Here is a 281,074-nt window from a genome sequence, read left to right as displayed (position 1 = left end):
TAACAACAACAATGTTGATATGGCTCATTCTTCTGTCTGATCAACTCTTCCCATGTCTTGCATGACAACAACGGGATTGTTTCCTTTCTTAGCGGCAGCCAATCGTTAATGCAAAATTGCAAAAAAACAAAACAAACCCACGTCTTTTGACAAAGAGAAGGATTTGAAGTGGAAAAAAATAACTAAAGAAAGGCATCCTATTTCTGCCAGGGAGAGAGGTTGAGAAATGAATCCAGCGTTTTCCTTCGACTTCTTTCCGTCCCTAAGCTTCTTAAAAGAGTAATTTCAGGAGAGCTCTCCAAGAGCGCGTCGGCAAAATTTTGGGTCTCTTCCGTACTCATTAAGAGCATGTTGCAAATGTCCTTAATCTCCTCTCATTTTGCTGGTGCAGATGCTCCTTGGTTTTTTCTCTCTCCTTTCTCTCCCTTCCAAATAGCAAAGGCAATCGCAGTGTTTGTTTGTAAAGCAGAAAATGTTAAATATTGTGTATGTTTTTTTGGGGGGAAATATTTCCTTGATGTTCCTACTGAATCAAAGTTGATTCATTTGCTTATCTGATGTTTGGTATTTGAATGGCTAGGAGAGTATTGTGATACATTTGGGCCAGGCCCATAGCCAGGATTTTGATTTGGGGGGTGCTGAGTTTGATTTGGGGGGTGCTGAGTTTGATTTGGGGATGCTCAGTTTGATTTGGGGGGTGTTGGGTTTGATTTGGGGGGGTGCTGAGTTTAATTTGGGGGTGCTGAGTTTGATGGGGGGGGGGTGCTGAGTTTAATTTGGGGGGAGGGGGCTGAGGATGTACCCTAGCAAACCTTTTGTATCGTTATCCCAGTAACCCCATGCATATGGGATGTATTGAGCATGGTGATCAGATCATGATATGAATAAATGTAACCGTTTACGTAATGTACCCGTAAGGCCTTCTCGCGGACCACCCTGAGAATTTGGGGGGGGGGATTTGAGGGGGGAAGCCCTTCAACCCCCCCCCCCCCCCCCCGCTACATGCCTGATTTGGGCCATTCTGGGTTGTTGTGAATTTTCCGGGCTATAAGACCATGTAACAGAAGCATTCTCTTCTGACGTTTCACCAGAAGGAGAAGGAAAAGGAGAAGGAGAAGAAAAAAAAAGAAGAAAAAGAAGAGGAAGAAGAAGAGGAAGAAGAAGAAGACGAAGAAGAAGAAGAACAAGAAGAAGAAGAGGAAGAAGAAAACAAAGAAGAGGAAGAAGAAGAGGAGGAGGAAGAGGAAGAAGAAGAAGAGGAGGAGGAAGAGAACGAAGAAGAGGAGGAAGAAGAAATTGAAGAAGAAGAGGAGGAGGAGGAGGAGGAAGAAGAAGAAGTGGAAGAGGAAGAAGAAGAGGAAGAAGAAGAAGAGGAAGAAGAAGAAAAGGAAGAAGAAGAAGAAGAAAAAGAAGAAGAAGAGGAGGATGAGGAGGAAGAAGAAGAAGAAGAGGAAGAAGAAGAAGAGGAAGAAAAAGAAAAAGAAGAGGAGGAGGAGGAGGAGGAGGAAGAAGAAGAGGAAGAAGAAGAAGAGGAAGAGGAAGAAAAAGAAGAGGAAGAGGAGGAGGAGGAAGAGGAAGAAGAAGAAGAAGAAAACGAAGAAGAGGAAGAAGAAGAGGAAGAGGAAGAGGAAGAAGAAGAAGAAGAAAAGGAAGAAAAAGAAGAAGAAGAGGAGGAGGAGGAGGAGGAAGAAGAAGAAGAAGAAGAAGAAGAAGAAGAAGAAGAAGAAGAAGAAGAACAACAACAACAACAACAACAACAACAACTTTATTTTTCTACCCCGCCTCCATCTCCCCGAAGGGACTCGGGCCGGCTTACATGGGGCCCAAGCCCAAGGCACAATACAATGAAAAACAAAGCAATAACAATTAAGACAGAATAAAACAGCGTAAAACAACATAACAATAATATCTAGCAACAACAATAACAGCAGACTAATTTTGGAGTGGGGGAGGAAAACCATTATGTGAACTGGTTAAAGGATAAGGTGGTTTAGTGAGGTGGATAACAATGTATAACGGCATAGGAAATATCATGGAAACAGAGCAAATTAACAGGATCGGTTAATATAATTGTAACCTCTGAGGATGCCTGTCGTAGAAACGTCAGGAGAGAATGCTTCTGAAACAAGGGCCATACATCTTGGAAAATTAACAACAAACCAGTGATTCTGGCCACGAAAGCCTTCGACGATACAAAATACAAACTGTCTTGGTACGTCCCTGCACAGAACATCTAAGAATGTAACTGTGGCCAAAACTCCCAGGCTCAGCTAGATTCCTGGTTTCAAAGTGATCCTTTTTATGTAGAAATAAGACCTACTAATTTAAATATGATGGCAATGGAGGAGATCTTGAAAATGCTCCATTTCTCTGGAAAATAATGATTTTACAAATGCTGGATGTATTGTATTCTAAGTGCTTTGCATGGCAACCTCATGTGTTGCACTATAAACCACGCCGAGTCCCTTTTCAGAGATGGTGGCGGGATATAAATAAAATTACGGAGCCCTCGGCGGCGCAATGGGTTAAACCCTTGTGCCGGCAGGACTGCTGACAGAAAGGTCGGCAGTTTGAAACCGGGGAGCAGGGTGAGCTCCCATCTGTCAGCTACGGCTTCCCATGAAGGGACATGAGAGAAGCTTCCCATAGGATGGTAAGACATCAGGGCTTTTCTGGGCAACATCCTTGCAGATGGCCAATTCTCTCACACCAGAAGTGACTTGCAGTTTGTCAAGCCACTCCTGACACAAAATAAAATTAAAAAAAATAAGATTATTATTATTATTATTTATTACGTATTTCAGTTAATATCTGTGTGCTACTGGGATAAACTGTGCCTGGTGAATGTGTGTCAGGAGTGACTTGAGAAACTGCAAGTCGCTTCTGGTGTGAGAGAATTGCCCGTCTGCAAGGACGAAGCCCAGGGGACATTGCCCGGATGTTTTGATGTTTTACCATCCTTGTGGGAGGCTTCTCTCATGTCTCTGCACGGGGAGCTGGAGCTGACAGAGGAAGCTCAATCTGCTCTCCCCTGATTCGAACCGCTGACCTGTTGGTCAGCGGTTTTGTCATCACAAGCGTTTAGCCCATGAATGAATGGGATAGAAACCATTTAAAATTAATATATCAGTCAAAATTCTGCGCATAAGAGATTAAATCAGGGGGCACTTAGTAGATTTTTATCTCCATTTCAAAATACTGTTTATTTTGATGTTTGCATATTTGTATATTTTGAATTGTGTGCTAATGCTTTTATGTTAAGCTGCTTTGAGTTTCCTTTGGGATAGATTTTTGTTTATTTTTTTATGTTATTTATTGTGTCCAAAGGGAATTGAGAATACAGTTATAATGGATAGAAAAACCACAAACAAAGTTAAAAACTTGGCATTGTACTAAATGTCCTTTGACCAGTATCTGGCCACGTGGAGTGCCTCTGGTGTTGCTGCAAGAAGGTCCTCCATTGTGCAAGTGGCAGGGCTCAGGTTGCATTGCAGCAGGTGGTCAGTGGCTTGCTCTTCTCCGCACTCGCATGTCGTGGACTCCACTTTGTGGCCCCATTTCTTAAAGTTGGCTCTGCATCTCGTGGTGCCGGAGTGCAGTCTGTTTAATGCCTTCCAAGTCACCCAGTCTTCTTTGTACCCAGGGAGAAGTCTCTCATCTGGTATCAGCCATGGATTGAGTTTCCGGGTTTGAGCCTGCCACTTTTGGGCTCTGGCTTGCTGAGGTGTTTCTGCGAGTATCTCTGTAGATCTTAGGAAGCTATTTCTTGATTTAAGGTTTTTAAATCGCTGTGTGTTATTGTCTATATGTAAGTTATAATAATTGTATTGCTTTATTTGCTTATTGCTTTGTTGTTTTTACTGGTGTGTTGTTGGGCTTGGCTTCATGTAAGCCGCTCCAAGTCCCTTTGGGGAGATGGTGGCGAGGTATAAATAAAGTTTATTTATTTATTTATTTATTTACGCGAGAGAAGCCTCTCCATGGGATCGTAACACATCCAGGCATCCCCTGGGTGTGTTAACCTGCCACTTTTGGACTCTCGCTTGCTGAGGTGTTCCTGCAAGTGTCTCCTCAGCACCTTCCAGATTGCCCACTGTTTGCCCAGGAGGGAGTTTCTCATCTGGTATCAGCCACTGATTGAGAGGTTTTTAGCCTGCCACTTTTGGACTCTTGCTTGCTGAGGTGTTTCTGCGGGTATCCCTGTAGATCTTAGGAAGCTATTTCTTGATTTAAGGTGGAACATGAGAGAAGCGTCCCCATGGGATTGTAACACATCCGGTCATCCCCTGGATGTGTTAGCCTGTCACTTTTGGACTCTTGCTGGCTGGGGTGTTCCTGCAAGTGTCTGCTCAGTGCCTTCCAGATTGCCCACTGTTTGCCCAGGAGGGTGTTTCTCATCTGGTTGAGAGGTTTTTAGCCTGCCACTTTTGGACTCTTGCTTGCTGAGGTGTTCCTGCAAGTGTCCTGCTCAGCGCCTTCCAGATTGCACACTGTTTGCCCAGGAGAGAGTTTCTCATTTGGTATCAGCCACTGATTGAGAGGTTTTAGCCTGCCACTTTTGGACTCTTGCTTGCTGGGGTGTTCCTGCAAGTGTCCGCTCAGCACCTTCCTGTGTCCCTAGAAGGGAGTTAGGAATTGTGGGAATTGTAGTCCAAAACACTTGGAGGGCTGAAGTTTGCCCATGCCTGCTTTAGCATGGGCATGCTAAAGCCCATGAGAAAGAATGACGCTGCCTGTGGCTTGAGCACGAATGGGCTTCCATAATGTGGCAGACTAATGCGTTAGCGAGAAGTTACATCCTTGTATGGAAAGTACACAGAATAATAAACTCCAGTCTGGCACCTATCGGAGCTGCCCATCTGTTTGAGAGGCGCTTGGGCAAACCACCGCTGTGAATATCGTGTGGGGTGTGGAAAGTTTACACAAGATAACCCTCTTTTTGTGAACAGCAGGCCCAATTCGGAAGACAATCCCGATGCAGCAGGGGTCCATGAATCTTTAAGGAGTCTATGGGTGGCCTTCAGGCATTCCAAGTTCCTTTATTTGGCGTCCATTGACTTCTAGGAATGAATGAATCTGGATTGCTGTGTGTTTTCAGGGCTGTATGGCTATGCTCCAGAAACATTCTCTCCTGACGTTTTGCCTGCATCTGTAGCAGGCATCCTCAGAGGTTGTGAGGTCTGTTGGAAACTAGGAAAATGGGGTTCATATGTCCAGGGTGAGAGAAAGAATTCTTTCTCTGTTTGAGGTAGGTATGAATGTTTCAATTGCCCACCTTTATTAGCATTTAATGGCCTTGCAGTTTTAGTCTGGCTTCTTACTGCCTGGAGGAATCTTTTGTTGGGAGGTGATTAGTTGGCCCTGATTGTTTATTGTCTGGAGTTCCCCCACAGATATATACATCCCCATTTTCCTCGTTTCCAACAGAACTCACAACCTCTGAGGATGCCTGCCATAGAATCCTTTGTTGGGAGGTGATTAGTTGGCCCTGAATGTTTATTGTCTGGAGTCTCCCCACAGATATATAAACCCCATTTTCCTAGTTTCCAACAGACCTCACAACCTCTGAGGATGCCTGCCATGGAATCCTTTATTGGGAGGTGATTAGTTGGCCCCGATTATTTATTGTCTGGAGTTCCCCCACAGATATATAAACCCCATTTTCCTAGTTACCAACAGACCTCACTGCCTCTGAGGATGCCTGCCATGGAATCCTTTGTTGGGAGGTGATTAGTTGGCCCCGATTGTTTATTGTCTGGAGTTCCCCCACAGATATATAAACCCCGTTTTCCTAGTTTCCAACAGACCTCACTGCCTCTGAGGATGCCTGCCATGGAATCCTTTGTTGGGAGGTGATTAGTTGGCCCTGATTGTTTATTGTCTGGAGTTCCCCCACAGATATATAAAACCCGTTTTCTTAGTTTCCAACAGACCTCACAACCTCTGAGGATGCCTGCCATGGAATTGTTTGATGGGAGGTGATTAGTTGGCCCCGATTATTTATTGTCTGGAGTTCCCCCACAGATATATAAACCCCCATTTTCCTAGTTTCCAACAGACCTCACAACCTCTGAGGATGCCTGCCATAGATGTGGGCGAAACGCCAGGAGAGAATGCTTCTGGGCATACAACCCGGAAAACACACAACAGCCCAGTGATTCCGGTCATGAATGCCTTCGACAATACATTCCAGCTAGACTTTTAGCTAAAGCAAAAGTGGGAAATAAAGGCAATGTACCTGCCCAGGTGGAGAGGTTTGCCTGATGATGCAGAGCTTTAAAAATGAGGTGTGGAACGGCTTCAAAAGACAGCTAGGCTGCATGTTTTCAGGGCTGCTAATGTGTGTGGCTGTCAATGAATAATAGCAGGTTCTGCAGGATGTATGTAAAAGGGAAGAACAGACAAAGCCTCCTCTTAGCATTCCTTCCTCGCCTAAGAGAACACTGTGAAATCGACAGGGTTGCCATAAGTCCACAAAAGACTTGATGGCATATACACTTTGTGGCACTTTCGGAAGGAAATCTGAGTTCTAGATCAGTGCTTCTCAACCTTCCTAATGCTGTGACCCCTTAATACAGTTCCTCATGTTGTGGTGACCCCCAACCATAACATTATTTTCGTTGCTACTTCATAACTGCAATTTTGCTACTGTTATGAATCTTAATGTAAATATCTGATATGCAGGATGTATTTTCGGTAACTGGACCAAATTTGGCACAAAGACCGATACACCCAAATTTGAATACTGATTGATTTCGTCATTTGAGAGTTGTTGCTGCTGGGATTTATAGTTCACCTACAATCAGAGAGCATTCTGAACTTCACCAACAATGAAAATGAACCAAACTTGGCACACAGAACTCCCATGACCAACAGAAAATACTGGAACGGTTTCATGGGCATAGACCTTGAGTTTTGGAGTTATAGTTCATCTACACCCAGAGAGCACTGTAGACTCAAACAATGATGGATCTGGACCAAACTTAGCACAGATACTCAATATGCCCAAATGTGAACACTGATGGAGTTTGGGGGAAATAGACCTTGACATTTGGGAGTTGTAGTTGCTGGGATTTATAGTTCGCCTAAAATCAAAGAGCGTCCTGAACTCACCAATGATGGAATTGGGCCAAACTTGGCACATAGAACTCCCATGACCAACAGAAAATACTGGAATGGTTTGGTGGGCATTTGCCTTGAGTTTTGGAGTTATAGTTCACCTAAATCCAGAGAGCACTGTGGACTGAAACAATGATGGATCTGGACCAAACTTGGCACGGATACTCAACCTGCCCCAAATGTGAACACTGATGGAGTTTGGGGGAAATAGACCTTGACATTTGGGAGTTGTAGTTGCTGGGATTTATAGTTCGCCTAAAATCAAAGAGCGTCCTGAACTCACCAATGATGGAATTGGGCCAAACTTGGCACATAGAACTCCCATGACCAACAGAAAATACTGGAATGGTTTGGTGGGCATTTGCCTTGAGTTTTGGAGTTATAGTTCACCTAAATCCAGAGAGCACTGTGGACTGAAACAATGATGGATCTGGACCAAACTTGGCACGGATACTCAACCTGCCCCAAATGTGAACACTGATGGAGTTTGAGGGAAATAGACCTTGACATTTGGGAGTTGTAGTTGCTGGGATTTATAGTTCACCTACAATCGAAGAGTATTCTGAACCCCACCAATGATAGAATTGGGCCAAACTTCACACACAGAACCCCCATGACCAACAGAAAACACTGTGTTTTCTGATGGTCTTTGGTGACTGCTCTGGCACCCCCTCGTGATCTCCCCCCCAGGGGTCCCAACCCCCAAGTTGAGAAACATTGCTCTAGTTTTTCAATGAATATCTCATTGAGTCACAACCAATTCACCCTAGTTTGCGGCAGTCACCAAAATAGTATTATTATTATTATTATTATTATTATTATAATAATAATAATAATAATTATTATTATTATTATTGAGAGGAATGAATGGAAGACACCAAAGCATAGATAGGTGGCATTAGTGTGGATGGATGAGTGAAGTGTCTTTAAGTAGGGCAGTGGGACCATATTATTATTATTATTATTATTATTATTATTATTATTATTTGAAACACAACAAGCTGGGTCCACAGCAGACAAGATCACTCTGCTGGCTGTTGTATTGGATCACATGTTGGACACTTCCCAAGTGTCCAGAACTGTGTGATGTATCGGCGAGTAATGCGTGCAGATCCCAGTAAGGTGGCTTTCTGCAGCTGGCAGTTGGTAATTTTGTCAGAGCCGATTGTGTTTAAGTGCAGGCCAAGGTCTTTAGGCACTGCAGCCAGAGTGCCGATCACCACTGGGACCAACTTGACTGGCTTGTGCGGGAGTCTTTGCAGTTCGATCTTTAAATCCTCATATCGTGTAAGCTTATTATTATTATGTTGTCAAAGGCTTTCATAGCCAGAATCACTGGGTTGCTGTGAGTTTTCCTGGCCATATGGCCATGTTCCAGAAGCATTCTCTCCTGAGAATGCTTCTGGAACATGGCCATACAGCCCGGAAAACTCACAGCAACCCACTTGTTGTTGTTATTGTTGTTGTTGTTATATTCTAAAGTCAAAGTATGTATGTATGTATGTATGTTCCACAAAGGCTTCTACATGGTTCAATGGATTCAGAAACAAACCTGTACACGTAACCTTCACCATCCACCTTAAAATATTGGTGCAAGTCGACGTACCTGTTTTGAAAAGCGTTTACCTGAGTTAGGTATAGGTAAAGGTTTTCCCCTGACATTAAGTCCAGTCGAGACTTAACTCTGAGGGTTGGTGCTCATCTCCATTTCTAAGCTGAAGAGCCGGCATTGTCCATAGACACCTCCAAGGTCATGTGGCTGGCATGACTGCATGGATCGCCGTTACCTTCCCACCGGAGCAATACCTATTGATCTACTCACATTTCCATGTTTTCAAACTGCTAGGTTGGCAGAAGCTGAGTTAAGAAGTTGAGTACTAAAACTTTAGTAAAACAGTACGACCTTTTCCCATGTGTGCATTTTCTAGTGGGAACAGCCATAAAATTGAAAAGCTAACTATGATTATATATAACTAGCCGTTCCCTGGCACGCATTGCTGTGGCCGTCTGTGTATGTGTTTTGTGTGTGTGTATACTATGTGTATATATGTGGTTTTGCGCATGTGTTGTAATGTATTTTTTACTCTTTGGCTTTTTAAGTTCCTTCCTCTGTGTTTTTATGAGTGATGGTCACTCATTGGCCTGATAGGTGTATTGTGTCCAAATTTGGTGTCAATTTGGTCAATTCGTCCAGTAGTTTTTGAGCTATGTTAATCCCACAAATGAACATTACATTTTTATTTATATAGATAAATACAATTCAGAATACATAACCTGGGCAATGCCAGACATATGTGCAAGACCAGGCATGGGCAAACTTGAGCCCTCCAGGTGTTTTGGACTTCAACTGGGAATTGAAGTCCAAAACACCTGGAGGGCTGAAGTTTGCCCATGCCTGTGCGAGACAGATATACTAATGTGTGTATGTGTATCCAGACACAATCGGCCATCAGAGCAAACAAGGTTTTTCTATTGCCGCCCAGGAAAACCCAACCACCAAGCCACCGCTCTCTCCCATATATTAATCTACCCAAGTATTGCTATAATACCAATCATGTGAGGCCCTTGGAGCAGGTCTAAGAATGGGCCCTGCACACGGCGCACCAAATGGTCAGAAAGGGAACCCTCCCCCAGCAGAAGGGCTGCCACCAACAACAACCATCACCACGGCTCTCTGTCTCTCTCCCCCCCTCCTTTCTCCAGGGCTTAAGAGGAGAAAATCCCAAACCTTCGGATCTAAATGCCCAGAGAAGTCCTGGGCAGCAGAATCTCTTACCCAGCTCTAAATCTCTTTTCAATTCAGGTTAAGCTTCTCTTTTTATTACAGATTATAGGGATCTCCCACTGTATCACTTCTGGGTTATCCTTTTAACACATTTTGCTCTTTCTCGCCGGGGTTATTTTTTGTGGTTTCTCGTGGGGTTGGGAAGGAGCTGCCCTTGGTCTTTTCTCCACGATCCGTGCCCCAGACCAAATCTCTGTTATGCTTCCTTGCAGAGGGACCCGGAGGCGCTCGAGACGGACAACCGGGCCCTGGGACTGCTCTCCGGAGAAGGTAAGCAAGACCTTTTTCATCCACAAAGATGTGTGTTTGGATGAGAGAATGAAAAATGAGGATACTATGCCACCGACATAGGCATTCAGTGGTCGACCATGGAGCTCTTCATAGATAAGAGACCCAACGAGATGGAAGAGAGGCAATATGTATGATCTGTCTATCATCTGTCTAGCATCTCTATTTAGCTATCTATTTATCTGAATACCAACCATACAAGAAAAACTTCTGACAAGGTACCTATTGATCACTTTTGATCATCAGCCTATAAGCTGAATCTTCCTCATTCTTCCTGGTGAAGAATTCAATACAACTTGGAAACTCTTGGATGAGAGACTGAAAAATAGGGACGTTATGGACATTCAGTAGATGGTCGTTGTTGACAATATAGCTCTTCATAGGTAAGATACACAAAGGTATGGAGGAGAGGTAATATCTAGATAGGTTCTATCTATCATCTATCAAGCAATATCTATCTATCTATCTATCTATCTATCTATCTATCTATCTATCTAAATACCAACCATACAAGAAAGACTTCTCTCATCTGTAACCAAAGTGCCTTTTGATCTCTTTTGATCATCAACTTACAAGTTCCATCTTCCTCATTCTTCCTGGTGAAGAATTCAATACAACTTGGAGACTCTTGGATGAGATCCTGAAAAATTGGGACATTATGGACATTCAGTAGACGGTCGTTGACAATATAGCTCTTCGTAGGTAAGATGCACAAAGGGATGGAGGAGAGGTAATATATATGTTCTATCTATCATCTATCTATCATCTATCTATCTATCTATCTATCTATCTATCTATCTATCTATCTATCTATCTATCTGGTATCCCTATCTATCTATCTATCTATCTATCTATCTATCTATCTATCTGAATACCAACCATACAAGGAAGACTTCAATCATCTATAACCAAAGTGCCTTTTGATCACTTTTGATCATCAACCTACGAGTTGTATGTTCCTTATTCTTCCTGGTGAAGAATTCAATACAACTTGGAAACTCTTGGATGAGATCCTGAAAATTGGGACATTGTGGACATTCAGTAGATGGTTGTTGGCTATGTAGATATTCATAGATAAGAGACCCAAAGGGATGGAGGAGACGTAATATATATGTTCTATCTATCTATCTATCTATCTATCTATCTATCTATCTGAATACCAACCATACAAGGAAGACTTCAATCATCTATAACCAAAGTGCCTTTTGATCACTTTTGATCATCAACCTATGAGTTGTATGTTCCTTATTCTTCCTGGTGAAGAATTCAATACAACTTGGAAACTCTTGGATGAGATCCTGAAAATTGGGACATTGTGGACATTCAGTAGATGGTTGTTGGCAATGTAGTTATTCATAGATAAGAGACCCAAAGGGATGGAGGAGAGGTAATATATATGTTCTATCTATCATCTATCTATCTATCTATCTATCCTACCTACCTACCTACCTACCTACCTATCTATTATATCTATCTATCTATCTATCTATCTATCTATCTGAACATCAACCATACAAGGAAGACTTCACTCATCCGTAACCAAGGTGTCTTTTGATCACTTTTGATCATCAACCCACAAGTTGCATCTTCCTTACTCTTCTTAGTGAAGGATTCCATATAGCTTTTGGACTGAAAAATGGGGACATTATGGGCATTCAGTAGATGGTTGTTGGCAATGTAGCTCTTCATAGGTAAGGGAGATACCATATGTATGGTCTTCTATCTATCTATCTATCTATCTATCTATCTATCTATTGTTGGCAATGTAGCTCTTCACAGATAAGAGAGATACCACATGTACAGTCTTCTATCTATCTTTCTATTGTTGGCAATGTAGCTCTTCATAGATAAGGGAGATACCATATGTACAATCTTCTATCTATCTATCTATCTCTATCTATCTATCTATCTATCTATCTATCTATCTATCTATCATCTATCTATCTATCATTTATCTATCTATCTATTGCTGGCAATGTAGCTCTTCATAGATAAGGGAGATACCATATGTATGGTCTTCTACCTGTCTGTCTGTCTGTCTGTCTGTCTGTCTACCTAATTGATGTCTCTTAGTTGGTATAGGAGATGGTTGTTGGCAATATACCTCTTCATAGATATGAGACCCAAAGAGAACAGGGAGATGCCATATGCTCTGAGTCGCCTTCAGGCTGATATGAGCCCGAACTGATATGAACTGTTTCTATAGTAGCACTGAATTTTTGCTGTTCGTAGTTGTTGTGAACTGCTGTGAGTCGCCTTCGGGCTGAGAACAGCGGTATATAAGTAAGGTAAATAGATAAATAAATAAATAAATAAGGTAGAAATAATGCAAATATCTATCTATAGGAGATAATTGTTGGCAATATAGCTCTTCATAGATAAGAAACCCAAAGAGAACAGGGAGATGCCATATGTATGGTCTACTATCTATCTATCTATCTATCTATCTATATAGATAGACAGACAGACAGACAGACAGATAAGTCTATCTATAGGATAGATAAGTCTATCTCTATCTATAGGAGATGGTTGTTGGCAATGTAGCTCTTCATAGATAAGAAACCCAAAGAGAACAGAGAGATGCCATATGTATGGTCTTCTATCTGTCTGTCTGTCTGTCTATCTATCTATCTATCTATCTATCTATCTATCTACCTATAGGAGATGGTTGTTGGCAATATAACTCTTCATAGATAAGAAACCCAAAAAGAACAGGGAGATGCCATATGTATGGTCCTCTATCTATCTACCTACCTACCTACCTACCTATCGATGTATCTTAGTTGGTATAGGAGACGGTTATTGGCAATGTAGCTCTTTATAGATAAGAGACAATATCCATAGAAGGGAGACTTCGGTCATCTGAAACCAAGGTGCTTTTGAGTCCCTTTTGATCTTCACCCTAAAAATCTGTGTCTTCCCCATTTTTTCTCATGAAGAATTCCATACAATTTGGAAACTCACCCTAAATCCCATAAAAGAATGATTTTATTCTGTAAAAAAAATTATCTTCGGTCGGCGGCTCTAGTTTTTAGTCTATTCAGTTAATGGCGCACATAAGCCGTTTCTGCGTTTCTCGGATGACTGCGCAAGAGTTGGAAAATTGCCGAAATGGCAAAACCGACTTGAATCAGAAACGAATGACCATGTTATGAAATCATTGTGATTTTTTTTTTTGCTTTCTTCAAGGCATCATTTAGATATAGAGAAATAATTCTAATATTTACAATGGTATCTTTAGTCTTTATCGAAGTTGTACTTCTTTAATGCTCCTTCTTGTGTTCAGTATACCATTCATGGTATGAGTATATATATCTGCAAACTATCGGATCACATATAGAAATATTTAATATGAACTCACATTTTGCTGTGTGAATAGGTGCAGCTTACCAATATATCTCTTCTTTTTTTTAAGGTGTAGTCATTTTTATTCTAATAGATATTTTATCTATAGAGAAGGGTGGAATATAAATGTCTCAATCTGTCACAGAGAAAATCATATAGTTAAAGCCGAGCTCTGATGGTAGCAAAACTTACAACAGGCATAAATGCAAAATGTAGTGCTTTCCTTAGATTGGGATTGGAGTTTTTAACAACCTTATTTTCTTCAAAAATATATTTATGTTTTTTCGAAGGCTGGAATCAATACATTGTTGTGAGCTTTCTAGGCTGTATGTCCATGTTCCAGAAGCATTCTCTCCTGACATTTCACCCACATCTATGGCAGGCATCCTCAGAGGTTGTGAGGTCTGTTGGAAACTAGGCAAGTGATGTTTATATATCTGTAGAATATCCAGGGTGGGGGAAACAGATCTCACAACCTTTGAGGATCCCTGTCATAGGTGTGGGCGAAATGTCAGGAGAGAATGCTTCTGGAACATGGCCATACAGCCCAGGAAACTTACAGCAACCATATTGATGTTTGCTATACGCTTCCCAAAACCCATGAAAAAGGGTTTCAATTCACTTCAAACCATTTTGTTAAAACCTACAATTGAAAACAAAATTGAAATTGGAGTTCTAACAATACTTAGGGATATGGCTTCCTTCCTTCTTTCCTTCCTTCCTTCAGCCGTTCTTTTCTTCCTTCGATCCTTCCTTCCTTCCTTCCTTCCTTCCTTCCTTCCTTCTTTCCTTCCTTCGGCCATTCTTTTCTTCCTTCCTTCCTTCCTTCCTTCCTTCCTTCCTTCGATCGTTCTTTTCTTCCTTCGATTCTCCCTTCCTTCCTTCCTTCCTTCCTTCCTTCCTTCCTTCCTTCCTTCTTTCTCTCTTCCCTTCCCTCCTGCTTTCCTTCCTTCCCTCTTTTTTCTTTCCTTCTCTCCTTCAATATAGCAATATATAATACTAATAGTGTGCTATGCGAATAATATATTGTATGTACATATCACTTGTATGCCGCTTTGAGTCCCCTTCAGGGTGGGAAAGGTGGGATATAAATGTCATAAATAAACAAATAAATAAATCTATCCATCTATATGCCCATCCAGCTATCTATCTATCTATCTATCTATCTATCTATTCATCCATCCATCTGTCTATCCATCTATCTGTCCATCACCGTCGAGGTGAGAAGGGTGGGATATAAATGTTGTAAATAAATAAGTAAATAGATAAATAAATAAATCTATCCATCTATCTGCCCATCTATCTATCTATCTATCTGTCTGTCTGTCTGTCTGTCTGTCTGTCTATCCATCCATCCATCCATCCATCCATCCATCCATCTATCCGTCTATCACCGTCGGGGTGAGAAGAGTGGGATATAAATGTTGTAAATAAATAAGTAAATAGATAAATAAATACATCTATCCATCTATCTTCCCATCCAGCTGTCTGTCTGTCTGTCTATCTATCTATCTATCTATCTATCTATCTATCTATCCATCTATCCGTCTATCACCTTCGGGGTGAGAAGGGTGGGATATAAATGTTGTAAATAAATAAGTAAATAGATAAATAAATACATCTATCCATCTATCTTCCCATCCAGCTATCTGTCCATCTATCCATCTGTCTATCCAGGATATAAATGTCACATACAAACAAACAAACAAACAAACAAACAAACAAATCTATCTGTCTATCTATCTATCTATCTGTCTGTCTGTCTGTCTGTCTGTCCACCCATCTATCTGTCTGCCTGTCTGTCTATCCGTCCATCTATCCATCTATCACCTTCGGGGTGAGAAGGTTGGGATATAAATGTCGCAAATAAGTAAATAAATATATATATACATACATAAATAAATCTATCCATCTATCTGTATATCCAGCTATCTCTCTGTCTGTCTATTTATCTGTCTGTCTGTCTGACCATCCATCTGTCTATCGATCTATCCGTCAATCACCTTCGGGGTGAGAAGGGTGGGATATAAATGTCTAAATCTATCTATCTATCATCTGTCTATTTATCTATCTATCTATCTATCTATCTATCTATCTATCTGTCCATCCATCTATCCATCTGTCCGTCTACCTGCCCATCCATCGATCCATCATCTCCAGTTGTTTATACTTGATTATAGATTACAACAACATTGAATTTTGAGGGAAAAGTTGAGTTCTTCTTATATTTTTCATAGCATATGTACCTGTGTGCACATTATATTAGAGAAGATGGACCTTGTTGTGATTGGTCTTGGGGAAAGGGAGGAAAACGCTTTTTGTTTGCTTGATTTAAAGGGACTCTCTCGTTGCATTCTTGTTGCCAGTGTATAAACCGATAATCCGAGACACTGCAAAGAGATGACATTCCGAATAGCCAAATATCTGGGGCAAAACAACATCTGCCCACTTGAAACCTCCGCAGGTTTCCATATTTCGCTAAGCCCCAAAGAGAGGTTTAGCGCTTCCCTTGCATTAAGCAGCTCATATTTTTTCCCCCAGTTCCTACTAGTTCATGCATTTGTACAGAAATATTTGCCTTTGCAACATTCTCCTAATAGCAATGACATCAGTTTCAGTTCGTATTTGATTCGGGGTTTTAAATTCAGTTTGTTTTAAGAATAAAGAAGGAACAAGCCTAACTCATTTTTCTGTATTAGGAAATCTTTTGTTAGTTTTTTCTGCTGGGTAGAAAGACACATTGGAAGATGCCCTCATCTTGTGTTCTATATTGTTGGGTGCCGTCAGATCATTTCTGACTTATGACAACATTAAGATGAAGCTATCATTGGGTTTTTTGAGTCTGAGAGAGTGTGACTCACCAAAGGGTCACCCACTGAGTTTCCATGGCCAATGGCTGGCCTTGAGAAAGTCACACATTCTCAGCTCCAAAAGATCCTATGAGAAGTTCTCCGTAAATCAGAAACGGATCAAAGGCACACCACGAAATAACAATTCTGTCTTCCGGGCAAACTCATACACTCTGATACAAACTGATGTTAAGGTGAAGCTATCATCGAGTATCATCGGGTTTTCTGGGGCTGAGAGTGTGTGACTCACCCAAGCGTCACCCATTGAGTTTCCATGGCCAATGGCTGGCCTTGAGTAAATCATGCACTCTTGGCCCCATAAGATCCTATGAGAAGTTCTCCGTAGAGAAACAGCTCAAAGGCACACAATGGAACAAAAATTGTCTTCCTAGGCAAATGGATACACACTTCCCATTTATCTGTGTGCTATGAACAACCAAAAAAATTGAAATAAATTTAATAAAATAACATAAATTATGTAAATTATATAATAATTATAATAGAAACCAGCATAGTTATCTTGTTTGCTGTGTACTAATCTTGTTGCGTACCTAATAATAATAATATTATGTGAGAGGAAGCCACAGGGAGGAGGGAGCAAGCTTGTTTTCTGCTTCTTGGAGACTAGGACGCAATGGAACAATGGCTTCAAACTACAAGAGAGGAGATTCCATCTGAACATTAGGAAGAACTTCCTGACTGTGAGAGCCGTTCAGCAGTGGAACTCTCTGCCCCGGAGTGTGGTGGAGGCTCCTTCTTTGGAAGCTTTTAAGCAGAGGCTGGATGGCCATTTGTCAGGGGTGATTTGAATGCAATATTCCTGCTTCTTGGCAGGGGGTTGGACTGGATGGCCCATGAGGTCTCTTCCAACTCTTTGATTCTATGATTCTAATAATAATAATAATAATAATAATAATAATAATAATAGTAATAATAATAATAATAATATTAAAGACTCTGGCACAAGCCAGTAAAGGTGGTCCCAGTAGTGATCGACACACTGGGTGCAGTGCCTAAAGACCTTGGCCTGCACTTAAAAACAATCGGCACTGACAAAATTACCACCTGCCAGCTGCAAAAGATCACCCTACTTGGATCTGCACGCATTATTCACCGATACATCACGCATTCCTAGAAGTGTCCGATGTGTGATCCAATACAACAGCCAGCATAGTGATCTTGTTTGCTGTGTATTAATCTGAAGTGTGATCGAATACAAAAGCCAGCATAGTGATCTTGTTTGCTGTGTACCAATCTTATTGTGTATCAAATAATAATAATAATAATAATAATAATAATAATAATAATAATAATAGGTGGTCCCAGTAGTAATCGGCACACTGGGTGCAGTGACTAAGGACCTTGGCCTGCACTTAAAAACAATCGGCACTGACAAAATTTCCATCTGCCAGCTGCAAAAGGTCACCCTACTCGGATCTGAATGCATTAATTGCTGATACATCACGCAGTCCTAGACACTTGGGAAGTGTCCGATGTGTGATCCAATACAACTGTCAGCATGGTGATCTTGTTTGTTGTGTACTGATCTTGTTATGTATATAATAATAATAATAATAATAATAATAATAATAATAATAACAACAACAACAACAACATCTGATGATGCGTGCCATAGATGTGGGTGAAATGTCAGGAGAGAATGCTTCTGGAGTTTTCTAGGCTGTATGGCCATGTTCCAGAAGCATTTTCTCTGGATGTTTCACCTGCACGTACGGCAGGCATCCTCAGAGGTTCTGAGGTCTGTTGGAAACTAGGCAACCTCTGAGGATGTCTGCCATAGATGTGGGTGAAATATCTGAAGAGAATGCTTCTGGAATATGGCCATACAGCCCAGAAAACTCACCACAATTCCAGCCATGAAAGCCTTTGACAACAAATCAGAAATAACCTCAAAACACACAACAGGATCCTTCTACACTTTTGGGCACTTAAAGAATAAGTTTTCCCAGTCCAGCAGAGAAACTGGTTCAAATGGTGCTTTCTTCAATCTAGAAGATAGCTGGGATTTTGGAAAGAGAGGGAAATACTGTCTAGAACAGGCAAACTTCGGCCCTCCAGGTGTTTTGGACTTCAACTCCCACAATTCCTAACAGTAACTGTCTGTCAGGCTGCATAGGTCAACAGCAAGCTAGGCTATTAATGCTCGGGAGCTCACTCTGACACGGGCTGGCTCCAAACTCATGGCCTCTCGGTCAGTAGTGATTTAATGCAGCCGGCTACTAACTAGCAGTGCCACAGCCCGGTCCATCTAGAATGCTAAGGGCATTGCCCCACATAATATACCCTCCAACTATTCCCATTTTGGCAGAGACAGCCCCCATTAACCCTCCATTACCTGATGTTTGATGGAGTGCTTCCTCATTCGTACACACTCTGATAGAAGGTTTTATGGTGTCGTAAATTAGTTAAATTAGCCTCCTCGCATAAAGCGGTACCTAAACTTGGCAGGTGAAACTGTTTTTCGGGCTACATAGGTCAACAGTAAGCTAGACTATTAATAGTCAGGAGCTCACTCCGACTTGGGCTGGCTTCACACTCATGACCTCTCAGTCAGTAGTGATTTAATGCAGCTGGTTGTGCCACAGCTTCGTCCGTGAACATGAATATTAAGGAATGCCACATTCTTCAAGAGCAACTTGAGAAACTGCAAGTTGCTTCTGGTGTGAGAGAATTGGCCATATGCAAGGACCTTGCCCAGGGAATGCCCAGATGTGTTACCATCCTATGGGAGACTTCTCTCATGTCCTCGCATGAGAAGCTGGAGCTGACAGATGGGAGCTCACCCCGCTCCCCGGATTCAAACCGCTGACCTTTTGGTCAGCAGTCTTGCCGGCACAAGGTTTTAACAGATGTGTTACTATCCTGTGGGAGGCTTCTCTCATGTCCCCGCATGAGAAGCTGAAGCTGACAGAGGTGAGCTCACCCACTCCCCAGATTCAAACCGCTGACCTTTTGGTCAGCAGTCCTGCCAGCACAAAGTTTTAACAGATGTGTTACCATCTTGTGGGAGGCTTCTCTCATGTCCCCCCATGAGAAGCTGGAACTGACAGACGGGAGCTCACCCCGCTCCCCGGATTCAAACCACTGACCTTTTGGTCAGCAATCCTGCCGGCACAAGGTTTTAACAGATGTGTTACCATCCTGTGGGAGGCTTTTCTCATGTCCCCGCATAAGAAGCTGGAACTGACAGACGGGAGCTCACCCCGCTCCCCGGATTCAAACCGCTGACCTTTTGGTCAGCAGTCCTGCCAGCACAAGGTTTTAACAGATGTCTTACCATCCTCTCATGTCCCCGCATGAGAAGCTGGAGCTGACAGACAGGAGCTCACCCCAATCCCTGGATTCAAATCGCTGACGTTTCGGTCAGCAGTCCTCCCGGCAAAAGGTTTTAACCCATTGTGCCACCAATAATAGGTGTTCTGATACTGATTTTAGATGAACGCTTTATCAGACCTTGAAAGAGCAGTCTTTGGAGCTGAAATCTCTTGTTATTGATCCGGCATAATCCATATCTGCCACAAACCATGAAAGCAAGCCAATTTCCTAGTTGTTGTTCTTTTTTGCACAATCCTTTCTCATCTGGGTTTTTGTTTCTCCCTCCCAGTTAAAATAAGCCTTCATTTCCCTGGGAGTAAATCAGTAGTAGTTTTTGGTAACGGATTTCCAAAGCATGGTTGCAATACCATTAAAAAGAAAACAAATAAATTGATAAGTTATACATAGCGCAGTGTATTTAATTTCCTCCCTTTCCGGTTGGTAAAAAAAATCCATATTTTTGTCAAGACATTAAACAGTTGAATGTTCTCTCCGCAGGCAACTCTCCAAAGTGTCAAAAGTAACTAAACCACTCGTTTGTATGTTTGTGTTTCCCATTTCCTTGCCTTGTTTGCAAAGGTCACACACACCTTTAATTGGAAAGGAAATTGTTTAGGAACCAGATGCTTTCACCCAATTTCTGAGTTATCTGTTAGGAAGCCTCCTCGGTAGGCGTTATTTATTCTGGTCATGAAGGCTTTCATGACCAGAATCATTGGTTTGCTGTGAGTTGTTTGGGCTGTCTGGCCATGTTCTAGAAGCATTCTCTCCTGACGTTTTGCCCACATCTATGGCAGGCATCCTCAGAGGTCTGTTGGAAACTAGGCAAGTGAGGTTTATATATCTGCGGAATAATGTCCAGGGTAGGAGAAAGAACTCTTGTCTGTTGGAGGCAAGTGTGAGTGTTGAAATTGGCCACCTTGATTAGCATTGAATAGACTTGCAGCTTCAAAGACAGGCTGCTTCCTACCTGGGGCAGGCTTTGAAGCTGCACGACCATTCAGTGCTAATCAAGGTGGCCAATTGCAACATTCACACTTGCCTCCAACAGACAAGAGTTCTTTCTCCCACCACTGAATAGCCTTGTAGCTTTGGACTCTGCCCCCAGACAGGAAGCATCCAGACTTTGAAGCTGCAAGGCCACTCAGTGCTATTGCAACATTCGTACTTGCCTCCAACAGGCAAGAGTTCATTCTCCCACCACTGAATAGCCTAAAAGCTTCAAAGCCTGCCCCCAGACAGGAAGCAACCAGGCTTTGAAGCTGCAAGGCCATTCAATGCTAGTCAAGGCGGCCAATTGCAACATTCACACTTGCTTCCAACAGACAAGAGTTCATTCTCCCACCACCGAATAGCCTTGCAGCTTCAGAGCGTGCTCCTAGGCAGGAAGCATCCAGACTTTGAAGCTGCAAGGCAATTCAATGCTAATCAAGGTAACCAATTGCAACATTCACACTTGCCTCGAACAGACAAGAGTTCTTTATCTCACCACTGAATAGCCTTGTAGCTTTGGAGCCTGTCCCAGTCAGGAAGCATCCAGGCTTTGAAGCTGCAAGGCCATTCAATGCTAATCAAGGTGGCCAATTGCAACATTTCCACTTGCCTCCAACAGGCAAGAGTTCGTTCTCCCACCACTGAATAACCTTATAGCTTTGGAGCCTGCCCCAGTCAAGAAGCAGCAAGACTTTGAAGCTGCAAGGCCATTCAGTGCTAATCAAGGCAGCCAATTGCAACATTCACACTTGCCTCCAACAGACAAGAGTTCTTTATCTCACCACTGAATAGCCTTGTAGCTTTGGATCCTGCTTCCAGGCAGGAAACTGCCAGACTTTGAAGCTGAGAGGCCATTCAATGCTAATCAAGGTAGCCAATTGCAACATTCACACTTGCCTCTGACAGACAAGACTGTGCGATGTATCGGTAAACAATGCATGCAGATCCGAGTAGGGTGGCATTTTGCAGCTGATTCAATTTGTCAGCGCCGATTGTTTTTAAGTGCTGGCCAAGGTCTTTAGTCACTGCACCCAGTGTGTCGATCACCACTGGGACCACCTGTTATTGTTGTTGTTGTTGTTGTTGTTGTTGTTGTTGTTATTAAGCGGCTGAGGGAGAAAAGGAAAGGGCCTGAGGCTGTTAGGAATTGTGGGAGTTGCAGTCCCAGCTTTGCCCGTGCCTACTATATGGCATTTCGTTTGCAATCTTAGACTAAGCCTTTGAGTTTAGATGCACCTGGTGCAGATGCACTGCAAAACATCAACATTAATTCATAAGCAATTCAATATTTCTCAACACAAGCACATTTTGGAACAATACACATTCTTTGCAAAGCCCTCTTTTTCCCCTCCAAATATGATCCTACTTTAGGACAATCCTTTGCAAGAGAGATCAGTGTTTATTCCTGCAGAGATTCAGAAAAGCATGGAGAAATGGAGAGGAATTTTTTTATGTTCTCCGTCTCCCGCCCTTTCCTTGCCATTAGGAAATTTGGGGTGTGGTGGGACGAGGGGGAAACGCTTGCCAACCCTCCGTTGCACTTTAATACCACTCATTTTGCTTAATAGCCGGGGTTTTATGAGAAACGCGGCCCATGAAGCACTCATAAATGGTGAACGGATTAACGGCGGTTCCAAAGATGGATGCCGGGCCGCGTGGAAATGGGTTGCGACAAGCACACTTCGTTCTTTTCCACGATCATGAGGCCAGGAGTATTGCGCTCCAAAACGCTGTCAGTCTGATGTATCGTCATAGGCTTTCATGGCTGGAATCACTGGGTTATTGTAGGTTTTTCGGGTAATATGGCTTTGTTCTAGAAGCATTCTCTCCTGACGTTTCGCCTGCATATATGGCAAGCATCCTCAGAGGTCGTGAGCTCTGTCAGTCTGAATTCGGAAGTCCTAGAGTAGTTTGACATATTCATTTTCTGTAAGTTCTTCAGACTTGTGATCCCACCAGACTATTATTATTATTATTATTATTATTATTATTATTATTATTAAAACAATATGCTAGCTTTTGTATTTTATCACATGCTGGACACTTCCCAAGAGTCTAGGACAGTGTGCTGTATTGGCATATAATGCATCCAGATCTGAGTAGGGTGTCCTTTTGCAGCCGACAGATGGTAATTCTATCAGCGCAAATTGTTTTTAAGTGCAGGCCAAGGTCTTTATGCACTGCACCCAGTGTGCTGATCACCACTGGGACCACCTTGACTGGCTTGTGCCAGAGTCCTTGCAGTTTTATCTTTAAATATAATAATAATTATTATTATTATTATTATTATTGTCACATTATTATTATTATTATTATTATTATTATTGTTATTATTATTATTATTATTATTATTATTGCCACTTATTGGACTTTCATGGTGAGGATTCAACCTCTGGTCTCCAAAGTCGTCTCCCAGCCCATATCATGCTGACCCTATGAATCGTTGCACAAACTGAATATATTTTCCCTTGCAGCTAACAGATGGTAATTCTGTCAGCGCCGATTGTTTTTAAGTGCAGGCCAAGGTCTTTAGGCACTCCACCCAGTGTGCTGATCACCACTGGGACCACCTTAACTGGCTGGTGCCAGAGTCCTTGCAGTTTTATCTTTAAATATAATAATAATAATTATTATTATTATTATTGCCACTTATTGGACTTTAATGGTGAGATTCAACCTCTGGTCTCCAAAGTCGTCTCCCAGCCCATACCATGCTGACCCTATAATTTGTTGCACAAACTGAATATATTTTCCCTTGCAGCTGACAGATGGTAATTCTGTCAGCGCCAATTGTTTTTAAGTGCAGGCCAAGGTCTTTAGGCACCGCACCCAGTGTGCCAATCACCACTGGGACCATCTTGACTGGCTTGTGCCAGAGTCTTTGCAGTTTGATGTTTAAATTATTATTATTATTATTATTATTATTATTATTGCCACTTATTGGACTTTAATGGTGAGATTCAACCTCTGGTCTCCAAAGTCGCCTCCCAACGCATACCATGCTGGCCCAATGAATCGTTGCACAAACTGAATATTTATTTATTTATTATTATTTATTTACAGCTTTTCTATTCCGCCCTTCTCACCCTGCAGGGGACTCAGGGCGGATTAGAGTGTACACATATATGGCAAACATTCAATGGCAATTTTTGACATACAAACATATACAGACATACACAGAGGCTTTTTCTGGCTGCCGGGGAGCTGTCGCTTTCATCGTCCATCTGCGACGCTGATGAAGCACTTCCGCATTCCCCGCATGCTTCCCCGCTGGAATGCTTTGCTGGAGTCTTCTTTATGGCCTCATAAATCAGTTAATTTAGCCTCCCCACACTTTAAGGTGGTACCTAATTTTCCTACTTGACAGATGCAACTGTCTTTTGGGTTGCAAAGGTCGACAACAGGCTACACACAATTGGTTGGAAACCCACTCCAACCTGGGCTGGCTTCGAACTCATGACCTTTTTTTGGTCAGAGTGATCTTAATGCAGCTGACACTCAGCCAGCTGCGCCACAATCCCGGCGCACAATCCCGGGAAGATATTTTCCCTTTACCACTGAAAGTCAGAAAAAAAAATCATAACACTATGTAACAAAATTTGAAATTGTTTCTGTTCCTTGAAAGTGTTATTTCCTGTTTAATTGTGCAGTACTTAGTAGTTGTTCGACTCCAGAAACTTTGTTTTTGTAGCTGCCACAAACTAAGTTGAATTAGTTGAGACTAAATGAGATATTCATTGAAAAGCTATAGCAAAAGGTGCTGCGAAGACAAAGTTTTTTGCAGTTTAATACACTTTTCCAATGTTTTTATGATAGAACCAATTAGGAAATGACACTGATAACCCAGGAACAAACATTGTGTTACATAGTGTCATTCTTGTACACAAACCAAATACCTTTTTTCTCCTTTTTCAACTACAAGGAAGCAAACCAGAGTTTATCAACTCAGCTGGTTCAATGAATATCCTCTGATTGGGAGCAAACAATGGGATCCTGGCTGTTATCTTGTGACACTTAACACTGCATTCATTAGTATGATTATACCCATACGGCAGATAAGATACTGCAGATTGAGCTGTAGATAGGGAGGCTGTGTGGCGTAATGGTTTGAGTGTGTCGGGCTTTGGAAGACCAGGGTTCAAATCCCCACTCAAACACTTACTGCAAGTCACACTCTCTCAACCTCAAAGGAAGGCAATGGCAGACCCCATCTGAACAAAGGCCCACGAAAAGCTGACTTTAAGGTTGCCATAAGTCAGAAACACATCTCAAAATGGGTTGCTGTGAGTTTTTTGGGCTGTATCTCCATATTCCAGAAGCATTCTCTCCTGACGTTTTGCCTGCATCTATGGCAAGCATCCTCAGAGGTTGTGAAGTCTCAAAATATGTTTTGGGGTGGAGTATCCTTCTTGCCATAAGCTTAGAACAAATGTTTATATTCAGTTTTGAGTCTCATAGAATCCTAGAATCAAAGAGTTGGAAGAGACCTCATGGGCCATCCAGTCCAACCCCCTGCCAAGAAGCAGGAATATTGCATCCAAATCACCCTTGACAGATGGCCATCCAGCCTCTGTTTAAAAGCTTCCAAAGAAGGAGCCTCCACCACACTCCGGGGCAGAGAGTTCCACCGCTGAACGGCTCTCACAGTCATAGAATCATAGAATCCTAGAATCAATGAGTTGGAAGAGACCTCATGGGCCATCCAGTCCAACCCCCTGCCAAGAAGCAGGAATATTGCATTCAAAGCACCCCCGACAGATGATCATCCAGCCTCTGTTTAAAAGCTTCCAAAGAAGGAGCCTTCCCCACACTCCCGGGGCAGAGAGTTCCACTGCTGAACGGCTCTCACAGTCATAGAATCATAGAATCCTAGAATCAAAGAGTTGGAAGAGACCTCATGGGCCATCCAGTCCAACCCCCTGCCAAGAAGCAGGAATATTGCGTTCAAATCACCCCTGACAGATGGCCATCCAGCCTCTGTTTAAAAGCTTCCAAAGAAGGAGCTTCCGCCACACTCCGGGGCAGAGAGTTCCACTGCTGAACGGCTCTCATAGTCAGGAAGTTCTTCCTCATGTTCAGATGGAATCAGGGGCAGCTCAACCCATTACGCAAAGTAAGCATTCTCAGTATAGTTGATTTTGCCCAGAGGCGCTCTTGAGGCGCTCTTGGGGGGAAATAGAACTTGACGTATGCAAGTTGTAGTTACTGGGATGTATAGTTCAGCTACAATAAAAAAGCATTCTGAACTCCACCAATGATGGAATTGAACCAAATATGGCACAAAGAACTCCCACGACGAACAGAAAATATATATCAGTGATTGGTTGGGGGGGGGGGGGGGGGAGCGCCAAAATACTGTTTGCTTACCGTTGAAAATTACCTAGGACCGCCTCTGGATGGAATCTCCTTTCTTGTAGTTTGAAGCCATTGTTTCGCATCCTAGTCTCCAGGGAAACAGAAAACAAGCTTGCTCCCTCCTCCCTGTGGCTTCCTCTCACATATTTATACATGGCTATCATATCTCCTCTCAGTCTTCTCTTCTTTGGGCTAAACATGCCCAGCTCCTTAAGCTGCTCCTCATAGGGCTTGTTCTCCAGACCCTTTATCATTTTAGTCGCCCTCCTCTGGACACATTCCAGCTTGTCAATATCTCTCTTTATCCCTCCTTTGAGAGAGATAAAGCAGGGTACTTTGGCACAAGCTGGTAAAGGTAGTCCCAGTGGGTACAGTGCCTAAAGACCTTGGCCTGCACTTAAAAACAATCGGCTCTGACAGAAGTACAATCTGTCAGCTGCAAAAGGCCACCCTACTCAGAGCTGCACACATTATTTGCTGATACATCACACATTCCTAGACACTTAGGAAGTGTCCGACATGTCATCAAATACAAAAGCCAGCATAACGATCTTGTGTGCTGTGTATTAATCTTGTTATCTATATAAATAAAAATGTAATGTTCGTTTGTGGGATTAACATAACTCAAAAACCACTGGGGGAATTGTCACCAAATTTGGACACAATACACCTAACAACCAATGTATGTCCTTCACTCATAAACACACTGAAAAACACAGCAGAAAGGACTTTAAAAGCCCCCAAAAGCTAAAGGATGAAAAATTAAATGACAATACAGAAAAAGGGAAGAAAGAGGAAGGGAAGGGAAGGGAAGGGAAGGGAAGGGAAGGGAAGGGAAGGGAAGGGAAGGGAAGGGAAGGGAAGGGAAGGGAAGGGAAGGGAAGGGAAGGGAAGGGAAGGGAAGGGAAGGGAAGGGAAGGGAATGAAAGAAAGAAAGAAAGAAAGAAAGAAAAGAGGAAAGGGAGAAGGAAGCATCGAAGCAAAGAGAGAAGGAAGGAAGGAAAGAGGTAGAAAAGGAAGAAAGGAGAGAAAGAAGAAGGGAAAGAAAAAGGTGGGAGGAAAGAAAGAGAAGAATGGAAGGAGAGAAGGAAAGAAAAAGGGAGCGAAGGAAGGGGGGAAGATGTAGAGAAAGAGTGAGGGAAGGAAAAAAGGAAAGAGAGAAGGAAGAAAAGAGAGGCAGCCGAAGAGAAATTAAAAGGGGGAAGGAAGGAAAGAGATAGAGAAGGAAGGAAGAAGAGAAGGAAAGATGGGAAGGAAGGAAGGAAAGAAGGAGTGAAGGAAGGATGGAAAGAAGGAGAGAAAGAGGGAAGGTTGGCCACAGCAAAGCGTGGCGGGTACAGCTAGTGTATATAATAATAATAATAATAATAATAATAATAATAATATTTTCCCCATGCAACTGGAGGGCAGAGTCCTAGATACATCACATAGTCCTAGACACTTGTGTAGTGTCCGATGTGTGTTCAAATACAAAAGCCAGCATAGAGATCTTGTTCGCTATGTACTAATCTTGTTGTGTATCTTATAATGATGATGATGATGATAATAATAATAATAATAATAATAATAATATTTTCCTCATGCAACTGGAGGGCAGAGAAGTCAATATGCATTCAGTACCTTTTTATGCACCCCTATCCAAACCTATTTTTTCTTTTGCAATCGGAAGTAAATAATCATTTGTTTACTCCTTATGCATCCCTACACAAAACAAAACTATCTGGAAATAAATAAATGATTCATCTTTATGAACTGCTTCCATGGCCAGGAGGGATTTGAACTCTGATCCCCATATTTCAACTCTTACAATCCATTGGCACTATGGATTTCTTCTTAAATTAATATAATAATAATAATAATAATAATAATAATAATAATAATAATATTTCTTTATAACCCGCCCGAAGGACCTCAGGGAGCTTTCCAAACAAAAAGTGGCAAACATTCAATGCCATAATGAAAACAAACCAAACCCAACCAATAAATAAACAACAATATAAACTTGTAACAACTAACCAATAAGTAAGTAAATTAGAAACAAAATAAAATAATTAGTTAAAAAGCATAATAAAATCTCATCAAATACTTGTATTTCTGTATTGTCAAAGGCTTCCATGGCCGGAATCCCTGGGTTGTTGTGAGTCTTCCGGGCTATATGGCTATGTTCCAGAAGCATTCTCTACTGACATTTCACCTGCATCTATGGCAGGCATCCTCAGAGGTTGTGAGTTCTGTTGGAAACTAGGCAAGTGGGATTTATATATCTGTGGAATGTCCAGGGTGGGGAAAAAAGCTCTTGTCTGAGGCAAGTGTGAATGTTGCAATTGGCTACCTTAACAGACAAGAGTTTTTTTCTCCCGACTTGGACATTCACATATATATATAAACCCAATTTTCCTAGTTCCCAACAGACCTCACAATCTCTAAGGATGCCCGCCATGGATGCAGGCAAAATTTCAGGAGAGAATGCTTCTGGAACATGGCCATACATGTATTTCTCCTTTTTGATTGGAAGGCAGAAATGATCGTTCATTTATTCTTGATGCATCCTGATACCAAGCAGATATATGTCCTCTTTTCATCTAATAATACTAATAATAGTAATACTACCACTACTACTACTTATTATTATTATTATCATCATCATCATCATTAATACAAATGGATTAGTACACAGAAAACAAGGTCACTCTGCTGGTTGTTGTACTAATCTTTTTGCATTTAAAATAATAATAATAATAATAATAATAATAATAATAATAACAACAACAACAAAAACTGCAAAGGCACTGGCATAAACCAGTATAGGTGGTCCCAGTGATAACTGGCACACTGGGTGCCGTGTCAAAAGATCTCAGCTGGCATTTGGAAACAATAAACATCGACAAAATTACGATCTGACAACTGCAAAAGGCCACCTTACTTGGATCTGTGTGCATCATTCAAAAATACATCACAGAGTCCTAGATGCTTGGGAAGTGTTCGACTTGTGATTTTGTGATACGAAATCCAGGATATAGATCTCGTTTGCTGTGACATACTGTGCTTTTGTGTCAGTAAAATAGCAATAATAATAATAATAATAATAATCCAGCATATGTATCTTATTTGCTGTGTCATACTGTGTTTTTGAATAATAATAATAATAATAATAATAATAATAATAATAGGTAGTCGTAATAATAGTAGTAGTATTAGATGAAAAGAGAACATATTATTATTATTATTATTAATATTATTATTATTTTACTGACACAAATCACAGTATGTCACAGCAAACAAAATATATGTGCTGGATTTCGTATCACAGAATCACAAGTCGAACACTTCCCAAGCGTCTAGGAGTGTGATTTATTATTATTATTATTATTATTATTATTATTATTATTATTCCCAGCATGGCATTTCCACCAAGGACCAAGAGCTGTGTGGCATCTTCCCTGATGTTTTTCCTTGCCTCCTCCCGAATCCAAAGGGCCATCCCAAACATTTAATGTGTTGACTTAACTGGCCTAGTTTGGGCAACAAAAGGAGCCCCAAAGTGTGGGGCTGATTGTCCTAATGGCACCCATTAGCTTCCCCTTTTGACTTGCAAAACCCCTTCTGCCCCTTTACCATGTCATTACCTCTGGAGGGGCGGAGAAAGGGGGAATGCCTGGTGTCCTTTGAGCCATCCCAGCAGGAGGTTCTGCCCTTCTCCTCTGAGCATTGTGTCAAAGGAAGGCTGGTGTGTTGGACCCCTGGCATCCCCAACCCATCCCATTGGCCCACCTCTTCTCCGCCTCTCCTGACCCAAAGAGGTGGGTACAAACTCCAATCTCTTTTCCTTACCTCTTACAGTTCCAGCTGCCCTTGGATGCTGAGCGAGCTGAGTGGAGCAGGATAACCTAAGAGACCACCCTCTGAACCAGCCTCAAGCTCCAGCCGAAGAGAAGGAAGACCCTCTCCCAGTTGTTGCCCAGTTCCAAGGAGAAGAAGGGTGGGAGACACCAACCTTCTGAGCATGATGTCCTACATCAAGCAACCACATTATGCGGTCAACGGGTTGACCTTGGCTGGGCCAGGCATGGACCTGCTGCATTCGGCGGTCGGGTACCCCAGTAAGTAACACTTTCCCCCATTCTGTCATATTCCAGTAAGGTGGGCCATAAACACCAGGGTCTGGGGCAGTGTTTCCCAAACTCTGGTCTTCCATTGCCAAAGCAGTTGAGGCTTCTGGGAATCAAAAGCCAAGACATTATGAGGACTAGGGTTTTTTTGGGAATCACTGGTCTAGAGCAGGCATGGGAGTTTGCCCCGCCTGCTATATAATATATACATTTCAGAGAAAGGAACTGGCAGAGCTATCACTTGAGTACTGCCAAAGAAAACCCTATGACATGTCATGGAGTCACCATAAGTTAACAAGCAACTTAGAATAACTTAAGTGGATAGGTTCAAACACGAACTTTGCAATTCCCAAACTAGGCTGTTGGTAAAAAGGGGAGCATCTACACCAGGTATGGGCAAACCCAGGGACCAGATGCGGTCCCTTGGGCTCTTTCCTCAGGCCCTCCTCTTTCTCATCATCCCATCCTTCCTCTTTCTCCTTCCCTTCCACCCTTTCATCCTTCCTTCCTTCCTTCCCTTTTATGTTTCCTTCCTTTTCCCTTCCCTCCCTCCATTCTCTTCCACCCTTCCATGCTTCTCTTCCTCCCTCCCTCCCTTCTCTCTTTCCTTCCTCCTTAAATCCTTCCCTTCTTTCTTTAAATCCAACTTTCCCCTTCCTTCCTTCTTTTCTTCCTTCCTTCCCTTTTATTTTTCCTTCCTTCTCCCTTAACTCCCTCCATTCTCTTCCATCCTTCCATGCTTCTCTTCCTCTCCTCCCTCCCTCCCTCCCTCCCTCCCTCCCTTCCTTCCTTCCTTCCTTCCTTCCTTCCTTCCTTCCTTCCTTCGCTCTTTCCTTCCTCCTTCAATCCTTCTTTTCTTTCTTTACCTCCAATTTTCTCCTTCATTCCTTCTTTCCCTTTTATCTTTCCTTCCTTCTCCCTTCCCTCCCTCCATTCTCTTCCACCCTTCCATGCTTCTCTTCCTCCCTCCCTCCCTCCCTCCCTTCCTTCCTTCCTTCCTTCCTTCCTTCCTTCCTTCCTTCCTTCCTTCTCTCTTTCCTTCCTCCTTCAATTCTTTCTTTCTTTACCTCCAACTTTCTCCTTCCTTCCTTCCCTTTTATCTTTCCTTTCTTCTCCCTTCCCTCCCTCTATTCTCTTCCACCCTTCTCTTCCTTCCTTCCTTCCTTCCTTCCTTCCTTCCTTCCTTCCTTCCTTCCTTCCTCCCTTCTCTCTCTCCTTCCTTCCTTCTCTTTCCATTCTCTTTCCTTCCTTCCCTTCTTTCTTTACCTCCATCTTTCTCCCTCCTTCTCTTTCCTCCCTCCCTTCCCTTTTATCTTTCCTTCTCCCATCTCTCCCTCCATTCTCTTCCATCCTTCCATGCTTCTCTTCCTCCCTTCATTATCTCCTTTCTCCTTTCATCCTTCCCTTCTTTCCTTACCTCCCTCTTTCTCCTTCCTTCCTTCTCCTCCCTCCCTTCTTTCTCTTCCACCCTTTCATCCTTCCTTCCCTCATTCTCTTTCCTTCCTTCTCCCTTTCCTCCCTCCATTTTCTTCAGATAGCAGGGAAAGAGATTCAACTGAAAAGATTAGGAAGAACTTCCTGGAGAGTGGCCTAGGCTGCCTGGGAATGCAGTGGAGTCTCCTTCTCTGCAGGCTTTTCTGCTGAGGCTGTCTGTCAGGAGTGCTTTGATTGTGTCTTCTTGCATGGCAGGGGTTGGACTGGATGGCCTTTGGGGGGTCTCTTCCAGCTCTAGGATTCTAGGATTATATATCTGGAATAGGCAATACAGGCCAACAGAAAATACTGCAATGTCGAAGGCTTTCATGGCCGGAATCACTGGGTTGTTGTCGGTTTTTCCGGGCTATATGGCTATGTTCTAGAGGCATTTTCTCCTGATGTTTCGCCTGAATCTATGGCAAGCATCCTATGAGGTAGTGAGGTCTGTTGGAAGTAGGAAAATGGGGGTGCTTGCCATAGATGCAGGCGAAACGTCAGGAGAAAATGCCTCTAGAACATGGCCATATAGCCCGGAAAAACCTACAACAACCCAGAAAATTTTGCGTTTTTGATGGTCTTTGGCAACCCCTCTGATGTCCCCTCATGATCCCCCCAGGTTGAGAAACACTGATGTAGTGGATCTCCTTGATCTGAAACTGGATGATGATGATGCTGAAGATGCTGATGATGATTTAGGCCTTGGTGTTGGAGAGAAAAAGCCAATCCCTCATCCTATTCTTCTTAGGCAAAGGATGGGCCCAATTAGAAGAGACAAGAGTCCTCCCTCCCGCTGGCAGCCAGGATTGCCCCCAAAGGGATCTGAATTGTCATGGGAATGGTTTGCACAAAAGGAGGGGAGAAACCAACAAATCGGGCCTCCTGCAAAAAGATGGGGAGCTCAATTACTTCTTGGGGTTCTTTCTTTACCTTGGGACCCCATCTGAAGATGCCCCGCGGAACATGCAAATGTTGATTTATATTGCAAATAATAGTAATGGGCTTAATGCAGGCAGGGTGGCCAATGCAGTGGCGAATGAACCGTTATGAAAGAAACAACCTTTCGGAGATTTGTATTCATTAATCCAGATCATATGAAATTGTTATTTCTTTCTGTTCGGTCCTAATTAGAACAGAAATGAATGGCACTTATTCTTTGCCACTTATGTAAGTCTTATTAACTTCAGTGGGTCTACTTTAGTTGGGATTAAAATGGGGTTTGGTCCTATATTATTAACCCTGGAGGTCATCTCTGCTCACTTTGCAAAGAGTAGCCATAGCCAGACTGTGGCCAGGAAATCAGAAGACGCTTCCTTCTTGGGAGGAGAGCAATGTCCAATCTCGATAAAATAGTAAAGAGTAGAGACATCAGACTGGCAACAAAGATCCGCCTAGTCAAAGCCATGGTATTCCCTGTAGTCACCTACGGATGTGAGAGCTGGACCTTAGGGAAGGCTGAGCGAAGGAAGATCGATGCTTTTGAGCTGTGGTGTTGGAGGAAAGTGCTGAGAGTGCCTTGGACTGCGAGAAGATCCAACCAGTCCATCCTCCAGGAAATAAAGCCCGACTGCTCACTGGAGGGAAGGAGACTAGAGACAAAGATCAAATACTTTGGCCACATCATGAGGAGACAGCAAAGCCTAGAGAAGACAATCATGCTGGGGAAAGTGGAAGGAAAAAGGAAGAGGGGCCGACCAAGGGCACGATGGATGGATGGCATCCTTGAAGTGACTGGACTGACCTTGAAGGAGCCGGGGGTGGTGACGGCCGACAGGGAGCTCTGGCGTGGGCTGGTCCATGAGGTCACAAAGAGTCGGAGACGACTGAACGAATGAACAACAACAACAAGCCATAGCCAAGTGTTTTAGGTGGGAAAATGGGTAAAGACTGTAGATTATTCAGTATCAAACTCAAATGTGTGCAGTTGTTTGTGTGTGTTTAATGTTTTGGGAATAATTATTTATAGTTTTGGCTAGTTAGTTTAGTAAAAGTATATTCCCACATATTTCCAGATTGGAGAACAACAGTAATAATAATAATAATCATCATCATCATCATCATCATCATCGACAACAACAACAACAACAATAATAATCTTGTTTGCTGAATATTAAACTTGTTGAGTAACAAATAATAATAATATAACAGCAAACACATATAATAATATGACTATATGAATAATTAATTATTAGTATGGAAAATAATAGTATAACAACAGCAACAACATATAATAATATGACTATATGAATAATAATTAATTAGTAATATGAATAATAATATAAACAGCAGCATATAATAATATGACTATATGAATAATAATTTTTATTATTAATATAACAGGAACAGCATATAATATTATGACTATAATGAGGATGGTGATGATAATGATGATTTTGTTTGCTGTGTACTAATCTTGTTGCTTATCAAATAATAATAATAATAATAATAATATAACAACAGCAACAGCAACATAATAATATGACTATATGAATAATTTATTATTATTAATAATATAACAGGAACAGCATATAATAATATGACTATAATGATGATGATGATGATGATGATGATGATCTTGTTTTCTGTGTACTAAACTTGTTGTGTATATAATAATATTAACAAAAAGAAGGTCCTCCAGTGTGCATGTGGTAGGGCTCAGGCTGCATTTGCAGTAGGTGGTCAGTGGTTTGCTCTTCTCCGCACTCGCATGTCGTGGATTCCACTTTGTGGCCCCATTTCTTAAGGTTAGCTCTGCATCTCGTGGTCCCAGAGCGCAGTCTGTTCAGCCCCTTCCAAGTCGCCCAGTCTTCTGTGTACCTAAGGAGAAGTTTCTCATCCGGTATCAGTTATGGATTGAGTTTCCGGGTTTTAGCCTGCCACTTTGGGGCTCTTGCTTGCTGAGGTCTTTCTGCGAGTATCTCTGTCGATCTTAGGAAGCTATTTCTTGATTTAAGGTGAAAGACGAGAGAAGCCTCCTCATGAGATCGTAACACACCTGGGCATCCCTGGGCAAGTCTTTGTAGACGGCTGATTTTCTCACACCAGAAATGACTTGCAGCATGCAACCAAACAAACAAACATTACAACAACAATAATAATAATAATAATAATATAGATTTTATGTGCTATCTGCCTCTACAAAGTGTTTTAAGGCCATTCTCTGGGATAATTCCAACCCTGCCTATGTATAACTTATGCCACTTTTTGGTTAATCCAAACATGAACAAGGAAAACTATCTGTGTGGCAGGTCCAGGGTGGGTTCAGGGTGGGAGAAAGAACTTTTGTCTGTTGGAGGCAGGTGTGAATGTTGCAACTGGCCACCTTTATTAGCACTGACTGGCCTTGCAGCTTCAAAGCCTGGCTGCTTCCTGCCTGGGCGAAACGTCAGAGTTCTTTCTCCCGCCCTGGACATTATTCCACAGATATATAAACCTCACTTGCCTAGTTTCCAACATACCTCACAACCTCTGAAGATGCCTGTCATAGATGTGGGCAAAATGTCAGGAGGGAATGCTTCTGGAAAATGGCCATAACATGTAAACTCACAGCAAACCATTATTATTATTATTATTATTATTATTATTGGAGGAGCCCCTGGTGGCGCAGTGGGTTAAAGCACTGAGCTGCTGAGCTTGTTGATCGAAAGGTTGCAGGTTCGATTCCGGGGAGCGGCGTGAGCTTCTGCTGTCAGCCCTAGCTTCTGCCAATCTAGCATTTTGAAAACATGCAAATGTGAGTAGATCAATAGGTACCGCTCCGGCGGGAAGGTAACGGCACTCCATGCAGTCATGCCGGCCACATGACCTTGGAGGTGTCTACGGACAACGCTGGCTCTTCGGCTTAGAAATGGAGATGAGCACCACACCCCAGAGTCGGACACGACTGGACTTAATGTCAGGGGACTACCTTACCTATTATTATTGGACCCACATGGATCCAAACCTTCACTTCTGCCACCCTCCAAATCTTGTTGGACTAGAACTCCCATTCCTGGCTTTTGCTGCTGGGAGTTGTAGTCCAGCAAAACATAAAGGCACGGCCTAACATTCCATGCAGGTGAAAGAGGGAAGTAGATTGTTTTGTAAAGGAGGTGTAATCAGCTGGGAGGGAAATCAATTATTTCCAAGTTGAGAGATAACGCACTATTTGCCAACACCAAAGGTGCGAGATCTTGAAAGTGGCCCCACAATTATTTCCTCCAAACCAAATTAGCAGGGTGGGATAGGGGTCTGTCACTTCCCAATCAACAAAGCACATGCCCAAGGGAGGAAATGTGTGGCCGGGGATAATGGGAATAGTAGGACAAGACACTAAGACTGAAAAAATCCAGAGCCTCGGAGACGCCTTGCACGAGCACTACTTTGCATGTTTCACTTTGCAAATACTGGTTCGGGTTCAGTATCCTGTATCCCAGTGTTTCTCAACCTTCCCAATGCCATGACCCTTTAATACAGTTCCTCATGTTGTGGTGACCCCCAACCATAACATTATTTTTGTTGCTACTTCATAACTGTAATTTTGCTACTGTTATGAATCTTAATGTAAATATCTGATATGCAGGATGTATTTCTATTCACTGGACCAAATTTGGCACAAATACCCAGTAAACCCAAATTTGAATACTGGTGGGGTTGGAGGGGATTGATTTTGTCATTTGGGAGTTGTAGTTGCTGGGATTTATAGTCCACCTACAATCAAAGAGTAATCTCAACCCCTCAAATGATGGAATTGAACCAAACTTTGCACACAGAACTCCCATGAAAATACTAGAAGGGTTTGGCGAGCATTCACTTTGCGTCTTGGAGTTGTGGTTCACCTACATCCAGAGAACACTGTGGACTCAAACAATGATGGATCTGGACCAAACTTGGCACGAATACTCATTATGCCCAAATATGAACCCTGGTGGAGTTTGGAGAAAATAGACCTTGACATTTGGGAGTTGTAGTTGCTGGGATGTATAGTTCACCTACAATCAAAAAGCATTCTGAACTCACCCAGTGATGGAATTGAACCAAATATGGCACACAGAACACCTATGACCAAGAGAAAGTACTGGAATGATTTGGTGGGCATTAAGTACTGGAATGATTTGGTGGGCATTGACCTTGAGTTCTGGAGCTGTAGTTCACCTACATCCAGAGAGCACTGTGAACTCAAACAATGATGGATCTGGACCAAACTTGGCACGGATACTCAATATGCCCAATACTTGTGGGAGTTTGCGGGAAAAGAGCCCTTGACATTTGGGAGTTGTAGTTGCTGGGATTTATAGTTCCCCCAAAATCAAAGAGCATTCTGAACCCCACCAAGGATAGAATTGGGCCAAACTTCCCACACAGAATTCCCAAGACCAACAGAAAATACTGTGTTTCCTGATGGTCTTTGATGACCCCTATGACACCCCTCACGACCCCACCAGGGGTCCTGACCCCTAGGTTGAGAAACCATGATTCAAAACATTTGAGAATCCAATATATCCCAAAATTGTTCACTTAAGTGTATGATAGTATGACCTCTTTGCTTCCTGCTGGTTCATTGTACACGAATATTATTGCATGCAAAATTACTAAACCGGCTGTTAGGAATTGTGGGAGTTGAAGTCCAAAACACCTGGAGGCCAAAGTTTGCCCAAGCCTGGTATAAAGAGCATATTTTGAAACATATATTATATGAAACATAAGCAAATACCATGTTCAGACTTGAGTCTCATCTCTCATAATATCTTTCTTATGCACATATATGCAAATACAAATATTCAATAATAATAATACAAAATTGAAAACCCTTCTGGTCCCAAGCATTTTGGATAAGGGATCCTCAGTCTAAAGAAGCTCAGCGGAAATAGCCTTGTGCTGTTCCTTCCAGTTATGTTATAGTTGGACAAGAGTCATGAGTTATGTGATGGAAACTTTGTGCCCTACTTTTCCAGCAGTAATCCTTTGGGTTGCTTCGGATGCTCTCCATCCACCACTGTGTTGCTCTCAGCCTTCAAATCATTTCTAGCTTAGCAAGACTCCATCGTAGGGTTTTCTCGGCAAGGTTTTGGTTTGGATTTGAAGCTGAGAGAGCGTGACTTGCCTAAGACCACCCAATGGATTCCCATGCCTGGGCGGAGATGTAAACCCATGTCTCTAGAATCGTTGTCCAGGTCTTTTCACAATTGTATACAGATCCCAAGCAATGTGTTGTCGAAGGCTTTCGTGGCCGAAATCAATGAGTTGCTGTGAGTTTTCTGAACTGTATGGTTATGTTCCAGAAGCATTCTCTCCTGACGTTTTGCCTGCATCTCTGGCAGGCATCCTCAGAGGGTTGTGAAGTCTGCCGAAATCAATGGGTTGCTGTGAGTTTTCTGGGCTGTATGGCCATGTTCCAGAAGCATTCTCTCCTGACTTTTCACCCACATCTATGGCAGGCATCCTCAGGGGTGAGGGATCTGTTGGAAACTAGGCAAGTGAAGTTTATATATCTGTGGAGTAATGTGGGAGAAAGAACTCTTGTCTGCTTGAGGCAGGTGTGAATGTTGCAATTGGCCACCTTGATTAGCATATGGCCTTGCAGCTTCAAAGCCTGGCTGCTTCCTGCCTGGGTGAAACGTCAGGAGAGAATGCTTCTGGTTAATAGTCATACAGCTTGGAAAATTCACAGCAACCCATTGATCCCAAGCATGTGCAAGGTCACCATTACACAATCATGTTAGATATATAATATCCCTTGAACATTTGAATTGGCTGAGAAAGCCTTGCAGCTGAGTTGAGTAAGATCTCAATGGATTCAATCAAATTCCTTGATTTAATTTCACTCCATTTCTTTGTCCATTTGAAGCTCGTTTGTCGGATCATGATCAACATTTGGAAATGTTTCCTTTTTGGACACCTTCTGCCTAAGGCCTAAGTAGTCATTAAATCTCAACTTCTAGATCATCATCATAATCCAGACTGACATTTAATTCCAATTTTGTAATATAGTTAAATGCCATTGAATTGCATTATGTGGCAGCGTAGATGGGGCCTAAGTTACAGAACAATATTAAGATATATGCCTCAAGCTGAGCTTACTTAAACTGGGAATGAAAAGTATGTGCAGTCAAACACTAAACACAGATTTGGTCAGAAGGAGGGTTTGTCTACACTGTTGAATTAACGCAGTTTGGCACCACTTCAACTGCCATGGCTCTCTATTATGGAACCCTGGTTTGGTGAGACACCAGAGAGAAGGCAAAACGATCTCATAATACTACAACTCCCAGGATTTCATAGCATCGAGACATAGCAGTTCAAGTGGTGTCAGACTGGATCAATTCTACACCCTTTCGGTATAAATACATTTATTATTATTATTATTATTATTATTATTATTATTATTATTATTATTATTATTAGAAACACAACAAGATGAGTCCACAGCAGACAAGATCATTCTGCTGGCTGTTGTATTGGATCACATGTCGGACACTTCCCAAGTGTATAGGCCTGTGTGATGTATTGGGGATTAATGTGTGCAGATCCAAGCCTGGAGGCCTTTTGCAGCTGCTTGGTGGTAATTTTATCAGCGGTGATTCTTTTTAAGTGCAGGCCAAGGTCTTTAGGCACTGCACCCAGTATGCCAATCACCACTGGGACCACCTTTACTGGCTTGTGCCAGTCTTTGCAGTTCGATCTTTAAATCCTCATATCGTGTTAGCTTTTCCAGTTGTTTCTCTTTAATCCTGTTGTCACCTGGGATTACAACATCAACAATCCATTATTATTATTATTATTATTATTATTATTATTATTATTATTGAGGATTGACTGGGAAAGCTTACACGATATGAGGATTTAAAGACAAAACTGCAAAGACTCTGGCACAAGCCAATAAAGTTGGTCCCAGTGCTCATCGGCACACTGGGTGCAGTGCCCAAAGACCTTGGCCTGCACTTAAAAACAACCGGTGCTGAGAAAATTACCATCTGTCAGCTGCGAAAGGCCACCCTACTTGGATCTGCATGCATTGTGCATTGATATATCGCACTTGGCACAAATACCAAGACACTTGGGAAGGATCCGACGTATGATCAGATACAAAAGCCTGCATAGGGATCTTGTTTGTTGTGTACTAATCTTGTTATGTATCTAATAATAATAATAATAATAATAATAATAATAATATACAAAACAAGATTAATACACAGCAAACGTGTGATCCAATACAACAGCCAGCAGAGTGATCTTGTTTGCTGTGGACTCATCTTATGTTAATAATAATAATAATAATAATAATAATAATTGCTAATCTTCTAGGTTCAGCAAAGTCTCTTTTACTTATATTACTTTGTAAGTATAAATGCCACATGGATTGTGATTAGCACCATAGTTTTTTGGGTCACATAAATGACCAAAACCCAGTATTGATCCCACTATTGTCTTTTCTTGCAGCGACTCCACGGAAACAGAGGCGTGAGCGCACGACCTTCACGCGAGCTCAATTGGATATACTGGAGGCCCTCTTTGCCAAGACCCGCTATCCAGACATTTTCATGCGCGAAGAAGTGGCGTTGAAGATCAACCTGCCTGAATCAAGAGTACAGGTAAGGCTCTATGCTGGTCTTTCATGGGAGGAATGAATGGAAAACATCAAATCACTCGTGGTGCCAGTGTGTATGGATGGGTGAAGTGTCTGTAAGTATGACAGTAAGACCATTATTATTATTATTATTATTATTATTATTATTATTATTATTATCATTATTAGTTTCCCTAAAGCAGTGGTTCCCAAACATTGGTTTCTTCAGATGTGTTGGACTCCAACTCCTAGAATTCCTGCCTTTTGGCTGAGCTGGTTAAAGCTTCTGGGTGTAGTTGTTGTTGATGATTATGGTGATAATAATAATAATAATGATAATTTTATTATTTGCCTCTTTTCATGGCTCAAGGCAGGGCACAACATGGTTAAAATACACCATAAAAGTAAAGGTTTTCCCCTGACATTAAGTCTGTCTGACTCCGCTGGTTGGTGCTCATCTCCATTTCTAAGCCGAAGAGCCGGCGTTGTCCGTAGACACCTCCAAGGTCATTTGGCCGGCATGACTGCATGGAGTGCCATTACCTTCCCACCAGAGTGGTACCTATTAATCTACTCACATTTCAAACTGCTAGGTTGGCAGAAGCTAGTGCTGACAGCGCAAGCTCATGCCGCTCCCCGGATTCGAACCTGTGACCTTTTGTTCAACAAGTTTATCAGCTCAGCGGTTTAACCCGCTGCACCAACAGGGGCTCCAAAATACACCCTAATGCATCCACTCATTGGGAATGGTTCCCAAACTCTGTTCCTCCCAAATATTTTGGGTGAAAATACACCACAATACAGCCAAAATACTTGGAGGAACAAAGTTTGGGAACCATTCCCAATGAGTGCATCTACAGTTTGGTGCCACTTGAACTGCCATGGCTCAATGCTGTGGAATCCTGGGAATTGTAGTTTTACATGGTCTTTAGTCTTCTTTGTCAAAGATTGCCAGTGCCTTACCCAGGATTCCATGCCATTGAGCCATGGCAATTAAAGTGGTGCCAAACTGCATTAATTCTACTATGTAGATGCATCCTAAGGCAGAGTTTGCCTAATGGGTGCAAATTTATTATTGGGGTAACAACGACAAGAAAACAAGTGTTCTGTTTCCAAAAAGGTAGTTTCTCTATTTGTAAACTGGAACCATAAACGTGGTTGAATGAATTCGGATAATTCATTCACAAGAAAGTTAAGTTTGACTGATTGGTTAAGCATCCAGTGATTTTTCTTATTCAGTCTCATGGTTGTGCTTGTGCAATTGTGCGAATGCGGCTGTTGCACATGTGCACACTGCCCCCTAGTGGTTAAATCCACTACTCCTATTGCGTCCTATTGCATCCCATTATTATTATTATTATTATTATTATTATTATTATTATTGAAGTATCTACATCATTATGGAGCATTTGCATAATCATAATCATCATTATTGTTGTTATTATTATTATTAAAGTATCTACATCATTATGGAGCATCTGCATTATTATGATTATTGAAGTATCTACATCATTATGGTGCATCTACATTATTATTTTATTATTGTCATGATTATTGAAGTATCATGGAGCATCTGCATTATTATTATTATTATTATTATTATTATTATTATTACTTTTACCCCCAGTGGCGCTGAGCTGCTGAGCTTGTTGACCGAAAGGTCGCAGGTTTGATTCTGGGGAGCGGCATGAGCTTCCGCTGTCAGCCCTAGCTTCTGCCAACCTAGCAGTTTGAAAACTTGCAAATGTGAGTAGATCAATAGGTACCACTCCAGCAGGAAGGTAACGGCGCTCCATGCAGTCATGCTGGCCACATGACCTTGGAGGTGTCTACGGACAACGTCGGCTCTTCGGCTTAGAAATGGAGATGAGCACCACACCCCAGAGTCAGACATGACTGGACTTAATGTCAGGGGACTACCTTTACCTTTTACATTATCAACATCATAATCAGAACAGCGACATCATCATCATCATTGTTATTATTATTATTAGAGCATTATTATTAAAGTCTTATTTGATTATTATTATTATTACTACTACTACTATTACTCCATCCATAACCTTCACCTGAATTTATCACTTCTTCCATCTTGCAGGTGTGGTTCAAGAACCGCCGAGCCAAATGCCGTCAGCAACAGCAGCAGAGCAGTGGTCAGGCCAAGGCACGCCCAACGAAGAAGAAGACCTCTCCCGCCCGGGAGACCAGCTCCGAGACCAGCACCAACGGGCAGTACAGCCCTCCGCAGACCGGCACTTCGGTGACGCCCGTCTCGAGTGCCAGCGCCACCGTCTCCATCTGGAGCCCTGCCTCCATCTCCCCGATCCCCGACCCGCTCTCTTCCTCCACCACTCCTTGCATGCAGCGCTCCACTGCCTACCCCATGACCTACACCCAGGCCCCCGGCTACACTCAGACCTACGCCGGCTCCACCTCCTACTTCAGTGGCCTTGACTGCAGCTCCTACCTGTCCCCCATGCACCCGCAGCTGTCAGCACCCGGAGCCGCCCTGAGCCCCATTGCTACCCCCACCATGGGCAGCCACTTGAGCCAGTCCCCGGCCTCTCTTTCCAGCCAGGGCTACGGGGCAGCCGGGCTGGGCTTCAGCTCGGTGGATTGCTTGGACTACAAGGACCAAGCGGCATCATGGAAGCTCAACTTCAATGCCACCGACTGCTTGGATTACAAAGATCAGAGCTCTTGGAAGTTCCAGGTCTTGTGAAAAGGTGGTTGGCATCACGTCCTTTTTCAAAGAAGCTTCTCCTCCCCTTTGCATTTTAGCAGCTTGGGACAGTCTCCTCTGTCCACGCTTGGCACGAGACCCATCGCTTTTTCTCCGCTCCTGTTCTTGGTTTTTCTGGACGCTCTCCTTCCCTTCTCTCAATCCTTGTCCGAACCCTCATTGACCAGCATATAAAGACTTCAGCATTGCTTTTTCTTTGTTTTCCTGCGAGATCCTCGCCCAGCCCCAGGTCAGAGGAGGTGGATCCGCGCAGAAGTTAGGAACTCGCAATACAGCCTTAGCGCCATCGGCTCTGGCCTTGGACATGTTGCTCCTGTAGACGCTTGGCCTGGACTCAGTGACTGGGGTGGCATTGAAAACATTGGACTGAGAGAGCCAAGGACCTGGATGGGGACGAATGGGATTTGACTGCAGGCAACATAAGAACTGATGGTGAAGGCTGGCATTTTCATGTTGGAGATGGCAAGATCTATAGCTGGACAAAGAGAAGTTTGCAAGAGAGCTGGGTTGCAGAAACCAGATTGCTGTCCCTCTCTCCAAAATAATATTTACCAAACAGATCTGGGATAGAAGAAGCAACAGGAGAGATCCATTGAGAAGCTGGTCAGGCCCTTATCTCTTCCAAATGTGGACTTGCCGTTGCAAGAGGAGTCAAGACAGAGTAACCAGTCATGGGCCATTGACTATGGCAGTGCTTCTTAGCATCTGAGACGTCTCTTTTCCACATCAACATCAGGCCAGGATTGTGTTAAGGGCATCTTGTCGGCACAAGGCTGAAATGCTCGCTTTTTCCTCCTGTTTCTGCAGACATGAAAAAGTGACACTGTTGTGTAAGAAAATAGGAAGAAAACCACAGGTCAAGCTAGCCCAATATTATCTCTTCTGAGTAGTTTCCCTTCCAAGGTAGAAGGTTTTATACGTCCTCCCTAGACATCTCAAAGAGATGTTTTGCATGCAAAGCGTGCACTCTTCCCTAGAGCTACTGCCCTTCCCCAATGGAAATAAAGCTGCCTTATGCAGATGATCAATTCCATAGGACCCCAAAGTTCTGAATTTTAAAAAGGCTTCTTTACCTAGGAACATAGGAAAGAAAGTTATAGTGACTCTATTTGCTTGGATATTCTGTGTGGCAGGGTTGCAGACCAGAAGGATTTCCCTATTTATATCTAGAGGTATTGGGAACTGATTTTCTGCATTGGAAGAGAGGAACCGACCCTTAGACCAGAGCTTTCCAAACATTTCATGTTGATGACACACATTGTAAACGTGCATTATTTTGCAATACAGCAATTCGATGTTACTATCAAACCAGTGTGAAAACAACCAATTATGAGATATATAAACACATATATCAATTGTAATAACGAAACATATGGAGACACAACATTTCTCATGGAAACCTTTTATTTATATATTTTAAATATATATATATGATTTATTGCTTATTTCATGTAGGTTCAGAGGTGTCTTGCTATGTTTGCATGACACACTTACAAACTGTAGCCAACATGCTATAATGTGTCGCAGCACAGTTTGGAAAGCTCTGCCTTAGACTGAGTCTTATTTCGTCTCTTGATTTCTGGGGTTTTAGACATAATTCCTTCTTAGCCAGAGCTGGAAATCCATGGTAATCTCCCCTTTAAGTGCTAACCAAGGTCCTGCTTAGCTTCTAAAACAGTGGTTCCCAAACTTTTTTTAAACTAGGGACCACTTTGACCAGGAACCACTTTGAACAGGGACCACTCTCCAAAATAAGTACCAAAACAGTTATGAATCAGTTTTTGGTCAAGTTTAGATTCAGTTTGGTTATTTGGGGTGCTGATTCAGAAAATTACATTGGATAGACCACATCAGCTCTAGTTTCTGATACAGAACATATGCCATCCAGTTATTGCCATCTGCTCACCCACAGAAAACCATATTTAATAAGCCTCGGCACTATAAGAGGGTTTTGCGAGACTCGTTGCAACGGTGCAGTAATAGTGAGGCCACAGACCATATTTTAGTTCTTGCGGATCACTGGTGGTCCACAGACCACAGGATGGGAACCACTGCTCTAGCTGAAAGGCAATGCAATAAAGTTTGGCCTGGGAAATAGTGGGATTCTCCTCTAGCTGAGCCTACTGTAGCAGTGTGTATTGACATACAAAAGGCAAGGTGAACAGCAGCTGCCTCCACAATCCCTTATTGAATATGTACAAAGAGGCCAGTTGCTCTAGTTGCAACAGTGTAGTAATGGTGAGGCTGCAGACCATATTTTTAGTTCTTGCAGACCACTGGTGGTCCACGGACCACAGGTTAGAAACCACTGTTCTAAAATGAGAGGAGATATAAGTGTATACAGGACACGATAGTGCTCTATCACAGAGCAATGAGAAGACAGGAAGCGTAACTTCAGATCAAAAATTTGTTTTCCTATCCTTTTCTTATTTCACCTTGATCAGCTTAGCTTGATTTGGGTTTAAGTATTAGCAGATCTCAGAGTGCGTGGCGTGAAAGCCCAGTTGGCCTTCTGTATAGTTTTACAGGTGATGAAAATGGGGATAAATATGGCCGAGCTATACCAAAGTGTATAGTCAATGCAGCTAAATTTCTTAATAATAAGAAAGGAAACACATTCCAAAATAAGTTGCAGCAGTTCTCTTTTGCCTGATCCCATTGGAAAGACAAGATTGTCCTACTGAGTTGGATGCAAATTCACTTTTGCACTTGGAACTAAAATAATAAGAAAGGAAACACATACCAGAATAGGCTGCTGCAGTTTGCTTTTGCCTGATCCCTTTGGAAAGGCAAGATTGTCCTACTAAGTTGGGTGCAAATCGCTTTTGCACTTGGAACTAAAATAATAAGAATAGGCTGCAGCAGTTTGCTTTTGCCTGATCCCTTTGAAAAGGCAAGACTGTCCTACTGAGTTGGGTGCAAATCTCTTTTGCACATGGAACTAAACTTGCAGCAGTTGAAGCAAGCTTGGGACAAAGGGAGAAAGGAAAAGGAAGACAGAAACTAAAGTCTCAATTGGAACTGAAAATGGATGATAAGATGTTTGGATGACACAAATGGCATACTTGGTCATTGGCCCCTTCCAGAAGTGCTCTTTGGGAAGTTTTATTTTTCCCAGTAGTTATACAATTAATTCACAGTCATAACTGGAGATATTGTAAGTACCAGATTGGGGAAAGTTGTCCTTAAAAGCACAGAATATCTCAGCTTTCTGTGCAATTAAATCTTGCCAATGGTTTTTTGCCTGGGTAATATCAAAAATCTGGATGAGCCGGAGATGTCACTCCCTTGGTCCTTTCTGGTGGATGTCAGGTGATGCAATACCGGCTAAACAGTATAATTTATCCAATAGTATAGGGCATAGACATCCTGTGGTAATGCAGCATGTCTCATTAAGAGCCACATCCACTGTTTTAACGTGATGTGTTCCACACTGGGCATGCGTACTCAGCAGCAGAGTAGCAAAGCGCAAGGGCAGATGTCTTCACTGCAGAGTAGAGATTAAAGTCATCCCTCCATATTCATTAACTCGAGATAACATAAACAAAGGTGGTTATGTGATTAGATCAATAGGTACCGCTCCGGCAGGAAGGTAACGGCACTCCATGCAGTCATGCCGGCCACATGACCTTGGAGGTGTCTACGGACAACGGCGGCTCTTCAGCTTCGAAATGGAGATGAGCACCAACCCCCAGAGTCTGACACGACTGGACTTAATGTCAGGGGAAAACCTTTACATTTACTTTTAGAGGTGTTTATAGGATTTCTCAGTGGTGGAATGGAAAATAGCTATAGAATCACACTGGAGGATCTAGAGAATCCTAATGTTTGTAATCGAATCCCTGAACCATCAGATCTGCAAAATGTCAAAACTGGAAACGTGAAGGGCTGACTGTGTATCTAAAGACTGGAGAAAGTTAAGATAAAGTGGGAGGAAATTGCACTGTTGAAAGGAATACACACTCATACACACACATACATATACACGCATGTACACACACAATTCTGATGCATCCCTCTCCTCAACTTTGGATGGTCAACTCTGTGGTCATTCCCATTAGGGGTAACGTTAATAGAAAAAGAGGTTTATTTCTACGTAGTGCAAAGCTTCGTTGTGTAAATCAGGGGTCTCAAACCCTCCAGCATTTCAAGGGTGCGTCGACATTGTAAAGTTAATGCAGTTCAACACCATTTCCGCTGCCATGGAATCCTGAGAGTTGTAGTTTAACAAGGACTATAACCTCCCGGTTGGAAAATTATTTGGTGTATTGTCAAAGGCTTTCATGGCCGCAATCACTGGGTTGTTGTGAGTTTTCTGGGCTGTATGGCCATGTTCCAGAAGCATTCTTTCCTGACGTTTTGCCCACATCTATGGCAGGTATCCTCACAACCTCTGAGAATGCCTGCCATAGATGCAGGCGAAACGTCAGGAGAGAATGCTTCTAGAACATGTCCATACAGCCCAGAAAACTCACAACAACCCAAATTATTTGTTATTTCCCTTCGGTTTTTGGATTCGGGCAAAACCTGAAGTGGAAAGTGATATATATTTTTATTGTAATACATAAAAATATTAATTTTGAACCTTACCAATATTTCGTTGTTTGATTTTATATTGTGTTCGAAACAGAAAAAAGACAATTGGATGAATTATTGCAGAAGTGAGGCACATATACGGACATGGGCAAAGCCTCACCATTATGTTTCCATTTAAAAGCATCCAAAAGACTTCAAACTGGATTCGGTAAATATTTGTAAGATAACGATTATGTTGCCCGAATACTTTGAAGAACTGAGCTTTTGAAATTTTTTAAAAGAGATCTATTTTGTAAATGTTCTTAGATCTTTTCCTTTTTTAGCCTAGTGTCCTTAGTCGTTAGCAAAACATTGGAAAAGAAACAACTGTCTTTTTGGCTGTAGATGAGAAGCATTTCCATGCAAGTTATTATATATACATATATATATATTTCTCTCTCTGATGGTTCTCTCTTATTTATTATTGTTTTAGGCTGTGATAAGCAATTTTCTGTACAGTAACAAAAAAAATTGTCGGTGGTTTTAAAAAAAAGAGAAAAAATATTAAAATGTCAAAAAAACACCTAGGTCAAAAAAGGAACGGTGTCTTTGTGTTTGTGGTCGATTTCGGCTGTTCGTTAAAACAATGGATTTGACAAAATGAGGGCAATTATGTGAGCGAACAGTGAGTGGGACTGAAAATCAAGTTTATGGAGGCCGGTAATAAATGGGTTGCCACTCCAGTAGTACAGTGGGTTAAACCGCTGACTTGCTGAACTGGTGGCACAATGGGATAAACCCTTGTGCCAGCGGGACTGCTGACCAAAAGGTTGGCGGTTCAAATCCAGGGAGAGGGGTGAGTTGCTGCTGTTAGCCCCAGCTTCTGCCAACATAGCAGTTCGAAAACATGCAATAATAAATGGGTCACCACTCCAATAGCACAGCGGGTTAAACCGCTGACTTGCTGAACCGGTGGCACAATGGGTTAAACCCTTGTGCCAGCGGGACTGCTGACCGAAAGGTTGGTGGTTCAAATCCAAGGAGTGGGGTGAGTTCTCACTGTTAGCCCCAGCTTCTGCCAACTTAGCAGTTCGAAAACATACAATGTCACCACTCCAGTGGCACAGCGGATTAAACTGCTGACTTGCTGAACTGGTGGCACAATGGGTTAAACCCTTATGCCAGTGGGACTGCTGTCCAAAACGTTGACGGTTCAAATCTAGAAAGAGGGGGTGAGTTCCCGCTGTTAGCCCCAGCTTCTGCCAAACTAGCAGTTTGAATAACATGCAAATGTGAGTCGATCAATAGGTCTGGTGGGAAGGTAATGGCGGTCCATGCAGTCATGCTGGCCACATGACTTTGGAGGCGTCTATGGACAACACCGGTTCGTTGGCTTAGAAATGGAGATGAGCACCAATCTCCAGAGTCAGACATAACTAGACTTAATGTCAAGGGGAAAACTTTACCTTTACCTAATAAATAATTCATCATATAGGAAAGAATATTAAATTGAAGCAGTTGTATTATGGATGTCTCATGAGGCCATGAGACTCATTGGGAAAGATGACAAAGCTTGGTAAACTGGAAGAAAAGAGGGAGACTGCAACATTCATGGAATGTGTTGTTGAAGGCTTTCATGACTGAAATCATTGGGTTGCTGTGAGTTTTCCAGGCTGTATGGCCATGTTCCAGAAGCATTATTTCCTGACGTTTCGCCCACATCTAATGGCAGGCATCCTCCGAGGTTCTTTTTCCCACCTTGGACATTATTTCACAGATACGGTATATAAACTTCACTTGTATAGTTTCCAACAGACCCCACAACCTCTGAGGATGCTTGCCATAGATGTGGGTGAAATGTCAGGAGAGAATGCTTCTGGAACATGGCCATACAGCCCAGAAAACTCACAGCAACCCAGTGACTCGACAACACATATTCAGTTTTGACTTGCAAGACAAGACACCAAGAATAAAATGCTAAGACGTTGTATGATGGTAAGAAAAGGGGTGGCTTGAGTCCCTAATATTAAATTGCATTACAAGACCTATGTGGCTATGTGCGGGGATATGATAGAAGCCTCCCACAAGGATGGTAAAAACATCAAACATTTGGGCGTCCCTTGGGCAATGTCCTTGCAGACGGCCAATTCTCTCACACCAGAAGCGACTTGCAGTTTCTCGAGTCACTTCTGACACAATAATAATAATAATAATAATAATAATAATAATAATAATGTATTGTCAAAGGCTTTCACGGCCAGAATCATTATGACCAAATGTGAACACAGATGGAGTTTGGGGATGGAATTGAACCAAACTTGGCTCATAGAACTCCCATGGCCAACAAAAAATAGTGGAAGGATTTGGTGGGCATTGATCTTGGGTTCTGGAGTTGTAGTTCACCTAGATCCAAAGAGCAGTGTGGACTCAAACAATGATGGTTCTGGACCAAACTTGGCACAAATACTCAATATGCCCAAATGTGAACACTGGTGAAGTTTGGGGGAAATAGAGTTTTACATTTGGGAGTTGTAGTTGCCGGGATTTATAGTTCACCTCCAATCAAAGAGCATTCTGAACTCTACTAACAATGGAATTGAACCAATCTTGCCACATAGTACTCCCATGACCAAGAGAAAATATTAGAAGGTTTTGGTGGGAATTGACCTTGAGTTTTGAAATTATAGTTCACCTACATCTGGAGAGCAGTGTGGACTCAAACAATGATGGCTCTGGACCAAAGTTAGCACAAATTGCCCAAATGTGAACACTGGTGGAGTTTGGGGAAAATAGACTTCACATTTGGGAGTTGTAGTTGCTGGGATTTATAGCTCACCTACAATCAAAGAGTATTCTGAACTCCACCAATGATAGAACTGAACCAAACTTGGCACACAGAACTCCCATGACCAACAGAAAATACTGCATTTTCCGATGGTCTTTTGGTGATCTCCCTGACAACCCCTTGCGACCCCACCCCCCCCCCCCCCCAGGGGTCCCAATCCCCAGGTTGAGAAGCATTTGTTTATAGGGATGATTGTGGGATAAAAACATATCCCTGGATGCAGAGGTCCAATTTTAAAAGACCCCAAAAGAAGCTTACAAAAGAGCATAAACATATCCCATCTCTGTCCCTTTTTCCTCCCTGGTTCTAAGAAGCAAGAGAGAATGGAGGAAGGAAGAGCACCAAAGTAGTGATCAGATGGCCTCGCAGGAAGAGAAACTGTTGTTGGAACCACTTTCTAGAAGAAGGAGAAGGAGAAGAAGGAGAAGAAGGAGAAGACAATCCTAAACCTGAGTTTGCATAAGACCAGTGGTTCTCAACCTTATTAATGTCACGACACCTTAATACAGTTCCTCATGTTGTGGTGACCCCCAACCATAAAATCATTGTTCTTGGTACTTCGTAACTACAAATTTCCTACTGTTATGATGTAAATATCTAATGTGTATTTTCATTCACTGGACCACATTTGACACAAATACTCGATGCGTCCAAATTTGAATACTAATGGTGTTGGAGGGGATTGATTTTGTTATTTGGGAATTATAGTTCCTGGGATTTATAGTTCACCTACAATCAAAGAGCATTCTGAACTCCACCAACGATGGAATTGAACCAAACTTAGCTCACAGAACTCCCATGACCAACAGAAAATAGTGGAAGGATTTGGTGGGCATTGACCTTAAGTTTTGGAGTTGTAGTTCACTTACATCCAGAGAGTAGTGTGGACTCAAACAATGATGGGTCTGAACCAAACATAGCACAAATACTCAATGTGCCCAAATGTGAACACTGTGGAGTTTGGGGGAAAATGCACCTTGACATTTGGGAGCTGTACTTCCTGGGATTTATAGTTGGGAGCTGTACTTGCTGGGATTTATAGAAGAAGAAGAAGAGGAGGGGGGGGGGGGAGAAGGAGAAGGAGACAATCCTAAACCTGAGTTTGCATAAGACCAGTGGTTCTCAACCTTATCAATGTCACGACCCCTTAATATAGTTCCTCATGTTGTGGTGACCCCCAACAGCATTGACCTTAAGTTTTGGAGTTGTAGTTCACCACATCCAGAGAGCACTGTGGGCTCAAATAATGATGGATCTGGACAAACTTGGCATGAATACTTAATATGCCCAAATGTGAACACAGATGGAGTTTGGGGAAAATAGAGCTTGACACTTGGGAGTTGTAGTTGCTGGGATTTATAGTTCACCTACAATCAATGAGCATTCTGAACCCCACCAATGATAGAATTGGGCCAAACTTCTCACACAGAACCATCATGACCAACAGAAAATACCGTGTTTTCTGATAGTCTTTGGCGACCCCTCTGAAACCTCCTCGCAACCCCCCAGGGTCGTGACCCCCAGGTTGAGAAACACTGCATAAGACAGACTGGAGATCCCATCCAAGTGGGTTTTCCGATGCCTTTGCAGCCCTAGCTTTGACGGAAGGCTTCCTCTTGCCCTCGACTCAGTCACCGGCCATCCCCGCACCCACCTACCCACCCGCCCCACCACACGCACACTCGCCATTTGTTATTTTTACTTATCTAATTTAGCAAATGCCCCAATCCTCTTAAGTCCGCTGCTCCCCCCACCGCGCAGATTGGTAACTGAATTAGAAGGGATTAGCGGACCCACTAAGGATGACAAATTGGTTCTTCAATGCCCGGTGACAGCTGCCCAGGGCCGTGCTGCCAGCCAAGTCCCCCTGGGTAACCTCCTTTAATTAAAGAGAACTATTGGGTCCGTCCACCCAAGGGAAGCGGACACACGGATTAAAGGCCCTGGCAGCAGGCACAGGAAGACTTTAGTGGCATGCGGCCCTCAACGGGAATCTCCGAGTCCAGGCTGGACAGGGAGTGACCCCAGAAAGATGACAGGCCTCCAAATATTTTGATTTGGAGAGACAGTCCCCATCAGTCCCTTGCTGTTCCAGTTCAGCCGCTGCTATTGAAATGTCCCACTTTCCTCCCACTTGTCCACGACTTACCGTATTTACTCGAATATAAGCCGACCCGAGTATAGGCTTAGGCTACATGTATGTGTATATGAAACAAAAAGTGTGTAAATGAAGGAGAGCACGTGGGAATGTGTAAATGGTGTCAGGGTACATACTCTCTCTCTCTCTCTCTGTGTGTATCTATATAAATAAACATGTAATATTCGTTTGTGGGATTAACATAAACTCCAAAACCACTGGATAAATTGACACCAAATTTGGACACAAGATACCTACTAACCCAAGGAATGACCATCACTCAAAAAATTTGTCATTTGGGAGTTGTAGTTGCTGGGATTTGTAGTTCACCTACAATCAAAGTGCATTCTGAACTCCACCAATAATGGAACTGAACCAATCTTGGCACACAGAACTCCCAATACCAACAGAAAATACTGGAAGGTTTTGGTGGCCATTGATCTTGACTTTGGGAGTTGTAGTTGCTGGGATTTATAGTTCACCTACAATCAAAGAGCATTCAGAACTCCACCAATAATGGAATTGAACCAATCTTGGCACACAGAACTCCCAATACCAACAGAAAATACTGTACGGTTTTGGTGGGCGTTGACCTTTGACTTTGGGAGTTGAAACTATATAAGTGAGGTTTGTATATCTGTGGAATTTCCAGGGTGAGAGAAAGAAATCTTGCTTGCTTGAGGCAACTGTGAGTGTTGCAATTGGCCACCTTGGTTAGCACTGAATGCCCTTGCAGCTTCAAAGCTTTACTGCTTCCTGCCTGAGGGAATCCTTTGTTGGGAGGTGTTAGCTGGCCCTGATTGTTTCCTGTCTGGAATTCCCCTGTTTTTTAGTGTTGCTTTTGATTTACTATTCTGATTTTAGAGGGTTTTTTTAAATACTGGTAGCCAGATTTTGTTCATTTTCATGGCTTCCTCCTTTCTGTTGAAATTTTCCATGTGCTTGCACCTAGTTGCCTAGCTTCCAACAGACTTTACAACCTCTGAGAATGCCTGTGATAGGTGTGGGTGAAATGTCAGGGGAGAATGGTTCTGGAACATGGCCATACAGCCCAGAAAACTCACAGCAACCCAGTGATTCCAACCATGAAGCTTTCAACAATACATTATTATTATTATTATTATTACTACTACTACTACTACTACTACTATGAAGCATCTATATTCTTCCTCTTCTTATTTTCATCACTGGAGCATCTACATTATAATTATAATTATTGTTATGAAGCATCTACCTTCTTATCATCATCATTGGAGCATCTACAGTATTATTGTTATTATTAATTACTAGCTTGGGGACCCGGCGCTGCCCGGGTTATTAGAGAAAGTGGGCAATGGAGGTTCTGTATGCCAAGCTTGGTCTTTATTGGTCATTGGATGATGGTTGCATTTTTTTCAGGAAGTGACTGGAGGTACTTGAAGTCCCATCATCCATGGTCCACCCATGGATTCATTAATTCATTATTGCTCAGTACATACAGGTAGCAGAAATCACAATTCCATGGAGTGATGTGAGTTAGACGGGGAGGTGTTTTGCACTTCCCAATTTTTAGAAAAGCAACCTCAAGTGAACGTGGACATTGCAAAATACGCTACGGCTGCCCTTTTGTTCGTTTCTCTCAACCTCAAGCATCCCTCATACGTCAAACAGGAACATTAATGGGTGGCCAATGAGCAGGTACCTCTAAAGAACTAGTGTCCACAAGAGATTTACGTCCAAGTCCTTAATCTGTAGTCTCTCAGATGTAGATTTCTATTTTCGTGCCCGTGGTGTATGACTCAGGAGTGCCGTAGGCGATGGATTAAGTTGCTCTGATTAGTTGGTCCAGGTAAAAAAAGGAGGAACCTAGAAACGTATAGTTTGTGGCACTTGTAGAAAGGCTTCAACGTATGGTGGCCCTATGCATGTGGAGCCTCCAAGATATCAACAAAGACAGGACTCTGTAGTTAGCAAGTTGCAATAAATACCTGTGCATAGATGTGGTCCCCAATGTATGAGGGTTGAATGAAAAGTAATGCCTCCACCTACGTAACTCCTCCACAGATGGCAGTACTGGTATGCGGCAGGTACTGGCTTGTTCAGTAGACTCTCCTCTACAGTTCCTGTTTCCCCTCTTGATCAATGACGACTAAAGCTTGGAAACGGACTATGATAAGTGGAATGAATTTATTAGTTACGGACTTGGCAAAACGATGGCCACCAGGCTGGCTTTTTATTGTATTAATTTAATGTTTTAACTGGGTTGTTGTAGGTTTTGTGGTGCAGCTGGCTGAGTGTCTGCTGCATTAAGATCACTCTGACCAAAAGGTCATGAGTTCGAAGCCAGCCCGGGTTGGAGTGGGTTTCCAGCCATTGTGTAGCCTGTTGTCGACCTTTGCAACCCAAAAGACAGTTGCATCTGTCAAGTAGGAAAATAAGGTACCACCTTAAAGTGTGGGGAGGCTAAATCAACTAATTTATGAGGCCATAAAAAAGACTCCACCAAAAGCATGCGGGGAATGTGGAAGTACTTTATCAGTGTCGCAGATGGACGATGAAAGCAACAGCTCCCCTGGCGGCCAGAAAAAGTTAAATACCCTCTGTTTATGTCTGTATATGTTGTATGTCAAATTGGCATTGAATGTTTGCCATATATGTGTACACTGTAATCTGCCCTGAGTCCCCTGTGGAGTGAGAAGGGCGGAATATAAAAACTGTAAATAAATAAATAATAAATAAATTTTTGGGGGCTATATGGCCATGTTCTAGAGGCATTCTCTCCTGACGTTTTGCGTGCATCTATGGCAAGCATCCTCAGAGGTAGTGAGGTCTGTTGGAAGTAGGAAAATGGGTTTATATATCTGTGGAAAGACCAGTTTGGGACAAAGGACTCTTGTCTGCTGGAGCTCGGTGTGAATGTTTCAACTGACCTCCTTGATTAGCATTTGATAACCTGGAAGTGCCTGGAGCAATCTTTTGTTGAGAGGTGATTAGATGTCCCTGATTGTTTTCCCTCTGCTGTTTTGCTGTTTTAATTTTAGAGTTTTTTAATACTGGTAGCCAGATTTTGTTCATTTTCATGGTTTCCTCCTTTCTGTTGAAATTGTCCACATGCTTGTGGAAAAGTGATCAGGAGGACTGCTTGGAGTTGCAGTGCAAGAATAGGTAAAGAAGGAGGAAAGGAGAGAAAGAGGAAGGGAACGAAAAAGGGGGAAAGGAAGGGAAGAGAAGAGAAGGAAGGAAGGAGAGAAGGAAAGACTAAAAGGGAGGGAAGGAAGGAGAGGAAGAGAGAGGGAAGGTTGGCCACAGCAATGTGTGACGAGTACAGCTAATATACAGTATAAAATTTAGACATTCAAACAGATGTATCAAATCATACAATAAAAACCATTTAAAAACATATAAAAAACAGTATCTTCACTGTTTATCATGTTGTCCAAAAAACATCATCTGAGCCATTCCATATGAATCCGTATTTTAACAATTGCACTGCATTCCCAAAGGCTTGTTCAAAAAGCCAGGTTTTACTTTTCTACAGCTTCCAAATGTCCAAGTCTATTTTTCCCAAACTCCACCAATGTTCACATTTGGGCGTATTGAGTATTCGTGCCAAGTTTGGTCCAGATCCCTCATTGTTTGAGTCCGCAGTGCTCTCTAGATGTAGGTGAGAACTACTGAATAGCCTTGCAGCTTCAAAGCCTGTCCCTAGGCAGGAAGCAGCCAGGCTTTGAAGCTGCAAGGCTATTCAGTGCTCATCAAGGTGGTCAGTGGTAACATTCACACTTGCTTCAGCCAGACAAGAGTTCTTTCTCCCACCCTGGACATCATTCCACAGATATATAAACCTCACTTGTCTAGTTTCCAACATATTCGGAAGTTGTGAGGTTTGTTGGAAACTAGGCAAGTGAGGTTTATATATCTGTGAAATGATGTCCAGGGTGGGAGAAAGAACTCGTGTTTGCCTGAGGCAAGTGTGAATGTTGCCACTGGTCAGCTTGATTAGCTCTGAATAGCCTTGCAGCTTCAAAGCCTGGATGCTTCCTGCCTAGAGGTGATGAGGAGATATTGGAAAAATAGATATTGATTTATAAATTGTATGTACTTTAAACGTATAGAAAAATCAGGCTCTCTCTGTATAGAAAGAATGCTAACGGACAAGCAAGCTGCGGTCCAGGCACAGCAAGAGGGGAGCTGAAGAGGGAGGCATGGTATCTATACATTCCAAGAGAGAGATAAGCCACAGAGGGTGGTACAAAAAGCCCAGTGCCTTCCTTTAGGGAAGGAGCCTCCTGACAGGTCAAAAGCAGGTCCCTGATGGATGCAAACTGTTCTTAGAAATACACAGGCATGCCTTTTGCATGTTAGAAGATAGAATTTGATGCTAAGGTGACGCAGTGAGTGACGTTAATGTATGTAGAAGCATGTTCTTTGTTTGCTTGAATCTGAAAGGTATAAAGCAGTGTTTCTCAACCTGGGGGTCAAGACCCCTGTGGGGGTCGTGAGGGGGTGCCAGAGGGGTCACCAAAGACCATCAGAAAATACAGTATTTTCTGTTGATCATGGGGGTTCTGTGTGGGAAGTTTGGCTCAATTCTATCATTGGTGGGGTTCAGAATGCTCTTTGATTGTAGGTGAACTATAAATCCTAGCAGCTACAACTTCCAAAGTCTATTTTCCCCAAACTCCACCAGTGTCCACATTTGGGCATATTGAGTATTCATGCCAAGTTTGGTCCAGATCCGTTATTGTTTTAGTCCACAGTGCTCTCTGGATGTAGGTGAACTACAACTCCCAAACATAAGGTCAATGCCCACCAAGCCCTTTCAGTAATTTCTGTTGGACATGGAAGTTCGGTGCGCCAAGTATGGTTCAGTTCCATCATTGGTGGAGTTCAGAATGTTCTTTGACTGTAGGTGAACTATTAATCCCAGCAACTACAACTCCCAAATGACAAAATCAACCCCTCCCCAAACCTCACCAGTATTCCAATTTTGGCGCATTGGGTATTTGTGCCGAATTTGGTCCAGTGAATGAAAATACATCCTGGATATCTGATATTTACATTACAATTAATAACAGTAGCAAAATTACAGTTAAGAAGCTACAACGAAAATCATTTTATGGCTGGGGGTTGGCCAGCTTGATTAGCCCTGAATAGCCATGCAGCTTCAAAGCGTGCCCCCAGGAAGCAGCCTGGCAGGAAGCAGCCAGGCTTTGAAGCTGCAAGACCATTCAGTGCTAATCAAGCTGGCCAATAGCAACATTCACACTTTCCTCAATCAGACAAGAGTTCTTTCTCCCACGTTCCAGAGATATATTAACCTCACTTGCCAAGTTTCCAACAGACCTCCCAACCTCTGAGGTTGCCTGTCATAGATGTGGGTGAAATGTCAGGAGAGAATGCTTCTGGAGCATGGAACACTAAAATCAGGATAGTAAATAAAGAGGAACACTCAGAAAACAGGGGAATCCCTGACATGACACAATCAGGGCCAGCTCACACCTCCCAACAAAAGATTTCCCCAGGCAGGATGCAGCTAGGCTTTGAAGCTGCAAGGCCATTCAGTGCTAATCAAGGTGGCCAGTTGCAACATTCACACTTGCCTCAAACAGACAAGAGTTCTTTCTCCCACCTTGGATATTCCACAGATATATTAACCTCACTTGCCTAGTTTCTAACATTTTGTAGATGAGCTCCCTATGTCAGCTCCAGCTCCCCATGTGTGGACATGAGAGAAGCCTCCCACAAGGATGGTAAAACATCAACACATCCAGGTGTCCCCTGGGCGACATCCTTGCAGAAAGCCAATGTATTGTCGAAGGCTTTCATGGCCGGAATCACTGGGTTGTTGCAGGTTTTTCCGGGTTATATGGCCATGTTCTAGAGGCATTTTCTCCTGCTTCAAAGCAGCCAGGCTTTGAAGCTGCAAGGCCATTCAGTGCTAATCAAGCTGGCCAATAGCAACATTCACACTTGCCTCAAGCAGACAAGAGTTCTTTCTCCCACCCTGGACATTCCACAGATATATTAACCTCACTTGCCTAGTTTCTAATGTTTCGTAGATGAGCTCCCTATGACAGCTCCAGCTCCCCATGTGTGGATATGAGAGAAGCCTCCCACAAGGATGGTAAAACATCAACACCTCCAGGTGTCCCCTGGGCAACATCCTTGCAGAAAGCCAATTTATTGTCGAAGGCTTTCATGGCCGGAATCACTGGGTTGTTGTAGGTTTTCCCGGGCTATATGGCCATGTTCTAGAGGCATTCTCTCCTGCTTCAAAGCAGCCAGGCTTTGAAGCGGCAAGGCCATTCAGTGCTAATCAAGCTGACCAACTGCAACATTCACACTTGCCTCCAACACTCCCAACCTCTGCCATAGATGTAGGCAAAATGTCAGGAGAAAACGCTTCTGGAACATAGCCATACAGCCTGGAAAACTCACAACAACCCAAGTATTTTCTTGCTTGGAGGAAAAGAGAGGTGTTTTTGGCCCTTCAGAAAGGGTCCAGGCTTGTTGCTGGCATGAAGATGGAAAGAGGAGGAGTGTGTCTGTGTGTGTTGGGGTCAGAAAATTTAATCTTCAAACCTGTCAGCAGGTTTTAGAGCAGAAAAGTAGACAGGCAGATTGGATGTTAATCTGCCTTGATCCCTCGGGGACAGATGGGTGGAGGAGACGCCCGGCGGAGGAGACCTTGCAAAGGTGAAGCCAGGAGGAAGAGGAGGAGGAGGAGGATGGGGGATGAAGGCCGAGCCACCCAGGATGTCTGTCCAGCTCTCCCTCCCTCCCTCTCCATCACCCAGCCCAGGCCAAGAGGAGGAAGGAAGGAAGGAGAAAGAGGGGCAAGCAGGCGGTCCAGCAGGCAGGGGAGCGGATGAGGGGAAACCAGGCTAAGCTCGGTTTAACAAACATTCCTAATGAGAACTAGATAAGGAGAGTGGGGTCTTCCTAGCTGGGCCGAGCAGCGGGAGATGGGCCGGCCTTTGTTGACTCCTGGACCCACAAGTCCAACCAGCTGGGAAGGTGGCGGACCTCCTTATTTTGTCATATTGCAACTCCCACTATCCCTCGTTGTGCCATTTAGGGTCACAATCTGCCCAAAGTGGCCATGCAATTATCCATCCCTGCTTCAAGGGTTATTGGATGCAGGATTATGCTCAAGGAAAGTGTGGTCTGTTTGGAGTGCTGTGAAGTTTTTGAGCTGTATGGCCATGTTCCAGCAGCATGCTCTCCTGACATTTCACCTGCATCTGTGACAAGCATCTTCAGAGGTCCTGTTGGCAGTGAAGCAAGTGGAGTGTGTCTATCTATCTATTTATCTATCTATCTAACACCAAATTTGGACACAAGACACCTCTCAGGCCAACGAATGACCACCACTCATAACAACACTGAAAAACACAGCAAAAGAGACTTAAAAAGCCAAAAAATAAAAGCAACATTACAACCCACTAGCCGTCCCCTGCCACACGTTGCTGTGGCCCAGTCTGATGATCTGGAAAATAAAGTAATTGTTCAGTTCTTGTGGGTTTTTTCGGGCTATATGGCCATGTTCTAGAGGCATTTCTCCTGACGTTTCGCCTGCATCTATGGCAAACATCCTCAGAGGTGAGGTCTCTAATATATGTAATTCCTTTATGCTTCTGGGTAAGCCGCATTCCTTGTCCTATGTCAGTGTTGATGTGGAGATTGTCTGGTTTGCCTACTCTGGAACATGCGACATATAATTGTCTTTCTTTAGGGGTCCCTTTCAAATCAATGATATTATATCTCTCTGTGTGTAGAGTGAATCATATTTATCTATCTATATCTATGGCTGGATGGCTCTTTGTCAGGAGGGCTTTGATTACATTTTCTTGCCCTGGTAAAGGGAGTTGGACTGGATGGCCTTAGGTGTGGCGGTTCTATGCGAAAAGTTTGCCCCAATTCTGTCGTTGGTGGGGTTCAGCATGCTCTTTGATTGTAGGTGAACTATAAATCCCAGAAACTACAACTCCCAAATGTCAGGGCCTATTTCCCCCAAACTCCACCAATATTCACATTTGGGCAAATTGAGGATTCGTGCCAAGTTTGGACCAGATCCATCATTGTTTGAGTCCAAAGTGTTCTCTGGATGTAGGTAAACTACAACTCCCAGACTCAAGGTCAATGCTTACCAAACCTTTCTAGTATTTTCTGTTGGTCATGGGAGTTCTGTGTCCCAAGATTGGTTCAATGCCCTCATTGGTGGAGTTCAGAATGCTCTTTGATTGTAGGTCAACTATAAATCCCAGCAACTACAACTGCCAAATGACAAAATCATTTTTTTTTAAGTTAAGGGCATACATTGGCCTGATAGGTGTGTTCAAATTTGGTATCAATTCGTCCAGTGGTTTTTGAGTTCTGTTAATCCCACAAACGAACATCACATTTTTATTTATATAGATGGCACAAAACCACATATATACACATATACACAAATATATACACACATATATATGCATATATACACACAAAACACATATACACAGACTGGGCCACAGCAACGCAGGGGACAGCTAGTTCACTAATAAAAATAAATTATATAAAAAAATAGTTGCTGGGATTTATAGTTCACCTGCAATCAAAGAGCACTCTGAATCCAGCCCATGATGGGTCTGCACCAAACTTGGCCAACATTGAATACTGGTTGGTTGGGAGGGGGGCTGTTTTTGAATTCTGGGAGTTGTAGTTCCCCAACATCGAAAAGGAAGAGAAGGCCAGGTGGAGAGATCTTCAGCCTTTTCTACAAAAAGAGTTCCTAAGACCATCAGAAGTATGTGTTTTCTGATGGTCTTTGGTGACCCCTCTGAAACCCCCTCTTGACCCCCTCCAGGGGTCCCGACCCCCAGGTTGAGAAACACTGCAATAAGGGTTACCTGGTGCGCCTATATTATTTTGCAAGTTGATCAGTGTGATGCCTGATTCAGATCTAATACAACATGTATTATATATTATACTAAATCTAATAAGTCTGATCACATTCGCCCCTCCCCTCTCCAAGTCCTTTCTATGAGCTGGCTGGAAGGATCAACTCTGGTAAACCTAATTTCTATGCTTAGAAAGAGCTTTCCTTGCTAATTTTTTGAGGGGCAGGGGATATTAGCCAGCTGTTTTGAAGGCATTAAAGCAAGGCCAGCAAATATGGATCTGTATCTTTAAAGCTAATGAAGTCTACTGGTCTGAGTCCTGGATGGTGGGCTTTTCCCACTGCACTGTTGTGTCCTGTGCAATGCTGGGATTTGTAGTACTGAAAAGGGGATCTATATTTCAATATTTCGGGGGAGGCAATTGGGTGTTTTGGCCTATGGAATTCATAAGTCAATAGGTGCCTTGAAGACACACATTTAGAATTTATTCAGGAAGCATGCTTTCTGGTTTTCCCCCAAATTGGTTAAGTGTGCCTCCCCAAAAGTGGGATTCCTAAGCTGTTTTCGGACTTCGTATCCCAAGACTCCCAGCCAGTTTGGCCAACAGTAAGGAATCATGGGAGATGAGGTCCAAAACACCTGGAAGAACAAAGTTTGGGAAACATAGGGCTATGTTTTGGTCTTCTCAGCCCCACTTCTCTCCAGTCCTAAGCCAAATTCAGCTTTTCTCAACCTGAGGGTCACGGCGGGGGTGTTAGAGGGGTCACCAAAAACCATCAGGAAACACGGTATTTTATGTTGGTCATGGGAGTTCTGGGTGCCAAATTTGGTTCAGTGGAGTTCAGAATGCTCTTTGGTTGTAGGTGAACTATAAATCCCAGCAACTACAACTCCCAAATGTCAAGGTCTATTTTCCCCCAAACTCCACCAGTGTTCACATTTGGGCATGTTGAGTATTTGTGCCAAGTTTGGTCCAGATCTATCATTGTTTGAGTCCACAGTGCTCTCTGGATGTATGTGAACTACAACTCTAAAACTCAAGGTAAATGCCTACCAATCCTTTCCAGTATTTTTTGTTGGTCATAGGAGTTCTTTGTGCCAAGTTTGGTTCAGTTCCATCATTGGTGAGGTTCAGAATGCTCTTTGATTGTAGTTAAACTATAAATCCCAGCAACGACAACTCCCAAATGTCAAGGTCTATTTTCCACAAACTCCACCAGTTTTCACATTTGGGCATATTGGGTATTCATGCCAATTTTGGTCCAGATCCATCATTGTTTGAATACACAGTTCTCTCTGGATGTAGGTGAACTACAACTCCCAAACTCAAGGTCAATGCCCACCAAACCCTCCCAGTATTTTCTGTTGATCATGGAAGTGCTGTGTGCCAGGTTTGGTTCAGTTCCATCGTTGGTAGAGTTCAGAATGCTCTTTGATTGTAGGTGGACTATAAATCCCAGCAATTACAACTCCCAAATGACAAAATCAACCCACCCCCCAACCCCACCAGTATTCAGATTTGGGTGTATCGGGTATTTGTGCCAAATTTAATCTAGTGAATGAAAATACATCCTGCATATTAGATATTTATGTTACGATTCATAACTGTAGCAAAATTAGTTATGGAGTAGCAACAAAAATAATGTTATGGTTGGGGGTCACCACCACATGAGGAACTGTATTAAGGGGTCGCGGCATTAGGAAGGTTGAGAACCATTGTCCTAATTGAGTATGATGCTATTCTCTGGTCCGATGCGCAGATAACTTTACATTTACTCTTTCAAGCTGGCAATTCCAAGCTGCTGATATAGTGCTTTAAAGGAACCTGATTACATTATTTGCAGGATCCTCAAGCTACACCTGGATGAGCTGGAACAAATCGTAAAATTAGGAAGGCTTCTTCTTTGACCCCAAATATGATGTGTTGGCTGTGAAAAATTATACCATCATAAATGCGATAGTGTTTCAGATTTTGCAGAACTCAGGACTCTTTCTGGTTGTGGTTTCCAAATGCCTTGGACAAGCAAAGACCTGCATTGTGTTGAATAGAAGCATCACCATCCACTCTTCTTCCACCTGTGTTCATTCAACCAGGTTGGAAAGGCGAGCAAAAGATGCGTACGCAATGCCATCTAGTGGTGGGAGATCTAGTGCATCTCCGCAGGCTAAGGTTCTTTTTAAAAAGAGACAAATTCATGGAGATATAGGAGCTTATGAACTCTTCTTATCAAGACACCCAATTGAGCATCCACAGCAAGGGGCAATCAATTGTTAAATAAAAGCCATTAGAGATACATACTAAGGAAAAGAGGGAAGCTTTTGAATTCGGTGACACAGTGGGCCATACCACTGAGCTGCTGAACTTGCTGACCCAGTCGGTGGTTCAAATCTGGGGAGCGGGGTGAGCTCCCGCTATTAGCCCCAGCTTCTGCCAACCTAGCATTTCGAAAACATGCAAATGTGAGTAGATCAATAGGTACAACTTCGGCTGAAAGGTAATGGCATTCCATGCAGTCATGCTGGCCACATGACCTTGGAGGTGTCTATGGACAACGCCGGCTCTTTGGCTTAGAAATGGAGATGAGCACCAACCCTGCAGAGTTGGACATGACTGGACTTAATATTTACCTTATATGAGATTACGCTGCCATATAATCCAGTTCAAAGCAGATAATATGGATTTATTACGGCAGTGTAGAAGGGGCCCTATACTCTGATGCAGTGTTTCTCAACCTTCCTAATGCTGCGACCCCTTAATACAGTTCCTCATGCTGTGGTGACCCCCCGACCATAAAATTATTCTTTTTGTTGCTATTTCATAACTGTTATTTTGCTACTGTTATGAATCGTAATGTAAATATCCAATATGCAGGATGTATTTTTATTCATTGGACCAAATTTGGTACAAATACCCAATACTCCCAAATTTGAATACTGGTGGGGTTGATGGGGGGGACTGATTTTGTCATTTGGGAGTTGTAGTTGCTGGGATGTGTAGTTCACCTACAATCAAAGAGCATTCTGAACTCCACCAACAATGGAATTTAACCAGACTTGGCACATAGAACTCCCATGACCAACAGAAAATGCTGGAATGGTTTGGTGGGCATTGACCTTGAATTTGGGAGTTGTAGTTCACCTACATCCAGAGAGCACTGTGGACTCAAACAATGATCAATCCGGACCGAACTTGGCATGAACACTCAATATGTTCAAATGTGAACTCTGGTGGAGTTTGAGGGAAAATAGACCTTGACATTTGGGAGTTGTAGTTGCTGGGATTTATAGTTCACCTACAATCAAAGAGCATTCTGAACCCCACCAACGACTGAATTGTGCCAAACTACCCACACAGAACCCCTATGACCAACAGAAAATATTGTATATTCTGATGGTCTCTGGTGACCCTCGCAACCCCCCCCCCAGGGGTCCCGACCCCCAGATTGAGAAACACTGCTTTTTTTTGTCGTGTCAGGAGCGACCTGAAAAACTGCAAGTTACTCCTGTTGTGAGAGAATTGGCCATCTGCAAGGATGTTGCCCAGGGGACACCCGTATGATTTGATGTTTTTATCATCCTTGTGGGAGGTTTCTCTCATGTCCCTGCATGAGGAGCTGGAGCTGATAGAGGGAGCTCATCCGCCTCTCCCCAGATTCGAACCTGTGACCTGTTGGTCTTCAGTCCTGCCGGCACAGAGCTTTAACCCACTGTGCCACTGGGGACTAATGGATTGGAATCAACGTTCCCTCCAGATTCTTGATTGTGATTTGTTACCTTTCCTAGGGATTGCCAACTTTTCTTCCCGTTTGGCTCCTGTGACTTTAAGAGAACCACCCAACATATAGAAATTGAATAGGATAAGAGAAGGAGATGCTTCCTGAGCAAGCTGCTATCTTGAAAAGAGAAGGGGGGAAAAAATAAAAATTCAGCATTTTGTTAGAATGGGCAACTTTGCATGACAGCATGGAAAAAATATAAGGGAACATGAGAAACTTTAGACTCTGTTGTGCAACTCCTTTGCTTATTTGGTAAAGGGAGTCATGAGATGGGTGGGCGGGAAGGATGTTGGTCATGTGAGGAAGAGAGAGAAAGGGTATTTAAAGCTGGACCTTGGGGTTGGCAGTGATTGCAGTTCCCTTTCTCCTGGAACTTCCCATCATATCATTTTGACTCTGAGGATCCTAGGAAGAGATGCAGCATGGTCTCTTCTGGCAGGCTCTTTGTGGGAGTCTTTCTTCCAGTGGCAGCAATGCTCTCTCTGGCTCAAGCAGGTAAGTCTCAGTTGGGCTTAGACACAAAGGCTTAGTTCCAGATGGCAAAAGGGGGATTGGTTTTGTCATTTGGGAGTTGTAATTTCCTGGGATTTATAGTTAACCTACAATCAAAGAGCATTCTGAACTCCACCAATGATGGAATTGAACAAATTTGGCAAACAGAACTCCCATGACCAACAAAAAATACTGGAAGGGTTTGATGGGCAATGACCTTGAGTTTGGGAGTTGTAGTTCACCTACATCCAGAAAGCACTGTGGACTCAAACAATGATGGATCAGGACCAAACTTGGCACGAACACTCAATATGCCCAAATGTGAACACTGGTGGAGTTTGGGGGGAAGTTGCCATTTGGGAGTTGTAGTTGCTAGGATTTATAGTTCCCTTACAATCAAGGAGCATTCTGAACTCCACCAACAATATACTTGAACCAAACTTGGCACACAGAACTCCCATGACCAACAGAAAATACTGGAAGGGTTTGGTGGGCATTGACCTTGAGTTTGGGAGTTGTAGTTCACCTACATCCAGAGAGCACTGTGGAGTCAAACAATGGTGGATCCTGTCCACACTTGGCACGAACATTCAATATGCCCAGATGTGAACACTGGTGGAGTTTGGGGGGAAGTAGACCTTGACATTTGGGAGTAGTCGCTTCTGGGATTTATAGTTCATCTACCATCAAAGAGTATTCTGAACTCCACCAACTATAGAATTGGGTCAAACTTCCCACACAGAACTCCCACGATGAACAGAAAATACTGTGTTTTCTGATGGACTTTGGTGACCCCTCTGACACACCCTTGCAATCTCCCCAGGGGAGATTGCAAGTTGAGAAACGCTGATCTAATCATATGTTTCCTGAATTCCTATGGGTCTCCCTCATGCCAATTCTTTCTTTCTTTCTTTCTTTCTTTCTTTCTTTCTTTTCCCCTGCTTCCCACACATTCTGCATCCTCAGATTCAACCACACTTCTTTTTGTTTATAAAAATCAAACCTTAATTTTTGTCATTTTATTACATAGATTACACTATGTAACAAAATTTGAAAAAGTTTTTGTTCCTGTATTGATAGTGTTATTCCTGTCGAATTGTACAATACTTACTTCGAAAGTAGTTGTTCTACTCCAGAAACATTGTTTTTGTGGCTGTCACAAGCTATGTTGAATTGGGTTGCTGTGAGTTTTCTGGGCTGTATGACCATGTTTCAGAAGCATTCTCTCCTGACATTTCACCCACATCTATGGCAGGCATCCTCAGAGGTTGTGAGGTCTTTTGGAAACTAGGCAAGTGGGGTTTATATATCTGTGGAATGTCCAGGGTGGGAGAAAGAACTCTTGTCTGTTTCAGGAGAGTGTGAATGTTAGGTCCTCCCAACAAAGGATTCCCCCTGGCAGGAAGCAACCAAGCTTTGAAGCTGCAAAGCCATTCAATGCTAATCAAGGTGGCCAATTGCATGATTCAGATCTGCCAGCGATTCAATCAAGGAAAGTTTGCGAATAAAGCTCTTCGGCAGGGAATGACAGCACCCCAACTCCCCCCCCCCCAATGCCTGGAACTGAGAACAGCTTCCAAGACGCCAAACAAAAGGCTATACACCTCTATCTATATACAGTTGTCTGTCTTGTTGTTGTATAAATAAATAAACTGAGAGATTTGAAAAGCAGCTGAAAAAGTGGAATGACATAGGACTAAGTCGGACTGTATTTGCCAAATAGTTGGGGGCTAGGAAATGAATATATGTGGTTGTGTGTAGTTTGGATAGAAATGTCCATTTTCACCCACCTTTGTTTTTCTCTTCCTCCCAACCCCAGGGCGACATTTCCACCTGCTCCGCCAGCAGATCCTAGAGCAGCGCGAGGAACGCCTGTTGAAAGAGGACAATTTTGTCCGCTTGGACCAGGGAGTGAGTCTTACCAAATGGGACCACTTCATGGAGAACTTCATTCGTCAACCTCTGGACCACTTCAACAAGAAAAACCGGGCCACGTTCAACCAGGTAAGAAAATACAACAGCGATAGGAATGAGAAGAGGAAGCCAGAGAAATGCCCATGTGTACTTTGGGACTACAACAGGTATGGGCAAACACAGGCCTGGGGCCGGATGCAGACCCTTGGGCTCTTTTCTCAGGCCCTCTCTCACCATCCTATCCTTCCTTCCTTTATTCATTCCATCCTTCCTTCTCTTCCTTCCTTCTATTTCTTATCTCCCTCTTTCTCCTTCCTTCCCTTTCACCCTTTCATCCTTCCTTTCTTCTTTCCTCCCTCCTTCCCTCTTTTTTCTTCCTTCCTTCCCTTTGTCTTTCCTTCCTTCTCTCTTTCCTCCCTCCCTCCATTCTCCTCCACCCGCCCTTTCTTCCAGCCATCCTTCTCTTCCTTCCTTCCCTCTCTTTCTCCTTCCTTCCCTTTTGTCATTCCTTCCTCTCTCTTTCCTCCCTCCATTCTCTTCCTTCCTTCCCTCTCTCCTTCCTTCCTTCCCTCGTTCCTTCCTCTTTCCCTTTCTCCCTCTTTTTTCTTCCTTCCTTCCCTTTTGTCTTTCTTTCCTTCTCTCTTTCCTCCTTTCCCCTCTCACTCCATTCTCTTCCTTCCATCCTTCTCTTCCTTCCTTCCTTCCATCTTTCCTCCTTCCCCCTCTCCCTTTCTCCTTCCTTCCCTTTTGTCATTCCTTCCTCTCTCTTTCCTCCCTCCCTCCATTCTCTTCCACCCTTCTTCCTTTCCTTCCTTCCTTCCTTCCTTCCTTCCTTCCTTCCTTCTTTCTATCCTTCTCTTCCTTCCTTCCCTCTTTCCTTCCTCTTTCCCTTTCTCCCTATTTTTCTTACTTCCTTCCCTTTTGTCTTTCCTTCTCTCTTTCCTCCCTCCCCCTCTCACTCCATTCTCTTACTTCCATCCTTTTCTTCCATCTTTCCTCCCTCACTCCTTCTCTCTCCTTCCTTCCTTCCTTCCCTTTTGTCTTTCCTTCCTTCTCTCTTTCCTCCCTCCCCCTCTCACTCCATTCTCTTACTTCCATCCTTTTCTTCCATCTTTCCTCCCTCACTCCTTCTCTCTCTCTCCTTCCATCCATCCTTCCTTCCCTCTTTCCTCCCTCCTTCCCTCTCTTTCTCCTCCTTTCCCTTTTGTATTTCCCTACATCCCTCTTTCCTCCCTCCCCCATTCCCTTCCACCCTTCCTTTCTTCTATCCATCCTTCTCTTCATTCCTTCCTTTCTTCCCTTTTCCTCCCTTCATCCTTTCTCTTTCTCCTTCCTTCCTTCCTTCCGTTTTCCTCCCTCCATCCTCTCTTTCTCCTTCCTTCCTTCCCTTTTGTCTTTTCTTCTTTCTTCTTTCCTCCCTCCCTCCATTCCACCCTTCCTTCCTTCTCTTCCTTCCTTCTCTCTTTCCTCCCACCGTCCCTCTCTCTCTTCCTCCTTCTTTCCCTTTTGTCTTTCCTTCCTTCTCTCTTTCCTTTCCAGCGCTTTAACCCACTGACATACCAAATATGAAATTCCAGGAGCGGGAATACAAAACTACTACATTTGTTTTGATACCTAATGGAAGGGAATGTAAAAAGGTGAAAAGCACCAAATGTGACCAAGACTGAAGTCTAATTCTTCCCCAAACGATCAATCTACAATCATCACCCAAATTCTCCCTGCCCCAATATGCAGCAAGGGCTTGGCTTTAGCCTCATTTGTTCTCCTTGCAATCCACAGCAATACTGGGTTAATACTGGATTCTGGAGACCCGATGGCCCTGTCTTCCTCTTCATCGGAGGCGAGGGCCGCTTGTCCGAATATGTGTTGCTAAGGGGTAAGTAAGTACCACCACTGGAAAAAGAAAAGCGTATATACTTGAGCATAAGCCCTTTTATTAGGCTAAAATGCCTCCCTCAGCTTATACTCGAGTCAAAGTTATCTATTATTTTCCTCTGTTACTATTATTATTTTTTATTACATTTATTACTTTACTCTATTATTATTATTATTATTATTATTATTACATTTACATTATTTTGCTCTATTATTTTTATTACATTTATTATTTTACTCTATTATTATTACATTATTTTACTCTATTACTTTATTCCTAACAGCCTCAGGACATTTTAAAAGGCAGATTAAATAGTGGGACAGCAGAGTTTTAATGGAGACCGTACCCACCAAATAAAGTTGGAGAATATGACTCCTTTTCCCAGAAAGTCCATAGGTAATTCTCATTAAATAGTTTTTCTTTCTGATTTCAGGGCATCATGTGAACCTGGCAGAGAAATACGGTGCTCTTCTATTGGCTTTAGAGCATCGTTTCTATGGTGGAAGCCTCAAACCTGAGATGCTGGAGGACCGCAACCTGCAATACCTGAGCAGCCAGCAAGCGTGAGTTGGTAGCTCCCCAAAACGTCTTGTATTGTGGGGAGAAGGGGATTATGGTCATGGGGTTCTCTTTGTTTGATGCACAAGGAGGCCCTTTGCCAGAATCTCCGGGGTTGCTACTACTATACATCTCCCTGAATGATTCCAAAGCACCTTGCAATTATTTAAGGCAGTGTTTTTCAACCTTCCTAATGCCATGACCCCTTAATACAGTTCCTCATCTTGTGGTGACCCCCAACCATTACATTATTTTTGTTGCTACTTCATAACTGTCATTTCGCTCCTAGAATCATAGAATCAAAGAGTTGGAAGAGACCTCATGGGCCATCCAGTCCAACCCCCCTGCCAAGAAGCAGGAATATTGCATTCAAAGCACCCCTGACAGATGGCCATCCAGCCTCTGCTTAAAAGCTTCCAAAGAAGGAGCCTCCACCACATTACATGATGATGTTATGAATCATCATGTAAATATCTGACATGCAGGATGTATTTTCATTCAGTGGATGAAATTTGGTACAAATACCCGATACACCCAAATTTGAATACTGGTTGGGTTGGGGAAGATTGATTTTGTCATTTGGGAGTTGTAGTTGCTGGGATTTATAGTTCACCTACAATTAAAGAGCATTCTGCACTCCACCAGCGATGGAATTGAACCAAACTTGGAACACAAAACTCCCACAACCAACAGGCTTTGGTGGGCACTGACCTTGAGTTTGGGAGTTGTAGTTCGCTTACATCCAGAGAGCAGTGTGGACTCAAACAATGATGGATCTAGACCCAACTTGGCACGAATATTCCATATGTCTAAATATGAACACAGATGGAGTTTGGGGGGAACAGACCTTAAAAATTGGGAGTTGTAGTTTACCTATAATCAAAGAGCTTTCTGAACCCCACCAACAACAGAATCAAAGAGCATTCTGAACCCTTCCATGGTGCCTTAAAACATACCACATCACTTAAAACATGTTAAGCATTAAAACATAATGAGCATAATAAAAAATACATTTCAATGAATCACGTCATCCAGAATCATAGTCTAAAGGCCAATCCATAGTCAAATTGCACACATTCCTGCACTTCTCTGAACTCAATATGCCCAAATGTGAACACTGGTGGAGTTTGGGGTAAATAAACCTCATCATTTGGAAGTTGTAGTTGCTGGGATTTATAGTTCACTACAATCAAAGAGCATTCTGAACCCTACCAATGATAAAATTGGGGCAAACTTTCCCCACAGAACCCCCATGACCAACAGAATTTTTAAATATATTTTTATTTCGAACCCTTGTATCCCGCCCTTATCAGCAATTTGATGCCATAATAAATACACTATAAAATGCATAATAAAACAAGCAATCAATTATAAATAGTTAAAATATAAACAATACAATGTATAAACTACTAAGAATAACCACTTTAGTGGTCATTATTAGTCGAAAACTAGTTGAATGCTCCATCAAACTTATCCATAATCCATTTCCAAGCCATTGTCAATATTGTTATTGTCATTGTCCGCTTAATTACCTGAAGGCCTGGTCCCACATCCAGGTTTTTAACTTTTCCTAAAAGTGAGGAGGGATGTAGATGACCTAATTTCCCTGGGGAGTGAGTTCCATGGGGGGGACACCACCAAGAGGGCCCTGTCCCTCGTCCCCGCCAAGTGTGTTTGAGACAGAGGCAGGGCCGAAAGCAGGGACGCCGCAGACGATCTTAAATTCCAAGGTGGGACGTAGAAGGAGATATGTTCGGACAGGTACACTGGAAAATACTATGTTTTCTGATAGTCTTTGGTGACTCTTCACCGCCCCCATGGGTCCCGACCCCCAGGTTGAGAAACGCTGATTTAAGGGGAAAAAATTAGTTAAGATATTGGGTTTTGTTGTTGTTGTTGTTGTTGTTGTTCATTCGTTCAGTCGTTTCCTACTCTTCATGACTTCATGGACCAGTCCATGCCAGAGCTCCCTGTCAGCCATCACCACCCCCAGCTCCTTCAAGGTCAAGCCAGTCACTTCAAGGATCTCATTCATCCATCTGGCCCTTGTTCAGCCCCTCTTCCTTTTTCCTTCCATTTCCCCCAGCATAATTGTCTTCTCTAAGCTTTCTTTTCTTCTCATGATGTTGCCAAAGGACTTCATCTTGGCCTCTACTATCCTTCCCTCCAATGAGGAGTCGGGGTTTATTTCCTGAAGTATGGACTGGTTGGATCTTCTCACTGTCCAAGGCACTCTCAGGGTTTTCCTCCAGCACCACAGTTCAAAAACATCTATCTTCCTTCGCTCAGCCTTCCCTAAGGTCCAGCTCTCACATCCGTAGGTGACTATGGGGAATACCATTGCTTTAACTATGCGGATCTTGGTTGCCAGTGTGATGTCTCTACTCTTCACTATTTTATCAAGATTGGACATTGCTCTCCTCCCAAGAAGTGAGCGTCTCCTGATTTCCTGGCTGCAGTCTGCATCTGCAGTCATATTTGCACCTAGAAATACAAAGTCTGTCACGGCCTCCATGTTTTCTCCCTCTATTTCCCAGTTGTCAATCATTCTTGGTTTTTTTTTATGTTTAACTGCAACCCAGCTTTTGCGCTTTCTTCTTTCACCTTGATTAGAAGGCTCCTCAGCTCCTCCTCACTTTCGGCCATCAAAGTGGTGTCATCTGCATATCTAAGGTTGTTAATGTTTCTTCCAGCAATTTTCACCCCAGCCTTGCTTTCATCAAGCCATGCACATCGCATGATGTGTTCTGCATACAAGTTGAATAGGTTGGGGGAGAGTATACAACCCTACTGTACGCCTTTCCCAATCTTGAACCAGTCTGCTGTTCCGTGGTCAGTTCTGACTGTTGCGACTTGGTCCTTGTACAGATTCCTCAGGAGAGAGGGAAGGGGGCTTGGGATGCCCATCCCACCAAAAACTTGCCACAGTTTATTATGATCCACACAGTCAAAGGCTTTAGAGTAGTCAATGAAGCAGAAGTAGATGTTTTTCTGAAACTCCCTGCCTTTCTCCATTATACAGCATCTGGATATTGGCAATGTGGTCTCTCATTCCTCTGCCTTTTCTAAACCCAGCTTGGACATCTGGCAACTCTCTCTCCCTGAGTCCCCATTGGGTAGATGCTGTTGGGGTATAAATAAAGATTATTATTATTATTATTATTATTATTATTATTATTATTATTATTATTATTGGAGTCTTCCCTGCAGGATCTTGAGCATTACCTTCCTGGCATGAGAAATAAGGGCCACTGTATGGAAGTTTGTGCAGTCTTTAGCATTTCCTTCTTGTTTTACAAAAGTTAAAAAAGCACATCGTGAAAAACTGTTTAAAACGTAAGTGGGAAAACCCAAGATCAGAGCACAGCACTTTCAGAAACCGACTGCGATGTGATTTAAAAATCAAAGGCCTGCCTCCATAGAAAATTATTATCCTGCTGGTTGAAATGCGTCTCTTTCTCCAACATTTCTTCTATCTCATTGTTGTTTGCAATTTTCACAATAAGCCCTGGATACTTTAAAAATCTCACCAAGGGTTCCTTTCATAGTTAGAGCTATCCAATTATGCATAAATGTATCTTAATTTCCAACTGCTCGGCCTTTTCACCGACGACATATTTTGTGGTTTGACTGCATCCTAATTTCAGAAAAATCCAAACGTGATTTGTAAACCCTTGCTTTCTTGTTCTTGTGCAGTTTGTCCGACCTTGTTTCCTTCCACTGGTTCATCACTGAAAAATACAAGCTGACACCAAACAACACCTGGATTTGTTTTGGAGGGTCCTATCCTGGCTCCTTGGCAGCTTGGTTCCGACTCAAGGTAAGGACTGAGGGGCTTAATGACTCACCTTTCTTTTGGACCATGGTCTTATGTTATCTTGTATTATGTTTATGATACACTACGTTTTCTTGTACAGTATATCTCTACCTGCAACTAGCTCCAGACTTAATGTTGCAAAGCTTGAAAGTGTGACACATAGCTGTATGTTAGATGTAGCTGGTCTGTAGTGTAACTGTTTAATTGCCAACGGCAAAAGATCACTGCTGACCGGAAGGTCGCAAGTTCGAAGCCCGAGTCAGATTGAGCACCCAACTGTTGAGCGTAGCTTACTGTCCACCTAAACCAGCATTTCTTAACCTGGCTTGGGGGGGAGGGGCGGGGAAGGTCATGACAGGGATGTCTGTTGGTCATAGGGGTTCTCTGTGGGAAGTTTGGCCCAATTCTATCGTCGGTGGGGTTTACAATCCTCTTTGATTGTAGGTGAACTATAAATCCCAGCAACTACAACTCCTAAATCTCAAGGTCTACTTTCCCCAAACTCCCCCAGTGTTCACATTTGGGCATATTGAGTTTTCATTTCAAGTTTGGTCCAGATCCATCATTGTTTGAGTCCACAGTTCTCTCTGGACATAGGTGAACTATAACTCCAAAACTCAAGGTCAATGCCCACCAAATACTTCCAGTATTTTCTGTTGGTCATGGGAGTTCTTTGTGCCAAGATTGGTTCAATTCCATCGTTGGTGGAGTTCAGAATGCTCTTTGATTGTGGGTGAACTATAAATCCCAGCAACTACAACTCCCAAATGACAAAATCAATCCTCCCCAACCCCACCAGGATTCAAATTTGGGTGTATCGGGTATTTGTGCCAAATTTGGTCCAGTGAATGAAAATACATCCTGCAGATCAGATATTTACATTATGATTCATAACAGTAGCAAAATTACAGTAAAGAAGTAGCAACGAAAATAATCTTATGGTTGTGGGTCACCACAACATGAGGAACTGTATTAAGGGGTTGTGGCATTGTGTAGGTTGAGATACACTGACCTAAGATACTCAAAAGCAACTGAGCTGTGATTAGAGAAATTAAAGTGGGGAGGTATTTCATGACACCATATAAATGCCGTAGATCAAAGAACAAGGAGGAAATACTATAATCCAAAGGGCTTGGCGTCATAGTGGAGGAAGCAATAGCATTTCCCTGTAACTGGAATCGAGCATAACCATAAAGCATAATAATAAATAATAAAATATTATTAAAATATTATTTTAATAATTATTAAATTAATTATTTATTAATTTAATAATTATTAAAATTTATTAAATTATAAAAATAAAAAAAAATAAAAAATAAAAAATTATAAACCAGACGCAGAAGTTGGAAAATGTGAAATAATACCTCTGTCTATCTGTCTGTCTTGTATGTCTAAAAATGACTATTTGCAGTGTATGTGTGCATTGTGGTCTGCCCTGAGCCCCCTTCGGGGTGAGATGGAAAGAATATAAATACAATAAAGAAATAAATAAAAGATGTGTCAAAAGAGCAAGTTGTTGGAAAGTGAAGTATCAGAAGGCAAGGGAAGTTAGCCGGCTTATTTTTTCCCCGTTCTATCTCTTTCAGTTTCCGCATTTAGTCTTTGGCGCTGTCGCATCTTCAGCTCCCGTCCGGGCCCAGCTGGATTTCACAGGTTACCACAAGGTAAAAACATATTCGGGGATCAATTGATTGGGTCTTCAAGGATGGTCCATATGATAGACTAAAACCAATCCCCAAAGGTGTTGTCGAAGGTTTTCATGGCAGAATCACTGGGTTGCTGTGAGTTTTTTGGGCTGCATGACCATGTTACAGCACCATTTTCTCCTGACATTTTGCCTGTATCTGTGGACAGCATCTTCAGAAGTTCTGTTGGCCGTGAAGCTTCTGGTGTGAGAGAATTGGCCCTCTGCAAGGACGTTGCCCACGGGACGCCTGGATGTGTTACCATCTTGTGGGAGGCTTCTCTCATGTCCCTACATAAAAAGCTGGAGCTGACAGACGGGAGCTCACCCCACTCCCCAGATTCAAACCACCGGATGTGTTACCATCTTGTGGGAGCCTTCTCTCATGTCCCTACATAAGAAGCTGGAGCTGACAGATGGGAGCTCACCCCACTCCCCAGATTCAAACCACTGGATGTGTTACCATCTTGCGGGAGCCTTCTCTCATGTCCCTACATAAGAAACTGGAGCTGACAGACGGGAGCTCACCCCACTCCCCAGATTCAAACCACCGGATGTGTTACCATCTTGCGGGAGGCTTCTCTCATGTCCCTATATAAGAAGCTGGAGCTGACAGACAGGAGCTCACCCCACTCCCCAGATTCAAACCACCGGATGTGTTACCATCTTGCGGGAGGCTTCTCTCATGTCCCTACATAAAAAGCTGGAGCTGACAGATGGGAGCTCACCCCACTCCCCAGATTCAAACTACCGGATGTGTTACCATCTTGCGGGAGGCTTCTATGTCCCTACATAAGAAGCTGGAGCTGACAGACGGGAGCTCACCCTGCTCCCCAGATTCAAACCACCGACTTTTAAGTCAGCAGTCCTGCCGGCACAAGCGTTTAACCCATTGTGCCACTGCGAGTTCCTAAGGTTGGATAGCATTGAGTAGCCATGAGGCTACAAAGTCAATCAGTGAGGTATCTGTATAGAGGTGGCCTGGCCTATGTTGCCTGGAGGCATCCTTTGTTTGGGAGGTGTCAACTGGCAGTAGGTTTCCCTTTCCATCTCCAGTGTCTGGAGGCGATGCTCAACTCTGGCCAAGGGGAGATGCTCTCATTCCGCCGAGACAGTACCTATTGATATACTCACATTACATGTTTTCGAATTGCTAGGTTGGCAGAAGCTAGGGGTAACAGAAGGAGCTGATAGTTTCATCACTGTTTCCCTAACCATCTCCCATTTTTCCAGGTGGTTGCAGCAAGTCTTTCAAACCCAGTGATCAATGGCTCCAAAGAGGTTAGTTGTTCACTTTTTAAAAAATGAACATCAGTTTGGGTACCGATTGAGTTTTATTGAAGGTTTAGCGTGGCAACTTATGCATACCTAATCTTTGCTGTTGGAATAAGAGCAGCGTTTCTCAACCTGGGGGTCATGAGTGGGTGTCACCAAAGACCATCAAAAAACACCATATTCTCTGTTGGTCATGGTGGTTCTATGTGGGAAGTTTGGCCCAATTCTATTGTTGATAGAGTTTAGAATGATCTTTGATTGTAGGTGAACTATAAATCTCAGCAGCTACAACTTCCAAATGTCAAGGTCTATTTTCCCCAAACTCCACCAGTGTTCACATTTGGGCATACTGAGTATTCGTGCCAAGTTTGGTCCAGATCCATCATTGCTTGAGTCCACAGTGCTCTCTGGATGTAGATGAACTACAACTCCAAAACTCAAGGTCAATGCCCACCAAACCCTTCCAGTATTAATGTATTGTCGAAGGTTTTAATGGCTGGAATCACTGGGTTGTTATAGGTTTTTCAGGCTATATGTCCATGTTCTAGAAGTATTCTCTCCTGACATCATGCCTGTATTTATGGCAAGCATCCTCAGAGGATCTCACAACCTCTGAGGATGCTTGCCAGAGATGCAGGCGAAATGTCAGGAGAGAACACTTCTAGAACATGGCCAAATAGCCCAAAAAACCTACAACAACCCAACCTTCCAGTATTTTTTGTTGGTCATGGGAGTTCTGTGTGCCAGGTTCGGTTCAGTTCCATCATTGGTGGAGTTCAGAATGCTCTTTGATTGTAGTATAACTATAAATCCCAGCAACTACAATTCCCAAAAATCAATCCCCTCCAACTGCACCAGCATTCAAATTTGGGTGTATCGGGTATTTGTGCCAAATTTTGTCCAATGAATGAAAATACATCCTGCATATCAGATATTTACATTACGATTCATAACAGTAGCACAATTACAGTTATGAAATAGCAATGAAAATAATGTTAGAATCATAGAATCATAGAATCAAAGAGTTGGAAGAGACCTCATGGGCCATCCAGTCCAACCCCCTGCCAAGAAGCAGGAATATTGCATTCAAATCACCCCTGACAGATGGCCATCCAGCCTCTGCTTAAAAGCTTCCAAAGAAGGAGCCTCCACCACACTCCGGGGCAGAGAGTTCCACTGCTGAACGGCTCTCACAGTCAGGAAGTTCTTCCTAATGTTCAGATGGAATCTCCTCTCTTGTAGTTTGAAGCCATTGTTCCGCGTCCTAGTCTCCAAGGAAGCAGAAAACAAGCTTGCTCCCTCTTCCCTGTGGCTTCCTCTCACATATTTATACATGGCTATCATATCTCCTCTCAGCCTTCTCTTCTTCAGGCTAAACATGCCCAGTTCCCTAAGCCGCTCCTCATAGGGCTTGTTCTCCAGACCCTTGATCATTTTAGTCGCCCTCCTCTGGACACATTCCAGCTTGTCAATATCTCTCTTGAATTGTGGTGCCCAGAATTGGACACAATATTCCAGATGTGGTCTAACCAAAGCAGAATAGAGGGGTAGCATTACTTCCTTAGATCTAGACACTATGCTCCTATTGATGCAGGCCAAAATCCCATTGGCTTTTTTTGCCGCCACATCACATTGTTGGCTCATGTTTAACTTGTTGTCCACGAGGACTCCAAGATCTTTTTCACACGTACTGCTCTCGAGCCAGGCGTCCCCCATTCTGTATCTTTGCATTTCATTTTTTCTGCCAAAGTGGAGTATCTTGCATTTGTCACTGTTGAACTTCATTTTGTTAGTTTTGGCCCATCTCTCTAATCTGTCAAGATCGTTTTGAATTCTGCTCCTGTCCTCTGGACTATTGGCTATCCCTCCCCATTTGGTGTCGTCTGCAAACTTGATGATCATGCCTTCTAGCCCTTCATCTAAGTCATTAATAAAGATGTTGAACAGGACCGGGCCCAGGACGGAACCCTGCGGCACTCCACTCGTCACTTCTTTCCAAGATGAAGAGGAAGCATTAGTGAGCACTCTCTGTGTTCGTCCACTTAACCAATTACAGATCCACCTCACCGTAGTTTTGCCTAGCCCACATTGGACTAGTTTCCTTGCCAGAAGGTCATGGGGGACCTTGTCGAAGGCCTTACTGAAATCCAGGTACGCTACATCCACGGCGTTCCCCGCATCTACCCAGCTTGTAACTCTATCGAAGAAAGAGATCAGATTAGTCTGGCATGACTTGTTTTTGATAAATCCATGTTGACTATTAGCGATGATTCTATGATTCTATACCAGAAACACTGGTATAAGAGTATGCATTATGGGTTGTTGTAGGTTTTTCCAGGCTATATGGCCATGTTCTGGAGGCAATTTTTCTCCTGACGTTTCGCCTGCATCTATGGCAAGCACCTTAGAGGTAGTGAGTATGCATTATGGTTTGCAGGGATAGTCCCAGTCAATCATCTGGTTTCTTCCTTTTTCAGCTGTTTTTAAAATGCCCATTTTGCTCTATTCGCTGAACATTCCTCTTTGAACTCAGCTAAAGAGGACCGAGTTTCAAGTGCAAATGTAGTTTGCACTCCATTAAAAGAGTACAAAATTTTATCTTTCCCAGTAGGTTCAGGCAAAAGCAAACTGCTGGATGTTCTTCCACATCAGTCACTTCTGCTGTCCTAACTTCACTCTGATATTGCTGGTGCACACTTGTTCCAATAGTAATCTATGAGATGTTGCAATGGTGTTGTGGATTTGGGAAGGGTAATGGTTTTGGGTATCCTCCCAGGCCCAGCACAAAAAAATGGAAGGAAAATCCATCTTTCCAAGTGTTTGTCTTGCTCTCCTTTTAGTGCCTTGATGCAGTAACCGAGGCCTTCTCTGCAGTGGAGGAGTTGGTGCGTTCTGGGCAGCTGGACAAGCTGGACAAAGACTTCCACTCCTGTTTGCCTCTGGGAGGACTCAAGGACAGCCTCATGCTAATCAACAACCTGGCCTCCATGTTCATGGCCATTGTCCAGTACAACGGCGAAGGTGTGGAGTGGGCCAATGTGGGCAGCATTTGCAAGACCATGACCAACCACAACACCGGATCTGCCTACCAGAGACTCGTGGAAACCAATAATGTGAGTCTGAGCTATTCTGGTCAGTGTTGGTGATTTGAAATTCCATATAGGTAATAGAGTGACTGTCACAAGGTGAAAAACTCTGCTATGGTATACTGTTGCATATGCCATAGAAAGCAAGCAGGTGGTCCAAGCAAAATCCATCCAGCCCTTGTATTGTCGAAGGCTTTCATGGCCGGAATCACTGGGTTGTTGTAGGTTTTTACGGGCTATATGGCCATGTTCTAGAGGCATTTTCTCCTGACGTTTCGCCTGCATCTATGGCAAGCATCCTCAGAGGTAGTGAGGTCTGTTGGAACTAGGAAAAAGGGTTTATATATCTGTGGAATGACCAGGGTGGGACAAAGGACTCTTGTCTGTTGGAGCTAGGTGTGAATGTTTCAACTGATCACCTCGATTGATTGATGCTAACGTCAGGAAACGTCAGGAGAAAATGCCTCTAGAACATGGCCATATAGCCCGAAAAAACCTACAACAACCCATCCAGCCCTTCTTTGCCATACTATATTATATGTAAGATTACTAATAATATTACAGTATAGTGGTATAGTACAATATAGTAATATATAATACTAATATTTTGCTATGCTGATAATATAAGATATTGTATGTACATACGAGGGTTGAATGAAAAGTAATGCCTCCACCTTCATAACTCCTCAACAGATGGCAGTACTGGTTTGCGGCAGGTTCTGGCTTGTTCAGTAGACTCTCCTCTACAGTTCCATTTTTTGGGGAAGCCTTAGCATTGAACGGTTGTATTGTTACCTCTAAGGAACTAGTGTCCACAAGAGATTTACGTCCAAGTTCCTAATCTGTAGTCTCTCAGATGTAGATTTCTATTTTCCTGCCTGCGGTGTATGACTCAGGAGTGCCGTAGGTAATGGATTAAGTTGCTCTAATTAGTTGGTCCAGGTAAAAAAGGTGGAACCTAAAAATGTATAGTTTGTGACACTTGCAGAAAGGCTTCAACTTATGGTGGCCCCATGGATGTGAAGCCTCCAAGATATCAACAAAGGCAGGACTCTTTAGTTGGCAAGTTGCAATAAATACCTGTGCATAGATGTGGTCCCCCAAGTAATGTATGAGAGCTGAATGAAAAGTAATGCCTCCACCTATGTAACTTCTCCACGGATCGCAGTACTGGTGTGCAGCAGGTACTGGCTTGTTCAGTAGACTCTCCTCTACAGTTCCATTTTGGGGAGAAGCCTTAGCATTGAACAGTTGTCTTGTTAAAGTGCAAAGTATGGAACCCTGCGCAGACAGTCGATCAATGCAACTTAAGCAACGTGCAGTCATTGAATTCTTAACAGCAGAAGGTGTCACCCCAAAGGAGATTAATCAGAAAACGCAAGCTGTTTATGGTGATTGCGTTAATTTGAGTACTGTGCATCGTTGGGAGAGTAAGTTTAAGGATGATGAGAAGGGAATACTTGACTTGCGTGACAAAGAAAGAGTTGGACGCCCTGTGACAGCAACCACTCAGTTTCACAAGCAAAAGGTTGACAGATTGATTCAGGATGATCGTCATATCACTCAAAGAGAAATTTCAAGCAAGTTAAAGAGCACATTGTAAGGGTTATTTCTGTGTTTGATTTATTAAAATATTCCCATCCAAACCCAAGTAACAAAGGTGGAGGCATTACTTTTCATTCAACCCTAGTATAACTTGTAAGCCGCTTTGAGTCCCCTTCAGGGTGAGAAGGGTGGGATATAAGTGCCATTAAATAAATAAATAAATTGCCTTCACCAAAATGAGACAGGGTATGGAAATGCTAAATCTCACAAAGTCTCTGCAAGAAGCCACATGCACTAATCATACGGCAGCAAAGGTGAGTTGATTTTTGCTTCTTTTTGCATCCTACAGATGGTTGTGAGCGGCATTAAAATTGCATGCTTGGACAACTCATATGCAGCATTCATAGAGGAAATGAGCAACCCCAAGTTCTTTTCGATGGACATGATGGAGCGGCAGTGGATCTACCAGACATGCACAGAGTTTGGATATTGTGAGCGAGAACAGAATTCAGCCTTATCTTCCTCCCCCCCCCCCCCATGGCATTCATGCACATTAATATTACGTGTTTTTATATTGGGAAAATGTAGTTTCTAATAGTGGTTCTCTAAGAGTTGGTTTACTTCTCAGGGGTCTTGTTAAATGTAGACTTGATAGAATGGAACAATTAGCGATTGCAAGTCCTAAAAGTCAGACTTTGATGATGATGATGATGATGATGATGATGATGATGATGATGATGATATTGATGATATTCCAAACTAGATCCTTTTAAACCAAGATAGAATCATAGAGTTGGAAGAAACCTCATGGGCCATCCAGTCCAACTCCCTGCCAGGAAGCAGGAAAATTGCATTCAAAGCATCCTGACAGATGGCCATCCAGCTTCTGTTTAAAAGCTTCCAAAGAAGGACCCTCCACCACACTCTCACAGTCAAGAAGTTCTTCCTAATGTTCAGATGGAATCTCCTTTCTTGTAGTTTGAAGCCATTGTTCCACGTCCTAGTCTCCAGGGCAACAGAAAACAAGTTTACTTCAAACTACAAGAAAGGGGATTCCACCTGAACATGAGGAAAAACTTATTGACTGTGAGAGCCATTCAGCAGTGGAACTCTCTGCCCTGGAGTGTGGTGGAAGCTCCTTCTTTGGAAGCTTGTTCTCTGCTTCCCTGGAGACTAAGACACCGAACAATGGCTTCAAACGACAAGAAAGGAGATTCCATCAGACCATGAGGAAGAACTTCCTGACTGTGAGAGCCATTCAGCAGTGGAACTCTCTGCCCCGGAGTGTGGTGGACGCTCCTCCTTTGGAAGCTTTTAAACAGAGGCTGGATGGCCATCCGTCAGGGGTGCTTTGAATGCAATATTCCTGCTTCTTGGCAGGGGGTTGGACTGGATGGCCCATGAGGTCTCTTCCAATTCTATGATTCTAAGTGGCCAACCTGATGTCCTTAGGGAGGGAGTTCCACAGATGGGGGACCCCCGCCGAGAAGGCCCTATCTCTCTTCCCCACCAACCGCATTTGCGAGAGTGGTGGGATTGAGAGCAGGGCCCCCTCTGACGATCTTAAGCTTCGTGATGGTTCGTAACAGGAGATATGTTCAGACACTTAATCTGGGCCAGAATGACTTGTTTAGGATCCTAAATTATTCCAATCCCATTCTTCTCGTCATTCCAGTCCAGACCTGTGAGGACCCTGCCTGCCCCTTTTCCCGCCTGGTGAACTTGAGGTTTCAGATGGACGTCTGCAAGCAGGTCTTCAACATCTCCGACCGCAATGCCCAGGAAGCTGTGTCTTTCACCAACGAATACTATGGGGCTGACCATCCCAAAGCCAGCCATGTCCTTTTTGTGAATGGTATGGCCAATTGTGAAGTTGGGGTGAATTTGGGATTCAGAGCGAAAGACAATGGTGTTTTGTGTGTATGTGTCAAGAGCAACTTGAGAAACTGCAAGTTGTTTCTGGTGTGAGAGAATTGGCCATCTGCAAGGTCGTGGCCCAGGGGACACCCGGATGTTTGATGTTTTACCATCCTTGTGGGAGGCTTCTCCCATGTCCCCGTATGTGGAGCTGGAGCTGACAGAGGGAGCTCATCCATGTTCTCCCTGGATTTGGACCTACTACCTGTCAGTCTTCAGTTCTGCCAGCACAATAGTTTAACCCATTGAGCCACTGGGGTCTCCAAAGACAATGATGACACTAGGACACAGCCAGATTAATAACTGGGGCGACTTACAGGAAGCGGTCAACCCCACTGTTAAAGGAGCTTCATTGGCTGCCGTTCATCTTCTGGTTCCAATTCAAGGTACAGGTTCTTACTTATAAAGCCCTAAACGGTTTGGGACCTGCCTACCTTCATGATCTTATCTCTCTCCATGAACCAGCCTGATTTCTTCGTTACTATAGAAACTATCCCAGCTAGCAATTGCCAGTACTTGGAATACTTGTATTCCAAAAAGGCAATCTTCTTCACCTGTGGGAGAGCTTTATGTTACACTTCCCTGCAATAGATCTTCAGGGACTGACCTTTTCTGTTGGATCAGGCTTGTTGATTGTTTGACCTTTTCTCTGTTTAAGACTTTTTCTGACCTCATTTCTTAGGTGACGTCGATCCTTGGCATGTGTTGAGTGTCCTCAAGGACCAGTCCCTCTCCGAGTTGGCCATTGTCATCAATGGCACTGCCCACTGTGCCAATATGGATTCACCTTTGCCCACAGACCCATTGCCTCTGGTTGAAGCCAGAAAGGTAATAAGGAGCCAATGATTATATTTTCTATATATAGCATGGTATTATTAATATATTACGGTAATAAAAACAGTTGTTGGAAGACATGACGAGAAATTCCTCAGGAATCCTACTCTCTCTAGCCCTAAATTGGCAACGGACAGGTTCTCAGAGGTCCAGGTTTTCTGCTCCAAAAGTGCATTTCTGTTATACGTTCTGTCATGCTAGGTTACAATTATAAATGTTTTGTTCTTTGTATACCGATCTCTTAGCAACTATCAGAGCTGTCTCCTCGTGTTGTGTTTGGTCAGTTGTCCCTATAGCAAATCTTTCTTCTCTGATTTGATTTCCTTTCTGTTGACCCATTCATATGACAGAATTACAGCCTGCCTCCACATTTTCATGCTTAATTTTTACCAACTTGATTTGTTTGTAGGTTTGATTCATATGTTCTCTAGGAATCTCTAAGTTCTATAGGCAATTTCTGTTGGAGGTTGACTACAGAGTCATGCTAGAGGATTTACAGATTCCTAAAATGGGTTTTCTTTCTTTCATGCAGTCATGCTGGCCACATGACCTTAGAGGTGTTTACGGACAATGCCGGCTCTTTGGCTTAGAAATGGAGAGGAGTACCCCCCCCCCCAAGAATCCGACACAACTCAACTAAATGACAAAGAAGTCTTTACCTTTACCTTTTATACATTACTAGCTGTACTCGTCACGCATTGCTGTGGCCAACCTTCCCTCTTTCCTTCTTTCCCTCCTACCTTCACTCCCTCTTTTTCTCCTTCTTTCCCTCCTTCCTTCACTCCCTCTTTCACTCCCTCTTTCCTCCCTTCCTTCCCATCTTTCCTTCTCTTTCTCTTTCCTTCCTTCCTCCTTTTTCTTTCTCTTCTGCTGTCTCCCTTTTCTTCCTTCTCTTTCCTTCCTTTCTCTACATCTTCCCCCCTTCCTTCGCTCCCTCTTTCCTTCCTTCTTTCCCTTTTTTCTTTCCTTCTCTCCTTCCTTCTCTAACTTTCCTTCCTTCCCTTTTTCTTCCCCCCTTTCTCTCCTTTCTTCCTTCTCTGCCTCTATCCTTCCTTCTCCCTTTTCTTCTTTCTTTCCCTCCCTCTTTCTTTTCTTTCTTTCTTTTTCTTTTTTCTCTCCCCTTCCCTCCCTCTTTCTTTCTTTTTCTGTATTGTCATTTAGCTTTTCGTCATTTAGCTTTTGGGGGCTTTTTAGTCCCTTCTGCTGTGTTTTTCAGTGTTTTTATGAGTGAAGGACATACATTGGGTTGTTAGGTGACTTGTGTCCAAATTTGGTGTCAATCCCCCAGTGGTTTTTGAGTTCTGTTAATCCCACAAACGAACATTACATTTTTATTTACATAGACTAGCTGTACCTGCCACGCATTGCTGAGGCTAACCTTCCCTCCCTCTTTTTTATTTATGTAGATAATAGGGCTGGGCAATTCGTTTCGTTAATTCGTAATTCGTTAAAAAATTCGTTAATTTTTGAATTACAAAACGATAACGAATCAGTCTGGAGCAATTTTTTTTAAAAAAACGAATTTTTAAAGCTATTTTGTAATTGTTTTGTAATTGTTTCGTTATTATTTCAGCTCCTGGCTGCAAAGGGGCCCGAGCAGGGGCAAGGAGAAGGGAAGGCAGGCGAGAGACTGAGCGAGCAAGCTCCCTTCCCGGCCTGGCTTCCTCCCCTCGCTCCCCTGGCTCCCCCCGCCCCCTTCTTCCCCCTTTTCCCGGCTCACCTGGGCATGCGCACACCCCACACATGCCCGGCCCGGCGCAGGGGTGGTCTGGCGTGCCCGCTCGGCGGGGCCCTGGCATCCGCCGCCCTGGGAAAGAGAAAGACCCCCGCCCAGCAGCAGCGGCAAGGCCGCTGACTCCCCCGATCCTCTCCCCCGCCGGGAAAAGGAAACGCAGGAGGAGGCGCAGCAACAGCAGCGGAGCAACCACCCGATTCTTCTCTCTCCCTCTCTCTAAGTGTGTATGTGTGCCGCCTCTATCTCTGGCTGTGCGCGCGCTGCGTGCGCGAGACGGAGGCGACCGCGCGGGTGGGAGGGAGGGAGAGGGAGGGAGGGCTAGAGAGGGAGGGCTAGAGAGGGGGCAGACTAAAACTATTATTAAACACTATTATTATTAAAACTATTATTTAAAACTAATATTTTCATGTTGCACAACCGCGTCCGCCATTTTAACAAATTGATTCGTTAATAATAACGAAATTTCGTAAATACCGAACTTTTAAAAAGGAAAATTTTGTAATTATTTTAAATATCGAAACGCAAAAAACCCCAAAAAACGAATCGATTTTAGAAACAAATTTTTGCGTTGTTACCCAGGCCTAGTAGATAACTCTATCCTCAATTCATTCCTGATACAATAAATAAATACATAAAAACACGGGGAAAGATTATTAAAGGACAAAAACTTTGTTTTTGTGGGACATCCTGCAGCACATTTTGCTACAGTATTTCAATGAATATTCCATTGAGTCTCAAGCAATTCAACATAGCTTGTGACAGTCACAAAAACAAAGTTTCTGGAATAGAACAACTACTTTCAAAGTAAGTAAGTACCACATAATTAAACAGGAATTAGGCTGAGTTTAGTACAGCAGGTTAAACCGCTGTGCTCCAGAAAGTCACGCCAATTGGAAAGTCAGCAATTTGAGCCCAGACGAACTGAGCACCTGCCATTAGCCCCAGCTCACTTGTCCAACTAGCAGGTTGAAAGCAGAAATGTGAGTAGATATAACAGGCATTGCTGTTTAACGAGGAGGTAATAAAATCACCTTTAAAAGGACATCAACCAGAGGAAAGCTCATTGGCATGGAAGTTGGCGTGACATCACCCCACCGTGGCCTGAGTTGAGCACAGTCTCCAAGATGTCAGAAATAATATGGGAAAAATTGCCTATATCTCTGTTTGTGTTTGTCTGTCCTTGTTAATTGCATAATCGGCATTGAATGTTTGCCGTATGTGTGTTCTGTAAGCCACTCTGAGTCCCCTTCGGGGTGAGAAGGGCGAGGTATAAAGACTGTAAATAATAACACTTTCAAACCAGGAACAGAAAATGTTTCAAATATTGTTACATAGTATTATTAGAATTTAACTGCAAAACAATGCATTTCACATATGTATTCCTTTTTTTAACTAACGAAAAATGCACTTTTGGGGGAGCGGGTATTGTGCCGTAATGTAAAATCAAGCGTCGTTCATGTATGATCAGTCCATACACTGTCTTCCCAGAGAAAGAAAATATGCCACACAGATTATCAGTAAAGAACAAGTAGTTTACTCTTCATCATGTAGAACAACATATGTGCAATCATGTCAACAGTTATTGCCCCAACTTTATTCTCCATCTTCATCGCTATGATACTTCACCTTGTTGACGGGAAGCTTCCCACTGGAGTGGAAATCATCTATTGGACAGATGGCAAGCTGTTTACCCCCAGCAGACTGAAAGCCAAAACCAAGGTTACAACAACATCTGTTATAGAACTCCAGTATGCTGATGACAATGTCGTTTGTGCACATTCAGAAGAAGATCTACAAGCCACACTAAACACCTTCGCAGAAGCATACGAGAAGCTCGGCCTGTCATTAAACATTGAGAAAAACAAAGTGCTGTTCCAGCAGTCACCAGCCATCCCCTCTCCAATGCCAGAGATACAGCTTAATGGTTTAACATTAGAAAACGTTGATCATTTCCACTACCTTGGCAGCCACCTCTACCTATACAAAAGTGCTTGTTTATAAAGCTATTGTCCTCCCAACCCTGCTATATGCCTGCAAAACGTGGACCTATCTACAGATGTCACATGCAACTCCTGGAACGATTCCATCAGCGCTGCCTCTGGAAAATCCTGCAAATCTCTTGGGAAGACAAGCGGACAAACATCAGCATGCTGGAAGAAGCAAAGACCACCAGCATTAAAGCGATGGTCCTCCGCCATCAACTTCACTGGACCGGCCACGTTGTCTGGATGCCTGACCACCGTCTCCCAAAGCAGTTGCTCTATTCCAAACTCAAGAATGGAAAACGGAATGTTGGTGGACAGAAAAAAAGATTTAAAGATAAGTTTAAAGTCAACCTTAAAAACTCTGGCATAGACACTGAGAACTGGGAAGCCCTGGCCCTTGAGCGCTCCAGCTGGAGGTCAGCTGTGACCAGCAGTGCTGCAGAATTTGAAGAGGCACGAATGGAGGGTGAAAGAGAGAAAGGTACCAAGAGGAAAGCGCATCAAGCCAACCCCGACCGAGACCACCTTCCACCTGGAAACCAATGTCCTCACTGCAGAAGAAGATGCAGATAAAGAATAGGGCTCCACAGCCACCTACAGACTCACAAGAATTCTGATCCTGGAAGACTATCCTACTCAGCCAACGAGGGATCACCTAAGTAATTGTGGCATAATGTAAAATCACGGCATGGAAAATGGCGTGACATCACCCCACCGTAGTTCATGTATGATCAATCCATACACTGTCTTGCCTGAGAAAGAAAATATGCCACACAGATTATCAGTAAATAACAAGTAGTTTATTCTTCATAATGTAGAACAACATATGTACAATCATGTCAACAGTTGCATTAACTCACATAATGTCCTTTTAGGGAAATTTAAAATGGTGTTTCCGTGTCCATGTGGAGAAACTCCTTCCAGCAGCTCATGAAGCAAGAGTACACTACAAACTACACAGTTCAAGGCTGAATATATAACAGTAACCAAAACTCCCAGGCTCAGCTAGCTCCCAGGGCGTCTCCCAACCAATTAGCTTCGTGTTTATTTATTTTATTTATTTATTTATTTGATACACTTGTATACCGCTAATATCTCAGCCTGTGCGGCGACTCATTGCGGTTTACAACTTGTTAAAATACAATAGTCACTTAAAAATATAAAATAAGATATCAAAATACAAGACATAAAACATACATAGTATGAACATACTTAGTATCGGGCCACCAATACAAGTCGAAAACATCTCATAGTTAAAATCGTAATTCAGTTCGTTATCCTTGGTTGCAAGTCCATGGTCAAAATAACCTTACATCAGAAATTAGTTAAAAACTTGCTCGAACATCCAAGTTTTTAGATTTTTCCGAAATGCCATTAGCGAGGTGGCTGATCTTAGTTCAATAGGGAGGGCATTCCAAAGCCGGGGGGCCACCACAGAAAAGGCCCTATCTCTCGTTCCCGCGAGCCGCACCTGTGAAGCAGGCGGGATGGAGAGAAGGGCTCCTCCTGAAGATCTTAGGGTCCTGGTGTTTCTTATTTTACATTGGACACAGACACACTAACTGATTTCCTGCTTGCTCCAAAAGGTATAACCACATCATAAAATGTGTGACCAACCCTCTCTTCTTTCCCTTTGCAGAAAATCACCTCTCAGGTCGGTGAATGGCTGGAATTGGCAAGAAAGACACAACAAAACAGCTAAGCAACCAAATGGAGGGACAAAAGCTATTTGCAGGAACTGATCATTGGAGAAAACCTGCCCAGACTCAACCTCAATTAGAGGCTTGTCAGGAAAACCTCTTTGATGACAGCAATTCTACTTTTTTTACACTTCAGAACTCATTTGCATCATATTGGAACTGACTCTTTTATTACTGTGAAACGTACTTTTACTTTTCTTTACACTTGGAAATGCATTCGTGTGACCTTGAAACTGACTTTTTTTACTCTTGCTGACTGTGTTTTTGTTTTAAAAACTTTTTAAAAAAAAACATTTGCAAATAAAATGATTTTTATATAATGGATTCAGCAGGATGAGCTCCCATCTGTTAGCTCCAGCTTCTCATGCAGGGACATGAGAGAAATCTCCCACAGGACGGTAAAACATCTGGGCGTCCCCTGGGCAATGTCTTTGCAGACTGCTGACAGAAAGGTCAGTGGTTTGAATCCAAGGAGCAGGGTGAGCTCCCATCTGTCAGCTCCACCTGCTCATGCAGGGACACCAGAGAAGTCTCCCACAGGATGGTAAAACATCCGGGTGTCTCCTGGGCAATGTCTTTGCAGACTGCTGACAGAAAGGTTAGCGGTTTGAATCCAAGGAGCGGGGCGAGCTCCCATCTGTCAGCTCCAGCTTCTCATGCGGGGACATGAGAGAAGCCTTCCACAGGATGGTAAAACATCCAGGCATCCCCTGGGCAACATTCTTGCAGACAGCCAGAAGCGACTTGTAGTTTCTCAAGTCGCATCTGAAATTGAAAAAGAGAATGAGAGAGGATGATGCCATTTTCTTCTTCTTCATCATCTCGTTTAAAGTGCACTGCTCTTCTGTTCTGTTCCCATCAAACCACATGGTTGTAGTACAGGCATGGACAATCTTTGGCTCAATTGCAGTAAAAACCATATTCAATAAGCTTCAGCACTATAAGAGGGTTCACTAGACCAGTCACTCTCATTGCAAAGGTGTAGTAACTGTGAGGCCGTGGACCATAAGTGGTCCATGGACCACAGGTTGGGAACCATTGGTTTATATATGTGGAGAAGTTGGACTAGACCTCCTATTACAAAAATAAAGAAAAATGTGTTTTATATAGCAGAGAGCCAGCACTATGCATTAGTTTCAGCATTGGACTATTATTCTGGAGACCAGGTTTCGAATCCATGTTAAGCTATCAGAACCCACTTGGGCGAGTCACACTTTCTCAGCCTCAGAGAGAGCCAGAGGCAAACCCACTATGAACCAATCTTGCCAAGAAAACCCCATGATAGACTCACTTTAGGAGTGCCAGCAATGGGAAAGAAGCATGCGACAACAACAACTTAAATAACAATTTATATTAAATGTAGATGTCAATTCCATACAAACATAGTGTGCTGTCACATGCTGGTCCTACAGCAATTGGCTTTTGAACAGGACATGCTCTTTGTGCCCAGCGGGAAGCCGGGTGCCTCAGCGGAGAGGCTGTAAGGATTTTCCTATACAAAAGTCTTTAGAAGCTTGAAAAGTTTAACAAGGTCCTTTATTATTGCTTAGGTCTTCAACAACACAATCAAATAATTCTCAGATCTTCAACAGGTCAAACAAATACTTAAAGGCTTTGAGTCAACTGTTGGCTTTCTTAATCTTGTCCACAAGGGACAGGCAACTGGCTTTGTGAACTGTTTCTTTAACTGTTTCTTTTCTTTAAGAGGAAAACCCTTTTTAACCCCTCCTTGGGCGATCTACTTTCTAAACTTTGCTGGTGTGGGCTCAACTCCGGGTTCCAAACTGCTTCTTGGGTCCTGAGTAGACCTACCAGTCAAGGCTTTGTAGATTCTCCAGCTGGAGTCCTTTTGAACTGTTTCCCCCCGGACTTTCTGGTGAAACGAAGCTTCTCTACAGGTGGAGCTGATTCACGTCCTGTAGCTAAGCTTTCAACTGTAAGACTGAGCTAAAATGGCTCCCTTTCCTTCCTGAACTCTGGGGAAAAGCGCGGAACTAAAAAACCCAATGATGATAGGCAGGTAGCTGCAAACCAAGGGAAGCCACCTTATTGCAAAGTACATGGAACGTTGGAATACATGCAAACACTCAAAGAAAAAAAGGAAGTTGGAGCTCCTGGTACAGCCGTACCAGAACACATAGTGTTGGAAGAGACCCTAAGGGCCATCCAGTCCAGTATTGTGCAGGAAAAGCACAATCAAAGAACTCCCGACAGATGGCCCACAACCTCTGCTTAATAATAATAATTCTTATAGAATTCTAGAGTTGAAAGAGACCCCAAGGGCCATCCAGTTCAATCCCATTCTGCCATGCAGGAAAAGCTCATTCAAAACACTCCCAACAGATGGACATCTAGGCTCTGTTTAAAAGCCTCCAAAGAAGGAGCTTCCAGTAGATTCCAAGGTAGTGTTGATACTTAACAACAATACTTAAGAGTGTCCATTGCTTTATAAAAGTTCTTAACTTTTCTGGATATTTATTGATAGTAAGTGCTATGGATGTGAGAAGAAGCTGAAGGAGCAAAGTTTACCTGGAACTTCGGCTGAAAAGTTGAGTTGCATGCCTAAATTATAAATGCTTGAAAATGAGGTGTCGCTTTTTAAACTTCAGATCGTCAGCTCAAAAGAGGCAGCGGATTGGAAGCGCATGGCTGGGTCCGCTTCTCCAACTTGGCCTTGGCTATCAGTGAATGGATCTTCCTTTGAGAAGGCTTCCATCTCCTGCTGCAGCTCTTTCAGGTCTTGGATCTCCAGGGCAAGAGTGTAGAGCCGGTTGAAAAGCGCCAGGTCAGCCAAGCGCAAGCTGAGCTACAGGGTTGAAAAATAGCAAGATGTGGCTTTCGTCATTGGTCAGTATTTGTTATTTTGTGCTGACTTAGTTGACCACCTAGCACAAGCATGGGCAAACTTTGGCCCTCCAGGTGTTTTGGACTTCAACTTCCACAATTCCTGACACCTACAAGGGATACTCAGAGGTGGTTGTGCCTGGTTGTGCCAGTCCCTTACTTTGAAATATATCTTACATCTAGTATTCATTAGCAGTCATAGTAGGCCAGGGGATTCTGGAAGTGACAGTCCAAAAAGGCACCTTTTCTCATGCTCTGGAAGTTTAATCTTGCAGCATTTGGGCACCTTCAAGGGTACATCGACGCTGTAGACTTAATGTATGTTGATGCCACTTTAACTGCCGTGGCTCAAAGCCATGGTATCCTAGGATTTGTAGTTTGGTGAGGTGTCAATACTAATAGGCAGAAAAGGCTAAAGAGCTTGTAAAACTAATAATAATAATAATAATAATAATAATATTTATTAGCCCTTAGGCCATATTACAATACCAAACCAAACAATGACAAGGCTTGATAAGACTTGATTACACTCTATGTATTAAGTTAAAATAAGACACTTATGACAATACAGTAAATAAATATGATAAAACTGAATATATATATATATATATATATATATATATATATATTCCCTTATCGGTGCTCCTGGTGGCACAGTGGGTTAAACTGCTGAGCTGCTGAACTTGCTAACCAAAAAGTCGCAGGTTCAAATCCGGGGAGCGGGGTGATTTCTGGCTGTTAGCCCCAGCTTCTGCCAACCTAGCAGTTTGAAAACATACAAATGTGAATAGATCAATAGGTAGCGCTCCGGTGGGAAGGTAATGGCATTCAATGCAGTCATACCGGCCACGTGACGTCGGAGGTGTCTATTGACAACACCGGCTCTTTGGCTAAGAAATGGAGATGAGTACCAACCCCCAGAGTCGGACACAACTGGAGTCAATGTCAGGGGGAAAACCTTTACCTTTACTATTCCCTTATCATCACTACAATTTACCCCAATCAGCCCCACATATGTGGTTCTCAAATATATTGTTTTGCTTAAATACAGAGCTGTTTTATGTTATTTTTAGGTCTTGGCCACACATAAAATATGTTGTTCTGATGTGAGATTCCCAATACATTCTCCATTTGACATATGAACCAAGGTAGAAGTCTCTCACCTTCTGACACACTTTTCAATCAAATAATATGTGTGCTATATCCTCAATTTCAGGTGCTCCATAGAGGCACATTCATTCATTATAAGGGATGTTGTTAAATATCCCATAACTGACCATTGTATCAAGCTGATCAAATCTAGCTCAAGTGAATACATAATTATTATTAATAATATTATTATTTATAGCCCACTTTATCTCACCCAAAGGAGACTCAAAGCAGCTTGACATAAAAGTATTAGCATATAATTTTAAACATACAAATATGCAAACATTAGAACATAATTAAATATAAAAAGTATTGAAGAAATCACAGCTAAAATCCATTGAAGCACATTCAAAATTAAAAGCCACAGCAACTCCCAGCATTGAGCCATGGCAGTTCAGGTAGTATTGTTGAAGGCTTTCATGGCCGGAATCACTGGGTTGTTGTAGGTTTTTTCGGGCTATATGGCCATGTTCTAGAGGCATTCTCTCCTGACGTTTCTCCTGCATCTATGGCAAGCATCCTCAGAGGAAGTGATCTCACTACCTCTGAGGATGCTTGCCATAGATGCAGGTGAAACGTCAGGAGAGAATGCCTCTAGAACATGGCCATATAGTTCAAAAAAACCTACAACAACCCAGTTCAGGTAGTGTCAAACCACACTAATTCTACAGCATAGACAAACCACAAATCACCTGTCGGCTTAAGGAAACTTTATGAATTTCACATAATTCAGCAAGGAATCGTCAGACCTTTTACAAGCATGTGAAAAAGGTTGATTCAGGACTCTCTCTGCCAAACAGAGAGAGATGGAAGTTGCGATTACATTAAGCATCAGCCATCGTTGCATAAAAGATGCAACAGAAAAATGGCAAACAGAAAAAAATACATACACAAATATGTTTTTCAAGGCAGTGCTCATGCCCTGAGATTCCTCCCTTCTTTGCCCTGGGGACTAGAGACATTGTGCAAGACAATGAGATTTGGGGATCCTAAGAAAATTGTTGAAGGGCTCACCAATTCTCCATGAACCCAAGTGATCTTCTCTTGGAGGCTGGAACAGCTCCCTTCTGTGGTCTTGACCTCTTCCTTCTCACGGAGAAGCGATGGAGACAAGCTGGGCTCCCTAAAGTGTTTCGGCAAGGGGGGCAACCCTTTGAAAGGGGCCTCCTCTTCATTACTATAGGGCCAGGCGTCCAGGTTGGCATTTTCTGCTTGAAGACCCTCCCTGGAAAATCCAGAAGATTGTATGAGGGAAAACCATGGCCATCGTCTTGAGGGCACATTGTGAAATACAATACAACACTCACATCTTCTCTCTCTGCACCAGGATCTGGGAGAAGTTGGCCTTTGAGGTATTATGGGCTACTCCAAAAGTACTGTGTAATTATACAGGAAATAACGCTTTCAAACCAGGAACAGAACATTTAAAAAAATGGTTACATAGTGTAAAAAAAATAATAATAATAATAATAATAATACTATCATATTAATGTATTTGTTACCTGCCTTTCCACAATGAGGCCAAACTATATCAACACAAAATACAATCAGTAATATATACAGTATGATCCCTGTATCCATAGAGGATATATTGTGGATACGCAAAACCAAACCCTGCTGAATGAAAGTACTTCCAGCCCAAGAATACCATAGAGTAATAAAGAAAAATAAATAACTTCTCATCCAAGAATACCATTTATGTTTCATATACACCATAAACACTTACCCTCTGGCTATGTGTATAAGATGTATATGAAACATAAATGAATTTCATGTTTTCACATAGATCCTCTAGAATCATACAATCAAAGAGTTGGAAGAGACCTCATGGGCCATCCAGTCCAACCCCCTGCCAAGAAGCAGGAATATTGCATTCAAAGCACCCCCGACAGATGGCCATCCAGCCTCTGTTTAAAAGCTTCCAAAGAAGGAGCCTCCACCACACTCCGGGGCAGAGAGTTTCACTGCTGAACAGCTCTCAGAGTCAGGAAGTTCTTCCTCATGTTCAGATGGAATCTCCTCTCTTGTAGTTTGAAGCCATTGTTCTGCATCCTAGTCTCCAAGGAAGCAGAAAACAAGCTTGCTCCCTCCTCCCTGTGGCTTCCTCTCACATATTTATACGTGGCTATCATATCTCCTCTCAGCCTTCTCTTCTTCAGGCTAAACATGCCCAGCTCCTTAAGCCGCTCCTCATAGGGCTTGTTCTCCAGACCCTTGATCATTTGAGTCTCCCTCCTCTGGACACATTCCAGCTTGTCAATATCTCTCTTCAGTTGTGGTGCCCAGAATTGGACACAATAGTCCAGGTGTGGTCTAACCAAAGCGGAATAGAGGGGTAGCATGACTTCCCTAGATCTAGACACTATGCTCCTCTTGATGCAGGCCAAAATCCCATTGGCTTTTTTTGCCGCCACATCACATTGTTGGCTCATGTTTAACTTGCTGTCCACGAGGACTCCAAGATCTTTTTCACACATACTGCTCTCGAGCCAGGCATTGTCCCCCATTCTGTATCTTTGCATTTCGTTTTTTCTGCCTAAGGATACATTATTATATACTTAGGCGATTCCTCGTAGTCCAAGTAGGATTGTCATCCAAGATCGGTGTACTGGCGGTGGGTCTGTAGGTGACTATGGAGCCCTATTCTTGATCTGCATCTTCTCCTGCAGTGAGGGCATTGGTTTCCAGGTGGAAGGCAGTCTCGGTCGGGGTCAGCTTGATGCACCTTCCTCTTGGCATGTTTCTCTCTTTTGCCCTCCATTTGTGTCTCTTCAAATTCTACAGCACTGCTGGTCACAGCTGACCTCCAGCTGAAGTGCTCAAGGGCCAGGGCTTCCCAGTTCTCAGTGTCTATGGCAGAGTTTTTAAAAAATAATCTTTATGGAATATTTGGTTTATAATTAAAATAAGAGAAGAAAAGGGAGAGAAGGGGAAGAAGAAAGGCTGGAGCGCTCAAGAGCCAGGGCTTCCCAGTTCTGTGTCTATGGCAGAGTTTTTAAGGTTCGCTTTGAGCCCATCTTTAAATCTCTTTTCCTGCCCACCAACATCCATTTTCCCTTCTTGAGTTCAGTGTAGAGCAACCGCTTTGGGAGACAGTGGTTGGGCATCCAGACAACGTGGCCGGTCCAGCAGAGTTGATGGCAGAGGACTATCACTTCAATGCTGGCACTCTTTGCTTGTTCCAGCATGCTGACATTTGTCCACTTGTCTTACATTATTATATATTTATATCAAAATGCAGGTATTCCCCCACCCCAAAAATTCAAAATTTAAAATCCCAAATCTTTTTGGTGACCGGCATTTTGGATGGGAGTTGTAGTCCAAAATATCTGGACAAACTTTCCTTACTTCTGTTGCAAAGCAGTTGTTGCTACATTGGGTTTGATTATGTCAAAAGTTACCTAGATTTCCGAACCACAAATACAAACAAAGCAAGTACATACTACACAAACGTAGTTAAGGAACAGTTGCTATGGGATTTCATATGCCCAGCATATTCTGCTTATCAACACCCTGATTTCTTTTCCCTTAGTTGTTACACAGATAACTCAATTAATTGCTTAGTGCCATACTTCAGTCTCTAAAGCACTGGAATAAGAGGAAAGAGATTAGAGATGTCACAGCTGATTTTTCAGAAATACTGTAGTGAGACCTTTCTCAGTGCAAGAAGGTAGAACGAATGGGAAGGACAATCTAACCTCTAAGATCCATTGTTCCAAGTAATACTCTGCGCATAGATAGCAAAAAGGAAGAACTGGTTAATCAGGTCCTCATATCAAAACAGAGGGCCTGCTATCTCCTGCTAAGACAACCGTGAAGTAAGGCAAACAGCTGAAACCAAAATGAACATTCTTTTTTGTATTGTCGAAGGCTTTCATGGCCGGAATCACTGGGTTGTTGTACATTTTTCAGGCTGTATGGCCAAGTTCAGAAGCATTCTCTCCTGACATTTCACCTGCATCTATGGCAGGTATCCCCAGAGGTTGTGAGGTCTGTTGGAAACTAGTGAAGTGAGGTTTATATATCTATGGAATGTCCAGGATGGGAGGCAGGGAGCAGCCAGGCTTTGAACCTGCAAGGCCATTCAACGCGGATCAAGGTGGCCAGTTGAAACATTCACACCTACCTCCAACAGACAACATTTCTTTCTCCCACCCTGGTACATAAAATACATACAGATACATAAACCCCAGGCATCCTCAGGGGTTGTGAGGTCTGTTGGAAACTAGGAAAATGGGGTTTATATATCTGTGGAATAATGTCCAGGGTGGGAGAAAGAACTCTTGCCTGTTTGAGGTAGGTGTGAATGTTTCTATTGGCCACATTGATTAGCATTTAATGGACTAGCAGTTTCAGGGTATCACTTCTTACTTCCTGAGGAATCTTTTGTTAGGAGGTGATTAGCTGGTCCTGATTGTTTCTTGTCTGGAATACCCCTATTTTTGAGTGTTTTCTTCCTTTCTGTTGAAATTGTCCACATGCTTGTGAATTTCAATGGCCGTGAAAACCATGGAAACACTCAAAAACATGGGAATTCCAGACAAGATACGGATACATTAAACTCATTTTTTTCTAGGTTCCAACAGACCTCCCAACCTCTTATGATGCCTACCATAGATGGAGGTGAAACGTCAGGAGAGAATGCTTCTGGAACATGGCCATACAGCCCAAAAATCTCACAACAACCCATTCATTTTTTGGTTATTTTTGTTTGGGCATCACTTACAATCCAGAAATGTAAAATACACCAAAATCTGAAATCATCCAAATCACGCCTGTTCTACACTGTCATATAGTCCAGATTACCATAGCAAATAATCTACATTATCTGCCTTGAACTGGATTATATGAGTCTACACTGCCACACAATCCAATTTGAAGCAGATAATCTGGATTTTATATGGCAATGTAGAAGGGGCCAGAGTTGATGGGAAAGGGACACAATTCCTTTTTGATGGTTTAAAGTAGATAAAGTGTTTTGATCCTTCTATAAAATTACCTTCAGTGTATGTATACAAAGTGTCAATAAAACAAATGAATGGGTTCGATACTCAGGATATACAGGTATCCCCAAATACGAAAAAAGTCCGAAATCCAAAATACGTCCGTTCCCAAGCATGTTGGATAAAAGATACTCATCAGGTATATCAGTGATTCTCAGCCTTCCTTATGCCTTGACTCCTTAATACAGTTCGTCATGTTGTGGGGACCACCAGCCATAACATTATTTTCATTGCTACTTCCTAACTGTACATTACAATTTGTAACAATAGTAAAATTCAAAATTTCCTGATATGCAGGATGTATTCTCATTCACTGGACCAAATTTGGCACAATTACCAAACAAATTTGAATACTGGTAGGGTTGGGGGGATTGATTTTGTTTTTGGGAGTTATAGTTGCTGTCGTTTACAGTTAACTTACAATCAAAGAGCATTCTGAACTCTACCAATGAAGGAATTGAACCAAACTTGGCATACAGAACTCCCATGACCAACAGAAAATACTAGAAGGGTTTGGTGGGCATTGACCTTGAGTTTTGGACTTGTAGTTCACCTACATTCAGAGAGCCCTGTGGACTCAAACAATGATGGATCTGGACCAAACTTGGCATGAATACCCAATATGCCCAAATGTGAACACTGGTGAAATTTGGGGAAAATAGACCTTGACACTTGGGAGTTGTAGCTGCTGGATTTATAGTTCACCTACAATCAAAGACTATTCTGAACCAACAGAAAAACCGTGTTTTCTGATTTTCTTTGGTGACCCCTTTGACACCCTCTTGCGATCCCTCAAGGGGTCTCAATCCCCAGGTTGAGAAATGCTGAACTACACTGTAGAATTGATGCAATTTCACAGCACTTTAACAGCCCTGGATCCATGCTATGGGACCCTGGGACTTGTAGTTTTACAAGATAAAATCCAGATTATCTGCTTTGAACTGGATTATATGAGTCTATACTGCCATATAATCAAGTTCAAAGCAAATAATCTGAATTTCAGTAGCAGTGTAGAAGGAGCCTTAGCCCTCTCTGCTAAAGAGTGCTGAAGCATCTCCACACTGTAACCCCCGGGATCCCATACTATGGAACCAGGGCTGTTAAAGTGGTGTCAAACTGCCTTAATTCTACCGTATAGATGCACTATTGATGTTTCCAGTCTGTCTTGCCACAACTCACCTTCTTGGCTCCGATTCTTCAAAACCTGATCCAGTCATGATGGCTCCGGAGAAAGAATTCTTCATCTCAAGATGTGAAAATGTCAGCAGGAGAGCAGAAGATGGCTTCGAAATGCAGAATAGCAAATAGCCAGCTACTATTTAAGTCCATACAATGGGAAAAGGTATCTAGCTAGCTTACTCCAACCGGTTAATTCTTAAGATCTGAAGGTCCTTTCCATTGCTCCAGGGCTGGAAAAAGAGACGCAGGGAAGACTAGGTGGAAATCCCATTGGAATAAGCCAAATCACCAGCAGAAGTTGGAAACCCTGACTCTTCAAAAGTCCCTTTCTTAAGGGATGCAAGGATCTTCTGAAGGAGTTTCGCTTGCCCTTTGTTCCTCAGCTGCTGCTGCTACGAGAAATGCCTTTGAAAGCCTTAGAAGAAACACACCCAGCTTTGGAACCGTTCAAAGTTCAGATGTTAACAAGTGACGGAAGCTTCACACACCCTTTGTGTTCTCTTATTTTACTCTCCCCGAAGAATGCAAAGGTCCTCTTGGGGCATGGGATGGTGAAAGGGCAGGAGTCCCCTTTGTGTAGCCATGAAATTGCCTAAGGAGGGGGAAAAGGAAGCTATTAATCACAGGAGACACATAATATCCTCAAAGCAATGCACTTGCCACCGGATGTTGCTGGTGTGTCACTGTGCCGGCAGCTTAGGGCATGCATTGTTTTGATTTTTCAAAGGATTAAGCAAATTCATAGAGGGGGTTGTATTGCAAGGCCCATATCTTGCAATATTAAAGGCTGATCTTCTGTTTTGGACTTGTTAAACACTTAATCTAACACTATGTAACATCAGGTGCTATGAGTTTTCTGGGCTGTATGGCCATATTCCAGGAGCATTCCCTCCTGATGTTTCACCCACATCTATGGCAGGCATCCTCAGAGGTTTAGAGATCTGTTTATTAGTTTATTAGTTTCTGAGCACAATTCAAAGTGCTGGCTTTATTATTTATTTATTTATTTATTTACTACGCTTGTATACCGCAGTTTCTCAGCCAAACAGGCGACTCAACGCGGTTTACAACAAGGGTAAAACATCAAACAACAATATACAATTAAAACCATTAAAAACAATTATACCAGTACTAACACAACCATAACAACACAATACATCTCATAACTAAAGTCGTGATCCAGTTCGTCGTCCATATTTCATTCCTGTAGTCATCACATTTATTGCACTATTTCTCCGAATGCCCGTTCGAACAACCACGTTTTTAATCTTCTTTGAAACACCATTAGTGAGGGCGCTGACCTAACCTCCATGGGTAGGGCGTTCCATAGCCGAGGGGCCACCACAGAAAAGGCCCTGTCTCTCGTTCCCGCCAGCCGCACCCGTGAGGCAGGCGGGATAGAGAGCAGGGCCTCCCCAGAAGATCTTAGGGTCCTGGTGGGCTGATAGGCAGAGATACGTTCGGATAGGTAGCTTGGGCCAGAACCGTTTAGGGCTTTATAGGCCAACGCCAGCACTTTGAATTGAGCCCGGTAGCAAATCGGCAGCCAGTGGAGCTGGTGCAGCAGAGGAGTTGTACGCTGGACTAGTTGAAGCTTCCGAGCTGTCTTCAAAGGCAACCCCACGTAGAGAGCCTATAAAGCCCTTAATGGTTCTGGCCCAGTTTACCTGTCCGAACGTATCTCCCTCTATAAACTACCTAGGACCTTAAGATCGTCTAGGAAAGCCCTGCTCTCAGTCCCTCCACCATCCCAGTCGCAGTTGGAAGGAATGAGAGACAGGGCCTTGCCTTCTCAGTGGTGGCCCCTTGGCTATGGAACATCCTCCCTAGGGAGATTAGATCTGCTCCCTCCCACTTAATGTTTTGGAGGCAAGTTAAAACATGGCTGTTCGAGCAAGCGTTTACAAATGCAAAGTAGCTAATATAGGAAATCGAATGATTTGACAATGGAACTGGGCAATGCTTGATAATAATGAGACGCTAATGATGTTTTTATTGCTTTTGTGGAGTTTTATATTGTTTATTTATTTATTTATTTATTTATTTATTATTTACTGCACTTGTAGACCGCCGTTCTCAGCCCTAGGGCGACTCACGGCTGTGTACAACATGTAAAAACAGGTACAATTTACGACATAAGCAATATCACAACAACATTAAACAACATCACTATCAATAATACAATTACACTAAATCATTCGCGACGTCTCATTGTTGAATCACAATCCAAATCTCGTTATCCATGTTCCGTTCCAATCGTCATTGCCAGTTATTGCAGCACTTACTCAAACGCCTTCTCAAACAACCACGTCTTTAGTCTCTTGCGGAATGACATAAGGGAGGGCGCCTCCCTGTCCACAGGGAGGGTGTTCCACAGCCGGGGGGCCACCACCAAGCAGGCCCTATCCCTCGTCCTCGCCAGGCGCGCCTGTGAGGCAGGCGGGATCGAGAGAAGGGCCTCCCCGGACGATCTCAAAGTCCTCGTGGGCTCATAGGCTGAGATGCGGTCAGACAGGTATTTTGGGCCGGAACCGTTTAGGGCTTTGTAGGCCAACACCAGCACCTTGAATTGGGCCCGGTAGCAGATCGGCAGCCAGTGGAGCTGGTACAACAAGGGCGTTGTATGCTCCCTGCGTCCCGCTCCTGTTAATAACATGGCTGCCGCGCGCTGGACTAGCTGGAGCTCCCGGGCCGTCTTCAAGGGCAGCCCCATGTAGAGAGCGTTGCAGTAGTCAAGGCGGGATGTGACCAGAGCGTGTACTACCGTGGCCAAGTCAGACTTCCCGAGGTACGGGCGCAGCTGGCGCACGAGCCTGAGCTGTGCAAATGCTCCCCTGGTCACCGCTGAGACCTGGGGATCCAGGCTCAACGATGAATCCAGGATCACACCCAAGCTGCGAACCTGCGCCTTCAAGGGGAGTGCGACCCCATCCAGCACAGGCTGTAACCCTATACCCTGTTCGGCTTTAATGTATTAATCCGTATTATGTTTTTATATGTACTGATTTGTTGGAAACCGCCTTGAGTTGCCAATTGGCTGAGAAAGGCAGTATACAAATAGAGTAAATAAATAAATAAATAAATATGTTGTAAACCAGGCAAGTGAGGTATATATGCTAGGCCAAAATGACAGTTGGGCCTAAACATTCCAAGGGGGAATAGGCAGTTAGGGAGTCAAAAGAGTTAGTTAGGAATGGCTAAATTTGCCATTCCACAAGTTCATCTTTTCATTCATGGCAAAAAAAAAAAAAAACAGTTGCCAATTCTCCAGTCCCGTTTAAAAAGGTATCCTCAACAACACTGTTGTTGAAAAGTGTTTTCTTAAGAACACTGTGGATCTGAACACAACAGAGAATATGACAGCATGCTGTAATCACTGAACTGTCATGGAATGAAAATCATGCGTAGTTCTCATCTTTACCAGTCCACACACTGTCTTTCTAGGAAAAGATATGCCATGCAGATGATCAGTAAAGAATAAGGTGTTTACTCTTTGTTTTACAGAACAACATATGATCATCAAGTTTGCAGACGACACCAAATTGGGAGGGATAGCCAATACTCCAAAGGACAGGAGCAGAATTCAAAACGATCTTAACAGATTAGAGAGATGAATGGCCAAAACTAACAAAATGATGTTCAATTGGAACAAATTCAAGATACTCCACTTAGGCAAAAAAAATAAAATAATGAAATGCCAAGATACAGAATGGGGTGTCTGGCCCCTGTGACGGTCTGGATGATGGCAAACAAATTGAAATTGAATCCAGACAAGACTGAGGTATTCCTGGTAAGTCAAAAGGCCGAAGAGGGGTATACGGTTACAGCCTGTGCTGGATGGGGTTACAGTCCCCTGAAGTCACAGGTTCGTAGCTTGGGAGTTCTCCTGGACCCATCACAGAGCCTGGAACGTCAAGTTTTGGTGGTGGCCAGGGGATCTTTTGCACAATTACAACTTGTACGCCAGCTGTGCCCGTACCTTTGGAAGTCAGACTTGGCCATGATAGTCCATGCTATTGTTACATCTTGTATAGATGACTGTAATGCGCTCTACATGGAGTTGCCTTTGGTGACTGTTATATAAATTTGTGAGGGGAAGTCATAGGGAGGAGGGAGAAAGCTTGTTTTCTGCTGCCCTAGATACTAGTATGCGGAATGAGACATAGGGCCTTCTCTGTGGTGGCCCCTTGGCTATGGAACTCTCTCCCGAATGAAATTAGATCGGCCCCCTCCCTACTGACCATTAGGAAGCTAGTAAAATCATGGGTATGGGATGAGGCATTCCCAGAATGATGGCTGAGACCGGCAATTGACCAAAGTTATGGACTACAAGATACAGACTGAAGTGGACATGATTTTATCTTGGCGAATTGGCTTATATGTATTTTACCCTATATGTATTTTAATTCACTGTTGATATTTGTTGTTAGAGTGTTTTAATATTTTAGATTGTACTGTTAGCATTGAATCCTTGCTGAGTCCCTCTACAGAGGCAAAGAAGATCAGAATATAAGAGTTTTATATAAATAAATAAACAATGGCTTCAAGCTACAGGAAAGGAGTTTCCACCTGAACATTAGGAAGAACTTCCTGACTGTGAGAGCTGTTGAGCAGTGGAACTCTCTGCCCCAGAGTGTGGTGGAGGCTCCTTCTTAGGAGGCTTTTAAGCAGAGGCTGGATGGCCATCTGTCAGGGGTGCTTTGAATGCAATATTCCTGCTTCTTGGCAAGGGGTTGGACTGGATGGCCCACCAGGTCTCTTCCAACTCTATGATTCTATGATTCTAAGAAGATGGACTCATCTGCCAGAGAGAGATGTTTCCAAGTCTCAGACTATATTTCTTTTTTTTTCTGGTCAAACCTGTCCACAGACAGATTGTGAAGTGCTTTAGCCAATCCAAGCACAAGCACTGAAAATGATATAACTCAGAGGGCTCATGTTCATTTCGAAGCAAGAAACAAGAGACTCACCCAGCCTCTCCTCTCCAGTACACTTATTTCTTCCAAACCTCGGAGACAGTGAACAAGGAGGAGGCAAGTTGCAATCAAATTCTTGACTCCAAAAAATCTTCATGAAAATGTCATCAGGATACTTGTTTGGAGTCACAGACTGGAGAAAAGACTGGAAACCTGCTATTACTCTCTTTTGAGAACCAATAGACAAAGCACCAGAGAATAGACTTGCATCTATATATCTATCATTTTTCCATTCACACATTGTCAACCATACTTTCCCTGTCAATGCAACAGAAGAATGTCCATGTGCAATGGAAAGGAATTTGCTGTCTCCATAAACAAAGACGATTTTGCTAGAAGACTTCCACAACTCTCTTTCTCTCTGCATCAGTTCAACGAAAAAAGAAAAATATACTTGGAATAAAATTACATATTCATGACAGATCCCATTCTTTTTCATTTCCTCTTCCAGATTGTAGAGAACGTTCTCCCTTCTGCCATATGCAGAAGCAATAAATCCAATCCGTCCAACCAAAGTGGAGAAGCAATTGGATGGCACCCTTAAATTGATGATATAAGGAGGGGAATTTGATTTGATCAGCTAAGACAGGGTCAGAGGATCCATAACTGATCTGTGGAAACACAAAGAGTTCTCAGATGACTTAATGACAGTTCCCTCAAAAGTGCATCAGTAATTGCTCTCCAAGAAACGTGGGTCCTAAAGGTTGTCGATATCCTAGGGTACCGGACATTCAACATCAGCCACTAAATCAAAGATCTTGGGTCATCCAAAGGGTAGCTTGGCTATAGTCGTTTCATCAAATATAGCTGCCTCCAGTTTTACTAATCTTCCACCATTGGCACAAGCAGTCCAGTTAACTTTTGCAACCAGAAAAATATTCTTTGTTAACACCCATATCCCAAGTGGCCTGGGAAATAACAGTTACCACAAGAATTCAGCAATGGAGACAGCGTGGTCTTAACTCAGGAGTTGGAATACTTAGATATTAATCCACATTGGGCCACAAAAGATCAGTCAAACACTCTCATTGGGATGTACATCACATAGTTGTGAGAATAATAGAGAAAGAAAAAGGCATATGGATGCTATGCAAACTCATCAGAAGAAAGATAGGTGTAATGAATTTGCTGATCTCTGCTAGAATTTTGCTGTATAGCTCTACGTTCCCATTTGGCAAATAGGGAAGAATAGAGAAAGAGAGGGTAGCAACAGCAGGATTCATTTGCATAGGGAAGCTGATTGATCATTTGCAGATTAGCGTAGCACCAGGATTTCAACAGGTTGCTAGGCCAAAATGACAGTTGGGCCTAAACATTCCAAAGGGGCGGAGCCAAAGTTTAAAAAAATAGGCAGTTAGGGAGTCAAAAGAGTTAGTTAGGAATGGCTAAATTTGCTAAATTTGCAATACATGGAGCGAGAGTTGCCAGATGTTCAAGCTGGGTTTAGAAAAGGCAGAGGAACGAGAGACCAGATTGCCAATATCCGCTGGATAATGGAGAAAGGCAGGGAGTTTCAGAAAAACATCTACTTCTGCTTCATTGACTATTCTAAAGCCTTTGACTGTGTGGATCATAATAAATTGTGGCAAGTTCTTGGTGGGATGGGCATCCCAAGCCACCTTGTCTCTCTCCTGAGGAATCTGTACAAGGACCAAGTAGCAACAGTCAGAACTGACCACGGAACAACAGACTGGTTCAAGACTGGGAAAGGCGTACGGCAAGGCTGCATCCTCTCACCCAACCTTTTTAACCTGTATGCAGAACACATCATGCGATGTGCAGGGCTGGATGAATGCAAAGCTGGGGTGAAAATTGCTGGAAGAAACATTAACAACCTCAGATATGCAGATGACACCACTCTGATGGCCGAAAGCGAGGAGGAGCTGAGGAGCCTTCTAATCAAGGTGAAAGAAGAAAGCGCAAAAGCCGGGTTGCAGTGCAACATCAAAACAACCAAGATTATGGCAACAAGAATGATTGACAATTGGAAAATAGAGGGAGAAACCGTGGAGGCCGTGACAGACTTTGTATTTCTAGGTGCAAAGATTACTGCAGACGCAGACTGTGGCCAGGAAATCAGAAGACGCTTCCTTCTTGGGAGGAGAGCAATGTCCAGTCTCGATAAAATAGTGAAGAGTAGAGACATCAGACTGGCAACAAAGATCTGCCTAGTCAAAGCCATGGTATTCCCTGTAGTAACCTACGGATGTGAGAGCTGGACCTTAGGGAAGGCTGAGCGAAGGAAGATCGATGCTTTTGAGCTGTGGTGTTGGAGGAAAGTGCTGAGAGTGCCTTGGACTGCGAGAAGATCCAACCAGTCCATCCTCCAGGAAATAAAGCCCGGCTGCTCATTGGAGGGAAGGATACTAGAGACAAAGTTGAAGTACTTTGGCCACATCATGAGGAGACAGCAAAGCCTAGAGAAGACAATTATGCTGGGGAAAGTGGAAGGCAAAAGGAAGAGGGGCCGACCAAGGGCAAGATGGATGGATGGCATCCTTGAAGTGACTGTACTGACCTTGAGGGAGCTGGGGGTGGTAACGGCCGACAGGGAGCTCTGGCGTGGGCTGGTCCATGAGGTCACGAAGAGTCGGAGACGACTGAACGAATGAACAACAACAACTAATTTGCCATTCTGTAGGGGCAACGAAACCGAAATATTTCCCAAAAGGCAGAAGCCCCCTTTCCAATAGGGAGGGCAAGGATGGACACCACGAAAGTTGAATCCTTTAAACTGCAAAAAACTATTTATTATTGCGTGGCCATAGCAATAACGACAAACAAGCATACAGGAACGCAATCAAAGGGTTTGTCGCAACCCCCAAGGGGGCTGCAGAGCAATTATAGTAAATGGAATATACATTTTCATTGGTTCCCAAAGACAAATCATTTCATTGGTCTAAGTTAGTTATGCAGTTGTTCATTAGTTGTTTATGATTTTGATTGACATTATAGCACACGTGGGATCCTAACAATGGCACAACTATAACATAACTATGGTCCATTGTTCTCTGACCATGACTGTATCTTATCTGTTAGTCTGTTGCAAACATGGCTTCAGAGCGACTGGGAAACTTGGGGGTTCTATCTAGCAAACAGCTAGCTGGTTTTGTCCGGATATACTGTTATCCTTGAATAGTAACGTCTTCTGTGGAGCACTGACTTCTCAAACAGTCAGCATTTTCTGTGAACATAGGCCTACTGCAGAAATAGGCCAATATGGCAGTAAATCATGACATATGGGCACTGGGGAAATATCAGAAAATTCCCTTTTTAAAACCACGTCTCCTCCAATTCCACAAGTTCATCTTTTCAATAATGGCAATACTATAGTTTTTTGTGGAATTGTGAGTCACTTCCCCAATGTGCACACTGACCAGAGAGCCATTTTTAAGTCCAATCCAATTTAAAATATCAAAAGTTGCCAATTCTCCAGTCCCGTTTAAAAAGTGTTTTCTTAAGAACACTGTAGATCTGAACACAACAGAGAATATGACAGCATGCTGTAATAACTGAACTGTGGTGGAATGAAAATCATGCGTAGTTCACGTCTTTACCAGTCCACACACTGTCTCTCTAGAGAAAAGATATGCCATGCAGATGATCAGTAAAGAATAAGGTGTTTATTTATTTATTATTTATTTATTTACTTATATACCGCTGTATCTCAAGCCCGAAGGCGAATCACGGCGGTTCACAAACAGTAAAAACAGTAGAAACAGCAGTGGTTCCATACAATATAACAATTGACTTAACACATTATCCATAAATTACCAATAAGCAATTACAATGCACAATTATTACAAAAAACAACCGTACCCAATCTTCTCATCATCCAAGCGTAGTCCAGGTTCGTCGTCCATTGTTCCATTCCTATGTTCCATTACCAGATTGCACTAAATTACTCAAACGCCTGCACAAACATCCAGGTCTTCACCTTTTTGCGGAATACCATTAGAGATGGTGCTAGTCTAATGTCCGTAGGAAGGGCGTTCCACAGCCGAGGAGCCACCACCGAGAAGGCCCTATCTCTCGTCCCCGCCAGCCGAGCTTGAGAAGCAGGCGGGATCGAGAGCAGGGTCTCCCCGGAAGATCTCAAACTCCTGGTGGGTTCATAGGCAGAGATGCGGTCAGATAGGTAGCTTGGGCCGGAACCGTTTAGGGCTTTAAAGGCCAACGCCAGCACTTTGAATTCAGCCCGGTAGCAGATCGGTAGCCAGTGGAGTTGGCGCAACAGGGGGGTTGTATGCTCCCTGCGCTCCGCTCCTGTTAAAATCATGGCTGCCGAGCATTGGACTAGTTGGAGCTTCCGAGCTGTCTTCAAAGGCAACCCCACGTAGAGAGCGTTGCAGTAGTCTAAACGGGATGTAACCAGAGCGTGGACTACCGTGGCCAAGTCAGACTTCCCAAGGTATGGGAAGTCTTATAGGTTTAATGAATTTGCTGATCTCTGCCAAAATTTTGTTGTATAGCTCTACGTTCCCATTTGGCAAATAGGGAAATAGGGAAGAATAGAGAAAGAGAAGGTAGCAACAGCAGGATTCATTTGCATAGGGAAGCTGATTGGTGATATGTAACCCCCCCCCCCCAACACAATCCCAATTTTTCCTCCTCACCTCTCTAATCCTACTTTTTACTCCTTCTTTTATTTTTAAACCCCCACTGTAAAAAAATGTTCAATTAAAAAATATTTTTAAAAAACCAAAAACAAATCTAAAAAAACAAACAACCCCCCCCCCCCCCCCAATAACGGCCTCTCTGACAGAGGTGCTTCAAGCTTCCTGACAGGAGATAATAGATTAACATGTCTTGTTCTTATTTTCCTCAGGAAGATTAACTTGTCTTAATTATGCGCAAGTATTCACAAATTAACAAATTTTATATACTTTATGAATATAATTTATATTCATAAAGTATATAAAGTTTATACAATCCAACAAAGGATTCTCCCAGGCAAGAATCAGCCAGGCCTTGAAACTGCAAGGCCATTCAGTGCTAACTAAGGTGGCCAATTGCAACATTCACACTTGCCTTGTGCAGATGCGAGTTCTTTCTCCCACCCTGCACATTCCACAGATATATAAATCTCAATTGCCTAATTTCCAACAGATCTCACAACCTCTGAGGATGCCTGCCACAGATGTGAGTGAAACGTCAGGGTCTTGGGTCTCGGAGGCGTGATTCGGCCTGGCTTGCTGCGGCCGTCCCTCAGTTCCGGAGGCAGCTGTTCGCTTGTTGCTTTGCAGCCTCTCCGAGTTGCTTCGCGGCCTTGCCGGATTGCTGCGCTGCCATCGTTGCTGCCTGCCGGTGCCTGCGGTTGCTTTGTGTAGCCTGTGCTGCCGCCGAGGCCGCCATAGTGAGGCCGACTGCGGCAGAGACCCCCATTTTCAAATTGGTGTGAACTGCAGCAGGGAGTTCCGCAGTTCCTGGGAGCGAAAATTGGGAAAATTGATGAAATGTGCCCCAGTCAACAACTCAAACTAGGACTGCCTTTAACTTTCTTTTCACTTTCCCCCAACCCTGTCTTTGTAACGAATCCCTAATAAAGATGCTTGAGATTTGCAACTTTAAAACTTTTCCGCTTGATACTTTGTGTCCTTTTCCTTGCCTGAAACTTTCCTCGCATGAACCCTTTTCCAGGTTCTGGAGAGCCGTGAGCCTGGCGAGGATGCCTTCCCAGTGTCCCTGGGACGCGAAATCTGCATCCGTTCAAACCGCAGATACGGAAACCGCCATTTCGGACCCCCGTATCCGCTAGAATTTCAAAATGGCGGATCGGGTCTGTTTCAATTTTATATTTTTCTATGACTAATTCTAAACATATCTGCCATCTCGCTTTTCTCTCTTTGGGCCCCTCCGCTCGAGAAATAATTGTTTTGTTTTAAGGAATATAATGTGGCAGCAAACAGCTGATTGTCAAATTCGCCGGTTCGGCCGCAGCAGCCTACTTCCTTGCCGTGCCGTTTGCTCCTGCCAAGCCCCGCTGCCGGGGACTCGCTGTGGATGCCTCCAGGAGGACTTGGGGAGGAGGCTGGCCAGGAAACTCAGTCCTTGGGAGGGAGTTATGGTTCCCCAAGGACCGGATGATGGATTTTGCTCTTGATCCATCCAGCGATCTGCGGCTGGCCTTCACCAAGGAAAAGCACTTTCTGCGGCTTGATTCGAGCCATGAACCACCTCCGTCTCTGCGGACTTCCCAGAAGCATGGGATTTCTAGTTCTTTTAACGAAAGTCAATTATTTCCAATAAAGATTCAAATTATATTAATAAAATGACTGGGATGTAGGCTGGGGAGGGATCCTTTTCTATATATATGAAATAGTATAAATAAGATATGAAATGTTTTCTTGTTTCCCGCCTTTCCCTTTGACTTTTGCCCCAAAAAGTAAAGCGACCAGGAACTGTTGAATCACTCGAGGGGGAATCCCTCCCTCCCTCGAAACTCATCCTATGATTGACTCATCTGCATGGGACAATAGCCATTTATGATTTCCCCAGCTCGCCCTCTGAGCATATCTAGTGAGATGGGGAGGTCTAATGAGATTCAGGAAATAAAGATTGAGATTACAAAGGGCAACGTTGACCCCCCGGAGGTCCGTTGCCCACTCATGTTTGCCCTCCTGGCCAGAACTCATCAAGGACAGGAAAACTTTTGTTTACAGAGATCACACCCTGCCTGCCAAAGACAAAGCCCCACATTCCAGCTGGCAGGCAACTCCTAATCCCATCATTTCCCCCCATTGTCTGCGGCCGTCCCGCCTCCTCTCTTCTGATTGGTCCATCCTCGGAAGCAAGCAGAGGGTGCTGATTGGCCCTCCGGAGGCGAAGAAACACTCTGATTGGTCCAAAGCGGGGGCGGGCTGCCAAGCCTCCTCCCAGCTGTTCCAGCCCCAGCCAATCAGCGAGAAGCCGGCCGGCGAGGGGCGGGCGGGAATTTTGAACTGTTTTCCTTTGTACTTTCTGTATAAATGCACCTGTATTCTTTGTACAGGTTTTTGGAAACCTGTTCAAGAGCAATATTTATTTATTTATTTTATTTACTATATTTGTATACCACCCTTCTCAGCCCTCAGGGGACCCAGGGCAATTTACAATGGCAACAATTCGATGCCCCCAAACACCATCAAACATTTAAAAACATTAACACATAATATAAACCATAACAAGAATACTAGATCATTTGCGTCTCCTAATAAAAACATTGTCCAGTCGTTCCAATTCCTATGTCTTTTTCCTTGTATTTTCAAATGTTTGTTCAAACAACCAAGTCTTATTCCATAGCCAAGGGCCACCACTGAGAAGGCTCTGTCTCTTACCCTCTCCAAATGTGTTTGTGACGCAGGCGGGATTGAGAGCAGGGCCTCGATCTTAAAATCCTAGCAGGTTCATAAGGGAAGATGCGTTCAGACAGCTGATCACCTTCATTAGCATTTGAAGGCCTGCCTGAGCCTGGGAAAATCTGTTGCTGGGAGGTGTTAATCTGTGCCTGTTTTTTTCCTCTCTGTTGTTTAGTTGTTATAATTTTAGAGTTTTTTAATACTGGTAGCCAGATTTTGTCCATTTTCATGGTCTCTTCCTTTCTGTTGAAATTGTCCACATGCTTGTGTATTTCAATGGCTTCTCTGTGTAGTCTGACAAGAACCCACAAGAACCTAGTGATTCCAGCCATGAAAGCCTTCGACAATACAATACCACTATCCGTTAGGGGTGTGCACGATTCCTTTTGGCAATACCAGATTCAGGGAAATTCATCGATCTGGCTGCTGAACCTTTGAAAATGGACCAGGCGGAGGGTAATCAAAGGCTCAGCCAATACAGATCACAACAACCATATCTTTCAGCTGATGGTGGCTAACAGGGCTGAGCAGCAGTCTACCTGAAGCAGAGGCCACGGTGTGTGGGCAACCTCACAAATCAATCAATAGCTGGTGCCTGGTAGAAGCTGCCCCTCTTCTTTCTTTCCCTGCAACTTCCCTATCCCTTCCTGGAGGCCCCCACCTCCCCCCACTCTTGGTAGACCGTCCACTTGAGGCAAGTAAAGCCGGAGAGAACGGCTTCCCTAGGCCTCTCCTCCAGAGACAGCCCCCCTGGGAACTACAAACTTCTAAAGTTTCCCCATTTACAGCAATGGACCGAATCTCACCAGCACGAAAATGATACTCCACCTCACGATTGTGGGCATTTCCTGGAAAACAAAACAAGGGGGCAGCTGAAAATGGGACCAAAAATAGTACAGTCCCCCCCCCCCCCGAATTGCACACCCCTACTATCCACCAAGAAGGCTCATTCTGATGGAGAATCTGCTGCTTTTCCTGGGGAATCTTTGGAAATTTCTGTTTTGGGGAATCTATTTCATTCTCTGTGAATATTTCTGTTTCTGCCTTGCTGGGGGATCTGCTTCTCTTGTTTTGTTCCTGTGCAGATGCTGACTTGCTTTGCGCCTTTGCTTGTATTTGACTTGTTCTTAACTTGGGGTTGTCACCTGGAGTAAAGGAAATATCTCTTGTTGGGGGGTAAAACTCCCTTAGAGGAGTTTTGAGAAATGCCCCTCGTGTACTTAAAGCGAAGTTCAAAGCTTGTACTACATTTGCAGAAAGGTTCTGTATCCAAAGAGGAAGTTGTGGATATGATTTTTCCTGTTATCCCCTGGTAATGACTCTTAGGCCCATTTCACACAGTTGCATAAATCCACCTTGGATTATATGGCAGTGTGGACTCATATAACCCAGTTCAAAGCAGATATTGTGGATCATCTGGCTTGATATTCTGCATTATATGGCTATCTGTAAGGGCCCTTAGATAGCCCAAGGAGATGAAAAGAGTGGACTTGCAACACATGAGACAAAGCCAATCATTTGGTCTCTTTTAAATACTAACAGGATTTCCCAATTTCTGAAAACTGCAACCATGGGAGATGTGCCAGTCTATGCTAGTTTGGCAAAGTTTCCATCCAATAGAAATAAATAAAATGTCCCCATAGCCAGATGCAACATGGTTACATCAGGTACCTAGACCTCAGGAGAATCCTGGTAGACTTCAGTGGATGGAGTAATTGCTTCATATCTGACTACACAGACACCCCCCCACCCCCCCCAACACACACACACACACACACACACTTTTAACCTAGCATAGAACATCTAGGATGGCTTTGGCAGCTCTGTGGTAGGTTTGATGTGGCGGTAAATAGCTCAGTACAGCATAGTTCTATATGCAGAATACGATAGTAGACGAGACATGCAAATTTGTGTCCAAATGAGCACCCGAATCTTTCCCTCATCTCATTCTTCTTTTGCACACACTCCTTTCTGCAAGCTCACCACATTACACAATTACAGTACTACCCTATTTCCCCAAAAATAAGACCTACTCTGAAAATAAGCCCTAGTATGATTTTTCAAAATGTTGAGGATGCTTGAAACATAAACCCTACTTCAAAAATAATAAATTTCAGTTATTTAAACATCAACTTGGAAAAACAAGACATACCCTGAAAGTAAATCCTAACACCTCTTTCCCACTTTTACTGCCATTGTTGTATTTTTTTAGAATCTTTGAAATAAGTAGTTTGTTGAGGTACTGCAGCTCTCTGGCTAAGAATTCTTAGTACCCTTGCCTAAATACAAACAACAGGGTTTCGTAGGATGAAGGCAAGACAATGAAAGAGTCTCACTCCTTCAGGCAGCAGAAAAATGGATGTGCTACAAATAATCAAGGGACTCGCAAAATCTGCCCAAATGTACCTACTAGGGTTGTCCCCGGCTTTCGATGGGGACCCTGATCTGTTTTTGGGGGGCTCCTGAAATCGGGAGGGCAGATATCTGTTTGTGCTCTGGGGTGCCAAAAGATACACTTGCTATTTGACCACTATGGTGCGGGGGGGGGGGGGGGTCCCCTTCCCAGTGTGTGCTTTAAGGAAACTTCTTCTTACCTGGTGTTTTTACTCTAAAGGAGGCGCTTGGCTGCAGGCACTTGCCAGCACGGGCTTTCTCGGCCTGCACGCCACACATGCTTTCCCCTTGGAAAGTAGGTTGGTGGGTGGGTTGACTGGGCTTGTGTGTATCTTCCTCTCCTCCTCCTCCTCCTCCTCCTCCTCAATGCATTTAACAGTCCTATTAGCGATATGGTTGTGTTATTTTCGCAAGACCTACAGTCTTAGAGTTATAAAAGTTAAAGGTGTTTAACTTCATTTTTGTTTAGACTTTCGAAAGTCCAAAAATCTAGGCCAGGAGTGTGATGGCGCGAGTGGCAACACCTATGTATAGAACTGTTAGTTCCAAGATTTAAACTGTTGTATTATGCTTAATCCTGCCCCTTTTACCATGTTTATGTATAGTTGTATGGATTGGTTACTTATAGCTGTCAATCAGTACTGTTTGGCTCCACCTCTTCCTGCAGGAGGTTGAGAGCTTCCTTTCTCTTCATTCTGCCATCAGAGTTCATACCAGATGGACGTGAGTAAGAGACCTGTTCCGTCTCCCAGGAGACTGGGTTTATTGTCTTTTTGGGGTTGCTTAAATTGGTTGCCCCTTGCCTTTCTCCTAGGCCTCTGCAGCCTCTGCAAAGGCCTAAAAAGTTAGCAGCCAGAGGCAGGAAAGCCAGTTTTCAGGCCCTCTGCAATAATTGGCCAAAGAGTGGCTCTTTGGGCCCGCCCCTGTTTCCAGCAGCCATTTTGGAGGTCTCTCTGCCCCTTCAGTTTTAGAAAGAATCCATGATGTGCTGTTGGCAGACAAGGTACCTCAGAAAATATCATTGTAAAAACAATTGAGTAATTGAGTTTAATTTAGTTATAGATAGAGAGTAATTTAGTATAATTGAGTATTTGAGTTTAATTTAGTTATAGATAGATAGATTGAGTAATTTAGTTTAACTGAGACCTATAGATTATAGATAGATAGATAGATAGATAGAGATAGAGATAGATAGATAGAGTAATTGAGTTTAACTGAATATAGAGTTTATTAATATAGATGGAATTTATTATTCATTGATTGTTGTAATATTGATAAGCTGAGCCAAGTCTACCAGGACTTCGTAAATAAATACCCTGTTTATTGTTTAAGATTGAAGTGGACTCAGTTATTCCAGAAAGCTCAATCTGCCTAAAAGAAAGATCCCAGCAGTTTCGCCCAGACATAGATAGCAGCACGTCAAAGTTTTATTTTAAAGCGTCTGGGCGTAACGGCACAAGACCTGACTCTAAAGACCCTGATTTAAGTTATCTCTTAGCACCAGTTCTGAGGTTTTTTACCCCTGGGACTCATGCTTTATGTCCAGATCGTCCTGGACAATTATTGAGGAGACCTAGGCACCTTCAAGCCGGTTCGTTTGGCACCAAAGGAAGATCCTGAGTCTTCAAAACATAGGCCATCTGAACTGGCATTCACAGCCATTGAGGAAAGAGGAAACTTGGTGAGGCTTCTCAGCTTCAAACCCCATGGACCCAGAACTAATTGAGACTGTAATGTATATTTTCCTTCACCCCTCTAAAGTTTTCCAGCTCATTGCTTTGGGAGAAATGACTTTGTGATCAATAAAACTTATTTTGAGTTATTTACAGCGTTTTGGGTTTTTGGGAGTTCCAGTTTCCTATAGGAGGGCAAGAAGCAATCCCCTGGGGGAAAGATGCCACGTCCATCCCTCCTTTATTGAGAATAATAGCCCCCAGGTGCGACGACACAAACTATAAACAAGGGAGCTTGTGCAAATCACACTCTCTTGCCCTCAGAGCAAGGCCATGGCAGACCTCTGCTGGAAACATTCTTTAAAAGCATCATGATATTGTGATTGTGGTTTGGACTGGAACTGTGAAGAGGATGGTTGGAAGCAGTCAGCACCTCATCACATTAAGAGGGGAAAGCATGGGTGACCGTCCTTTTAAGAGAGAGAATGGCCCCTTTGGAGTTCTGCCTCCCCATCAGACTCACACTGGAAACTTAAGAGCTGACAGCACATTCACCCTTTACATTCATCACAAGGTCAGTATTGCTTTTTCAATCAGGAAAAATAACAATATCCAAAAACGAAGAGATCCCTTCCCCTGCCCAAAGCCCCTTCCATTTAAGAAGACTGACACCAGTTACAAAGAATAATAATAATAATAATAATAATAACGAAGTTCTTCTGGGTTTTTTCGGGCTATATGGCCATGTTCTAGAGGCATTTTCTCCTGATGTTTCGCCTGCATCCATGGCAAGCATCCTCAGAGGTGAGGTCTGTTGGAAGTAGGAAAATGGGTTTATATATCTGTGGAATGACCAGGGTGAGACAAAGGACTTTTGTCAGTTGGGGTAGGTGTTTTCTGTTGGTCATGGGGGTTCTGTGTGGAAAGTTTGGTTCAATTCTATCAACTCCCAAATGTCAAGGTCTGTTTCCCCCAAACCCCATCTGTGTTCATATTTGGCCATATGGAGTATTCATGCCAAGTTTGGTCCAGATCCATCATTGTTTGAGTTCACAGTGCTCTCTGGGTGTAGGTGAACTATAACTCCAAAACTCAAGGTTGATGCCCATCAAACCCTTCTACTGGAAGTCCTGTGTGCCAATTTCATCGTTAGTGGAGTTCAGAATGCTCTTTGATTGTAGGCGAAATATACATCCCAACAGCTACAACTCCCAAATGATAAAATCAATTTTTTTGAGTGAGGGTCATCCATTGGGTTGTTATGCGCATTCTGTCCAAATTTGGTGTCAATGCGTCCAGTGGTTTTTAAGTTCTGTTAATCCCACAAACAAACATTACATTTTTATTTATCTAGATAGATCCCTGGCCTCTGTTCAGAGCTCCCTCCTTTCAGGACATTTCAGCCTCTTTTCAACCCTGGAACATTGGATGATGAGCTCAGTGCTTCTCCATGCCAGGAAAGAGGCTGGAGTGTCCGCTTAAGGAGAAATTTCTCAATGGGAGGAGGTGGTGAGAGGATGAGCCATACTCTCTCAGCCTCAGAGGAAGGCCAGGCAAAGCTCTCTTTAGAGTGAATGAGCATGGCTTAGAAGTGTGAAGAGGAAGGTCCGAAGCCCCCCTCGCTCGGCCCTGGGTGGACTTGGGCAGGGTACACTCAGAGGAAGCCCTCTAAGGACAAGTGACTGAGCCTCTCAGACTCAGGTGAAGGCACCCAAATCCCCTCTGCCACGTCACTATCACTCCTGCCGCATCACAATCACAGCCAGGTCTCCTCTCTCCCTCCCTTGCTCCCTGCCCCCCATTGCGCCTGTGAGATGATGGCAGGAGTGCAAGTCCCCCGCTTTCCAAGGAGGCCCCTCTGGGCCCTTGGGGACCGGGCGGCCCAGAATGCTGATGTCAACAGAGCTCTCATTTCCGCCCGGAAATTATCACAGAAGAGAGGAGAGCCGCCCCGCCTGGTACAGCCCCGCCTCTTCCCCACCCTCGGGGAATCCCAACCAGGCGGGGCCAACCCGGGGCCCCAGGTGGGGAGGCAGTCGCAGCCCCCGACGAGGAAGCAGGGGCCCCTCCAGCCCCTCCTCCTGAACAGGAGGAAGGAGGTACCACCGGAGGGGCCTGTTCGCGGGCATAAATTCCCCGCTGCCCCAGGGGCCCCCGAAGAGAGAGGCGGGGCCAGGGCCAATGGGAGGAGGCAGAAACAGGGACCCCTCCGGGCCCTCCTGGAGGGGGGGGAGGCCAAGAGGGCGCTGCCGGCCCTCCTCCTCCCCGCCCCCAAGGCCCTTCCTCCCCGCCAGGGCCCACCCACCGTCTTTGGCCTGGAGGGACACTCCCTGTTGCCGGCCATCTGCCGGCCCACCCCCACCCCGCCCTTGACCCCGCCCACGACCCCGGCCAGACTCCTCCTGTAAGTACTCCGACGCATCATTTCCTTTTATTCTAATGGACATGTTTTTCTTTGCCTTGCTTTTCATATCTCTTCCTATTCTTTTTCTGTTCTCTTTGTTCCTCCTTCTTCCTTCCACAGTTCTCTTCATGTTAGTCTTTTCTTTTTTCCTGTGTCTTTTATATACTGTATATTCTGGCGTATAAGACTACTTTTTAACCCAAGAAAATCTTCTCAAAAGTCAGGGGTCGTCTTATCCGCGGGAGTAGTCTTATACATGGGAGTCATCTTATACACTGGAGTAGCCTTATGCATGAGAGTCATCTAATATGCGGGAGCAGTCTTATACGCTGCACTATATGGCAACGTAGAAAGAGGCAAAGAGTTGCAAGCTGCAATAAATGACAATGTAGAGACCAAAACAAAGTTGTTTAGTCAGTTTAGAATCACTTAGGGGCCTTTCAGGTTGTGTGTTGGAAGAGAGGTAGTCTTATACGGTGAGTATATCCCAAACTCTATATTTTAACTGGAAAAGGTGGGAGTCGTCTTATATGTCCAGTCGTCTTATATGCCGGAATATACGGTACTATTTCACTTCTTTGTTTTAATGGCTCACTATTTTCTCTTTTTCATCCTTTTATTATAAATTCCTCGAATGGTGTTATTTTTTTCTGGTTTAGAAAAGATAGTGATAGATACATGAGAGACAACAAGTTAAACATGAGCCAACAATGTGATGAGGTGGCAAAAAAGCCAATGGGACTTTGGCCTGCATCAAGAGGAGTCTAGTGCCTAGATCCAGGGAAGTCATGCTGCCCTCTGTTCTGCCTTGGTTAGACCACACGGAGAATACTGTGCCCAATTCTGGGCACCACAATTGAAGAGAGATATTGACAAGCTGGAATGTGTCCAGAGGAGGGCGACTCAAATGATCAACCGTTTGGAGAACAAGCCCTATGAGGAGCGAATTAAAGAGCTGGGCATGTTTAGCCTGAAGAAGAGAAGGCTGAGATATTCATTGAAAAACTAGAGCAAAATGTGCTACAGAATGTCCCACAAAAACAAAGTTTTGGTAGTGTAATAAACTGTTTCCATGTTTTTATGATTCATTAGCAAATGAGATTATGATTAGGAACAATGGCTTCAAACTACAGGAAAGCAGATTCCAGCTAAACAGTAGAAAGAACTTTCTGACTGTGAGAGCTGTTCAGCAGTGGAACTCTCTGCCCCAGAGTGTGGTAGAGGCTCCTTCTTTGGAAGCTTTCAAATAGAGGCTGGATGGCCATCTGCCTGGAGTGCTTTGGATGCAATTTTCCTGTTTCTTAGCAGGGGGTTGGACTGGATGTCCCATGAAGTCTCTTTCCGCTCTATGATTCTATGATTCTACAAGAGTGATAGATATAGGTAATGAGATGACAGAAAGGAAACAATAGAAACAATAGAAATAAAGTCAAAGGGAGAGTTAAATAAATGAAAGAAAGGGAGTGATAGATAGATAGATAGATAGATAGATAGATAGATAGATAGATAGACAGACTTGATGATAAAAAGGGCGTGGTAGATATAGTTAGCTGACTGAACAAGCCAGTACCTGCCACATACCAGTACTGCCATCTGTTGAGGAGTTACGAAGGTGGAGACATTACTTTTCATTCAACCCTCGTAGTTTAGGGCTTTATAGGAGATGACCAGCACTTTGTATTTAGCCTGAAAGTGGACCGGCAGACAGTGGAGCTGTCGCAGCATGGGAGTCGTCCTCTCACGATATGGTGCTCCAGTTAGCAATCTAGCCACCGATCTCTGCACTAATTGCAGCTTCCAAACTATTTTCAAAGGCAGCCCCACATAGAAAGCATTGCAGTAGTCCAAACTGGATGCGACTAAGGTGTGGACTGCCATTGCCATTGTACTAGCAAAACATACTGTATCATAGAAGCATCATGTCCTTTTCTCACGGACTCTTGTCTCTTATCTCTGACAGCTCTACTTTGCCCTGAGAACAGTCAGTACAAGCTCTGTGGACCGCCGTGCCCAGCTACTTGCAATGATCGAGCTGGTAACAAGAACTGCTCCTCCATGCCTTGTGTGGAGACCTGTGAGTGCAATGCAGGCTTTGTATTGGAAGATGCATCCACAAGTCTGCAACCTCCTCTCTCCTGGTGAGCAATTCTGGGCAGACAGCACATGTACAAGACACTGCCCCTGTGATCCGCAGACTAAGCAAGTGAAATGCCAACAAGGAGGCTGAAAGACTGGGGAGCAATGCAGGGTAGAAGGGGGCATTCAGAATTGAGGATGGGAAGATCAGGCTTTCCCAGAGTGGTTCAAATGCAGTTCTTGAGACAGATTTTGGACTCCAAGTTACATCTGACTGGAACTGGCATCTGGTAATCACTCTTCCCAGCAGTTATTACGGAGCCATGTGTGGGCTCTGCGGAAACTTCAATCAAAACCCAGGAGATGACATGACCTTTCTCAATGGGACCAAGGCTCCCTCCATTGTAAGCTGGGCCAGCAGCTGGAAAGTGAGGGACCGGGACCCTTTCTGTGGGGATTACTGTCAAAGTAATTGCCCAACATGTGATGACAGCAAGAGAGACTTGTATGGTGATGAAGGCTATTGTGGACTGATCAGCAAAACTTCAGAAAGGCCCTTCAGAGAATGCCACTCCATAGTCAATCCAGATGACTTCTTTGATAGCTGCATTTATGATGTGTGCCAAAATGGAGGAGCCCAGAACATCCTCTGCCAGGCCTTGGAGGCCTATGCTGAGACCTGCAGAAAAGCAGGTGCCACCATATATGATTGGAGGACACCCTCTGGATGTGGTGAGTGTTCTTTCTCCATGTAGACCAGTGGTTCCCAACCTGTGTGGTAACTTTGAAGACTTATAATGTAACCATTGTCCTGAGCCAGGAGCATCCACGCAAGATTCAGGTATTGACAAGAGGAAAATGAGTGGATATATATGGAAGTTTTTGTATCAAGTGAGGGGAGGGGTTGGGGATACCTGTGGTTATTGATACATAGTTCCTCCATTCTGATGGCAAGCAGACCCAAGTTCATGAACTTCCTACACTGAAAGTAATGAATTTCGTAGGATGGGAAGAATTTACCTGTGTACAGTGTTCTTTGATATACCAAGGGGCTTGTCTATTCCAGTTAAAAAATCAAAAAACCCCATAGTGGCTCAGAAATCACTACTGAATATCTAAATGACATCCACAGACTTACGGACCTTAATGCAGGGTAAACCATATTGACCAGTTTAGCTCCTTACTTAGGAAAGTAAGGGAATGCTGTGGAGTTTCAATGAAATTTAGCCACACAAGGCCATCTCCTTTTCCCTGGATGTATCAACACAAGGAAAGGGGGATGGACTGGGTCCATGTCAGCATAGGCACTGCCAAACAATTGCAGGGCTCCTGGTCATTATGGGCACTGTGATCCACCCCCTGTCCCTTCCCTGCAGTGACTAGGAGCTCTCCAGAACTTCAGAGGGTGTCCAGCATTGACAACAATGACCGGGAAGGTAAAGTGACAGTCCGGTTAGGTCAAAGTCCAGCTAGGTGTTGGCACAGCTGGACTATGTTGACTTCACTGCACCAGAAGGCCTGTCTCCCCGGCCTGCTGCTGCCTGTGTAGCTCCGAAGGCTCTGCGGAGGCCAGGGAGGCATCCTTGGGATGGGCCAGGACGCGGGTAAGGAAACACGGATACGAAAATAATATATAAAATATATAAAATAATGTATAAATATTAAAATTAAAATGGAGTTCCTACTTCACAGATTTTCACTTATTGCAGGTGGTCTTGGAAGGGAGTACTACAAGTACTACAAGAAGGGAGTACTACAAGTACTACAAGTACTTCAAGAAGGGAGTACTACAAGTACTACAAGAAGGGAGTACTACAAGTACTACAAGAAGGGAGTACTACAAGTACTACAAGTACTACAAGAAGGGAGTACTACAAGTACTACAAGTACTACAAGAAGGGAGTACTACAAGTACAAGTACTACAAGAAGGGAGTACTACAAGTACTACAAGAAGGGAGTACTACAAGTACTACAAGAAGGGAGTACTACAAGTACTACAAGAAGGGAGTACTACAAGTACTACAAGTACTACAAGAAGGGAGTACTACAAGTACTACAAGTACTACAAGTAGGGAGTACTACAAGTACTACAAGTACTACAAGTAGGGAGTACTACAAGTACTACAAGAAGGGAGTACTACAAGTACTACAAGAAGGGAGTACTACAAGAAGGGAGTACTACAAGAAGGGAGTACTACAAGTACTACAAGAAGGGAGTACTACAAGTACTACAAGAAGGGAGTACTACAAGTACTACAAGAAGGGAGTACTACAAGAAGGGAGTACTACAAGTACTACAAGAAGGGAGTACTTCAAGTACTACAAGAAGGGAGTACTACAAGTACTACAAGAAGGGAGTACTACAAGTACTACAAGTACTACAAGAAGGGAGTACTACAAGTACTACAAGAAGGGAGTACTACAAGTACTACAAGAAGGGAGAGGAGTTCTATCCCACTTCAGACTGCCAGAAGCACTGCCGCTGCAGTGACAACGGAGTTGTTGAATGCCAAGATATTTCTTGTGACGCACATGAGGAATGCAAAGTGGAGAATGGCATCCAAGGTTGCCATTCTGTGGGTTACGGCAAATGCAGTGTGACTGCTGGTGTAAAGAATGAATGTTCAGAATGCATGTAGAAGGACAAAAGAAACAGGCCTGAAGAGACAGAACCAACATGGACTAGCAAGGCCTTGGCAGCCTCAGCGAGGAGGCAGCAAGGCATACCTGAATGACAGTGAATAATGAGGTATGCGATCAGGTGCGTAAGGAGGATAAGGAGTGTGCATAAGGTACCCCATAACTCATAAGATCTGGAATGTGTATCTCTTGAACTTTGGAAAGGACAAGAACTTGGAAGAGCTCAAAAAGGTCAGAACAACCTGATTACGAAAAAGAAAATGGATTTTGGCCTATAAATGCAGGGGGTCCCCAACAACAGACGCACTTCCTGAACTGCAGCAACGGGTGTCCACGTTTCCTCGGAAAAGACTGATCATCTTCGCCGGAGGAGGCCTGGTGTGCGTGAGTATGCGTGAATGTGTGTGTGCAAGAGAGCTCTCCTTGATGTGATTCTGATATGATTCTGTGTTGATTGTATTTCAATAAAAGTTACATGAATAGTGTCAAAACCAAATTTGGTCTCCAAAGTGTCTCATTGATCTAAACTACCTTACTATTCCTTATACACTCTGCACAAAAGAACAGGAACCTCTTTGGTTCATCACACTGGATCCCACTACTTGACTTTTGATGGACAGGCTTATGATTTCCAGGGGACTTGCACCTATATTTTAACTGAAGTTCATGCAAGAGATTCTAAGTTGGCAAACTTCTCCGTTCTGGTGGAGAATGAAAGGTCCTTGACCAAGAAGGTTGTGGTCCTTTTTCATGAATACATTGCTATTATTGAGAAAGCAATGAAGTGGAACATCAAGGTAAGTCTTCGCGTGAGAAAGAAACATTGGCAACATTAACCCAATGTTCTTAGAATGATTTTAGAGAGACCTCCATCTTTATTTCTTCAAACCTCATGAGCCAGGATTGCCAAATTGCACTGTGGCTAACTTGGAATCTTGAGGCATTGACCCTTTCTCTAGTCCTTAGTGTAAGGAAGAGAAATATCTGGGAGATACATGCAATTTGTGTTGATGCTTAAGCAGTGCGGCAGCTGCTACCATATCTCGAAAAGTCTGATTGGGCCACGGTGGTCCATGCCTTAGTTGCATCCAGAATGGACTACTGTAATCCACTCTATGTGGTGCTGCCTTTGAAGACAGTTCAGAAACTGCAGTTAGTGCAAAGGATGGCTGCCAGATTACCAACTGGAGCTAGCTATAGGGAACATATTATGTCCTTCGTGAAGCAGCTCCACTGGCTTCTGATAATTTTCCAGGCTCAATTCGAGGATCAGGACCCAAAGCCCGATACGCTTTGTGTCCAAACCATCTTCAAGACTGCATGTCTTTCTATGAAATGATGTGGGCTTTGAGATCGGCAGGGGAGGCCCTTCTCTCAGTCCCACCACTGCGTCAAGTGTGGTTGGTGGGGATGAGAGAGGGCCTTCTCTGTAGTGGCTCCCTGGCTCTGGAATACCCTCTTAAAAGAGATTAGATTAGCCCTCACCCTTGAATCTTTCTGGTCCAGCCTAAAAACATGGATTTTTAAGCAGACTTTTGGCCTCAAGAAGGCTGAAATGGGCCCATATGAAGTTGACACTCTGACACTTTAGTATTAATTGATGGCAACTAGTTTTAACTACTGATGGCTCTGCGTTTTAAATTGTGTTATTTTATTTTATGTGCTGATAGTGGTTGTTTTTATAATTTTTATGCCATGTTGTTCTATACCCATGTGCCATTTATGTTATATACTGCACTGTAGTGTCTTGTAAGCCGTCCAGAGTCCCTTTTGGGAGATGGTGGTGGGATTTATTTATTTACTGTATTTGTATACAATGTTCCCTCACTACTTTGCGGTTCGCTTTTAGCGGACCCGCTGCTTTGTGGGTTTTTGAAAATAGTAATAAAATATTAAAATATCAATATTAAATATTGACATCCAGTGGAGGCCAGGGACGCCAGAAGTGCAGTGTCCTGAAGTGTGGCGGGGAAGGCCTGTCTCCCTGGCCTGCTGCTGCCTGTGTAGCTCTGAAGGCTCTGCGGAGGCCAGGGAGGCATCCTTGGGATGGGCCAGGACGCGGGTAAGGAAACACGGATACGAAAATAATATATAAAATATATAAAATAATGTATAAATATTAAAATTAAAATGGAGTCCCTACTTCACAGATTTTCACTTATTGCAGGTGGTCTTGGAATGGAACCCCTGCGAAAAGTGAGAGAACACTGTAAATAAAGATGATGATGATGATTTCATACTTAGTGACATCAGCAGAGAGTGTCCATATTAACATCATCTAACGACAGTGTTTATAGTCTCATGGTTTTTTGTTTGTTTGTTTGTTTTGTTTGCTATTAATACAGGTGAATGGAGAACTCTACACTCTTCCAATGAGTACAAATGATGAGAAACTCTGGGCCAACCAAGAAGGGAACAATATAATCCTCCAGTCTAATTTTGGCCTCAAAATTCTTTATGACTCCTCCTATTATGTTTTTGTCTCGGTACCTAGTACATATCTGTAAAGAGGGAGCGTTCCAATGCTACCGAATATCACCAATTTGTGATAGATTGCCACACCACTGACACCAATTTGTAAAAGTATTCCACTCTCTCCTGCCTGCACTGGATTTCTTTTACTGTGGTTAGCAACACTGGCCAATCTGCGAAGGTATTCCACCTAATACTGTTTAAATCTCCAAAGGTTTGCTAATTTATAAAAGGTGTAGATAATTATAGATGTAATTCAGGTAACTGCCACCAACGGGAGGTAATGCCGATGAGAACTGGTTCCCAGACGCAGATATATAGAGATGACACTGTCTTCAAACAAAAGTTAATAAGTTTATTTTGAACAAAGCGTATGGTTGCAGGCTGTTGATAAACTTGGAAATACTTTGAGAACTTTACATGTAACTTGGTTGCAATACAGTTCACACTTCTGGATGTTACAACTTGTAATTGACTTTTACTGTGGTGAAGCACTTTCTTAAACAATGTTTCCTGAGGTGAATAGTCTTCCTGTTTGATCCTTCCGCGATCAAACCCCAGATCTCTAGTTCATTTCTAACTAGTGATCTAAACAAGCTTCTCTTAGTCCTCTCTAACTAATGAAACTAATTAGGTTTCCCCTTCAGCCTTCCTAAACTGAAGAAACCTCTGACTATTCACAAACACTGCTTCTCTACTTCCCACTCTCTCTCTCTCAACTGCTAACTCCGACTCCAAAACCCTAACTGAACATTAACTGTCGTTTTTCAAACTCTCCCCTCTAAGCTCCTCCCACTTCTCTCTCTAGCCTACATCGTCTCCATGGCAACGCACTCCTCTCAGTTAGGCCGCTCCAGCATTAGTGCAGCCAATCTAAACACAAATACAGTTAAAATCATACAATTTATAATCAACTTCTGTACAATATCAAGGACATGTCAGTGGCCTATGTGGTAACTTCAATAATGATATGTCCGATGATTTCACTCTACCAAACGGGAAAAGTACCCAGAGTGTCAATGAATTTGGTATCTCTTGGAAAGTTCCTATTGGTGGCGTCAGTTGTGTAGATAGCTGTGGGGAAAAATGCCCCATCTGTGATGAAACTAAGACAGCCCCATATCAGCCTGAGAGTTCTTGTGGAATAACAAAAGCGACAACAGGCCCATTCAAAGATTGCCATTCCTTGGGGAATCTTACTGAATACGTCAACAGTTGCTTGGATGAAATGTGTGCATCCAGTGGTGCAGGAGAGACCCTCTGTCGGAGCATTCAAGCTTATGTCGCTGCATGCCAGGCTGCTGGAGTTGCAATTGGAGCCTGGAGAAAAAACACTTTCTGCTGTAAGTTTTCCCTACAACAACCCAGATTAATTTTATGTTTTCACTTCTATCCTAACTCTAAGTTATCTCATTGTGTGCATGTGTCAATACACCTATTTCAAAATCCAGAAGAATGTGAAATCCAAAACACTGCTGGTTCCAAGCATTTTAGAAAAGAGATATGCAACATGTATCCAATTATTATATGAAATAAATATTAAAATTGCATCTGTTTATTAAAAATCATACTATACGTATCATATAGTACAAAAATACCAGCAAGTTTGCCCTCAAAGAAACGAGAGAATAGAAGTGAACCACATTTATTTTTGTTTTATAATACATTAATCAATTTAATTAAGAGTGAAGTGACTGATATTATGGTCCTAACACCTTTGATCCTTCCACCATTCTCTTTCATTCCTTCTTTTGCTGGCTTTCACAAGCTGTGGAACCAGGTATGTGTATTGTCAGAGGATTTTTAAAAATTGGATCCATATTGTACATATATTTAGAAAACCAAATGCCCAGAATTTTACTGATTATAGCCATAAATCACCACAAGCTTGCATAGCAAAGTACACTATGAATAATGTATTGTTACGTGATATAAAATAGATCCTAATATAAGTTAGATAGAAAGTTTAAGAAGAAAAAAGCTTCCCCTATTAAATTTTCCAAGGCATCATACTTGCTTGCTATCAGAACAAAATCTGTCTCACCTGTCAACAAAATAATTTTTCCAGCTACTCCTACTGTGACAGCACGAGTGGCGCCACCTATATGTAGAACTGTAAGTTGCAGGATTTGAACTGTTGTATCATGCCTGATTTTGCCTTTTTACCCTGTAAATGTATAGTTGGATTGATTGGTTATTTATAGCTGTTAATCAATGTTGTTTGCACCAGTTGAATTGCTCCTCCTGCTCAGTTGTTTGACCCCACCTCTTCCTAGGGAGCAGGACAGTGTTTCCTTTTCCATTCCATCATCAAACTTTCTATCAGATGGCCGTGAGAGAGAGACTTGGCTCTGAAGCCCTTGATTAAGTTACCTCTCAGCACTAGTTCTGAGGTTCTTACCCTTGAGGCTTATGCTTCATGTTCAGATCAACCTGGACGACGTTGAGAAGTCTCAAGCACCTTCAAACCAGTTCTTTGGCACCAGAGGAAGGCTTTGTGCCTTCAAAATATAGGCCATTGGAATTGGGGTTGTGATTATTCCAATAGTCACAGCCATTGAGAAAGAGGGACCTGGAAAAGCTTCTCAGCTGCAAAACTCCTTGGACCCAAGACAACCAGAGACTGTAATGTATATTTTCCCCTTTGAAACTTCCAGCTTATTGCCTTAAAGGGATAACTCTTTGTGAACAATTAAACCTATTTTGAGTTATCTACAGTGTTTTGGTCCTTGGGAGTTCCAGTTTTCCTAAAGGAGGGCAAGAAGCAATACCCTTGGGGAAAGATGTCATGTCCATGCCTCTTTCACTAAGAGTTATAGCCCCCAGGCATGACGACACACCTACTGGGTACAATATTTACCTTGTACCCAGTAGAAGTTATCCTTTTTCTGTCAGTGCTTACTACTTGTTTCCCTTTCTGTTTTTTTCAGCTCTCACCTGCCCATCCAACAGCCATTATGAGTTATGTACAAGGACATGTGATTTCACCTGTGCCGGATTGTCCTCTCAAGGACAATGTACCAAAAACTGCTGTGAACGGTGCCAGTGTGACAATGTCTACCTGTTTGATGGAGACAGATGTGTGCCAATGGAGAACTGTGGCTGTGTACACAAGGGCGCTACATCAAGGTAAGTTCAACTGTTGTAAGTTATGATCCACTCATGTGTGCATATAGCTTTTCTTGACTCTCATAAGAAAGGGGACAAAGAACATAGGATTCCTAGGTATTATGGGATTCCAACTTCCATCAGCACCATCCAACATAAGACAAGGGCTGACAGGATTTCTGGTCCAATAACATCTGGAAGGTTACACATTGCTAACCTCTGTTTTAGGAGCAAGCTTCTTTCCTCTCTGAGCCCTGAGTAGACTTATGACATGATGGAGGAGAATGTGCTGCTTGTCTTGGCATAATGGACGTACTCCAAAGATAGTTTCTTTTATGTTTCTAAGTAGTCAATATTTTTTCTCTTAAATTTTTAGAGAACCACGAATTGGGTTTCTGTGAGTTTTCTGGGCTATGTCCATGTTCCAGAAGCATTCTCTCCTGACGTTTCACCCACATCTATGGCAGGCAACCTCAGAGGTTGTGAGGTCTGTTGAAAACTAGGCAAGTGAGATTTATTATAGATCTGTGGAATGTCCAGGGTGGGAGAAAAAAGTTTGAGGCAAGTGTGAATGTTGCAATTCCTCACCTTAATTAGCAGTTAATGGCCTTGCAGCTTCAAAGCCTGGCTGATTGCTGCCTGGGGGGACCCTTTGTTGGGAGGTGTTAGTTGACCATGATTGTTTCTTGTCTGGAATTCCCCTGTTTTTTGAGTGTTGGTGTTTATTTGCTGTCCTGATTTTAGAGTTATTTAATACCAGCAGCTTGGCTCCCCCCCTCCCCAAAGAGAGAACCATGTAGTTCCGGCCGGAACGACTTGGAAGGGGGCGCTGCCCGGCTCCAGGCACTGGCCTGCCCCCTTCCTCATTCTCAAACACCACTTCGAGGGAGGAGGGTGCGCGGAGGTCTGTCTCGGGGCTCGTGGGAGGGGGCTTGGTGGCTCCCCCCTGGTTGCCCTCTCTGGCCCAGCTTGGATCCACTGCCTGGCTGGGAGGTAGGTTGTCTCCCGGTCCCCATCGCTTTCTCCTCCTCGAGGTGGCCTTTCTCCATTATCCCTCCTCATTCCTTTCTAGTGAGGGCTTGCTGGGGCTCGGCCTTTCCTCCACAGAGGAATGCTTTCGCGGCCTGCAGGCCAGGCTGTCCCCCTTGGGGTGTTGCGACAAAATGGAGGCCTGGGGGCGCGACAGGCATGTGCCCAGACGGCTGCGTTGAGCCATGACCGGTTTGCCTGCCTGTTTGGTGGCCACCTCTGCTACCTGGCTGGCGGCCATCTTAGCCACATGGTTGGCAGCTACTTTGACGGCATGGTCGGCAGCCATTCTGACGGCATGGTCGGCAACCATTTTGACGACATGGTCGGAAGCCATTTTGACGACATGGTCGGCAGCCATTTTGACAGCATGGTCGGCAGCCATTTTACAACATGGTCGGAAGCCATTTTGACGGCATGGTCGGCAGCCATTTTACGACATGGTCGGGAGCCATTTTGACGACATGGTCGGCAGCCATTTTGACAACATGGTCGGAAGCCATTTTGACAACATGGTCGGCAGCCATTTTGATGGCATGGTCGGCAGCCATTTTGACAACATGGTCGGCAGCTATTTTGACGGCATGGTCGGAAACCATTTTGACGACATAGTCGGCAGCCATTTTACGACATGGTCGGCAGCCATTTTGTCTCGGGACCAGCTGCCAATGTGTTATATAGACCGGATAGCTGCCTTCCCCCCCCCCCCCCCCCGTTTCTTATTACCTCTGATAGTTGAGTTTTCTGTTCTGAATGTAGTGTCAATTGGCGCAGTGTTTTGTAAAGTATATAAACTCTCAAACAATCATTACAATTTTGTTGATATAGATAGATAATTTTAAACAACAATGATACAAATAAGTCATAAAGGCTGAGGCCTAGGCCTGGAGTTTAAATTTTAAGATATATTTGTCAAAATATAGTTTCACCATGTTCCACCACCCATAACAAATCGGCCAATGTGATATTATAATTACAATAATATTATTATAATAATAACAATAATATAAACAAATACGGGAGAGTTCGAGCAATATGGATACCAAAACTCCAGTTTTCTTGCCTCATAACTGATCCCCCCGTTGCCCAATATATGGATACATCCATAGATAGATGGGCGATTAGACAAAACGGGGGGGGGGGGGGGGGTGTGAAGTCGATGGGGATTTTTGGATCTTAAGAGATGCAAGCTCAAATCCAGTTTGGATTAAAGCCCCCGGTGGCACAGCGGTTTATACCCCTGTGACGGCAGGATTAAAGACCGACAGTTTGAAGGTACAAATCTAAAGAAAGCGCTGATGAGCTCCCTCTATCAGTGTTAGCTCCTCATGCAGAGATATGGGACAAGCCTACTACAAAATAATAATAATAATAATAATAATAATAATAATAATAATTAAAACATCAGGAGATTACATCCAAACATTAGAAAAAACTTCCTGACTGTGAGAGCCATTCATCAGTGCAACTCTGCCCTAGAGTGTGGTGGAGGCACCTTCTGTAGAAGCTTCTAAACAGGGGCCATTGTGCTTAAGGCCAAGCCATATAACCTGTTTTAATTTGTCCACAACTGGTGCATGTTTCACTGGGATTATTCCTGAATTTTGCATAAACCAGTTACTCAAACAAAAAATAACAAAGATGAAAAAAAGAACTGGATTGTGTTGCCATGCCCTAAAAGTTCTCTCTCTCCTTTTAGAGGCTGTTATGCCATCTAATCAGGGATTTCTGTTTGAAGGGGCTGAACAAAAGAAATCAAACAGCCCATTTTCCTCTAATGTACAAAGAAGTGCATAAAGTGATGATCTGTTAAGTTAAGATTTTTTAAATGATCAGAAAATTGACATTTTAATTTTGAATAATTAACAAATGCGGCAATTTGAATGTATGAGTAGTACATCAATTCATAAATGTGAGAGAACCTATAAGTGAGATCATGGCCCCTACTACATTGCTATATAATCCAGATTGTCAAAGCAGATAATAATCCACATTATTTGCTTTGAACTGGATTATACTAGTCTACACTACCATATAATCCATTTCAAAGCAGATAATCTGGATTTTATATGGCAGTGTAGATGGGGTCTGTGTAGGAGGTAAATTCTCTGGAAAAGTAGCTAAGAGTGATAGTTAGCTGTTAGATTCACTTAATACATGGGTTTTCCTAGCATCACAGAACCATAGAGTTGTAAGAGACCACAAGGCCATCCAGTCCAACCCCCTGCTGTGCAGCAAAACAAAATCAAAGCACCCCCAACAGATAGTCATCCAGTCTCTGCTTAAAATCTTCCAGAGAAAAAAACTCCACCACACTCCAAGACAGCAGCTTATTCCACTGCCGGAACAGCTCTTACCCTCTGGTCGTTCTTCCTAATGTTTAGGTGGTATATCTTTTCCTAAAGTTTTAATCTGTTGCTCCATGTCCTAGTCTCTAGAGCAGCAGAAAACAAACTTGATCCCTTCTCAAAGTGACACCTTTCAAATATTTCAACACACCTGTCAAGTTCCTTCTCAGCCGTCTTTTCTCCAAGCTAAACATACCCAGTTTCCTAAGCTGCTTTGCTTCTAAACTTTTGACTATTTTGGTTGTTGCACGATTCCTTTAAAATAATTCCGAGGTTTTTCTCACGACAGCATAGAAATGGTTGAAAGAAAATCACATCCTGGATTCTTAATGTAGACCATATTCACATATTTCATTACACTTACAACATACTAGAAAATGACTTTATTTATTGAGACAGAAATATTTCATAGAATCATAGAATCAAAGAGTTGGAAGAGACCTCATGGGCCATCCAGTCCAACCCCCTGCCAAGAAGCAGGAATATTGCATTCAAATCAACCCTGACAGATGGCCATCCAGCCTCTGTTGAAAAGCTTCCAAAGAAGGAGCCTCCACCACACTCCAGGGCAGAGAGTTCCACTGCTGAACGGCTCTCATAGTCAGGAAGTTCTTCCTCATGTTCAGATGGAATCGCCTCTCTTGAAGTTTGAAGCCATTGTTCCATTGCGTCCTAGTCTCCAAGGAAGCAGAAAACAAGCTTGCTCCCTCCTCCCTGTGGCTTCCTCTCACATATTTATACATGGCTATCATATCTCCTCCCACTCAGCCTTCTCTTCTTCAGGCTAAACATGCCCAGCTCCTTAAGCCGCTCCTCATAGGGCTTGTTCTCCAGACCCTTGATCATTTTAGTCGCCCTCCTCTGGACACATTCCAGCTTGTCAATATCTCTCTTGAATTGTGGTGCCCAGAATTGGACACAATATTCCAGGTGTGGTCTAACCAAAGCAGAATAGAGGGGGAGCATGACTTCCCTAGATCTAGGCACTATGCTCCTATTGATGCAGGCCAAAATCCCATTGGCTTTTTTTGCCGCCACATCACATTGTTGGCTCATGTTTAACTTGTTGTCCACGAGGACTCCAAGATCTTTTTCACACGTACTGCTCTCGAGCCAGGCATCGTCCCCCATTCTGTATCTTTGCATTTCGATTCTGGCCATGAAAGCCTCCGACAATACAAATAACATTGTGTTGTGTGAATAAAAGACACCAGCATTCAAAGCCTAGCTGAATCCCAGTTTCCCTTTATTATGTGTGTGTTTATAGCCACTAAGCATGTGCAGAGTGCCTTTCCTTTGTGGGTGAGAACAAGACTTTCAAGGTGCCATTAAAAGAACACACACTTTTACCCACTCTACACGAATCACTAGCATATAGATAACTCCTTTAAAAAGCATTTTTTTAAAAAAAACATTCACTTTAATTTGATTTCAAATTGATAGTTTCCTTTGCTGCAGCAAAGCCTGCTCAGAACTCTTGACGCATGCGCATTGGCATCCCAGGGCGGTCTAACCTTCCCCGTTCAAGTCCCTGGCGCGGCTGGCACGTGACTTTGCCCTCTCACGTGACCCGTCCAAGATGGCCGCGCCCGCATTAGTAAGTGACCTGGCGTTTCTTGTTTTTCCTGGCAAGCTGGTATATCTCAGAGAGATGAGAAGTTTGGGGCGTGTTATTAATGGACCTTGAAAGAAATTATGTCTATGGAAAGAGGAAGATCTGTATTTCTTGAATCTCTGTCCTTGTGCCAGCATCTCCATTGCATCTACACTATAGACTTAATGCAGTTTGACACCTTTTTAACTGCCATGGCTCACTGCTATGGAATCCTGGGATTTGTAGTTTTACAGCCAAAGAGTGCTGGGGCCTCTTTGGCTACAACTCCCAAGATTCCACAGCATTGAGCTGTAGAATCATAGAATCAAAGAGTTGGAAGAGACCTCATGGGCCATCCAGTCCAACCCCCTGCCAAGAAGCAGGAATATTGCATTCAAATCACCCCTGACAAATGGCCATCCAGCCTCTGCTTAAAAGCTTCCAAAGAAGGAGCCTCCACCACGCTCCGGGGCAGAGAGTTCCACTGCTGAACTGCTCTCATAGTCAGGAAGTTCTTCCTCATGTTCAGATGGAATCTCCTCTCTTGAAGTTTGAAGCCATTGCTCCATTGCGTCCTAGTCTCCAAGGAAGCAGAAAACAAGCTTGCTCCCTCCTCCCTGTGGCTTCCTCTCACATATTTATACATGGCTATCATCTCCTCTCAGCCTTCTCTTCTTCAGGCTAAACATGCCCAGTTCCCTAAGCCGCTCCTCATAGGGCTTCTTCTCCAGACCCTTGATCATTTTAGTCACCCTCCTCTGGACACATTCAAGCTTGTCAATATCTCTCTTGAATTGTGGTGCCCAGAATTGGACACAATATTCCAGATGTGGTCTAACCAAAGCAGAATAGAGGGCTAGCATTACTTCCTTAGATCTAGACACTATGCTCCTATTGATGCAGGCCAAAATCCCATTGGCTTTTTTTGCCGCCACATCACATTGTTGGCTCATGTTTAACTTGTTGTCCACGAGGACTCCAAGATCTTTTTCACACGTACTGCTCTCGAGCCAGGCATCCCCCATTCTGTATCTTTGCATTTCATTTTTTCTCCCAAAGCTATGGCAATTAAAGTGGTATCAAAGTGTATTTCTTCAGTGTAGATTAGGCATGGGCAAGCCTTGGCCCTCCATAGAGTCATAAAATCATATAATAATAAAAAAATAAACTTTATTGATACCCCGCCACCATCTCCCCAATGGGGACTCGGAGTGGCTTACATGAGGCCAAGCCCAAACAGAAAATTACAGTAAAATAAAGCCATGGTCTAGAGGCATTCTCTCCTGGGGTTTTGCCTGCATCTATGGCAAACATCCTCAGAGGTAATGAGGTCTGTTGGAACTAGGAAGAAAGGTTTATATATCTGTGGAATGACCAGGGTGGGACAAAGGACTCTTGTCTGCTGGAACTAGGTATGAATGTTTCAAATGACCACCTTGATTAGCATATACTGGCCTGACAGTTCCTAGAGCAAACTTTTGTGGTGATTAGATGTCCTTGTTTGTTTCCTCTCTGTTGTTGTGCTGTTGTAATTTTAGAGTTTTTTTAATACTGGTAGCCAGATTTTATTCATTTTCATGGTTTCAGGAGAGAATGCCTCTAGACCATGGCCCTATAGCCCGAAAAAACCTACAACAACCCAGTGATTCCGGCCATGAAAGCCTTCGACAATAAAATAAAACCGAAAATGCAAACAATAAACAACAAATAACATAATTACATCAAACATATGAAAACATAGCAATATAAAATTAGAATAGGCACAATGGCAATGACAGTGGGCGGGCTACATGTAATGATTAAAAGAAAGACTGATTAAAACTAATTAAAACTCAGGCGAGATAAAAGTGAGACAGATTATCTGCGGAGGAGGACTCATTATAGCAGGGGTTGTGGAATCAGGCTTTCCCACAAAGGGGGGGGGGGCATATACTCCAATGACAAAACGTTGAGGCTAAGCAATAGTGTGAGAATGTAAACCTATTCATCAAAAGCGCAGCAGAAGAGCCAGGTTTTAAGGTCCTTTTTAAAGGTTTCTAAGGTAGGGGCTTTCCTAATTTCTCCAGGTAGTGAGTTCCAGAGTTGGGGGGCCACAGAGGAAAAGGCTCTCTCCCTTGTACTTACTAGGCGAGCTTGTGAAATTGGCAGGGGCGAAAGAAGGGCCTCCTCAGAAGAACGGAGGGCCCGAGTTGTTCATGGAGATACAGTCACGAAGGTAGGCGGGTCCCAAACCGTTTAGGGCTTTATAGGTGATAACCTGCACCTTGAATTGGGACCGGAAAATAAACGGCAGCCAGTGGAGCTCCTTATACAGGGGGGTTAAAATCATGGATTTGGAAGAGACCTCATAGGCCATCCAGTCCAATCCCATTCTGCCAAGAAGCAGGAAAATTGCATTCAAAGCACCCCCACCAGATAGCCATCCAGCCTCTGTTTAAAAGCTTCCAAAGAAGGGACCTCAACCACACTCTGGGGCAAAGAGTTCCACTGCTGAACAGCTCTCACAGTCAGGAAGTTCTTCCTAATGTTCAGATGGAATCTCCTTTCTTGTAGTTTGAAGCCATTGTTCTGCGTCCTGGTCTCCAGGGAAGCAGAAAACAAGCTTGCCCACTCTTCCTTATGACTTCCTCTCACATATTGATACATGGCCCTCATCATGTCTCCTCTCAGCCTCTCGATTGACTGTGTGCTGGGTTTCTGTTAAAGACTTGTTAATGGGCTTAGTCGGAGATATAGTATTTACTGGAATCTAATGCTAACCTATTTTGGCTAAATGACCTTGCCAAAATTAGGGTGTGCAATAGATTTGCACAATACAGTAAGTTTCGTGCTGAGCCCAAGCAAAAGGGGAATGTACTTCAGGAGCTGCACTCAGAGCTCCTCTTTTAGGGACGTCATCTCTACTTAAATGGCCAGGACTCAGTGCAATGCAATCCTGGGATTGGTACTTTGGTATTTTATTTATCGTGTCATCCGCAACCAGACCATTGTATTACATTTCTAACAGAACTAAACAAACAAACAGATAAAAAAACACAAATTTTGCAAACTTGGTAGTTGATTAAATGTCCTTTGACCAGTATCTGGCCACTTGGAGTGCCTCTGGTGTTACTATAAGAAGGTCCTCCATTGTGCATGTAGCAGGGCTCAGGTTGCATTGCAGCAGGTGGTCTGTGGTTTGCTCTTCTCCACACTCGCATGTTGTGGATTCAACTTTGTAGCATTTCTTAAGATTGGCTCTGCATCTCGTACTTTGGTGAGGCACCAGCAGTCTTTGACAGAGAAGGCTGAAAAACTTGTAGAAATGCAACTCCCAGATTCCACAGCTTTGAACCAAGACAAAGTGGATTCATTCTACAGCACCCTGAGGTTTTCCTTTCCATTGATAGAAGCTTTGGATTTCTAACAAAATTGTTTGTAAGTAGGCAGCAACAGTAATGCACACCTTTTTTTGTCCAAATTACAAAGAGTGTAATTTTTGCCGCTGCACATTGCATTCGGCAGCATTTTTTTTTTTTTTTTTGGTTTCAGGGTTTTGAAAATTGAGGTGCAAATTAGATTCAGTGGTACACTAGACTCGAGTAAATATGGTAGTAACAAGCAACACTATAAAGGAAGGGAGGATGGACAATAATAATAGTAATAATAATAAAACTTTATTTATATACTACCCTTTCTCCCCTAGGAGACTCAGCGGTTTCCAAATATGCATAAATACAACAGACATACAAAAGGAAAAATAAAACATAAAACATTGACATATATAATGAAAATCAATATAAAAACAGTTCTGCTCTCTTATTTTGTGCAAGGTAAGCTACTTGGGGCCAAAATTCTGATAAAAGGCCTAAGCTATTAGGCGGGCTGGGCTGAAACTAGTGCAGAGAAAAGGGAGGCATGGGGAGACAGAATGCTACAGTGCAGAAGCCGGTCTCAGCAATGGTCATACTGGGGGACCAGGGGCCACTAATTTCCAGGGCTAATTTAAGGACTATTTAAAGGGTCTGGGCTGGAGGACAAGTGTTCTCAAATGGAAGGGTAATGGCCGGAATGCAATAGGACAATAGGTCAACTGATTAATTGTAACTGATGTACAGCCAAGTTAGTGTTGACTGAGTCTCCGGAACAAAAGTTGTTCCACAATTGTGGTGCTACAGCTGTGCGAAGTCCCTCTCCCATGTTCCAGCACAATGTGTGAACCTCACTGTTGGACCTCAGTCCTCAAACAGTTGCCAGTTCAGTGGCTGTGCAACTGGGAAAGCTGACCAGTTGGTGGCACTGCAATATTACAGGACCATGCCTTAGTGAAGTTCTTCTGCAGTTATACTCTATATATCATTTCTAGGTGACAGCCATATTATTCTGTTACAGCAAAATTGCACAGAGTGCTTTGGTGCCTTAACATCGAGTATGTTTATTATACCATAAGTATTCATGAACCACATGGTCCACAATTCCATAGAAGTTTAAGCCATAATCAACTCTGGTTGCACAAGAGTTTGGATCTTTTAGTGTGTATGATATAATTGTTGGGTAATTTTCCAACAATGTAAAGGCAACATGGTTTTAGTAGTATACTAGCTGTCCCCTGCCATGCGTTGCTGTGGGTTCTGTGTGGGAGGTTTGGTTCAATTCTGTCATTGCTGGGGTTCAGAATGCTCTGTGATTGTCGGTGAACTATAAATCCCAGCAACTACAACTCCCAAATGTCAAGGTTCTATTATCCCCAAACTCCACCAGTGTTCACTTTTGGGCATATTGAGTATTTGTGTAGAGTTTGGTCCAGATCCATCATTGTTTGAGTCCACGGTGCTCTCTGGATGTAGGCAAACTACAACTCCAAAATCAAAGGACACTGCCCACCAAACCCTTCCAATATTTTCCACTGGTCATGGGAGAACTGTACGCCAAGTTTGGTTCAATTCCATCGTTGGTGGGGTTCATATTGTAGATGAACTATAAATCCCAGCAACTACAACTTCCAAATGACAAAATCATTTTTTTTGAGTGAAGGACATACATTGGGTTGTTAGGTGTCTTGTGTCCAAATTTGGTGTCAATTGGTCCAGTGGTTTTTGAATTCTGTTAATCCCACAAACTAACATTACATTTTTATTTATATAGATGTATACATGTATGTACTATCTCTTCCACAGAATGGGTTGGATCCACTTAACTGTATCATTGAAATCCATAATATACAAGTCATGATCAATCTCCATTCATTTGAGTAGCTGTATTTTAAAGCATGGTTAAGTGTACAGCTTTATAATATGCAAAAAGTGATGCATAATAATGGTTCCTACAGTAAAGACATTCTTCCAAATATTTAGGTAGAATCTTGTTTTCTTTTGAAATTTTAAAGGCCTTATTCTAATTTCTAGATTGGTAGAAAACAAATTTGCTCTTCTTCTATATAATATCCCATCCGATGCTTAAAGACAGCTATCATTTCACCTCTCAGTCTTCTCTAAACATACTCAGATCCTTCAGTCATTTTTCATAAGACATTATGTTCAAAATCTTTGATAATCTTGGTTGTCCTCCTCAGAATATGCTCCAATATCGTTCCAGAACTGTGGTTTTCCTAGTGAGGTCTGATTAAAGCAGAATAAAATGGCACTAATATTTGAACTGGATTTGATTATCTTGTTGATGCAGCTCAGCTGCATTGATGCCTTATTCTGGTATGTGCTGCAGTTCCTGAAAAATGAATCACCTTCCCATTAGCTTTCTTCTTTCCTCAGCTCCGACAATGCCGAGGCATGGTCTCATTGCTGTACTCTACTTCTCGCTATAACAGCAGTTCAACTGGTTCCACTGCGAATCCTGTAAAAGTTGGTGTTCTCCAATATCTCAGCAACCGTTTTTATGATGTTGAAACCTTTGTAGACGTCAGCAAGGCACTAAAGAAGTGGAATCTGCACAGAAAAAACAAGTATGGGCACCCTTAATGTTGATTGCTTCCTTTCAAATTTCAATGTCTTATAGTGGTGGACAAAGCACTCCATTTGGTAAAATGTATGTTCCATGCACTTTTGGAAAGTGTGTATTTCTTTTCTTTTGAATGTGCTGTGTGAAGCACAATGGGAGCAAACGCATTGCCAGTGTAATCCCACCTGTATATCCTATGCCAGTGCAACTTCGGCTGCATCTACACTGCCATATAATGCAGTTCCAAACTGTACTATATTTATTTATTTATTTATTTACGGCATTTATATGCCGCCCTTCTCACCCCAAAAGGGGCTCAGAGCGGCTTACAAGATATATATACATACAATATATTATATTATTAGCATAGTACAATATCAGTATTAAATATTACTATATTGTACTATACCATTGTATTGTAATATTATTAGTAATATTGTTGCAGCATGATAGGAGAGATAATATCAAGAGAGATCCTTTTCGGAGAAAGAAAAGTATGTTTATTTCCAGCTGGCACCCTGGAGTGGAGCTGTGTCCAAAAGCAACCAGAGCACCCGATAAAGGCATTGTCTGTGTCTTTTATACCCTCCAAATGCAGGCAAACGACATGCTTCTACATACATTGACATCATTCACTACGTCACTTTAGCATCATAGAAATATCAAATTCTATCTTCCAACATACAAAAGGCAGGTCTCTGCATTTCTTTCTAAAGAGCAGCATACAGCTTGCAGGTTACATTCATCAATCAAGGGGCCTGCTTTGACCTGTCAGGAGGGAGGGAGGGTAGGCTCCTTACTTAGCTATAGCCTGGATTATGTTGCAGCAGTTTCTGTATCTGGAATGTATAGATAACATGTTCCCCTCTTCTCCCCCTTTCAGCATTCCTTCTCTGTCCTGCTGGCTTTCGTACACAGAGAGAACCTGATTTTTCTATACATTTCAGTTCTTGTAAAGTACATATAATATATGCATAAATAAATATCTATTTTTTCAATATCTCCCCATCAATATTACATGTAATATAAATATATAATTATAATATCATATTATTATTAGTAGTATTATATTGCATTACATTATAATAAATATTATATGTATATACAATATATTATATTATAGTACATTATATTATATTATTAGAATAGCACAGGAGACAAGGTGGAACTGTCTTCTGCCCCCCTCTCTCTTCACTCTGGCCGAGAGCAGCATTTAGTGCTGGGGGGAGGGGTCCCCAACTGATAACATATGTAAGAGACAAGATGGAACTGACTATATGGTCATTATAGACTCATATCATGCAGGAGCCCCCGGTGGCACAGTGGGTTAGACCCCTGTTCCGACAGGACTGAAGACCGACAGGTCGCAGGTTCAAATCCGGGGAGAGGCGGATGAGCTCCCTCTATCAGCTCCAGCTCCTCATGCGGGGACATGAGAGAAGCCTCCCACAAGGATGATAAAAACATCAAATCATCTGGGCATCCCTGGGCAACATCCTTGCAGACGGCCAATTATCTCACACCAGAAGAAACTTGCAGTTTCTCAGGTCGCTCCTGACACGACAAAAAAAAATAATGCAGTTACCGGTAACTGCATTGAACTGCACTATATAGGTCTGCACTGACCATATAATGAAGTTTCAAATTGCATCACATGGTAGTGTAGATCCAGTCTTAGCTGTTTCTGGAGATAGCCTGATGCCTTTTTTTTTTCACTTCCTTCTTCACATTTGCAGTTCTCTCCTCTATGTTATTCCCTTTTGAGTTATAGTTCAACCCAGAACTTGGAAGACTTTTGAGTTTTTTTGATAATGCGTTTCCCAGAATGCCCAGTGGCCCTGTGCTGGCTGATGAAGTTTTGGAAAGTAAAGTTTGCAGTCTGATTTAGGAAGATTTTTTAAAGTTCATTTCTTTTGTACTACAACCTCCAGAATTCCCTAGGAAAGCATGCTTGCTGGGGATTTATAATCCTACCCATCACCAAAACTTCAGCACTTTGTCCAACAGAAGTAGAAACTGGAAGCCAGAACCATTTCAATTTCAAGGTTAAAAAAAATATAAGACACTTCAAGGTGTTAAAATGCAAGAAAAGCTCTGCTGCATTATTTATTATTTATTTAAAACTTTTATATCCCGATCTTCTCACCTCCGTAGAGGGACTCAGACCGGCTTACAACAAGGATTCAATGCTACTAATTCAAGTTAAAAGATTGTACAACAATACAAGATAAAAATACATATAGATAAAATACATATATACCAAATCGCCAAGGTAAAATAATGTTCAACTCAGTCCGCATATGTGGTCACTCACTTTGGTCTGTAACCAGTCTCAGCCATTATTCTGGGAATGCTTCGTTCCATAATCAGTATTTTACTAGACTCCTGAAGGACAAGAGGGAGGAGGCAGATCTAATCTCGCTTGGGAGAGAGTTCCGTAGCCGAGGGGCCACCACAGAGAAGGCCCTGTCTCTCGTTCCCACCAAACGTGCTTGCGAAGGTAGTGGGACCGAGAGCAGGGCCTCTCCGGAACATCTTAATGTCTTTGATGGTTCATAGGGGAGAATACGTTCGGACAGGTAAATTAGACCAACATCTGAATTCCCCCATCCAACAGTAGCTAGATAGAGACTTCCAGTAAACCTCCAAGCAGCGTATGAAATGATATATGCTCTATTGTGGTGCCTTGGATATTTAAAATGATAGTTTTGTAGCTTAAATCTATCCTCACAGGTTAAAAGAATCAGGAGCTGGTCATGGTACAGTGGATAGAGTGTCAGGCTTGATGCAGATTATCTGGAACTGGAATTTGTATTGGATGAACTGGGGAAAAGGATGCCCCAACAATTTTAATTCTTATTATGTGTTTTGTCAAAATATAATTCAAAGAGTAGTTTTTCCAGCACCTACGTATCCTGTGATAATAGCAACAGGTGTTGTAGTTCAGCCCATGATTGTGTCTGGTACTCATGTTAATGTGGACGTAGGTCATGGAGATTCTGGGCCTGTGAGCCTTCATGAGATTTTAAGTTCTGAAAATGAGCAGTCTGTGCTTCCAACAGTCAGTGAAGGTCACATTCCACATGGTGCAGCAGAGCTGTTCTCTAGGGAAAAGAGTTCAGAGGCTAAAATCCCTGGTGCAGAAAATAATGACCTTACAGCCTCTGAGAATGCCTGCCATAGATGCAGGTGAAATGTCAGGAGAGAATGCTTCTAGAACATGGCCATACAGCCTGGAAAGCTCACAACAACCCAGTGATTCTGGCCATGAAAGCCTTCGACAATATAGAAAATAATGAGTTGCAAGATAGTGAGTTGGTAGATAGGAGGCTTAGTTTTTGCAAACTTCTGGCTGCTCAGCAGAACCCCTGAAGGTCACAGCGCCTCTTACAGAAGAAACCCATAGCAGAAACTCATGGAAGTAGACATGACTTCATGTCTTTATTAGAGAGGCCGGGATCATTTCCTGGGCAATCTGGTCAATGTTGGTAATTGAGACAACAGCTCGTGCCAAGTCCTGATCAAGCTTACTGGGGGAATTCTAGTTTCATGTCTTTGCTCCTGTTTCAGGCTTCCAAGTTTGAAGGATTGTTCCTGGATTTTTATTTGATCTTATGCTGCCTTTTATTTCCTGGTTCCCTTGCATTCCTCTGCTGGATGTCCTGTTGCTTTGGGATTTTGGATTACTCTTGTACCTTGAACCTTGTGGACTATTTTACACATATAGACTTTGAAGTTTTTACTATTTTTGTTGAAGTGCTTTTTATATAATCTTCAATAAACTGCTTTGCTGATTTAACTTGGAGTGTGGTGGTTAAGTACAGAGGTGTTTCCTGGCCTGGAGCGCAACAACAGGTATCCTAGTGGGCTTGCTAGACATAACGCAAAATACCAATGTGGTTAAAACAAATACCATGAAACCCTTGAGGAAATAAAATGAGGTAGTGCCACCCGCAACAGTAGTTCCTTTTGTTAAATAAGGAAGTTGTTGGTGTCAGGCCTGGGAAAAGGTGAAGCTTGTGTTTTAAGAGAAGGAGAACTGATGGTAAAATATGAGCTGCCCAAACAGAAAGTCCTGGCATCAATCTTCCAGATTGCCAGATGCGGGGATTAAAAAGCAAATGAAAGGGAGAGCCTCTCTGTCTGCTTCCAGCCAAAGTAGTGAACCGAGAGTACATTTGTAATGTATTTTAAAAGCACAATGTTTAAAAGCTTGGCATTATATTAAGTGTCCTGTGACCAGTAGCTGGCCACTTGGAGTGCCTTTGGTGTTCCTTTAAGAAGGTCCTCCATTGTGCATGTGGCAGGGCTCAGACTGCATTGTAATAGGTGGTCTGTGGTTTGCTCCTTTCCACACTCACATGTCGTGGAGTCCACTTTATCAAAGTAGATAATACTGGTTTAGATGAACGGACATTCATAGCTTTCTTTCAGAAGTTTTGTGATCTTCCAAAGGCATTGATCGGTTTCTTGATTCAAATCAATCTTATCATTTTCAGTAGTTTAGAGAAGTAATGTAAAGGTTTTTCCCTAACATTAAGTCAGGCGTGTCCGACTCTGGGGGTTGGTGCTCATTTCCATTTCTAAACTGAAGAGCTGGCATTGTCCATAGACACCTCCAAAGTCATGTGGCCAGCATGACTGCATGGAGCACTGTTACCTTCCTACTGGAGTGTTACCTATTGATCTACTCACATTTGCATGTTTTCGAATTGCTAGGTTGGCAGAAGCTGGGGCTAACAGTGGGAGCTCACTCCGCTCCCTGGATTCGCACCTGCGACTTTTTGGTTAGGAAGTTCAGCAGCTCAGCGGTTTAACCTGTCAAGTTAAGGCGCAACTTGACAGAAGCAAAATGCTAGATCCACCAGACACAGCTCTGTAAATCAAGGACTCTGGAGACTTTGGTTACAAAAGAAAAACTCAGTTTACTAAGCACAGAAAAAACACGTCCATCTACAGCGAGTGACACACAGGAAGAGAAAGGAAAACCGAAAGTCAAAACAGAACTTTGCAGCTGTTAATCTTCTTGCAGAAGAGAGTTTATCTTAAGGTCACTTAATCACAGCCTCAACATAAACATTTCAGTACAGCATTTCCATTCTCAGTGGCATCCATATTTGCTACACAAGAATTACATTTAAAACGAATACACATAATACATATAATACCTCAATAAATCCTGACATAACCCACTGCACCTCTGGGGGCTCCTAGTTTAGAGAGCAACATGTGAAATCTTGGTAATTGAGTTTCCAATCTTCCCAAAATAATGTTTGAATATGTGTCCACCAACTCCATCTTTAGGCTTTGCATTGAAGCATGCGAGCGTTATGGATTTGAAGTTGGAGCTGCTGTCTTTGTCCTGAACCTGAAAGGAAGAATTAGGTATGCAATGTACACTCTACCTGTGGTGTTTGTTGTCAGCATGATTAGTGGACCTTTTGGGAAATCACTCATTTGAAATTCCTCTTGTTTTTTTTTAATACCATTTTTGTAGTCTAAAGCTACTCAGGCCCCTTCCACACAGTTGAATAAAATCTCACATTTCCTGCTTCGAACTGGACTGTATGGCATTGTGGACTCAGATAACCCAGTTCAAAGCAGATAGCACTTATGATTCGTGCAATTAATTCCTTCCTCAATCCGGATCTCCCTCCCCGACAATTTCCATTGCCCAATCTCCCAGTGTTTTAAAATTTTATCCTTAAATTTGGCTTTGCCCCTTGCAATTTCTGTGTGTTTACTGTCCTATTTTATACTGCTGTTCTCGCTTATTATTTAGGTTTTGCATTTCATGTTTTTTAGTTCTGTTATGCCTTGTGTTATATTGTGTTATGCTTTTGTGTAATATTGTGTTTACTGTATTGAAGGGCGTGGCCTCTTGTAAGCCACCCCGAGTCCCCCTGGGAGAGATGGAGCGGGGTACAAATAAAGTATTATTATTATTATTATTATTATTATTATTATTATTATTATTATTATACTAGCCGTCCCCTGCCATGCATTGCTGTGTGGGAGGTTTGGCCCAATTCTATCGTTGGTGGGGTTCAGAATGCTCTGTGAGTGTAAGTGAACTATAAATCCCAGCAACCACAACTCCCAAATGTCAAGATTCTATTTTCCCCAAACTCCACCAGTGTTCACATTTGGGCATATGGAGTCTTATTGGTCCAGATCCATCATTGTTTGAGTCCACAGTGATCTCTGGGTGTAGGTGAACTACAACTCCAAAACTAAAGGACACTGCCCACCAAACCCTTCCAGTATTTTCCGTTGGTCATGGGAGAACTGTGTGCCAAGTTTGGTTCAATTCCATCGTTGGTGGGGTTCAGAATGCTCTTTGATTGTAGGTGAACTATAAATCCCAGCAACTACAACTCCCAAATAACAAAATCATTTTTTTGAGTGAAGGACATACATTGGGTTGTTAGGTGCCTTGTGTTCAAATTTGGTGTCAATTCGTCCAGTGGTTTTTGAGTTCTGTGAATACCACAAACGAACATTACATTTTTATTTATATAGAATGTGGGATTTCTGCCCTGATATTCTGGGTTGTATGGCTGTGTGGAAGGCATCCTAAGAAAAAGCTGGTTTGTGTCTTTAAAAGTTTTGAGTCAAAGTCTTTATATGATTTGGGAGCTGTTTTCAGCACTTTTGGAAGTCAGGATAAATATATCTTAAATATATTGTGTCTATAATAAAAGGAATGTCCTCATCCTATAACATGTAGAGCCTAATTCTGTAGTTTGAAGCTGTTTTGCATGCACAATTATTCTTTTACATCTGTTGCTTAGGCTACCTTGTGAAGCATTATCTGCATTGCTGGAACTGTTATATTCCTTTAGGGCCTGGGGTCAAAATAACTGGTACCAGAATAGTATCACAAAATGGAAAAACGACCTGGATTTTCAAAACTATGAAGAAATCCGCTTGGAGGCCATCGACGTCAGTGGTTCCATCATCAGCTACAATGGTCTGGATAACCTAGGTGAGAAATTGGGCTCTACTTAGGCCTGTGATTATTATTTATTGATGTATAGTGCTAAGAGAATTGCAATGTCTGAGTTTGAAAAGTTATTTCAACTCCCAGAAGCACCTAGCCAGAAGTCTGGGAGTTGTAGTCCAAAACGTAACTTTGCCAAACTCTGTTTCAAATTCTGGAGATTTTTGAATATCCTGATTTGGAAATCATTAGATATAATTTGGATAAACAGGTAAAAGTTTCCCCTTGACATTAAGTCTAGTCGTGTCCGATTCTGGGGGGTTATTGCTCATCTTCATTTCTAAGTTCAAGAGCTGGCGTTGTCCATAGACACCTCCTAGGTCATGTGGCTGGCATGACTCAGGGCGGATCACAATGCGTGGCAAACATTCAATGCCATAGACACACAACATATATAGACGGAGACACAAAGGTTATTTTTAACCATTACATCCAAAAAACTTTTTAACCATTACATCTGGTTTTAATTGTGTCGTATTTATTGTTAAAGTTTACTTTTTGATTTTTATTTACTGCTGTATTGTTGTTGTCTTTTATTGTTGTATTGGGTCTCGGCCTATTGTAAGCCGCACGGAGTCCTTTGGGAGATGGTAGCAGGGTATAAATAAAGGTTGATTATTATTATTATTATTATTATTATTATTATTATTATTTAACTTTCTAGTTTCATGAGGGTATGCTTTTTGAATTCTGGCCACCGGGGGAGCTGTCACTTCACCATCTACTTGTGACACTGATGAAGTACTTCCTCATTCTTTTGCACGCTGCTGGAGAGTTTTTATGGCGTCGTAAATTAGTTAAATTAGCCTAAGTTTCCAAGCAAGGCTTCCCAGATTCAATTAAAGTATGGCATCATTTTACCACTCATTACAAGAATAGGAAAGGCCTTATGAGTCAGTGAATGGCTATAACCCTATTAGTGCTATAAATAGAAGCACAGTACAAGTGTGCTATACAATGGAAGTCCAATGAAAGAACAATAGACATCCGGTTCTTATGAAATCTGTATCAAATGCCAGGCTGTGTTTGGTAAGTCTTTTGATGCCACTGCATATAAATCTTTCGCCTGTAGCTACAGAATCCTCCTTCTGATTTGTATCCTCATGATATCTTGCCTTTGATTTTATTCTTGCCAAGAATAGGTCTTTTTTTCCCCAGCAACCCAGTTGTATAACAAAAGCAAAGCTTCTTCCTTCTGATGTGATTAGTCAGGTGCTTGGGCTGCTGATGAAAAGGTCTATTCGCACACTTAGCCCCAGAAAACCTTGTGATAGGTTCGCATTCAGGTTGCCATAAACCAGAAATGACTTGAAGGCACAGAATAACAACAGTACTTCCATTGTATAGTGCATAGCATTTTAACTCTTTGTGTAGCGTTGTCTGTCCCGTGCATGTATGTGTGTAATGTCATATTTTGCATTTCATTTGGAGACCATTATTATTATTATTATTATTATTATTATTGAGAAGAATGAATGGAAGACACCAAAGCATATATATATGGCATTAGTGTGGGTGGATGTGTGAAGTGCCTTTAAGTAGGGCAGTGGGACCTTATTATTATTATTATTATTATTATTATTATTATTATTATTTGAAACACAACAAGATGAGTCCACAGCAGAGTCCACAGCAGACAAGATCACTCTGCTGGCTGTTGAATTGGATCACACGTCGGACACTTCCCAAGTGTCTAGGACTGTGTGATGTATTGGCGAATAATGCGTGCAGATTCCAGTAAGGTGGCCTTTTGCAGCTGGCAGATGGTGATTTTGTTACTGCCGATTGTGTTTAAGTGCAGGCCAAGATCTTTAGGCACTGCACCCAGTGTGACGATCACCACTGGGACCACCTTGTGCCAGAGTCTTTGCAATTTGATCATTTAAATCCTCATTTCGTGTCAGCTTTTCCAGTTGTTGCTCTTCAGTTCTGCTGTCGCCTGGGATTGCAACATCAACGATCCATACTTTGTTTTTTAACATGATTGTGAGGTCAGGAGTGTTGTGCTCCAAAACTCTCTCTGTATGAATTCAGAAATCCCAGAGTAGTTTGACGTGTTCATTTTCTGTAACTTTTTCCAGCTTGAGATACCACCAGTTCTTTGTCGCAGGCAGATGGTATTTGTGGCACAAGTTCCAATGGATTATCTGAGCAACGGTGTTGTGTCTCTGCTTATAGTCTGTCTGTGCGATCTTCTTGCAGCAGCTGAAGATACGATCTATTGTTTCCTCTGCTTCCTTACATATTTATCCTATTTATATCCTGCTTTTCTCTACCCCGAAGGGGACTCAAGGCAGCTTTACATATAGGCAACTATTCAATGCCTTTGGACAAAAACATCCGGGCGTCCCCTGGGCAACGTCCTTGCAGATGGCCAATTCTCTCACGCCAGAAGCAACTTGCATTTTCTCAAGTCACTCCTGACACAAAAAAAGCCTTTGGACAGCATATAGTAAAAATAAAATATATAGTAAAAATGTGCCCGCCAGGTTAGTATGTTATGCGTTTAGTTACCATTGGGTTGTTGTGAGTTTTTCTGGGCTGTCTAGCCATGTTCCAGAAGCATTCTCTCCTGACGTTTCACCCGCATCTACGGCAGACATCCTCTGAGGTTGTGAGGTCTGTTGGAAACTAGGCAAGTGAGGTTTATATATCTATGGAATGTTCAGGATGGGAGGCAGGAAGCAGCCAGGCTTTGAAGCTGCAAGGCTATTCAGTGCTGATCAAGGTGGCCAGTTGCAACATTCACACCTACCTCAAACAGACAAGAGTTCTTTCTCCCACCCTGGACATTCCACAGATATATAAACCCCACTTTCCTAGTTTCCAACAGATGTCACAACCTCTGAGGATGCCTGCCCTAGATGCAGGCGAAACGTCAGGAGAGAATGCTTCTGGAACATGGCCATATAGCCCAGAAAACACACAACAACCCTGTCATTCTGACCATGAAAGCCTTTGACAATGCATCTTTTCATTTCTTATCTGACCATTGACTGGCAATTGTGTTGACATATTTAACATAGGCAAGAATGAGGTCTGAGAGTGATGCAATTCCTTAAGGGACGGCTGATGCATACTCTCTGTTTGTGGGTGTGTATGTGAGGTTGCAATATAGTTTGCATATTCATAACATGATACTAGGTGAATGATAGGGAGGGAACATGGATGAAATAGGTTTTGGTTGTCTGTGAGAGTGAGAGGTATTACAACATCGGAAGTGAGAATTAATTTGGGTGGAGAAAGTCATGTGGCATCACAGTATGGAAGAAATATATCTTGGCAGTACTCTTAAGAAGAGTATCCTGATTTGCAAGGTCGTCCTTTCAAATTGAGGACACAAATGACCCCAAGTTTCATAAGATGTGATCTTACAAGGAGGAAAAATCAGAATGCTGATTTTGTGGTGGTGCAATGGGTTAAACCTTTGTGCCGGCAGGTCTGCTGACCAAAAGGTTGGCAGTTCAAATCCAGAGAGTGGAGTCAGCTCCTGCCTGTCAGTTTCAGCTTCTCATGAAAAGACATGAGAGAAACCTCCCATAACCTCCCACAGGATGGTCAAACATCTGGGCGTTCCTGGGCAACGTCCTTGCAGACAGTGAATCCTCTCACACCAGAAGCGACTTGAAGTTTTTCAAGTTGCTCCTGACATGAAAACCTATGGCAAAGAACCCTCTCAAAGGGCCATATGGACAACTGAGAAAGGACACTGAAAGGCCAAACTGCCTGGAACTCCACTTCTAGTTTTGAATAAATGGTTTTTTTATGTTCAACATCACAGAAAAACATTGCAAAAGGTTTCAAAAACTCATAGTTACATCTGAAGACTTTCAGGAGCGGCCATTCACTTTTTAAATATTGGCCAGAGATTTGTAATAGTAATTATCACATCTTTCATGGTGACATTTTAGGTAGAAAGCATGTCAAGCTGATGCAAATGGAAGCAACTTAAAACACACTGGTTTGGCCCATACTGATCTGACCCATTCCATGGAGTTGTATTTCAGAGTTGTCAAGGGCCAAAAACATCTTTGGATGCCACATGAACTTTGACCCAACAAAAATTCACCCTTTTAGACCATGCAAATGAAATGTATTTGCATACTCCAGAAACTTTGTTTTTGCTTTGTATTCTTCGATTACCCAAGACACAAAACTTTGTAAACTTTTGCATATATCTGCCTATTTATTTATTTACTTCATTTATGCCCCACCTCTCTCACCCCGCAGGGGCCTCAAAGCGGCTTACAGACTCCGGCAAAATTCAATGCCGCATGTCAACATAACCATTAAAATATACCCCAGCAACTATAAAACAATTAAAACACATGAGCAAATAAACTCAGAGAGCAATAAAAACAGATTAAAACATAGAAAGTGCTTGATTTCATTTATCCATAATCCTTGTTCATAATCCTTGTTCGAACTGTGTCGAAATCTATACTGTTTTAATTCCCCAAACGTCCGCATACAGAGCCAGGCCTTTAGCTATGTTTCTGAAGACCAGAAGGGATGTGGCCTGCCTGATGTCGCTAGGGAGGGAGTTCCACAGCCGAGGGACCACCGCTGAGAAGGCTGTGTCTCTCGTTCTCACCAATTGTGCTTGTGAAGGAGGTGGGACAGAGAACAGGGCCTTCCCAGCAGATCTTAAAGCTCTAGTTGGCTCATAAGCAGAGATATTCTTTTTTTGTGTCAGGAGCGACTTGAGAAACTGCAAGTCACTTCTGGTTAAACCCTTGTGCCAGCAGAACTGCTGACTAACACATCAGCGGTTTGAATCCAGGGAGAGCGGGTTGAGCTCCATCTGTCAGCTCCAGCTCCCCATGCAGGGACATGAGAGAAGCTTCCCACAAAGATGATAAAACATCAAAACATCTAGGCATCCTCTGGGCAACGCCCTAGCAGACGGCCAATTCTCTCACACCAGAATTGATAAGGGGAGATGTGTTTGGACAGGTAAGTTGGACCAGAACCGTTTAGGGCTTTATAGGCCAAAGCCAGCACTTTGAATTGGGCTTGGTAACAAACCGGCAGCCAGTGGAGCTGGCACAACAGAGGAGTTGTATGCTCCTTGTATGCCGCTCCAGTAAGGAATCTGGCTTCTGCCTGTTGGGCTACTTGGAGCTTCTGAGCCATCTTCAAAGGCAACCCCACAGAGTGTGTTGTACCCTGCTATACGCCTGCGAATCATGGACTATCTACAGACGTCACATGCAACTCCTGGAACGATTCCATCACTGTCTCCCATCCGTAGGGATACCAAGGTGCTTGTCTATAAAACGATTGTCCTCCTGACCCTGCTATATGACTGCGAAACGTGGACAGTCTACAGATGTCACATGCAACTCCTGGAACGATTTCATCAGCGCTGCCTCCAGAAAATCCTGCAAATCTCTTGGGAAGACAGGCGGACAAATGTCAGCATGCTGGAAGAAGCAAAGACCACCAGCATTGAAGCGATGGTCCTTCGCCATCAACTCCGCTGGACCGGCCGCATTGTCCACATACCCGACCACCGTCTCTCAAAGCAGTTGCTCTGCTCCAAACTCAAGAATGGAAAACTGAATGTTGGTGGGCAGGAAAAGAGATTTAAAGATGGGCTCAAAGCCAACCTTAAAACTCTGGCAGACACCGAGAACTGGGAAGCCCTGGCCCTTGAGCGCTCCAGCTGGAGGTCAGCTGTGACCAGCAGTGCTGTAGAATTCGAAGAGGCACGACTGGAGGGCGAAAGAGAGACACGTGCCAAGAGGAAGGCGTGTCAAGCCAACCTTGACCGGGACCGCCTTCCACCTGGAAACCAATGCCCTCACTGCGGGAGAAGATGCAGGTCAAGAATAGGGCTCTACAGTCACCTACAGACCCACCGCCAGTACACCGATCTTGGAAGACAATCCTACTCGGACAACAAGGGATCGCCTAAGTAAGTAGTAGTCTATACGAGATGTAACAAGAGCTTGGACCACCGTGGCCAAGTCTGGCTTCTCAAGGTACGGTCACAAATGGCACACAAGTTTTAATTGTGCGAAAGCTCCCCTGGCCATCTTGGAGTTCCAGACTCAGCAATGAGTCCAGGATCACTCCCAAGCTGCGTACCTGCGTCTTCAGGTGGAGTGCAAACCCATTCAACACAGACTGTAACCCTAGACCCTGTTCAGCCTTATGACTGACCTGGAGTACCTATTTCCATCTTGTCTGGATTCAATTTCAATTTGTTTGTCCCCATCCAGACCATCACTGCCGCCAAGCACTGGTTTACACATTTGCTGTTATAGGATTTGTTTGATTTTGATTGGGGTGGGGTTTTGGTTTCTTGCCTTTGTGGATAAATCACAGCCTGTTTCCAATTTCTTCTCCTTCTCTGGGGTCCTTCTTATAGTCAACCTGAAAGCCCTGAAATACCTGGACCTCAGCAGGTGCCCCAACATTGACGACTGGAGCTTGTGCCGGCTGACTGCCTTCGGAGACACACTGGAGGAGCTTTCGCTTGCTGGCTGCCCCCGGATCACCGAGAGAGGCCTTGCTTGCCTCCATCATCTTCAGTAAGTACACCAGAGTAGGTTGTATGGTGTGGGTTGTATGTCAGAGGCCATAGGTGCCGGTTTTAACCCATTATTCCATAGGTAAGAGAGGAGTAACAGCTTGGACTGTTAACGCCATGTTCCTTGGATCCTGAGAACCAAGCTGACTTGGTGACGTGAAGCCCAATTCGTTGGAGGCATCAAATGAAATGCCAAATATTTTTAATGTTAATTATATGAATGATTTATGCCTCCACATTTATTTTTTAAGCTCAAGTGAAAAGGCCACCCTAGTGGCACAGCAGGTTAAACCACTGAGCTGCTGAACTTGCTGACCGAAAGGTTGGCGGTTCGAATCCGGGGAGCAGGCTGAGCTCCCGCTGTTAGCCTCAACTTCTGCCAACCAAACAGTTCAAAAATATGCAAATGTGAGTGGATCAATAGGTACCACTTCTGCGAGAAGGTAATGGCACGCCATGTAGTCATGCTGGCCACATGACCTTGGAGGTGTCTACGGGCAACGCTGGCTTAAAAATGGAGATCAGCGCCACTCTCCAGAGTTGGGCACAACTAGACTTAATATCAGGGGAAACCTTTACTTTACTTTAGAAGGCTAGAACCAGGAAAGGAATGGTTTTATTAACTCATCCTCCACTGTTGTTTGCAGAAACCTGAAACACTTGGATGTCTCAGACCTCCCTTCCGTTCAACACAAAGAGTTGGTTCGGATCCTGTTGGAGGAGATGTTACCCCAATGTGACATCGTAGGAATGGGCTATGGGGAAATGGAGCCACGTGTCGAAGATGCCGTGAATAGAGACGAAATGGAGGAGCATCAGGAAGCAACCAGTAACTTGAAAACCCGTGAAATCCATACCTGAGCAGAGAGAGAGGGGACTTTTTTGCTCAGCGAAGACATTCTGCGATTCCCTGTTTCTTGTTTGCATTTAGGCATCACAGAGATGGCAAAGAAGTTTGTTATTCTAAAGTAGCAGCGGGCAATGGTTAAAGGACAAGGGGCTACATTAGCCTCCAAGGAGACTCACCACAACACACACACAAATCAACCTCCAAATGCTTCCAAACACCTTAGAAGTGTGGAGATATATTGCCACGTTTGGCAAAGAACAGTGGTGGACAATTTAGGGTCCAGGAGAGGATGTGACAGGAAACCCACCTCCTTTTTGAAAGTAAGATTTCTCCTGGGCCTAAAATGGTGTCTCACAACTGTACCCAAAATGTCCTCATGCCCTCTATAAAAGAATTTTGGGTGTGGATATTCTTTAAACAACAGTTTGGGGAGCCCTCAAAAATTATTCCGCAGGCCGCATGGAACTCCTGCTCTAAAGCAAGGTTGAATCAATGTTTGACTCAGGATCTACTGTTAGTTGGAAAATCTTTCCTGAAAAAAAAAAACAGAAGTCTACTTTTGGACCTCATTTTTGGAGGGTGGGGGGAAACAGATATGTATTTATTTATCATCTCAGAAGCAAATCGAGAGTACAGTTGCAATGTATTTAAAAACTCAAAGTTTTTAAAAAACTTGGCATTATACTGTCCTTTGACAAGTAGCTGGTCACTGGTGTTGCTATAAGAAGGTCCTCCATTGTGCATGTGGCAGAGCTCAGGTTGCATTGTAGTAGGTGGTCTGTGATTTGCTCTTCTCCACACTCACATGTCATGGACTCCACTTTGTGGCCCCATTTCCTAAGGTTGTCTCTGCATCTCGTGGTGCCACAGCACAGCCTGTTCACCATCTTCCAAGTCGCTCAGTCTTCTGTGTGCCCAGGAAGGAGTCCCTCATTTGGTCTCAGCCACTGATTGAGGTTCCGGGTTTTTGCCTGCCGCTTTTGGACTCTTGCTTGCTGAGGTGTTCCTGCGAGTATCTCTGTAAATCTAATAAAACAATTTCTTGGTTTAAGGCATTGGCGTGCTGGCTGATATCCGAATGGGATGGGCTGGAGATGTCACCGCCTTTCATTACTGGCTGCTACTTCCCAGTGGATGTCAGGTGCTTCAATATTCTCTAAACAGTATAATTTCTCCAATGGTGTAGGGCGTAGACATCCTGTGATAATGTGGCATGTCTCATTAAGAGCCACATCCACTGTTTTAGTGTGGTGAGATGTGTTCCACACTGGGCATGCGTACTCAGCAGCAGAGTAGCATAACACAAGGGCAGATGTCTTCACTGTGTCTGGTTGTGATCCCCAGGTTGTGCCAGTCAGCTTTTGTATGATGTTATTTCTAGCACCCACTTTTTGCTTGATTTTTAAGCAGTGTTTCTTATAAGTCAGATCACGGTCCAGGGTAACAAAAAGAATGTGATGCATTCTTTGAGCTCCCATAGTCAAGAGTAGTATAACTCATGTGTTGTTGGGTTGTTGTGAGTTTTCCGGGCTGTTTGGCCATGTTCCAGAAGCATTCTCTCCTGACGTTTTGCTCACATCCATGGCAGGCATCCTCAGAGGTTGTGAGGTCTGTTGGAAACTAGGAAAATAGGGTTTACATATCTGTGGAACATCCAGGGTGGAGGACCTTCTTAAAGCAACACCATTTGTTTCTTCCCTGTTCCCTTCTTTCTGTAGAACCTAAAGAACTTCAATAAAGACAACAATAAGCAAGTTTGGCCATAGCTTGGAGAGCCATTGAGTCAATTGACTGAAGGTTGAGCTGATGACTTTGAGTATCCAAATATCTTGAATTGTGTTTGAGTTCTGATCATCAGGGTTTTAGAAAGTTTCTCTAAACCAGAGGAGGAAAGTAGGAAGGGTCGTTTTGGTCACATCTAAAAGCAGACTGCTGGATATGCTGGACATCTCTGTTTCGAAATCTGTCCCTCTCTCTGAACCTGTCATTATAATTAAAGATAGCAGTCCTCCTATCTCTCTTTACCTGGGAAATAGAGGTATATTGCCTTTGGATATGGGGGTTTAGCTCAGCCATGGGCAAATTTGAACCCTCCAGGTGTTTAGGACTTCAACTCCCACAATTCCTAACAGCTTCAGGACCCTTCTTTTTCCCCCTCAGCCGCTTAAGCGGCTGAGGGGGAAAAAGAAGGGGCCTGAGGCTGTTAGGAATTTTGGGAGTTGAAGTCCTAAACATCTGGAGGGCTCAAATTTGCCCATGGTTGGTTTAGCTGTTGTGGTTCATAAGTGGTCAGAGCAAGATTCACTCTGCTTTCGGAGTGTTTGTTCTCACAGCAGTTGTTTGGCCATAATAACAGTGGCTTACAATACAATCACTGGGCAGGCTTGGGCCTGCTTAGATTCCAAGATCAGGTGCATAGCTCTGTTTACATCTTTAGCATCTATCAACAATTATTAACAATGTCCCTGGCAAAGAAGCTCTTGTTAGTCTTTTTTTCCGGGTCTAACCATTTCTGCATTTTCTCCTTGTTCGCAATCCAGCTGAAAGGTTTTGGGTGTTTTTCGCAATACTGAGATAATGGTGGAGTGTGGCAGAAAAATGAATTTTTTGCTTCTGTGTTGCAGTAATATGTCTACAATGCAATACAGTTTTCAGCTAGGAAAGGATGGGATACCATGAAATTCTATGGTAGCCTAGTATTCTTACCTATAACCAGTGGCGACACTAGGTAATTTTCAACGGTAACAGTATCTTGCTGCCCCTCCCCCCCAAACCAATCACTGATATATATTTTTTGTTTGTCGTGGGAGTTCTGTGTTCCATATTTGGTTCAATTCCATCATTGGTGGAGTTCAGAATGCTCTTTGATTTTAGGTGAACTATACATCCCAGCAACTACAACTCGCATATGTCAAGGTCTATTTCCCTCAAGAGTGGCCCTGGGCAAAATCAACTATACTGCAAATGCTTACTTTGTGTAATGGGTTGAGCAGCCCCTGCCTATTACTGGCAAGTGAAACTGCAGCTGCCCCAGAATCTTTTACAGAGTATTCATGAACAGCAACATGGAGAAAGGGAGAGGAGATAAGCCTCCAAAATTAGTATTTGTGTATAGATCTCACAAAAATGGAAAACGTTAAGAAAATTGGTGGCAGAAAAATGTCATTCCTGGATGTGTTTTGAAAGAAGTTCACAAAGGGCTTCAATCTTCCTAATGCCACGACCCCTTAAAACAGTTCCTCATGTTGTGGTGACCCCCAACCATAACATTACTTCGTTGCTACTTCAGAACTGCAGTTGTGCTACTGTTATGAATCGTTATGTAAATATCTGATATGCAGGATGTATTTTCGTTTACTGGACCAAACTTGGCACAAATAGCCGATAAGCCCCAATTTGAATTCTGGTGGGGTTGATTTTGTCATTTGGGAGTTGTAGTTGCTGGGATTTATAGTTCACCTACAATCAAAGAGCATTCTGAACTCCACCAATGATGGAATTGAATCAATCTTGGTACACAGAACTCCCATGACCAACAGAAAATACTGGAAGGGTTTGGTGAGCATTAACTTTGAGTTTTGGAGTTGTAATTCACCTACATCCAGAGAGCAGTGTGGACTCAAACAATGACTGATCTGGACCCAACTTGACATGAATACTCAATATGCCCAAATGTGAACACTGGTGGTATAAGGGGAACATAGATTTTGTCATTTGGGAGTTGTAGTTGCTGGGATTTATAATTCACCTACAATCAAAGAGCATTCTGAATGCCACTAACAATAGAATTGTCCAAACTTCCCACACAGAACCTCCATGTGTTGAAAGGACTCACTAGTGTGAGCCTCCCTCCAGCCTTGCTCACTCTCCCTCGCTTGCACATGCACACCACACTGCCATGCACCGAGCATGCCTGCTCTCCCCTCCCCACTTGGAGTCTCAGAAACAGCCTTCCCCTTGGCTGAGAGGCCTGTTGAGAGGCCAGCAAATCACAGCAGGAGAAGGGCTTTTGGAGGAAGGGTTTTCAGTCTGTTTCCAAAAAGGAAGAGAAGGACAGGAGAAAGGAAGGACAAGAGAAAGGAGATTCCATCTGAACATGAGGAAGAACTTCCTGACTGTGAGAGCCGTTCAGCAGTGGAACTCTCTGCCCTGGAGGCTCCTTGTTTGAAAGCTTTTAAACAGAGGCTGGATGGCCATCTGTCAGGGGTGCTTTGAATGCAATATTCCTGCTTCTTGGCAGGGGGTTGGACTGGATGGTCCATGAGGTCTCTTCCAACTCTATGATTCTATGGCAGGCGGAGAGATCTTCAACCTTCTCTGCCAAAGGGGTCCCTAAGACCATCAGAAATACATGTTTTCTAATGGTCTTTGGCGACCCCTCTGAAACCCCCTCGCCACCCCCAGATTGAGAAACGCTGCTCGAGCAGGTTGCAAGTGTCATGTCTCATTTTGAGTACTGAATTAAAAGCTTTGCTGAAACACGTTGAGTTTTTTCTTGCATTGCCGGAACCTGTTCTTTTCACATTATTCCTGCCCTTTTCGTTCCACGTAATTTTTTCCCTCTGTTGCCCAACTGACTGTTAAAGGAAGTCATGCCCAGGATCACATCTCCTGTACTCCATTCATTCCGTTTACCTGCAACTCCTTTACACAGTTGGTCTGTTGAAAAAGAAACCAGAACTCCCATTTCCTGCGTGACCTTTTGCATAATGTATACCTGTAATTGCTCTCAATCCTGTTTATCCCAGTAGATTTGCTTATGGTTTCTTTTCCTGAAGGCCAGGGAAATCTTATTGGCTGCTCCTCAGTGTCCAGAGCTGGTGCCAGCTTTCCTACGTGCCACTGGTTTCCATGCGGTTGCCTGCCTCGGCCCTTTGAAGGTTTCGGAGCTCCAGATGGAGAGCACCTGAGCTCCACCTTTATGGGCTGTTGACGAAAACATCACAATTTTTTGGCAAGCCGGGACAAGCTTTGAAGAACATACAGCCTTGTGGGATTTGCATGCTGGCGGAAGAAACCAGAGTCACAAAGGTAAAAGAAAAATACTTTTATCCAATGCTTCAATTGCTTAAAATGGAATGGGATGTTCTATCTATCTGTCTGTCTGTCTGTCTGTCTGTCTGTCTGTCTGTCTGTCTGTCTGTCTATCTATCTGGTATCTATCTATCTACCTACCTACTATCTATCTATCTATCTATCTATCTTCTCTTTCTCTCTCTCTGTCTAATCTAGCTATCTTTCTGGTATCTATCTACTATCAATTTATCTCTCCATCTATCTGTCTGATCTATCTATCTACTATATTTCCCTATCTCTCTATCTCTATCTATCCATCCATCTATCCATCCATCCATCCATCTTCTCTCTCTCTCTCTCTCTCTGTGTGTGTCTATCTAATCTAGCTATCTTTCTTTCTTTCTGGTATCTATTTACTATCCATCAACCTATCTCTTCATCTATCTGTCTAATCTATCTACTATATTTATCTCTCTATCTCTATCTATCTATCATCCATCCATCCATCCATCCATCCGTCTGATCGATCTATCTATCTATCTTCTCTGTGTGTGTGTGTGCTATCTAGCTATCTTTCTGGTATCTATCTACTATCTATCAATCTATGTCTCCATCTATCTGTCTAATCTATCTATCTACTCTATTTCTCTATCTCTCTATCTCTATCTATCATCTATCTACCCATCCATCCATCCGTCTGATCTATCCATCTATCTATCCATCTATCCATCTATCTATCCATCTATCCATCTATCCATCCATCCATCCATCCATCTATCTATCTATCTATCTATCTATCTATCTATTTATCTATCTATCTATCTATCTATCTATCATCTCTATCTCTAATAATAATAATAATAATAATAATAATAATAATACTTTATTTATACCCCGCCACCATCTCCCCACGGGGACTCGGGGCGGCTTACATGAGGCCAAGGCCAACAATACAACAATGCAAATAACAACATAGAACAACAGTAAAAATATAAATAAAAAATAAAACACAAGAAACAATATAAATAAACATCAACAATATAAAATCACAATAATTTAAACACAAGAAAATAAATCACAGTGAGCAGGGCAGATAGCAAAGGATTAAAAGTTTAAAAACACTGGATGAGAAGGCAATGTATTGTATCTGGACAGGGGATCTCTATATCTATCTACTCTAGCTATCTATCTATCTGGTATCTATCTATATCTATCTATCTATCTATCTATCTATCTATCTATCTATCTATCTTCTCTCTCTCTCCCCCCCCCCCCTCTCTATCTACCATATATCTTCTCTAACTCTCTCTCTAATATATCTATCTGGTATCTCTCTCTATCTAATGCAGCTATCAATCATCTATCTATCTATCTATCTATCTATCTATCTATCTTCTCTCTATCTATCTATCTATCTATCTATCTACCATCTATCTTCTCTAACTCTCTCTCTCTAATCTATCTTTCTGGTATCTCTCTCTATCTAATCTAGCTATCGATCTGCTATCTATCTATCTATCTATCTATCTATCTATCTATCTATCTATCTATCTATGTAGTATCTCTAATCTAGCTATTGATCTATCGATCTATCGATCTGTCTATCAATCATCTATCTACCATCTATCTATCTTCTCTAGCTCTTTCTGTCTCTGTCTGTCTGTCTGTCTATCTATCTATCTATCTATCTATCTATCTTCTCTCTCTCTCTATCTATCTGGTACCTCTATCTAATCTAGCTATTGATCTGCTATCTATCTATCTATCTATCTATCTATCTATCTATCTGGTATCTGTCCATCCATCCATCCATATACCTATACAAGACTTCCTTGGCTCCTGCACTGAAAGAATTCTTGGAGGAATCCTGGTTTGTTTGAGGGAAACATTTAAGGAAGTTCTATATTTACTCTTGTAAACTTGCTCAGGAAAGAGAGACCTCAGTAGAAGAAGGGGAGACTTAGGACCCTTCCACGCCACCATATAATCCAGAATATCAAGGCCAAAAATCCCATAATGTCTGCTTTGAACTGGGTTATCTTGAGTCCACGCTGCCATGTGTTCCAGTTCGAAGTAGAAAATGTGGGGTTTTATTCAGTTGTGTGAAAGGGGCCCTAGAGTCCTTCTACACTGCCAGACAAAATCCAGATGATTTGCTTTGAACTAGATTATATGGCAGTGTAGACTCATATAATCCGGTTCAAAGTAGATAATGTGGATTATCTCCTATGATAATCTGGATTATATGGAAATGTAGAAGGGGCCTTATAGGAAGGGCTTAGGTCTCAGAGTCCTGGGTTCAAATTCCCTCCCAGTTTGAAAGCCCTCTGGTGGTGCAATGGGTTAAACCGCTGAGCTGCTGGACTTGCTGACCGAAAGGTCACCGGTTCAAATCCAGGGAACGGGGGTGAGATCCTGCTGTTAGCCCCAGCTTCTGCCAACCTAGTGGTTCAAAAACATGCAAATTTGAGTAGATCAATAGATACTGTTCTAACGGGAAGGTAATGGTGCTCCATGCAGTCATGCTGACCACATGACCTTGGAGATGTCTGCGGACAATGCCGGCTTTTCGGCTTAGAAAGAGAGATGAACACCCAGTCAGACACGAATGGACTTTACCTTTACTTAGTTAGACATTAACACTCAGACCAAAGTTCAGAGAAGTTGCTTTTTGGATTACAGCAATCTAACTCACCCAGCTTTTATTTTCTTTGAAAGTTACTTCTCCAAGGCTCCAGTTCAGGCTGTCAGGCAGGTTTGAAAAGGCCTCAAGGAAGTAGAGCTGAATACATCTAAAGCAATAAAACATTTCTATCCCATATCTCTTTCCCCTTCTTCTTTATTCCTCCTAATGAGACAAGCGTGCGTGCTAAACAACCCATGCACATTTCTCATATTTACTATATGTGGGCCACAGGGCTTTCTGGCTTTGGCAAATCAGTACACAAGATGTGATTTTTTTTTTAAAAAAAATGATCCCATCCCACCATTTATTTTTATATGCTAATTTTCACTAAAGAAATAAATTATGGGGCAACTTGTAAGAATACTATCACAAAATGCAAGCTCTGTTTCAGCTAAAGAGTAGCTCAAGGTAAGCAAGACAACCCCATGGTCAGCTTTCAAGGTAAAGGTAAAGGTAAAGTCTAGTCGTGCCCCACTCTGCGGGGTGGTGCTCATCTCCATTTCTAAGCTGAAGAGCCGGCGTTGTCCATAGACACCTTCAAGGTCATGTGGCCAGCATGACTGCATGGTGCACTGTACCTTCCTGTCAAAGTGGTACCTATTGATCTACTCACATTTGCATGTTTTCAAACTGCTAGGCTGGCAAAAGCTGGACCTAACTGTGGGAGCTCACCCCGTTCCCCAAATTCGAACTGCCATCCTTTCGGTCAGCAAGTTCAGCAGCTCAGTGGGGGGGGGGGGGTTGTGAGGGGATTTCAGAGGGGTCGCCAAAGCCCATCTGCAAACACATATTTCTAATGGTCTTAGGAACCCCATTGGCATAGTTGTTTAGGTTCACATTGCTCTCTGGATGTAGGTGAACTAAATTTCCCCTAAATCACTGTCAATTCATCCCAAATCCCCCCAGTATTTTCTGTTGGTCATGAGGGTGCTGTGTGAGAAGTTTGGCCCAATTCCATCATTGGTGGGGTTCAGAATCCCAGCAAATACAACTCCCAAATGTCAAGGTCTAGTTTCCCTATACTCCACCAACATTCCCATTTGAGCATATTGAGTATCCATGCCAAGTTTGGTCCAGATCTATTATTGATTGAGTTCACAGTGCTCTCTGGATATAGGTGAACTACAACTTCCAAACTCAAGATCTATGCCCACCAAACCATTCCAATATTTTCTGTTGGTCATGGGAGTTCTGTGTGCCAAGTTTGGTTCCATTCCAACATTGGTGGGGTTCAGAACGCTCTTTGATTGTAGGTGAACTATAAATCCCAGCAACTACTACTCCCTAATGTCAAGGTCTGTTTCCCCCAAACTCCGCCAGTGTTCACTTTTGGACATATTAAGTATTCGTGCCAAGTTTGGTCCAGATCCATCATTGTTTGAGTCCACAGTGCTCTCTGGATGGAGGAGAACTACAACTCCAGAACTCAAAGTCAATGCCCACCAAACCCTTCCAGTATTTTCTCTTGGTTGTGAGAGTTCTGTGTGCCAAGATTGGTTCAAGTCCATCATTGGTGGAGTTCAGAATGCTCTTTGATTGTAGGTGAACTATAAATCCCAGCAACTACAACTCCTAAATGTCAAGATTTATTTCCCCCAAACTCCACCAGTATTCACATTTGGATATATTGAGTATTTGTGCCAGGTTTGGTCCAGATCTATCATTGTTTGAGTTCACAGTGCTCTCTGGATGTAGTTGAACTACAACTCTCAAACTCAAGATCTATGCCCACCAAACCCTTCCAGTATTTTCTGTTGGTCTTGGGAATTCTGTGTGCCAAGTTTGGTTCAATTCCATTGTTGGTGGGGTTCAGAATGCTCTTTGATTGTAGGTGAACTATAAATCCCAGCAACTACAACTCCCAAATGTCAAAGTCTGTTTTCCCCAACCTCCACCAGTGTTCACATTTGGGCATATATTTGTGCCAAGTTTGGTCCAGATCCATAATTGCTTGAGTCTGCAGTGATATCTGGATGCAGGTGAACTACAACTCCCAAACACAATCATAATGATAACATTATTAAAGGATATTATTAATAATAGATTGTTTAAGAAGACAACAGGCAGTGGTCCCAGGTAAACTACAACTCCCAAACTCAAGATCTATGCCCACCAAACCCTTCCAGTATTTTCTGTTGGTTTTTGGAATTCTGTGTGCCAAGTTTGGTTCAATTCCATTGTTGGTGGGGTTCAGAATACTCTTTGATTGTAGGTGAACTATAAATCCCAGCAACTACAACTCCCTAATGTCAAGGTCTGTTTTCCCCAACCTCCACCAGTGTTCACATTTGAGCATATATTTGTGCCAAGTTTGGTCCAGATCCATAATTGCTTGAGTCTACAGTGCTATCTGGTTGCAGGTGAACTACAACTCACAGACTCAATAATAATGATAACATTATTAAAGGACATTATTAATAATAGGTTGTTTAAGAAGACAACAGGCAGTGGTCCAGGTGAACTACAACTCCCAAACTCAAGATCTATGCCCACCAAACTCTTCTAGTATTTTCTGTTGGTCATGGAACTGTGTTCCCAGTTTGGTTCAATTCCATCGTTGGTGGAGTTCAGAATGCTCTTTGATGGTAAGTGAACTATAAATCCCAGCAACTACAACTCCCAAATGACAAAATCAATCCCCCCCAATCCCACCAGTATTTAATTTTCAGGTATTTGTGCCAAATATGGTCCAGTGAATGAAAATGCATCCTGCATATCAGATATTTACATTACGATTCATAACAGTAGCAAAATTACAGTAATGAAGTAGCAACGAAAATAATGTTATGATTGGGGGTCAACACAACATGAGGAACTGTATCAAGGGATCGTGGCATTAGGAAGGTTGAGAAACACTGTTCTAAATGCAATAATCCTTCAGTCTGATGTGACTCAAAGAATGTACTGCCAGATAAGGATAAATAAAATGATGGAGAGACAAATAAAATGTTTTTCGAATAATATTAATGGTATGAACTCCCCCCAAAAACGGAAGAGAGTATGGAGGAGCCTGAAGAAACAGAACTTTGATGTAATAATGTTACAGGAAACGCATATCTGTGATAAACATGTGGCACACCTTCCGAATAAAAAATTAGGAAAGGAATATTATTCGGCCTATGAAAAAAAGAAAAGAGGAGTGGTTACATATGTAAAGGACTCAATAGACTCAGAATTGGCATTTAGAGATACAGAAGGAAGATGTGTGGCAGTGAAAATAATAATTGGAGATTCCAAAATATTGGTTTGTAATATATATGCTCCCAATGGACCGAAGAGAAAATTTGCTGAATTCTTAAATACTAAGTTAAAAGAAACAGAATTTGATGAACTGATCTTGGCAGGAGATTTTAATGGGGTCGTCGATTGTCAGATAGATAAAAGTTTGAAGAAAAAGAAGTTTAAGGGAGGGAAACTCCCTCAGAAATTCATGGATTTACAAAAAGACTTCGACCTTGAAGATGCATGGAGAATTAGAAATAAAGATAAAAGAGACTTTACCTTCTTCTCGAATAGACATCAATCCTGGTCTAGAATTGATATGGTTTGGATTACTAAGAACCTCTCTACTAAAGTGAAAGAGATTAATATTCTGCCACGAGACTTATCAGATCACTGCCCTCTGGAATTGGTGGTAAATCAAAAAAATTATCATAGAAAATGGAGATTAAATGAGAACTTAATAAAAACGGAAGATGACAAAGAATATTTCAAGAAGTTAATCCAGGACTATTTACAAATAAATAGATTAGATTCAATGGAGCCACGAGTGGTTTGGGATGCCTTTAAGGCAGTCATGAGAGGGCATTTTATTCAACAAGGAGCAAGAAGGAATAGAGAGAGAAATAAAAGAATAAACGAGTTGAGGGCAGAAATAGCAGTAAAAGAAATGGAGTTAAAGAAAAACCCATCTAAACGAATAGAGAAACAATTGGTGACATTGAAACAGGAAAAAAATCATGTGGAGCTGGAATTCCAATCAAGACAGATGAAATTTCTAAAGCAACAGGCTTTTGAAAATGCTAACAAACCAGGTAAATGGTTGGCAAACCAGGTTAGAAAAAAGAGGCAAATCAATCATATTGCTAAAATAAGTACTAAGGACAAGGATTTGAAAACGGATAAAGAAATTTTGGAGGAGTTTCGGACTTTCTATACACAATTATATACAAAGGAGGACATAAAGAAAGAGGATATTATGGAATATATTGGACAAATGAAACTGGATAAAATAACAGATGAAGATAGAGAAGAATTGAACAAAGAAATAACAGAAGAGGAAATTGAGAAAGCTATAAGTAAAATGAATGCAGACAAAGCCCCGGGACCGGATGGGTTTACGGCAGGATTTTATAAAACGTTTAAACAGCAGTTGATACCCATTTTTAAAGTTATAGCGAATGAAGCTTTAAAATATCGAAAGGTTCCAGACTCCTGGAAGGAGGCAGAAATAACTGTGATACATAAAGAAGGATCACTGGAAAACGATATCAAAAATTACAGGCCGATCTCCTTGTTAAATATGGATTATAAATTGTTTGCAAATATTATGGCCACAAGATTAAAACTTTTTTTAAGCAAGTGGATTGGCGAAGAACAAACAGGTTTTCTTCCAAATAGACATATGAAAGAAAATATACGCAACGTTCTAGACCTTTTGGAATATTATGAGACTAATCATCAAAAAGAATTTGCCCTTCTGTCAATAGATGCTGAGAAAGCATTTGACAATTTGAATTGGGATTTCTTCAAGATTTTGATACAAGAGTTGGATATGGGAGAGAAATTTAATAATGCAATTAATGCTATTTATGAATTTCAAAAAGCTAAGGTAAAAGTGAATGGGCAAGTGACTCAAGAATTTGAAATCACGAAAGGCACGAGACAAGGTTGTCCACTCTCCCCATTAATTTTTGTTATGGCAGTGGAGATCCTGATGAAGAAAATCAGAGAAGATGAAAAGATTAAAGGAGCAAAAATTGGTAAATTTGAATACAAAATACGAGCGTTTGCAGATGATTTAATAGGTACAATTGAAAACCCGGAGAAAAATTTACAAAGTTGGATTAACAAAATAGAAGATTTTGGAAAGGTGGCAGGTTTTAAGATGAACATGAAGAAAACTAAACTTTTATTTAAGAATGTGAATAAGGAGAAACAAATAAAGATCCAACAACAGGTTGGAATAGAAGGTGTTAAGAAAATTAGATACCTAGGAGTCTGGATCACAGCCAGAAATGGACAACTTTTAAAGAATAATTATGAATTAGTTTGGAAGAAGGTCCAAAAGGATTTGCAGAACTGGGACCGGCTGAAACTATCTGTAAATTGGATGAGAAAGAAGATAAATTATTCACTTACTGCATAACGGCGGCTAGGATGGTTTTTGCCAAATATTGGAAGAATGGTGAGGTCCCGAGTATTAAAGACTGGTGGAAGAAAATTAAAGAAATAAGAGACATGGACGAATTAACTTTTTTGTTGAGAAGAAATGAAGGAAGAGTTTTGAGGAGGACAGATTGGTCCCTGATATATGATTATGAGAAGAAAGCTGAAAAAACAATGGGATAAGAATAGATAATTAAGGTGAAGAAATATTCTGAAAAGATCCTGAGGTTGGAGTGGAAGTCATTTTAGAATAGTTTGAGTAGTTGTTTTGTATGTATTAGATGTTAGTTAGATATGGTGGTTTTTTTTTTTCTGTGTGTTCCTATCCCTTTCCTACTGATCTATCTTCTTGTTTTTTGTTCCCCCTCTTTCCTTGTGTGGATTGTGAAAAACTTAATAAAAATCATTTAAAAAAAAAAAAAAGAATGTACTGCCAATGGAAAAACAGCTGCTATGGCATCCATGTCAACATCACATGTGTTATGATAATGGTGATGACGTCAGGCAAGCTTTTGCATTGGCAGTGCCCATGTGCCACCCAGACAATAGTGAGCATCTCCATTCAGAGATGCTAAGACAAGATAGTGTCTCTCACTATCTCAGCCACAATATGATGAGGGCAGGGTTCGAAGCTTCGTATACCACACTTTGACAGCAGTTGTTGGTTCAACAGGATGCCGTGGGAGGGAGTTGGCTAACAGGAACTGTAACAATAAACTCCATTACGGAGAAATGGGAGCAAGGCCTTCTTGGTAGTTGCTCCCAAATCTTGGAATTCCCTTCCCATGGAGGTTTGATTGACACCCTCCATGCAATGCACTCATAGGCAGATAAGGACTGTTCTGTCATGCGTTGGACCTGTAAATAGTTGTCTTTAAAACAGGACGTGCAACCTTTGCCCAACAGGAAGCCAGGGGCCTCAAAGAGAAGTTCTCAGAGGTTTCCACCACAAACAGTCTTTAGATGGCTTGAGAAGTACAACAAAGTCTTTTATTAATGAACAATCAAACAGAAACTTCTCCTGTCTTCAGTAAAGTTCAGCAAATAATTCCAAGCTTTTAGGTAACTGGTGAATTCCTAAACTTGCCCACAAAGGACAGGCAACTGTCTTCAATAACTTCTTCTTTACTTTAAAGGAAAATCCCCTTTTTAACTTCTCCCAGGCTGACTGTAAACTTAAACCTTACTGATGTGGGCACCACTACCGGGTTGAACTGCGTCTCAAAGCACCGAGTGGACCTACCAGCAAGGCCTGTAGTCTCTTCAGCTGGAGTTCTTTGATCTTTAGGGCTGTTTCCCTGGAAAGTCTTTGGAGACTCTTTTCCTTCTGTTTCTGTTGGAATTTCTGTAACCCTGGAAATTCTTAAAGGTTGAAGCTTTTGTACAGGGGAAGCTTTACACACATCCTGTACATTGGCTAACCTAGCTGAGACTAACTAAAAAATGGCTCCCTTCCCTTCCCAATTGCCCTGAGCAAGGGACGGGAAAACTTAATGATGATGGACAGGTGGCTTGCCCTATAACTGCAACCAAAAGAAGCCACCTATCTGCAGAGTCCCTGAAACTTAGGACTGCAAACAAACATTTAATGTAAAGCAAACAAAATTGGAGCTCCTAGTACAGCTGTACCAGAACAAGGACCTTTCCTGTTTCGGTATGTTATCCATAATCATCATCATAGGCTTGATTATCTTCCAAGGGTAGAGTCTTGGCAGTGGGTTCTTAAGGGACGGTTGAGCTCTATTCTGGATCTGCACGATCTTTTGCAATGAGAACATACTTTTCTAGATTGAAGGCAGTTCCGATGAGGGTTTGCTTGGCATTCCTTCCTCTTGGTACTAAAATGATCAAGGATCTGGAGAACAAGCTCTATGAGGAGCGGCTTAAAGAGCTGGGCATGTTTAGCCTGAAGAAGAGAAGGATGAGAAGAGACATGATGATAGCCATGTATAAATATGTGAGGGAAAGTCATAGGGAGTAGGGAGCAAGCTTGTTTTCTGCTGCCCTGGAGACTAGGACGCGGAACAACGGCTTCAAACTACAAGAAAGGAGATTCCATCTGAACTGTGAGAGCTGTTCAGCAGTGGAACTCTCTGCCCTAGAGTGTGGTAGAGGCTCCTTCTTTGGAAGCTTTGAAACAGAGCCTGCATGGCCATCTGTTGGGGGTGCTTTGAATGCAATGTTCCTGCTTCTTGGCAGGGGTTTGGACTGGTTGGCCCACGAGGTCTCTTCCAACTCTATGATTCTCCATTTCACTCTCCATTCATGCCTCTTCAAAAACCACAGCACTGTTGGTAACAGCTGACCTCCAGTTACAACACTCCAGAACCAGAGCTTCCCAGTTCTCGGTGTGTATGCGACATTTTTAAAAGGTTATCTTCAACTCCATCTTTAAATCTCTTTTATTGTCCACTGACATTCTATTTTTCGTTCTTACTTTGGGAATAAAATAACGGCATTGGCAGATGGTAATCGTGTATTGCATTGTTTAATGGTTTGTTCTGTTTGTAATGGTTTGGTTTTAGCAGCTTTTAACTTTACATCAGTAACATTCCTATGAACAATGTGTTTGAGCTGTATTTGTTTTAACACTCCTGTAAGTAACCTTAGCTACCAGGTAGACGGAAGGAGTATAAGGATGGCTGCTGGGCGCCTTTGGGTTTTCTGGACATATGGCAATGCGAAGCCAAACCTATGAGGGTTGAATGAAAAGTAATGCCTCCACCTTCGTTACTTGGGTTTGGATGGCAATATTTTAATAAATCAAACACAGAAATAATCCTTAGAATGTGCTCTTTAACTACAACTATTCACTTTTCCACATAATCACCAGACAATTGGATACATTTCTGCCAACGATGAACAAGTTTTCTGAAGCCGTCACAGAATAAGTCGACACTCTGTTTCCGTAACCAGCATCAGCATCTTGGGTACCCATCGTGCACAGATCTTCCGATAGCCAAGCAAAGCAATAATGTGACCCATATGTTCTTGTGAAATGCCAATTATGCTTGAAATTTCTCTCTGAGTGATACGACGATCATCCTGAATTAACCTGTCAACCTTTTGCATGTGAAACTCGGTGGATGCTGTCACAGAACATCCAACTCTTTGTTTGTCATGCAAGTCAGATGTTCCCACCTCAACATCTTTAAACTTACTCGCACAACGACGCACAGTACCCTCACCAACACAATCACCATAAACAGTTTGCATTATCTGATGAATCTCCTTTGGGGTGACACCTTCTGCTGTCAAGAATTCAATGACTGCACGTTGCTCAAGTTGCATTGACCGACCGTCTGCGCAGGGTTCCATACTTAACACTTTAAACACTTTAACAATACAACTGTTCAATGCTAAGGCTTCCCACAAAATGGAACTGTAGAGGAGAGTCTACTGAACAAGCTAGTGCCTGCCACATCCTAGTACTGCCATCTGTTGAGGAGTTACGAAGATGGAGGCATTACTTTTCATTCAACCCTCGTATATAGGATTTTGTGGGTCTGATAGTATGAGACTCACCCAAGGTCACCCAGTTGGTTTTCGTGGTCGAGTGGGACATGAAACCCTGGTCTCCAGAGTTATAGTCCAATGCTCAAACCATTACACCATGTTGGTATGTAATATGCTTACTATAAGTGAATACAAGCATGGTGTACTTGTTTGAGTATATTACAATGCTCAAATACACTTCTCCCCTTATCTATAGTGTTCCTGACCATCAACACTGAGCCACCGGTGGCGCAGTGGGTTAAACCCCTGTGCCGGCAGGACTGAAGACCGACAGGTCGCAAGTTCGAATCCAGGGAAAGGCGGATGAGCTCCCTCTATCAGCTCCAGCTCCTCATGCGGGGACATGAGAGAAGCCTCCCATAAAGATGTTGTTGTTCATTCGTTCAGTCGTCTCCGACTCTTCGTGACCTCATGGACCAGCCCACGCCAGAGCTCCCTGTCGGCCGTCACCACCCCCAGCTCCTTCAAGGTCAGTCCAGTAACTTCAAGGATGCCATCCATCCATCTTGCCCTTGGTCGGCCCCTCTTCCTTTTGCCTTCCACTTTCCCCAGCATCATTGTCTTCTCTAGGCTTTGCTGTCTCCTCATGATGTGGCCAAAGTACTTCAACTTTGTCTCTAGTATCCTTCCCTCCAGTGAGCAGCCGGGCTTTATTTCCTGGAGGATGGACTGGTTGGATCTTCTCGCAGTCCAAGGCACTCTCAGCACTTTCCTCCAACACCACCGTTCAAAAGCATCTCTCTTCCTTCGCTCAGCCTTCCCTAAGGTCCAGCTCTCACATCCATAGGTGACTACAGGGAATACCATGGCTTTGACTAGGCAATGGATCTTGGTTGCCAGTCTGATGTCTCTGCTCTTTACTATTTTATCGAGACTGGACATTGCTCTCCTCCCAAGAAGTAAGCGTCTTCTGATTTCCTGGCCACAGTCTGCATCAGCATAAAGATGATAAAACATCAAATCATCCGGGCAATGTCCCCTGGGCAACGTCCTTGCAGACGGCCAATTCTCTCACACCAGAAGCAACTTGCAGTTTCTCAGGTCGCTCCTGACACGACAAAAAAACCCAAAACAGTCATTGTTGTGTTGTTGATGGCTTTCATGGCTGGAATCACTGAGTTGCTGTGAGTTTTCTGGGCTGTATGTGTTGCACCCCAGCAAAGACACCTTTAGCAAATAGAAGAGTAAAAATCCAAGAGATAATAATAACAATGCATTGTCGAAGGCTTTCATGGCCAGAATCACTGGGTTGTTGTAGGTTTTTTTCGGGCTATATGGGCATGCTCTAGAGGCATTCTCTCCTGACCTCACAAGGGACTTACAAGGGACAAGCCCAAAAATTACAAGGGACAAGCCCAAAAATTACATGTAAAACACACAAATAAAACACTTTAACCGATTAAAAACATCAGAGAAAAATAAAATACAAACAACAATTGTAAACAGCATAAAAACAATATGGCTGAAAAAAGAACATAGCTGAGATACAGACTCAATGAGTGCAATACATCCTGACAGCAAGTCCCAAAGGCAATGGGTAAATCCAGAAAACAATGGTTAAGACATGAACATTAATCCAGGAAACAAGGAACAGAACATGAGCATGAATCTATAAAACAAGGAGCAAAACTTGACCAGGAATCTGGTGTCTTGAACTAATGAAAGTGTCCAATTGCAACATTCACACTTGCCTCCAACAGATAAGTGTTCTTTCTCCCACCCTGGACCTTCCACAGATATATAAACACAATTTTCCTAGTTTCCAACAGACCTCACAACTTCTGAAGATGCCTGCCATAGATGTGGGTGAAATGTCAGGAGAGAATGCTTCTGGAACATGGCCACACAGCCTGGAAAACCCGCAGCAACCCAGTCACTGTTGTTTCACTTACAAAAACCTATTTCCCACTTTGTAATCCTTAGAGTCTTTCTTCAAAGCAGTTTACGGAAGATGCTCCCAACCATCCCATTCAAATCTATGACAGGAAGAAAGCTTGCACAGAATCTACAGGAAACAAAGATGATTCAGATACATTATTTCTCGGTTTCCTAGTATCACGTCATTTAGCAGTCTGTGGTTGGCTTGAGCCATTTCCAGCTGCTAAATGAGGAAATACTTTGCAGACTTAACCACACTTTGCAATGTTATGGGTGTGGGTATATCTGTCTTCAAGGTATCTGCTGACATATGGCAACTATGTGGATTTCATAGAGTTTTCTCAGTCCAGGTTTACCAGTTCCTTCCTCTATAATATAGCCTATAAGACCTGGTATGCTTTCGTGGTCTCTTATTTTCAAGACAATTCCTTTTCCTATCCATTTAGCTACAGAAGCAGGGACATCATAGCAATATTATCCTTCCCAGTCTCAAGAATCAGTCATTCTTGCCCAATGGCATTAATGGTGGCCTATCAATGACATTAATGGTGGTGAATCTACCCTAGGTTTTAGCTGGAAGGTTAACAATATTGGAAATTCCATAACCCATTGGAAATAAGTGCACCATAACCTGATTGAAAAGGTAAAAATTATGTCACATCTGTTTGGCAAATGTGAATCTCCATGAACATGTGGAGACCACCTTTTGAAAATCACTAGATTTGAAAACATGACCTTGTTACAATTCAACCCTTTGAACAAGTGATATTCACAAGCATGGCACACAGGTAACTCAGCTGTTAAACTGAAAAACTGTGTCTTTAAACTGCCACTTTGATCAGGGAATACTTGACCAGGCACCACTTTGACCAGGAACCACCTTGACCAGGGACCACTTGACCAGGAACCACTTTGACCAGGAACCACTTGACCAGGGACCACTTTGACCAAGGACCACTTTGACCAGGGACCACTTGACCAGGACCACTTTGACCAAGGACCACTTGACTAGGCACCACTTTGACCAAGGACCACTTTGACTAGGGACCACTTTGGCCAAGGGCAACTTCACCAGGAACTACTTTGACCAGGAACCACTTTGACCAAGGACCACTTGACCAGGCACCACTTTGACCAAGGACCACTTTGACTAGGGACCACTTTGACCATGGACCACTTCACCAGGCACCACTTTGACCAAGGACCACTTGACCAGGCACCACTTTGACCAAGGACCACTTTGACCAGGGACCACTTGACCAGGCACCACTTTGACCAAGGACCACTTGACCAGGGGCCACTTTGACTAGGGACCACTTTGACCAGGGATCACTTGACCAGGAACCACTTTGACCAAGGACCACTTGACCAGGAACCACTTTAACCAGGAACCACTTTGACCAGGAACCACTTTGACCAGGGACCACTTTGACCAGGAACCACTTTGACCAGGGACCACTTTGACCAGGGACCATTTTGACCAAGGACCACTTGCCCAGGAACCACTTTGATCAGGGACCACTTGACCAGGAACCACTTTGACCAGGGACCACTTGACCAGGAACCACTTTGACCAGGGACCACTTGATCAGGAACCACTTTGACCAAGGACCACTTGACCAGGGATCATTTTTACCAAGGACCACTTGACTAGGCATCACTTTGACCAGAGACCACTTGCCCAGAGACCACTTTGACCAGGGACCACTTGACCAGGAACCACTTTGACCAAGGACCACTTCACCAGTAACCACTTTGACCAAGGACCACTGGACCAGGAACCACTTTGACCAGGGACTACTTGACCAGGGACCACTTGACCAGGAGCAACTTGACCAGGAACCACTTTGACCAGGGACCACTTGACCAGGAACCACTTTGACCAGGGACCACTTGACCAGGAACCACTTTGACCAAGGAACACTTGACCAGGGACTACTTTGACCAGGGACCACTTGACGAGGGACCACTTTGACCAGGGACCACTTCACCAGTAACCACTTTGACCAAGGACCACTGGACCAGGAACCACTTTGACCAGGGACTACTTGACCAGGAACCACTTTGACCAGGGACTACTTGACCAGGGACCACTTGACCAGGAGCAACTTGACGAGGGACCACTTGACCAGGGACCACTCTCCAACATTAGTACCAAAAGGGTTATTTATCTGTTTTTGGTCAACTGTAGATTTGGTTTGCTTATTTGGGGTGCTGATTCAGAAAATGGCATTGGATAGACCACATCAGCTCTAGTTTCTGATACAGAACATATGCAATCCAGCAGTCACCATCTGCTCGCCCACAGAAAACCATATTTAATAATCTAGAGCTGAAGTGGTAGTAGTAATCTTTCTTGGGTAGTCAGCCTCTCCCCTCCCGACATCCCCGTTGTCTCAACACTATAAAAGGGTTTTGTGAGACCAGTCGCTCTCATTGCGACGTGGTTTTGAGGCAATGGTATATTTTCGTTCTTGCGGACTGCAGGTTGGGAACCACTGATTTAGGTCGATAGAATGTAAAATGTATTCATTTGATTAAACTTTCTAAACAAGAACACTTTTCTAAATTGGGTTATATGGCCATGTTCCAGAAGCATTCTCTCCTGACGTTTCACCTGCATCTATGTCAGGCATCTTCAGAGGTTCCTAAATTCCTTTGAAAGTGAGCCCTCATAAAAACATGAAGTTATGCCTACTTCCATGAGTTTCTGCTATGGGTTTCTTCTGTAAGAGGCGCTGTGACCTTCGGAGGTTCTCCTGAGCATCCAGAAGTTCGCGAAAACTAAGCCTCCTATCTACCAGCTCATTATCTTGCAACTCATTCTTTTCTGTATTGTCCCGGTTGTTGTGAGTTTTCCAGGCTGAATCATATATATCTATCTATATCTCTGACTGGATGGCTCTTTGTCAGGAGGGCTTTGATTATGTTTTCTTGCTCTGGTGAAGGGAGTTCGACTGGATGGCCTTAAGTATTTTCTGTTGGTCATGGGGGTTCTATGTGGGAAGTTTGCCCCAATTCTGTCATTGGTGGTGTTCAGAATGCTCTTTGACTGTAGGTAAACTATAAATCCCAGTAACTCCAACTCCCAAATGTCAAGGTCTATTTCCCCCAAACTCCATCTGTGTTCATATTTGGGCATATGGAATATTCGTGCCAAATTTGGTCCAGATCCATCATTGTTTGAGTCCACAGTGCTCTCTGGATGTAGGTAAACTACAACTCCCAAAGTCAAGGTCAATGTCCACCAAATCCTTCTAGTGTTTTCTGTTGGTCATGAGAGTCCTGTTTGCCATGTTTGGTTCAATTTCATCACTGGTGGAGTTCAGGATGTTCTTTGATTGTAGGTGAACTATAAATCCCAGCAACTACAACTCCCAAATGACAAAATCAATTTCTTGAGTGATGGTCACTCCTTGGGTTAGTAGGTGTCTTGTGGCCAAATGTGGTGGCAATTCGTTCAGTGGTTTTTGAGTTATGTTAATCCCACAAACGAACATTACACACACACACACAAACACGCATATATATTGGTTTTAAATTTTAATGTTTTCAGCCAGAGCTGTCCTGGCTTTGAATCCACAAGCCTATCCCTCCCTCTCGTATGCACACCCACACAATCACACATTGTTGTTGTGTTTCTAACATAAATTCTGCTCTTTATATCCCTGTGAACTTACATTTCTCTCCTATGGAATAAACAGGTGCCGTATAGCCACACTTGGTAAAAAGATAAATTAACGGCTGTTTTTCCACCAGCCGCAACCCTTCTTATCACCTCCTCCAGTTCCTTGCGGTTCTTATAATAGACGTGACTCAGGCATGTCTCTAAACTGAGTTGCCCCTACAAGACACCCCTCTACCTACACTTCACTCGGTTCTGTTTTTATTTTTCTGCTTTTTACAGACCTAGAGCTGTTTGGTTTGAGAGGCCTCCAGGTCCGTGTGGGTTTGCCTTGAGCCCAAGATAGCTCTTTCCCAAAAGAGGAATTTAGGGTGTGGGTATAGTTTTTGTTTTGATGGCAAGGGATAGTGTCGAGTGGTTGGAGAGGACTAAAAATGGAACACTTGGACACCCATGTCTTCCTTGCTTTGTGGGCTTGGTGGTCACCACACATACACAATAAGGTGGCCCATAGTGGCTTGGAATGAATATATGTGTGTGCGTACTATGTGTATGTGTATATACACACAGTAAAGGTAAAGGTTTCCCCTTGACATAAACTCTAGTTGTGTCCCACTCTGCGGGGTGGTGGTCATCTCCATTTCTAAGCCGAAGACCTGGCGTTGTCCGTAGACATCTCCAAGGTCATGTGGCCGGCATGACTGTATGGAGCACCGTTATCTGTCTGCTGAAGTGATACCTATTGATCTACTCATATTTGCATGTTTTCGAACTGATAGATTGGCAAAAGCTGGGGCTAATGACGGGAGCTCACCCCGTTTCGTGGATTCAAACTGTCAACCTTCCGACAAGCAAGTTCTGCAGCTCAGCGGTTTAACCTGCTGCACCACCACAGCCCCTTGTGTGTGTGTGTGTGTGTGTATGTGTGTGTGTGTGTGTGTATATATATGAATGAAAACACACACATATACACACACACACACACAAAACACATATACACAGACTAGGCTACAGCAACGTGTGGCAGGGGGTGGCTTGTGTGTGTGTGTGTATGTGTGTGTGTGTGTGTGTGTATATATATATATATATAAATGTAATGTTTATTTGTGGGATTCACATAACTCAAAAACCACTGGATGAAGTGACACCAAATTTGGACACAATACACGTATCAGGCCAACGAGTGACCGTCACTCATAAAAACACTGAAAAACACAGCAGAAGAGACTTAAAAAGTAAAAAATAAATAAAAATACATTACAAAACATTTGCAAAACCATATATATATATATATATGAATGAAAACACATATATACACACACATATACACACACACACAAAACACATATACACAGACTAGGCCATAGCAACGCATTGCAGGGGGTGACTAGTATATATACACACACACACATATATACATATTCATACACACACACACAGGGGCGGCTCAAGTCATTACGCGAAGTAAGCATTTGCAGTATAGTTGATTTGCCCAGGGGCGCTCTTGAGGCGCTTTTGGGGAAAAATAGACCTTGACCTTGACATATGCCAGTTGTAGTTACTGGGATGTATAGTTCACCTACAATCAAAGAGCATTCTGAACTCCACCAATGATGGAATTGAACCAAATATGGCACACAGAACTCCCACGACGATCAGAAAATATATATCAGTGATTGGTTGGGGGGGGGGGGGGGAGCACCAAAATACTGTTTGCTTATCGTTGAAAATTACCTAGGGCCGTCTCTTCTCACACACACACACACACACACACACACACACGTATTATGGTATTTTCAAACCACCATGGGAAACTTAATTGTGAGTGGTAATCACCAAGTGAGGATATAAAAACCTACCTACCTATCTACTTACCTACTATCTATCTATTTATCTGTCTACCTATCTGAAACTGCATGTCCCAGAATCACATTAGGATGGACAGAATTGGGAAACCTATCTAGAACCTAAGGCCTGGTTGCACCACATCTTTGCAGTGCTATTATTATTTAGAGTCTCCAGAGACAGTTGTTATCCCTTCATCCCAGTGTTTCCCAAACTCTAGTCTTCCAGGGTTTTGTTGACTCCAACTCCCAGAAGGCTCAGCTGCCTTGGCCAATAATTGGGGATTTTGGTAAGCTAAAGTCCGAAACACTTAGAAGTTTGTAAAACATTGCTTTGTTTAACCATTGCATAGAAGATGGAATTTTAGCAGTGGGTCATCCACACTACACACTTATAACGCTATGAATCCACTTCTGTTGCCATGGTGCCATCAAATGGAATCTGAGGATTTGCATTTCAATGAGACACTACTAGAGGACCTTTTGGGGTTTTGTTGTCTCCCTCCAAGCCATTCCCAACATATGGCAACCTTTTCATGGGAATTTCTAGGGCTGAGAATATGACATTTGCTCGAGGTCACTCAATGAGTTTCTATGTCCAATAGGAATTCGAATTCTAGCCTCTAGAGCAGGCATGGGCAAACTTTGGCCCTCCAGGAGTTTTGGACTTCAACTCCCACAATTCCTAACAGCCTACCGGCTGTTAGGAATTGTGGGAGTTGAAGTCCAAAACTCCTGGAGGGCCAAAGTTTGCCCATGCCTGCTCGAGAGCCATAGTCCAACGACTGTCAAGGGAGCCACATACTCTCAACCCCATAATTTCCAAGTAGGTAAAACAGAAGGAAGTGCTGCTATTAGTGAGAATGAAAGCCAGATGCCTTTTGAAGAAATCCTAACAATGGGCATATGGACTGACGGATCTGGGAATTATAGTTTTCCTGAAACATGGTGGATATATGTTCCAGGGAGAGCAAAGGGTAAGAACAGCATGGCCAATGATGATAGGACTGGGTGGCATTTGCACTTTTGCAATCATTCTGCAAAAGAGTTCCGATACTACGTCACAACACTTTGGGAAATCATTGCTGATAGTAGTTGATAAACTGAAGGTGAGGCTGCTACTGTTAGTCACCAAATCCAAACAGAGGCATATCTTTGTTTCCTGTCTTACTCAATGCATATTTACTCAATGTAACAGCAGCCCAGGTGAGAAAGCTGCCTTTCTCACCTGAGTTTCTTCATCTGAAAACTTTTGCCCTGAATCAATTCCATTCTGCTCAGGCCAGTCTTTCAAGTCCTGCTTTCCTTTTGCATCCTTCCGGCCCTACCATTGGGCAAGTTGGGTCAGTGTGACAATTCGGATGGACAGACGAAAGCTATTTACCCAACCTGTAATTAACCTATTGCCAAGTCCAAATGCACGAAGGTCAACCAGTGGTGCAGGTTCGAATCCGGGGAGTAGCATGAGCTCCCGCTTTCAGCCCCAGCTTCTGCCAACATGCGAGTAGCTCAATAGGTACCACTTTGGCGGGAAGGTAAGGGCACTCCATGCAGTCATACCAGCCACGTGACCTTGGAGGTGTTGCACTCCAGGCCAGGAAAAAGCCCTCTGACTTTAAAACACACCACACGAAGAATGAAGAAACAAATCTTCTTTTATTGAAGCTTAGTAAACAACCAGATGAAATAAATGCTTGTAAGAAAATAAGAAAGTTCCAAAAAGTAATAAGTCCATAAAAGGTAATAACACAAAGCAATGTCCACACCAGATATAAAAACAATCCAAAACAGCATTTATCCAGACAGGATCCAACAAGATGCAAAGACAACCCAAAAGGCTAAAAAATCTCCATAAGAACAAGACCCCTTGAACAGGATTTCCATGGCACATGAACTTGATTTCCAGACGATGCCTGATCTAACAGGTTTCCCCTTGAGGCAAACCTTATATCCCAAAACTCAGAAATTGGTTTTGCTTTTCCCCACATTTACCCCTTATCAGACGAAGCCTTTCAGAGCAACGTAAATACTGAGTTTGCTGTCGATCCTGGCTAATCTCCAGCCGCCTATTCTTCAGCTCCCTATCTGGCTGCTCATTAAAATTCCCAGCTGTCACATTGTTTTCCAAACCCAAATCTTGAGAGGTCACAGAAAGAGGGAGTGAACCATCATTGCTAGGCCCAGCAGGAATATTCTCATGAGAAACTGCCCTTTGCACTGGGGCCTCTTTGTCATTGTCTGCCTGAAAATCATTGACCAAACCATCTCCATCTTGTACCTCAGCCTCAGCACCATCATTTCTCTCATCATTTCCCTCATCATTTCCCACACCAGGATCCTGAAACACTAACACAGGCTGATTCCCAACAGGAGGTGTTTACGGACAGCGCCAGCTCTTCAGCTTCGAAATGGAGATGAACACCAACCTCCAGAGTTGGACACGACTAGACTTAATGTCAGGGGAAAACCTTTACGTGTACCTTACCAACCCAGATTGGAAAGATTCCAGAGAATCCATTCAACCAGAAGTGATGCCAACCTCAGCTTCCTTCTACTCACTTGGTGCTGAGTAAACATCTTGGGTGCCAAAGTGTGTGCTTGTGCGTTATTTTGACAGCTCCAGTATAAGACTATCAACCTTTCTTTCCTTATATTACTAAGAGCCGATTGTTTGATTGTTGGACTCAGATCCTGGAAACAAGGGTCCGAATCCCCACTGGTTGGGTGAACATGGATAAATCACACCCCTCAGTCTCAAACCTTACCAAGAAGCCTTTGGATAGGGTTGTTGTTACAAGTCAAATTGAAGGCACATAATAACTAATCACAGCTTTAGGACCTAGATTGGATCCGGAGAAATAGGTTACTCCATAAATAAGTCAGTTCAAAAGTAACAGTCTTAGTAAGACCAGGATTTAAAGGGGTGGGAATAATGGGGTCCTCCATATATTATTGAATTGTAAACAAATAAACAATGTTTTATTACTTAATTAGGCGATCTTTCGTTGTCCGAGTAGGATAGTCTTCCAAGATCAGTGTGCTGGCGGTGGAGCCCTATTCTTGATCTGCATCTTCTCCCGCAGTGAGGGTCTTGGTTTCCAGGTGGATGGCGGTCCCTTGATGCGCCTTCCTCTTGGCACGTTTCTCTCTTTCACCCTCCATTCATGCCTCTTCAAATTCTACAGCACTGCTGGTCACAGCTGACCTTCAGCTGGAGCTCTCAATGGCCAGGGCTTCCCAGTTGTTAGTGTCTATGCCAGAATTTTTAATGTTGGCTTTGAGCCCATCTTTAAATCTCTTTTCCTGCCCACCGACATTCCATTTTCTGTTCTTGAGTTCGGAGTAGAGCAACTGCTTTGGGAGATGGTGGTCTGGCATTCGGACAACGTGGCCGGTCCAGCGGAGTTGATGGCGGAGGACCATTGCTTCAATGCTGGTGGTGTTTGCTTCTTCCAGCATGCTGACATTTGTCCACCTGTCTTCCCAAGAGATTTGCAGGATTTTCTGGAGGCAGCACTGATGAAATCGTTCTAGGAGTTGCATGTGACATCTGTAGATAGTCCACATTTCAGAGGCGTAGAGTAGGGTTGGGAGGACAATAGCTTTATAAACAAGCACTTGGTATTCCTACTGATGTTCCGGTCCTCAAACACTCTCTGCTTCATTCGGAAAACAGCTGCACTTGTAGAGCTCAGACGGCGTTGTATTTCAGTGTCAATGTTGACTTTTGTGGAGAGGTGGCTGCCAAAGAGCATTATTGTTGGGGGTATAGCTCAGCAGAAGAGCATTTGACTGCAATAAGGACTGTAAGTCCCAGAAGTCCTGGATAGAATAACCATTAAGAAAGAATGCTGGGAGCTGAAGTCCAATGGTACCTAAGGGCTGTAAGATTCTAGTTTACCTCCAATCAGATGCTTAAACCTTTATAGTCCAAGGGTGCATCTCCATCAAGCTGAAATTTTGGCCCTCCAGGTGTTTTGGACTTCAACTCCCACAATTCCTAACAGCCTATTGGCTGTTAGGAATTGTGGGAGTTAAAGTCCAAAACACCTGGAGGGACAAAGTTTGCCCATGCCTGGTGTAGATGCACCCTGTATCACTATTACTGAGTATTATAGGCTCTTGGATTACAACAGACCCCTGTTTCATTGGCGTGGAACCCATTCCCATATCTGCCCACCCTCATACCCAAGATTTTGCAAATCTGGTTCCAAACAGGTTCAGAGAAAGAGATAGGGAGGGGGACGACAATTAGAAGAGACAATCTTTAAACCATTGTGGAATAACTGGCCTTGCCACCCCCAATGAACTGTCCTTGTTTTGCTCAGGTGTATTTCTTGCCCTGAGTCTTCCCTGCAGCTCTGAATTTACCTTACAAAGGCGCACTCTTCTCCCCATTCTCACATTTTGGAAATTTCCATACAGGTGATTTCTGGAGCTGTGTTTTGGGCTCATTCCTCTGGTCCCCTGCCCCAGAAAACAAGATCCATTCTCCCACCAAGGATTTTTTTGGAGGCTTGCCTTTGATCTAATGCGACAATGGCATTTTTGCCATCTCACCATCCTTCCCTTTAATAATAATAGACATCGTTGTTAAGTGTATATTTCAAATACTTTTAGTCTTGTGAATACAGCAGCTTCTGGTCTATGTGATCTGAAAAAGCAAGATGGTAAAGTATTGTCAAAGGTTTTCATGGCCGGAATCACTGGGTTGTTGTAGGTTTTTTCGGGCTATATGGCCATGTTCTTGAGGCATTCTCTCCTGGCGTTTCACCTGCATCTACGGCAAACATCCTCAGAGGACCTCACTGATCTGGACAGAAAAACAAGAAAACTGATGACACTCAGTTCTTGTGGGGTTTTTTGGGCTATATGGCCATGTTCTAGAGGCATTTCTCCTGACGTTTCGCCTGCATCTATGGCAAGCAAGATGCAGGCGAAATGTCAGGAGAAATGCCTCTAGAACATGGCCATATAGCCCGAAAAAACCCACAAGAACTGAGTGATTCCAGCCATGAAAGCCTTCGACAAAACTGATGACAGTCCACTATGCATTACACCCGTCTAGTGATGTCAACTGACTTGACCTGCCCAGAAAATCAGGAGGCAGAGGGCTTCTGCAAGTGAAACAAACGGTAGAAGAAGAGAAACATGCACTGGCAGATTATGTGAAAGGCAGTCAAGAACCAATATTGAGGGAAGTCAATAGTAGTAAACTTCTTAAAGTGCAAAAGACAAAGAGGAGATACTGAAAAACACAATCCAGAGCAGAAGAGAAAACTGGCAAAAGAAGGTTCTCCATGGACAGTTCCTGGGAAAAATTGAGAGCCAAATTGACAAAGAAAAAACATGGCTGTATCTCACAAATGGAAGTCTGAAAAAGGAGGCAAAGGAGGACCTGATTCTGGCAGCCCAAGAACAAGCCATTCAAACAAATGCCATCCAAGCCAGGATTGAAAAGTCGATGACAGATCCCAAATGTAGACTCTGCAAGGAAGCAGATGAAACAATAGATGACATCTTCAGCTGCTGCAAGAAGATCACGCAGACAGACTCCAAGCAGAGGCACAACACCGTTGCTCAGATGATTCATTGGAACTTGTGCCACAAAGACCATCTGCCTGCGACAAAGAACTGGTGGGATCACAAGCCGGAAAGAGCTACTCTGGGACTTCTGGATTCAGACAGACAGAGTTTTGGAGCATAATACTCCTGACTTCACAATCGTGTTAAAAAACAAAGTATGGATCATCGATGTGGCAATCCAAAGTGACAGCAGGATTGCAGAGAAACAACTGGAAAAGCTGACACGATATGAGGATTTAAAAATCGAACTGCAAAGACTCTGGCACAAACCAGTAAAGGTGGTCCCAGTGGTGATCAGCACACTGGGTGCAGTGCCTCAAGACCTTGGCCTGCACTTAAACACAATCGGCGCTGACAAAATTACTACCTGTCAGCTGCAAAAGGCCACCCTACTCAGATCTGCACACAGATACATCACACAGTCCTAGACACTTGGGAAGTGTCCCACGTGTGATCAAATACAAAAGCAGCATAGTGATCTTTTTTTGCTGTGTGCTAATCTCATTGTGTATATAATAATAATGATGATGATAATAATAATAATAATAATAATAATAATGCCTTCTTCAGTGCATGATATCTAGATTGAGATTTCTTTCTTGGAGTTGAAGGACTAGTGGTTTATTCTTTCCAGTTGCCTGGCACATCCTTTCCTCGCTACCAAGGAACGCTCTCCCACGGCCCTGGCTGCATGAATATTTGATAGGAGATGAAATATTAAGATGCATTTTCTGATATGCCCCACCCTTTTCCTTCCTTGCACTGGGTTTGTGTGTGTGTGTGTGCATTGGGAGCAGCAGAAACTGTTGGCTGTGTGTTTGGTCGTGCTTTAAAACACTTGTTTTTGTTTTCTCCAAAAAAAGGAGAAGCTTAGTTTGGAGTTTCAGGTTCTGCAAAAAAGAAAGTGGGCAGTTGAGTTTCTGCCTTCGGGTGTCAAGGATGTGCGCCTGGAGTGTATTTGTGTGCCTTTCTGTGTGAGGACACCCACATTGCTTGGAGCGGGAAGAGAGAGAAAGCAAGCAAGAGAGGAAAGGCAGAGAGAGAAAAACAGTCCATTGCAGACAGAGAGGAGAGAGGAGAAGAAATACCCTGTGCTTGTGCCAATTTAAGGTGAGATTGCTGTGGCGCTGAACTTTTCTATGTATGTATGTATATGTATATATCCAGGTGTGAGTCTTACTGAAGGTGAAGTGGGTTCATTCCCAGATATAGAATATGTTTAATAGTAATGTATTAGATGATTGGGAAGCAAGTTTAGAAGACTGTCTTGCGTTGCACTCATAGTACAAGGAGGAGGAAATACGTGAGTAGAGATGCTTCAGATTGCACTACATCATCGTAACCTTCTACCTGTTTACCTGAATATCCTAAAGGCACCAAATCCTGTCAGATCTTAAATGCCAAGCAGGATCAGTTCTAGATATTCCTTGGATGGGAGACTGCCATTGAATACCATGTACTATAGCAGTGGTTCTCCGCCTTCCTAATGCCATGACAGATGCCAAGCAGACTCAGTCCTGGATATTCCTTGGATGGGAGACTGCCATTAAAAAGCATGTGCTATAGCAGTGGTTCTCCACCTTCCTAATGCCATGACAGATGCCAAGCAGGCTCAGTCCTGGATATTCCTTGGATGGGAGACTGCCATTGAATACCATGTGCTGTAGCGGTGTTTCTCAGAGTTCCTAATGCCACGACCCCTTAATACAGTTCCTCATGTTGTTGTGACCCCCAACCAAAAAATTATTTTCGTTGCTACTTCACAACTGCAATTTTGCTACTGTTATGAATCGTAATGTAAATATCTGATATGCAGGATGTATTTCCATTCACTGGACCAAATTTGGCACAACTACCCGATACTGGTGGAGTTGAGGGTGGGATTGATTTTGTCATTTGGGAGTTGTAGTTGCTGGGATTTATAGTTCACCTACAATCAAAGAGCATTCTGAGCTCCACCAATGATGGAATTGAACCAAACTTGGCACACAGAACTGCCCTGACAAACTGAAAATACTGGAAAGGTTTGGTGAGCATTGACCTTGAGTTTTGGAGTTGTAGTTCACCTACATCCAAAGAGCACTGTGGACAATGATGGATCTGGACCAAAATTGGCACAGATACGCAATATGTCCAAATGTGAACACTGGTGGAGTTTGGGGAAAATAGAACTTGACATTTGGGAACTGTAATTTCTGGAATTTATGATTCACCTACAATCAACAAACATGAATACTGAATATACCCAAATGTGAACACTGGTGGAATTTGGAGAAAATAGACCTTGATATTTGGGAACTGTAGTTGCTGGGATTTATAGTTCACCTGCAACCAAAGAGTATGAATACTCAGTATGTCCAAATGTGAACACTGGCGGAGTTTGGGGGAAACAGACCTTGACATTTGGGAGTTGTAGTTGCTGGGATTTATAGTTCACCTACAATGAAAAAAACATGAATATTGAATATACCCAAATGTGAACACAGGTTGGGTTTGGTGAAAATAGACCTTGACATTTGGGAGTTGTAGTTGCTGGGATTTATAGTTCACCTACAATCAAAGCGCATTCTGATCCTCACCAATGATAGAATTAGGCCGAACTTCCCACACAGAACCCCCATGACCAACAGAAAATACTGTGCTTTCAGGCTTCACAACCTCTGAGGATGCTTGCCTTAGAGGCAGGTGAAATGTCAGAAGAGAATGCCTCTAGAGCATGGCCATACAGCCTGAAAGAACCTACAACAACACTGTGTTTTCTGATGGTCTTTGGTGACCCCTCTGACACCCCACCTCACGACCCCTCAGGGGTCCCGACCCCCAGGTTGAGAAACACTGTCCTAAAGGCACTAGATCCGGTTTGATCTTAGATGCCAAGCAAGGTCAGCCCTGGACATTCCTTGGATGGGAGACTGCCATTGAATACCATGTGCTATAGGCGATATTTCAGAGGAAGGAACTGGCAAAACTACTTCTGAGGATTCCTTGGATAAGAAAAGACAAAAAATTTAAGTCGACAGGCAACATGACTGTTGCCTGTTGACATAACATCACTTATTTACTGGGAAGCAAACCCAAAATAGGACTTACTCTCTGATAAATATGCGCATGGCGTGCCTGGGCGCATGGCAAAGGAAAATACCATCCTTAAAATATATTTCCTTGTGAAAGGTGCTCAGCCTGACAAATGTTGAGTCAAGGAGGAAATGGTTTGGCTGTGCCTCGCTTCTGCTTCGTGGTTCTCTCTCTTGAGGGATGGAAGAAATTACAGGGCGACCGAAGGCGGCTTGGGAAAAATGCATTAGCTCCCAGTCTGTGAATGCTTTCAGCCGGGCGGGTGGCGGCGATCCGAGTCCTTGTCTCTCAAAAGAATCAGATTAGAGTGAATTATGGAGCGAAATCAGGAAGTGGTGATCTTCGTTTTATCTGCCTATGATAGAGAAAGTTGCAAAACAGAGGAAGGCACAAAAAAAAAGGAGAAAAGGATGCTTTCACACGGTGGGTGATGTCCATGTAGATTTTATTTGTTTAATGTATTGTCGAAGGCTTTCATGGCTGGAATCACTAGGTTCTTGTGGGTTTTTTCGGGCTATAGAGCCATGTTCTAGAGGCATTTCTCCTGACGTTTCGCCTGCATCTATGGCAAGCAAAACAACAGAGAGGAAACAACCAGGCACAGATTAACACCTCCCAGCAAGAGATTTTCCCAGGCTCAGGCAGGCCTTCAAATGCTAATGAAGATGATCAGCTGAAACATTCACACCTAGCTCCAAAAGACAAGAGTCCTTTGTCCCACCCCAGCCATTCCACAGATATATAAACCCTTTGTCCTAATTCCAACAGACCTCACTACCTCTGAGGATGCTTGCCATAGATGCAGGCGAAACGTCAGGAGAAATGCCTCTAGAACATGGCTCTATAGCCCGAAAAAACCCACAAGAACCTAACACCATAAAACATTAACACATAATATAAAACCATAACAAGAACAATCTATATAAATAAAAATGTAATGTTCGTTTGTGGGATTAACAGAACTCAAAAACCACTGGACGAATTGACACCAAATTTGGACACAAGTCACCTAACAGCCCAATGTATGTCCTTCACTCAAAAAAACTGATTTTGTCATTTGGGAGTTATACTTGCTGGGATTTATAGTTCACCTACAATCAAAGAGCATTCTCAACCTCACCAACGATGGAATTCAGCCAAACTTGGCACACAGTTCTCCCCTGGCCAACAGAAAATACTGGAAGGGTTTGGTGGGCAGTGTCCTTTGGTTTTGGAGTTGTAGTTCACCTACATCCAGAGAGCACTGTGGACTCAAACAATGATAGATCTGGACCAAACTCTACATGAATACTCAATATGCCCAAATGTGAACACTGGTGGAGTCTGGGGGAAAATAGAATCTTGACATTTGGGAGTTGTAGTTGCTGGGATGTATAGTTCACCTACAATCACAGAGCATTCTGAACCCTACCAATGATAGAATTGGGCCAAACCACCCACACAGAACCCCACAGCAACGCATGGCAGGGGACAGCTAGTAAAAACATAAATCAGTTGTGTCTCCTAATTAAAAATATTGTCCAAGCTCATCGTCCAGTCGTTCCATATTCATAGGTCTTTTACATTGCATTTTCAAATGCTTGCTCAAACAGCCAAGTCTTGACTCTTTTCCAGAATGTTAAGAGGAAAGGGGCTGATCTAATGTCCCTAGGAAGGGTTTTCTATAGTTGAGGGGCCACCCCTGAGAAGGCCCTGTCCCTCGTCCCCACCAAACATTTGCCAAAGAATGGTTTGACTGCAACAGAGCTGGATAAATTAACTTGTTGGACTGCAGGACCCAGAATCCACAAACCAATGGCTAAACTTATTTTTGTTTCGTGCCCTGAAGTCATTTCAAACGATCACAGGAGAGAGGACGTGACTTGCTCAAGGCTACCCAGTAAGTTTCCATAGCCATTGAAGATTTGAATTCTGATCCTTAGCTCCACAGGGTGCATTTACACTGCGGAATGAATGTAATTTGACACCAATTTAGCTGTCATGACTCAAGGCTATAGAATCACAGAAGTTGTAGTTTTCATTGGAAGAGATCTCATGGGCCATCTAGTCCAACCCCCTGCCAAGAAGCATATGAAATGAAGCAACCAGGTTAGCTCAGTCAGGTGGAAATGAACAAAATTATTTTGAATTTTTCCCAATACTATCTGAAGGCTTGTTCTAAAATGCATCCAGGAATTATCATAGTATAGAATCCTGGAGTTGGAAGAGACCTGGTGGGCCATCCAGTCTAACCCCCTGCCAAGAAGCAGGAAATTTGCATTCAAAGCACCCCCGACAGATGGCCATCCAGCCTCAGTTTAAAAGCCTCCAAAGAAGGAGCCTCCACCACACACCGAGGCAGTGAGTTCCACTGCTGAACAGCTCTCACAGTTAGGAAGTTCTTCCTAATCTTCAGGTGGAATCTCCTTTCCTGTAGTTTGAAGCCATTGTTCCGCGTCCTAGTCTCCAGGGGAGCAGAAAACAAGCTTACTCCCTCCTCCCTATGACTTTCCCTCACAAATTTATACATGGCTATCATGTCTCCTCTCAGCCTTCTCTTCTTCAGGCTAAACATGCCCAGTTTGTTAAGCCGCTCCTCATAGGGCTTGTTCTCCAGATCCTTGATCATTTTAGTCGCCCTCCTCTGGACACATTCCAGCTTGTCAACATCTCCCTTCAATTGTGGACACACTATTTTGATATGTTTTTGATATGTTTTGTATTCACTTAGGCATTGAATGTCAGTCTTCTTATGTGTAAACTGCTCTGAGTTCCCTTGGGGAAATAAGGCGGTATGGAAAATAATACTAATACTACTACTACTACTAATAATAATAATAATGCCAGAAGTGCTGACGTCTCACCAAACAACACCTCCGAGGATTCCTTAACTTTGATCCATGGTGGTAAAAGTGGTGTCAAACTGCACTTATGGTCCAATGCTGAAACCATTTCAGCAAAGGTATAATGGTGCTCCATGCAGTCATGCTGGCCATATGAACTTGGAGGTGTCTATGGACAACACCGGCTCTTCAGCTTAGAAATGGAGATGAGCACCAACCCTCCCAGAGTTTGATACAACTGGACTTAATGTCAGGGGAAAACATTTACCTTACTAAGAAGTAAATTCTGACCAAACCATGAGTCAGCCTAATTATCCTGATCGACTTTGGTGGTTTGTTAGAAACACAAAGTGGGGAGGAAAAGAACTCTATGTCCCATCTTTAGAGCAAAAAGTAGAATATAAGTGAAATCAATATGTATATAATCAGTGCCACATGGGCATGGATGGTGTTGGGGATGCATCATCTGTCCGGAGCCAAACCAAAGGGAAGGCATGACTCATGTTGGCACCGAGGCCTGTATATTCCTTTAATGCCAGTGCGCTGTGATGTGGGATTTCCATCCTGTGCGGCGGGTATGTGTCTTATCATGCTCTGTGTCTGATGGAGCTCCTCAAAGGAATGCTGCTGGGATTTATATTTAGCGTTCTCTTGGCAGAACAAATGCCCTGGGTGTTTGCAGATAGGGAACAGCTATCCATGAGAGGAGTAGATGTGAAATGCTATATATCCTATATTTAGGTTTTTTTTTTGTGTTAACGTTTATACATTCCCAGACCCCTTGGTGGCACAGTGGGTTAAACCACTGAGCTGCCGAATTTGCTGACCTAAAGGTTGGAGATCCGAATCCGGGGAGAAGGGTGAGCTCCTGCTGTTAGGCCCAGCTTCTGCCAACCTAGCAGTTCGAATACATGCAAATGTGAGTAGATCAGTAGGTACCACTCCAGCAGGGAGGTAATGGCATTCCATGCAGTCATGCTGGCCACATGACCTTGGAGGCGTCTACGGACAACGCCGGCTCTTCGGCTTAGAAATGGAGATGAGCATCACCCCCAGAGTCAGACTCGACTAGACTTAATGTCAGAGGAAAACCTTTACCTTTACCTTTATACATTCCAGTCAGACGTGAGCACCTGAAACTGAAAATAGGTATAGATCTCTGCTAGTAGATCAAGATCTTGTTTACTGGTTGTGTCATGTCACATGGCACAGTGATACTGTTGTGCATCTGATTGCACAATAAATGATAGAACTTTGTGCACTCCTGTTGCACAAGTCATCACTACCCTTGGCACAATCAAGAAAAAACCAAGTGGAATGCCACTTTACTAGCTCTAACCTGACAAGATGTGTTTAACAATATTACAAGATGTGTAAAACCATTTAACAGCCACGATACATACTTCCCACAGGTATGGCTGAACTCCATTTGTACAAGAATCTGTAGGTATCAAATTCTGCAACTATCCTTTGGTTATGCAACTCTGAGTAGAGAAGTTCTTATTGCAGTATTTCTCAACCTGGGGGTCAAGACACCCCCCCAGGGGGGGGGGTCAAGAGGGATGTCAGGGGGGTCACCAAAGACCATCAGAAAACACAGTATTGTTTGTTTGTTTGTTTTCTGTGTAGGAAGTTTGGTTGCTGTTACAGGACGTCCAACTCTTTGTTTGTCACGCAAGTCAGATGTTCCCACCTCAACATCTTTAAAGCACCGGGATTGTGGCGCAGCTGGCTGAGTGTCAGCTGCATTAAGATCACTCTGACCAGAAGGTCATGAGTTCGAAGCCAGCCCAGGTCGGAGTGAGCTTCCGGCCAATTTTGTGTAGCTTGTTGTCGACCTTTGCAACCTGAAAGTTCCATCTGTCAGTTCCATCTGTCAAGTAGGAAAATTAGGTACCACCTATGTGTGGGGAGGCTAATTAACTAATTTATGAGGCCATAAAAAGACTCCAGCAAAAAAAAAAAAAAAAGCACTCCAGCAAAAAGCATGCGGGGAATGCGGAAGTACTTAATCAGTGCCACAGATGGACAATGAAAGCGACAGCTCCCCTGGCGGCCAGAAAAAGTTAAATAGCCTCTGTGTATGTCTATATACATTGTATGTCTAATTGGCATTGAATGTTTGCCATATATGTGTACATTGTAATCCGCCCTGAGTCCCCTGTGGGGTGAGAAGGGCGGAATATAAATTCTGTAAATAAATAGATAAATAAATAAACTTACTCGCCCAAAGACTCACAGTTCTCACATCAACACGATCACCATAAACAGCTTGCATTCGCTGATGAATCTCCTTTGGTGTGACACCTTCTGGTGTCAAGAATTCAATGACTGCACGTTGCTTAAGTTGCATTGACCAACCATCTGCGCAGGGTTCCATACTTTGCACTTTAACAACGCAACCGTATAATGCTAAGGCTTCCCGCCAAAATGGAACTGTAGAGGAGTCTACTGAACAAGCCAGTACCTGCTGCATACCAGTACTGCCAACTGTTGAGGAGTTACGAAGGGGGAGGCATTACTTTTCATTCAACCCTCGTAGAATCATAGTTGGAAGAGACCTCGTGGGCCATCCAGTACAACCCCATTCTGCCAAGAAGCAGGAAAATCACATTCAAAACACCCCTGACAGATGGCCATCCAGCCTCTGTATAAAAGCCTCCAAAGAAGGAGCCTCCACCACACTCCGGGGCAGAGAGTTCCACTGCTGAACAGCTTTCACAGTCAGGAAGTTCTTCCTAATGTTCAGGTGGAATCTCCTTTCTTGTAGTTTGAAGCCATTGTTCCACGTCCTAGTCTTCAGGGCATTATTGCTATACATAAGCTTTACTGGTGACAACTAATGGAGCAAATGGCATATATCAGAGAAGCATCCCAGCCCTTTTGCTAACAGAGTCATCTCATAGTCAATGCTACATTGGATACACTGAGTTTTTAAAAGGAGATTTGCCTTGACTTGATTGTACGAAAACAAACCAAGCTGCCCAAATCGTAAATTGTGACCTTCCATCTCTCCAAGCCAAATCCATTGTTTCAAGCAGAACAAAGAAACATGGGAGGTTAGGGAGAGAAAACTCCACCATGCAAGGAAATGAGCTCCACTCAAGCTGAAATGGAAGCAGGCCAAGATCGCGAGCACTTAATATTTAACAGCAACACCAAAGTGGCAGAAGGGATTTTTAAAAAGCGGCTTATGGGAAATGTCAGAAAGCACGGAGAAGAAACCTTGGTTAGTGCCTCTCTTCAGTGGGATTTGTAGCTTCCTTCCAGAATTTTTAATACAGCCTTTCATTGTTCTTTTGGTAAGTTGTTTACAGAAACCTCAAATATCAACAGGGATTTTCTTGAAAGAATCATAAACGTGGCCTTTGAGAGCAGATGATAAAGATGATCCACTTTCTCAGTTGCTGGTTCTCAATGACAATATTAGACAATTATTATGTTTTGCTTAACTGTCTACAGCACGTTACTGAAGAATCAGCATGGTGCAGCGGTTTGAGCATTGGACCAGGACCTTGGAGACTAGGGTTTGAATCTTGGCTCGGCCATGGAAACACATTTGGTGACTTTGGGCAAGTCATATTCTCTCGGCTTCAGGTGAAGGCAAGGACAACCCCCTCTGAACAAATCTCGTCAAGGAAACTCCATAACAGGGTCACCTTAGGGTTTCTATTATTCTGAAATGACTTGGTAACAGTAACAAAGTCATATGGCCATGGTCTAGAGGCATTCTCTCCTGACGTTTCGCCTGCATCTATGGCAAGGGTTTCTATTATTCCAAAATGACTAGGTAACAGTAACAAAGTCATATGGCCATGGTCTAGAGGCATTCTCTCCTGACGTTTCGCCTGCATCTATGGCAAGCATCCTCAGAGGATGCTTGCCATAGATGCAGGCGAAACGTCAGGAGAGAATGCCTCTAGACCATGGTCATATAGCCCGAAAAAAACCTACAACAACCCAGTGATTCCGGCCATGAAAGCCTTCGACAATACAGTAACAAAGTCCATAGTTTACTTACTTACTTAGGTGATCCCTCATAGCTCGAGGGTGATGGTCTTCCAGATGTGGCTTCTTGGCGGTGGATTTGTAGGTTGCTGTGGAGCCCTGTTCTTGATCTACATGTTCTCCCACAGATGAAAGGCAGTCCTGGTCAGGGTTGGCTTGACATACCTTCCTATTGACACCTTTCTTCCTCCATTCATGCCTCTTTGAATTCTGCAGCACTGCTGTCCTCAGCTGACCTCCAGTTAGAGTACTCAATGGTCAGGGCTTCCCAGTACTCAGTGTCTATGCCACAGTTTTTAAGGTTGGCTTTACGCACATATTTAAATCTCCTTTTCTGTGTATTGCAGTGGTTCTCAACCTTCTTAATGCTGCACAACCCCTTAATACAGTTCCTCATTGTGGTGAACCCCAACCATAAAATTATTTTTGTTGCCACTTCATAACTGTGATTTTGCTACTGTTATAAATTGCAATGGAACTATCTGATATACAAGATGTATTTTCATTCACTGGACCAAATTTGGCACAAATACCTGATACGCCCACATTTGAATACTGGTGGGGCTGTGGGAGGATTGATTTTGTCATTTGGGAGTTGGAGTCGCTGGGATTTATAGTTCACCTACAATCAAAGAGCATTCTGAACTCCACCAATGATTGAATTGAACCAAACTTGGCACACATAACTCCCGTGACCAACAAAAAATACTGGAAGGGTTTGGTGGGCACTGACCTTGAGTTTTGGAGTTCACCTACATCTGGAGAGGACTGTGGACTCAGACAATGATGGATCTGGAACACACTTGGCACAAATACTCAATATGCCCAAATGTGAACACTGGTGGAGTTTGGGGAAAATAGATCTTGACATTTGGGAATTGTAGTTGCTGGGATTTATAGTTCACATATACTCAAAGAGCATTCTGATAGAATTGGGCCAAACTTGGCACACAGTACCCCCATGACCAACAGAAAATACTGTGTTTTCTGATGGTCTTTGGCGACCCCTCTGACACCCCCTGGCGAGCCCCCAGTGGTCCCAGCCCCCAGGTTGAGAAATGCTGCTGTTTTGCCTATTCTCTGTTTGGAATGTCCTACTATTCAGCTTTATTGCATGAGCCTGGATCCTAGTCCTTTCCCAGTTCTCAGTTTTTGTTTTGCTTGTTTTCTCACCTCCTTAGGAAGAAGAGGATGAGAGGCTCACGATGCCTCACAGTGGCCACTGCTCTTCTGACGCTAGTAGCCCTCAAGGCCTATATAGAGTGGACTGCTGAAGAGGAGGAGCGCTTCCCAACTCCCCACGGAGCCAGTTGGCACAGCAACTCCATCACATCCGCCCAGCCCTCAAAAGAGTCACTGGTATTCACCCCACAACACTTCAATGCTTCCATGCAACAGCTACGGCAAAGCATCCCAAGGGCCAACGCTTACTGGAACGAGAAACAGCATCGTATCTTTCGGATCTTGGAAGGTGACTTGGAAAGCAATGCTTCACGGGACGAATGTTTGGGTTCCGGAGCTGCAGACAGAGCGTCCAAGATCAAAGACTTTGGTTCCTACTCGGAGCTTTACAGGAACTTCATTCTGTACGACGAATGCCGGACTTTTCCACTCTTGATCAACCAGCCCACCAAGTGCACCCGAGTTGGCAAGAACCACACTTTCTTGCTCTTAGCCATCAAATCTTTGCCTGGAAACTTTGCTGCCCGCCAGGCTGTGCGGGACACGTGGGGACAGGAGGGTGCCCCTGGCGGGTTACCCGTCCGCACCGTTTTCTTGTTAGGCACGGCCCAGGGCCGGTCTGGACCTCGCTTGCAACATCTAGTGGAGTACGAGAGCCAGCTTTTTGGGGACATCTTGATGTGGGACTTTGAGGACACCTTCTTCAACTTGACCCTGAAGGACAACCTCTTCCTCAGCTGGACGCTGGAGTACTGCCGACATGTCAGTTACATTTTGAAAGGGGACGATGACGTTTTTATCAACACACCCAAGGTCTTGGACTACTTGGGGACTTTAGATGCTCAACAACCACTGTACATGGGGCAAGTGATGGCAAATGCTTCGCCGTTCCGCATCCGCAAGAGCAAGTACTATGTGCCGGAATCGTACTACGTGGGTCCTTACCCGTCCTATGCCGGAGGTGGTGGCTACATTTTCTCTGGATCACTAGCCCGATGGCTCCACTTTGTATCTCGGCACATAGCCTTCTACCCTATCGATGATGTTTACACAGGGCTCTGCTTTCGAGCCTTGGGCATCCGCCCCGAGACTCACCCAGGCTTCCAGACTTTCGATATTGCAGAGAAGGACCGCGAGGACCCTTGTGTACACAGCAGGTTGCTCTTGGTGCATCGACGTAGCCCTCAGCAGACACTTCAGCTCTGGAAACGAATCATGGACTCAGAACTCAAGTGCTGAAGGGAGTCAGGACTAGCAGACCTCTGAGTGTGGAGGTTCCAGGAGCAATGGGAAGCAGAGGCAGGAGTGGCATGCCTTCTGCATCCCAAATGGGTTTCTGCTATGCATCCTGCATGTGGCAGGGGCTTGAGCATGACCTCCTTAAATTACAGACTTGGAGACAGTGAATATGTGAACTCCAGTGACTAAGGAATGGCCATTACTTTCATGCCCAACTCACAAGCTCCTCAGAACCAGTTGGGTTGGAAACAAAAGCACTAAAAGGCTGGGCCATTTCAGTTGGCCTCTTCTTAACTTTGTGCTCAGGGAACCATCGATCCACTCTGGCAGGGAAGAAAGGGAGGAAGTGTGTTAAGTAGGTTGTTGGGTGATGTTTGGAAAAGGGGATGAATACGTCACCATTTTCTTAACAGGATTACTGGAAGGGAAAATGACTAGAGCTTAGGTCAGAACTCCCAATTGGCATCAGTCATGAACCACTGGCAGTATGTCCAACTGAAATGGACTTCAAAGTTGAGGAACTATTTGATATCTTGGCAAAGAACTGTCCTTTATGGATCAAGGCTGGAATTGGATCAAATCTACCCCTTTGGGTTTCCCATTGACTGTGTCCACTTCACCATGACACCATCGTTGGATGATTTGCCATCTTGGGGCTGTTCTTTCCCCCACAAAATATGAAAGGTTCTTCCATAAAATGTTCTCCCTGGCATTTAAGAGCTTTCAGCTGAATTATGATGGCATTTTTAGTTCTGGCCTACTATGGGAATGTGGTGGTGCAGCGGGTTAAACCGCTGAGCTGCTGAACTTGCTGCCTGAAAGGTTCGAATTTGGGGAGTGGGGTGAGCTCCTGCTGTTAGCTCCAGCTTCTGCCAACCTTAGCAGTTTGAAAACATGCAAATGTGAGTAGATCAATAGGGAAGGTAACGGTGCTCCGGGCAGTCATGTTGGCCACATGATCTTGGAGGCGTCTACGGACAGCGCCAGCTCTTGGGCTTAGAAATGGAGATGAGCACCACACTCCAGAGTCGGACACGACTGGACTTAATGTCAGGGGAAACCTTTACTATGGGAATAAATACTGGCAAACTTCTCTGAAATTGAATTCAAGCCTTAAATTAGGTTTTCCAGACTTCGAATAGGTTGTTGGGTAGATTGTTCTTAATTTAAGATGGTTTCTCTGGATGTTGCTGGATTACAATTCCCTACTGCCTTTGCCAATGCAGGCAATATATGGGAGTCCCACAACATCTGGAGTTTGGCACAACCTCTGTACTTAAACCCAATCTTGTGTCTTTCAAGGAGAAGCATTTGCCGACATGTGCTTTAAAAAGTAAGTTACTACATCTAAAAACAAACAGAGAGCCATGGAGGACAGCAGTGGCAGCTCAAGGTTAGGAATGTTTCTCAGGTCTTCCTGGCTGAAATGTGAAAGGATTTATAATACATCCTTATGATTTCCATTGCTAAACTCAGCCAGGTTTGAAGCTTTGTAGTCCCACTTCCTTTCAAGTCATAACATTTCAGGTACTTTCAAAGAATGCTTGCTGTGAAAACTTCAACCATTCAGTAGAAGTGTGAGTCAATGGAAACTTTAATCTGTTGTTGAAGGCTTTCATGGCTGGAATCACTGGGTTGCTGTGAGTCTTCTGGATTGTATGGCCACATTCCAGAAGCATTCTCTCCTGACATTTTGCCCAGGCATTCTCAGAGGTTGTGAGGTCTGTTGGAAACTAGGCAAGTGAGGTTTATATATTTGTGGTATGTCCAGGGTGGGAGAAAGAACTCTTGTCATTGGAGTACATGCCCCCCTTCCCTCGGTGTGGGAAAGCTTGATTCCACAACCATCACTATAATGAGCCCTCCTCCGCAAATAATCTGTCTCTTTCTTATCTCGCCTGAGTTTTAATCAGTTTTAATGTCTCTCTTTTAACCATTACATGTAGCCCGCCCATTGTCGTTGTGATTGTGCCTATTGTAATTCTATATTGCTATGTTTTTACATGTTTTATGTAATTATGTTGTTGTCGTTTATTGTTTGCGTTTTCGGTTTTATTTTATTGTAATTTGCTGTTTGGGCTTGGCCTCATGTAAGCCGCTCCGAGTCCCCATCGGGGAGATGGTGGCGGGGTATAAATAAAGATTATTATTATTATTATTATTATTATTATTATTGTCTGTTTGAGGCAAGTGTGAATGTTGCAACTGACCAGCTTGATTACCATTGAATAGCCTTGCAGCTTCAAAGTCTGGCTCCTTCCTAAACTGGGCTCATCAGGCTAATGGAGACTCCACCACAGACATTAGAAGAGCTGCAAGGCCAAGAACAATCCACAAGGGTAAAGTCAAAGATCCATCCAAAGGAAAAGTGTTCTTCCCCTACATCAAAGGAATCACTGGCATCGTAGCGAAGATGATGAAGAAACACAACCTACAAACGATCTACAGACCCACCAAGGAAATCCAAAAAATGCTACGTTTAGCAAAGGACAAAGGGAATCTCTCACCTCTGCAGGAGTCTACTGTATACCATGCAGCTGTGGACAAGTCTATAGAGCAGTGGTTCTCAACCTGGGGTCCCCAGATGTTTATGGCCTACAACTCCCAGAAGTCCTAGCCAGTTTACCAACTGTTAGGATTTCTGGGAGTTGAAGGCCAAAAACATCTGGGGACCCCAGGTTGAGAACCACAGCTATAGAGGGACCTGCAAACGCAGCAGTGCCCAAACACGGATCAAGCAACATGAAAGGCACTGCAGATTAATTCAACCTGAGAAGTCAGCCATAGCAGAGCACCTGATGACCCAACCTGAACACAGCATACCATTTGAGAACACAGAAATGCTGGACCGCTCTAATAACCATCATGTCGGACTACGCAGAGAAGCCATTGAAATCCACAAGCATGTGGATAATTTCAGCAGAAAGGAGGAAACAATGAAAATGAACAAAATCTGGCTAAAAGTATTTTTTACAACTCTAAAATTAAGACAGTAAATAAAGAGCAAAACTCAGAAAAAATGGGAATTTCAGACAGGAAACAATCAGGGCCAGCTTACACCTCCCAACAAAGGATTCCCCCAGGCAGGAAGCAGCCAGGCTTTGAATCTGTAAGGCCATTCAATGTTAATTGACAAGCTGGAATGTGTCCAGAGGAGGGCGACTAAAATGATCAAGGGTCTGGAGAACAAGCCCTATGAGGAGCGGCTTAAGGAGCTGGACATGTTTAGCCTGTAGAAGAGAAGGCTGAGAGGAGATATGATAGCCATGTATAAATATGTGAGAGGAAGCCACAGGGAGGAGGGAGCAAGCTTGTTTTCTGCTTCCTTGGAGACCAGGGCGTGGAACAATGGCTTCAAACTACAAGAGAGGAGATTCCATCTGAACATAAGGAAGAACTTTCTGACTGTGAGAGCCGTTCAGCAGTGGAACTCTCTGCCCCGGAGTGTGGTGGATGGCCATCTGTCAGGGGTGCTTTGAATACAATATTCCTGCTTCTTGGCAGGGGGTTGGACTGGATGGCCCATGAGGTCTCTTCCAACTCTAAGATTCTATGATTAATCAACATTACCAATTGCAACATTCACACTCCCCTCAAGCAGACAAGAATTCTTTCTCTCACCCTATTCCACAGATATATAAACCCAATTTTCCTAGTTTCCAACAGACCTCATAACCTCTGAGGATGCCTGCCATAGATGTGGGTGAAACGTCAGGAGAAAATGCTTCCCAAACATGGACATACAGCCTGGAAAACTTACAGCAACCCAGCAAGATGAAACTTTAATAGTCTTAAAAGCCAGAATATAATTTTTCCTTTTCCAGATGTGAAAGTGTCATCCCTGATAATGCTCCTGAGGTGTCACGTTTCTTGGTTATCCCCTTCCCTGCCTGCAACGCTTTACTTGATCTGTCTGTAATATCAGGTCGGGTCCCAATAGGCTTTCTTCCTCACTCTTTCTTTTCTCCTATCTAACCTTCCTGATTTTTTTTCCTGATGGAACCAAGAAACCCACAGCTTGGCAAACAAAGGAGTGGAGTCACCCAGTGACAGCTTTCGTCACTATTTAATGTTTAAATATGGCTTGAAAGAAAAAGGTACAACTTTGCGGATGGTAAAAATAGATGTTCATCTAATTTTGCCAGTTGCTCTTCCTTTCACAGCTGCTTTAAGGTGAAGAAGGCTCGGATATTTTTGTGTGACCCACTTAAATGTGGGGAACGTCGTAATTCAAACACTGTAATGATGTGTATAAATATAGAAGAAATATAATATATAATAAAAGGAGTCTCAGGTGCAGTGTGTGTATTGGATTTTGTAATTCCAAGGCTTTAAGCTCTTCAGAATGTATTTATTCTTACACCTTCGAAAGTTACCAGTCTAATTCGGGCTGTGGCCCTATTTAGTCTTAAAAGTCCAAAATAGTGATGTCAGAAACCATTTTCAGCTTACGTTTAAGCAGTTTGCCCTCTTTTCCCCGTGAAAGCAAGGACCGTATATACTCGAGTATAAGCCGACCCAAATATAAGCCGAGGCACCTAATTTTGCCACAAAAACTTGGAAAACATATTGACTTGAGTATAAGCCGAGGGTAGGAAATGCAGCAGCTATGGGTAAATGTCTAAATAAGAATAGATACCAATAAAATTACGGCGCTCCATGCAGTCATGCTGGCCACATGACCTTGGAGGTGTCTATGGACAATGCCGGCTCTTTGGCTTAGAAATGGAGATGAGCACCACACCCCAGAGTTAGACATGACTGGACTTAATGTCAAGAGACAACCTTTACCTTTACCAATAAAATTACAATAATTTAGACATCAGTAGGTTAAGTATTTTTGAATATTTACCATATTTCAAAAAACAAAACAAAACAATAAACTAGCTCTGTAAGTGGAAAAGTAGCATCAACAAAAACAATATGATATCAACAATAACTTAATAATAATAATAATAATAATAATAATAATAATAATGTATTTGTATCCTGCCCTATCTCCCCATGGAGACTCAGGCCAGCTTCCAACACAATAACAGGGAAATATTCAATGCCTATATAAACAATGCAGAGCTAGATATAGATCTATAATTATATATTACTAATTTCACATATGCATTTCTCCTTGAAATGTTTGCAAACCCTCTCTCTATATATGTGCATTTCCACCGAAATATTTGCAAGCCCTATATATCTATATTGGTATCTATCTAGGCACACATGTCCATATATATTGTGTGTGCATTTCACCCTGTAAGGAGAGAATGCCTCTAGAACATGGCCATATAGCCCGAAAAAACCTACAACAACCCAGTGATTCCGGTCATGAAAGCCTTCGACAATATATCACCCTGTAATATTTGCAAGCCCTATACATCTATATTCATATCTATCTATCTATCTATCTAGACATCTCTCTATATTTACATAATTATATCTATATAGGATTTGCAAACACCTGCAAACATAAGAGTGGAAAATTCATATATAAAATTAATGTATATAGATATGTAGATACAGATATATAGGTACATAGGGATTGCAAAGGCTTGCAAGGGGAAATGCCTATATATCTGTAGAAGAGATTAACAAATATTTCTCTCTCTATAGATAATTATATCTATATAGGATTTGCAAACACCTGCAAACATAGGAGGGGAAAATTCATATATAAAATCAATGTATATAGACAGATACAGATATATAGGTACATAGGGATTGCAAAGGCTTGCAGGGGGATGCCTATATATCTGTAGGAGAGATTAACAAATATTTCTCTCTATATAGATAATTATATCTATATAGGATTTGCAAACATACGAGGGGAAAATTCATATATAAAATTAATGTATGTAGATAGATACAGATATATAGGTACATAGGGATTGCAAAGGCTTGCAGGGGAATGCCTATATATCTGTAGGAGAGATTAACAAATATTTCTCTCTATATAATTATTTTTATATAGGATTTGCAAACACATGCAAACACGAGGGGAAATTCATATATAAAATTAATGTAGATAGATAGATAGATAGATAGAGATATATAGGTACATAGGGATTGCAAAGGCTTGCAGAGGAAAATTTCTATATATCTATAGAAGAGATTAACAAATATTTCAGGGGAAAATGCTGTTATAAGATTATGGATATATAAGATTTGCAAAGACTTCAGGAGAAACATGCATATAGGAACATATTTATAGATCTATATGGCTTGCAAAGGCCAGTGAACACTTCCAAGGGAACAAAAATGCACATATAAAGTGAATACATTTAGACACACACAAAAAAGCCAGGAAATTGGGTGGGTTTGAAAGAGAGCAATACAAACATGGAGGACATGGAATATATCTTCTTTCCCTCCTTCCCTCCCTTTTGACTGGAAAAGAAAACACACTGTTTAGGGAGATAAGAGGAGAGAGAAATATATATTGCAAACAATGGCCTCCAGGCTTCACTGCCCCGCCTTGACCCCATTATAAGTAAAGGAAGGCTTTTTCAGCTCCAAACAGGGGCTGAAAAACTTGGCTTATCTTCGAGCATATACAGTACTGTCTGTTTAAAGAAGAAAAGATGACAAATGGAATCAACCAGGTAGAAGAAAATCCACATCAAAACTGGAAATACAAGGAAACAAGTAAATGTTATTCTATGTGACAAGGAAATTAGGACGCTCATCTGCAATATAATAACTGGCCACAGTTCTCAGAATGCTATTTTCAAGATCCCTCCTCCCTCAACCTCATATTACCTACTTCTGTATGTATGCAGAACAGTTGAACCAGAATTTATTTCAATCCAGGACAAGATCCCCAGATCTTGGATCAGTGCCTGGCTGCTGCGATGGACTGGATGAGGGCTAACAAGCTGAAGCTAAATCCAGACAAGACAGCGCCCTCCTGGTCAGTTGTGAGGCCAATAGGGCATAGGGTGGTCTGCAGTTTGGGGGTCCTCCTGGACTCAGTGCTGGCGCTTGAAGCTCAGGTGTCGCCAGTTGCGCCAGTTGCAACTATATCTTGAGAAGCCAGACTTGGCCATGGTGGTCCATGCCTTAGTTGCATCCAGAATGGACTACTGCAATGCACTGTATGTGGGGCTGCCTTTGAAGACGGCTCAGAAACTGCAATTGCTCTGCAGCCAGGCTACTAACCAGACCCAGGTATAGGGAGCACATGATGCCCCTACTAAAGCAGCTCCATTGGTTGCCTGTAAGTTTCCGGTTCCTATTCAACGTGTTTGTTATCACCTATAAAGCCCTAAACAGCTTGGGTCCTGCCTATCTTTGTGACCACATCCTCCCCTATGAACCAACACAGACTCTAAGATCTGCCGAGGAGGCCTTCCTTCTGGTCCCACCACCATCACAAGGGCAGTTAGTGAGGACGAAGGAGAGGACCTTATTGGTGGTGACCCCCCCAGCTTTGGAACACCCTCCCCAGGGAGGTTAGACAAGAATAGTATATCGTGACTAGTATACGCTTAGTTGAATTATAATATGAGAATTGTACTCTTACTCCTGTGAATTTTAAAGTCTTTTCGACATAGTAATACAGCTTGAAGAAACCTACTCTGAGGCAGACTTTTGCGAGTTACGCACATACATTGTTGTTTTGTTGTTTGTTGCCATAGATTAGACGGGCCCCCACACTGTCCTCCTTTCGCAGGGACTTGAAGATGTGGCTTTTCAATCAAGCCTTTGAGAATATTTAGCCCCTAGATGCATATGCTGCACTTTATCCCATTCTCTCTCTCCATTACGGCAGCTGGCACTTATTTTATTCCAATGTTTACAGTCCAGCCATGGTGCCAGTAATTTACTGCCACAGTTAGAGGATCGCAGCTTGATTGAGTCTGAATTGATGTTTTTATATGTGCATGCGTTTTATTTTATTGTATTTTATACTGTGTTCACTTTTATGTTTGTTTCCAGGCACTTTGTGCCGTCTGGAAGCTGCCCGGAAGCCGCTCCGAATCCCTTTGGGGAGATTGGGGGGGGGGGGGGGAGATATAAGAATAAAGTTATTATTGGAAACACAACAAGATGAGAATTTGGGCTTCAGCTGGCTGTTGTACTGGATCGCAGATCGGACACTTCCCAAATGTCTAGGACTGTGTGATATTGGCGAATAATGCGTGCAGATTCCAGTAAGTGGCCTTTTGCAGCTGCCAGATGGTAATCTTGTGTTTGAGTACAGGCCAAGGTCTTTAGGCACTGCACCCAGTGTGCCAACCACCAACGGGACCACCTTGACTGGCTTGTGCCAGAGTCTTTGCAGTTCGATCTTTAAATCCTCATATCGTGTCAGCTTTTCCAGTTGTTTCTCTGCAATCCTGCCATCGCCTGGGATTGCAACATAGACAATCCATACTTGGTTTTTTAACACGATTGTGAGGTCAGGAGTATTGTGCTCCAAAACTCAGTCAGTCTGAATTCGAAACTCCCAGAGTAGTTTGACGTATTCATTTTCTGTAACTTTTTCAGGCTTGTGGTCCCACCAGTTCTTTGTCGCAAATGGTATTCAAGTTCCAATGAATCATCTGAGCAACGGTGTTATGCCTTTGCTTGTAGTCTGTCTGCGCAATTTTCTTGCAGCAGCTGAGGCTGTGATCTGCTGTTTCATCTACTTCCTTGCAGAGTCTAAATTTGGGATTATTATTATTATTATTATTATTATTATTATTATTATTATTACAACTCCTGTTAAGGAATGAGAACAAGTTTCTGAAGGCATTGAAAGTAGCCTTTCCCAACAAATTGGTGCGGCTCCATTTAGGAACACAACTTCCACAGCCAAGGATGTAGTGCTGCCACTCCAGAAATGTTTTAAGTAAAGACAAAACAGGAGGAAAATACTGTAAAATCCTTTTTTATTACTTTGCCAACTTGCCTTCTTACCAAACATACAGCTGCCTGGAGTAGCTGACATTCACCAATTATTCTCCCAAAGCCCCAGATAAAATTAAATCTTGTGCTTTCTGTCTAACAGTTATGATTAAGGAAAAATGTAACAGTTCAAGAGAGTGCTGAATAATTGCAGTGGTGCTTTGGCTAAGGAAGACAATCAGGCAAAAGCCCAGTTGATATCCACCTCTTATTTTTTAAATTTTGTTTTCAGCACCAATTTAGTTTCATTGAGTCCCTTTGGGGAGATAGTCTATAAATAATGTGTTATTATTTTATTATTATTGATAGCCAGAATTTACACTACAGTTGTTTCCTCAGTAATTTTCCAGGGAAAAGCCCTTTTACTATTTTGATGAATTAACTAAAGACAAATTTAGGAGTTATTGGCCAGGTCTTCTCCAAAAGACATGAACACAGACTAGATGCAGCCACTGCAAGTTTACCTTGAAAGGAAAGTGGACAATCTCATTCTCTCTCAAATACATACATCCATTGCTTTCTCACAAAACTGATTGAAGGGAACTGAAAATAATTTTGGCAAATGTGCTTTTTTTTTTTTTTTAGACACAACTCCTCCAGGAAAGGAAACCAAGATGCTGCCTGTTGGTTCTTGCCCAGTGTTTGCGGAATAGCAGAACCAAGGGAGACAGATGTAACAGGAGGCAGGAGAAGCCGATCCAGAAAAGGAACAGCACACAGATAAGGCAGTTCTTATGCACAGCAGTAGAGCCGTCAACTGCTCCTGTGCTTTAAATAAGGCTATGTTCAACTAAAATATATATATCTGTGTTTTAAAATTGGGGCAAAACAAGCCAGTGGGCAGCTAACCCAAGCTGGACTGGAGCGACTAAAGGTGCCAGAGCTTATAGGTGCTTGTCCTTCACCACAGTTGTCCACAAATCCCTATCAGAGGAGTCAGAACTCGTTCGCACCATTATCATGGTGAGAAGGAAGTGATTACAAATAGCTCTCTCTTTGAGCTAAAGTTCTTTCAGCAAATCCTGCTCATTGAAAAGCGAGGAGGACTTACAAATCACTTCTCATAGTGGTCCAAGGGGTAGTGTTCGCCGTACTGCTTGAGGTGGCGCTCCAAGGATTCCTGCTGCTTCTGGATGTGCCAGGGCATCTCCGAGTAGACGTCCGAAAAGAGGTGCTGGAATTTGGGCTTCAGCTTGCGCTCTGCCTCTTCGAAGGCCTCCATCACCTGGAGAAAAGGGGAAGAGAAGGCAAAAAATGTCAGAAATATTAAATATTAACTAGGGATTTTTAATTACAAAAATGAAGCACTGAAAGGGTTAAATGGATGCAAGGACGCAGCAAAAGTTGTAGTTCTATATAAACAGGTGTGACTGTAGCTTAGGTGTCCTCAGTCTGTGAGAGGTCTCCCTGGGAGGAGGGCCTCAGTGTGTTAGTAGGTCTCAGTATGAGAAGGCCTCAGTTCGCCTCAGTGGGAGAGAGGCATTAGTCTGAGAGAGCCCTCAGTGTGAGAAGGCCTCAGTGGGAGAAAGTCCTCAGTGTGAGGTAGGCCTCAGTATGAGAAAGCCTCAGTGTGAGAGGAAGCGCCTGTGTGATGGCTGCTGTGTGTAAAAAGCTTCTGCATGAAGCTCCTGTGTAACTTTGATGTGAGAGGAAGTTCTGAAAATGCAAAGCTGTTTATTAAAAATTAACTAGGGATTATTAATTACAAAAATGTGAAAGGGTTAAATAGATGCAAGGACTCAGCAAAAGCTGCAGTTCGATATAAACAGGTGTGCCTGTAGTTTAGTAGCCCTCAGTCTGTGATAGTTCTCTGTGGGAAAAGGGTCTCTCTATGTTAGTATTTATTTATTTATTTACAGTATTTATATTCCACCCTTCTCACCCCGCAGGGGACTCAGGGCGGATTACAATATACATATACATGGCAAACATTCAATGCCATAGACACACAACATATATAGACAGACACTCAGAGGCTATTTAACATTCCAGCTTCTGGCCACCAGGGGAGCTGTTGCTTCACCCTCCGTTTGTGACACTGATGAAGTACTTCCTCATTCTTTGCATACTTCCTGGAGATTTTTATGGCCTCGTAAATCGGTTAAATTAGCCTCCCCACATAAGTGGTACTTAAATTTCCTACTTGACAGATGCAACTGTCTTTCGGGTTGCAAAGGTCGATAACAAGCTACACAATTTTGGTTGGAAGCTCATTCCGACCCGGGCTGGCTTCGAACTCATGACCTTTCGGTTAGTAGTGATCTTAATGCAGCTGACTCCCAGCCAGCTGCGCCACAGTCCCGGTAGCTGGGAGTCAGCTGCATTAGTAGGCCTCTGTATCAGAAGATCTCAGTGTTAGTTCACCTTAGTGTATGAGAGGCATCAGTCTGAAAGAGCTCTCAGTGTGAGAAGACCTCATTGGGAGAAAGGCCTCAGTGTGAGGTAGGACTTAAGTGTTAGTAGGTCTCAGTATAAGAAGGCCTGGTGTGAGAAGCTTCGGTGAAAGAAGCCCCAGGTTGAAGGCCATTGTGTGTGGCACTTCAGTGTGTAAAAAGTTACTGTGTGAAGCTCCAGTGTAACTTTGGTGTGAGAAGAGGTTCTGTGAGAGCGAAGCTGTTTATCTGCATGAGATAGAAGCCCAGCGTGGAAGCAAAGAAAGAAGTATAAAGAACTTAATTTGTGTTAAGGAAACCATGTCCTTGTAAATAGTTCAACCATATTATCTTGTTATAAAGAAAAGCCTCCTATGGAAACGATAACATTGGTCTGTGTGTTTTTGCTCTTTTTATCACTTTTGGCTTCTTGTGCTGGGTCACGCTACTGCTAATAAGTTACTCTGCTATACATTTATGAGGATGGACTTTTGTCAGTAAGTCCACTCACCCAACAAAAATCAGGCCAGAGATGGAAGCCACATTCCCAAATGTTTATATTTTGGCGTGGCAAACTTGAGGCCCTAAACCAGGCATGGGCAAACTTCAGCCCTCCAGGTGTTTTGGACGTCAACTCCCACAATTCTTAACACAACACCAATTCTGCAGGTTAGAATAGCCCAGATTTTTTTTACAGATTGTGGCAATTTCTGGGGAAGGGAGTGAGGAAAGCTGTCAATGCAAGAATATGGGATGTTTTTGGCTACCACTTGTTTTGGTGCACCCATTAAGGGAGATTGCCATTCAATCCTGCCACCTACTCTTTTACGGGATTTCTTGCGCCAGATCTTCTCCTGCTCCTCATCCCACCAGCCTCGGCCGGCCATATAGTGACGGAGGCGAGAGATGGGATGGTCCTGCTTGTCCCAATAGTTGACTTCATCCACTGAGCGATACGCAGAGCTGTCATCACTTGTGCTGTGGTGCCCGATCCTGAAGGAACAGCAAGCATACAATAATTTCGTCTTGGCCAGCAGTTTGGTAGGCCAATGGGCCCAGGATTTTTATTTATTTATTTATTTATTTCCTATATTTATACCCCGCCCTTCTCCCCCCGAAGGAGGACTCAGGGCGGCCTAACAAAAGCATCATACGATGCTAGCATCATAAAAACAACCACAGTACAATCAAAATATTAAAAATATTGAAACAACAATTAAAACAATTAAGACACATCCATTAAAATCGAAATCCAGAAATCAGTCCGGGTCAATTCATTGCCATAAGTTGTGTGATCTTCTTCCACTTGCTGCTCACTGATCAAACGCTTGGTCCCATAACCAGTCTTTGTTTCCCTTCTAAAAGACAAGAGGAAGGTGGCCAATCTGATATCTCTAGGGAGGATTGGCCTCTCCATCGCCCTCCTCCAGGCCACAGCACCTCCACTTGATTTATTGTTGTTGTTTGTTCATTTTGGCAATGAATGTTTGCCACTTTGTTACTTTTGTCTGTAAACCACCCTTAGTCCCTTTGAGAAGATAGGGCGGGCTATAAATAAAGTTATTATTCTTATTATTCATAATATATTATAATATATAATATATAATATATAATATATAATAATAATAATAGGGAGCGGACAACACCCCTATTAAAACAACTCCACTGTTGCCGGTAAGTTTCTGGTCCCAATTCAAAGTGCAGGTCATCACCGACAAAGCCCTAAACGGTTTGGGTCCTGTCTAGCTTCGTGACCGCATGTCCCCCTATGAACTGGCACAGACCCTAAGATCTGCTGGGGCGACCCTTCTCTCGCTCCCACCACCGTCACAAGCATGGTTGGTGGGGACGAGAGAGAAAGCCTTCTTGGTGGTGTCCCCTAGCTCTGGAACTTCCTCCGTAGGGATATTAGGCCAGTCCCCACTCTATCTAACCCTAACCCAGCCCTTCCTAAATTTTGATCTGCCCACCAAAGTCCTGGTTATTGAGATTGGCTTTGATTTACTTTAATTGTGTTTTTATGTTTTACTGTTTCAATTGTGTAATTAGGTTGTCATGTTTATTGTGTTTTTAATGTGTTTTTACTTGTCTAACTTTGTTGTTATTGGGCTTGGTCCCACTTGTAAGCCACCCCGAGTCCCTTCGGAGAGATGGTGGTGGGATATAAGAAGTTATTATTATTATTATTATTATTATTATTACATTATCATTATCATCATCATCATCATTATTCAGCTGCTGCTGAGTACTTGGAAAAGATTAATCTGTCTCTTGTTTGGAAGAGGTCAAGTTGACCTTCCTGTTCACATAACCTGTTTCCCAGGTTGCAGAGATTATTGGCGAAAGCCTGCTCGTATCAGCAGAAGCAGAGAATCTCTGCATAAAAAGAGCTCTGCAAGAGATTGCTCTTGGAAGCAGTAACTGTTGAGCTATGGGACCTGTATTTTGCCTGTTACCCCTGGGTTGAATCTCAATACCCAGACCTTATTCTTGTGATCCTTTCCTTAACTCTGTTGAATATTGACACCTTGCTTTATACCTGTTATACCTTGAAACCTTGTACCTGAACTCGGTGCTGACTTCCTGGCTTGATTCAGTTTGTACCTTTGGACATCAGTTTTCCCTTGCTTATCCCGACTACAGATTGTGCTATTGTAAACTTGGGACTTTGTTTGTATTACCTTCTGTTCTGTAGTCAGACCTTGAAGAGACTCAGTATTTTAAGTTCCTCGTTTAAGTAAAACTGGATTTGGCACATTCCCGGGTTTGTTTTGGTTATTGGGTCAGAGCCCTGGAACACAACAGATTTAGCCAAATTCCTTGGCATCATCCAGGTTATTGGGTCAGAGCCCTAGAACGTATCTCCTGCTATGAACCATCACGAAGCTTAAGATCATCAGGAGAGGCCCTGCTCTCGACCCTGCCACTCTCACAAACACGGTTGGTGGAGATGAGAGACAGGGCCTTCTCGGCAGTGGCCCCGTCTGTGGAACTCCCTCCCTAAGGATATCAGGTTGGCCACCTCCCTCCTATCCTTTAGAAGACAACTGAAGACCTGGCTCTGTAGTCAGGTGTTTGATTTTTGTTTTACTAGCTTTTTAATATTATCTGGTAAATGAATGTATTAGCTGATGTGTTTGATGTTTTAAGATGATGTTACTGTTTTACTGTTTTATTGTATTCTTTGATGTATATGTTGTAAGCATCGTTGATGCCTATGTGAGGCCGCTCTGAGTCCCCTGGTGGGGAGAAGGGCAGGATAGAAATGTACGAAATAAATGAATAAATAATAATAAATTTAGCCAAATTCCTTGGTCTCATCCAGCCTCTTCCCAGACACCGCTTCGTATCAGGTTAATATTCCATTCCCACGTCACAATCCCATTCTTACCTGTAAGTCATGGCCTCAATGAGGAATGGCTGGTTCTCTGCTACAGCCCGGCGCCGGGCTTCCTTGGTGGCATTGTACACCGCAAAGACATCGTTGCCATCCACTCGGATGGAGTGGATGCCATATCCAGGACCCCGGGCAGCTGCAGGCGGAAAGGATACATCGACAACCGATGATGGCAGAACTTGGATAGCTTTTCACTCCTAAGTTAACATCTGTATCACACTTTTGTAGCTCAGCCAGGGGCTGATGGGTTCACTGATGAATCAGAAGGGATTGTGCGATTTCCTGGGGTTCATATGGATGGAGATTCAGGCCAGGTTCAAACTGTTGATTATTCAGGGCAGGGAAATGAAACTGGCTCAGGCAGTGCAGAGCTCCAAGGTCACCCAGTGGAGCCAGAAATAACAGCTTTAGATAAAGGGTCGAGTGGAAAGCTCTCAATGGAAAGCACTTGGCATTGCGGAGATTAGCAAAGGTCTTTGTTTACAGTTCAGAGCAGAGAACTGGCTCCGTAATCTTTACATGGGAACGATATACAGAATTTGTGGGAAACAAAATGATTTAATGAGTGCTTATTAAGAGCCTGATGTTTACCTTAAAGTTAGGCAACGTTTTTCGAGGGAGAAGCTAGGCCTGAGTTTTTTGGACATTGTGTCAAGTCAAGCCCTGGTTTTGGATTCAAGTATCCTGGAAGTTTTCTATATTATTGCGTTATGATTCCCACTCAAGTTTTTCTAAATATAACTTATGCTGTACCGGTGATTTTTTGGCCATTCCTGAACTGTGTTACCTTTGGATTTTTATGAGACATTTGGATTTTGGTGCAGTTATCATCTATTGTTAAGCCTTTTTTGGATTATTCCTCTTCTTTCTTTATTTCTGCTTTTTTCATGTATTTTCAAAATAAACTGTTTGCTTAAACTATGGATTCTTGTGTGGTGCTGTAGTAATAGGTGGCTCCAGGCCTGGGGTGCAACACATGCAATATTTTAAAATTCCAGAGCTTTTCCTGCTAGTAGAGAATGGTGATTACATCTGAATACACATCCAGATATATAAAGCTGGGTGAAACAAAATAACCCACTACCCATGAGATTATGGAAGATTGGTAAGGCTGAGATCTTGTGTCCATTTCCTGGATATGTGTCCCACTGAACTTAATGGGTTTTGTCATGTATCACGTTCCATGGTGGATGGTGGTGTCAGGCCTAGCAGTTGGTGATGGAAAGGGCTAATGTCAGTCCTAACCCCTGTCAGTTCTAAAGGGGAGAGTAATCTTTAAGTAAGCTTTTATTTTATTTTATTATATTGTTGTTTTCTTATATGTATATTTGCATTGTTGTATTGCTGGGCTTGGCCTCATGTAAGCCGCCCCTTGGGGAGATGGTGGCAGGTTATAAATAACGTTTTTTAAAATTATTATTAATATTTGAAACACAACAAGATGAGTCCACAGCAGACACTCTGCTGGCTGTTGAATTGGATCACATGTCGGACACTTCCCAAGTGTCTAGGACTGTGTGATGTATCGGTGAATAATGCGTGCAGATCCCAGTAAGATGATTATTTATATATATATATATATATATATATATATATAAAATTATTTTAATATTATAAATTATATATATATTATAATATTATAAATGTACTTGCTTATATCCATATTATTAATTTACAGCAAAAGCAATTAAGAGTGGAGGCGTGCAAGAGACAGCTGGGTTTAACTGGATATAAGGAGATAGCCTGGAGACTCATCTTTGGGAGAAAATTATTTGTCCTATTTGGCTGTGGATACTACTGGTTTTCCTCCAGGTTTGTGGATTTTCGGTATCCTGACCTGTCTCTTGAACTCTTGGAACCCTGGAACCTTGAATCTCTGGACTGGCTGTTGACTACCATATAGACCAGACATCCTCAAACTGCAGCCATCCAGCTATTTGGACCTTCAACTCCCAGAATTCCTGACAACTGAACAAGCTCAGTAGGGCTTCTGGGAGTTGGAAGCCCAAACAGCTGGAGGGCCGCAGTTTGAGGATGCCTGGTATGGACTCTTGATCCTTGGACTTTAATCACTGAACTCTTGGCATTTGACTACTGGACTGAACCTTTTGACTATGGTATTCTCCTGAACCTGCATCAGGGTTTGTTACCAGTCTTTGTTTTATATTGTGTGGCTGAGTGCTATCTTTATGTTTTATATTTGAACTAAGAAAACAGTCAGATAGTAAGTGCCAATTCAATTAAACATTTTGACACAAGCTGGTGTTTGTTTTGGTTCACCTCTGCCTGTGTACTGGCAGAGCCCTGGCGTCGTGACAGGTTTTGCCTCTGAGTAAATATATACAGCTGTGCTCCTCAGTTCTGACCTAAGAGACAAAATTATTTCCCATAATATGCCAAGGACCAGTACCATACTTGTACCCATGGCTAATGTTTCTATTTTTGCTGGGGAGTAGCAAGTGATGTCTCATGGAACAGCACCTGTCTGTCAATGACTACTTTGGAGCAGTGCAAAGGTTTAGAACTGTATTGTAATTGTCTTTTTGTTCACCTTGGAAAGAAGTGTAAACTTTCAGAGCCGTGGTGAGTTGAAATGAGTACCACTATAATATGAAAGGTCTCTCACTGATTGTCCTGGATTTCTTCATCCAGATCCCAGTAGGGAACTTAGGGGGCTTGGTGGCATCTTACATGCCGACACTTACCAATGCCATCACCCCGGTACTGCTCAGAGGTTGGAGTGGAGATGGCGTAACCATTGTTCCGGCAAAAGAAAATGATGGGGCACTCCAGGGTGGCGGCAAAGTTGAACCCCGCATGGGCATCGCCCTCACTGGCAGCCCCTTCCCCAAAGTAGCAGATCACAATCCGGTTGTTGTTCTCCCTCTTGAGGGCGTAGGCAGAGCCGACAGCTGCCAAGAGTAAGTGGAGGGAGAAATGAGAACAAGAAGAGGAAAGGGGAGCAATGCTTAGGCAATTTATTATGTGCCTGCAGAAACAACTACTTCATTTTAGTCACTTCTTGCTGAAAAAATACAGGAGCAATGTTGTTATCCAAGATCCTGAACAGAAATACCAGGACAGATGCACAATCTTAGAATCTATCTCAAAAGGAATAGAACTATGGACTAGAATTAAAAATAGTTATTCACTTTCCACTTGGACTTTAGTACTCCAATAAAGTAACTGTTTCAAGCTTTTCTATGAAAAATATTCTTCTTATTATTATTCTTATTATTATTATTGCAATAACATTTATATGCTGTTTTTTATTACTAAATAGAGGCTCAAAGCAGTTTATATAAAAACCAATACAAAACAATTTAATACCTAAAAACATATAAACATTAAAATCGAATTAAATACCAACAGTATTAAAAAATAAATAGTTTAGTTTGACTTGATACTCTCAATTCTGATTGGCAGTGCCAGTACTTTATCTCTGACAGAAGGGACAAAGAATTGCATCTATGCTGACGATCATGCCATCACCGCTCAAGCAGGGAACTTTGAACAGAAGTTCTCCAAAGCTTTAGGTGCTCTTACTGCCTATTACAGGGAAAACCAGTTGATTCCTAATCCATCTAAAATGCAGATGTGTGCTTTTCACAGAAAGCATATTCAGTTCTGAGGATTACCTCGGAAGGAATCCCAGTGGAGAATTGCAGTACACTGAAATATGTGGGAGTCACTCTGGACCATGCTCTGACTTATAAGGAGCACTGTTTGAATATCAAGCAAAAAAATGGGCACTAGAAATAATATTGTACAAAAGTTGACTGTTGCAACCTGAGGATCACAACCAGACACAGTGAAGACTTCTGCCCTTGCGATTTGCTACTCTGCTGCTGAATACGCATGGCCAGTGTGGAAAACATCTCACCATGTTAAAACAGTGGACATGGCTCTTAATGAGACATGCTGCATTATCACAGGATGCCTACGCCCCACACCACTGGAGAAATTATACTATTTTGCTGATATCGCACCACCTGACATCCGCCGGGAAGTAGCAGCCAGCAATGAAAAGATCAAGGCACTGACATTTTGGGCCCCTGTTCAGATATCAGCCAGCATGTCAGTGCCTGAAATCAAGAAACAGCTTCCTAAGATCTACAGAGATACTCGCAGGGACAGTTTAGCAAGCAAGAGTCCAAAATGGCAGGCAAAAACCAAGCACCTCAATAAGTGGCGGAGGAGAAACTCCCTCCTGGGCACACAGAAGAATAGACAACCTAGAAGATGCTGAACACGCTGAGCTATGTCACCACAAGATGCAGAGCTAACCTTAAGAAATGGGGCTATAAAGTGGAGTCCACAATATGAAAGTGTGGAGAAGAGCAAACCACAGACCACCTACTACCATGCAACCTGAGCCCTGCCACATGCACAATGGAGGACCTTATCACAGTGACACCAGAGGCACTTGAAGAGACCAGCTTCTTGTCAAAGGATATTTAGCATTATGCCAAGTTCTTAAAACTTAGTGTTTTAAAATGCATTTTAACTGTACCCTCAACTCGCTTCTGACACGATAAATAAATCTCTGGAGTACACAAGGATGCTTCATGTATTTCTCTCCCTCCTAAATAAAGAAATGCCTCACCTTGTGGGATTTGAGTAGCCAGTGGGGATGATATCGTAACAAAATGCATATCCTTGCAGCCATAATGCACAGGCATTTGGCGGCCTTTTCCAGGGTCACTGGCATTGCCATAGCACTGTGCCATAAAGAGGTCCAGGGGGTACCCCCTGTGCATCAGGACACCTAGTGAAACAAACAAAAAGAGAGACCGCATTAGATAGAAAGGTACTGCTACCAGCCCCATACTGGTTTCTCATTACTAACATACTAGGTAAAAAGCCAAGTTCAGGATCAACAATATCTCCACAGAGATAACTTATTTGATAGGATACACTGAAGTGAGAAGAGAAAGAATCCTGCTCCTTCAGTTTGTTTTCCATGTCAGGAGTGACTTGGGAAACTGCAAGTCGCCTCTAGTGTGAGAGAATTGGCTGTCTGCAAGGACGTTACCCAGGGGATGCCTGGATGTTTTACCATCCTATGGGAGGCTTCTCTCATGTCCCCATATGGGAAGCTGGAGTTGATAGACAGGAGCTCACCCCACTCCACAGATTTGGATTGCTGACCTTTCAGTCAACAGTCCTGTTGGCATAAGGGTTTAACTCAGTGTGCCAAAGGGGGCTCTTTCGTTGCTCCCTTTCGGTTGAAAAGGGAGTAATGCAATCCTGGGTATACTGAAATACATACTGGTTTATCTGCCTAGTCATATATCAATAATATTAATAACATTCCCACATAAACAAGGTGTTCAGCAACTCTGAAGCATGTCCTGTTCTCGCAATCCATTCATCTTATTTTCCCAAATAAAGTGAACAAAGAACAACCCAAAAAAGAAAGAATAGTCTAAGGAAAAAAAACAAAAACAAAGCCAAATTATAATGACGTTAATGAATTGATCTGAATATCTAAAAACGGTATCAAACCAGAAAGCCATATTGGGGATTAAATTGCACAAAAGAAAAAAATGTATTAAGGAATCTGCTGTAGTCAACACTGTTACAGAAAATAAAACTTATTCAAACAAACTTTAAATCGCAAAAGATTAGAAAAAAGTCACAATTTTACCATTTTTATTTTTACCTTTCATTTTTTCTTTATCATTTTACATTGTTTGTTTATTTTTCCTCCCTCCACCCCTTTTATTATTATTAAGTTCCCCCAGTTTGTACCCACTTCCCTCTCTCTTTTTTCCTACTTTCCTTTCATCAAATTGTTCTCCCACTTTACTTGGAATATTAAACACTTTCCTTTCCCCTTATTTCCTTAAATAAAATAAAAATATATTGCAAAATAAAATAAAATAAAACTTATTCAGTTTACACTATGAAACAAAAATTGAAAGTTTTCTTTTTCTGGTTTGAAAGTGTTATTTCCTGTTTAATTGTGAAGTCCTTACTTTGAATGTAGTTGTTCTACTCCAGAAACTTCATTTTTGTGGCTGCCACAAACGAAGTTGAATTGGTTGAGATTCGACAGGATATTCATTGAGCAAAATGTGATGCAAAATTTTGTCAGTTTAATACACTTTCCCCATGTTTTTAGGGCAGAACCAATTAAGATATGACACTGATAACCCAGGAATAAAAATCATTTTACATGGTGTTATTAATACAAGTCAATCATCATTCAAAGCAAATGATTCCCCCCCCCCCCAAAAAAAGGTCTGAGAGATATATCTACCACTGAATAATTCACATGAATAATTCATACTTCTAAAATCATCCATTTTTGCACGTGAGAATAAAACAAGCAAAGATTCACATCCCCACAGCTCCTTACCTGCTTCCCGATACTGTCCAAACACAAGGTCAGTGTCATCGAGAGCAGCTGCACTCCCAATGTGGGTGCCTTCCTCCCCATAATTGGTCATGTAAAAGGAGATTCGCCCCTAGGAAAAGAAAGGGAAACTTGTTTTTTTAATGGAAGAAAGGTCAGGATCTCCATACTTTGGTCTCTATCAACATATTAAGGATAGAAATCCCTCCTGTTCTTCGCAGCTAAAATAGTAAGACATTTCTGGAAGCCTCCTGCGTAACACACCCCTGAAATTTATCCAATACTCTCCAAGGAAGTGGACCTCTAAACTGTTGGGTTTTTGTTTTGTGGGCAGAGGCAACTCTTGTCTTAGGGGCTAAAATATGGTCCTCCAGATCGTGTCCAGTCTTGTGCTAGTTCACCCATTTCCAAGCTGGGAGAAAGCTCATGTAAAGAGTTCCTGTCCCTGATGAAAGCAAAGATAAATCCATTTTATGCTTGTATCTTTCTTAATTGTTGTTGTTGAGATTGGCATTCTCTTTCACGCACAGCAATGACCCAAAGCCCCATCCATCCCATACAATAGTCTCCCCCATTAATGTTCTGTCAGAAATATTAAAATTTAACTAGGCATTTTTAATTACAAAAATGTGAGTCAAGCACTTAAAGGGTTAAATGGATGCAAGGACTCAGCAAAAGCTGTAGTTCTATATAAGCAGGTGTGACTGTAGCTTAGTTGTCCTCAGTCTGTGAGAGGTCTCTTTGGGAGGGGAGCCTCAGTGTGTTAGTAGGTCTCAGTATGAGAAGGCCTGTTTGCCTCAGTGGGAGAGAGGCATTAGTTCGAAAGAGTCCTCAGTGTGAGAAGGCCTAAGTGGGAGAAAGGTCTCAGTGTGAGGTAGGCCTCAGTATGAGAAAGCCTCAGTGTGATAGCTGCTGTGTGTAAAAAGCTACTGTACGAAACTCCTGTGTAACTTTGGTGTGAGAGGAAGTTCTGTAAAAGCGAAGCTGTTTATCTGCATGAGAAAGAAGTCCAGTGTGGAAACAAAGAAAAAGGTGTAAGGAACTTTGTGTTATGGAAACCTTGTTCTTGCAACCATATTATTTTGCAATAAAGACTCATAGAGTTGGAAAAGACCTCATGGGACATCCAGTCCAACCCCCTGCCAAGAAGCAGGAAAATTGTATTTAAAGCACCGCCGACAGATGGCCATCCAGCCTCTGTTTAAAGGCTTCCAAAGAAGGAGCCTCTACCACACTTTGGGGTAGAGAGTTCCACTGCTGAACAGCTCCCACAGTCAGGAAGTTCTTCCTAATGTTCAGATGGAATATCCTTTCTTGTAGTTTGAAGCCATTGTTTCAAAGCCTCCTATGGAAGAGATAACATTAGTCTGTGTGTTTTTGTTCTTTTATCACTTTTGGCTACTGATACTGGGTCATGCTGCTGCTAATAAGTTTCTCTGCTGTATATTTATGAGGAGGGTCTTTTGTTATTAAGCCCACTCACCCAACATGTTCATCCTATGGCTGTCAGGGAGAGCGCACGAGGATTGGAGAAGCATCTGACGGTGCCCTGTAGATAAGACTCAGACTAATGTCATTGTTTGCTTGAATCCTACAGATCTCAGCAGAAGATGACATTGGTTTGCACCTCCAGAAGTACAGCCAGATGCTGATCTCTGTGCTCTCCACCAGTCAAATAATGGCTCCGCAGAAAGACTAAGGCACAAAACAATGATGAGGGTGATGGTGAGCCATAGCAGAGTTCCATCTGTGGGACTCTTACACTATATTGGACAGGTAGGATCCCGGCCAATGGGAGTCAAACTCTTTCTCACTCTTCCAGTCAAACTCTTTCTCACTCTTCCAGTTCTGAGTTTGTGGGCTGTGGCTTTACCTGCCTCTGTGACTCATATAGGATCCGATCCATAGTGTTCAAAAGGGTCATGCTCTTGTAGAACTTCAAGACTTGCTCCTTGGAAAGCTGCAGCAAAGAAAGAGATGAAGCAAAATAGGAAATGGCACTAGAAGAACAATATTTAAATAGAGCTTGAACTGATTACCATATTTTACCGCATAATGGTCGCCAACTTTTTCCCCAAAGGGGGTGTTGTGCGACCATTATGTGAACACAAAAGCGTGCCTTTGAATCTCCAGTTACTGCTCCGAGAAAGGAAGAGGAAGGGAGGGAGATGAACCCTAAACAATATATATATCATGATTACACATTGAAAGACCAGAAAACAATTTTGGAAGACAAAGAAAAGGATGTGACGATTATGTGGTGATGACTATTACACGATGAAATATGGACCTTTAAAATTTTGTGGATTTTTTCCCCCCAGCCTTAAGGGTGTGGCTAATGCAAATGAATCTTTATGCCTCACCTGTGGGTCCTCACTGAGATTGACAATCTGCCCCTGCCGGTCCATGACCCGGTAAATAGGAATTCCGGAAATGACATTGGGTTGGATGAACTCGAGCCTGTCCACAAACTCAGCCGAAGCACCGGGGAATTGCGGCTTCTCCTCAAGGGAGGTAAACTCTTCCTGCTGTTGGAGGCATCCCTAGAAAAATGCACGCAAGTATTAGAATAGCAGCACAATATCTGGTATTTCAATCACTCCAAAAGCTGCTGTTACACAGAGCTGGCCCTTTGGCTCGTATTTTTAAAAGGAAAGCCACAGAAGGTTCACTGGGGATCATCTAGCTAGCCCTGAACTGGGAAACAATAAGTTATAATCAACTGAGCTTCCACTATTCTGTTGAATCCGACTATCCAGATTCTTCAGTATGGTCTCTGTGAAATACACATGCTACAGGTGGGAATTTCACAGATGACCACTCGAAGAAACATGGTTTGTTGTTGTTCATTCATTCAGTCGCTTCCGACTCTTCGTGACCTCATGGACCAGCCCACGCCAGAGCTCCCTGTCAGCCGTCACCACCCCCAATTTCACAGATGACCACTCAAAGAAACAAGGTTACAGGTAAGCAATCCCTCTTTCTTCAGCGTGGTCTCTGTGAAATACGTACCTGTGGCGTGCAAATTTCACAGATGACCACTTGAAGAAACACAGTTAAAGGTAATAAACCCCTCCTTCTGGCAATATAGTAATAATAATAATAGTAATAGTAATAATAATTATTATTATTTATTGCCTGCCTCTCCTCGTGGCTTGAGATAGGTTAAAACACTGTAAAACATACGTTCTTTAAAATACACATATTAAAACATATTCCCACAAAATACATATTAAAATACACAAAACCTATTAAACATAAGGTGCAGGTTTAACATTCGTCATTAAAACTGTCTGGGTAGGCCTGCCAGAAGAGATAGGTGTTTCGGGAAATATATTCATTTATTTTTATCCTACTTTCTCCCTGCAAGGGAAGGACTTGTTTCTCTTCCAGCTACTTTCAAATGTGCCTTCATTTCCTCCTCACTGTTGGAAAATAGTGCTTTCCAAGGAGGAATGAATGTACAGGATTTCCATGAAGTCTCTTTCTCATGTAAAGTGTCTTTATCATTTAAATAATGAGATTATGGACACCCTGTACATCTCTAAAGTAATTTCAGTAATGGAACTAGAGTACTTTATAGATGTAACAATAGCATTTTAATATATTGTCAAAGGCTTTCATGGCCGGAATCACTGAGTTGTAGGTTTTTCGGGCTGTATGGCCATGTTCTAGAAGCATTCTCTCTTGACGGTTTGCCTGCATCTGTGGCAAGCATCCTCAGAGGTTGTGTAAACCTCACAACCTCTGAGGATGCTTGCCACAGATGCAGGTGAAACATCAGGAGAAAATGCTTCTAGAACATAGCCATACAGCCTGAAAAACCTACAACAACCCAATAGTATTTTAATCCAAGGGTGGGAATAGCCCAATCCAGATTATGGATTTGAATCCCAGCACCTCTCACTCACTGGCTATAGCTGAATAGAGTTGCTGGGATCTGTGGTCTAACAATATCTGGATTCAGCTCAGTCTGTTTGAGTAATAATAAAAAAGTGTCAATTAAGGTGTCAGATATGGGAAGGATGTGTTTAATTAAGAAACCGGAGGTCCTTGTCAAAGTCAAGTCTGAGACACAAAAAATATATTTCTGTGTTGATCTTGGGCCCTGAAAAGCTGTGACAAGGAAACGAATTGATCTCCGTAAGTAAATCAAACCAGAGAGGAGGGTGGCGAGGACTGGATGCTGTCCAGGAAAACAACACACCCCTTGAAAGGGCCCAATTGGGGAAGAGAAAGTCACAGGGCCGAGAGAATGTCTCCTCCCCTCAGTTTTAGTAGCTGCAAAGTCTCGAATAGCCAGAAAGGGAGTCTTCCCACCTCGTCCCCCCAATGTATTGGAAAACACTTAAAAAAAATTCCTGATATCCTTAGATGATCTTCTGGGGGGAAAGGGACAAAGCGCTTTTGTCCCAAACTTCTTACTTGCATCAAAAAGCAATGGAAATGATCTGCACACTTAGGTGCATACTGAAAACAAATCTCCTTGCAACAACTATGGGGTCTATTTCAAAATATATAAATACCTATGAAATATATTGGCCCTAATTCTCTACTCAGCCATGGAACTCTACTGAGTGACCCTTGGGCAGGTGGCTCTCTCTGACTCAAAGGAAGGCAAGGGTTTTGAAGAAATCTTGCCAAGAAAAATCCTATTCTTATTATTACTATTACTTTTATATTTGTTTAATGTCCAATGTTGTTTTCTCTCTCTTTAAGAGACTCAATATGTTCACTTTTGGATCACTATATGTCAGAAATGATTTGAAGGCAGACCCTGCTCCTAAATATCATCATCATCATCATCATCATCATCATCACCACCACCACCACCACCACCACCATTATTATTATTATTATTATTATTATTATTGAGATGGGATCCCAGCTGGTTCTTCTTCTTCTTCTTCTTCTTCTTATTATTATTATTATTATTCAGATAAGATCCCAGTTAGTTTTTCTATTATTATTATTATAATTATCATTATTTTGCTAACACAAAAACACAGTATGTCACAGCAAAAGAGATATATATGCTGGATTTCGTATCACAAAATCACAAGTCGAACACTTCCCAAGCGTCTAGGACTGTTCTTCTTTTTCTATTATTATTATTATTATTATTTGTATTGACTGAGATGCAAAATGGCCCACAAGCTGGAAAACTGTTCCTTGGAAAGACCTACAAAATATTTAGGTGGAATTAGGAATGGCAATTAATCAAACCATTCTATGCCTCCCCCTCCTCGCCACCTTGAAGCCCTGTCATTGAATCCCTTGTGTTTAATTCTGTTTTTAATATTTGTATGTTTGGATTTTACATTACATTTCTTAAATGTTGTGGGATATAAATAAATATAATAGTGGAAAACATGAGATAACAGCAGAATAACAATAATAATAATGAACTGTGACCAAGAATAAAAGCAAGATAATATTACTAATACTAATAATGGCAACCAGGATAGAATCATAGAGTTGGAAGAGACCTCATGGGCCATCCAGTCCAACTCCCTGCCAAGGAGGAAAATTGCATTCAAAGCACCCCCAACATGAGATAAAAATGGAATGACACTAATAATACTAATAATGGGACCAAGAGATAAAAGCATAATAATAATAATAATAATAATAATAATAACAACCAATTCACAAAAGCAGAATAATAATAATAATGACAACCAATAGACAAAAGCAGAATAATAATGGCAACCAAGAGATAAAAGTAGAATAATAATAATAATAATAATAATAATAATAATAGCAACTAAGAGACAAAAGTATAATAATAATGGGTTGTTGTAGGCTATATGGCCATGTTCTAGAGGCATTTTCTCCTGACGTTTCGCCTGCATCTATGGCAAGCATCCTCAGAGGTAGTGAGGTCTGCTGGAACTAGGAAAAAGAGTTTATATATCTGTGGAATGACCAGGGTGAGACAAAGGACTTTTGCCATAGATGCAGGCGAAACGTTAGGAGAAATGCCTCTAGAAAATGGCCATATAGCCTGAAAAAACCTACAACAACCCAGTGATTCCGGCCATGAAAGCCTTCGACAATACATAATAATAATAATAATAATAATAATAATAATAATGGCAACCAAGAGATAAAAGAAGAATAACAATAATAATAGGTTCTTGTGGGTTTTTTCGGGCTATAGGGCCATGTTCTGGAGGCAATTTTTCTCCTGACGTTTCGCCTGCATCTATGGCAAGCATCCTCAGAGGTAGTGAGGTCTGTTGGAAGTAGGAAAAAGGGTTTATATATCTGTGGAATGGCTGGGGTGGGGCAAAGAGCTCTTCCCTGCTGAAGCTAGGTGTGAATGTTTCAACTGACCACCTTCATGAGCATTTGAAGGCCTGGCTGAGCCTGGGAAAAATTTTTGTTGAGAGGTGTTAAGATGTGCCTGGTTGTTTCCTCTCTGTTGTTTTGCTGTTGTAATTTTAGAGTTTTTTTTAATACTGGTAGCCAGATTTTGTTCATTTTCATGGTTTCTTCCTTCCTTTCTGTTGAAATTGTCCACATGCTTGTGGATTTCAATGGCAAAATCTGGCTACCAGTATTAAAAAACTCTAAAATTGCAACAGCAAAACAGCAGAGGAAAGAAACAGGCACATCTTAACACCTCTCAACAAAACATTTTCCCAGGCTCAGCCAGGCCTTCAAATGCTAATCAAGGTAGTCAGTTGAAACATTCACACCTAGTTCCAGTAGAGAAGAGCTCTTTGCCCCACCCCAGCCATTCCACAGATATATAAACCCATTGTCCTAATTCCAACAGACCTCACTACCTCTGAGGATGCCTGTCATAGATGCAGGTGAAACGTCAGGAGAAATGCCTCTAGAACATGGCCATATAGCTCGAAAAACCCACAAGAACCTAGGTATTCCTCTTCTCCCACAATTAGGGAAGGGGGAAGAGAGGGAAAAGCCTCTTCCTGGGGTTTCTATACAGGAGAGCCTTTGGTCTCGGGGACTCACTCCAGCGCGAAGGCCTCGGGCCGGGGCCCGTCCGGGAAACCGCGTGCGGCCTAGCAGCAACCGCTTCAGAGAACGAAGCCCAACTCGAGCCGACGTCGTGGTGGCCGCCGCCATTTTCGCTTGGCCTAGCGGACAGCCGAGGCCACGCCTCCGTCACTGCCACTTCATAGCTCTATGTTCCCTTCGGAGGGGTTCTGGTACTTGTAGTTCAGCGAGACAGGCCTTCATCATTCTAACCCCACCCCTGGACTGCAAATCCCGGCATTCCATGGGAGTGGAGCCGTAGAGCTGTCAATATTTACTTTTGTTCCTCGCTTTAAAAGTGGGCGGAGCTTAGCGCTAAGCGGCTTCTCATAGGCTGGTCGGTAAATTCCCCGGATGCGGAAGCGTCCAGGGGAGACACGTGGGTGGATTGGCGCGATGGAGAGCGAACAGAAGAAGTGCGATTCTGGGGATCTTCCTTCCTTGCGCCGAATCGTGTGTGAACAGGGACTGCTTTCCCGTCCCGATGGCTCCGTTTCCTGGATGCAGGGTCAGCCCTGGCTAATAATAATAACAATAATAATAATTATTATCCCTTCTGCCCTTCTTTGGGGCTGTCTCTAGGTCAAACTTAGGGCCTCCCAAGTGTTTTGGACTCCAACTCCCAGCATTCCTAACAGTCTCAGGCCCCTTCCTTTTCCCCCTCAGCCGCTTAAGCGGCTGAGGGGGAAAAGGAAAGGGCCTGAGACTGTTAGGAATGCTGGGAGTTGGAGTTCAAAACACCTGAGGCCCCCAGTTTACCCATGTCTGCTTTGGTGCATCTACACTGCAGAATTAATACAGTTCGACACCACTTAAACTCCCATGGCTCAGTACTAAGGAAGTTGCAGTTTCTCTGCCCAAGAGTGCTGCTTCATCAACTTTACAACACCCAGAATCCCATAGCTTTGAGCCATAGTAGTTAAAGTGGTATCAAACTGCATTAATTCTGCAGTGTAGATTCATCTCCTTTTGTTGGCAAGTGAAGACATTTATATTTTGAATATTTTTTTTAAAAAAAATTCCATTTTAAGAGAAAACGGCATGGTTTTAAATGTGACTGCTTTTTAACTTTTGAAAGTGTAGTTTAATTTGTATTATTATTTATTAGTATTATTATGTTTATTTATATTATTATTATTTATTAACTTTATTTGTACCCCGCTAGCATCTCCCGAAGGACTCAACACGGCTTACACAGGCCAAGGCCTCAATAAAACAACAGCATAACAAAACACGTAACTTAAAGCAAATCAAACAATAAAACAATAGCAGTAAACAATAAAAATAGTACACCATAACACAATAAAACTAGGGCCGGGCTGAATGTAATGGGTACAGATTAAAAAGTGCTGGGTGTGACAGGTGGATGTAGGATTAGGGTATGTGCAATGTGCAGACCATCTTAAAACTGATAAAGTGCATCTGTGACATGTTGCTGGAGTTCCTATTCTGGAAAGGCACATCGGAACAGCCAGGTCTTCAAACTCTTCCTAAAGACTGCCACTTTTTGTCTCCAAAAGGAGACTCATGGCCCTTCTAGGGCCCTTCCACACAGTCATATAACCCAGAATATCGAGGCAGGAAATCCCACAATATCTGCTTTGAACTGGTTTTAAAAAATTCTTATTGTAACTGTTATGGATTGGCATCGTGTCAGTGTCCAATGTAAGGCATTGAATTTTGCCTGCTATTTGTAAACTGCTTTGAGTCCCCCCTAGGGGTGAGAAAAGCATTATATAAATACTATAAATAAATAAAAAATGTGAGATTTTTCTGCCTTGATATTCTGGGGTATAGGGCTGTGTGAAAGGGCCCTGGAAGGGGCCCCAGGCAAACCCTGTAACCCAGGATCTGATCCCAAGTTTTCTGCTTTAAACTGGATTATATGAGTCTGCACTGTCCGATAATCTGAGATAAACAGAAAACCTGGGATCAGATCCTGGGATATAGCACCTGTTTGGAAGGGCCCTCAAAGCAGCTATCATTAAAACATTACAGTACAGTGGGTTGTTGTAAGGTTTTTTGGCCTATATGGCCATGTACTAGAGGCATTCTTTCCTGACGTTTCGCCTGCATCTATGGCAAGCATCCTCAGAGGTAGTGACCTCACAACCTCTGAGGATACTTGCCATAGATGCAGGCGAAATGTCAGGAGAGAATGCCTCTAGAACATGGCCGTATAGCCCAAAAAAACCTACAACAACCAAGTGATTCCGCCCATGAAAGCCTTCGACAATACATTACAGTACAATTTAAAATAGACCAACATAGAAATATTAAAACAGCATGAAACATAATTAATTTTAAAAACAATTCAGATTAAATCCATTAAAAACATAGTTCTGGTATTGGGAATAGGGAACAAGTGTTATCAAATGTTTGAATGCTGCATTTTTAATAGTCCTGTGCAATGGTTTAAACCCTTGTGCCAGCAGGACTGCTGATCGAAAGGTTGGCAGTTTGAATCCAGGGAGCGGGATGAGCTCCCATCTGTCAGGGACATGAGAGAAGCCTCCCATAGGATAGTAAAACATCCGGGCGTCCCCTGGGCAATGTCCTTGCAGACTGCCAATTTTTTCACACTAAAAGCGACTTGCAGCTTCTCAAGTTGGTCGTGACATGGAAAAAAATAGTCCTGTGTTTAATTCTGTTAAGTGTTTCTATGCTTTACATTTTAATTTGCACATTGTATGGTTTGTATTGTTCGTTAGCTGCTTTATGTCTTTTTTAGGAGAAAAGGAGCGGGAAATAATAATAATAATAATGTGACTCCTCTATTTCCCAGATTGGAAGTCCTTTCCACAGAACCCCATTCTTAGTCAGCTCTCCCTCATATAACCTATGTAGTAGTAGTAGTAGTAGTAGTAGTAATAATAACAAAACTACTTTGGAGACATACACTGTGAAATTAATTCAGTTTGACACAACTGCCATTGTTCAATGCTTTGGAATACTGGGAGTTGAGAAGGCTAAAGTCCTTGTAAAACTACAACTCCCAAGATTCCACAGCATTTAGCTGTGTCTCTTAAAGTCAAACTTATTTCTACAGTGTGCCCCAGGACTCAAATCCCTACTGGGCTGTGAAACCCGCCGCGTGACTTTGACCAAGTCATACTCTCTCAGCTTCAGTGAAAGCCAATGGCAAACTTCTTCTGAACAAATCCTGCCAGAAAACCCTGTAGTAGCTTCGTCTCAGAGTCACTATGACTTGGAAACTACTCCAAAGCATACAACAACAACATTAAGGATAATTTGACTCCACTATATAATGTTTGCTTTTTTATATGTTTACTTAGATGTATTGTTCTGCTTTGAAATAAGCTGATTGATCATGTTTGCCCTATTCATGGTTTCTTTGTGTTTTTAGGAGACACTTCGGTCCTTGCTGGTGTATACGGACCTTCAGAAGTCAAGGTCAGCAAAGAGATCTATGATAAAGCCACCTTGGAAGTCATGCTGAGGCCGAAAGTGGGCTTACCTGGTGAGAATCATCTGTTGCAAAAATATAATAATCATAATCATAATCTTTATTTATACTCCGCCATCAACTCCCCAACGGGAACTTGGAGCGGCTTACATGAGGCCAAGCCCAAACAACAAATTACAATACAATGAGATACAAATTGCAATAAAATAAACAACATAACATTAAAGTATAAAACATAGCATCAAAACTAAAACTGCAGGACTAATCAACATAAATCCCACACCTAACCACCAAAAAAAATTGTACCCTCCCCCATTTACACACATATCTAAATGAAGAAATATTCATCCAACTGAATTATCGTGAGCATGGAACTATTTTAAAGTTTTGGAGTTCACATAATTTTTACTAAAACTATTAAAATTGGAGAATTTTTGTGTGTGTGTTCATTCGTTCAGTCGTCTCCGACTCTTCGTGACCTCATGGGCCTGCCCACGCCAGAGCTCCCTGTCGGCCGTCACCACCCCCAGCTCCTTCAAGGTCAGTCCAGTCACTTCAAGGATGCCATCCATCCATCTTGCCCTTGGTCGGCCCCTCTTCCTTTTTCCTTCTACTTTCCCCAACATAATTGTCTGCTCTAGGCTTTGCTGTCTCCTCATGATGTGGCCAAATTTTTTTTACGATACAGTATAATCAAAATGCCTCACACATGTTCAAACATGTTATAAAGTTTCCTCACAGTTACTGCTATGCTTAAAAACAACAGACGTGCTTTCCCCAGCTATGATCACTTAAATATATAAATATATAAATATATTAAATATATTTGAACCTCCACATTTGTAGGTTTGACGTTGTGGTTTTGATTACACTATGTACACAATTTGAAAAAGTTTCTGTTCCTGGTTTGAAAGTGTTATTTCTGTTTTAATTGTGCGGTACTTGTGAAAGTAGTTATTATACTCCAGAATCGTTGTTTTTGTAGTTGCCACAAACAGCCTTGTATGTTGAATTGGTTGAGAGACTTGATGAGATATTCATTGAAAAACTCTACCAAAATGTGTTGTAGGATGTCTCACAAAAACGTTTTTACAGTTTAATATACCTATTTCCATGTTTTAATGATAGAACCAATTAGGAAATGACATTTATAACCTAGGAACAAAAATCATGTCTCATAGTGTATTTCATGGATTTGATTCTAGATTCTCCCATGCAGAAGTGGACCACAAATGGTGCATCTACACTACAGAGTTAATACATTTCCACACAGTTTCCATGCCATGGCTCAATGCTATGGAATCATGAGAGTTGTAGTGTTTTAAGGTCTACAGCAGTGTTTCCCAACCTTCCTAATGCCACGACCCCTTAATATAGTTCTTCATGTTGTGGTGACCCCCAACCATAACATTATTTTCATTGCGACTTCATAACTGTAATTTTGCTACTGTTATAAATTGTAATGTAAAATAATAATAATAATAATAATAATAATAATATTTTTTTAAAAAACTTTATTTATATACCGCTCTATCTCCCTGAGGGGACTCAGAGTGGTTCCCAAATAACATCACAAAACATACAGAGTAAAAACAACATAACCAATTTGGCCCAATTCTATCGTTGGTGGGGTTCAGAATGTTCTGTGATTATAGGTGAACTATAAATCCCAGTAAATAAAACTCCCAAATGTCAAGATTCTATTTTCCCCAAACTCCACCAGTGTTCACATTTGGGGAAATTGAGTATTCTTGTAGAGTTTGGTCCAGATTCATCATTGTTTGAGTCCACAGTCATCTTTGGATGTAGGTGAACTACAACTCCCAAACTCAAGGTCAATGCCCACCAACCCTTCCAGTATTTTCTTTTGGGCATGGAAGTTCTGTGTGCCAAGTTTGGTTCAATTCCATCGGTTGGTGGGGTTCAGAACGCTCTTTGATTGTAAGTGAACTACAAATCCCAGCAACTACAAGTCCCAAATGTCAAGATTCTATTTTCCCAAAACTCCACCAATGTTCACATTTGGGCATATTGAGTATTCTTGTATAGTTTCGTCCAGATCCATCATTGTTTGAGTCCACAGTGCACTCTGGAAGTAGGTGAACTACAACTCCAAAACCAAAGGACACTGCCCACCAAACGCTTCCAGTATTTTCTCTTGGTCATGGGAGAACTGTGTGCCAAGTTTGGTTCAATTCCATTGTTGGTGGAGTTCAGAAAGCTCTTTGATGGTAGGTAAACTATAAATCCCAGCAATTACAACTCCCAAATGACAAAATCAAAAAAAAAAATTGAGTGAAGGACATACATTGGGTTGTTAGGTGTGTGTTGTCCAAATTTGGTGCCAATTGGCCCACTGGTTTTTGAGTTCTGTTAATACCACAAACAAACATTACATTTTTATTTATATAGATTATTTATTATTTACAGTATTTATATATCGCCTTTCTCAACCCTGGGAGGACTCAAAGCGGTTTACACATAAATAATGGCAAGATTCAATGCCTTATGTTGGGCACCGATACGATGCCAATACAAACAATTACAATAGTAAAACCACAATTAAACATATATCACAATTAAAACCATACATCAGCAAGCAATAAAACAATAAAACAGTCTCGTCAGTATGTTTGCCATTGTTATGTTTGAATCTGACCTGAGTTTTTATTATTATTATTATTATTATTATTATTATTTTGTCATGTCAGGAGCAACTTGTGAGACTGCAAGTCGCTTCTGGTGTGAGATAATTGGCTGTCTGCAAGGACGTTGCCCAGGGGACACCCGGATGTTTTTTGATGTTTTATCATCCTTGTGGGAGGCTTCTCTCATGTCCCCTCATGAGGAGCTGGAGCTGACAGAGGGAGCTCATCCGCGCTCTCCCTGGATTCGAACCTGCAACCTGTTGGTCTTCAGTCCTGACGCCACAGGGGCTTAACCCACTGCGCCACCGGGGACTCCTCAAAATAATAATAATAATAATAATAATAATAATAATAATTTTAATTATTACTATGTTTTATTTTTTTAATTACTATGAAGCAATTTTTGCTCCTGTATCTTATACCTGTTTTAGTTTTGCTTTTATATTTAGCCTCATTTTGCCCCTGCAATGTTTTTGGTTGAACAATAAAGCCAAACCACTGGGTTTTAGTACTTTTATTTACAACACAGCAATATCAGGCTGTTTTGTGCCCAAATTTGAGGATCCTGGAGGCTTTGGAGCACAGCAGAAAAGCACCTATTTGATTGTTTCTGCATGACTGCCTGGATCTCTATAATCCCTCTACAGTGCTATATAATGTAGTTTGAAACTGCTTTATATTGTCCATGTGAACTCATATAACGCGGTTTAATATCACAATACCGTTCGGAGATGCCTGGCAGGTACACAACAACACATTTAGCATTCTCACCAGTCCTTTTTCCCGCTCCTTCTCAGCTGGAAACCCGTGCAATCAAAAGGTGAGCTGAGCTGTTATGAATTCAACGAAGTGGTCCATCTGGAATCCTGCGGCGATGCCATCTGGCTATCTTGTTCCCTCCGCAGGGAGCCCCAAAACGAAAAATTACTGCTATCAGAGGGGGGCGAAAAGTATGAAATTCTCATCTTACTTCCCTCTCTTCCTGCTGAGACTTTTCAATGCCTTGAAGCCTCCAGGGGGTCTTGATTGGCTGTGAATAATTAAATTAAGAAACAAAAAGTTTAGTCCCGTTCTCCCGGATACAAATCGCTTTCCTTTTTTCTCCCCCAAATTAAAGTGCTGCTGATCTTATTTGCAGATTTGATGGTATTAGGATTAAACGAAATGCGATTTTTGTATGTATGCCTTTAGGGCTTATTTACTGGAGTAGTTTTTGAAGTGCCTTTTCACAACAAAAAAGGAACACCTTTTCCTTGTCATAGAAATCTTTGCAAGGCCACAAGATCTAAACCAGCATTTCTCAACCTGGGGCCGGGACTCCTGGGGGAGTCGCAAGGGGGTGTCAGAGGGGTCGCCAAAGACCACCAGAAAATACAGTATTTTCTGTTGGTCATGGGGGTTCTGTGTGGGAAGTTTGACCCAATTCCATCATTGGTGGGGTTCAGAATGCTCTTTGATTGTAGGTGAACTATAGATCCCACAAGTACAACTCCCAAATGTCAAGCTCTATTTTCCCCAAACCCCAGCGGTGTTTACATTTGGGCATATTGAGATTTCATGCCAACGTTTGTCCAGATCTAACATTGTTTCAGGCCACAATGCTCTCTGGATGTAGGTGAACTACAACTCCAAAACTCAAGGTCAATGCCCACTAAACTCTTTCAGTATTTTCTTTTGGTCTAGGGCAGTGTTTCTCAACCCGGGGGTCGGGATGCGAGTGGGTGTCAGAGGGGTCACTGAAGACTGTCAGAATATACAATTTTTTCTGTTGGTCATGGGGGTTCTGTGTGGGAGGTTTGGCCCAATTCTATCATTGATGGGGTTCAGAATGCTCTTTGATTGTAGGTGAACTATAAATCCCAGCAACTACAACTTCCAAATGTCAAGGTTTATTTCCCCCAAACTCCACCAGAGTTCACATTTAGGCATATTGAGTATTCGTGCCAAGTTTGGTCCAGATTGATGATTGATTGAGTCCACAGTGCTCTCTGGATTTAGGTGACCTACAATTCCCAAACTCAAGACCAATGCCCACCAAACCATTCTAGCATTTTCTGTTGGTCATGGGAGTTCTGTGTGCCAAGTCTGGTTCAATTCCATTGTTGGTGGAGTTCAGAATGCTCTTTGATTGTAGGTGAACTACAAATTCCAGCAACTACAACTCCCAAATGACAAAATCAACCCCCCCCCCTCCAACCCCACCTGTATTCAAATTTGGGTGTATCAGGTATTTGTGCCATATTTGGTCCAGTGAATGAAAATACATCCTGCAGATCAGATATTTACATTACGATTCATAACAGTAGCTAATTGACAGTTATGAAGTAGCAACGAAAATAATATTTTTATGGTTGGGGGGGTCACCACAACATGAGGAACTGTATTAAGGGATCGCGGCATTAGGAAAGTTGAGAAACACTGGTCTAGGGAGTTCTGTGTGGGAAGTTTGACCTAATTCTATTGTTGGTGGGGTTCAGGATGCTCTCTGATTGTAGGTGAACTATAAATCCCAGCAATTAGAACTCCCAAATTACAAAATCAATACCCCCCAACCACACCAGTATTCAAATTTGAGCGTATCAGGTATTTGTGCCAAATTTGGTCCAGTGAATGAAAATACATCCTGCATATCAGATATTTACATTACAATTCATAACAGTAGCAAAATTTCAGTTATGAAGTAGCAACAAAAATAATGGTATGGTTGGGGGTCACCACAACACGAAGAACTCTATTAAGGGGTTGTGGCATTAGGAAGGTGGAGAACTACTGGTATGGAGAATATGGAGAGTATGTGCTGTGTGCTTTGAGCTCTCTCTCTGCGTGTGTGTCAGAAGAGATGTCGTGTTTTAATTGGTTTGGTCCTAATGCTTTTGTTTATTTTTTGAGGTATGTGTGTATGCACCATCTAATTGTTGCCTTTGTAAGGACACCCTGAGTCCCCTTTGATAGTGAAATAAAATAAATATGCAGGCAGCCTCCAAGTTACAAACAAAATAGGTTCTGTAGGTTTGTTTTTAAGTTGAATTTGTAAGTTACAACAAGTACACTTTTTAACTGTAACTCCAGGTACACACACAAACAAGTTTTGAATAGCATAGGGAAGGTTTCACACCCCTGTGGAGTTTGTTTTGCTGTTGATGCCTCTGTTCAGAAGATTTCACCTCACTTTCTGTTCCTGTGATAATTGGATTTTGGAATATTTCTACTCTTGTGGAAACAAGGATTGGTGATAAAACTTGTGTCGACTTATTCTGTGACGGCTTCAGGAAACTTGTTCATCATTGGCAGAAATGTATCCAATTGTTTGGTGATTATGTGGAAAAGTGAATAGTGGTAGTGAAAAAGCACATTCTATGGATTATTTCTGTGTTTGAATTATTAAAATATTCCCATCCAAACCCAAGTTACAAAGGTGGAGGCATTACTTTTCATTCAACCCTCCCCCATACACACACACAGTAGAGTCTCGCATATCTAACCTTCACTTATCCAACATTCTGTATTATCCAACACAGTCTGCCTTCTGTCTGGATCCACCACAGCTGTTTCAATACATTGTGATGTTTTGGTGCTAAATTCATAATACAGTAATTACTACACAACGTTGCCGTGTATCGAACTGCTTTTTCTGTCGATTTGTTGTAAAACATGATGTTTTGGTGCTTAATTTGTAAAATCATTACATAATTTAATGTTTAATTGGCTTTTCCTTAATCTCTTATTATTATCCAGCGTTTTTGCTCATCTAACATTCTGCCGGCACATTTATGTTGGGTGAGCGAGACTCTATTGTATATTTAAATGATCAAGGGTCTGGAGAACAAGCCCTATGAGGAGCGGCTTAAGGAGCTGGGCATGTTTAGCCTGGGCATGTTTAGCCTGAAGAAGAGAAGGCTGAGAGGAGATATGATAGCCATGTATAAATATGTGAGAGGAAGCCACAGGGAGGAGGGAGCAAGCTTGTTTTCTGCTTCCTTGGAGACTAGGATGCGGAACAATGGCTTCAAACTACAAGAGAGGAGATTCCATCTGAACATGAGGACGAACTTCCTGACTGTGAGAGCCATTCAGCAGTGGAACTCTCTGCCCCGGAGTGTGGTGGAGGCTCCTTCTTTGGAAGCTTTTAAACAGGGGCTGGATGGCCATCTGTCAGGAGTGATTTGAATGCAATATTCCTGCTTCTTGGCAGGGGGTTGGACTGGATGGCCCATGAGGTCTCTTCCAACTATGATTCTATGATTTGTGTGTGTGTGTGTGAAACCTTACTTGCATAGGAAGATGATTGCTTTCAGTCTTAGAGTTCAATCTGCACTGTCAAATTAATTCAGTTTGACACCACTTGAACTGCTATGCCTCAAATCTTATGAACTGTAGTTTTACAAGGTCTTCAACCTTCTCTGCCAAGGAGTGCTGGTGTCTTGCCAAACTACAACTCCCATAATTCCATAGCATTGAGCCATGGCAGTTAAAGCAGTGTATATGCACCCTTTGTTTCCTATAGGCTTATTGGGTTGCTCTTGTTTGTTGTCCCCTTTTTCCAGGTGTCTATGAAAGAAGCAGAGAGCAGATGATCAAGAAGACATGCGAAGCAGTAGTTTTGGGTACGCTACATCCCCGGTCTTCTATTACGATCGTGCTTCAGGTCATTACCGATGCCGGTTCAGTATCCTTTGATGGCGAAAGGGGGTTCTCCTTTTCATGAAAACGCTCCCAAGGACAGCTTGCTTTTCATTTACATTTGGTTTTATTTATTATATTTATTTTGTCTTATTTATTATCCTGATTTTAGAGTTTTTAAAAAAATACTGGTAGCCAGATTTGGTTCATTTTCATGGTTTCCTCCTTTCTGCTGAAAAAAAATCTAAAATCAGGACAGTAAATAAAGAGCAACACTAAAAAAACAATTGAATTCCAAACAAGAATCAATCAGGGCCATCTAGCACTTTCCAACAAAGGATTTCCCCTAGGCAGGAAATAACCAGGCTTTGAAGCTGCAAGGCCATTCAATGCTAATCAAGGTGGCCCATGGCAACATTCATACTTGCCTCAAGCAAACGAGTTCTTTCTCACACACCCCCTGGATACACTGGTGTATGCATCTAACACCTCCCAACAAAGGATTCCCCCAGGCAGGAAACAGCCAGGCTTTGAAGCTGCAAGGCCATTCAATGCTAATCAAGGTGGCCCATGGCAACATTCACACTTGCCTAGAGCAAACGAGTTCTTTCTCACACACACCCTGGATACACTAGTGTATGCATCTAACACCTCCCAACAAAGTATTCCCCCAGGCAGGAAATAGCCAGGCTTTGAAGCTTTAAGGCCATTCAATGCTAATCAAGGTGGCCCATGGCAACATTCACACTTGCCTCGAGCAAACGAGTTCTTTCTCACACACACCCTGGATACACTGGTGTATGCATCTAACACCTCCCAACAAAGGATTCCTCCAGGCAGGAAATAGCCAGGCTTTGAAGCTGCAAGGCCATTCAATGCTAATCAAGGTGGCCAATGGCAACATTCACTCTTATCTCAAGCAGACGAGTTATTTCTCCCACCCTGGACATTATTCCACTGGTGTATAAATCTCACTTGCCTAGTTTCCAACAAATCTCATAACCTCTGAGGGTGCCTGCCATAAATGTGGGCGAAACATCAGGAGAGAATGCTTCTGAATCATGGCCAGACAGCCTGAAAAACTCACAGCAACGCCACAACAATAATAATTGCAGTTTGACCCCACTTTCACTGGCCTAGCTTAATGCTCTGGGGTTCTGGGATTTGCAGTTTTACAAGGTCTTTTGCCTTTTCTGCCAGAGAGTTCCATTGCCTCACCAAACTCCTAGCATTCCTTAGCATTGAGCCATGGCAGTTAAAGTGGTGTCAAACCGTTTTAATTCTACAATGGAAATGTACCCTTAGTTCCAAGTGGGGAACTATTTTTTGGTGAAGTAAGTAAAGATTGGGTTGTTGTAGGTGTTTTCGGGCTATATGGCCATGTTCTTGAGGCATTCTCTCCTGATGTTTTGCCTACATCTATGGCAAGCATCCTCAGAGGTAGTGAGGATTCTTAGAGGTAGTGAGGTAGTAAACAAATTGTTATAGAGTGTAGATACACCCTAGGAATTTTTCCTCTTGGTTACTGTGAGTTTTCCGGGCTGGATGTCCATGTTGCAGAAGCATTCTCTCCTGACGTTTCGCCTACATCTATGGCAAGCATCCTCAGAGGTAGTGAGGAGGTAGTAAGTAAAGATTGAATGCAAATGTTTGATTGCGGCCAATTGGGGGCAGCAGTGCTCCAGAGTCCCCTTTTTCAGTGCTTTTTAGATTCTTCAAATCCTCCAGAAGCTATTTATATGCGGTTTAATGGGCAGAAAACCACAGGATTGTTTTGCTTCTATGGGACACATCTGCATTAAACAGCTTCTCTTTGCCTGTTAGATTCCATAATGCAGGCAGTCCCTGAGTTACAAATGACTCATAGATAAGAACAGGGTCCTGACACAACAGGACGTGAGAGAAATCTGTCCCTTGGAAGGGAAATTCACTCCTGGAAGAGTTATTATCATGGGGGAAAGGGGTCTCCCCAAAGCTTTATCACCAATTCTTGTTTCCACAACAAGCCATTTCTTCCCAAAATCAAATTATCACAGCGACGGAAAGTGAGCTGGAATCTTCTGAACAGGGGCTGTCTGTAGCCTCCAATAATTCTTCCTCTGTACATGAGGCAAGGCATAGTGGACAAGCATACAGACACAAAGTTGTCTGTTCTGCTCCACAGTCACATAAGGTGTGAAATTCTTTTAGGTCATGCCATTTTGCCAGGTTGTCTTTTGATCTGTATATTATTATAAAGTTATAATATAAAGAAGAACAACAAAGTTAAACACTTGTGATTATATTGTCCTTTGATCAGAAGCTGGCCACTTGGAGTGCCTCTGGTGTTGCTCTTAGAAGGTCCTCCATTGTGCACGTGGCAGGGCTCAGGTTGCATGGTAGTAGGTGGTCTGTGGTTTGCTCTTCTCCACACTCGCATGTTGTGGACTCCACTTTGTAGCCCCATTTCTTAAGGTTAGCTCTGCATCTCGTGGTGCCACAGCACAGTCTGTTTACCGTCTTCCAAGTCGCTAGTCTTCTGTGTACCCAGGAGGGAGTCTCTCATCTGGTATTAGCCTGCCACTTTTGGACTCTTGCTTGCTGGGGTGTTCCTGCAAGTATCTCTGTACATCTTAGGAAGCTGTTTCTTGATATAAGGCGTTGGCTTGCTGGCTTATATCCGAACAGAGGATAGGCCGGAGATGTCACTGCCTTGGTGCTTTCATTACAGGCTGTTACTTTCCAATGGGTGTCTGGTGGTGCAATACCGGCTAAACAGTGTAATTTCTTTAGCGGTGTAGGGCGTAGATATCCTGTGATAAAGTGGCATGTCTCATTAAGAGCCACATCCACTGTTTTAACGTGGTGAGATGTATTCCATACTGGGCATGTGTATTCAGCATCAGTGTAACAAAGCACAAGGGCAGATGTCTTCACTGGGTCTGGTTGTGATCCCCAGGTTGTGCCAGTCAGTTTTCGTATGATATTATTTCTAGTACCAGGAGCATCCAGTGGCGCAATGGGTTAAACACTTATGCTGGTTGGACTGAAGACTAGTAGGTCGGAGGTTCGAATCTGTGGAGAGCACGGATGAGTTCTCTCTGTCAGCTCCAGCTCCTCATGCAGGGATGTGAGAGAAGCCTCCCCAAGGATGGTAAAACATCAAAACATCCGGTGTCCCTTTGGCAATGTCCTTTCAGAAGGCTAATTCTCTCACATCAGAAGCTACTTGCAGTTTCACAAGTTGTGCCTGACATGGGGGAAATATATAGCACCCATGTTTTGCTTGATATTCAAGCAGTGCTTTTTATAAATCAGAGCATGGTCTAGAGTGACTCCCAGGTATCTGGGTGCGCTGCAATGCTCCAGTAGGATTCCTTCCCAGGTAATCCTCAGAGCTCGAGATGCTTGTCTGTTCTTAAGATGAAAAGCACTTTAGATGGATTAGGAATCACCTTGTTTTCCCTGCAGTAGGCAGTAAGAGCACCTAAAGCTTTGGAGAGCTTCTGTTCAACTATTTCTATGCTCCTTGCTTAAGTGGTGATGGCATGATCGTCAGCATAGATGAAACTCTGTTCTGGCAGTGGCTGACGATTTGTGTAAATGTTGAACATTAATGGAGCAAGCACCCTCCCCTGAGGCAGGCCGTTCTTCCGTTTTGCCATCTGCCTCTCTGGTCCTGGAACTCAACAAAAAAGCTCCTGTTTTGTAGTAGATTTCCTAGGAAGCGAGTGAGGTGGTAGCCATATGTAATATTATATATAATTTCTCAGGAGAAGGAGATTATTTACAATGTCATAGGCTGCTGACAGGTCTATGAAGACAACTCCTGTAATCTGCTTCTGAACCTATGAACCCATCTTCTTTGTAACGGTCTGTACTGAACATACTGGTCAGCAGCTAGTTTTGTAGGTGTCCTACCAGTAACGATGCATTGAGATCACACTTTCTTGCATCCTGCTTTATTTAAGGGAGCGAAAGGGAGGGAGAAAAGAGTTTGTTTATATGGTGGAAGAGGGCCATCCCTTTATCTCTACCGTGGAAAACCCTGTTGGAATCAAGATGATTGGTAGACAGCTCTTCCTCTTGCTTGCTTACTTTTATTCCTCACCCACCCTCCTTTCCTTCTTCCCTTTTAGATAGGAACACGATAGCCAGGAGCTAGCCCTCCGGCAGACAGATTTGGCCCAAAGGCTATATACATCGCTGACTGCTAACCCGTTATGAAAGAAAAATATTAATGCCATGTTAACACTTCCTTGCATGGAACTGCAAGTAAATCTTTTCAGCAGCTCAGTTTGAAAATAAACAAAGCTACAAGCCATATGTCTCCAATGCCATTAAGTAAAAACAGGTCTTGTGGAGATGGCATTAATATTCTCCAGGCAACATGGGGCTCTGGAATGTGGATGGAAATGGCCAATGTAATCAGAGGCTGGGAACCATGTGGGCAAAGGAAGAGACAACTCTACCTGAGGGCATGTTAGTGTCTGTCTGGGATGTGCTTGCTGTTTGTTGGGATTTTTCTGGTATCGAGACACATAAAACTCAAACCAAGCTAGAGCCATTGGTGGGAAAGAAAAGTTAAGTTTCTGTCCAGAAGGAAATTGGGATGTTTTTCTATCTGATCTACTGTGATTATTATTATTATTGAGACCAAGCATTTGAGGTTGCAGACAAAAGAGGACTTTAACAAAATGGAGGAGTGTCCATTCTCCTCCCCATGTCCCCCAATAATAATAACAACAGCAACAATCCCAGGTGACAGCAGGATTGCAGAGAAACAACAGGAAATGCTGACACAATATGATGATTTAAAGATCGAACTGCAAAGACTCTGGCACAAGCCAGTCAAGTTGGTCCCAGTGGTGATCGGCACACTGGGTGCAGTGCCTAAAGACCTTGGCCTGCACTTAAACACAATCGGCACTGACAAAATTACCATCAGCCAGCTGCAGAAGACCACCTTACTGGGATCTGCACGCATTATTCCTCAATACATCACACAGTCCTAGTCACTTGGGAAGTATCCAACGTGTGATCCAATTCAGGAGCCAGCAGAGTGTCTGCTGTGAACTCATCTTGTTGCGTTTCAAATAATAATAATAATAATAATTGTTATTATTATTATAGGATTTAATCATCGAACTGCAAAGACTCTGGCACAAGCCAGTCAAGGTGGTCCCAGTGGTGACTGGCACACTGGGTGCAGTGCCTAAAGACCTTGGCCTGCACTTAAACACAATCGGCACTGACAAAATTACCATCTGTCAGCTGAAAAAGGCCACACTACTTGGATCTGTATGCATTATTTGCTGATATATCACAAGTTCTAAACACTTGTGAAGTGTCCGATGTGCAATCCAGTACAACAGCCAGCAGAGTGATCTTGTTTGCTGTGTACCAATCGTGTTGTGTGTTCAAATAATAATAATAATAAGTTGACATGATATGAGGATTTAAAGATCAAACTGCAAAGACCCTGGCACAAGCCAGTTAAGGTGGTCCCAGTGGTGACCGGCACACTGGGTGCAGTGCCTAAAGACCTTGGCCTGCACTTAAACACAATCGGCACTGACAAAATTACCATCTGTCAGCTGAAAAAGGCCACACTACTTGGATCTGTATGCATTATTTGCGGATACATCACACAGTTCTAGACACTTGTGAAGTGTCCGACGTGCAATCCAATACAACAGCCAGCAGAGTGATCTTGTTTGCTGTGTATCAACCGTGTTGTGTGTTCAAATAATAATAATAATAATAATAATAATAATAATAATAAGTTGACATGATATGAGGATTTAAAGATCAAACTGCAAAGACTCTGGCACAAGCCAGTTAAGGTGGTCCCAGTGGTGACCGGCACACTGGGTGCAGTGCCTAAAGACCTTGGCCTGCACTTAAACACAATCGGCACTGACAAAATTACCATCTGTCAGCTGAAAAAGGCCAAACTACTTGGATCTGTATGCATTATTTGCTGATACATCACACAGTTCTAGACACTTGTGAAGTGTCCGACATGCAATCCAATACAACAGCCAGCAGAGTGATCTTGTTTTCTGTGTACATGTTGTGTTTCAAATAATAATAATAATAATAATAATAATAATAATAATAATAATAATAAATTTTATTTATATTCTCCCCTAGGGGAGCTGTTGGGTAATGTGGAGTCTCCAACTGTTAGCCGTCCGACGTGGCACTAGACACCTAGAATACTAACAACAGGGACTCAAAGGTTTAAGGCAAGGCAAAGCCTCAGGGCTAGAGCAGACCAGCAGAAAGTGCTTGGCTGTGGAAGAGGAGCATGGAAATCACAGAGGAAAGGAGAGAGGATGCTTCTGCTTCTGGTCCTGCCTTTTTCCTCCCTTTCCTCCCTCTTCCTCCTCTTTGTCTTGCATTTTTCACTTATTGGGAGTGGAGAGAGAGTTGGGGAGCACTCCTTTAATTGAAGGGGAAATGCTGGAGGAAAAGGGGCACGTTGGATAAGATGGAATGTCGGATAAGCGAAGGTCGGATAAGTGAGACTCTACTGTAGTATATATTATACATTATATAACTAGCTGTATACATTATATAACTAGCTGTACCCGCCACGCGTTGCTGTGGCCAACCTTCCCTCCCTCTTTCTCTCCTTCTTTATTTCCCTCTTTCCTTCCTTCCCTCTTTTTCTTTCCCTTCTTTCTTCCTTCTTTACCTGTTTCTTTTCTCACTTCCTTTGCTTTTTGGTTCCATCCTTCCTTGTCTCTTTCCTTCCTTCCCTTCCCTCTTTATCTCTTTCGTTCCTTCTCTCCTTCCTTCCTTCCCTCTTTCACTTTTTTATTTCCTTCTCTCCTTCCTTCCTCCTCTTTCTTTCCTTCTCCCCTCCTTTACCTCTTTCTCTCCCTCCTCTCTCTCCTTCCTTCCTTCTCTACCTTTCTTTCTTTCCTTCTTTCTCTTCTTCCCTCCTTCTTTCCTTCCTCTCTCTCCTCGCTCACCTTCCTTCCTTCTCTACCCTTCTTTCTTTCCTTCTTTCTCTCCTTCCCTCCTTCTTTCCCTTCTTCTTTCCTTCCTTCTCTCCTTCCTTCTCTACCTTTCTTTCTTTCCTTCTTCCCTCCTTCTTTCCCTCTTTATCTCCCTCCTTCTTTCTCTCCTTCCTTCCTTCCTTCCTTCTCTACCCTTCTTTCTTTTCTCTCCTTCCCTCCTTCTTTCCCTCCTTCTTTCCCTCCTCCCTCTCCTCCTCTTCTCCCTCCCTCCCTCCCTTCCTTCTCTACCCTTCTTTCTTTCCTTCTTTCCCTCCTTCTCTCCTTCCTTCCTTCTCTATCTTTCTTCCTTTCCTTCTCTCCTTCTTTCCCTCTTTCTCTCCCTCCTTCTCTCCTTCCTTCTCTCCTTCCTTCCCTACCCTTCTTTCTTTCTCTCCTTCCCTCCTTTCCCTCCTTCTTTCCCTCTTTCTCTCTCTCCTTCTCTACCCTTCTTTCCTTCCTTCCTTCCTTCCTTCCTTCCTTCCTTCCTTCCCCCTTTTCTGTGTATGTGTTTTGTGTGTATATATACATATATGTGTATATATATATGTGTTTGTGTATATATATGTGTGTGTGTGGTTTTGTGCATGCATTGTAATGTATTTGGAGGGGTGGGGTGGACTTTTTAAGTCCCTTCCACCATGTTTTTTCCGTGTTTTTATGATGGACACTCATTGGCCTGATAAATGTATTGTATCCAAATTTGGTGTCAATTTGCCCAGTGGTTTTTAAGTTCTGTTAATCCCACAAACGAACATTACATTTTTATTTATATAGATAGCAGAGCAGGAGAGAGTTGGGATGATTGTGGATGAGGGCCAGGGGAGGCCAAAGCCTTTGAACGTAAGCCAGGGAACTGTCCCAGTCGTATGGCTCAGCAACCTACGCGGCTCCTTCCCGTCATCCTAGACCTTTTTGTGAGACGTCTAGAATATATTAGAGGAAATCCCTAAGCGATTGCTATCCCAGTAGACCTAGCTTGGGGTGGATCGTGATCAGGCAAAAGAGAGTCTCAAGCTGATGCCAAAATGTCAAAAATTTGTAAGAAATAGTACTGCTGCAGTCTCTGGCTTCACATTCTTTGCGGCACAGTCGAGTTTAACTCCAGGGGCTGCGGCGTTTTATTAAATCTGAATGCCTAATGCTTGAGAGAATTGATTCGGCTTCATTTGCTCCCACAGCACTTGGCCGGGACTGATTTCACAACCTGGCGGGGAAATTACAGCCAAATTAATCGGGGGTCTATTAATTTAGATCCCTGACTGCCTTTCCCGCTAACGTTATGGAGCTATAATAATTTCTTCCTCTGCTTTAATTATAAGACATCCATCCTGGCAGGAGAACAGGGCTTGCAAAGGAGCACTGACGTGGGCTGCGTCCACATTGTGGAATTAATGCAGTTTGACTCCACTTTTGACTGCTGGGGCTCAATGCTATGGAAGTTTGGTGCGGCACTCTTTGGTGGAGAAGGCTAAAGACCTTGCAAAACTAAAATTCCTGGGATTCCATAGCATTGCTTTGCAGTCTTCCCCTTCCTCCAGCTCTTAAGATCCAACATTTCGTCGTCTCTTTTCCCTAGGCTTGCTTTTCCTCGTTAGTCAGCCCCGGATAACGAGAACTGCCAGGCCTTCTTTCCATCTGCTGACGCTGGCTGATTAACCTGGAAATGCAGAGCGGCAGGAGCAAGAGGCTTTGAGTTTCCCCTATGGCTCAGATCTTCCTTCTTTTCACATAGGCTAGCTCTATATAAATATTTAATATATATCTATAATTCCCAACCAATTTTTTTTTCCTGGTGTCTTGGTTTGGAGGCCTATTTCTGAGGCTATTTGGGATACTGATCCAGATAATTGTATTGGATCGGCTCTAGTTTCTTAGATATGGTTATAATGGCTTTCAATGGGCGAGCAGACAAAGAGTAGCATATGCCGTATGTTCTGTATCTCACAAATTAGAGCTGATAGGGGGAAACTGGTGCCATTTTGGAATAAGCAGGTCAGGGTCCGCAGGTGGCGCAATGGGTTCAACCGATAACTGTTGAATCTCCTGTCCTAAAGGTTGGCAGATCAAAGCCGCGGGCTGGGGTGAGCTCCCACTGTTAGCCCTAGCTCCTGCCAACCTAGCTGTTCAAAAACATGCAAATGTGAATAGATCAATAGGTACTGCTTCAGCGGGAAGGTAATAAAGGCAGCCATGCAGCCTCGACTCCACAGTGTTCTCTGGATGTAGGTGAACTACAACTCCAAAGCTCAAGGTATTGACCACCAAACCTTTCCAGTATTTTCTGTTGGTCATGGGAGTTTGGTTCAATTCCATTGTTGAAGGAGTTCAATAATGCTCTTTAATTGTAGGTGAACTATGAATCCCAGCAGCAACAACTCCCTAATGTCAAGGTCTGTTTTTCCCAAACTCCACCAGTGTTCACTTTTGGGCATATTGAGCATCCGTGCCAAGTTTGGTCCAGATCCATCATTATTTGAGTCCACAGTGCTCTCTAGATGTAGGTGAACTACAATTCCAGAACTCAAGGTCTATGACCACCAAACCCTTCAAGTATTTTCTCTTGGTTGTGAGAGTTCTGTGTGCCAAGTTTCATTCAATTCCATTCCATCGTTGGTGGAGTTCAGAATGCTCTTTGATTGTAGGTGAACTATAAATCCCAGCAACTACAACTCCTAAATGTCAAGGTCTATTTCCCCCAAACTCCACCTGTATTCACATTTGGATATATTGAGAATTTTTGTCAGGTTTGGTGCAGATCCATCATTGTTAGAGTCCACAGTGCTCTCTAGATATAGGTGAACTACAATTCCAGAACTCAAGGTCAATGCCTACCAAACCCTTCCAGTATTTTCTCTTGGTTGTGAGAGTTCTTTGTGCCAAGTTGGTTCAATTCCATCATTGGTAGAGTTCAGAATGCTCTTTAATTGTAGGCGAACTATAAATCCCAGCAAGTACAACTCCCAAATGACAAAATCAATTATTTATTCTCTGTTGGACCTGCTGATTGGTCATGGGAGTTCCGTGTGCCAAGATTGGTTCAATTCCATTCCATCGTTGGTGGAGTTCAGAATGCTCTTTGATTGTAGGTGAACTATGAATCCCAGTGACTACAAAATCAATACCCCCCCCCCCCCCCAATATTCAAATTTGGGCATTTTAAGTATTTGTGCCAAATTTGGTCCAGTGAATGAAAATACATCCTGCATATCAGATATTTACATGACGATTCATAACAGTAGAAAAATGACAGTTATGAAGTAACAACGAAAATAATGTTATGGTTTGGGGTCACCACAACATGAGGAACTGTATTAAGGGGTCGCGGCATTAGGAAGGTTGGGAACTGCTGCTCTAGAAGGAGAGAGCAGTTCTGCATAGCCTTTATTCCTCTGGGGATTGTATTGAACACTGGTTTTTCGATCAGTAGCAAATCCCCGGGATTTGGACATCCTTAATGCAGCTCTTCCCATCCGCTGACTGTTGTTGTTCTCCGGCATCCCATGGGCCTCCTTCCCGCCTCTGGTTAGTCATTGTGACATCATGACAGCCCAAAGCCGGTCGCTCAATCCTGCCAGCTTGCCCTGCCTGAGACATGGCCTCCTTTAATTACTTTTCTCCCTGACATCCTCCAAAAAGAAGGGGATTTGGTAATCGGAGTCTGCAGGTTCCTTGCAGATAGGAGCAGTCAATTTTGCCTACTTGTGCTGCTCCGTACCGTTATGCAAACAGCGATGATGTTTGCATAAACATTGTGTCAGCTCTGATTTATGATGTCCCTATCCTAGGGTTGGCTTGGCAAGATACAGTCAGAGGTGGTTTGCCATTGCCTGAGCAGAAATTCAAGCCTTTCTCTCCCCAAATCTCCCCAAATCCTTATGTAGGACTCAAATCATTGCAATTTTTGCAATGTAGCTCGTTTCTGTGTGTGTGTATATGTGCCTTTGAGTCACCTGTTGATTTATGGCAACCCAATAATTTTGTAGAGTTTTCTAAGGCAAGGAAGACTCAGTTTTATGTGTTGTCATGGTTGGAATCACTGGGTTGCTGTGCTCCCTCTGTCAGCTCCAGCTCCTCATGCAGGGACATGAGAGAAGCATCCCACAAGGATTGCACCATACCACTGTATAGTAATATTATTAGTAATATTACATGTAATATAAATATATAATTATAATATCTTATTATTATTATTATTAGTAGTAGTAGTAGTATTATATTGCATTACATTATAATATTATAAATATTATTCGAACAGCACAGGAGACAAGGTGGAACTGTCCCCTGCCCCCCCCCTTCACTCTGGCCCAGAGCGGCAGTTGGTGCTGATGGGAAGGGTCTCCAGCTGATGACATATTGTAGTGAAATTGCTACTCTATGTTAAAGTTTTGGTGTATAGCTCTATGTTTACAAATGGCAGATAGGGAAGAATAGGCACAGACAGGGTAGCAACAGCAGAGATAGGATTCATTTGCATATGTGAAGCCGATTGGTCATATGCAGATTAGTGTAGGCCCAGGATTTGAAAAGGCTGTTAGGCCAAAATGACAGTTGGGGAGAGCAGAGTTGAACATTCCAAAGGGGCGGAGCCAAGGTTCTGAAAGAGGCAGTTAGAGTGAGGGAGTTTGAAAATGACAGTTAGGAATCTGTGTGTGAAGAGGAGAGTTGGTTTTTGAGTGCCTGATAGAAATAAGCAGTTATGAAGATGTGTTAAAGACTTCTGATATAGAGAAGCAGATAGCTAAATAGAGCTCGAGTTTTAAGGAACATAAAGAAGGCTAGTGTTGCCTTAGTTCAGAATGTAATTCAGCCAAGAGCGTGTAAAGGAAGTAACATGTTTGTGAATGTGAAACATTGATAGTTTATTCAGAAAAGTTAACCAAGTAAATGATACTGACTGTAAGCCTCAAGATTGCAACAAAACACAAATGTAACCACAAGCGTTGGAGCCAGAAGTTATAAATAAACTGTGTTACTTCGTTATACGCAAGAGTGTTTCATTGCCTGTGATATAAAGTACAAAGGTTCAAGAGCATACAGAAAGTCCCAGCCAATATAAAAGAAGAAACTGAACTAACATATGGCAGCAAAGTGGTTTTTAAAAGAGGAAATAGTCTCTCTCCCTCGCCACACATATCCATAATAATAATATAATAAAATCATAGGGAGTCCAAAAGGGTCCCCAGTCATCGTTGTCATCATCATCATACAGTTGGAAAATGGGGTTTATATATGTCCAGGGTATGTATGGCAAGAACAGTTTTCCTGTGGATGGATCTTTGTTTTGACTCTCGTGGCTTGTTCTTGGTTTGGTGATGTCTAGCAAAGAAGCTCCAAAACAGCAATTGAATCCCAGGAGAAAATTGAAACCATGTGAGCCAGCTAACATCTCTCTGTGTGTCTCTTCAAGTCACCTGTCTTCTTACAACAACCTTATGAATTCCATAAGGCTTTCTTAGGCAAGGAATACTCTGATCTCTGCCAGGCTTAAAATAAGTTAAAGCAGGCATAAAGGAGAAAGATGGTTGATGAGCGAATTGCCGGCTCTCAAGGATGCTTCATTTCGGGTGAAATGTGCCCTTTCCTGCAGAGCATAAGCTGGGCATTAGAGCCACGTTGTGCCAGTACCAGAATGGGAGCAAAGTAAAGGGTCTTACAGATGGAAATACGCCTTTATTTCCATCCCGCTGAGTGCCTTTTGAGACCTAAAATGTGCTGGCTACCTTGAAGCTAGGAACAGTGCGGGGGATTTGGCAGAATCACCTTCCAGCATGTTTTGAAGCTCCAATGACTCATTCTGCTGCTTCTGAGCCTCTTTGTCTCTCCCCCTCCCCTCCTTTTCCCACCCCAGAATTCAAAATCAGAACACAGGTATCTCTCGGTTAACAAAGCCAGTGTGTTCCTGGACGTGACTTCTTTTGGCAGGAGAATTGGTGCCAGGAAGAGAAATTACATGGAAAGAACAATAGGCAGTTCAGTGTGTTTCAGAACTATAGTGTTTCAGAACAAACGCACATATGAAATGAAGCAAACAGGTCAGCTCAGTCTGGTGGAAGTGAACAAAATTATTTTGAATCTTCCCAATACTATCTAAAGGCTTGTCCTAAATGCATCCAGGGATTATAATAGAATCATTGAGTTGGAAGAGACCTTGTGGGCCATCCAGTCCAACCCCATTCTGCCAAGAAGCATTGAAATTGCATCCAAAGCACCCCCAACAGATGGCCATTCAACCTCTGTTTAAAAGTCTCCAAAGTAGGAGTCTCCACTACATGCCAGGGCAGAGAGTTACACTGCTGAACAGCTCTCACATTTAGGAAGTTCTTCCTCATGTTCAGGTGGAATGTCCTTTCCTGTTGTTTGAAGCCATTGGCGGTTGTAGCGAAATTGTTACTCTATGTTAAATTTCTGGTGTATAGCTCTATGTTTACATATGGCAGATAGGGAAGAATAGGCACAGACAGGGTAGCAACAGCAGAGATAGGATTCATTTTCATATGGAAGCCGATTGGTCATATGCAGATTAGCGTAGGCCCAGGTTTTGAAAAGGTTGCTAGGCCAAAATGACAGTTGGGAAGAGCAGAGCTGAACATTCCAAAGGGGTGGAGCCAAGGTTTTAAAAAATAGGCAGTTAGAGAGTCAAAAGAGTGAGTTAGGAATTGCTGTTTGTGAAGGGAGTTAGGGATTCCTGTTTGTGAGAGACAGTTAGGAACTCCTGTTAGGAAGAAGCAGTTATGAAGATGTGTTAAAGACTTCTGATGTATAGAAGCAGCTAGTTAAATAGAACTCAAGTTTTAGGAACATAAAGAAAGCCAGTGGTGCTTTAGTCAGAATATAATTTCAGTCAAGAGTGTGTAAAGCAAGTAACATGTTTGTGAATGTGAAACATTGAAAGTCTGTTTCAGAAAAGTAAACCAAGTATATTATACTGACTGTAAGCCTCAAGATTGCAACAAAACACAAATGTAACCACAAGCATTGGAGCCAGAAGTTATAAATAAACTGTGTTACTTTGTTAAACACTTTCTCCAATACTGTAGATTGATAATGACCTTCCATAGCCCTTCTTGTTTTCTCCTTAACAAAGCCTCTTCCTTACAGCTTCTTGCGAGTTGTTTGAATGCTGCTTGCATTGGACTAATGGATGCAGGGCTACCCATGAGTTCCTTGTTCTGCGGAGTGACCTGCGCCTTGGACGCCGATGGCAACCTCACCCTGGATCCCACGGCGAAGCAAGAAAAGGTGGGTGCAGAATCAAATGCCATGGCTCTTTCAGGTCATGGAGAAATCCTTCAGCTTTTCTTAATCTTGATGCTTAAGGGACAGAAAGCCAGGGCGGATTGGTCTCTCAGTGGGGATATATCTGAAGCAGTGTTTCTCAACCTTCCTAAAGCTGTGACCCCTTAATGCAGTTCCTCATATTGTGCTGACCCCCCAACCATAAAATTACTTTCATTGCTGTTTCATAACTGTAATTTTGCTACTGTTATGAATCGGAACATAAATATCTGATATGCAGAATGTATTTTCATTCATTGGACGAAATTTGGCACAAATACCTGATGTGCCCAAATTTGAATACTGGTGGGGTTGGGGGGATTGGTTTTGTCATTTGGGAGTTTTAGTTACTGGGATTTATAGTTCACCTACAATCAAAGGGCGACTAAAATGATCAAGGGTCTGGAGAACAAGCCCTATGAGGAGCGGCTTAAAGAGCTGGCCATGTTTAGCCTGAAGAAGAGAAGGCTGAAAGAAGACATGATACCCATGTATAAATACGTGAGAGAAAGTCATAGGGAGGAGGGAGCAAGCTTGTTTTCTGCTTCCCTCCTCGGATTCAAACCTCCGACCTGTTGGTCTTCAGTCCTGCCGACACAAGGGTTTAACCCATTGCGCCCACTGTTTTGGTGATGTCCAGCAAAGAACCTTCAAAACAGCGTTTAACCCACTGCGCCATCGGGGGCTCCAATAATAATAATAATAATAATAATTCAACTCCAGGATCAACTGGATTCTCTTGCAACTATCTCAAGGAAGAGCATCCTTGGTCGGCAGGTATCATGTTCTGGCGCTTGCTATTATGCAGAGTCTCTTCCACTCGGCCGCCCCCTCCCTGCTTAGTCACCCAAGAGGCACAAATTGAGCCACGTGCGGCACACAAAAGCACCACGGCCCTATCATTGTTCCCCTTATCTGCTCCCGTGAGTGAACCGTTTACAGTGGCCTGGCAGGTCAATCGCTTTCCGGATGCCCTGATTCCGGCTGCCTCTCCTAATGGTTTTCCTCGTTTATCGGGAGCCAGATTCAATCCATCGCCAGCTGCCTTCTTTACCCAGGACTCTCCTTCATCAACTGCAGTTTGGCTCCGCTTCCTTTTCGATTCCCTGCCAAAAACTCTTGCCTGATTTGGACGGTCTCTGTCTCCAGAGAGAAAACCAGGCAGAGAATAATAGTAAGAGAGGGGCAAGTACGAATTTAGAGCCTGGCCCAGTGTCCAAGACCATCGTGGCCTCTGTATTGCACAGATTATTTTCTCTGCCCTTGTTTTATGTGTGTTGCTGATTCTGAAATGTAAACAACAGATCCTCCGTTGAATTTCTGGGGGAAATGGAGCCTGCAGACTAAGCACTGCAGAAATCTGTGACCAGATGCAACCTACAAACATTTTAAAAAATACATTTTGCTCTGCTGGAGAACTGAAGAATAATTTTACCGTTGGCTGTACCGAGAATGCCTGGGGAAAAAATGCAAAAGGGGAAACCAATTAGGTGCAAGAATAATTCGATGAATAATTCCTGGAGTGTTTTGAATATATTTGTTTGCGGGAGTTCAACATTTGAATAGATGCATCTCTGGCTAGGATTCCATTTACAGGAGAGATGTGTCTCCCAAATAGGACAGAAATGTGAGTCCTGAGCTACTTTGGGAAAAAAAATATTACGTTCAGCCTAGTTTCATAAATAGGCGATACAAGAACATACTCTATGGAAAATATGCTTTAAAACAGTCCAGTGGTTCTTTGTCACTCTGGCAGAGAGCATAAACCAGATGGTTAATCATGAGTCTTAATTATTTTCAACTGCACACTGAATATATATACACACACAAACTATACGTACTGGCAAGGATGCTCAGAGTAGGTTACAAACGAAGTATCATAAAAACAAGCCACTAAAGCATAAGTAAATCCTTCCACAGAAACTAAACTGTGTTAAATTACTGAACATTAAAACAGCAGCAGGAGGAAAGCCAAACTGAAACGACCACAACCAATTCAATCAGTTAGGTTCAGACAGCGGAAAATTGGAACAGAAAGTCCAAGAGAATAACGCAGCCTTCTCCGGGTGCCGAAACAGGAGCAGCGTGGGTGCCAAGTGGATGTCTTTGGGGAGTGTGTTCCAAAGTCATTGTGGTATTACAGGAAAATGGAATCTCTCAAAAAGATCGAGAAATGGGATATAATAATAATAATAAACCTTTATTTATACCCCGCTAACATCTCCCAAGGACTCGGTGTGGCTTACAAGAGGCCGAGGCCCAACACATCAATAAAACAACAGCATAACAAATACAACAATAAATAAACTCAAAAAACAAGCAATAAACATTAAAACAATAGCAATAAACATTAGACAATAACACCATGACACATTTAAAACTAAGGCCAGGCCAAATGTAATGATTAAAATTTTTAAATTTTAAAATATATTTAAAAGCAAGTGGGTCCAAATGGTTGAAGTTGGTCCTTTGCAAATAATAATAATAATAATAATAATAATAATAATAATAATACTACGAGGGTTGAGTGAAAAGTAATGCCCCCACCTTTGTAACTCCTCAACGGATGGCGGTACTGGTATGCAGCAAGTACTGGCTTACTCAGTAGACTCTCCTCTACAGTTCCATTTTGGCAAAAAGCCTTAGCATTGAACAATTGTGTTGTTAAAGTGCAAAATAATGCTACCCCTCTATTCTGCCTTGGTTAAACCACACCTGGAATATTGTGTCCAATTCTGGGCACCACAATTCAAGAGAGATATTGACAAACTGGAATTATGTCCAGAGGAGGGCTACTGAAATGATCAAGGGTCTGGAGAACAAGTCCTATGAAGAGCGGCTTAAAGAGCCGGGCATGTTTAGCCTGAAGAAGAGAAGGCTGAGAGGAGACATGATAACTATGTGGGAGGAAGTCACAGGGAGGAGGGAGCAAGCTTGTTTTCTGCTTTCCTGGAGACTAGGACACGGAACAATGGCTTCAAACTACAAGAAAGGAGATTCCATCTGAACATTAGGAAGAACTTCCTGACTGTGACAGCTGTTCAGCAGTGGAACTCTCAGCCCCGGAGTGGAGGCTCCTTCTTTGGAGGCTTTTAAAGAGAGGCTGGATTGCCATCTGTCAGGGGTGCTTTGAATGCAATATTCCTGCTTCTTGGCAGCGGGTTGGACTGGATAGCTCATGAGGTCTCTTCCAACTCTAGGATTCTATGATTCTAAAGTATGGAACCCCGCGCAGATGGTCGGTCAATGCGACTTAAGCAACGTGCAGTCATTGAATTCTTGACAGCAGAAGGTGTCACCCCAAAAGAGATTAATCAGAGAATACAAGCTGTTTATGGTGATTGTGTTGATGTGAGTACTGTGCGTCATTGGGCGAGTAAGTTTAAAGATGTTGAGGTGGGAACATCTGACTTGCGTGACAAACAAAGAGTAGGACGTCCTGTGACAGCAACCACTGAATTTCACAAGCAAAGGGTTGACAGATTGATTCAGGACAATTGTCATATCACTCATGGAGAAATTTCAAGCATAATCGGCATTTCACAAGAATGTGCTTTGCTTGGCTATTGGAAGATCTGTGCATGATGGGTACCCAGAATACTGGCGTCTGAAATGAAAGCACACAGACTTGAAACTTCAGAGACTGGATCTCACCACCGTACGGCATCCTCCATACAGTCCAGATTTAGCACCATCTGACTTCCATCTGTTCCTGATAATGAAAGAAGATGTATGCGGACATCATTATGCTTCTGATGAAGACATTGAGAGAACTATGAGACGCTGGTTGCGGAAACAGAATGTCGACTTCTTCCATGACGGCTTCAGAAAACTTGTTCATCATTGGCAGAAATGTATCCAATTGTCTGGTGATTAAATGAAAAAGTGCATAGCGGTAGTTAAAGAGCACATTCTAAGGATTATTTCTGCATTTGATTTATTAAAATATTCCCATCTAAACCCAAATAACGAAGGTGGAGGCATTACTTTTCATTCAACCCTCGTATGGTTAGAATACTTTCCCTCTTTCCTCTCATGGCTTGTTCTTGGACTTGCAGCTCTTCTGATGTCTGTGTTGGAGTCTCCATTGGCCTATAGAGCCCATCTCCTTGCCACCATGGTACTTACCTTCCTAAGACCTATAGGTTGCATGTCTTTGTATTTTGTGTTCTCCTTTCTTGGAAGACCATTTCACCCCCTCCAGGTTGCAGATTCCAGCCTCTGGGTCTTGATTGTGTTGACTTACCAGATTCTCTTTGTTTCCTACAGGAAGCTCAGGCAGTCCTGACGTTTGCCATTGACAGCATTGAGAAGAAAGTGCTGATGTCCAGCACGAAGGGGACATGTTCGGTGGAACAGGTAAGCTTGGCTCAGCTGTACATATTGAAACACTTCCAAAATCATTATGTTATTTATTACCGGTCCCTGTCAAAGTCTGCTTCTGATCCTATTCTTATGAATGCTTGTGAATATCACTTGTTCAAAGGGTTGACTTCTAACAAGGTCATGTTTTTCTTGACTAGTGGATTTCAAAAGGTGGTCTCCACATGTTCATGGAGATTCACATTTTCCAAACGGATGTGGCAGCATTTTTACCTTTTCAATAAGGTTATGGTGGTGTTATTTCCAATAGGTTATAGAATTTCCAGTACATGACGCACTGGATGTCAGCGCAGAACACACAATTGGCCCGAGAAATGGTAGTTTGGCTAAGACAGCATTTCTCAACCTGGGGGTCAGGACCCCTGGGGATGTTGCAACGGGGTTGTCACAGGGATTGCCGAGGACCACCAGAAAGCACAGTATTTTCTGTTGATCATGAAGGTTCTGTGTGGGAAGTTTGGCCCAATTCTATCATTGGTGAGGTTCAGAATGCTCTTTGATTGTAGGTGAACTATACATCCCAGCAACTACAACTCCCTAATGTCAAGGTCTATTTTCCCCAAACTCCATAGCTGTTCACACTTGGGCATATTGAGTATTTGCACCAATACTCAATATGCCCAAGATCCATCACCGTTTGAGTCCACAGTGCTCTCTGGATGTAGGTAAACTACAACTCCAAAACTCAAGATCAATGCCCACCAAACCCTTCCAGTATTTTCTGTTGGTTATGGTTGGGGGATCACTACAACATGAGGAATTGTATTAAGGAGTTGCAGCATTAGGAAGGTTGAGAAACACTGAGCTAAGAAGCCAATGAGTGCAATAATTAGAAAATATCCTTAGCCAAAATGTGTAATTTGCTGGCCACGCTTACTCGTTGCTACGTGGGGCTGTATAGGATCATTTAAGATATTTATAAAAATAGTTTCCATGTCAACTTGTGACTTAGTGTGTGTATGTATATATATTTATATGTGCCTTCAAGTGACCTGTTGAAGAGACGTAGCCAAAAAATACATTACAACGCATGCACAAAACCACATATATACCCATATATACAAATATATACACACCTGATGACTTATGGCATTCCCATGATTTTCGTTGGGTTTCCTTAGGCAAGGAATAATCAAGAGGTGGATTTCTCATTTTTCCCCAGTTTGTTCTTTTGAAATATAGCATTTGTTGTTGTTGTTGTTGTTGTTGTGTGCCTTGAAGTACTGGTAGTTTCTGACCCCATCACAGGGTATTCTTGGCACAATTTGTTTAGACTAGGCATGGGCAAACTTGAGCCCTTCCGGTGTTTTGGACTCCAACTCCCACAATTCCTAACAACCTCAGGCCCTTTCCTTTTTCCCACTCAGTCACTTAAGCAAAGACATTTGCCTTTGGCTCCCTATCAGGCTGAGAGAGTGTGACTTGCCCAAGCTCACCAGTGTAGTCCACAGATGAGCAGGAATTCGACCCCAGATCTCCAGAATTGTCATCTCATGCTCAAACCATCGCACAATGGTTTGGATCCCCATTTTTAAGAAGTCTTCCCTGACACTTTTCTGCTGGGGTGACCACAACGATTTGCAATTTCAGATACGAAGACCAGAAAAATTAAATGTCATGCCACAGAGTTATTTCAAGCCAGTGATATAATTTCCAGGACTCAAGTCTCAGATTATTTTATTTTTTTCATCGTTTGCTTTCCATAGACTTTATAACCCGCGTTGACCGTATCGCACAGACTTATTGGATTTTTGCTGCAGGTGTCAGATATACTAAACTCAGCCTTGGGAGATAACTCCCATCCCAGATTTTCTGCTTTGGGTGATAACACCAAGCAGGGCTGTGAATATGCTGTGATTGTGCAGTGCAAACATGGTATTTGGTGCAGGATGCCGTCATTTACTGTTTTGTGAATTTCAGCTGTTTTTTTAAAAAAAGGATTTCCAATTCCATCAGTTACAAAATTAGCCTTCAGAGATATAAATAAAAATGTGATGTTTGTTTGTGGGATTAACATAATTTAAAAACCACTCGACGAATTGACACCAAATTTGGACACAATACATTTATCAGGACAACAAGTGACCATCACTCATAAAAACACTGAAAAACACAGCAGAAGAGACTTAAAAAGCCAAAAAATAAAATAAAAAATACATTACAATGCATGCACAAAACCTCATATATACACATATACACAAATATATACACATACATATATACACACACAAAACACATATACACAGACTGGGCCACAGCAACGCATGGCAGGGGACGGCTGGTGTGTGTGTGTGTGTGTATACATACATACATACATACATACATACACTAGCTGTCCCCTGCCACGCGTTGCTGTGGCCCACTCTGGTGGTCATGGGAATTCTGTTTGGGAGGTTTGGCCCAATTCTATCGTTGGTGGGGTTAAGAATGCTCTGTGATTGTAGGTGAACTACACATCCTAGCAACTACAACTCCCAAATGTCAAGATTCTAATTCTCCCAAACTCCACCAGTGTTCACATTTGGGCATATTGAGTATTTATGCCAAGTCTGGTCCAGATCCATCATTGTTTGAGTCCATGGTGCTCTCTGGATGTAGGTGAACTCCAAACACAAGGTCAATGCCCACCAAACCCTCTCAGTATTTTCTTTTGGTCATGGGAATTCTGTGTGCCAAGTTTGGTTCAATTCCATCATTGGTGTAGTTCAGAATGCTCTTTGATTGTAGGTGAACTATAAATCCCAGAAACTACAACTCCCAAATGACAAAATCACATTTTTTGAGTGAAGGACATACATTGGGTTGTTAGGTGTCTTGTGTCCAAATTTGGTGTCAATTGGTCCAGTGGTTTTTGAGTTCTGTCAATCCCACAAACGAACATTACATTTTTATATAGATAGATAGATATCTCTATCTATCTATCTATCTATCTATCTATCTATCTATCTATCTATCTATCCTAGTCCACCCCTGCCACATGTAGTTGTGGCCCAGTCTGTGTATAAGTGTTTTGTGAGTGTGTGTGTTTTGTGTGTGTATATATGTATATATGTGTGTATTTATATGTTTGTATATATGTGTGTTTGCGTATATATGCAGTTTTGTGCATGCATTGTAATGCATTTTTTGTTTTGGGGTTTTTTAAATCTCTTCTGCTGTGTTTTTGTTTTTATGAGTGATGGTCACTCATTGGCCTGATAGGTGTATTGTGACCAAATTTGGTGTCAATTCGTCCAGTGGTTTTTGAGTTATGTTAATCCCACAAATGAACATTACATTTTTATTTATATAGATATGTACATTTCAAATTTTCAATGAGTGGAATAAAGATTTACTGTCTGGCATTAGTCCTTTCCACCTCGTTCTGGTTAGCAGAAGTTAGATAAATTATGCAGAATGGGCAGAGAAGTGTATATCTACTGGATTGTCATCATATATGCAGTTTGGGATTACTTTAGCATAGACCTTTTTGAAATATTTATAGTTTTGACAGTGGCACAAGATGGCTAACATTTCGACTGGTTCCTTCTCTCGAGGAGGTAACAAGCATGAGACAACCTGCTTCTGAACTCCTTTCTAAAATAGAAACGTTATTTTAAAAAGGGTATAAGAATATGCCTGTGAGAGAAGGAAAATGAATGTTTGAAAAACTTATAGAATAGAACCTACCGTATATACTCGAGTATAAGCCGACCCGAATATAAGCCGAAGCACCAGATTTTACCAAAAAAAAAAATGGGAAAACCTATTTCTTCGAGTATAAGCCAGTGTTGGAAATGCAGCAGCTACTGTTAAATTTCAAAAGAAAAATAGATACCAATAAAATTACATTAATTGAGGCATCTGTAGGTAAATGTTTTTGAATATTTACATAAAACTGCAATTTAAGATAAGACTGTCCAACTCTGATTAAACCATTGTTCTCACCTTCTTCAATGTCAACGTGCTTATGTATCCTTCCCAAAATAATAAAGAGTAAAACAATAAATGTCATAAAAGTAATGATAAATAGAGTAAAATAATGAAAATGTAATAATAACAGGAATAATAGAGTAAAATAATAAACATAATATTTATTTTTTTTGGTCGTGTCAGGAGCGACTTGAGAAACTGCAAGTCGCTTCTGGTGTGAGAGAATTGGCCGTCTGCAAGGACGTTGCCCAGGGGACGTCCGGATGTTTTGATGTTTTATCATCCTTGTGGGAGGCTTCTCTCATGTCCCCGCATGAGGAGCTGGAGCTGATAGAGGGAGCTCATCCGCGCTCTCCCTGGATTCGAACCTGTGACCTGTTGGTCTTCAGTCCTGCCGGCCCAGGGGTTTAACCCACTGCGCCACCGGGGGCTCCTAACATAATAGTAATAGAGTAAAATAATTAAGGTAATAATCATAATAATAAAAGAGTAAAATAATAAATGTAATAATCATAATAATAAATAGAGTAAAATAGTAAATGTAATAATATAATAGATTAAAATAATAAATGCCACCCAGTGGCTCAGTGGATTAAACTGCTGAGCTGCTGAACTTGTTGACCAAAAGGTTGCAGGTTTGAATTCAGGGAGCTGTCAGCTCCAGCTTCTGCCAACCTAGCAGTTTGAAAACATGCATCTGTGAGTAGATCAATAGGTTCCACTCCAGTGGGAAGGTAACAGTGCTCCATGCAGTCATGCGGGACACATGACCTTGGAGATGTCTACGGACAATGCCGGCTCTATGGCTTAAAAATGGAGATGACCACCAACCCCCAGAGTCGGACACGACTGGATTTAAGGTCAGGGGAAAACCTTTACCTTTACTACTAATAATAAATAGAGTAAATAATAAATACAATAATAATAGAGTAAAATTAAAATGTTATAATAATAGAATAAAATAATAAATGTAATAATAATAAATAGAGTCAAATAATAAATGTTATAATAATAATAAATAGAGTCAAATAATAAATGTAATAATAATAATAATAATAATAATAATAATAACAGAGTAAAATAATAAATAACTTTGACTCAAGTATAAGCTGAGGGGGGCTTTTTCAGCCAAAAAAAGGGCTGAAAAATTCAGCTTATACTCGAGTATATATGGTATATGTTTGTGGCCTGATTCAGACTCTCAAAAACAGAAGAATCTAATTTTAAATACATTATTGTTTTTTAAAAAAATCTGTGTTGATCTGTTTTTCTCTTGTTGGGTGGCACATCCCTTTTTTTAGCCAATTTTTTAAGCTAATATTCACATAAAAGCAGATTTGTTCAGTTTTGCCTTGCCTTGCCTTACTATGCAGTGAGATAAGTGGCACCAGGCATTGGTTATCATGGAAACAGAGGCATGGATGAAATATCTCAGATTAAACACCACATGATGTCCTAGGATCAACCTTCTATATCTTGGTGACTATTAAAATTGATTTTGGGCTCATGGGATATTTGTTTTGAGGAAGCTTTTCCTAACAGGAAGGAGAGATATAGGCATGAGAATGCAGAGCAGTAAAGGCACAATCCTTGCAAATGAATGGAAAAAGAAAAGGAGCCTGAGCTAGCTAAGGAAGGTTAACTCTGTTGATTTAGAGTATTTATATACCTCTCCCTTCTGCCAGAAAAGTTTCTGAGGTGGATCACAAATCATCAAAGTGTTAGTTCCATACTTACAATCTAAATAACACAGGACAAATAACGAAAAGGGAATAGCCGTGAAAAAGGGGATTTTTTTGTCTTGTCAGGAGTGACTGCAAGTCGCTCCTGGTATGAGAGAATTGGCTGTCTGTAAGGACGTTGCCCAGGGGACGCCTGGATGATTTGATGTTTTTATCATCCTTGTGGGAGGCTTCTCTCATGTCCCCGCATGAGGAGCTGGAGCTGATAGAGGGAGCTCATTCGCTTCTCCCTGGATTCGAACCTGTCGATCTTCAGTCCTGCTGGCACAGGGGTTTAACCCACTGTGCCACCGCGGGCTCAAGAAAGGGGATTAAGCCCTACAGATGCGGGATGTTCGTTTCCTCCTCTGGGACCAGATCAATGGCATCTGAAATGGAGAAAGACCTCTCGCCAACCACTGGGTCAAGATATCGTGGAGCTGTGCTGGCTGCTCTTCTCTCCCTTTGAAGCCATAGCAATGGTAGCTGAAATAGATGAGAACATAATAGAAGGAGCAATGTGCTGCATTCCAAGACTGGGAATCACCTCTGTACTTAATACACACTCCTGTCCAAGGTAAAATAGCAAAGCAATTTATTGAAGAATATGTGTGAAAAGCAATTCAATACTTAAAAACCATAGTCCAAATATCAAGAATAATCTACAGAAATCATAGTACAGGAATATCATCAAAAACCAGGAATACAAAAGCAGAATAAATCCAAAATATGCATCAATAGGAGTCTAGTGTCTAGATCCAGGGAAGTAATGCTACCCCTCTATTCTGCTTTGGTTAGACCACACCTGGAGTATTGTGTCCAATTCTGGGCACCACAATTCAAGAGAGATATTGACAAGCTGGAATGTGGCCAGAGGAGGGCGACTAAAATGATCAAGGGTCTGGAGAACAAGCCCTATGAGGAGCAGCTTAAGGAGCTGGGCATGTTTAGTCTGAAGAAGAGAAGGCTGAGAGGAGATATGATAGCCATGTATAAATATGTGAGAGGAAGCCACAGGGAAGAGAGAGCAAACTTGTTTTCTGCTTTCCTGGAGACTAGGATGCGAAACAATGGCTTCAAACTACAAGAGAGGAGATTCCATCTGAACATGAGGAAGAACTTCCTGGCTGTGAGAGCCGTTCAGCAGTGGAACTCTCTGCCCCGGAGTGTGGTGGAGGCTCCTTCTTTGGAGGCTTTTAAGCGGAGGCTGGATGGCCATCTGTCAGGGGTGATTTGAATGCAATGTTCCTGCTACTTGGCAGGGGGTTGGACTGGATGGCCCATGAGGTTTCTTCCAATTCTTTGATTCTATGATTCTATGATTCAGGAACAGTCCTCAAAACTCAGAATCATGAGGCATGAACTAAAAAGAAACATGGAACATGAAACTAGAAATCCCTTGACTTGACAGTTGTTCTGTACTCAAAACACCAACATTGCCAGGACTAAAGGACCTATCTGCTGGGCTACCTAATATAAAGAGAAAATCATGTCTTCTCCCCTGGGAAACTGATAAGGATTTCTTGGCTAATAGGCATTTCGACTTTTATAAACTTTCCTGAGAAGCTCTATTTTGATGGAACGTAAATCTCCTATCTAACTGTTAATTATTCTGTCCACCTGGACTTTCGGTTTCCTCCTCTGAACTCTGATGTGTTTCTGACCTTGCTCCCCAAGTGAACTGCCTTTCAGGAATGTGGCCTTCAGAGACAGATCGCTCATTTTCAGGCCTCAAGATTTCTTGCTGGCTGTCCTGCGAACTTGCAGACCCAGAATCCCCAATGTCATTAGAATGACTAGCAGGCCCAGAAGTCCCAGAGAGATCAGGTGCATGCATAAGCAAAGGCTTAATTAACTACAATGGCAGTTGCAATGGAGGACGGTCTTCTCACCAGCGGCTGAACCAAGGCATTGTGGAGATATACTGGCTGGTCTTCTCCTCTCAGGTCAGGGCAGTGGCAGTTGGAACATGGAGGGAGAGTCTTCCATTAGCCTCTTGACTAAAGTATGATGAAACTGTGTCAGCTGCTTTTCTCTCCCTCTGAGTCCAACGCAATGGCAGTTGCAATGGAAGAAAGACTTCTCATTATCCATTGGATCAAGGCATGATGGAGCTGTGCTTGCTGCTCTTCTCTCCCTTTGAGACTAAAGCAATGGCAGTTGCAATGGAAGAAAGACTGCTCACTCTCCATTGGATCAAGGCATGATGGAGCTGTGCTTGCTGCTCTTCTCTCCCTTTGAGACTAAAGCAATGGCAGTTGCAATGGAAGAAAGACTGCTCACTATCCATTGGATCAAGGCATGATGGAGCTGTGCTTGCTGCTCTTCTCTCCCTTTGAGACTAAAGCAATGGCAGTTGCAATGGAAGAAAGACTGCTCACTATCCATTGGATCAAGGCATGATGGAGCTGTGCTGGCTGCTCTTCTCCCCCTTTGAGACTAAAGCAAAGGCAGTTGCAATATAAGAAAGACCGCTCACTATCCATTGGATCAAGACATAATGGTACTGTGCTTGCTGCTCCTCTTCTCCTCTCAGGTCAGGGCAGTGGAAGGTGAAATATGGAGGGCGAGTCTTCCATCAACCACTTGACTAAGGCATGGTGGAACTGTGCTGGCTGCTCTTCTCCCACTTTGAAACCAAAGCAATGGCAGTTGCAATGGAAAAAAGCCTCTCATTATCTATTGGATCAAGTCATGATTGAACTGTTCAGGCTGCTCTTCTCTCCCTCTAAGGCCAAAGCAATGGCAGTTGTAGTGGAGGAAGATCGAGCCTTGATCTCTGTTGGATCAAGGCTCGATGGACCTGTGCTAGCTGCTCTTCTCCCCCTTTGAGGCTAAAACAATGACAGTTGGAATGAGACACGGACATGTCATTGTCCATTGAGTCAAGTCATGATGGAGCTGCAGTGGCTGTTCTTCTCTTCCTCTAAAGCCAAATCAATAGCACTTGAAATAGAGCAAGGGCATCTCAATAGTCATTGAGTCAAGGTATGGTGGATCTATACTGGCTGCTCTTCTCTCCCTCTGAAGCCAAATCAATGTCAGTTAGTTTATATCCACACAGTCCAAAACTCGCTCTTCCACTCTTCGTTATGCCTGTACTTCTCTTGACTAGTCTTCTTTTGTGTTGTTGAGAGCAATTGCTTCCAAGTGCCGATTCCCACCAGCCTTATTTATTTACAGTATTTATATTCCGCCCTTCTCACCCCACAGGGGACTCAGGCTGGATTACATTGCACATATATATGGCAAACATTCAAAGCCAATTAGACATACAACATATATAGACAGACACAGAGGCAATATAACATTCCAGCTTTTCCGGTTTCATGAGGTTATGCTCAGTTCCAGCCACAGGGGGAGCTGTCGTTTCACCGTCCACTTGTGACATCGAGTCCTTGATGGAGTACTTCCTCATTCTTATGCACTCTGCTGGAAGGTTTTATGGTGTCATAAAGTTGCTAAATTATCCTCCCCTCATAAAGTGGTACCTAAATTTCCTACTCAACAGATGCAACTGTTTTTCGGTCTGCATAGGTCAACAGCAAGCTAGACTATTAATGTTCGGGAGCTCACTCCGACCCGGGCTCATAACCCCTCAGTCAGTAGTGATTTAATGCAGCTGGCTACTAACTAGCTGCGCCACAGCCTGGTTCTTGTGCCCATGTTGAGCCCATTGGCATCAAGCCTGCATTCAGTTCCCAAAGCATTGCATATCACGAGAAATTACTTTGGACAGCCTGCTTTGGTGGGAAGCTTGGGAAGGCTTCCACCAGCCACGCTTATTGAATGCATCCCAGTTGAATCTGTCCCACCCCATCCATCACCTCTTGTTTGTTTTCGGTGGCAGGGAGAAGGGAATTAATTAATTGGGGACGGGAAGAGAGATACAGGTAGCAGTTTCAGGTCTGCGAAGGATTTGAAAAATGTGTGCGTATGCGAATGTCTGTTTCTCTCCTACGTACCACCGTTTGCAAAAAAGGCCTCTTAGTATTCCGACCAAAGGCTGCGGAGTCGTTTCTCATTACCTCGGCTGCGTCCCTGCCAAATGGCTTGGAACAGTGAGCCTGGCCCGCTGTAAAGGAACAATTATGAACACTAATGCGCTATTGAATGGAGGTGGCAGACAGGCGCCATTAATTAGACAAGTGTTTCTGTCAGGAGGACCGGGGAAAACTGCTTTTGTTTTGGGGTGAATTCTAATGAGTTTAGAATTTCGAAGAGAGAGGAAAAAAAGAGGATGACGACAAGAGTGGAAGGAATCGAAGCAAGGATCCTCCTTCTGTAAGAGCTTTCGCAGCCTTCCTCCAACCTAGCCTCCGCCAGAGTGATGTGACTGCAAATTCCATGATCCCCATCGCAGTTTTCATTATCCATATTGTCTGGGAATTACTCTGGGGTTGGTTTTTTTTTCATGTTGAGAAACTGCAAGTCGCTTCTGGTGTGAGAAAATTGGCTGTCTGCAAGAATGTTGCCCAGGGGATGGCAGGATGTTTTGATGTGTTATCATCCTTGTGGGAGGCTTCTCTCATGTCCCCGCATGGGGAGCTAGAGCTGACAGAGGGAGCTCATCCGCGCTCTCCTTGGATTCGAACTCTGCCCCAGAGTGTAGTGGAGGCTCCTTCTTTGGAAGCTTTGAAACAGAGGCTGGATGGCCATCTGTCGGGGGTGCTTTGAATGCAATTTTCCTGCTTCTTGGCAGGGGGTTGGACTGGATGGCCCATGAGGTCTCTTCCAACTCTATAATTCTATGAACCTCTGACTTGTCGGTCTTCAGTCCTGCCGGCACGAGGGTTTAACCCAGTGTTTCTCAACCTGAGGGTCGGGACCCCTGGGGGGTTGCGAAGGTTGTCTGAGGGGTCGCCAAAGACAATGACAAAACACAGTATTTTCTGTTGGTTGTGTGGGTTCCATAGACCTTGACATTTGGGAGTTGTAGTTGCTGGAATGTATAGTTCCCCTGCAATCAAAGAGCATTCTGAACCCCACCAATGATAGAATTGGGCATGACTTCCCACACAGAACTCCCATGACGAATAGAAAATACTGGAGGGGTTTGAGATGAACTGACAGTGATTTAGGAGAGACTAGCCATCCCCTGCCACGCGTTGCTGTGGCTCAGTCTGGTGATCTGGAAAAATAATGAGAAAGTGTTGGTTTCTGGTAGTAGGTGAACTACAACTCCCAAATTCAAGGTCAATGCTCACCAAACCCTTCTAGTGTTTTGTGTTGGTCAAGGGGGTCCTGTATGCCCTGGTTAGGTCAATTCTATCATGACATTTGATTGTAGGTGAACTAGAAATCCCAGCAACTACAACTCTCTATCTCTCTATCTATCTATCTATCTATCTATCTATCTATCTATCTATCTATCTCTGTGGCTGGATGGCTCTTTGTCAGGAGGACTTTGATTACGTTTTCTTGCCTTGATGAAGGGAGTTGGATTGGATGGCCTTAAGTGTTTTCTGTTGGTCATGGGGGTTCTGTGTGGGAAGTTTGCCCTGATTCTGTCGTTCGTGGGCTTCAGAATGCTCTTTGATTGTAGGTGAACTGTGAATCCCAGTGACTACAAGTCCCAGATGTCAAGATCTATTTCTCCCAAACTCCATGTGTGTTGATATTTGGGCGTATTGAGTGCTTGTGCCAAGTTTGGTCCAGATCCATCATTGTTTGAGTCCACAGTGCTCTCTGGATGTAGGTGAACTACAACTCCCAAACCCAAGGTCAGTGCCCACCAACGCTGCTAGTATTTTCTGTTGGTCATGGGAGGCCTGTGTGCCAAGTTTGGTTCAATTCTATTGTTCAGAATGCTCTTTGATAGTAGGTGAACTATAAATCCCAGCAACTACAACTCCCAAATGACAAAATCATAATTTTTTAAGTGATGGTCACTCCTTGTGTAGTGAGACGTTTTGTTGCCAAATTTGGTGTGATTTTGTTCATTGGTTCTTTTGTTTTTAAGGTACTCATTATGCACAGAGCATGTTTATACATATAAACTGTAGTTCACCTACATTTAGAAAGCAATAAGAACCCAAACAACTATGCCAAAGGGATTCCTCAGACCATCAGAAATATGTGTTTTCTGATGGTCTTTGGCGACCCCTCTGAAACCCCCTCGTGACCCCCCCCCCAGGAGTCCTGACCCCCAGGTTGAGAAACACTGTCTTAAAGTATTGTACCACGTTTCTCTCCAGGCGATAAGTTGTACAAATGCACAACTACTTTAATACATTTTCCCACATTTTTGTGACTGTTTTCATCCTGGAGCTTGAACAGTAACATAAGAGAAACCCTGGTGAGTCAGATCAAAGTGCCAGCTAGCCCAGCGTTCTCTTTTCAGCAAGATCACGATTTCTTGATGTTTGCCACGCACATTATAGTCTTTCTCTCTCTCTGAACACGACCCAATATGATGGATCACAACTCTGTTCGTTGCTATCCTTTACCTCTAAGTAATCAACTCACCTCCCATACATCTAGGATGGGGAGACATGCTTTATATATCAGGAGCGGAGCTGGGAAATATTTCCTGGCACTCTCTTAGCTATATAAACAGGTGTAAGTTGCATGCAGAGTAAATCATCATAATCATTTATTTATTGATATAGTCACACCAGGATCTATGGTGCTTTACAATGTAGAACAACAGCAGCAAAACCCCGCCAGCAGTGCCAAAAGCATGCAGTTAAATACGCAGACACGCACAAGTGCACAAACAAGGGAAGGAAGGAATAATAAAAATATAGAATTAATGCATTTCAGTTGTAGGCAGAATTATCTAGGTGAAAATATAAACACCAGTTCAATAAGCTAACTGACAAATACACATCATCAAAATACAGAAGATAAAATAATATTAAGTAAATAAAGGCCAGAATAATTGGGTTGCTATGAGTTTTCCGGGCTGTGTAGCCATGCTCCAGAAGCATTTTCTCCTGACTTTTCGCCCACATCTACGTCAGGCATCCTCAGAGGTTGTGAGGTCTGTTGGAAACTAGGCAAGTGAGGTTTATATGTCTGTTAAATGTCCAGGGTGGGAGAAAGAACTTTTGTTTCTTTGAAGCAAGTGTGAATGTTGCAGTTGGCCAACTTGATGACTATTGAATGGCCTTGCAGCTTCAAAGCCCATCTGCTTTCTACTTGGGAGAATCCGTTGTTGTCCAGGCATGCGGACAATTTCAATAGAAAGGAGGAAAGCGTGAAAATGAACAAAATCTGGCTACCAGTGTTTTAAAAACTCTAAAATCAGGATAGTAATTGAAGAACAATACTCAAAAACAAGGGAATTCCAGACAGGAAACAATCAGAGCCAGCGAACACCTCCCAACAAAGTATCCCCCAGGCGGCAATCAGCCAGTCTTTGAAGCTGCAAGGTCATTCAGTGCTAATCAAGGTGACCAATGGCAACATTAACATTTGCCTCAAGCAGGCAAGAGTTCTTTCTCCCACCCTGGACATTCCACAATATGTAAACCCCACTAGCCTAGTTTGCAACAGACCTCACGATCTCTGAGGATGCCTGCCATAGATGTGAGCAAAATGTCAGGAGAGAATGCTTCTGGAACATAGCCATACAGCCTGGAAAACTCACAACAACTCAATGATTCTGGCCATAAAAGCCTTGGACAACACAAAGACTACTTTGCTTTTTTAAAAATGTATTCTTTGAGATGTTTGCATGAGCTCTCAGAGTAGCCCAAAACATAAAAGCAGCTGCACGCATGATTTGTATGTGGATGATGGTGTGTTTTGTATTAAGTAAAGTTACCAAAAACTTTGGAAAACAAGGATTTTTTAAAAAATAAATGAATGATCAGTGGTTCTTTGTGGTTTTGGGCAACACACAACACTCATAACTAGCTTGCCAGTCAGCTTTATAGCATATTGAACTGGTGTTTATATTTAATTTTGCCTTCAACCGCATTGCATACGTTTTATATTTGCACTAGCTGTCCCCTACCATGCGTTGCTGTGGCCCACTCTGGTGGTCATGGGAGTTCTGTTTGGGAGGTTTGGCCCAATTCTATCGTTGGTGGAGTTTGGAATGCTCTGTGATTCTAGGTGAACTATAAATCCCAGCAACTACAATTCCCAAATGTCAAGATTCTATTTTTCCCAAACTCCACCAGTGTTCACATTTGGGCATATTGAATATTCGTGTAGAGTTTGGTCCAGATCCATCATTGTTTGTGCCCACAGTGCTCTCTGGATGTAGGTGAACTACAACTCCCAAACTCAATGTCAATGCCCATCAAACCTTTCTAGTGTTTTCTGTTGGTCATGGGAGTCCTGTGTGGCAAGTTTGATTCAATCCCATCATTGGTTGAGTTCAGAATGCTCTTTGATTGTAGGTGAACTATAAATCCCAGCAACTATAACTCCCAAATGACAAAATCAATTTTTGTGTGTGAAGGACATACATTGAGTTGTTAGGTGTCTTGTGTCCAAATTTGGTGTCAATTCATCCAGTGGTTTTTGAGTTCTGTTAATCCCACAAACGAACATTACATTTTTATTTATATAGATTATTCCTTCCAGTGTTTGTGCATTTGTGTGCGTCTGTGTATTCAACTGTATGCTTTTGGCAGGGCTGGCAGATTTTACTTGTTGTGATATAAACAGTTGTTGTATGCAACCGATAACCATGTAGTAGCATATATACAACAATAAATATTTTTTGTATGGATTGTCTTTGTGCAGTATTGTCAGCCACACATGTTGACCATTGATCCACACACATTAGGCTTTGCTGGTATTCAGTATAAAGATTGCGTAAGTTAAGCCTGCGGGCGAATATTTATGCTACACTGAAGGCACATAGGATCTCTGCCAGAAAATGTCAGCCTCCAACAATTAAGAGAATTTTAGGGCATTAGCTAAATTAAAAACATCCTCTGAAGTCGGCTGGGAATTAATGAGAACAGGCAATTGTTGTTCAGAATGAATGCTGATGGCTGCTAATAATGGAAATGACAAACTTCTACATTGTAGAAAATCCCAGTTGTGTTGTTTGTTAACAAAGTAGAGTGCAATCTCCATATCCTTAGGGGAAAAATTCCTTCACGTGGAACTGCAGATAATAATGGACCCTATAGAAATGAAGGACGCTTGGCCCAAGAATATTTATTTATTTATTATTTACAGCAATTATATTCTGCCCTTCTCACTCCGAAGGGGATTCAGGGTAGATCACAGAACACACACACTGCAAACATTCACAAGACAAGACAACAGATAGAGGTATTATGTTGCATTTTTCCCAACTTTGGCATCCTGGAGGTTGATTCTGACCTCAGGGGGGTGCTGTCGCTCCATCCTCTATGATGACGAGCCTTTATCACAGACTTCCTCCTTTCTTTGATCACCGGCATTTTTGGTATTTCTTTTATGGTGCCGTAAAATCCTTTCCTGCTGAAGTGATGCCTAATTTCTCTACTCACAGCTCAAAGCTGTTTTCCAACTGCTTAGGTGGGCAGTTAGCTGGGCTGAAGGTCGGGTACTCACCCTGACCCGGGCTTCTAACTGCCACCCTTTCAGTAGGTAAGATGTATTGCTGCTGGCGATTAACCAGCTGTGCTAAAGCATCACCCTTATCATTCAGAATACCATTTCTGAAAGACCTAGAACAGTCTTTCTCAACCTGGGGGTTGGGACCACTGAGGGGGGTGCGAGGGGGTATCAGAAGGGTCACCAAAGACCATAAGAACACAGTATTTTCTGTTAGTAATGAGAGTTCTGTGTGCCAAGTTTGGTTCCATTCCATTGTTGGTGGCGTTCAGAATGCTCTTTGATTGTAGGCGAACTATAAATCCCAACAACTACAATTCCTAAATGTCAAGGTCTATTTCCCCCATACTCTATCAGTGTTCGCATTTGGCATATTGAGTATTCATGCCAAGTTTGGTTCAGATCCATCATTGTTTGTGTCTGGATGTAGGTGAACTACAACTCCAAAACTCAAGATCAAAGCCCACCAAACCCTTCCAGTATTTTCTCTTGGTCGTGGGAGTTCTGTGTGCCAAGTTTGGTTTAATTCCTTTGTTGGTGGAGTTCAGAGTGTTCTTTGATTGTAGGTGAACTATAAATCCCAGCAACTACAACTCCCAAATGCCTATTTCCCCCAAACCCTTCCAGTATTTTCTGTTAGTAATGGGAGTTCTGTGTGCCAAGTTTGGTTCCATTCCATTGTTGGTGGCGTTCAGAATGCTCTTTGATTGTAGGTGAACCATAAATCTCAGAAACTACAACTCCTAAATGTCAAGGTCTATTTCCACCAAACTCCACCAGTATTCACATTTGGGTATTTTGAGTATTCGTGTCAGGTTTGGTCCAGATCCATCATTGTTTGAGTCCACAGTGCTCTCTGGATGTAGGTGAACTACAACTCCAAAACTCAAAGTCAATGCCTACCAAACCCTGCTAGTATTTTCTGTTGCTCATGGGAGTTCTGTGTGCCAAGTTTGGTTCCATTCCAACATTGGTGGAGTTCAGAATGCTCTTTGTTTGTAGGTGAACTATAAATCCCAGGAACTACAACTCCCAAATGACAAAATCAATCCTCCCAACCCGACCAGTATTCAAAGTTGGGAGTATCGGGTATGTGTGCCAGTGAATGAAAATACATCCTGCAAATCAGATATTTACATGACAATTCATAACAGTAGCAAAATTACAGTTATGAAGCAGCAACGAAAATAATGTTATGGGTTGTTGTAGGTTTTTCCGGGCTATATGGCCATGTTCTAGAGGCATTTTCTCCTGACGTTTCTCCTGCATCTATGGCAAGCATCCTCAGAGGTAGTGAGGTGTTATAATATTATGGTTGGGGGTCACCACAACACCACAACATGAGGAACTGTATGAAGGGGTTGCGGTATTAGGAAGGTTGAGAAACACTTAGGCCTCTAACCATTGGCACTGCAAATCTTTTCTGGAAGGCAGACTGCAATGGCTCAGGAGGCTGGGAGTTGTAATGAATGGAGCGCTCCACCGGCATCCATCAGCTGCTGTCGACTCCCCTGCCAGGAGAAAAGTTTGCTCTCTTGCAAAGGCAACAGGCAGTGGGAGCACACACAATAAATAATTATGATTTACCTCCGTTCCTTGCTTGAGCTCAGGAATGTTAGCTGCATACTAACCAGGCTGGTGCCGACTCCAAACTGGACAACCTAAAGAGGAAGGGAACATACTCTGATTTCCAGTTGCAGGAGTTTGTGCCATTCCTCACCCTCCGGCAGCGTGGACTATATATTGCTCTGCTTGGTTGACTCCTGCAGCAAAGTTTTAAATCTCCTTCGTAAGGAGAAAGCGGAGAGCCTCGTTAACTCCTAAAAGAGAGGAATGGCAACCCAAGAGGGGATGTTCCTCTCGCTGCGTTTCCTGCAAACAGCCCAGATTGCAGCTGCCTTTTCTTCCCATCTTGGGTGATCATTCATAGGATAACATCTGCAGAAGCTGGGATGTTCTGTCACGCAGAATGGATGAACGGGCTTCTCCTAGATCCGCATGGGCCCTGTAAGCCAAAGCGGGGCCGCCCGAGAGAGAGGTTGATTAATTAGCAGTTAAATTCGGCAAGAAGGCAGAAATATAAAAAGTAAGTCCAGGACGGAAAAAAAAGCTGCAAATAATTCTCTGGCCTGATTCTTGAGTTGCTAAGTAAGAGAAGAAGAGTCTGCTGAGATCAGGCTGGGATTTATAAACAAACATTTGGATTCCAGGTGATGGTCAGGCTCTAGGGCAGGCATGGGCAAACGTCAGCCCTCCAGGTGTTTTGGACTTCAACTCCCACAATTCGGCTGTTAGGAATTGTGGGAGTTGAAGTCCAAAACACCTGGAGGGCTGACGTTTGCCCATACATGCTCTAGGGCTTATAGGGATGGGAATTGTGTGTCCTTATAGATGTAGTTGCAGTTCCCAGCATCTTTACTTACTTACTTAGGCGATCCCTCGTTGACCGAGTAGGATAGTCTTCCAGGATCAGAATTCTTGTGAGTCTGTAGGTGGCTGTGGGGCCCTTCTTGACCTGCATCTTCTTCCGCAGTGAAGGCATTGGTTTCCAGGTGGAAGGCAGTCCCGGTTGGGGTTGGCTTGGCATGCCTTCCTCTTGGCACGTTTCTCTCTTTTGCCCTCCATTCGTGCCTCCTCAAATTCTGCAGCACTGCTGGCCACAGCTGACCTCTAGCTGGAGCGCTCATGGGCCAGGGCTTCCCGGTTCTCAGTGTCTATGCCAGAGTTTTTAAGGTTGGCTTTGAGCCCATCTTTAAATCTCTTTTCCTGCCCAGCGACATTCTTTTTTCCGTTATTGAGTTTGGAGTAGAGCAACTGCTTTGGGAGATGGTGGTCGGTCATCCGGACAACGTGGCAGAGTTGATGGTGGAGGACCATCGCTTCAACACTGGTGGTCTTTGCTTCTTCCAGCACGCTGACGTTTGTCTGCCTGTCTTCCCAAGAGATTTGCAGGATTTTCCGGAGGCAGCGCTGATCCCAGCATCCCCAGCCAAATAGTTTCTGATGTTGGAAGTCTAAGTATAAAGGACTATATTTTGGCCACTCTGATTTTGGAGAAACTGACTGAATGTAAATAAACCTCTCTTAGTTCAATGCACTCCATTTTTAAATGGATCTCCAGCCATTACCTTTCCGGAGAAGCAGTACCTATTGATCTACTCACATTTGCATGTTTTCGAACTGCTAGGTTGGCAGAAACTGGGGCTAACAGCAGGAGCTCAACCTGCTCCCCGGATTCAAACTGCCAACCTTTCGGTCAGGTTCTGTCCATTTGTTCTTAAGCTGAACTTGTATATAAGTTGGAATGGGTACATTTTTAAGTGTATCTCCAACCATTACCTTCCCGGAGAAGCGGTACCTAGTGATCTACTCACATTTGCATGTTTTCGAACTGCTAGGTTGGCAGAAACTGGGGCTAACAGCAGGAGCTCATTCCACTCCCTGGATTCAAACTGCCAACTTTTTGTTCAGGACCTGTCGGTTTGTTCTTAAACTGAACTTGTATATAAGTTAGAATGGGTACATTTTTAAGTGTACCTCCAGCCATTTTTAAGTGTATCTCCAGCCATTAGCTTCCCGGAGAAGCGGTACCTTTTGATCTACTTACATTTGCATGTTTTCAAACTGCTAGGTTGGCAGGAACTGGGGCTAACAGTGGGATCTCATCCCACTACCCAGATTCAAATTCCAAACTTTTCGGTCAGGTTCTGTCTGTTTGTTCTTAAGCTGAATTTGTATATAAGTCAGAACAAATACATTTTTAAGTGTACCTCCAGCCAAATATATATATATATATATATATATATATATATATATTCGATTTGCATAGCATAGGGAAGGGTTAACACCCCTGTGGTGTTTGTTTTGCTGTCTATGCCTCTGTTCAGAGGATTTCCTCTCCCTCGCTGTCCCTGGATTTTGAAAAGTTTGGCTTGTTGTGGAGACAAGGATTGGTGATAAGGCTTCAGCGGAGACACTCATTGGAGCCTTTGGTGGTGCAGTGGCTTGAACCCTTGTGCCGGCAGGACTAAAGACCGACAGGTCGCAGGTTCGAATCCGGGGCGAGTGCGGATGAGCTCCCGCTGTCAGCTCCAGCTCCTCTCGGGGGGACATGAGAGAAGCCTCCCACAAGAATGGTAAAACATCAAAACATCTGGGCATCCCCTGGGCAACATCCTTGCAGACGGCCAATTCTCTCACACCAGAAGCAACTTGCAATTTCTTAAGTCACTCCTGACACAGAAAAAAAGTGGAGACACTTTCCCCCCATGATAACTCTTTCAGGGGTGGATTTCCCTTCCAAGGGGTAATTTATTTATATTATTTATTTATTTATTTACAGCTTTTATATTCCGCCCTTCTCACCCCGCAGGGGACTCAGGGTGGATTACAGTGTACACATATATGGCAAACATTCAATGCCAATTTTTGACATACAAACATATACAGACATACACAGAGGCTATTTAACTTTTTCTGGCCACCAGGGGAGCTGTCGCTTTCATCATCCATCTGCGATGCTGATGAAGTGCTTCCGCATTCCCCGCATGCTTCCCCGCTGGAATGCTTTGCTGGAGTCTTCTTTATGGCCTCATAAATTAGTTAATTTAGCCTCCCCACACTTTAAGGTGGTACCTAATTTTCCTACTTGACAGATGCAACTGTCTTTCGGGTTGCAAAGGTCGACAACAGGCTACACAATTGGTTGGAAACCCACTCCAATCCAGGCTGGCTTCGAACACATGACCTTTTGGTCAGAGTGATCTTAATGCAGCTGACACTCAGCCAGCTGCACCACAATCCCGGTAATTTCTCTCACTTTCTGTTGTCTCAGCCCCATTCTTAATTATGAGATGTATGTAAGTTGGATGTTTGAAACTCGGAGACTGCCTGTATGTAGCCCTTCGTCTCCATTCCCACTTGCCTGGAGCTGGCCGTGGCAAGCAAGGGAACTGGGCCTGCCTTCCCTTGCCCACCATGGTTGTAAGTCAATTACCAGCCAGTGCCACATTTCCATGCCGTCTGCCCACGCTAATTGAGCTGAGAAGTCCTAAGCGGACCTGACAGAGTCTGAGAGTCCCATGCCCAGTGAGTCGTCTGACCCAAGCTCGCCGTGAGCTCCATCACTTTGTGCGGGTGCTGGGACGTGTTTGGGGGTTGGATAGCTTCCCCTTGCATATAAATTGACTAATTAAGACATGAGGAAAGAACAAGGGAATGTGGCGACTCTTCACCCCTCAGTTCTTCACTGAAGCCAAGGAAAAGGCAGTGTTGGGAATTAATTGGCCCAAGGGAACGGGCGGACGGTTTGGAAAGGGTGTCGTCTTTCTCACATTTGTTTTTGTTGCTTTATCCTTGTGTCGCTCTCTTGCCTCCCCAGTGCTCTTGAGTCCTTTTCCTGGCATATTTTCTCCTTTTTCTATCTATACTTGTTTTCCTTTCATCTGTCAGAATTAAAGACTGCAAAAGGGATGGGAACAGGGATGATTCGGATGCTGCCCAGAACTTTCCTCTGCGTGGCACCAGAATAATGACCCATAACAATGACAAATAACACTATGTAACACGATTTTTGTTCCTGAGTTATAAATGTAATTCCCTAATTGGTTCTGTCATAAAAACATGGGAAAAGTTTATTAATCTGCCCAAACTTTATGCTTGCGAGAGGGACATCCTGCAGCACAGTTTGCAATGAGTATCTCATTATTATTATTATTATTATTATTATTAATAATAATATCTCAACCAATTCAACATAAGTTTGTGGCAGCCACAAAAATGAAGTTACTGGAGTAGAACAACTCTTTTCAAAAGTGTGTGTGTATGTGTGTGTATGGTCGATGCCCAGCACCAAAAAATGAACTAACGGCGTAATAGGAACATAGTATAATGTGACATATAACATCAGTTAAAGGCATATGTATTATCAATGTAAATTAAGTTAAACCATTGTGCGGCGAGGACTTTGACTCAAAGGTCGGTGGTTTGGGGTGAGCTCCTCTCTGCCAGCTCCAGCTTCTCATGCAGGGACATGAAAGAAGCCTCCCACAGGATGGTAAAACATCTGGGTTTCCTCTGGGCAATGTCCTTGCAGATGTCCAATTCTCACACACCAGAAGCAACTTGCAGTTTCTCAAGTCGCTCCTGAAACGAAAGAAAAAGTCATTTTCGACCTGTGATGAAACTATCAGGGGTTTGCTAGATAAGGTTGCTTCAGAAGGGGGTTGCCTTTGCCTCCCTTTGAAGCTGAGAGTGTGTGACTTGTCCAAGGTAGGTGTCCGTGGCTGGGAAGGGATTTGAACCCTCATAATCCAACCCTCAAACAATAGCATGGCGGTTAAGTTAAACATGAGCCAACAATGTGATGTGGCGGCAAAAAAAGCCAATGGGATGTTGGCCTGCATTAATAGGAGCATAGTGTCTAGATCTAGGGAAGTAATGCTACCCATGCTCTATTCCGCCTTGGTTAGACCACACCTGGAATATTGTGTCCAATTCTGGGCACCACAATTGAAGAGAGATATTGACAAGCTGGAATGTGTCCAGAGGAGGGCGACTAAAATGATCAAGGGTCTGGAGAACAAGCCCTATGAGGAGCGGCTTAAGGAGCTGGGCATGTTTAGCCTGAAGAAGAGAAGGCTGAGAGGAGATATTATAGCCATGTATAAATATGTGAGAGGAAGCCACAGGGAGGAGGGAGCAAGCTTGTTTTCTGCTTCCTTGGAGACTAGGACGCGGAACAATGGCTTCAAACTACAAGAGAGGAGATTCCATCTGAACATGAGGAAGAACTTCCTGACTGTGAGAGCCGTTCAGCAGTGGAACTCTCTGCCCCGGAGTGTGGTGGAGGCTCCTTCTTTGGAAGCTTTTAAACAGAGGCTGGATGGCCATCTGTCAGGGGTGATTTGAATGCAATATCCCTGCTTCTTGGCAGGGGGTTGGATTGGATGGCCCATGAGGACTCTGCCAACTCTTTGATTCTATGATTCTATGATGTTTTTTTAGCTGCAGCATCACATTGTTGGCTCATGTTTAACTTGTTGTTCATGTTTAACTTGTTGCCTTTATCCCTCCAGCTCCAGCAATGTGTTGCCGCTTCGCAGCGAGCTGCGGATACCATTTTCCAGTTCTACCGTGATTCCGCTTGCAGGAAGTACTCCAAGTGGTGACTTTGCCCCAAAGTGGAAAGGAGTGGCATTAAACTCTCAAGAAAAGAAGAAGTTGCCCTAGATGGGGTTTTATCCTTCACTCCAAAAGACCAGGAGCTGCAATTGGACTGTTGTGAATGCAGAGACTGAAGATAGTGCTGCGGAAAGCTGGAAAAGCTGGACATTTAACCTACCCCTCACATCTTTAGGGTCAAGCACTCTACGACCCCACATTACTCATTGTCTTTCTCTGAACATATGCATTTTTTCCTATCCTATTATATTTTGGTGGACATTGTACTCCTTTTTTTATTCCAGAAAAAAGTCATTATTATTATTATTATTGCTGAACAGATTCTCGCAGGAACTATCTCATCTCTGGCCTCGCTGAAAGTTCAGGTATTCCTTTGTGATCGCTTTTCGACTGAAATAATGATTTTGAAGTAATCTAAAGAATACTGATTTCCTTCTCTTTTATTCCCCTCCTCTCTTTTGAAGCACAAAAGTGTTTTTCAGCTGCCGTAATAAAAGAAGAGAAAAGGACTCAACAGAATGAAAGGAAAGGCATTAGTATTGTCGAGAATTACTCACAAAGCTGTTGAACTTCCATTGTTCCCTGTGACTAGTGTCGTAGCGGGGAGGCTAGTCAGAGAACGCCATCTAGTATTAGCAAACTAATAAAGGACTGGGTTCCACTTTTCAACCATGGAAGAGATCTTGTGGGCTATCCAGTCCAACCACATTCTGCCAAGAAGCAGGAAAATCACCTTGAAAGCACATCCAACAGATGGCCATCCAGCCTCTGCTTCAAAGCCTCCAAAGAAGGAGTCTCAATTACACTCCAGAGCAGAGAGTTCCACTGCTGAACAGCTCTCACAGTCAGGAAGTTTCCAGGCCATCTTCAAGGGTAGCGTGCATTGCAATAGTCCAATTGACACCAATTTAGCTGTCATGACTCAAGGCTATAGAATCACAGAAGTTGTAGTTTTCATAGAAACATAGTGTTGGAAGAGACCTCGTGGGCCATCCAGTCCCCTGCCAAGAAGCAGGAAAATCGCCTTCAAAGCACCCCCAACAGATGGTCTGGTCCCTAACCTGTTCATAGATTCATAGAGTTGGAAGAGACCTTGTGGGCTATCTAGTCCAACCTCATTCTGCCAAGAAGCAGGAAAATCACCTTGAAAGCACATCCAACAGATGGCCATCCAGCCTCTGCTTCAAAGCCTCCAAAGAAGGAGCCTCAATTACACTCCAGAGCAGAGAGTTCCACTGCTGAACAGCCCTCATAGTCAGGAAGTTTCCAGACTGTCTTCAAGGGTAGCCCCACGTAGAGTGCATTGCAGTAGTCCAATTGACACCAATTTAGCTGTCATGACTCAAGGCTATAGAATCACAGAAGTTGTAGTTTTCATAGAAACATAGTGTTGGAAGAGACCTTGTGGGCCATCCAGTCCCCTGCCAAGAAGCAGGAAAATCGCCTTCAAAGCACCCCCAACAGATGGCCATCCAGCCTCTGCTTCAAAGCCTCCAAAGAAGGAGCCTCAATTACACTCCAGAGCAGAGAGTTCCACTGCTGAACAGCTCTTACAGTCAGGAAGTTCTTCCTAAAGTTCATGGTGTGACCCAATTGTTGATTGGGATTGTTTACGGATGACTAGGACATCTAGAAAAGGCAGTCTTCCTTCAGCCGGGGTACAAATAAAGTTTAATAATAATAATAATTTTCTTTTTCCATTGTGAATTCTCCTTTCTTGTAGTTTGAAGCCACTGTTTCATTGCATCCTAGTCTCCAGGGCAGCAGAAAACAAGCTTGCTCCCTCCTCCCTATGACTTCCCCTCACATATTTATTCATGGCTATCATGTCTCCTCTCAGCCTTCTCTTCTGCAGGCTAAACATGCCCAGCTCTTTAAGCCCCTCCTCATAGGGCTTGTTATCCAGACCCGTGATCCTTTGAGTCGCCCTCCTCTGGACAACACATTGGTGAGGCATGCACACACTGTAGCACAGAAGATTAAAGACCTTTTAAAATAGCAATTTAGCACAGAGCAATTGCAATCAAAGTGAGGTCAAACTGCATTCATTCAACTGTATAGATGCACCCTAAGATGACATTAAGAGGGAATTGGCTTCCTGTAGGTCTTCTGCTCTATTCATAGAATCACAGAGTTGGAAGAGACCTCGTGGGCCATCCAGTCCAATCCCATTCTGCCAAGAAGGAGGAAAATCGCCTTCAAAGCACACACAACAGATGGACATCCAGCCTCTGCTTCAAAGCCTCCAAAGAAGGAACCTCAATTACACTCCAGAGCAGAGAGTTCCACTGCTGAACAGCTCTCACAGTCAGGAAGTTCTTTCTAATGTTCAGGTGGAATCTCCTTTCCTGTAGTTTGAAGTCATTGCTCCACTGCATCCTAGTCTTCAGGGCAGCAGAAAACAAGCTTGCTCCGTCCTCCCTGTGGTTTCCCCTCACATATTTATACGTGGCTATCATGTCTCCTCTCAGCCTTCTCTTCTGCAGGCTAAACATGCCCAGCTTTTTAAGCCGCTCCTCATAAGGCTTGTTCTCCATCCTCTGGATCCTTTGACTGGGAAGTGTGGGCCTGCTTTTGGCTGATGAGATAAGATTGTTGTTGATGTGTGCTTTCAAGTCGTTTCAGACTTAGGTTGACCCTGAGTGAATGGCCTTGGAGGGCCGTATCCGTCCTTCGGGTCTTAGTTTGAGGACCCCTGGTCTAGATAGTTTGTAGGTTGTGTTTCCTTATCAGCTTCCCTGTGCAGCCAATGGTTCCCTTGATGTATGGCAAAAAGCCCTTTTTCCTCTGGGTGGATCTTTTTCTTTACTCTTGTTTCCAGCCCCTGAGGATTTCTGCCATAGATGCATGCGAAATGTCAGGAGAGAATGCTTCTAAAACATGGCCATATAGCCCGAAAAACCTACAACAAGCCAGTGATTCCGGCCATGCAAGCCATTGAGAATGGAGAATGGTTTCTTCCACCCTTTGGCTGCACCTGTTAACTTAAAGTGGACCATCTTGGTCCTCCATTGAAACCTGGCTTGGCTACTATAATAATAATAATAATAATAATAATAATAATAATAATAATCTTTATTTATCCCTGCCACCATTTCCCCAAGGGAACGGCTTACATGTGGCCAAGCCCAACAACACATCAATAAACAAAAGCAATAAACAAAAACAATAAATACAATACAATTAATATAAATCACATATAAACAATAAACAGTAACGCACAAGGATTTAAAGACCTATGGCCGGGCCAAATGTAATAGTTTAAAAATTGGGTTGTTGTAGGTTTTTTTGGGCTATATGGCCATGGTCTAGAGGCATTCTCTCCTGACGTTTCGCCTGCATCTATGGCAAGCATTGTGTTTCCTTATCAGCTTCCCTGTGCAGCCAATGGTTCCCTTGATGTATGGCAAAAAGTCCTTTTTTATCTGGGTGGATCTTTGTCTTTACTCTTGTTTCCAACCTCTGAGGATGCAGGCGAAATGTCAGGAGAGAATGCCTCTAGACCATGGCCATATAGCCCGAAAAAACCTACAACAACCCAGTGATTCTGGCCATGAAAGCCTTCGACAATACAGTTTAAAAATTAAAAAATAAACTCTGGGCATAAATAAAGTAGGATATAACTGGTAAAGGGTTTTCAAAGAGAGATGAGGGAACGCAGCCAATCCTAAACCAGTAGTAAAGTGCATTCTGAGGGCATATTGCTGAGAATTTTCCTTATCCTGGGAAGGCACACTGGAACAGCCACATTTTCAGGCTCCTCCTAAAGACTGCCAGAGTTGGGGCATGCCTGATGTCCTTGGGAAGTGAGTTCCAGAGTCGCGGGGCCACCACCGAGAAGGCCCTCTCCCTCGTCCCCACCAATCGCACCTGCAAAGGAGGTGGGAGCGTGAGCAGCGCCTCTCCAGATTATCGAAGAGATCGTGTGGGTTCGTAGACAGAAATGCGGTCACGAAGGTAGGCGGGTCCCAAACCATTCAGGGCTTTGTAGGTGAGAACCTGCACCTTGAATTGGGACCGAAAAATGAACGGCAACCAAAGTTTGACACTCCAACTATACAGGCAACCTGAGCAAGTTTTCCCCCAACTCCAGAAAGCCATCATGTACATTTTCCCGTTTTGACGCAGGGCTTGGAGCCGGATGGAGATTTAGGGCTCTGCACCATTGCCGCCCCTTTCCTTGGCTCATTAATATTCTGCACAACTTTCCTGCTTGTTTTTCATTTCGCTGTTTGGCACCCATGGTGGTGAACTTCTCAGCCTTTGCCAAAGCGCAATCCACTCTCAGTTTGGCAAGTGCCCCTCGGTTCAGGTCTCCTGTCTCAGGATGCAGTAATGCCTTGGCAAGAAGGGAAGCAGGTGCTGATTCCCAACCAACATGTTTTCAAAGCTGGGCCCAATTAGATGCTTCCCTTTAAAGCTGCAAAAAGGAAGAGAGCGCTGTGATGTTGTGGAAGAAGAGAGAAAGCCTTTCATCAAAAAAAGTCCCTGGACATGTAATACAGCAGGATTCCCGTGAGGGTAAACGCAGCCCGTTTCCATTCCCTTCTCTGCCACTTCCTGCAACGCTTAAATCTTTTAATCATTGCAGTGAAACTGTGAGATGACAGCCTCAGATTGTTAGGAGAGCCGTGCCGCATCTCACTTACCTGGAACTAGATCATTGGTTGAGATCACATGTGGACTCAGTTTCAAAAACTCAGTATTTGCTCCCTTGGGGAAAGAGTTAGTACAGGCATGGGCCCTCCATGTGTTTTAGACTTCAACTCCCACAATTCCAAACATCCTCAGGCCCTTTCCTTTTACCCTCAGTCGGTTGATTGTAGGTGAACTATAAATCCCAGCAAATACAACTCCCAAATGTCAAGGTCTATTTTCCCCATACTCCACCAGTTTTCCCTTTTGAGCATATTGAGTATCCATGCAAAGTTTGGTCGAGATCTATCATTGTTTGAGTTCACAGTTCTCTCTGGATATAGGTGAACTACAACTCCAAAACTCAAGGTCAATGCCCACCGAACCTTTCCAGTATTTTCTGTTGGTCATGGGAGTGCTATTTGCCAAGTTTGGCTCAATTCCTTTGTTGCTTGAGTTCAGAAAGCTCTTTAATTGTAGGTGAACTATAAACCCCAGCAACTACAACTCCCAAATGTCAAGCTCTATTTTCCCCATGCTCCACCAGTATTCCCATTTTAGCATATTGAGTATCCATTCCAAGTTTGGTCCAGATCTATCATTGCTTGAGTCCACAGTGCTCTCTGGATGTAGTTGAACTACAACTCCAAAACACAAGGTCAATGCCCACCAAACCTTTCTAGTATTTTCTGTTAGAACTCCACCAATGATGGAACTGACCCAAACTTGGCACACAGAACTCCCATGACCAACAGAAAATACTGGAAGGGTTTGGTAGGCACTGACCTTGAGTTTTGGGGTTGTAGTTCACCTACATCCATAGAGCACTGTGG

The 281,074-nt window shown here is 42.9% G+C and overlaps 6 protein-coding genes and 1 long non-coding RNA gene across 9 annotated transcripts in view; 6 read left to right on the top strand and 1 right to left on the bottom strand.

Annotated features, from left to right (window-relative positions):
• Window positions 1–48,056, top strand: part of LOC132780209 (homeobox protein otx5) — a 60,968-nt gene extending 12,912 nt beyond the window's left edge. The window contains exons 1-5 of one of the 2 annotated variants that reach the window (XM_060783789.2): window positions 9,662–9,922; window positions 10,117–10,174; window positions 29,911–30,170; window positions 40,071–40,222; window positions 42,296–48,056. In XM_060783789.2, the coding sequence (XP_060639772.1) occupies window positions 30,074–30,170; window positions 40,071–40,222; window positions 42,296–42,919 (873 nt within the window). In that variant the 5' untranslated portion in view covers window positions 9,662–9,922; window positions 10,117–10,174; window positions 29,911–30,073 and the 3' untranslated portion in view covers window positions 42,920–48,056. Of the gene's footprint in view, window positions 1–9,661; window positions 9,923–10,116; window positions 10,175–29,910; window positions 30,171–40,070; window positions 40,223–42,295 lie in introns of those variants that run through there. The other variant, XM_060783790.2, reaches the window with a different exon arrangement.
• Window positions 48,057–65,384: 17,328 nt separating this feature from the next.
• LOC137094941 (thymus-specific serine protease-like) lies at window positions 65,385–89,819 on the top strand. The gene is made up of 12 exons (XM_067460946.1): window positions 65,385–65,572; window positions 67,389–67,573; window positions 69,263–69,359; window positions 69,793–69,922; window positions 73,614–73,737; window positions 75,321–75,398; window positions 76,652–76,699; window positions 79,534–79,806; window positions 81,674–81,815; window positions 83,000–83,179; window positions 83,924–84,069; window positions 89,435–89,819. The coding sequence occupies exons 1-12, from the start codon at window positions 65,500–65,502 to the stop codon at window positions 89,495–89,497; spliced, it is 1,539 nt and encodes a 512-aa protein (XP_067317047.1). The 5' UTR covers window positions 65,385–65,499; the 3' UTR covers window positions 89,498–89,819.
• Window positions 89,820–116,194: 26,375 nt separating this feature from the next.
• LOC137097967 (uncharacterized) lies at window positions 116,195–122,411 on the top strand. The gene is made up of 3 exons (XR_010910523.1): window positions 116,195–116,624; window positions 120,415–121,262; window positions 122,240–122,411. It is a non-coding gene; the product is annotated as an uncharacterized lncRNA (long non-coding RNA).
• Window positions 122,412–133,648: 11,237 nt separating this feature from the next.
• Window positions 133,649–155,806, top strand: DMAC2 (distal membrane arm assembly component 2). The gene is made up of 6 exons (XM_067460945.1): window positions 133,649–133,725; window positions 139,470–139,660; window positions 144,961–145,041; window positions 146,502–146,644; window positions 153,036–153,198; window positions 153,845–155,806. The coding sequence occupies exons 1-6, from the start codon at window positions 133,708–133,710 to the stop codon at window positions 154,056–154,058; spliced, it is 810 nt and encodes a 269-aa protein (XP_067317046.1). The 5' UTR covers window positions 133,649–133,707; the 3' UTR covers window positions 154,059–155,806.
• A 436-nt stretch (window positions 155,807–156,242) lies between these two features.
• Window positions 156,243–200,202, top strand: B3GNT8 (UDP-GlcNAc:betaGal beta-1,3-N-acetylglucosaminyltransferase 8). Of its 2 annotated transcripts, none has more exons than XM_067460944.1 (2): window positions 156,243–159,078; window positions 194,673–200,202. In XM_067460944.1, the coding sequence occupies exon 2, from the start codon at window positions 194,683–194,685 to the stop codon at window positions 195,910–195,912; it is 1,230 nt and encodes a 409-aa protein (XP_067317045.1). In that variant the 5' UTR covers window positions 156,243–159,078; window positions 194,673–194,682; the 3' UTR covers window positions 195,913–200,202. The 2 variants fall into 2 exon arrangements, with proteins under 2 accessions (XP_067317045.1, XP_067317044.1); XM_067460943.1 differs by lacking the exon at window positions 156,243–159,078 and adding an exon at window positions 184,563–184,696.
• Window positions 200,203–204,768: 4,566 nt separating this feature from the next.
• Window positions 204,769–224,080, bottom strand: BCKDHA (branched chain keto acid dehydrogenase E1 subunit alpha). The gene is made up of 9 exons (XM_067460941.1): window positions 223,916–224,080; window positions 219,295–219,474; window positions 218,805–218,891; window positions 216,935–217,043; window positions 215,177–215,338; window positions 213,276–213,482; window positions 210,565–210,706; window positions 207,995–208,166; window positions 204,769–206,026 (listed from the first exon to the last, which is right to left on the bottom strand). Exons 1-9 carry the CDS (start codon window positions 224,027–224,029, stop codon window positions 205,856–205,858), a joined length of 1,344 nt encoding a protein of 447 aa, XP_067317042.1. The 5' UTR covers window positions 224,030–224,080; the 3' UTR covers window positions 204,769–205,855.
• A 213-nt stretch (window positions 224,081–224,293) lies between these two features.
• EXOSC5 (exosome component 5) lies at window positions 224,294–276,028 on the top strand. Its single transcript, XM_067460942.1, has 6 exons — window positions 224,294–224,447; window positions 227,307–227,420; window positions 234,559–234,680; window positions 248,722–248,862; window positions 253,168–253,257; window positions 275,501–276,028. Exons 1-6 carry the CDS (start codon window positions 224,294–224,296, stop codon window positions 275,591–275,593), a joined length of 714 nt encoding a protein of 237 aa, XP_067317043.1. The 3' UTR covers window positions 275,594–276,028.
• The last annotated feature ends 5,046 nt before the right edge of the window (window positions 276,029–281,074 follow it).

The sequence above is a fragment of the Anolis sagrei genome, chromosome X (genome assembly GCF_037176765.1).
Source record: "Anolis sagrei isolate rAnoSag1 chromosome X, rAnoSag1.mat, whole genome shotgun sequence".
NCBI lineage: Eukaryota > Metazoa > Chordata > Lepidosauria > Squamata > Dactyloidae > Anolis > Anolis sagrei.
Note: the sequence above shows the minus strand (reverse complement) of the source record. Positions and strands in the feature narration are given on the sequence as shown.

Coding starts and splice junctions, on each gene's coding strand:
- LOC137094941 (XM_067460946.1), top strand. CDS start 65,500: ATGGTCTCTTCTGGCAGGCTCTTTGTGGGAGTCTTTCTTCCAGTGGCA. Junction 69,360..69,792: donor CGAATATGTGTTGCTAAGGG/GTAAGTAAGTAC, acceptor TTCTGATTTCAG/GGCATCATGTGAACCTGGCA. Junction 83,180..83,923: donor CCATGTCCTTTTTGTGAATG/GTATGGCCAATT, acceptor CTCATTTCTTAG/GTGACGTCGATCCTTGGCAT.
- DMAC2 (XM_067460945.1), top strand. Junction 146,645..153,035: donor CAATGGTCTGGATAACCTAG/GTGAGAAATTGG, acceptor TCCTTCTTATAG/TCAACCTGAAAGCCCTGAAA. Junction 153,199..153,844: donor GCTTGCCTCCATCATCTTCA/GTAAGTACACCA, acceptor TGTTGTTTGCAG/AAACCTGAAACACTTGGATG.
- B3GNT8 (XM_067460944.1), top strand. CDS start 194,683: ATGAGAGGCTCACGATGCCTCACAGTGGCCACTGCTCTTCTGACGCTA.
- BCKDHA (XM_067460941.1), bottom strand. CDS start 224,029: ATGGCGGCGGCCACCACGACGTCGGCTCGAGTTGGGCTTCGTTCTCTG. Junction 219,475..223,915: donor CCCGAGGCCTTCGCGCTGGA/GTGAGTCCCCGA, acceptor GCATTTTTCTAG/GGATGCCTCCAACAGCAGGA. Junction 215,339..216,934: donor TGGACAGTATCGGGAAGCAG/GTAAGGAGCTGT, acceptor TTGTTTCACTAG/GTGTCCTGATGCACAGGGGG.
- EXOSC5 (XM_067460942.1), top strand. CDS start 224,294: ATGCGGAAGCGTCCAGGGGAGACACGTGGGTGGATTGGCGCGATGGAG. Junction 248,863..253,167: donor CCACGGCGAAGCAAGAAAAG/GTGGGTGCAGAA, acceptor TGTTTCCTACAG/GAAGCTCAGGCAGTCCTGAC. Junction 253,258..275,500: donor GGACATGTTCGGTGGAACAG/GTAAGCTTGGCT, acceptor TTATCCCTCCAG/CTCCAGCAATGTGTTGCCGC.